Source organism: Schistocerca nitens, chromosome 1 (assembly GCF_023898315.1).
Source record: "Schistocerca nitens isolate TAMUIC-IGC-003100 chromosome 1, iqSchNite1.1, whole genome shotgun sequence".
Classification (NCBI taxonomy): Eukaryota; Metazoa; Arthropoda; class Insecta; order Orthoptera; family Acrididae; genus Schistocerca; species Schistocerca nitens.
In genome coordinates, this window is record NC_064614.1 from 593,495,417 (window position 1) to 593,783,774 (window position 288,358).

The 288,358-nt window shown below is 39.4% G+C and overlaps 2 protein-coding genes across 6 annotated transcripts in view; one reads left to right on the top strand and one right to left on the bottom strand.

Annotated features, from left to right (window-relative positions):
- Positions 1–758: 758 nt before the first annotated feature.
- Positions 759–228,244, bottom strand: LOC126256060 (exonuclease mut-7 homolog). 5 transcript variants are annotated; one of them, XM_049955452.1, is made up of 16 exons: positions 228,127–228,244; positions 212,282–212,353; positions 212,004–212,177; positions 207,449–207,586; positions 163,720–163,934; positions 155,704–155,906; positions 152,881–153,062; positions 143,964–144,153; positions 139,956–140,115; positions 129,418–129,613; positions 113,050–113,196; positions 72,053–72,184; positions 71,761–71,918; positions 34,420–34,647; positions 33,515–33,643; positions 759–1,383 (listed from the first exon to the last, which is right to left on the bottom strand). In XM_049955452.1, the coding sequence occupies exons 3-16, from the start codon at positions 212,158–212,160 to the stop codon at positions 952–954; spliced, it is 2,667 nt and encodes an 888-aa protein (XP_049811409.1). In that variant the 5' UTR covers positions 212,161–212,177; positions 212,282–212,353; positions 228,127–228,244; the 3' UTR covers positions 759–951. The 5 variants fall into 5 exon arrangements, with proteins under 5 accessions (XP_049811409.1, XP_049811411.1, XP_049811412.1 ...); XM_049955454.1 differs by having other exon boundaries at positions 228,050–228,129; XM_049955455.1 differs by lacking the exon at positions 228,127–228,244 and adding an exon at positions 228,015–228,089.
- A 46,747-nt stretch (positions 228,245–274,991) lies between these two features.
- The window catches only part of LOC126256116 (peroxisome biogenesis factor 10-like), a 17,123-nt gene continuing 3,756 nt past the window's right edge, over positions 274,992–288,358 (top strand). The window contains exons 1-2 of the mRNA XM_049955456.1: positions 274,992–275,222; positions 285,313–285,521. Of these exons, the coding sequence (XP_049811413.1) occupies positions 275,174–275,222; positions 285,313–285,521 (258 nt within the window). The 5' untranslated portion in view covers positions 274,992–275,173. The remainder of the gene's footprint in view (positions 275,223–285,312; positions 285,522–288,358) is intronic.

The following is a 288,358-nucleotide window of genomic DNA, read 5'->3' on the forward strand; positions in this document are numbered from 1 at the left end:
AGAACCACCAACTAGATGAAAGAATACGTAAGAGTGGCGGAAGATGTACGGTATCACTAGCAACTCCTGAAATGTCTTAAATTCCACACAGTCATGGACAAGTATACATTGGAAATACAAAATGAAGTGTTAAGACCTGCTTAGCCGAACATAGAAGGAACTTTTGTCTGGGACATACTGAAAAAGCAGCAGTAGCAGAACATGTTTGCAATATGGAAGCATGCATTAAAATTGAGTGAGGTGAGTGTTTTAGTGAACAAAATGCATCATCATGCATGCATGTATAGAAGAGAGTCCATAGAGCTTCACAAAGAGCATAACTATTTTATTACAAAAGAAGTAGTTAGATAAAATATGGATGTCAACTTTTCACCAACAAATGACAATGAATTACTTTTAATTGGTAATTAAGGTGCCAGCCAGAGATAATGCACATTAAGCATCATGTGGCAAATGGCAGTGTCTTCTACTCTGCTCTACAAATATGAGGCATCACCCTCAAGCCATGGTTGCAGTTTCAGATGCAGCTGTCTGAATGCAGTTGCTGATGTCTCCCACAGTCAGAGATGAAATGTCGTGGAATAGTTTTATATATCAACTACAGCCCTTCAGCCTGGAAGTCTTCACTGAAATAAAATGCCTGTTAAATGAAACTAGAAAAAGCTGGAGGTTATTAATCAGCTTACTGTGAAGTATCATATCTTTGGTTTAAATTCTTTTATGTAAGGATATACAGTGAAAAAGAAAACCAACAAAAATAATTTAGCAAGAGTACTTTTGCATAGTACCTATTTATTACAGCACATAACAGCAGAAACATAAAAATATTTTTTTCAAAGTTTTCCAAAAATACCGTTATTGGTAAGTTATAAATAAAATCGAAATAGCAAATATATCAAAGTATTAAATGTATGAGAAACAATATGCACTCTTATCTTTATAAAAAGGAATCTAATCATCTTTAACAATGTCTTTCAAGGTTGAGTTCAGAGCTCTGCTGAAATGTGAACCACACCAGTAACACCTCCCACAGTCATCACAAATAAGATATTCTTTTTCTCTCTGCAGAATTGGTTCAGGTATTATACCAATCTGAATAGCAGCACCTTTTTGTGTCTTGCACTCACTCATTATAATTCCATCCTGTACATTCTGTACTTTTGCTTCTGTGTAACATGGTGGTCTTATCAATTCTGTATACATGTCATCTTCACTTGAAAAGCCTTCAGAGTCAAAACCCGCTTCTTCATCTTCTTCTTCCTCTTCAGCTTCAGCTTCAGCTTCAGCTTCTTCAGGTACAGTGTACGAAAGGCGGCGATAATTTTCAGCCAATTGCTGCATTGTATTCCTAGTTACTTTAATAAATGTGTCTCCATTACAAATCTGCAAAAATTATAAATACCATTGTATTAATTAGTGGAAAGCCTATTATTCCAGTGGGGGAAAATGGTAGAACTTCAAGCAATAATATGTTGTAATGGGCAATTCTAATCAAAACAGCTACATTATTTTTTGAAAACAATTCTCATGTATATGTACCAAAGAGAAAAGATTCATTACAACAAAATAACATGTGGAAGTAAGATCAACAGCACCACATGTAGAAGCCAATTAATTTCACACAATCACACTAAAGATTCTAGTGCACATGTGTTTCAAAACTGTAAAAAAGTGAGAAGAAAGAAATATTTTAAGATACACATACTCATTCCTGCTTTTGATTTCCAAATTTTTAAATAAAAAATGCAATAAAATACCTGCAGTCTTTCTTCAAAACATGTTGCCCATATAATTACCTTTTGGAAAATGCTTCTAGAGGGAAGATAAGATGAATCCTTATCTCAAAAAGGTTGTATGTATACAATTGTACAAAACGATGAAATTTTCAGAAAGTATTGGACACTGCTTCATAATTAGTAATGAAGTAGCAGTAACATATTTTACATGTACGTTATATCACAGAAGCACCTTTATTTTCTGTTTAACTCACTTTTTCACATGGAATTTATAAAAATAATGCTTTATGTGGTAATAAAACAGTTACTGTATGGGGACATGCTGGAAAGTAAATTCAGAGTATGTTTTATGTGTAAACTCATAAAGCTTTTTAAATAAAATAAACTTTACTAATATTCCACATGTTTATTATTCAAGGCTATATATTTATTTCTGAACATAGTCACCTTGTGATGAACACATTTCTCCCAATGAGAGACCAGTATATTGCACTGCAGAATGTGTGACTTTGTTGACAGAGCCACAACCTCACCTCTGCTTTCATTACTTCATCACTGTGAGAGTGAGATTCTCAACAGTGTTCTTTAGGTTTGGGAACCAAATGAAAATCAGATGGAGCCGCATCAGGACTCTATGTAGGATCATTAATGACTGTGAACCCACAATGTCAAATTGTTGCAGCACCCATCTGTGATCTCGCATTGTCATGCTGAAGAAGAGGGTGTTCCATGTGTGCATGTTGTTGTTGTTGTTGTTGTTGATGTGGTCTTCAGTCCTGAGACTGGTTTGATGCAGCTCTCCATGCTACCCTATCCTGTGCAAGCTTCTTCATCTCCCAGTACTTACTACAACCTACATCCTTCTGAATCTGCTTAGTGTATTCATCTCTTGGTCTCCCTCTACGATTCTTACCCTCCACGCTGCCCTCAAATGCTAAATTTGTGATCCCTTGATGCCTCAGAACATGTCATATCAACCGGTCCCTTCTTCTTGTCAAGTTGTGCCACAAACTCCTCTTCTCCCCAATTCTATTCAATACCTCCTCATTAGTTATGTGATCTACCCATCTAATCTTCAGCATTCTTCTGTAGCACCACATTTCGAAAGCTTCTATTCTCTTCTTGTCCAAACTATTTATCGTCCATGTTTCAGTCCCATACATGGCTACACTCCATACAAATACTTTCAGAAACGACTTCCTGACACTAAAATCTATACTCGATGTTAACAAATTTCTCTTCTTCAGAAACGCTTTCCTTGCCATTGCCAGTCTACATTTTATATCCTCTCTACTTTGACCATCATCAGTTATTTTGCTCCCCAATTAGCAAAACTCCTTTACTACTTTAAGTGTCTCATTTCCTAATCTAATTCCCTCAGCATCACATGTGTGCATGAACTCTTCAAATCTGAAACTCTATTACAGCATGCTCTTTTTCACACACCAACACAGTTGTGTTAGGCACCAGCATGTTACACACAATTCGGAGCCCTCTAGTGGCAGAAGGTTGCAATCTTTGTCAACCAAACGGGAAAGTTGACTGAGTAATCTGCATGACATGTAATATCTCAACCAATATTGAGAACAGAATAAGAAATTCAAAAGCATTACTTTTCAGCAAGAAGCTCTTGTTGGAGTTCTGGAAGCTTATGACTAAGAATACAGAATTATAGGAGTAGTTTAGCCAGCTGTGCACATCTGCCTTTATGGCACAATCATATTCTAAGTACAAGTCACTTTTAATGACCTTAAGGCAGTCAAAGCTAACACAGCTGCCTTGCCTTCTCCCACTGCTAGTGCCATGCTCACGGTCATTTTCATTTCATGCTTTTTGGGACTACCCAATGAGAATGTAAACACATTTTTGCAGACAGTCCGCGATATGGATCACCCCTGCTCGTGGCCAAGTGGTTTTTTTTTTTGTGGAATGTGGGAGGGTTAAAGTTGTACAGAAATGCACATACTTTTGTCAAATCGGTTGATGCTTTGAAAAATGCTGAGAAGTTTGACACCATAACGAAGGGTTTATCAGAGTGGTATTCCAATAAAAGAGGCACAAGTTATTACTGTCACTAACTTTCTACCTTTGGGCAAAGCTTGAGTGAAGATTTTGAGACATTTGCAAGCAGAATAAGGGCTGTCTCACGCAAAACTTATGCCCTTGGCCAGGATGTGACCAAATCATGAAGCACTTTTGCAGAAGGCATAAATGTACGTGGTTGATGTTTTCATTCATAATATAAACCTGCAGATTCCTGGTGAAGTTAAACTGGCTTCCCCAAACTCTCTCCATGAAGTGATATATTTGGCATTGTTACGAGAAGAAACAAGGCAAGCAGCAACAAGCCATGCCATGTGTTTGCTAGCGATACCGTTTCAGAAGATGTAGGCGAGATGGCCGCACGCCCAATAAGTGCTTGGCTTTCTACTGCCCTAACTGTCAGGAGTTGGACACTTATGAATGCACTGCCCATGATAGTCAAATAGGCAAGCCTTCTTTTAATGACTGCTATGCTAAATGGCATATTGTTGTGACACTCTCCCACGTATTTCGCAATAATACCTTCTGACTTACATGACTTTTAAAGATGACTTTTATCCTAAGAAATGCACCTGCTACATTTCAAATACTTGTCAACTCCTTATTACAAGGTTTGAAACCGACGACATGTTTGGTGCATTTAGATGACATTATTGTATTTCCTTGAAGCATTGAGAGGTACAATGAGTGATTAAGGAATGTGTTGGCGAGATTACAGAATGCCAACTTGAGCTAGAATTTGGATAAATGTTCTTTTGCAGAGTCACAAGTTCAGTACTTGGGATATATTTTAAGCTCCATAGAAGAGGAGCCGGATCTGCGGCTGATGGCACCTGTGGACTATTTTCCTGCTCCTACTGCTGTAAACGAGTTACAGTTTTCTAGGACTGGTGAACTATTATTGTCATTTTATAAAAGGCTATGAGTTTCAACAAAGCTTTTAAAAGGCTACTTCGATTGGTCTGAAAAATGAAAAATTTCCATGCAATGAGTTCTTGATTTGCAATGCCTCAGATTTTGCCGTACATGCATTTTATGCCAGGAACAAGGTGGTGAAGACAAACCAATTGGTTATGCTTCTCACTAGCTTATCAAAGCTGAAGTTGTTATAGCAAAACAGGAAACGAATTGTTAGCCTCAGTGTTTGGAGTTAATTATTTTAAATCTTATTTGTGTAGTGGAAAATTCACTTGGTAGCTGGCCATACTGCCCTTTTATGGCTCTTGAATTTAAAAGCTCCCAGCCACTGTCTGATGGCTGGGTTTTGAAACTGATTGATTATGATTATGATGTACACCATAAACCAGCCAAACGTCATCAAAATGCATATGTCTTGAGTAGAAATGTTTGTGTACTGTAGATAAATGACGTACTTATCACATAGTTGAAGGTAGCACATCAAATGTAAACAGTATGCCACCCTTGCAGATTTTTTTATATGGAGATGGTATATTATACCCCACAACCCCTCTCGGAACCTGAATGGTAATACCATAGCCTATACAAACTCTTTATCATTGCTGATGGCATACTAGCATGTCACAATGTCAAATGAACCACAAATGATTGCATTGCTACCCTTTATTGGTGGTGTACTAACCACAGGACACTGAAAGGTATATATGCCCATGTCTTCCATGCACACAGCAAACACAACAAATGTGGCCACAAATTCCACTGCAGATCTTCCCACAAGCTTCTAGGCCATTTGAAACTGTGGCTTTGGATATAATGAGACCCTTTCCCCAGACACAGCAAGAAAATAAATATACTCTGTTGATTATTGATCACTTTTCCCACTAGCTAGTGCTAGTGCTGATATGATGGCAGAGACTATGGCAAAAACATTTGTGAATCATTTGGTACTGCCGTTTGGAAGTCCCAATGCCATACTGAGGGACCAGAGAACATATTTGATGTCTGCATTATTTGTACATGTGTGCAAACTGTTAAGAATTAAAAAGTGGAGAACCACCCCCTTCCACCCCAAATCAATGGCTGCATTGAACAGATGGTCGACTTAAGTGATAGTCCATTTTGACATTTCAAGCCCTGTCAGGGGAACATTGTGCAACCCCTGCCTGCTACATCAATAGAACTGCTGAGAGGTAAAACTTGCATTGGTAGAAGAGTGCCAAAGATGATGGAGCCGGTGCCTCTGTCATGGCCCAGGTATGCCCTACACTCCAAGCATCTCTATTCACTTTGCTGTTGTTTTCAGTCTCCTGCCTTTATTTACTTGAGGATGGGCAATATGATGCCATCATATGTCTTGTTTACTCTCCCATGCAGCATCTGTTTACTTGTTGCACATTATTTGATTGTTTTTGCCTGTGTACATGCCTGCAGTTGTTATTTTTTGTCATATTTGTGGAGGAGGTGGTGAACAAAGAGGCTACCTGTTTAATGAGAGCAATCAGTCCTTAGACCAACTGGAAGAAAATTATGCAGTGAAGAGTCTTTAGCTTCGCCAGTAATGAGTACAGAGTGTAAATCTAATTAACCTATACGCCAGGAAAGGCCCTTATTGCCACTAGTGTTCAATTATTTAAAGAAGTTTCTGCCCACTCTCACAGGGTTCTAACAGTTTTGGCAATACTGACTCGAATGTATGCACGAAAGGCCCATGGTTACTGGCTTAAGAATTAGAGCCAGGGTGTGGGCACTTTCACTTCTGTCCAATTTTTAGAGTTTATTACAGTAATAAATGTCATGCCAAAAATAAGCATCATCAACTGTCACTTAACAGGAAGTGTGTAAGGTTAATTAATTCACAAACACATAAACCACTGACCTCCTGCTTACTGGTGAGGGAATCTGCCAAGGCTCTCATGACACCATTCATTGCCTGCACTTAAAAGTACGACTACCACAGTTCATTCCATAGTCCACTATTCTTGCTTGTGGTCAAACCTCTATGTGGCCTTCCAGGTATTAACCACCAAAACAGCTCATCCCACTGGTCAGCTACTCCCTTCCTCATCTAAGCTGAGCAACAATCATAGTAATTTGCTGCAATCTCTCATTAAATAAAAGTGGAGGAGAGGCATCCCTGCAGCAACTGAGCTTCTCATCCTGGAATCAGTTATAACCAGCCATCCAGCTGCACCATTGCAAAATGGCAATTCTCGCCTGTAATCCCAATAACTGATTTACATTATTCATTGTGTTTTTTATGGAAGACTTTATGTCCCACTAACTGCTCAGACCCCAATTAGGGGGTAAAACCAGCGAACCACATTTTAGTAATTGTAAAGAGTAATTACAATTAGTATGGACCTGAGACACACAGCTGATATCGAAGGACATTTGTCTGCCATTATCACAACTCTCTTTCTCACAAATGCAAGCAGTGGTACAAGTGGCCACTCAGAGCATTATAACATGACTGCCCTTAGTAAGATAACTGGATAAGTGATTATTATACAAGAGCCAAAAATGGTAGTTCAAGACCTTAGAGTCATGTGGGGAGACAACTGTGAGTCTGCTCACTACTTAGTTTTAGCAAAGTTAACATACCCATTTAGGAGAAAACAATCAACAACTGGACAAGTGGCTGACCACAGCTAACATGAAAAATTAGAGCAGGCGAGGTATAAGCTCTTTCTCCTGAAGCAGTTCAACATCAAAAATGTATTTCAACATAGATTAGAAAACGAATTAAAAGTGATTCCAGAATATGACAATGTTGAAGTAGAATATGAAAATATTAAAAAAGCACTTACAAAAATTTCTCTAGAGGTACTAGGGACTGAAAGTAAAAGTCTAGGTAAACAGGATCATCCATGGATGTCCGATGACCTGAAAATGTTGATTAGGGAAAAGAAAAAGCTCTTCAAAAAATGGTCGTCAACTAAATCACTACAGGACAGGCAAAACTACCAGATAACAGATTATGAATTAAGAAACAGAATTAAATTAGAAAAGAACAAGTTGTGGGAACAGAAATGTATTTAAACTGACAGTCTAATAGGTGGATCAGAAACAACAGAAGTGTGGAGGACAATTACCAGTATGACGAAAACGCAAGTAAACAAAGCAATAGACAACCTAATTCCCTTAAAGGAATGGAAAAAGCATCACGCAGACCTTTCAACTGAAGACAGGCCATATTACACAGAAGGGAACAAAGAGAAAATGGAAGTAACTGATCGAAATATAAACATTACAATGGAGGAAGTGAATTGTGCATTAATTAAAATGAAGAATGGCTGATCACCAGTGCAGGAAACATTCCTGTTGAATTACTGAGGGCTGGAGGAAGATATCTGAAGAAACGAATAACCTGCCTGATGAACAACTGTTTTAAAACGAATGAAATTCCCTCAGAATGGAAAAAGTCATATATGGTTTCTATTTTCAAGCAAGGGAATAGAAAAGACACAAACTGCTATAGAGACATTAGTGTCAACTGTACAATGAACTGCTTATTTGGCAAGATAATGTTTGAAAAAATTAGACAAAATGTTGGTCACCATATTGGGGAAGACCAGAGCAGGTTTAGGCAGAACAGATCATGCACAGATAAACTATTTATTTTACAACAATTAATGGTGAAATTTATAGTAGTATGGAAGGAGCTACACATTGCCTTTGTAGATTTAGCAAAATCTTACAATAAAGTCCCTAAATCTAAGCAGTGGGGAGCTATGAAAGATATAGGTATGGATGATCACCTTTTACAAATTATCATTGAAATGCACGGAGACAATGTGGGACCGATTAAACGAGGTTCAGAGTTATCAGTACCTATTAATGTCACTAAAGGTTTGCGACAAGGTTGCAGTATGTCACCAATCTTGTTCAATTTATATGTGGAAGTGGCTCTCTGAAATTGGAAGAACAGCTATAGAGGAATGGGAATCACTGTCAACAATGTAAAGATATTTTCATTAAGTTTTGCTGACAATCAAGCTATTATAGCACAAGATGATGATGACCTAGAGTTCATGATATGATGATTATATCGGGAATACAACAGGTGGGGACTACAAAAAATGGTTCAAATGGCTCTGAGCACTATGGGATTTAACATCTATGGTCATCAGTCCCCTAGAACTTAGAACTACTTAAACCTAACTAACCTAAGGACATACACAACATCCAGTCAGTGGGGACTACAAATGAGTCTAACAAGAACAGAGTATCTGGTGGTGAATAGTGATGCTAAATTTGAAGTACACATCAATGACAAAGCAGTTATGAGACAGGTAGAGAAATTTATATATCTCGGGGCACATAATGAGAAAAATTGATTGGGCGATACAAAAGTAAAATACAGAATACAGCATAGCAGAAAAGTGTTAGGGTGTATGAATTCTTTTTGGTGGGATAAGAATATTTCCAACAGCAATAAGAAAAGAGTAGGTAAGATAATGGTTGAATCAGGGCAATGCTATGGATCACAACCATGGATCGTAAATGTGGATCTCAAAAGAAGACTAATAGCTGTGGAAATGGATTATTTGTGTAGGAGTGCCAGAATACCAAGAATTGAAAGGAAAACTAATGATGAAGTAAGAACTAGAATGAAGCAAATGATACAGTGACAGGTAGCATTGAAAGAAAATCATTAAAATGATATGGCCATATGATGAGAATGCCAGATCATTGGTGGCCAAAGAAGGTTTATGAATGGAAACCACCCAGCAGAAGTAAGTGCGGAAGACCACGACGTTCTTGGACAGACCACATAAATGGAGTAATGGAACATCGCAGCATTGATAAGGAAGATGTGCTGGATAAAGAGGCTTGGCAGAGGATAAAAGGAATACAACAAGATGATGTTGTTAATTAATCTTTGTATTGATTAATCTCATAATAATAAATAAATAAATGATAGCTGCTATTAATCAGGTGCAGTGAAATAAAGGGAAATCTAAAAGGACAATGTTTTCATAGGTTGGTATGCTACAATTTTAAAAGAATTATTAAGTCTTTCGAGAAGAAATACAGTGCATGGCACACAAATAATTTACTTAAATGACATTAGAAATTGTAAAAACACATGACTATCTTTGATGGATTAAACATATTCCTGTCACCTACATTGGGCACATGTGAGTAAAAGTTGGAGAATAACTTACATCTCCACCATTATTTTATTGACAGAGAGGGGAATAGTTATTCATCTTCATAGGCCAAAGAAAACGGTTTAGACCATGGTGAGATTCTAAAGAGTGGAAATGGAATAGATAGTACTCAACATCTGACCCAATAATACAATTTCTATCTCCGTAAGGGACATCCTTCACTCTTAAAACATTCCCGTTTCAGTAACTTATTTTCCTGGTTGTGCATCACTATACATTACCAGCTCTTCTGTAAACACCTGTGTGTCTTACTGGTTAATGATAATCCTATGACTTTGCACCACTTAAATGGCTGCTTTCCCACAGTAAACCTAATTCTTCTGCTCTATTGGTATTCCACAGAGTGTCACTGGTTAATGATAATCCTATGACTTTGCACCACTTAAATGGCTGCTTTCCCACAGTAAACCTAATTCTTCTGCTCTATTGGTATTCCACAGAGTGTCTCATCTATAGTAAATCTTATACCCTCCCCACTTACTAAGATATTCAGAAAGGGGGCAATCTGTGTTATCACTCAGATTACCTGTAGGAGATTTCCAGACTTCAAGGAGAAATTAAACGCTATGGAGAGAAGTAAATTTTTGACTTGTAGGTGTTAAATAAATGAGGCCAATGCCAGAGAGGGTCTTTCTACAAAACCATGGGTAATTATTTGTTGAGACCACTCAAATTATCGCTGTACGAGTCTGCTTTTCCATATTAGAGAATGTGATCAAGAAGGAACTTTTGCTGGCAGAACAGCTGACACATTCTCTGCCCATGGTCATTCAGCCCCACAGTGGTTGCCATCATGAAATAAGGCATGGCTTACAAGGAGAGGTCCCCAGCAGTGGGATTGAGTTTTTGAAACCACCTATGTGGTTATGTAGGTTAAGATCCCAGGTATCTCAGCCAGCAGCCATTTGACCTGATGGGCCCCAATTTGTAATTGGCAAAAAAAATTTGGAATTTTGTGCAGCAAATAGCCTGGTTTGTGATGTAATGGACAGAATAGTAGTTTCACATGCAGGAGGTTGTGGGTTCAAATCTTGTCAGGTACATTAACTTTTTTATGTTTAAATCTTTATCGAAATGACTTTGATTATCATTTTTATTTAGCTAACTGATTTAAATGTAATTTTTTATTTCTGTTCCTTTGTCACAGCATTTTAATCATAATATTAACTTCTTCATTTGCTCTCTTTTTTCTGCCTATTATCTTCTCTCCACTTGAAATCTTTCTTCATGTGTTTTTAATTAATTTTGATTGAATTTCTTTTGTTTAATCACCATGTTTTTTTCATCCACATAACTGCATTCATTATATCTATTTCTCATTTTGTTTGAACTTCATTACACTTATAAACCCTTCTTTCATTTAAATCTTCTTCAGCATTATTATATCCATAGTGCAATAAGTAAGTTACGTTTTAATATTTGTATGATGACACCATGAAAAAAATTACAGATCAGGTAGCGAAAAATACATTTTTCACATCAGTGCACAGTCAATATAAATAGATTGTTTGGTCTTTTGTTTACTAATTGATAGATTGGAATTTTCAAATAATTGAATATTATAATAGAAAAATGTAATTAAATTCATCTTCACAAAAATTCCGAATGGAAAGAAAATGATATAAAGAAAAAATAAAACAAATGAAAACAGATCATACGGTGATTAAAATAATGTAACAAAGGAAGAGGAGAAAAACACTATTAAACCAATTAAATGAATAAAAATGGTGATCAAAGTGATTTCTATAAAGAATTGAAAATTACTACACCTGTTGAGATTCAAACCCACAACCTCTTGCTTGCAAAGCTATTATCCTATCCAGTACACCACACAACCAAATTACGTAGTTCAACTTTTTTAATGTTACTGACCATCATTCAAAATTTGCTATTTTTTTTCAATGACTCGCAAATGCGGGCTCACTAGGGTGAACGGCTGTAGGGCGCAATATCTGGGATCTTCACCTACAGCACTGTATATTTGGTTTCAAAAAGTCGATCCCAGTACAGGGGACCTCTGCTTGTTAGACGCCCTTCATCTTCCAACTACAGCCCGCTGTCACCTCATCACTGAATGGAAACACACACACCAATATTGTGCATGGCACACATGGATGCCATCTGTCAAACCTGTGTCACTTTGGAATGAGGGGTTTCCTTGTCTTATTACCACCATACATGAAGTTTCACTCTCAATGGTTTTTCCTCTTCAGTCCCTTGAATAAATCATCTCTCAAATGTTAGGAGCACAAGCCATAGGAGAGTCAAAGTGTGAGATATGCATTAGTCAGAAACAAGATACATGTACTACCCGTTCACCTTACCATACCAACAAAAAGAGTACCCATCCACCCTTTCACCTTGCGTCTACCACACAGGCATACAAAATTACACAGTTCGCTGTGTCAAGATTCTGCTAATACAATCCCACTTCTTAGACTGGCTTTCACAGCTGAGCTCTGTCAATAGCACCCGTTGCTTCTGTGTCAGGACTGTTTGGCAAAGTACGCATATATGGTGTGCTAGTCACTATAGTGCAATCGACTGCACACAGCCTGCTCATATGCAAAAAGAGAGTTTCAACAAAACTTCAGCCATGAGAGTCATTAGATGCCTACCCACATTGACAGTGGCACCTGCTTTGCCATTTGTGTGTCATAAGGCCTGCAGTTGGCTTAGTAGTACCTGTAAATGATTCCCCCTGTGTGTTAAGAGTCCTTGGAGATCCAGCATACTTTCACCCGACAACTTACTGGTAAACCAGATCATACGAATACATTCTCGGAATAGCAAGTAGGAGAGTCTCTGTGTGGTAACATCCTAATAACATAGTTGGAAGTCATAACCTACTCACACCTAATTATCAGGTTATATGAGCTATGCACTTCCACAATTTTGAGGATTGTTGCAGGAACCGTTGATGTCAGGATGGACAATTTCTTTGAAAATGGAGTAAGAGGGTGTCCAACATTGGCTGATTATGTATTCCCACTAAAAATTGAAGAACCCATTTTCAGGCAGTTTTCATTTATCAGTAGCCTCCACCAACTCTACAGTCTTCCTAATCTGTAGTTCCTGCTATACTTGTGCCAATTACAAGCCATCACACTTTTTATAGAGAGACCTCAAATAAACTAGTTACTACAGACAGTATAGGCATCTGCAGGCTCATTCACCTAATCCCTTAATAGATCCACTCTCTCACAGCATCAGTAGACAATAACCTCACACAGACATCATTGCACATTAATATTTCACTTCATTTGCTTCCACCACTTTTATCCAGTGTCAAGATGCTGAATGACACATTGACTATAACTATGGCGACTGTGCTCCCTCTGTACTTACAATCACATATTTGTTTTACCTAAGTTAAATCTGCAAAAATGAGGAAGCAATAGACTCTCCAATGAAACCTGCTCAATATGCTGTAGCAGTTAAGTCAAGGCAGCCAACTGCTGGCACTGACTCACCAGATATAGTGTATCAGCTTGGATCCTGTACCTCATCACTGTGGAGTGTGCCAAGTCAGCTGCTGTACCTGCATTTGGCAACACCACTGCCTCACGCAGCCCCACCTCTTTTTGCTACTATTCTGCTCTTCTGTGGCCTGGAAATAACTTAGTTTCTAGATCCTTCTTCAGCACCAAGTTAACTGTGAAAAGTACACCTACTCTTCTTGCAGCACAGAAGACCTAAACACTTACATCTAGTTATCATGTAATCAAATGCCTTATTGCTTACTTTCTTTTATCTTGCAATGTGCCACTGTAACCAAAAGGTGAGACTAAGTGAATTTCAGTTACCTGAGTTGCACAGATGTGGAGACTACTCATTGATAATAACTTACTCTTTATTGCCAACACATGTGTTTCATTTATATACACACAGGCTTAGGCCAGTTACATAATGGTTAATTTGTGGGAGGAGTCTCCACTTGGACTTCATCCACTGCATGTGAGACATGATGAAAAATGTTTTATTTGTGGTATTTGCCATAATGTAACTGATAACTGATGTTTTATTATTTGTTATGTTTACTGACTTGGGTGTTTTATGTGCCCCTATGCCAGGAGAGACTGTACCATCATGTAATCATTTGTCAGTTCACTTGCTAAGCTCTTATGCGAGAACTGATTTACACTTCATACTGTCTGCTGCCCACACGTCCTCCACATGCCCTTGTGTTGATAAGCCACCCTTGTCTTGCTTACTAGTTTGTTTTTGACTCTATCATATTAATCAAACGCCTTCATGTTTGCATTTTTACACTATTTCGGGGAATAGCTTTCCACCGGTTTGAGTAACCCTGGTACGAAAGGCCAACACCTCTCCCACACACTTATTTATCATTGCATGAGTGCATTCTAAATGTTATGGGATTAGTGGAATATTATTAATTCATGAAAACTCTGAAGAAATCACTTCTAGTGTCTGTGTTGCCTCTTGCCACAGTGGTATGCAACATCAGTTCACCTTGCTTGCCACACTGCTGCTGTGCATTTCCCTCACCATCAGCACTTGCCACTGTCCCCAGTTTATAGTGTAAGAACATGATGTGTACCTTACCTATTATCTACCTCTGCCCTGCATCTGAACCATGAAGAAGTGACTGGTCTCACTGTTCTAACTTGCTCCTTCCCTGTGAATCCCTGTTTCCAGTCTGGTTCCAAGCCAACATTCTTACACAGTGTGCAAGATTGACTGAGATGATATGGTTTGGAGGGGAAACCAAATATTCTAGCCCTATTCAAAAGGTCTCTTCAGATTTCCATGTAAAGCCCTTCATAAGTTAAGCCATATTTCTGCAATTTCACTCACCCTAAAGTCTAAGACCAGACTAACCAGCAGTAGCCCTCACCCGGTTCAGATTATCTACATCGATTCTGGATTCACAAGAAAAATAGGACTTATTCCAGTCGATTGTACTCTGTGCCTGTAATGTTAACCATTGTCATAGCCTGTTAGGATGACACACTTTTTCTTCTAACCTACTGAGTATTACTCTGACCCACAACTAGCGTTGTTTAATGGTTCCCATTGTGATACAATCAAAACCACATTTAGGATGTAGAAATGCCTGTTATACAATCTCATTGTAAGCTTACACCCGCCCCTGCTGTATTTACAGAATTACTTTCAAAGGCACATTCCCATGACAATTGGCGGTGCCGCTATCTATCAGATGACCATCTGTTGCAATCGTTTGACAAACACTTCATGCGTGTAAGGGGACAGATCATTACAAAGCACTGTACTGTGCATATCAATGACTGGCCACCGTGCCACTACAATCAGTGAAGGACAAGAAAATGCATTGACCCTCCCTTAAGTTTTACGTTTAATTGAAAGAATTACTTACATAAACTGTGGCGACAAAGGATGTGTAAGTTGAAGATTTGAGTACATAGTGAGTTGAGACAAGGTCAATGTGAATAGTATCGGCTTTTTGTGTGCTATTAATGCGTTTGGTTGAGCTATGTTAAAATGAATCAGTACTGTGTTAAACTATACTTTACTGTTTAAACTCCAAAGAAGATTTCAATCAGTTACCACTTTTGTCAAAATAATAAGTGGGTAAGGGAAGGATTGTGCACAGTCCACCCATTTGAAGGAAATAAGGACAAATTATTTTAATTTTTTTTATTTTAGAGTAAAGTTTTGTGATTCAAGAGGCAACTGTCAAGACCATTCCCAGCCTGTCCATCTCAACACATGATGTTGGGCTAAGCACACTTCTCACATTAAAGAACGATGACACAGGAATGCCTCGGCTACAGCATCAATAGCAATTCTCAACCAACAGGAGTAGGAAAGGATGGGCACTTTGATGCCAGCACCTAATACCCAAGGTGGAGACACTTCTCTCTCTGTCTATAGCTTCCTCTCTGCTAACACAGTCCTCTGTTGCTCTCTGGAACTTTGGTCATTGTGAGCACCTCCTAACAGATGGCAACTTCCCTAGATGCAACATTTGTACCCCTTTACTGTGAATAAACACTTTACAAAGTTATTTTCAGATTTTCACTGTCTTATTTGTAAATGCAACAAGACCTGAATGCGCACCTGCCTGTTCTATTCTGGTCATTCCTGTACAACAGATTATCATCCCTGTGAAGACTTCCTTCTCTGTTCCCCAGAACTGAACCTTAGAAACCACTCCCTCTCAATTCTACTATAAACATTAATTAAGGGAAACTATCTTAGAACACTCAATTGTGGGGGGGGGCAGCAAACTGAAAGTCTTGTAAAGGTTTGAAATTATGTTTAAGGTTTGTTGGCAATTGCTAAGTGCTCTCGTTCACAAATTCTGTGTGAATATAGCTTGAGTAATTTGCGAACTATTACATTACTTCAAGACATATACATAGTTTTTAACTGTAATACTTGGCTTACAGTACTAAGCCTCTTTATGAGCAGATTATGACAGAATTTAAAACTTTTAAATTTGGTCAACAATTGTACAAGATTCTGAAAATCAAACTTTTGCTGCTCCTGGAAGCCATTAGACCGGCATCATGCAATTGGTACTGTGCACCATGAACCATGTTACCAGTAATTTTGATCTTAGGTGTACATAAAAGCTTCACATGGAATTATACAAATTTCTGTGTCACTTTTCTTGGTCTTGCAGAAGTTACAACTGACCCATGAAATGAAATAGGCAATCAAGTTTTAGAGAGCAGAGCACCGTGATGAAAAAGATGGTCTAATATATCTAGAACTTTTAGAAAAAAGCAAATTGAAGATTTCACAAATAAGTCTTCAAAATTCATCTTTCTTTCACTTGCTCTGAGGACTCAGTGAACTCCAAATTGAAGGACACACTTGACTTCTTATGCTCCTCAGCTGTTTCTTCAATCACCTGAGGGTGCTAAATGATTTTTCAGCTATGCACATTGTTGGTGAAATTGTCACATAATTCACAAGTGCCCCCTCAATGCTGGGGGAAAAAAATGTAATTTTCAAAAGGAGATCATCTGATTTTTCCAATACAATCCTTATTTCTTTATAGTGTATACCAGCTCCTGTCTAAAGATCTTAAATGCAATAAAACTCAGTTATCTCCTCCATAAAATTTATAAAATAATTATTTTTAAATGGACTGTTGTTATATTTATTTATATGGGACTTCTACTGTGCCAGTCTCAAGCAATAGCTCACTATGACAAGCATCAACATTTAATCATTCTTTTTAAGAGGATATTTTCCTCGTGTCAACCGAATTTACATATTTCATGTCATATGCATAAAAAAACAGAATTCCTCGTCACATATAAAAAAGGAGGTAGCATTTTATACAATAATTCCAATTGAATTTATGTCATTATTGCACTCTTATTTGCTAAGAAAGGCATCTCGTTTGGTGTAAACCTACGTAAGGCTTAAAAATAACTGTCCTGCATTAATCAAGTGGAAGAGCCACAATAATGTGCAAAAATAAGTCGTGTTTCTTGCAGTAGTTATCAATATTTTGACGCCAGTTTCCATCACATATGTTTTTTCCCTTAATGAATATGTCAACAAAATCCTCTTCCAATTTGATACTGTGCTTGTGAAAAATCTTCAAATGTTTCTTTCTTATATGCTCGTGTACAGAAAGTATGTCACTACTGTATCTAGACACAAAGAATATCTGTTTGATCTTGAGAACCACGATGTATGTAACAGATGATGATGCAGCATCTAACTTGAAGGCTTATGAGTGTTTATCTAGTTTCACCTCATTATCAATTGAAAGACTACAGTGAGCTCTCTTGATTGTAATGAAATTTTTAGAAAACTGTCTGTCTATTTTTCAGACCATCTTTCTCTCACAAACCCAGTGTGTGTGTGCAGTTTTCTTCCTTCTGAAAGTGCGTGCTCTAAAAGATTACATCACTCAATTTATTCAATCTCTCACATTTTCTCAGTGTGGTTGATAAACAGCATGCTTTCAAGTGTTAACTGATTTTACACACTAAATTTCAATGACTGATCCAGTCTTCTTACAGTGCTGAGAGCCGTGTCATAAGGTGTACTTCCTACCTGGACTCCATTCAGAGGTACTGTTGGTATCTCACCACCTTTTGTAGCCCAGTTCAATACTCTGCTATGCATCTTGATCAGTTGTTTCTTTGGAGCCAGTACTGTTATTTACGGAATGTAAGTGTCAGCCCCTAAAAACAAATAAGCATCAAAATGCATAGCAGTGTGTCGAACTGGACTATAAATAATGGTGACATACCAACAATACTTCATAGCCTGACTGGAGTCCGAGCAACAAGTACACATAGTAAAACAGCTTGCAGCACTTGAAGAGATGTACTGGGTCTTCTTCAGAATTCTCCATGACAACATTAACTATGGCTGGTGATAGTAGAGAACCCATGACTGTGCCATCAGTCATTTCATAACAACTTCCACCAAACATGTAGTAAGTGGTTGTCAAAGAGTGACCAAATAATTTCATAATCCCAGGGGGAAATGTTTTAATGTGTTTTCCACTGAACACCTTAGTACACAGAGCCAGGGCTAATTTGGACAAGGACCACTTCAGTTCTAAAATTAATCATCCGAAGATGGTGTTCAGAAGCAATGGGTATTTTGTCCATATTACATCAAAACTGTGGAGGAAATCAAGATGTGATGCTATTCAAACAAGTCAAGGAGACCAACAAATTGTGTGACATCTACTCTATGGTGCAACAACTAGCAAGATAGATACATGCTTAAACAGGCAACGAATCAGACCAGTTTTCCAGCCACCCAGAAAAATTAAAGGAATGTTGCGACCAGTCAAGGATAACCTCACTCTGAGAGTGCAAGGAATTTATAACATTACTTGAGAGTGTGGCAGAAGATATGTGGGGCAGTCTATACAGGCTGTTGCCAATCGCTGTGTTGAGCATCAGCATCACCTTAAAAACAGGTATTTGGATAACTCAGTGATGGCAGTGCTCTTCATCGAACTTCTATTTTTTTGCAGTTTTATTACTAATTCTAGTAAAAACTTTTATAAATTCTCTGGGATCCTAGCCCAAAGAGTTCCAAAGCCCACCAGAACGCATGGACCTTGACGACAGCTGCTAAGCGGAGCTCCTAATATTTGTGAATGCTGCTGTCACTGCCTCAGCATTAGGCATGAGTTACACCCCCCCCCCCCCACCAGCCTACTGGAGCCTGCAGCCAAGCTACGAAGCTAGCAGAGCAAAGGCCCGGACCTCAGTCCTGTTCCAACTGCTCTCTCCTATCATTCATTGAATGCTGCATTGCTTGGTTCCTGATATTGATACGTCTAGACTTTTGATTTAGTCACACTCTGGACTTGCCATTCTGTTATTTGTCTTTGTTGGTTGTCTATCACTGTCATTGTCTTCTGTGGTTTTCGGCAACTGACCATCAACGCCCTTGGTTGGTCAGCCAGTGTCTCCTGGTCGTGTCTGATTCTGGTTACTATATATTCATTTTGGCCAGTGTCTCCTGGTCATGTCTGATTCCAGTTACTACAAACTCATGCTGCATAGTTTATATTCACAGCTATAGTTATGTACATAAATGAGCCCACACACAGCTGTGAATCACTAGCACACTTCAAAGAAGTATCTTAACACAACCTGTAACAGACTTTAATAATTTCAGCAAGGAGAAATGACTGCACATAGATCACACAATAAAGCAACTAAAAATGGCTTCTCTCTTCAGAAATATTATCCTTTTTCAGATCTGTCACATCCTAATAACACTGGGACAACAAGAGTGGATTGTTAGGTGAAAATAAGAAGCACATGCTAGATGCAACAGTTTGCACAGAGCTGGAAGACTGACTGTCGCAAGTTGCATCAGGCCAGCCAGGGCACCCTTTGTGTAAACTGAACGGCAACAACTACAATGGTCATGAGCAAATATTCCCTACTTCACATGAGGGTACAGAGAGGTGCCAAATCATAGCAGGTGGTGTTACCCATTTCATACTTTGGTATTTTTCAGTTCAAATATCTTTTGATATTTAAAATCTAGTTTTGCTTGGCAGGGTTAGTCACAAAGGGTTCATAAAATACTGGCCGGCAAGATTTTGTAACCTTAATAGTTAATAACATACGAACAACAACTTTTGTTTTAATTGGAACATCCAGTTTTATTGTCTCTGACAATCTCTCACAAATATGGAATTTGTGAAAACCAGGACCCTAGTTGTACATAATCAAGGAGTCAATTTTATTTTAAGCATGATTTTTCAATTCAAAACTAAAGTGCCCAGAAGTCTGAGTACACCCCTGAACAAACTGCCTTATATTCTCACTAAAGCCACTCACTAAGGCCAAATATGACCAACAGAGGTGCTGAGGTGTATCCCTTCTTTCTGTTCAGTAGATGTTTGTCCTCTGTGAGAATGAGGCATTTTACCTGATTTGAAGTGCTTGTGCTTGTCCGACAGGCCAATGTTTAAAAAGTATTATTACATTACATGAGCCATATTCCTCAGTGTATACATCTTTAATAGGAGATGCACTGCTTTTGTCCAAAATCCTTCTGACTGACCTTTTAGTTTGTGTAAAACAGTTAACAGATTTTTCAGGAATTTTTTCCAAGAGATTTTCTTGCCCTCTCTTATGATCATCTTTGAAAGACTGCAAGATTTCCTGCTGATGGACATTTTGAATTTGCCCACAGCCACACCTCTGCATCTACAGCTACAGCTACATCTACATCTTCATCTATATACACTAATCCCTGAATGCTGGTCAGCACTCTCCGCTCCACAAGACAGGTTGTCTACAAAGCTGAAAGGACTATCTCAGAATGGCTGTGCCAGTAGCTTGGTGAATCATGCTGGAATTATGATCTACAATGCTGTAAGGCTATAAAGTATCCAGTTAATCCTGCAAAGGTGGCCAACTTCCAGCAGTACTCTTTCAGGAAGGTGAATCCATATTGGGAAGTTGACACTAGAGTGGAAATCATTACCAACTTCCTACTGAGCAGTATTCACAAGAGCAGGCATGCATAAGGAGATATCAATGACCTATCAACCCTATTACAGCATTGAAGTGAGTCCCTTCCCCTCTGGTCAGTAGATGTATGTCCTCTATGAGGACGAGGCTTTTCACTCAAACTGAGGACTGGCGCTACAAGAACCTCATGGCTCATTATGTCAAGAAGAAATTTGGTATTACGAGACTTTTAAATTAACTCTGATGACCAGGCAGGGACATTACCACTATCAGAGCTGATGCCTTTAGAACCAGTCATTACAATGCACACTAGGCAAGTCAGATGGTCATGTCTCATGACAATAACAGATAAATACCCAGGAGTGTTTCACTGGTACTAAGTGAAGTTATTGAATAAAGCATTCAGTAATGTGGTATTCTAATTCCCATATAATGGTGTGGCATTTTCTTCTTGTTTTTATTCGAGATGTGCACATTAGTATCATGTATTACAGCTTTGAAGAACTTTGGCTTTATCTCAGTTACAAGCTTTGTTTTTTATTCACTCTATGAACTTTTATGCCAATAACAATCAACTGTGTCAGTGGAAGGTATTAAGGTAGCCTTGCTACAATATAACCAACAGGTGCTGCCTTTTCACTGGAGCATGTGATGCATTGTCAGTACCATCATGACATGAAAAAACTTTTAACCTAAGACCAATACATTTTTCAACTGTGCTCTTACAGACAATGTGATCAAAGTCATTTATGCATGCCAAGGAAACAGTAAAATGGCAGCACTGAAACAGAGTAAACAGTGCAACAAAATGTAATGTACCAAAGGTATGTGTGTGACTGGGGTGAAGAAGTAGCAGGATTGCAACACACACAAGCTGTGCAATTTGAAAAGTATGATCTACTGCACAAACATAGTTAGCACAATTGTCATGAAGCAATGCTTAATCATGTTACAGGTTTGTGACCAGTAAGCATTATTGCTTCATTATAAGTGTTCCACTTGTGTATGACTCAAGCGTCTCCCCTCCCCCTCTCACTGCACAAGCGAACACAGACCAGTGCTGCAATCTCCACATCACATCCCTCAGTGAGCGTGTATGCACTGTCTGCTTTGTATTACACCACCACTTATACTTTCTCATTGTACTTGTTCTCTCTCATTTGTGAATAGGTGAATCATGTGTTCACAGAAAAGAAATATCAGCAGTTAAAATTAATTTTGTGAATAATCAAATCCACCAACAATAAATGGGGAAACAATACCAGGGGAGAAGTGTAGTTCTCTACAAGACAAATTTGAACATATAACTGTTTCAGACATCTGAAAACAAATTGTAGAGTAGAAATATATTAATACTGGGGTTTTATGTTGTTTTTGCAGTGGGTTGGATGACGCATTACCAGGAAGCTTACATTTCTCTCAATAGTAAAATGTCTCATGAAGATAACTGTTTGATCAGTTGGTGGATCTGAATGACATACATAGGCCTAAACATCCACATGGATTAGTTTTATTTTAGTCTTATAGCTTCATTAATAATTTGACTTTACCAATGACAAGGTAAGGGCTTGAGGCTTGATGTCTTCACATAAATTCTATCTTCTTGCCCTTATTGCAGCTGCATTTTTCACACACATCTTTCCTCAGTCTACTTAGTTTTTTCAGCATTCTTCTGTAAGCTGATATTTTAACTGCTTTGTATTTTCTTCTCTTCCAATCCCCCCCCATCTGTGATTCAATTGCAGACAATTCTGTGCTCCAGACATACGTTCTCAGAAATTTCTTCCTTAACTTAGGATTTACATTCAACACTAGAAGACTTCTTTTAGCAAGGAATACCCTATTTGCCTGGGTGAGTCAGCTTCTTATATCCTCCTCACTTCATTCTGCATGTATTATTTTGCTTTCAAGGCAGCAGAATTCCTTCACTTTGCATACAAACGTGCTCCCCAATTTTGATGTGAAGTTTATCACTGATCTGATTTCATTTCCTTTGGTTTAACAATTGACAACATGGTAAAGCATTGCATTCACAACACCAAGATTAGGCATGTTTGTTCCTTTGTATGCAGCTACTCTGTGGAAGAATCTCCTTAGCTGGGGTGTTAGAAAGGCAAAGGCAAAATCAAAATCAGAAACTGCTTGTCAGATCTCAGCTGGTGACCTGAATGAATTTTCTCTACACCTGTAAACTCCCTTCAGTGAAGAAATATGGCCCTTAAGAAACGCGAAACTAGATAACTAACCACAACACATCCCAATTAAAACACACAACAATAAATATAACAAGAAAAGCCATAATGAGAATCTCTTCTGAAGCAGCAGGCAATGAAAGTATCAGTGTAACCATGGTCAAGAATGCTACAGATAGATTAGCACCTGTCTGAACAGACATGCAATTTAGTTTTTCTCTTGTGAATTGAACATTTGGAAAAGAAGTATAGTCTGACCTATCCCTAAAATTGGACACCTACCATCACCTTGTGATTACTGGCCAATCAGAATATTACCTGTTGTTTCCAAAGCCATGGAATATAATGATCACGATCGAAGTACTGAACACTTGCACAACTTCAACTTATACAACAAATATTAGTTTGGCTTTTGTAAACACTATACCACAAATTCGGTACTAATTACGGTAACTGATTATCTAAAATATGTCACTGACACCCCTGATGCCACAATACTGACACTAAAAAACTGCAGCAAAGCTTTTAATACTATCAACACTGACATTCTGCTCAGAAAAATGTGACAGCTAAATTTCTTAGATAGTGAACTGAAGTGGTTTGAAAGATACTTGAAAAGCAGATAGCTATGTGTTGTCTGTGGGAATGAAATATAATTCTAGAAACATTCTCTCAGGACTGTCACAGAGGCAAGTTTGCTACCTTTGTATGACAGTAACATTTCATCAGTTCTGTCCTGTAAATATTATTTCTATGTCACGATGACCAGCTTTACTTAAGTGCCAGACCCAAAAACATTGCGATCATCTAGATGATTGATCTGTCTTCAGCAGTCACATCCACAACAAACCTGGAGCTGAAACTTAGTGCAAAAAATCTGCAAGTACCATCAGAAACTAATATGCTCTGAATTCCATGAATAATTTCTGCCTATTGTCTTTGGCAGTATTTTCAATACTGTACCAGATAACAGCTAAGAATGTGGGTGTAATTTCAGATGAGCATCCCAACTGGGCAGAGAATACTGTCAGAAGGCTTCTGCTTGCCCTATTCCCTCCAAAAAATTTGGAATGTATTTCCACAGGATGTCAAATATAAACTCGTGCAATCACTCATTCCATGAAACCTCAACTACTGTGATGTAATTGGCACAACTAGTGAAAACATATGACAGTTTGAACCATGAATGCTTGTATGCATTACATCTGCAACATTCATCAATATAACCATATCAATGCTTCATATGAATAGTTAGGATGGTTGTGACTAGATACGTTACCTAGCCATTACCCACCGTGTGTACTTCACTAGCTCCACAGTATCCTAGTACCTCATATCAGAGGTTAAACACCTTTCATGTCATCATTTATAAATAGGTCCCACTCATCTAGTATCCTAGCTGTGCCAATTCATGAAATAAAAATATATGTGAACTCCTTCACTGTCGCAGGCGTCCACCTATGGAACCAAATGCTCTGCATTTCACATACAATTCAATGCCCAGCTCCCAGTTATGCTTCTCTCTCTCCCAGTCAAACCACCTTGTTCTCTTGCTATACGGACGTCTGAGTCACAGCTCTTGTACAAGATAAGTAATTTAAGTAGTAATAAACTGTTTTTAACACTTTAAACTAATTTATTACGTTAACTATAGTGCTCTTCAAGCGTACCATTAAAGGTTTTTGTCTTATTCACGTATTTTCACAGTAATCACGTAAAGTTCGTTTTGTTTACATATCGCGGCCAGGCCGAACTTTTGAGCTTTCAGATTAAACTTCATACCGCAGTTTTAAGTGCATTTACTGATAGTTTAGTGTGCTAAATACGTTTGCTGCCCCTTTATATCTGTAGAGTATCGTCATCTCTTCAGTAATTTCCAGTAAAAACTTCTGAACCACTGTTTACATAGTCGTGAGTAGGCCTAATTTTTCGTACACGTATTTTCATTGTTTTCCGGTAACTTAATTGTCTTTCTGTCACTAAAATCGATTTGTACCATGAGTGTAAAGTGCCTGACGTGCCGTAGAATCGTTAGCTCTGGGGTCTGGTGTGATGGATGTAGTAACTTTTTTCACTGGGGCGATTGTAGTGGCGTGGGACTTCGGAAAATGAGCGAGACTCATCAGTGGTTCCGTAGGCTATGCAGTAGAGATAGAAAGATTGTGGAACAGGAGGGAAAAATTGCTGCCCTTCAGGCTGAGTTAGATGAGGCTAGGTGAGAACTGGACAGGTTAAGGGGGGAGAAGGGTAAACAGGGGTGGGAAGTGGCAACAGGCATAAGGAACAGGCCAAGAAATTCTTCTGACAGCTTTGTTATTAATGTACAAAATAGGTTTGGCCTGTTGCCTCAGTCAGAAACTGATGAGCCTCTCACAGAAGTAGATGTAGACAGGGCTCAACAAGCTTTCAGCAACAAATTGAATAAGAATGTAGGGAAGTCTGCAAAGAGAAAGGAAGTCTTGTTGCTAGGTAGTTCGCATGCTAGGGGTGTGGGCCAACTTCTGCAGGATGAATTAGGGTCAGAATACCAGGTCACAAGTTTTTTCAAACCTAGTGCTGGACTGGGGCAGGTTACAGAGGATTTAGGTTCACTATGTAGAGGCTTTACTAAGGAAGATACTGTGGTTATTGTGGGTGGGCCGAGCAACAGTATTGACAGAGATCCGGGGTACAGCATCGAGTGTGACCTGGCAAAGATTGCATCAACATCGAGTCATACCAGTGTTGGGTTTGTGTCGGTTCTGGAGCGTTGGGTTTGTGTTGGTTCTGGAGCGCCACAACCGACCGCATTTGAGCTCTTCTGTCAGGAGAGTTAATTTGGAGTTGGAACGGCTACTTGGATCTGGTGCAGGGTCACAATTTGGTGTGGTTCCTGTTGATTCACTCTGTAGGTGGGACTATACTAGACATGGCCCACACCTCAACAAGAAAGGGAAGGGTAAACTGGCTGGGCTGATAGCAGGAAATTTAAAGGGGGGAGGAACTACATATCATGGTGGAAACTCTTTTTTAGAGTAAGATCAGTGTCCAGTGGGAAACTCAGCCAGGCAAATACTAAAGATGTTAAAAAAGTTCAAGATACTCACAAAAGTAAAGTGAAAAATAATGTTAGTATATTTCATCAAAATATTGGGGGATTGAAGAATAAAATTGATGAGCTTTTGCTTTGTTTAGAAGATATAGAAACTGAGAATGTAATAGATGTACTATGCCTGTCTGAGAATCACATTGTCACTGATATGCAAAAGGTTAGCATCAATGGGTGCAAATTAGCTGCACATGTAAGTAGAGATAATATGATGAGAGGAGGAGTTGCCATATATGTCAAAAGCTTCCACAGTGTAAAAAATTTAGAAACTAAAAAATTTTGTGTAGAGCAACATATGGAAGCATGTGCCACTGAACTTAAACTAAATGATGGCACTTTCATAATTGTAACAGTGTATAGGTCCCCCTCAGGGAATTTCCAGCTATTTCTAGAAAACTTGGATGCTTTGTTGTGCTATCTGTCAGACAGGGGGAAGCAAATTATCATTTGTGGGGATTTCAATGTTGATTCCCTGAAAGAGTGTAATAGGAAGAATGACCTTGTAGTATTACTCAGTTCTTTCAATTAGAGCTCCGTCATTGATTTTCCTACTCGGATAACAAAGAACAGCAGTACAATGATAGATAACTTTTATAGACCAAGATAAGTTTAAGGACATAAATGCTTATCCTGTTGAGAATGGTCTTTCAGATCATGGTGCACAGCTAGTTACAGTACATGACATAGCTCCATGCAGTATATCAAATCAGACTTTCAAAGCAGTGCGTTCAATTAACAATATAAATATTGCAAAATTTAGGGAAACCTACAGCAGCTAGACTGGGATGAAGTGTATAAGGAACCCGATGCAAACTTGAAATATAACTTATTTCACGATACATTTTTAAGGGTATTTGAAAATTGTTTTCCCAAGAAAATAGTTAAACGTAATTCCAAGAAAACGTATAAAAAACCTTGGCTAACTAAAGGAAAAAGAATATCTTGCAACCGTAAAAGAGAACTGTATCTAACAGCAAGAGGGAGTACTGACCCCGAAATTGTTCAATATTATAAAAACTATTGTGCGGTACTAAGAAAAGTTATTAAAATGTCCAGAAGCAGGTGTATCATGTCTGAGATCAGTAACTCTGACAATAAAATTAAAGCAATTTGGAATATTGTTGATAGGGAAACAGGGCAACCAAGAGCACAGGAAGACTTTAGTGCCATAAAACTGAATTACAAGTGTACTAACAAACAATCAGAAATTGTAAATATTTTCAATAATCATTTTTTAAATGTTGTGGAAAAAATAGGATCTAGATCTTCACTATAAGAGGCAAGGCTACTAATAGAAGAGGCCATACCTGTGCAGTTTGAAACAACTGCAATTCCACCAACATCTCCCTCTGAAATCAGTAAAATAATAAACTCACTGAAAAGTAAAAGCTCTTACGGAATTTATGGCATTTCCAGCAAGGTACTTAAAGCCTGTTCCCCACAGATAAGTAGGATTCCAAGCCACGTATGTAATAGCTCTTTGGAGCAGGGTGTTTTCCCCGATAGACTGAAATATGCCATTGTAAAACCATTGCATAAAAAGGGTGATACATCGGATGTCAACATCTACCGCCCAATATCTCTTCTGACAGTTCTATCAAAAATTTTTGAGAAAGTAATGTATTCAAGAGTAGCCTCCCATATTTGTAAAAATAAAGTACTAACAAAATGTCAGTTTGGTTTTCAGAAAGGCTTTTCAACAGAAAATGCTATATACGCTTTCACTAATCAAATATTAAATGCTCTGAATAACCGGACATCACCCATTGGTATTTTTTGTGATCTCTCAAAGGCCTTTGATTGTGTAAATCATGGAATTCTTTTAGATAAGCTAAATCATTATGGTTTGAGTGGGGAAGTGCACAAATGGTTTAATTCATACTTAACTGGAAGAATGCAGAAAGTTGAAATAAGTGGTTCATGTAATATTAAAACAACAGCTGATTCCTCAAACTGGGGGGCTATTACGGGGTCCCACAGGGTTCGGTCTTAGGTCCTTTACTGTTCTTGATATACATTAATGACTTACCATTCCACATTGATGAAGATGCAAAGTTAGTTCTTTTTGCTGATGATACAAGTATAGTAATAACATCCAAAAACCAAGAACTAAGTGATGTAATTGTAAATGATGTTTTTCACAAAATTATTAAGTGGTTCTCAGCAAACAGACATTCTTTAAATTTTGATAAAACACAGTATATACAGTTCCGTACAATAAATGGCACAACTCCAGTAATAAATATAGACTTTGAACAGAAGTCTGCAGCTAAGGTAGAATTATCAAAAATTTTAGGTGTGTCCATTGATGAGAGGTTAAACTGGAAGCAACACATTGATGGTCTGCTGAAACGTCTGAGTTCAGCTACGTATGCTATTAGGGTTATTGCAAATTTTGGTGATAAGAATCTCAGTAAATTAGCTTACTATGCCTACTTTCATTCACTGCTTTCGTATGGCATCATATTCTGGGGTAATTCATTGTTAAGTAGAAAAGTATTCATTGCTCAAAAACGTGTAATCAGAATAATTGCTGGAGCCCACCCACGGTCATCCTGCAGACATCTATTTAAGGATCTAGGGATCCTCACAGTATATATATTCACTTATGAAATTTGTTGTTAATAATACAACCCAGTTCAAAAGTAATAGCAGTGTGCATAGCTATAACACCAGGAGAAAGGATGATCTTCACTCCCGGCAACGTCGTTCTCTGTTCATTGGCTGACCGTGTTTTGTGATGACAGATGCGCAGAACGAACCTAAACTCGGCCGCCGTTGTAAATGACGTGCAGTATAGTTCCCATGGCGTGTCCCCAATCTGTTTTTGTAACTGCCCCTCAAAGGTAAAGTAGTTGTTTGGAAGCGTAAAGTTGATTAAGATGAGCAGGAAGAACATCGTAGGTATGGAATTAGGTGGGCACTGCTTGAAGTAACGTCCAGCAGCAGACAGACCACATACATAGGGGGATGATGGTATATAGGGCAGTGGCATCAATGCTGACAAGCAAGGGGTGTGATGGAAGAGGAATAGGCAAATATTTCAGACAATTTATAAAATTGTTGGTGTCTTAAATATAGGAGGAGAGTCTTTACATTATAGGTTGCAGGTACTGATCAACTAAAGCAGATATATGTTCAGTGTGTGTGTTAAAGCCAGAAACTATGGGATGGCCAGGGTGATTGGGTTTGTGGACCTTAGGAAGAAGTAAAAGGTGGGAGAGCATGGTTTGAGTGATGTGTCTAGGCTTTTAAGGAGCTTTTTATCAAAGGCATAGGATCTGGATGGCAGATGCTGTAATGTAAAGGTGTCAGACAACTGGCGTAGACCCTCTTACATATTCCCGTCAGTCATGTACCACAGTAGTAGATCCCTTATCCACTGAGAGAATAATGATGGAATCATCAGCTTTTAGGGAATGAAGATGGAATCATGGTTGGAACTTTTAAAAGCAGGGTTCAGTGTTAGGTTTCCTGTTGGAAATGTTTTGGGACTGGGTAGCAATGTATTATTTCACTTGACATTATGTGTGAAGGTACGTAGGTCCTGCACTAAAGTAGCATGATTAAATAAAAATTTAAGGCTTGAAGTAACATCCTGGATAATACAGGTAATTCAGGAAGGGAGAGTGCCTTAGTTGAGAGGTTGAGAAAATTGTACTGTTGTGACTGTTTCTTATCATCATGAGTTACCACTGGTATGGGATGAAGTGATGAAGGCTAGAGTGTGTTAAGATAGTTTAGATAGTGCACAAGCATGCTTTCAAATGAACTGAATATGTGATGGAATGGAAAAAAAGGAGGTTTTGATGGGTACTACAGATGGTAGGAGCAGAAAAAATGAAGCAGAAGGGGGGGGGGGGGGGGTGGACGAGGGAAAACAAGAACACAAGCAAGGAAAAGGATTGGCAAAACAGAAAAATTCACATGAAAATTCTGAGAACAGATCAGGCTTAACAACAGGCAATGACTGCAAGAATTTGTCTTGAGGGGGAAAAAAAAAAGGGAATATATGATACGAAAAAATTATGATGGGAACAAACTTACAAAATAATTGGTGATTGATAAAGTTTGTGGAAAAGGCATGAAAACAGACAAAGCTTAATATCAGAGCAAACAAACAAGAAGTAATCAGAAGAAATGGAATCCACTATGTTTGGGAAATAAAATAATGTAGGAGAAGGCAGGAACAGTCTATCACTGCAGTTTGGCAAAAAGCTAAGGCGCAAAACTGTGAAAAAATTGCATGAAAGCAAGGTAAGTGATGAGGAGGAAACAAAAGAAAAGTACACTGGTGAAAGTTGATTGGGAGAAAACCCTGCAGTGTAGAGAAACCGTAAACAAAGAGTATATGAAAATTAATAAATAGCAATGGTTCCGACTAAGTGCATGGAAATCAGTACTAGAAAAGATGTAGGGCAAGATGATGGTTAAAGTAGGTGGTTCAAATAAATAAATGAGTAAACTAGCAAAAAAGATTGAAAACAGACAAGTTTGAACACAATAGACAACAATAGGGATTGACAAGTGGATTACATAAGAAGGAATGAAGGCTACAAGAGCTCATACATTATTGAGAATAATCAGTTTCTTACTGAGATCACAGAAATTAACAAAAAATAAAGGCCGGGAGGGTGGCAAGAACGCCAGTTCCCACCTGCGGAGTTGGTAGAAACTGGTGTCAGGGAGGGAAGAATCCATATGGCATGTGTGGTAATACAGCACCAAGTTCATGGTTCATGGCTGTCACATTTCTTTGGTCTCGGTAACTATTTCTTTCTTCATTTCGTTTTAGTTTTTGATATCTCGTATTTTCTGACCTGTTGATTCCCCCCCCCCCCCCCCCCCCCCACTTAAGATGCACTGAACTTTCCACCTTTATTAACTCATTAACTCTTGCTTGCACAATGTTTCATCAAATAATCTCTGTCTTAATCTCAGTCTGGCTTATTACTCTATCTTTCATCTTTAAGCTCACAGGTTTTTAAATCTCATCCAGTGCACTCTCCAACAATCAGTGTTTCCTTCTCATCCCAATCGTAAGTGTTCCCTGATCCAGGGTTTTTGGTGATTTTTCCATAATTCCCACCATTTCCTACACCTTGCCAGTCCCTTTCCTACAAACCTTTTCCTACATTCCTCTTCCTTACCCTTCAATCCTTCTGCCAGAAGAAGGGGACACTGGCTTGCACTTTTCATTAACTTTTTATGTGTGTTTACTACTGCCCTTGCTTGCCGAGCAGATTTTTATCAATCCAATTATATTATATCTTCAGAAATTGATTATTCTCATTGATTCATTCACACAAGCTATCACACCTCACGCACACATGATGCCAACTCCAGCAGTTCAGGCTGATTCTGGGCCAAGCTGCCAGAGTTGGTGGTCTTTGGTGCATGAGAAGTGCTTGCTTGTGTGAATGAATGGTGTTTGTGTTTCTCTTTTTCTGGAAAGTTGAGGCCGAAAGCTTATATGTTAAGTGTCTTAATTCGGCCTATCTGCAACTTAGCACGTTATCTTTATGGTAAGTAGTAATCTGTGTTTTCCAACATTGTCAATATTCCTACCTGTAGTTTCCATTGTTTGATCTTGTATTATATCCTTTCTTGAAAAACCTGACCGTCCCGTAAAAGTCTCTTACACTGCCTACTATTCAATGCTCTTCTGCCAGTGTTATCTTGCAATCATAATCTAACAGATACTCAAATTTCTTTTCCAGTCTTGCGATATCATTTCTGTCTATAGCTTTGATGCAGAAGCTGTTAAGTTGATTGTGTGATAGTTCTCACATCTGCCTGTCTTTGACATCTTTGGAATTGTTTGGATGGTATATGTATCATTCAAAGGTATGTGTCCAGTCTCATAGATGCTATACACTAACTTGAATATTTGTTTTGTTGTCACTTCCCCAGTGACTTCAGAAGTTCTGAAGGAATGTTATCTATCCCTCACGTGTTTTCCAGAGCTCTGTCACACAATAACTCTACCACTAGATCCCCTATGTCTTCCACATCAACACCCATTTCTTATTAATTATGTCAGCATACAATTCGCCCATCATAATGCACCCTTCCACCAACCCGCTCTCTCCTATACGTTTAACAGTGGAATTCCTTTTGCACTCTTAATGTTAAGTGCTTGTCTTTTTATTTCACTAAGTGATTTAGACTGTCCTACCAGCTGCAGCTGTCCTTCCGACATTAATTTTCTTTTTCATTTCTTCACATTTATCCAGCAAGCATTTTGCTTTAGCTTCCTTGTGCTTTAAATCCTTCACAGCTAGTTTTCCTGTACACCTTTATTTTCCTGGACATTTCTGTATTTTCCCTCCTTTATCTAAAGCTTCTTCACAGTTACCTTCTTTTTATTTACCGGGTGATCAAAAAATGTGTATAAATTTGAAAACATAATAAACCACGGAATAATGTAGAGAGAGAGGTAAAAATTGACACACATGCTTGGGATGACATGAGGTTTTATTTAAAAAAAAAAAAGTTCATAAAATTTCCAACAGATGGCGCAACTGCTACCGTGAAGGGTGAGAGGTACACCGATATGTTACAGAATCACATCATCCCCAGCCTGGCTGATAAACACCTGCTGGAATGTACGATGTTTATGCAGGATTGCGCTCCACCCCATATTGCTAGACGCATGAAAGATCTCTTGCGCGTGTCGTTTGGTGATCACCCGGTATATTTGCCAGTCCAATTTGACTGCTCTTTTTAGGTGTGTCCATTCCTCTCCAGTTGAACTGTTTTCTGTGATATTTAGTACTCACAGTATCTACAGCCTCAGAGAACTTCACACACGCGATTATTATCTGCTAGGAAAATCTACATTCATGCACACCATCATTCTTGATTACTTCAATATCCCACTTCTTTACACGCTGATTTCTCCTGACAACTCTCTTTAGCATCAAACTCCTCTTTATCAAAACCAAATTGTAATTTGCGCCTATATCTGCTCTTGAGTACACCCTACAAACCAATATTTAATTTTGAAATCTCTGTCTCACCATGATGTAATACATCTGGTACTTCCCTATGTCTCCATGCTATTTCCACCTACATCTCCCTGTTCTTATAATTCCTGAACAGTATTTGTACTATTATTAGCTGAAATTTACAGCAAAATTCTACTGACTGACTCCCATGCCACATCTTTATGCTGTCAGGTGCATACAAATGATGGAAAATCATTCAACAAGAGCTACAAACACGAGTCTAGTGGTTTTTTCCTATTTGTGTCTAACAGTCAAAGTGGTGCATAATGGTCTCTAGTGTACTCTTCATCATAGTCTAGCAACTGCATGTTTGTTGCAGACAATCAGTAAAAGACATCTTTATGATATGTATCTCAGTCACACACACACACACACACACACACACACACACACACAAGAAAGCACTGTGTAACACTTACTTTACACCTGCTAAAAACATCTTTCTTTGTAACTGTAACATTGAAGTACTCCAACACCTCTTTCAACTGTTTCTCTAAATTTCCTTCAGAAACAAGATAACAGTGACCCATAGGTAGATGCTGGCTCATCTGCAAAATGTTATTACAGAGTATAAAAGAATTTTTTTTTGTATTTTGATAAACTGCTAAATATGTTTGAAATTCTCTACATAATACCAAGTACCATTTACTAAAGAGCTTCTGGAAACCACATGATATTTAAATGGATAAAATTTGGAATAACAATTCCTTTCATTTAACTATGAAAATAATCAATTATTGATAATATAATATAAACAGATAGATAAAAATCTACTAACCAAGTGGTGGCAGGGGAACACACACACACACACACACACACACACACACAAAAGGATTTAAATTTTTGCAAGTTTTCGGAGCCAGTGGGTCCTCCTCCTGGCAGTAGAGTTGAAGGGGAAGGAAGAGGTGTGAAGAAAAAGAACTGGAGAGGTTTAGGGACTGAGGGTACAGTTCAGATGTCAGAACTTTACTATGATATCTGACCTCTTCAGTCCTTTTTCTGCACACCTATTCCTCCCCCTTCAGCTCTTCTACAAGAAGAAGGACCCACTGGCTCCGAGAGCTTGCAAAAATTTAAATCCTTTCGTGTGTGTGTGTTCCCCTGTCACCCCTTGGTGAGTAAATTTTTATCTATTAGTTTACACTAAATTCCTTGCCTTTGGTTTTCAACTATTAAAACCAATATAACATCCAAATGCAAGTGAAATGACAAGTTTCTAAACTGAATAAAAATAAGAAAGGAACTTACACTCAAATCTGTAATACAAATAATGATTTCAATGCTGATTTTCTTGAAAAAAATAAATGATTAAAGTAAACTTTACTTGTCTGTATATGTTTTTTCCTCTAGTGATCACCATACGATCTTCATTCATAGCAATTCTGACACACTGATCATCGTTTTGACCAGCTTTGAGTATTACAGTATCTATGCCACACATACGGAGCTGTAGTCCTAATCCAGCAACCATCATATCACACACGATTCGCAAAGAACGTGCAGGAACTGGTTCCGTAAATGGTGGTGGTCCCATTATAAGTGGTGATTCAGCCTGTAATAATAAATGTTTAATTCTAAACTTTGTATGTGCAGCTAACCGAGTGATTATGGAATTCTGGTAAGATGGTTTACTCATATTTCATACTGTGCATATATGTTGTTTTATGTCCACATAAATTGGTACTACCTGATCGTAATTACTTGGACATAGAATGAGTCACTACATGCAGAAATGACAGAACATGGACCAGAGGGGGAGGGGAAAGGGGGGGGGGTACCACAAATTCAAGAGGATACAAGTTCATAATTTATTCAAGAATCATGTATTGTGAAGGAGCTCATTTGAACAAAAAACTTTTTTTGACAGTAGAATATCCACTAACAGGGTACAAGATATGGCTCGAAGAATAACCGAAAACATCCATCATGACACCTACTTTACAGATATATATTGAAAATTATAGAGCATAATTTATTTTGGAAGGACAGTTTAACGTCTCAACGTTGGTACATACGTATTCCGAAGTTAATGGAGGATGAGATTGTGTGGCATGTTCTATGGGAATGGACACTTCAGAATAAAGATATGGACACTTCAGAATAAAGAAATGTATAGCTCATATAAATAAGTTCTATTATTTTAAGAAGCTATGACAGAAGGTAGCATCTTTAACTAGGACTTGTGAAATCTGTCAGAAGGTAAAAGTAACACTCATGTTAAATACAAAATGTAGCCAATCATTCCTAAGGCATTACACGATCTTACAGCAGCAGATTTCTTTGGACCAATTCCGAAAGGAAAGGGAGGAGTGTCGTGCATTTTTGTCCTCACAGAGTGTTGGTTGAAGTATGTTAAACTATATCCTATTACCAAAACAAATACACTAACCATGATTCACTGTCTGCAACAATACTTCCTGGAGGCAGGAAAACCAAAATGGTTTCTCACCGATAATGGACCTCAGTTTGCTAGTAACGATTTTAAAGAATTTCTAGCTTGGGAAGATATTTGTCAAGTATTAATCTCCAACTATAATCCATCTTCTAACCCGTGTGAAAGGGTTATGAAAGAAATTGGGAAATTATGCCGCACCTACCGCTATGAAAAGCACATGTCACGGGCAACTAAAGTTACAGTCTTTCAACTTATTTTAAATGAATTACCACATTTATCAACAGGATTAACATCTTTGGAAGTAATAGGTAAACCCTTTGTGGGAGAACCCCTTATTAAATGTTTTACTTGGCCGGAACAACCTCAGGGTGTATACGGGGACAAGGAAAAAAAATTCCCGGATATCCCGTTTAAAAAAATATGCTTTTTCCCGGTCGAAAATACACTTTTTCCGTGCTAAGTGACGGTATGTTTACCGTAGAATTTCCCTCGAAACTGTAAAACTTATCAATCATTTGAATGGTTAACGTTTTATACAATCGCGTATAACTTCCCGGGAAAAAAAAGAAAAGAAGGGGCAGAGAAGTTTTGGAAAGACCTTTGTTTAGCAGCAACATATACGCTGCATATTTTCGTATTACGAAAGTATAAATTCGAATTGCACCAAACACAGCGCGTTAGTTACCGGAGCGTTGAAACCGAGGTTGATATGTCCTTTTGTAAGCGAGTCATATTTCAAGCCACGAGATCTCGCCAGCCGATGATAGCAGCTATTCAGAGTATTGGAATTTGCGCAGCTGAATAAGTATTAAGGAGAAAAAAAGGACATTTTACTAATAACTATATTTGCACATTCAAGAACAAAAAAATTTACAGCGAACCTAACATAATAATTAGCGCACACAGAGTTTTAGACAATGCCAAAGAGGTCTATTTTACACAGTGCACTTTGCGCCGACAGACACGAAATATATTGTTCACACAATTCTAACACAGAGCGTAGGACACGTGTTTTAGTCAACCAATAGCAACATCGCTTATAACATAGCGCGAACACACAAGAGGAAAAGTTAACGGTTTACATTAATGTACACAGTACCGTATATCTACAAGAAAAGCTAAGCTTTCACATATAATATTGGTCTCTAAGATTAACACGCTACAACAGAAGCTAAGCTTTCACATGAATTATTGATCTTTTTTGCGTGTGTTATACTTTAAAATATATCACACAAATGTGCCAGTAAATTTAAAACTATGATATAAATGTCTCGCGGCTCGGAATTTTTGTAAGTGGCTGGTCCTCAAACTGTTCAGTTTCGAACGCTCTGTGATTTAGATATCCATCCCACTTTCTCACACGTAACATAATTCATCTTGGGTAAAAAGAAATTTACTTTGAAAGTAACGCTTTTCTAACCACCGTTCGCAATACTATCCGGAGACTGTTAGAAATAGGTCCGACATACCAGTTGCCAGAGAGCGCCAGAAAACAGACATTGTGCGTGTGCAACTGCAGTGGTGTAGGAAGCCCACATGTTCGTTTGTATAAAGCACTAAGAGAGCTTAGATTACACCTTAAAAGAAACAGGGCATCAGAGGATACTCCAAAGAGCATCGGAATTTAGTAAACCATACTAAAATGCATAATTCAGCTTGAAGTGCAAATTGGCTTTTTCCAGATTCACAATGAAGCAGGTCCCATCTGATATTAAGCTTTTCAGTGTGGTTTTTGGGATGTAAATTTTCTTGGAGTACCAGTACTATACGATCTCATTTTTGGTTCGTTATTATGGCATAATGCCATACATGGCAAAAGATGATAACGTGCACTTGAAATTCAGTGAACAGTTGTAACTAGCCAATACTGTAGAATGAAACACTTTGTTTCAAATAAAATGATCGCCTCAGCGGAAAGATTAATCAAGCCAAATTTCTTTGGCAAACTTGCAAAAATAACTTCATTGTTCTGCAAGGCGATTAATTCTTGACTGCTACTAGCTTGGAAATAAAATCAAATCAGAAAACTGAAATTAATAATATATTTTTGCCCTCCGTAATTATGTGAATGTATTTTAATTCACTTGATAGCTCACGGCCACAGAAATCCGTTTTGTTTTCATTTCACGTGGGAGCTGTAAACGAAGAGAAGCAGCGAAATCACTTAACGTAAACACGGGTCACGTGCAGGTTAACCCCCTCCCCACTACAACTCAGACAACTCTGAGCAAGCGCGAATCTGGCAGCTAGGGCGCGCGAGAAAAATTTTTCTCATTTGCATCTGGCTGCTTGCAGCTACTACCGATACAGCTAACAGCCAAACTACAAGTACCGCCGTAGCAGGAAGCGGGGAGAAGGTACTGCTTATACGCGAGTCAAATGCGCATACGCAGCAGACCGCTGGCAATTGGTCAAACGAACCTAATGTGAACAGTTGTGACGTCATGCTCATAGCAAGCAGTTCATTGTTACGAAGAATTACAGTCTGCGCCGTAAGGCCTTTGACATATTTGTGCTATTTGCAGACGCTTGTGCGTGCACGGGGTTTCGTTGTAAATTGCACATTTCCTTTGCCACTAAAGTTTCATTTTTTTCCCCTCTCGTTTATATTTTATTGCTGCAGTATCATTCTCCAGTAGCAGGATACAACAACGTTCTTTGCTAGAAAATCAATTCTGCAGTCAAAATTACAAAAAATTAACCGAAAGTTAAAACAATGAAAAATTCCCGGAATTCCGAAAAGTTTCCGCGTTTTCCACGGTTTTCTCCCGGATGAAAAAATTTCCGGGTTTTTCCCGGATTTCCCGGGTCGTATACACCCTGTAACCTACTGTTGATTAATGACTTAATCAAACAACAGTTTCTAAGAACTTGGTTGAAAGGGCACAACAACGAGTAAGTAGAGATAATGAGAAAGCTACCAAGCCTCAATACAAGGTCGATGACCTAGTTCTCGTAAAATAGCATCTTCAGAGCTCTGCCCTGAAGAAGGAGACACACAAATTTTTCCAAAAGTACGAAGGACCTTACCGAATACATGCGGTAATACATCCTAAAGCCTTACTTTTAGTAGATCCTATAACAGGATCAGAAAAAAGAAAATACGATGTAAAAGACGTAAAGTTGTATATCCCCCAGGAACAGTAACGTTTTGTGTTAACAGGCGGAGTGACGACCGTTGGATCCCGAGTTGTTTTCACTGTTTCTTCTGTGCTATTTTTTCCTGCACCGAATTCCTTTTAAATCTTAAACTATCCTGTAATCTATTCTTGAATTCTTATACTATCCTATTACCCACATTTAGAGAAACATATCCGTGTGGAAGTGTGATAACATCACCCTATGCCTGTCTTTGATTTGGTGTTACACTCGTTTATGCTGCAATATCTTTCACTCTAAAATCATTTCTCATTTCATCAGTAATTCTAGTCATCAAGCACATGTCAGGTATGAGACATATAAGCTGTTCAGTATTCTCTTGCATCCTTTTCTTTACTTGGCTGACAAGCAATGAATGCTGCAAGTCATTGATATCAAGGCCATACTGCTTCTTGTAGTAATAGCAATAAGTGATCGTATCACCACTGGTTGTCTCAAATGTGTCACGTGGGCTTCTGTTCCACGCTGTCATCAACTAGATAAATTTTGTTGTTATATTGAGACAGGACTGAAGCACCTATTACAGGTTTCATAATATGCTCATTAAAAGCAGTTGGATTCCTATTTGATATATCTGCAATTACGTCCAGAACAGTCTGTGTTCTCAGTGCTCGGTTGTTAGAAGATCGTGCCCGATAAGTATTTAAGTCACCTTCCCGCTCCGCTCTAGTCAGCGGTGGTCTCGATTGTAATGCCTAGCCAGCCAGTCTTCCCTGCCATCAGTGGACAGTTAGGTCTTATTTTTGCCTAAGCTATTCTTTGAAAGTAATCTCTTATCCAGTTGGTCTATGTAAACCTGGGTGCAGATTAATAAGCTGCAAAGAATATTAGAGTAATAGAAAATGGGATTGTATGTGAATCATTACACAATTGTGGTAACATGATACATAATTTTACCTTTATGAGATGTGATGTGTAGGGAAGGATTTATATTAGTTTTTGGAAGGGGTGAGTAGTGTAAGTACCAACATGGCTAACACAGAATACACACCACACCTTCCAAATGAACCTCGCAAACAAGTGTGACTGATTCTTCACCATTTGCCGTTCAATAGGGTTTGCTAAGATTTGTTTTCGGGGACTTCAAAGTGAAGGTGAGAATGTCCGTTCTGTAGGAGACGTTTGACACCATACCTCTCCCGGCTTCTCACTCAAGTACTGGCGAAGTAGGGATCCTGGGGAAGGGGGATGGGAAGGGTTTCCTGTCTTCCTATCTTCATTCTCTTCTTCGATCTTAGCAACCATTTCTACATTTTCCTTTCTTACTTCTCTTCTGAATATCTGTCTATCTTTCCCTCTTTCCATATTCATATACTTCTCTCGCTGAAGTCATCCTCATTTTCCGTGGTTTCCAATAACCTACAACTTATATTATACAAGTAAGCCGAAAAATCAGGCTACACAAACACACTGACACATACACACAAAAAATACAATTACACAAACAAGGATCTTACACATCAAAAGGGGAGAACCTTCAAGCGTTGTAGGGGGAGAGGATGCACACATTGTCATTTATTGTGACAGTTCCACATTGTACATACACACATTGTTGTATATTGTGAAGGTTCTGCATTGCACACGTGTATAGGGGAAAATATGTATACTTATAAGAATTATGACGATTCAATGTCATAAGTATAAGAACTGTAACGATTTCTGAGTATACATAAGAAGGAGGCATGAATAAGACAAAAGAACATAAGCCATAGGGAAATCAATAGGGGTAATTATTAAGGAATGTTAGTCTAACGAATATTCTGATGATTTGTAGGATAGTGGGACTCCTATAACCTAAGTAAAAATATTATATATTGAATGGTGTATAGAGACATAGTATATACTAAGAATGTTAAATTGGAATGTGGGGGTGAACTCCGGGGACTAAATGATGTATCAAGAAGTGGAGTTGAGGTGTAAAACAGATTTGTAACTTTACCAGAAGACATGTGATTATAGTGTACATAAAGATGTATACTAGGGAAATGAGCCATGATGCCTACTCATAAAGGATAAGGAGGGGCACACCCAGCATTTGTTGAATATAAGAAGGCAGGTAGGCAGACCTAAGAAAGGCTGACCTGTATTGTGTGGACAGGGGCACCATGAAGGGGATTGACCTGTACCATAAGAAAGTAGGAATCAAGAGGGGCGTATCTACCTAAACGGAAGGAGAGAGTGCACTCATAATAGGGTCAACCCATATGCAAGGTATAGGTACGGTTCCAAAAGGGGAAATGGACAGTATCGTGACAGAAGTCACACATTTTACAGGGATTATTCTGGTAAGTTTGAATTCTATATACCACTAGCATTATTATATTTTATGAGTGTCGGAAAGTCTCCCAGAATACAAACAACTACGAATAATGACACTAATCGGTAGTGAGGAAAAATTGTACAAAAAATTAGAATACAGGATGAAAATGTGGATACTAGGTACATTATTAATGTACATAATGGTTATGTATAAAATACCGTGTGTTCGATCTGAGGAGAGGGATATGTAGTGCTTCGAGAATTTACACATAAATTTTGGAACCACTCAAACTTCTGCTGCCTACAACAAGCGATATTTTAAAGATACGTGTGAGAGAAAGCCTATTTACTGTGCAACACATGTCTGTGTGTGCAAGATTGACGTTTATCGAGAGAAGACAGGAGCTGCGTCAGACGAGCGGCACTGACAAGTGTTTGCTGCCAGCGTCGCAGAAACCGTGATGAAAAGCAAAAAGAATAACTAAGTATTATACTTTGATGTGTTAGTGAATTTGATGTGTTAGTGAATGTGATTGTTGTAAAAAAAAATGAACATTTGACTATAGACTTTTAACTTACTTCATATCTTAGCTTTGAACGAAGCAAGACACAGGGGACGTCTATAAATTATTTGGTTGTTAAAACCAGGCAATTGTGATTAGGTTTAATTGTATCTAACGGGTGTTGTCGTAGTTGACTTACAAGAATTTGTATGTTTATGTGAAACTTGTGGAAATGAAAATATACCTGAACAGAACTTAAAGTATGAGGTTACTGAGTTGTTTCTAGTGAGAGAGAGTATTTGTTAGTTCCTTTAACCAGCATTATTTCTTCGGAGAAGAAGTTGAGGAGATTGACGCAGCTGCATATTCAGAGGAGAAGATCGGCTAAGCGTTTCAAATAAGTCAACTGCAATAAGGGAAGTGTGAAGTTCGCAATATAGTTTTGCACCGCTTCTCTTGTCGCCAAAACCATTAGAATGGACGTGTAGGTGCATAAATGAAGCACCCACAGTCAAGTTTTGAACGGACGGGACTGGTACAAACGGAAGAGGATGGTTTGATTTGCAACCCACGTAGTAACATTGAGGACACACAGGATATTCAGGGACCGGATACAGTGGGCTGCTAGGTAATACGCGTGGGAGGACCAAGAGTGTTTCCTATCAAGCATGAGATCAGGAATTTTGTATTTTCAACGAACGGAACAGTAACAGAACCAAGATACAAAGATGGTCGTAGAAACCAATTTCGCTGCCAGAAATTCATACAAAAGGTTTTGTTAGTGGAAAAACAAAGGCAATCGTCGACACTGCACGAGTAAAGATGAGCGAGAAGTTGTTGAAGATGCCGCTCAGAGACAGTTCTGTGGAGAACTGTAACAGATGACAAAAAAATGTCAACAAAAAGGGAGCCGGAGATGCCCTACAGGAGACAGGCCATTACAGAGTTAATGACGATAGCAAAGAGGACGATGCACAGGACGGAACCCTGTGGTACACAGTTTTCCTGGATAAAGGTGTCTGACAAGGCAGAACACACATGTACCTCGAAAACTCTGTCTTTTAAAAATTCCTGAAGGGAACGGAGCACTGGTCACAGAAGCCCCACATGTAGTACAGAGGATACCAGTCCTCCAGCAGCTGTCTCCAAATTTAAAAACACAGCCATAGTCTGGGGTTTCCGCAGAAAACGATTTGTGACATGGGTGGACCCAGTGATGAGATGGTCAATTGCAAAACACTGCACTCAAAATCCACACTGTGCAGTGGTTAGTAAATTGCGATGCGATGGGATGTATGAAAGAGAAAGTGCCTTGCCTACAAGAGAAAGGTGCTTCAACATCCAAATATGAACAGTGGGGGTGGGAGGAATCGAGATCATGACTGAGCTCCTGTATAGTAAAGGCGGCATTGTAACACTCACAATTCTGAGAAGAAAAGGGTATCATTAGAGCCGCCTCTGCTTGTTTCTGATGGAGGAAGGCAGGGTGATAGTCGGAGGAGCTCGAAATATCCGCAAAATAGCAGCCCAAGGTGTTGGAGATAGTAATATGATCCACAATGACACTGTCTGCTAGTATCAGGCCGGAAATGGGAGAATGGATGTTGGCCCCAGACCACCACAGGAGGTTGGCCCACATGATGGAAGAGGGAGTGGAACTGTTAAAAGAACTAGTGAATGTAATCCTGCTAGCTTTCTTGCTATCCCGAAAAGCACAACGACACTGTGCACACTTCTTTTTATAATGAATGCAGTTTGCCATCGTAGGATGAAAGTTAAAAACATAGAGAGCATGTCTCCATGCACGAATTTTGTCGTGACATGCCTCACTCCACCAAGGGACCAGGACACACTGCGGTAAAGAGGAAGTGCGAGGAATGGAATGTACTGCGACAGTAAGGTTAACGTTTGTAAGGTATTGCACCTGGTCATTGCAACTGGGGAAATGTTGGTCATCAAAGATCGCCAGGGAGGAGTAAAACCTCCTGTCAGCCTGAGTAAGCTGCTATTTTGGTGTGCACATAGGTGGGGGTTGTAGGAAGCAAAAGGATAGCACACAGGAAATGGTCACTCAAGTATGAGTCAGAGAAAACGGACCACTTGAGATGATGGGTACACTGGGCAGTGTGAAAGGATAGGTCCATACAGGAATAGGTGTGCTTGCAGTCAAAGGAACGTGGGTGTTCCTGTGTTAAGGCAGAGGAAGTTAAGCTCGTAGAGAAGGTCTGACAGGTTCTGGGAGAACCACAAACGTGATGGTGCATGTTAAAGTCATTAAGCAGCAGAAAGTGGTCAGACAGCTGCCCAATAAGCTGGAGGAAGTCTCCGCTGGTGGCATCGGATGATGGAAGGATGTGAAAGGTACAATGGGACAACGTCATGCGAGGACGGAAAAAGCAAACTGCAGCACCTTGATGAAAGGTAGTGAGGGTGATGGGCTGACTATGAGCGTTATCCCATATGAGCAACATGACTCCCCCATGAATGGAATGCCGACCTCGGAGGTAAGGTCAAAACGGACCAGGAAGAAATGCAAGAGCTCAAAGCAGTTGTGAGGAAGCAATTTCGTCTCCTGATGGCAGAGAACAAGTGGCGCTGCAATTCTAAGAGTAGCTGTAAATTAAAAGAAACAAATATGGACAAACTTAGTAAAATGGAAGCATACACACAAAGAATACAGGAAAAGAAGCTGTATAAGAAAATAAAGCATAAGGAAAAAGAGAAAGGAGCATCAAGGATGCCACAGGAAATTGTCACTGACTGGCCACTTACATAAAATATGGGCGAGCCAGTCAACCTGTGAACAAATTAAGACCCTCTCCCTAAAATCTTGGTAAAAATATTGGACAAATCACAGAACTTTAAAACTTTAACCACATTCGTTTGAGTATTTCCTAAAAGAGATGGCAGATCCACAGTCAAGTCAGCCGTGGCCCACTGGGCAGAAAATAGAACGCAATCTAATAAAATGTGGCGCACAGCGACCTGGATGCCACAAGCGCCACACATTGGAGGGTCCTCTCGCCACAGCAGGAAGCCATGCGCATAGGACTGTGGCCTATCCGAAACCAAGCGAGAAGAACCTTGTCCTGTCTACGGGGCTGGAAGGAAGTACACCACACGCGCGTTGTGGGCTTGACTAAACAGAGCTTATTGTCAGTCAGTCCTCATCCTCCCATTGACGCATGACACGGGAGCTCAACAGTGAGGTGAGTGCGTGCAGAGGGATGGCACACTGAAAGACTTGTGGATCAAGACACACCTCCTTGGCTGTGAGATCTGCCCTTTCGGTCCCAGCAATGCCAATGATCCCTGGAACCCAGCAGAGAGCCACCTCCTTCCCAAGTCATTTTAGTTGGTGGAGGGCATCCTGGATGGTCTGGACTATTTTAACTGTGGGATACAAATGTTGCAATGAGTGAACGTCTCATCTGCTACAGTGCCTGCAAGATTGCAGACAATTCTGGATCAAAGACAGTAAATGTTTGAGGCAGTCGGACCTTGAGGACATGATCTGGAAAGACAACAGAGCAACCAACGGAATCCCCATTTCAGCCCATCCATAAGAAACAGCCACATAGCCATGGTGCTCAGATAAAACAGTAGAAAATCAGAAAATGTAGAATTAAAAACGGTGGCAGGAGTTCAATCTCTCTTGTACTGCACCAAATCTCAAATCACTCTGGGCGTCTCCAGTAACCAGGGTGGCAGGCAGTTAAAACCCTGGATTTGGGGCTGTACGGGCTCCACACCAAGGGACTCCAGCACACGTTGCACACAGATCACAGTCATGATGAGGAAAACATGAAGGGGTGTCACCTCGGTGGCTGCTGAATGGCAGCGAGACAAGAGGATCCTGCTCCAAGAGATCTACAGGAATTTTGGAGTTATTCTGGTGTCAGCCTGTGCAGCAAAAAGGTTAGTGGTGCACAACGGCTACACGGAGGGTGGCCAGGCATGGGTATCATGTGGTGACATCATCGAAGATGATCTTCAAGTCGGCGAAGGAGAAGACTGCCTGCCTTTGTTTGACTTCTTCAAGCCTTTCCGGTTAGCAGAGGAAAACTCAGATGTCGGGTGGCCAGAGGGACGTATTAAGTCTTCATGGCAGTATTATTTCTGTCCTTTCAGGCCTACCATTTAAGTAGCTCGTGATCAGAGAGGTACGTTTGGATTTCTGCTTCTGTCAGACCATCGAGCACCCTAGTGTAAATACCACCACAAGAAGAATTCAGTGTTTGATGGGCCTTGACATGAACAGGATAGCCATGAAGGAGTGATGCTGCGAGCAGTTGTTACTCTTGAGAATCAAAAGTAGTCTCCAAAAGCAAAGTATCATTGCGTTAACGAGATCAGGGTTTCACAGCGCTAGCAATTGCATCAATGCCTTTCTGAATAATACAAAGATTTACCACTGCGAAGGACTGACTGTCTTCAATACAGGAAACGACGAGGAAACTTGGTGGAGCTGGGAAAGTCTCTGAATTGTTGGTCTCATTCCATTTACATTTTGTAGCCACTGACTGTGTAGATGATTGGCTCATTGTGAAAAAATCCCCAATATTGCTTGTGTATCCGATGGCGCACTCCTTCCAACTGCAGGCCCCCTCAGAAGGGGACGCACGTCCCAAACACAACAGAGGGACCAACCGGCAACTCGGGAAGGCAGCAGCTCAGCCTATCACCACTCCTTGATCTGGCCTGTACCAAGGGGTACGTGCAAACAATACCTGTTGACCTTGGCCTGGGAATTACGTATTATCCAGTCACCTGTCAAGTGTCAGACGTATGGGCTGGCCTTCAAGGGCACACAAGGAGGAAGAAGAAAAAGAGGAACCTTGAACGCCGAAGCAGAGGAAGGATAGCAAAGGTGAACGAAGAAACAAAAAGCAATGAAAAACAGTGGCGAGACTGTTCTGATGTCAGCCACTGAAAATGCGTAACACATTCTGAAAAACATCCCAGATATATTACCCAAGAAGGGGAAAAAGAAGAGCAAGAGGAGATACATGCACAGAAGGGAAAAGATGCTGCAAAGGCTGGTGATCCGTGGTAGCCAAGCAAGAACCCACCAAAGAGCGGTGAGCCACCTGGGGGAAGGGAGTACCAGTGGTGATGCCAAAGTGACAGCACCTGCTGACAGACGGCAACAAAGAGATCACTGGAGGGAATGGAAGTACTAGCAGCCTCAGACACGTGGACTGCAGCCTTGGCAGCAGCATCAGTGGCATCATTTCCCATCAGAGTGATGTGACCAGTAGCCCACATAAAAATCATAGTGACTCCATTAAGAGTGAGCAAGTGACAGCTTTCCAGGATACATTGCACTAAGAGATGGTTAGTGTACAACACACACACACACAGGCAAATGACGCAACTGAAAAGTCTGTGTATTGCGTGGCCTGATATTGGGTGAAGAGCTCTGCTGTAAATACTGAGCAGTGTTGAAGAAGCCAGTACCAAAAATCATCAGTGCCAATGACGAAGGCACACCCAACACTATGGTCAGCCTGAGAGCCATCAGTGTACATTATTGCGAAGTTCTGTGTAAAGGTCAAGAAACTTACAGCGATAGAGTGAGGCTGTAGTAGTGTCCTCAGAAAGCGACTGAAGGCCAAGGTGAATACAGGTCGCCACACAAAGTCAAGGTGGTGAAGGATTCACACCCATCAGGACAGTGGCAGGTAGTGTGAAGTTAAGCTGCCAGAGCAAAAGCCGAAAGCAAACTCCAAGAGGTAACAGAGGAGAGGGACAGGTCCCATACTGGCAATCAAAGGAGTCATTGAAGAAGGAAGCATAGGATGGCTGGCCAGGCACAGCAGACAAATGGCATGCATATCTGCTGAGGAGAAAATTATGTCGATATGACAGCAGTAGTTCGGCAGCTTCTGCATACAGACTCTCAACTGGCTATGGAGATGACAAGAGACGACACAGACCAAGACCAGACAAAAGGAATTAAAATCACACCAAGTGTGACACAAACAGATTAAGTGATAAAAACCCCCTGCACGAATAAAACTCAAAACTAAATCTGCCATTGCAACGTCATCTGATAAAAGTGCAGGAAGTGTATCACGAAGTGCAAAAGTCTGCCCAAACGGAGTTAAAAGCGAGTAGTCCAACAAGATGGGGACCACAGTCAAAGCTGACCCACAGTGACATAAAGGTGGGTCCTCGCGGCGCAATAAATAGCTGTGCGTTATCCAGGTGTGGCCAATGCACGGCCGGCAGAGGACAACAGAGTCCTTGCGAGAGACCCGCAATGAGGAGTGCCACACACAAGTAGCCTCCTTGATGGGCCGAAATTTGTTGGGTGAAGGCAGGGCACGCCATTCTTCACCCCAGATGCGAAGTACCTTCTGCCACAAAACTGACCTGAGGTCACTCTCCGAAAGGCCAATCTCCAAGGCTGGTGCACCGACAGCCTGTTTGGCCAGCGTGTCCACACATTCATTTCCCGGGATGCCAACATGACCCGGGGTCCACACAAAGAACAAAGAACAGCCGCAACGGGCAAGAGTATGGAGGGACTCCTGGATAGCCATCACCAGACGAAACACTGGTCGATAGCTCGTAAACTGCTCAGGGAGCCACTGCAGATAACGAAGGACTCACCTGAGCAGGAGCAGATATACTCCAGGGCGCAAAAGAAGGTGACCAGCTCGGCAGTGAAAACACTGCAGCCAGCCGGCAATGAGTGTTGTTCATAATGATCCCCTAGAGTAAGAGCATAGCCGACACGACCAACAACCATTGAACCGTCAGTATAGACAACGTCAGAACCTTGAAATGCGGCAATGATTGAAAGAAAGCGCCAGCAGAGGGTCTCAGGAGGGACTGAGTCCCTCGGGCCCTGCGCCAAATTGAGCCGAAGGCACGGGCGGGGCACACACCATGGGGGTATACGCAAAGGGGCCCAGAAAAGAGGTGGAAGACGGAAAACCTCAAGCCCAGAGAGAAGAGCTCTGACGTGAACCACGATCGTACACCCTGACCGGGGCCGCCATTCCGGAAGATGGACAACCGACTGAGGGAACAGGAGATGATAATTGGGATGCCTGTGCAAGCTACAAACGTGTGTAGCATAAGCGGCCAGTAATCGTAGGTGCCGGAACCACAATGGAGGGACACCTGCCTCCACAAGTATGCTGTTGACAGGGCTTGTCTGGAAAGCTTCAGTGGCGAGTTGGATCCTGCTGTGAAGGATGGGGTCCAGCAATTGCAATGCGAAAGGGAATGCCGAACCATAAGCCAAGCTCCCATAATCTAGACAGTACTGAATTAACGCCTGGTACAGCCGTAGAAGGGTAGACAGATTGGCACCCCTGCTGGTGTGACTCAAGCAATGAATAGCGTTAAGATGCCACCAGCACGTTTGTTTAAGCTGCCGAATATGAGGCAGCCAAGTCAACCGTGTATCGAAAACCAATCCCAAAAACCTATGCGTCTCCACCACAGCAGGAGGTTCACTGTCAAGATAAAGCCGTGGCTTAGGGTGAGCAGTGCGTCGCTGGCAGAAAGGCATAATGCAGGTCTTGGCAGCCGAAAACTGAAAGCCATGCGCTACAGCCCAAGAATGCACCTTTTGGATAGCGTCCTGCAGCTGCTGTTCAGCAGCTGCAATGCCAGTGGAGCTATAGTATAGGCAGAAGTCATCAGCATACAAAGAAGATGAGACAGACGTACCCACCGCCGCAGCGGGCCCATTAATTGCAATCAAAAAGAGGCAGACGCTTAAGACAGAGCCTTGTGGTACCCCATTCTCTTGAACTCGGGAGGAACTATTGGAGGCCGCAACTTGCACACGGAAGGAACAAAGCAACAGAAAATTTTGTATGAAAATCAGGAGCAGACCCCGAAGACCCCAATCATGAAGCGTAGAGAGGATGTGATGTCGCCACGTCGTATCGTATGCCTTCTGCATGTCAAAGATGGCGACCAGATGCTGACAGCGGGCAAAGGCCATATGGGTGGGAGACTTCAGGCACATCAGATTATCGGCGGCGGAGTGGCCCTTATGGAACCCACCCTGAGATGGAGCCAGAAGGCCCCGAGACTCAAGTAGCCAACTCAACCTCCGGCTCACCATGCATTCAAGCAACTTGCAAAGAACGTTGGTGAGGCTAATGGGGTGGTAGCTGTCCACCTCCAGTGGGTTCTTGCCAGGTTTCAACATGGGGATTACGACGCTTTCCCACCATTGCAATGGGAACTCACCCTCAACCCAGATATGGTTGAAAAGGTCTAGGAGGCTTCGCTGGCAGTCCACTGAGAGGTGTTTGAGCATCTGACAGTGGATGCCATCTGGCCCGGGAGCCGTATCAGGGCAAGTGGCTAGGGCACTTTGGAATTCCCACTCACTGAATGGAGCATTGTACGATTCAAGGTGGTGCGTGTGAAATGAAAGGCTCTGAAGTTTCAACCACTCTTTCAGGGAGTGGAAGGCCAGTGGGTAATTCGCAGAAGCGGAACTCTGAGCAAAATCCTCCGCTAAGCAGGTTGTAATTGTGTCAGAGTCAGTACAGACTGCTCCATTCAGAGAAAGCACAGGTACGCTGACGGGGGTCTTATAGCGATAGAGTCGCCTAATCTTGGCCCAAACCTGCAATGGAGAGGTACAGAGGTCAATGGTGGAGACATACCTTTCCCAGCACTCCTGCTTGTATTGGCGAATGAGGCAGCGGGCTCGCACACAGATCCATTTAAAGGCGATGACGTGTTCAAATGAGGGATGCCGCTTGTGACGCTGGAGTGCCCGCCTGCAATCTTTAATCGCCTCAGCGATGTCTGGCGACCTCCAAGGCTCAGTCCTCTGCCGAGGGGACCCAGAAGAACAGGGAATGGCCGATTCTGCAGCAGTAACGATCCCGGTGGTGACCGAGTGAACCACTGCATCAATGGTGTCATTGGAAAGAGGCTCAATTGTGGCAATGGAAGCGAACAAGTCCCAGTCATCATTATTCATAGTCCATCTGCAGGGGCGCCCAGAAGAGTGATGCTGTGGTAGTGACAGAAAGTGGTCACTACCACACAAGTCGTCATGTGCACTCCTTTGGACAGATGGTAATAGGCTAGGGTTGCAGATCGAAAGGTTGATGACTGAGTATGTGCCATGCACCACACTGAAATGCGTGAAGGCGCCATTATTTAAAAGAGAAAGGTTGAGCTGTGCCAATACTTGCTCAATGATGCTGCTTCGCCCTGTTGCCACTGATCCACCCCACAGAGGGTTATGGGCGTTGAAGTTGCCCAGTAACAGAAAAGGTGGTGGCAAATGACAGCCAGGACATGCTGCAGGACATCACCATCCGGTGGAAGATAGAGACTGCAGACAGTAACAGTCTGAGGCATCCACACCCAAACAGCGACAGCCTCTAAAGGTATTTGTAGAGGGACAGACTCACTGTAAAGGGAGTGAAGGAAGTAGATGCAGACGCCACCAGATACCCTCTCATAAGCTGCCCGGTTCCTATAATAACCCCGACAGCTATCGAGGGCGAGGGTTTGCATCGCCGGAAACCAAGTTTCCTGACGAGCAATGCAGAGGAAAGGGTGAAGGCTGAGAAGTTGTCAGAGCTCAGCAAGATGGTAGAAAAAACCGCTGCAGTTCCACTGGAGGATGACATTGTCCATGGCTGAGAAAGGCGTGAAGGGACAGAGGAGGCAGATTACGCCACTGGGTCACCTGCTGCCACCTATTGAGTACCTGTGTGAGTGACATCCATTGTGTCTGAGAGTCCGGTGAGATCTAGGTCCTCAGCGGACGCCAGAATCTCTACCTCACCTTCAGACACAGAGCTTGTAGGTTGCGGTGGGGTGGGTGCCACCCCAAGTTCCTTCATCTTAGAGGTCTTCTTCTTGGAATTTTCTCGCTGCTCCTTGGGTTTCACTGGCTAGGAGTGCTTCACCGTTTCAGTCTCCGGGATGGAGGAGGATCGCGAAGCCCTACGACCAGCTGCTTGTGGGCACTTATGCCACTGCCGGGCATCATTTTTTCTTCCCACTTGTGGAAACCTGGGAAGGGAGGGACCCAAGGGACCCCTTGCAACCGAGAGGTGCCGAAGAAGTTGGATGCTTCTCCGGATTAGAAGCGGGGACGGACGTCCCAGATGGGTTGGGGGGGTGTGGCTCCTGGGGTAGGTGGCACAGGAGCAACAGGGTGAGTAGTGCCCCCCATGGGCAAGGGGGCATGTGGAGTTGTACGGCTCAGTGAGCTGACTGGAATTCACTGAACTAATGGGGCTATCATGGTTGTTGTAGCGGCAGCATATGAGGAAGTCATGCGCACAGGATGAGGTCATTCATATTTCCTCTTAGCCTCAGTATAGGTCAGTCGGTCCAGGGTCTTACATTCCATGATTTTCCACTCTTCCTGTAAGATCCTGCAGTCTGGTGAGCAAAGTGAATGATGCTCTTCGCAGTTGACACAGATGGGAGGCAGGGCACATGGAGTATTGGGATGTGATAGACGTCTGCAAGTACAGCAGGCTGGAAGTACAGCAGAAAGACATAAGGCCGAACTTCCAGCACGTAAAGCACCGCATCGGGGAAGGGATATAGGGCTTGACATCGCAGCGGTAGACCATCACCTTGACCTTCTCCAGTAATGAATCACCCTCGAAGGCCAAGATGAAGGCACCGGAAGCAATCTGACTATCCTTCGGACCCCGATGAATGCGCCGGACGAAATGAACACCTCGATGCTCTAAATTGGTGCACAGCTCGTCATCAGACTGCAAAAGGAGGTCCCTATGGAAAATAATACCCTGGACTATATTTAAACTCTTATGGGGTGTGATGGTAACTGAAACATCCCCCAACTTGTCACAAGCAAGTAACCTTCGTGACTGGGCAGAGGATGCTGTTTTTATCGATACTGACCCAGAGTGCATTTCGGACAAGCCCTCCACGTCTCCAAACTTGTCCTCTAAATGTTCTATGACGAATTGAGGCTTTGTTGACATGAAAAACTCCCCATCAGCTCTTGTACAAGCTAGGAACCGGGGCGAATAAGTGTCACTGCCATCCTGAGCCTTACGTTCCTCCCACGGTGTGGCCAGTGAGGGGAACGATTTGGGATCGTACTTCTGAGCATTGAATTGAGCCCGAGAATGCTTAGAGACTGCTAGCGGCTGGCCACCAGCAAGAGATGATGTACCACATTTCATTGCGGGTCATCCGCCCTGATGCCACCCACTCCAACCAAGGGCCCTCCCCACGGGCGCCACCCAACCTCAGCAAGGGCCACCTGGCAGGATGGCCATTGCTGGGAGTCCCGATGCCCCAGGGAGATAGGCATCTACTCCTTGGCACACGTGGGGAGTTAATGGCGCAGGCATCAGCAGAGCGATCCCTGTATTGTCTGGGGGCTACAACCAACAGGGTACATGGTGGCCCCACCACAACGGACTGGCTACCGTGCTGGATATTAGGTGCAAGGAAGTCCATGGTCGTAGTCTCCGAAAAAAAAAACAACACTGCACAGTGCATGGTGGAAATCGCACCCAGAAATGTATCCTCGCCCAAGAGATGGAGAACGAGCAGGACAGCAATGTGACAACGAGAAAGCTGAGGTCTTGATGCACGATGGACACAATGCACCATGTAAGGCGCCCTTCCCCCAACTGTCTCGCTCTTCGGAAGAATTTGGAAATATGGAAGTGAAATCCGAGAGAGGACCATCACATATAGGCCGAAACGTTTGAGACTCCTTTTAGTTGCCTCTTACGACAGGCAGGAATACCACGGGCCCATTCTAACCCACGAACCCGCAAGGGGGTGGGGGGTCACAATGGTGGATAGTACTGAGACGACATAAGAGGTACAGGCATGCAGATGCATAAATGAAAGACCCATAGTCTAGTTTCGAACGGACAAGGGACTGGTACAAATGATGGAGGGTGGTCCGATCCACTCCCCAGGAAGTACCACCGACACACAGGACATTCAGGGACCACATACAGCAGGCGGCCAGATAAGACACGTGAGAGGACCCAGGAATTTTGTAGTATCAATGACCGGGAGAGCAACAGTCCCAAGATGTTTAGATGGCAGGAGAAACCAACTGTGCCGCCAGAAATTCATACAAACGGTTTTATCAGTGGAAAAACAAAAGCCATTGTCGCCATGAGCAAAGCCAGTGAGATATAGCTGAAGACGCCGCTCAAGGAGACAAGTACATGGAGAGCTGCAATAGATCGCAAAATCATCAATTAAAAGTGAGCCGGAGATGCCCGGCGGGTGACATACTGTTATAGGATTAATGGCGACAGCAAAGAGGACGATTCTCAGGACGGAACCCTGAAGCACTCCCGTTTTCCTGGATAAATGTGTCCGGCAAGGCAGAACCCACATGTAACTTGAAAACTTGGTCCTTTAAAAGTTTCTGAAGGAAATGTGGCATCCGACCATGGAAGCCCTACCTGTAGAGAGTACAGAGGATATCAGTTCTCCAGCAGGTGTCGTAGGCTTTCTCCAAATCGAAAAACATACAGGCTGGTATTTCTGCAGAAAACCATTCCTGACATGGACTGACATAGTGATGAGATGGTCAACTGCAGAACGCTGCACTCAAAATCCACACTAAGCAGTGTTTAGTAAACTGTGAGACTCTAGCCACCATACCAGACGGGCATGAATCATATGTTCAAATACCTTGTAAAAGCAGCTAGTGACACAAATGAAGCTGTTGCTAGAATGAAGGTGTTTTTCCTTATCTGGCTTAGATATGGGTATGATAATGGCTTCAGGCCAGCATCTGGGAAGCATGTCCTCTGCCCAGATGTGATTATAAGTATGAAGGAGAAATTGCTTGCCTACAAGAGAAAGGTTCTGCAATATCTGAACATGAACATTGTCTGGCCCTGTGGCGGAGGATCGGGATAAAATGCGAGCATGATCTAGGTCCCTCATAATAATGTTGGCATTGTAGCACTCATGATTCTAAGAAGAGAAGGCTATCATCCAAGCCTCCTCCACTTGTTTACAATGGAGGAAGGCAGGGTGATAGTGGGTGGAGCTTGAAATCTCCGCAAAGTTGTGATCCAATGTGTTGGAGATAGCAATAGGGCCCACTAAGACATCATCTGCTACTGTCAGACTGGAAATTAGGGAATGGACCTTGGTCCCAGGTAGCCATCGATGGTTGGCCTACATGACAGACGAGGGAGTGGAACTTTTAAAAGAACTTGTAAAGGTAATCCAGCTACCTTTTTTGCTATCCCAAAGAACGCTATGGCAATGTGCACACAACTGTTTATAACGAATGCAGTTTGCCACCGTAGGACGTCAGTAAAAAATGTAGAGAGCATATCTCCATGCGCGAATTGTGTCGCGGCACACCTCAGTCCATCAAGGGACTAGAACATGTTGCAGTGAAGAGGAAGTGCGAGGAATGGAATGTTCTGCGGGGGTAAGGATAATGTTTGTAAGATATTCTACTTGGTCATCACAAATGGGAAAATGTTGTTTGTCAGAGGATGCCAGGGAGTAGTCAAGCCTCCAGTCAGCCTTAGAAAGCTGCCATTTGGGTGTGCACATAGGTGGGGTAGGAGTCTGAAAAGAATAACACACGGAAAAAGGTTTCTTGAGTACATGTCAGAGAGAACAGACCACTCGAGGCAATGTGCAAGGTGGGCAATGCAAAAGGAGAAGTCCAAATGGGAATAGGTGTGTGGGGAGCCTGAAAAGGACGTGGATGCTCCTGTGTAAGGCAGATGAGGTTAAACTGATTGAGATGGTCAGCAAAGAGGGCACCTTATGGACTGGTTATGGGAAAACCCCAAAGGAGATCGCGTGCACTAAAGTCACCGCACAGCAGAAACAGTGAGGGACTTGTCCAATAAGCTGGAGGAAATCTGCCCTGGCGACACCAAATGGTGGAGGAATGTAAATGGTACAAAGGGAAAAGGTCAAGTGAGGAAGGAAAATGGCGACTCTAAGTGCCTGAAGCTGGCTAGACAGGGATCTGGGTTCACTATATTGTCATCCTGGATGAGCAGCATGACTCTCCCATGAGGTGGAATGCCGTCCTCAGGGTAAGGGGGGGAGGTCAAAGTGAATTGGGAAGAAATGCAAAGGCACAAAGTGGTCGTGAGGACACAATTTTGTTTCCTGGAGGCAGAGGACAAGCAGACGCTGCCATTCCATGTCCAGTTGTTAGTTCTCTTTGTTGGATTGGAGGCCGAGAATGTTCCATTGGAGGAGAGATATGATGAGGAAAGGAGAGGAGGGAAATATGAAGGGGTGGTACCTCGGCAGCTGTCAACTGCCAGCCTTCGAAGACTCACTGCTGCAGGGTGCAGAGGCTGGAGGATCCTACTCCACGAGATCTACAGAGGCATCGGCATTCTACTTCTGTCAGTGTGCGGAGTCTGGGGCACAAAAACGGTTGGTGGTGCACACCGGCAACACGGAGGTCAGCAAGGTGAATGTATAATGTGGCAACACCATCGAAGAGGATCTCCTAGTCGGCAAACGAGAAGACCGTTCGCCTTTACTCGATTTCTTGGAGCCTTTCCAGTTGGCAGAGGAAGACTCAGATGTTTGTTGGCTGTAGGGTCATAAGAAATCTTCCTTTTATGCTTTCTGGCCTTCCGGTTGTGTAGTAGGTGACTTCACCCAGTGAGGTGAAAATCTGATAGCTTGTTGCACAGCTGGAGGAGGAGACAGGGATGCTACCATGACACTGAGCTAATTTACAACTGCGGTGGTGAATTTGAGGTTGCATGTCTGCGTGGCCATGTCCATTGTGGAGCGAGATGTAACTAGAACAGTACTGTAAGTGCCGGATGGTAGAACACATGGTTTCCGACTAGCCAAAAACTTCAGAGGTAAGACACTTTTTCCTTCACCCGGATCTCCTGAATGACCCACTCATCAAGATATGCAGGACACTTTCAAGAGGCGAAGGCACAGTAACTACTGCAACTGATACAGTGAGGAGCAGGCAGCGGACAATCACATTCGTGAGCATCCCTACCATAGGTTACATATTTGGCGGGCTGTCGACAGGACATCCGAGTGGTTGTAATGATGAAACTGGTGGCAGTGCATCGGGTTTGCAATGTACAGTCAGTCTGTTATAACTTCACAGCCTGCTTTATCTTTGATGGAAGCACTACTATATCAAAACTGAGAAGAAGAATGTGTCTGGGTACTAAGGATGCATTACCTTTTTCATCACCCAATGGACTGCAATGACACCTGATCAGGAAATTGGATTTCTGCCTCGCTCAGACCGTCGAACAGCTTGGTGTAAATAACACCATGTGATGAATTCAGTGTTCAATGGGCCTTGACACGAACACGATAGCCGGGGGAGCTCCATAAGCGAAATGCCATTGTGTAAACGAGAACAGAATTTCACAGGGCCAGCAATTGCATTAACAGCTTTCTAAACAATAAAAGGATTTACTATAGCAAAGGACTGACCATCTTCAGTAAGTGAAACCATGAGGAACTGTGGTGAAGGCTGGGAGGATCTTTGAATTGTAAGCCTCATTCCGTTTACATTCAGTACAAGTTGACTGTGAAGAAGATGACTGGCTCAGTGTGAGAAAATCCCCCTTGATTGCCAGTGTCTCCGATGGTGCGCTTCTTCCCCTCAGAGGGGGGCACACCTGCCTTAGTCGATTGTTCACACCTTAGGCGATTGTTCACACCTTAGGTCACACCTCCCGAACACCTACAGAGAGACCAACCGGCAATTTGCGTAGTTAACACCTCAAGCAATCACCCCTCCCTGGGCCTGGAAATTACACATTACACAGTCACCTGTTATGCGCCAGACACATGGGCCGGCCTTCAGGAGTGCACAGGAAAGAAGAAGAAAAAGAGGAACCTCAAATGCCGATGTGGAGGAAGGGTAGGGGAAAGGGAACAAAGAAAGAAAAAGGAATGAAAAACAATGGTTAGACTGTTCTAAAATCGGCTACTGAAAATGCAGAACATCCCAGACATTTTCTCTAAGGGAGAGGAGAAAAAAATAGCAAGAGGATAGACATGCAACACAGAAGGGAAAAGCTGCTGCAAAGGCTGGGGACCTGTGGTAGCCAAGCACAAACCTGCCAAAGAGGGGGGCAGTAGGGAAGCACATGTGCAGAGCAGGGTGGGGGACATGTGTCCTCAGCTTTCTTTTATACATCTGAAATACAACCAGGCAAGAAAAGGACACTGATGCTGTTGCAAAGTGGGTCACAAAATGATTGACAAGAAATGACACATCGGTATGTACACCACTACGAAGCATGCACTCGGGATAGGCATAGATCTTTGGTAGCCCAACAAACTACAGAGCCCATACCTCATATGAAGAGGCATATGATCCCAAGGAGGAGAAGTAGCATGTCCCAGCATTTTTTCTCCTGTACTTAAGTAGATAGTGAGCCTATGAATTGAGTGGGGAAAGGGGAGGGGTGGGGCGGTGCAGCAACGACAAAAACGAACATAGGTTAGAAGCCCAATGGCATGGGACAATCTGGCATTTCCACATCACTGGAGTAGTCTTCTGTCAAGATTTATTCTTTTCATCTTCAACTACTTTGGAGGGCAAGACTCTTCCGAGGGCTTATCCACTGTGTGGGTAGGAACAGAAGAGGCGTGGGCAGCCCCGGGACCCACAGTCTGCTGCACCTTCAGCTACTAGTTGGTTTTGGGATGCTAGGCTGTCGAATACTAGTGAGAGGGTTCCCTACAGGAAGCCCTGTCACTGAGAGACCCACAAGGAGGATCTTCCCTACAGGAAGCCCTGTCACTGAGAGACCCACGAGGAGGATCTTCCTCTGGCTGGGTGCAGTGAGTCGAGGTCCCTGAATATGGTGCTGCATGAACCATACGATAGGATGGCCTATAACTCTGAGGGCTGATTTATTGGCATGACTACCAGACGTCAATGTTGAGGGTGAGGGCAGTGATACGAAATCTGAAATGAGCAGGATGTGTAAGAACTAAAAGTTAGATGCAGTTTATGAAGGAGGACAAACACCCCTTAGCAACAAGCCGGTAGACCCGGCCCAGGCCTTTAAGCCAAAGGAAAGAATCCATGCCAAAATTATGTTTTGTACAAGTTGACATCAAGGGAAAATCATTTGAAGTAGTGTTCCAAAAGAGTTTTCACTGTAGGAACTGATATAGGACACAATGTTACTAAAAGGAAAAATTTCAGTAAAGTAGCTCATCTGACAGCACTGTTGTCCAAAATGCCATACATAAAGGTGACACGTCATTGTGTACAGGAGAATGTGCTGTGTATTAGCTGGGGCAGAACCTGTGTCAAATGGGTGCTTTAATTGGTGCCATTGAAGTGTATTTTGACTGTTACAATATTTACAGCCTTAGACAAAATTAGCATGATGAACAAAGCTTATGTCACATAATATGCTATCACTGAACCTACAGTCAGTAAGTTGGGCAATATTTATTATGTAGTTGAGATGTTAACAGATCACAGCTGATGAACTTCTGGCCACAACTGTGGGTAACTTACTGCCAGCAGGTCCAAAACTGTCCTGGAACATCATTTCTAAGTCCTGCATGGCAGAGCAGCAGTGTTATGGTAATTTTATCTATGAGTAGCCACTTCAGTAAAGGCAGAAGTATCTAGTAATTGGAATTAGTTTTCAGCTGCATAGGCTCTGTGAATTCTGATGAGTGCCCCTTGTAGCTTTGCAAAACTGTTACAACTGTGTAGTCCAACCAGACTGGAAGACACAGGGCCTCAACAGTATATTAAGATTTCATCAGACTAGCTTGTTATTTATTTTATGGTGTACCAAATCCTACTTCACACATGGGAGTGCCACATGTGAACAACAGCGTAAGATCTATGAGCAGATAAGGTTAACAGGTCCAGTATGTGCGGCTGGACTGTGAGTAAACTGCATAAGAAGTCAGTCTGTGTTGCCATGCACTCCTGTTAGGCCCCCATTTGCTGTGTCAAGCACTTTGTTCAACATAATGCTACAGGAGTGAGTTCTTGGTTTTAATATCCACTCTACATAAACCAACATTTGAGTACGTCAGGAATGATTGGTCTACAGAGTGTTAATTATGGCAGGTATTATTCTGATCAGCATCAAAAATGCTAAATAAATTAAATTCATAACAGGGAGGGAATAAAATGTCCCAAGGGCATGGAGGGAGCAAATACACATGCTACTCTCAAGACCTGCAATGGTAGTGGCAACAGTTGATACCACTGGAATGGGATACTTTTTCCAAGTTTCAAAATATTAAAGACAATCAGAAACCATAATTTCCTGGATTTGTGTTCTTTAATTTGGGTAATACACTTTGAGGACTGAGGAAGATCGTCAACTATGCAACTGACCAGGAAAGGGGATAGCTCACATGGTCAATTTTCACATAATAGCCAGCCATAGTCTCTACAAACCAGGTTGTTCATACGCCAGGAAGACATGCCCTAAACATTAGTGTTCAAAGCGCTGCATTGAGGATGGGAAATAAAGCTTCACATCACAATTGTAGCCCAAGATTTTAACTTTCTCAGGAAGAAAACCCCATCAGAAGCAAGGATGAGTGCTCCAGTGTCAGCCATGTTGTCTTGAAAGCATCAACATATGATGTCTGTTTATAAAATTCCGAAACATTCGTAATTTCGCACCAATGGTGTGTTGGAGCAAAATGCAGTTAGCGTCCCTGCACACATCTGTGTTTAAGGCATGACTGCTGGAAGTTTCATTGTTGTATGTCTATTACTCTTTGTTCAGCACTGTACTGAGTAGCACTTTGTGTTGCACTGTTTGCGTATTTTGAGATGGCAGAGTCAGAGGAGCAACACATCTGAATTAAGTTTTGCATGAAACTCAAAAAAACCTTCACAGAGACACACCAAATGAAGCAAGAAGCCTATGGTGATGAGAGCTTATGCTGTATTCTTTATTATAAATGGTTCACACAATTTCAAAATGGCTGGACAGAAGTTAAAAATGACTGCATTCAGGATGCCCTTCGATGTCTACCAATGGCTCTCATGTCAGGAACATCAACTGAATTGTGCGCACCAATCGAAGGCAGACTTACTGACTGACAGATTGCAGAAATACTGTAATATTTCGGTAGGATCATGTCATGAAATCCTGACACAGTATCTTGGAATGTATCGTACTGCCATCAAGTTCATCCCATGACTCATGACTCAAAACCAGAAAGACCTCTGCCTCACAATCTGTGAAGAGATTTTGGATCATGCAAATGAGAACGAGATGTTCCTCAAGGGAATCACAACTGGTGATGAGACATGGGTCTGCAGTTATCATATTGAGACCACGGTTCAGGACAAATGTCACAGCCATGTTGATCGTTTTCCTTGACTTTGAAGGATTAGTTCATCATGAATTCGCACCACAGGGAGAAACTGTTAACTGATGGTGCTTTCGGGACGTGTTGCGAAGCCTGCGAGGAAATGTAAGAAGGAAATAGCCTGAAATGTGGCAAGACAATTCATGACTCTTGCATCACATAACACACCTGCACATTCATCCCTGTTGCTGCATGACTATTGTACAACAAATGAAATCACTGTGCTGCCTCATCCTCTGCACTCTATAGACATGGCCCTTGCAGACTTTATTTCTTTTAATGACTCAAAGGAGTATTGCCATTTTCTTAACATGACAGAAGGAGTGTCAGGCTTCTTCCTAGTCATTTACAGGAAGATTCTGCCCAATGGGGAATTCTGCACACTACTACCAAACCAGGAAGACACAGTAGTACAGATAATTACCTGTGATTCTTCATTCACAGAGATCTTCAGACAATTCCCAGAGATCACATGCCAGACACCCACACCTAGCACCTGTGCAGCATTCAAAGCTGTGCATAAATTTTGACTACGTCTTATAGTGCCTCGGGAATTTTGGGGTAAATTCTAGAGACCCTCATATTTACACTGTCTCGAACATGTGTTATTTTAGAGATGAGTGTGGTAAAGGGGAACTGTGTCTACTGCACCACAATTATGTGTGTGCTGGATGGACGTGTATTGGATGGATGAGCGGTGCGGGCAGGTAGTTGCCAAGTCTGTCTAAGAAGTTACACATTCAGTTCAAGAAATAAATGCGCAGTACTCCATGCGACGTCAAACATTATTGGGTGAACATTTGAATGTTGTTGAAAGAACAGAAGAGACAATTACGTATTCATTCTTTCACTTACTTTCATAAGGTCCACACTGTTGTCTTGTTAAACTTGGAGTGATTTGAATACTGTATTTATGGAAAAAAGAATGTGATAGTTTCTGATGGATCAGAACATGTCGAGCTTAAAAAAAATGTTTTAGTTGTATGAAAACAGTTATGTGTGATGAAAATACAGCGAGATTGAGTTCAAAGTATTCTCGAGTGTACAGCGTTATTTTAAAAGTATAGAAAATTCCTCCAAAGTAGCACCTCATCTTCAGAGAAGAAGTTGTGCAGGACACCGCAGCCGGCTATCATGAAAAGAAGATCGGCAAAGCGACTCCAAGTAAGTTCAATAGCCAAGGGGGAATGTGGGTCTTGAACACCAGTACCACACTGTCACCCTTAATCACCGGAAACAGCCAGAACCTGGACCACCATTTCATGCTAGATTGTGCTGCTTGACACCCCAAAAACTGAAGTTAGTGAAGCAAGAATTCTCATCCATGCTTGCACAAGAAATATGCTACCCACTGAGCAGTAATCGAGCATCTCCACTACATGTTACCCCAGAGAAGAACAATGGATGGTGTCCATGTAACAACTGCATATAGCTCAATGCCAGAATCATTCCAGACTGATATCCAGTGCAGCATAGTGAATATTTTATGTTCAGTGACCACAGTAAGCATATCTTTTCTACATTGGACTTAGTTTGTGTGTTCTACCAGTTACCTGTGGCACGGGACAACGTTGCTAAGGCCACCATCCACAGACCGTTCGGACTATTTGACTTTACCAGAATGCCTTTTGGACACATTAATGCTGCACAAACATTTCAGTGAGTCATGAATGAAGTCACACGTGACTTAGACTTCTGTTACGTGTATATCGACGATGTTCTGGTCATGTCAGACGCAAGACGAGGAAACACCAGTCACACGACATATCTTCACTTGTCTACGTGCACATGGCCTGCTCATCAACCCATTGAACTCCATCTTTGGAGCAGCTGAAGTACAGTTCCTAGACTATACTAGCTTCATCTACATCTAGACTCTGAAAACCACTTTGAGGTGCATGACAGAGGGTATGTTGCATTGTACCAGTAATTGGGTCTCTTCCTATTTCATTCACACATGGAGCAGCAGAAGTATGTTTAACTGAATGCCTCTGTGTGTGCAATAATTATTTTAATCTCATCCTCATAATCCCTATGTGAGCAATATGATGGGGGTTGTAGTATATTACTCGAGTAATCATTTAAAGCTGATTCTTGAAACATTGTTAATAGACTTCCTTGGGATAGTTTACATCTACCTTCAAGAGTCTTTCAGTTCAGTTTCTCTGTGACACTCTCCCACAAATTAAACAGATCTGTGGTCATTCATGCCACCCTTGCTCACAAGCAAGGCATACAATCACCACAAGAGAAACTAGAAGCTATACTTAATTTTTTGCAGCCTACGACAGTTAAAGAATTATGACAATTTCTTGGCATAACCAATGTTTACCATTGGTTTGTTCGCAATCATACCATCCTGGCTGCACCACTGAATAAATTCTTGCACTGTTGACCAAAGCTGAAGAACAAACTTCGGCGAAATAGTGAGGCTGAGTTGGCATTGGCCACCAAGCTGAAGTCTGTCCCTGCAGAAGCTATACTACTAGCACACCCAGATCCGCAGGTGCCTCTAACCCTGATGGTCAACGCCTCTTTCACTGCAGTCAGTGCTGCACTACAACAGTAAATAGACAAGCACTGGCAGCCCTTAGCCTTTTCCAGTAAAACGTAATCACCATCTCAACAGAATTGGTCCCTCTATGATCACATACTGTATGTTGCCTATGCTACTCTTAAGAAATTTTGTCAACTGTTGCAGGAACAGATCACTCTCATCATAGGTACAAGCCACTAACATTGATTTCAGCTAACATCCTGAGAAAGAGCCACCACATCAGCTGCGACATCTCGACTATACCTGACAGTTCAATATCAATATTGTTCATGTTGAAGGAGAACTGAATGTGCCAGACGATGCTCTGTCTTTGATCAAAGCAATCACTGACACAGTTGATATTGAAGCTCTCGCCGCAGCCCAACAACCAGATAGAGAGCTACAAGATTTGTTGGTGCGACCATCAGGCCTACATCTTCGCTGTACTATGCTCTCACTGTCAACTGTGCTGCTGTATTGTGACATTGCCACAACTAAACTGTGACCGTTTGTGACTACTGACTTTTGCCAATGGGCAACTGCCTCTTTACATAACATGATGCAACTTGGAGTACAAGCCACTATCAACACGGTGAAACACAGCTTTTGTCTGACGGCACATGGAGAAAGACTGCAAACAATATGTGCGACAATGTGCAGCCTGTCAATGGAATAATGTTAGCCAGCATGCTAGGTCACCACTTTGCACGTTTCTTCCTCCAAATCACCGACTTCAACATGTCCATGCTGAGCTCGTAGGGCCTCTCCCAAATTGGAAGGATACAACTACTGTATTACAGCCATTAACTGTTTTACATTCTGGCCCGAGGGGTTGCCAATCGCCAATATTACCGTCAAAACAATCATGACTGTGTTCTTCTGGGGATGGATCACCCATTTTGGTGCATCTCTACTAATTACAACAGACCAGGGAAGACAATCTGAGTCGTATCTGTTCAAAGCACTCATCATCCTACTGTGTCTGAAGCAGATTGGAATTACAGCTTGCGAACTGGCAGCGAATGGTTTCATTAAACACATGCACCCAAGACATTCAAAGCCTAAATGATGGGTGCACCAACTACTATCACTGCCAACAGGCTCAAACCAGCTTTCTGCATGCCCTACACTGGTACACCATCTACACACACCACAGACTGAACAAACACTCCAGCCGCTCCACCATCCATCACAGATCAGCAGCAACGGGTGACAGAGTCTACCTCTAATGTAGTATCGGCAGTCTGTGTAGGACCCATTTTCTGATTCAACAGAAAATATTATTGACACTAAGGGGGTGAAGAGCAGTGTTATGTGTAGTGTAGCAGAGTAATGCTATGCACAAGCTATTACTATTTTCAATGGTTATCTTTTGTGCAGTTGCTGACTTACATTTCCTCTTTGTTTTATGTATGTTTTATTCTGTTGTTGAATGTGCTATTAAATGGAGTCATATGAATTATGGGTTTTATGTTGCAGTGAAGTTAATTCACCCAGTGCTGCAACAACTTAAATCTAAGTAGTAACCTGAATGGTGTGAAAGAAAGGTGAGGCTGAAACTCTTCAGGATCAGCTCCACACAGAGAGACATCTCAGATGAGAGCTGGCAATTTGTAGAAAATCACCCACAATATAGAAAGTCCTTAAATCAGAAAATCAATTAAGCTCATTCAACTGAGATTTTTACCACCAGACTTCTTGACTGTGTTAGGGAAAGACTAATCAGTGAAAAATGGTAAAATACGTAAAAACTGCTGGATTTTCTCAACTAACTAGAATAACTGTACAAACGTTTCTTATCAATTAACAAGATAGATATGGGTCATTCCACGTCAAAGGGACCAATATTAACAAATTTCCCCACTTGACCATTTTTAAATCTAATGAAATTTGGTGTGAAGGTTCTATATGGTCTTTGATGGTTATATACCAAATTTCATTCCAGTACCTTCAGTGGTTAAATTCTTAGGGGATTTTAGAGAGGCTACTCACCTGCGCATCAAGTACGAAGGTACAAATGTGCCAAGTTTGCTAGGCTTCTTTAAAAGTTCTAGCAAACATTTGGTCATTTGCTTTCATATACATAGATAACTTTTTATGCTGAATCACACCATGGTAAAAATAGCTAAATATAGATACAAGCCTCTAAAGTGGCTAAAAATTCAACGTGCTATTTTGAGAGCACTGGTTTGACCGACCACTGCTACTTTTCATATGAGCCAATCACACTAAAACTTTGGTAGTTATTCCTACCTATGATGACTATATATCAATCAAATTTTATGAGCACTGGATGCCCAGATGAAAAGATATGCATCTGCAAATTAGGCCAAAATTTTCTACGTGCAGATTTTAGGGTATTTGTGGGGGCAATTTCTCAACTGTGTCTTCCTCAATCCTTTTTTTCTTGCCACAGCAGGATAGAACATCTTTTAAGCTTTCAAAGCTATGTTGTTTAATTTCTGGATCTTGTATATTGATGAGTAAGAATACCTATCAAAAGTAGGGAAAATGGATTACTGATAAACACAGAAATTAATACAATTTGAAGTTGTAAATCAAAAAATATGTAATTTTAGTGTGTTTTAATAGCATAAGATTTTCCTGCGGTTTAGGGAAAGTAACTTTGCTAATAAGAAGTGTTCTTACATTATTTTACAGTACAGAATATAAATATAATAAAACTTCTGAAAATCCCCTTAGGATTATAAAATCCAGAAAATCGTTATGGGATGCTATGTTGCTCTAGAACTTTTTAACCCTACAAAGCATTGCCACTCAGTTTCCATCGGCATTATAAAGCAGCAATAGTTTTTTAAGGCTTTATCCTCACAGCAGTGATACATTGCTGAATCACCACTTTATATTGTTGCTTTCATTACTGGCAATTTTCATAGTGTAAGTCTCCTATGCGGTGTGATCTATGTTGTTGACACTGTACAATCTTAGTGTTGAGTGGTGACTCTTTATCCTCACAGCAGTGATACATTGCTGAATCACCACTTTATATTGTTGCTTTCATTACTGGCAATTTTCACAGTGTAAGTCTCCTATGCGATGTGATCTATGTTGTTGACACTGTACAATCTTAGTGTTGAGTGGTGACTCTTTAAATCGTCAATAATCATTGTTGCAGTTGAAGATAAGCACTAAAACAATATGTTTTACTAGCCTAATTTGTATATTTAATATACAAACAACACTGAATATTGTCTCAAGTCATCACCATTCTATTATGGCAAAAGGGAATTACAATCAGTTGAAATGTCACCAATTGACATGGAGCTTCTTCGGTGTAGGTCTGGGTTTGATTTTACTGAAGATGCCCAGATCTGTTCATATCAGAATACCTTGTTGACAACAAAATTTCAGTTCCTGCAGAAAACTTGCTGCAACCCATTTGGTAAAGAAAAACAAGTAACCAAGAAGGCTTGAACACCAGTAATGATTGCAATGTCTGATAGGTTTAAATTACTGACTAATGACGTTTTTAAACCTGGTCAGAAATTTTTTACCAAATGTAGACATGAAGTGGCCCAAAAACAATCATCCCACCACAATAAGCAAGAATCACCATCCACTGAAGACATGGATGTTGTTGATGCTTGCTTTACTGCTAACACTTCACTTCATTATCATCACTTGGAGAATCATCGTTGAAGTTTCAACAGATCACAAAAGGGTTTCAATGGGATACATAAAATGGAAAGTTCTGAAAGCCCAAGGCAGTATTACTAAGGCAATTGCCACAGCTGCTGGTGTGAGCCAATTAGTTATTGCTCAGATACAAACCGAAGAGTACCAAAAATGTAAAGGTATGAACATCTTAATTGAAGAACTTAAGATTAAGCTTCAGACTTCAAGCAATTGCAGTAATGTTCAAATGTTGACCCTGGTCCCAAACAGCAGGACTACAGAAAAAAATGGCTATAGAATTTTCTGTTTCAACAAAGATGGTGAAGAAGGCTAGGAAACTAAAGACGGCAGATGGGATTTTGGCAACAGCTGCAACCGAAAAGGAGAAAAAGCTCAATGATGGAGTAAAACAAAATGTCCTCCTCCTCTTTTTTTTTTTTAAGATGATGAGTTTACTCGTTTACGCCCAGGCAAAAAGGATTGTGTTGCAGTAAGAATAAATGGGCAAAGATTCACAAGCAGAAACGCTTACTCCTTTGTAACAGTAAAGAAATGTTCATTGCTTATTTAAGTGATTTGGAAATCAACTGAGCTTCTCAAAATTTTGTGAGCTCAGGCCGAAATGGTGTAGTACAGTTGGTGCTTCTGGACCACATTCAGTAAGTGTTTGGCTTCAGCAAGATCCATCCACTATGACTACAAGGATTTGATGAAAAAACTGTAAGCAGTTTGGAATCAAAATATTGTGATTGTCCAGGAAAAATGCAACTAGAGGCTTTTCTTGAAGACGCTTTTAAGGGCTATGGCCCTGAAGAAACAATGGAATACAAGCAATGGGTCCATGCTGACAGAGACATGTCAGAGGACTGTTCAAGATTTCATGGAGGCATCAACTTCGAAAATTACTGGTTTAAGAAGCCATCACTGTGTCAGAACACTGAAGTTTATATCTTAAGCAGCTAAAAAGAAATCTTGCAGAAAATGAATAAATTATAACAATGGATTTTGCTGAGAATTTTTCCTTTGTTGCTCAAGATGCTGTGCAAGGATTCCATTGGGAGAATAGTCAGGCCACATCTCATCCATCTGATGTCTATTTTGGTGGCAAAGAATGTCAGAGTATTAGCGTTTATGTGGTCAGTGACTGTTCTGTCATAATACCATTGATGTCCATGCCTTTCAAATAAAGTTAACAGCATATTTAAAGACAAAGATTGAAAACAATGAGAACATTTATTCCTTCAGTGATGATTCAGCTATCCAATATAAGAATTTCAAAAATTTCATCAATTTATGTCTGCACAAAAAGTATTTTGGCATCACTGCTGAATGGAATTTTTTTGGAACAAGCCACGGTAAATTGCCTTGTGATGGGATTGGGGGGAACAGCAAAAGCACTTGCAGCCCTGTGGTGATAGTGCTCCAGGTATAAAGTTTTTTGTGTACCAAAAGAAGAAACTGAAAATATTCACCCTGAGCAAGAAAAAAGGTTTTCCATGGGACATACATATCTGGAACGAGAGAGAACCAATTAATTGTAATCAGCATTCACAATTAATACCTTCAAAGTAGGTGAAAAAATTCCAGCGCATTCAATTATAAGTTTATAACCAGGACAGTACGTTGCTTGTATGTAGGGCAATTTTTGGTGGGTTGGAAACGTGTATGACGTTTCACATGAACAACAAGGCATCTTCATCAGCTTTATGAACTCACACGGTTCTGCTTGTTCCTTCCAGTGGCTGATTGCTAAAGACACCTGCTGGATTCTGGAGCAACATATCTTCTTGTCTTTAGATGCACCATCAATGTCATCACCAGGAACACAATACAGTTATCCACAATCTGTCATTGAGAAAATTGTAGAAGTATTTAACCAAAAATGGAACTGACACACTATTATTTTTGTTATGCATATTTGCTGTGTTTTGTACTATAGTTGTTGTTATGGCATGTGTTAAATTATTGTTTGAAAATCACTTATAGCAGTGATCAGTCAAACCTTGGCTCTCAGAATAGCGCAACAAATTTTTTTGCCACTTTAGAGGCTTTTATCTATATTTAGGTATGGCTAAATAACTGATTTTGGCCATGGTGTGATCAGCATAAAATGTTGTTTGTGTATATTAAAGCGAATGACCAAATGTTTGCTAGAACTTTTAAAAAAACCCTAGCAAACTTGGCACATTTGCACCTTCATATGTGATGCGAAGTTTAGTAGCCTCCCTTTAAAAGTCCCTAAAAATTCAGTCTCTCAAGATTCTGAATTGAAATTTGGAATGTAACCATTAAAGACCATATAGAACCTCTACAGCAAATTTCTTTAGATTTGGAGATGGTCGAATGGGGAGCCATGGTGCCCTTGACATGAAATGACCCATATAACACAAGAAATGGGAATAGAAAGTCACTTTCCAGAAACAATTGAAATATTTGGAGAACAGTCAACTTTTTTATAATTGTTTAAGAAAGGGGAAAAGGAGCAAACTGTACAGCCAATTCCATGTCCTCAAAGGAGATTAAAGACTATACTATCACTTTGGAGCAATCTCATGCAAAAAGTTATTGAGAGGAGTAGAAGTTCTCACGAGTCTGAATAATGTCCGTTTTATGCATATTGTGGAGATTAACACGATAAACACCAGAAATAATTTTAGATCCCGATAGTGAAGTTAGTATTACTTCTCAAGTCAGCTATAAAAAGAGCATACAAAATGGAAAGACCATCATTTCCAATAAAGAATATCCAGATTTTGGGCACATAATGTTCATATGGATGTAAGGTAGAGGAACAAACTGTTCTACAATTCAAGATGGGCTCTAAAAATTTTCCAAGAGCTGTTAGTAGTCCCAAATACATAAATATCCTTTCAGAATGGGCTGTATGCAAGAAATCCATGCTACAAAAAATGTATAAAATGAAGAATACAGAAAACAAATATGGAAATGTTGGTAGCCATCATACAAAAAAGCTGTGTATGATATAAGCAGGAATATGTGTTATATTGTATGGAAGTGGAAACAGGCAATCAGCTCCGATTCAAAAACCAGAACAGGCAGAACATGAAATGGATCTAAGGAATTGGTAGGAGGAGTAAGGCAGACAGAAACTGAAAATAGCCTGTGTAACCATGTTAAGTATGAGTTGTAGTAAATATGGTAACAGTAATATGAAAAACCATATATGCATAATCACTTCTGTTTACAAAAATTTGCTTATACAGGATGACACAGTAAAACAGGAACATTTTCACAAACCAATAAAACTAGAAGTGATGAAGGAAAGGAATTGCAATTACATTAATTGAAACCTTACAACTTTTCCATTTACAAAAAATTGATGGCATTTATCATTGTTTAAAAATTACGTCCTTTAGATGGCGTCCTCCTACGAATACATTCGTGAAATCTGCTGTTGAGATTCCTCATTGACTGTTGCAACATCTCAGCTGGGATACTGTGAATTGCATCCTGAGTTCTCTGTTTTAACTCATCCAGGGTTCTTGGTTGAGTTGTGTAGACTCTGCTCTTGACATAGCTTACAATAAAACATCACAAATGGATAAATCTGGGGATCTAAGGGGCCAGGGAATGTTACCGAATCACAAGATCACACGGTTGCCAAACAATTCTCGCACATATGCCACTGACTGCTGTGCAGTGTGTGATGTCACTCCGTTCTGCTGAAACCAAGCTTCTTGAATGTTTGGAAAGTTGTTCATTGCAGGTGGAATGACAGTTCGTAACATCTCCACGTGACGATCAGCACTGACAGTTATTGTTTCCCGATAATCCCATGTGATGAAACACCACATCGTACTGTCACTTTACTAGTAAGTAAAGGGCGCTCATGAATGTCACTAGGATTTGTGTTTGCCCAGTAATGGTAATTCTGTTTATTCACATAACCTGCTAGATGCAAATGTGCCTCAGCTGACATCCACTTGTTTAGAAATTCATCGTCATTGTTTATTTTTGTTACCATTTGTTGATAGAATCCTAATCGTAACCGTAATCATTGTCCTTCAATTGTTGCACCATCTGCAGTTTGTAAGGATGAAATTTTAAATCAAGATGAAGAATTCTGCGAACACTCTTCCAGGACATTCCAACCCCTGCTGCTTGCTTACGAACTGAACGCCATGGGCTCCGTAAGACACACTCGTGTACAACATCAATGTTCGCTAGAGAATACACACTTCTTGGTCATCCTGTTGGTTTCCTCTTGAGGGCAGATCCAGTCTCTTCAAAGTTATTAATCCAACACTTTATCGCGTGTTTCGACAGTACGGCACCATGACGTCCTAAATTATAAAAAAAACGTCGAAACTCCCTCTGCGCCGCTACCAAACTACCATTGTTTTCACAAAACATTTTTATGGTTAACATAAGCTGTTGTTCGTTTCACTGATTCATGATTACTGAAGTGGCAAACTGTTTACTCGCTAACTGTCATGAACCCACAGCGCTGCCACCTGCCCATGGCTACCACTACTTATTTCAAGCATTCCCATAATTCTGTGTCACACTGTAAAATCACATCAATCAGATAGAGCACAGAAAACAAGCAGGGAATTTGTTAACTGATATGAGAATGAATAAGTAGCATTATCACTCTAAAACTCTTAACAACAGCACATTTATATTATTATTATTATTATTATTATTATTATTAATACAAGAGTGAAAGTAGTTGGAGGACATGAAACTTATCAGGATTAAGAGCTTATTATAACATTATCATAATGTTTTATACATTTCAGTATTTCAAGTACATCAGGGTAATTTTTCAAACAATCTACACAAATTAAAACTGTCAACAACTACATCTGATAATGCACAATACAAACTTACAATTTCCTTTTGAGTCTTCTTAGTAGATTTTGGAACCTTCTTAGGTGACTTCAACATTTGTATTATGCTATTACATATTTCCAAGAATGGAATACCTTGTTCTGCACAACACTGTTCCATCACATCAAAAACTTCCAACAGGCAGTAAGCATCCAATGCTGACCATGCAACATGAGAAAAAATATATATAGACAACTAGCCTAAAAAAATAATATTTGTTACAGAAAACATAAAATTAAATGAATAGTGTTATATCCAAAGAAAAGCAGGAAAAACCTAGAGAAATCTGTACCTGCATATACTAGTTGTCCTCTACGCAGCGGCCTCTGCTCCCAGTTGGAAAACTGATCAGATTTGTCTAAAGGATGTCCTTTGCACAATTCCACTAACCGGGACAAACTCTCCCCACTTGTGTTTTCACTTCCTAGAAATACACCAAATTCTTGTTACCAAAGTTAAAGGTCAATTATATCACATAGGAAATACACTGATTGTCCTACAGTGCTCTTTTGTTGTTACTCCATTCTGAACTTTAAATTGTTTACAAGAGATTAAAAACTAACAAAATTATGTTTATTTAATGAAGAATTTTTCTAAGAAACTCAAATATCTAAGTTTTAGGTTTCTTGAAGTACATCATGCCAATTTCTTCTGTCCTGAACTTTTCCCAGCAGACTTTCGAGGTTGGAACCCATTACTTCTTTGCCACCTCATCCTTTGCCACCCTCTTCACCTCGTGCCTTCTTCTCCAACATTTACATCTTTTCCAGCAATCATGTATTCTTAATACGTGCCCAAAGTAGGTCAGTTTTTGTTTCAGTATCAGACCTTCACAGAGCAATCCGGTTTTATTTGCTGTAATACTGCCTTATACATTTTCTTTGTAGTCCATGGAACTCTAAAGAGTTTCCTTGAACACCACAATTCAAAAGTGCCTAGCCCATGCCATTCAGCTTTCCTTATGATCGAAGTTTCACATTCATACATCACAGCTGGAAAAACCATAACCCTTACTATAAGGATCTTTGTAGTTGAAGTTATGTCTCCACTTCTTAAAGCATTGTCACAGTTGGACATTGTCTTCCTGTCAAGTAAGAAGCGCCTTTTGATTTTGTGGCACCACCAGCAGCAATCACAGAGTTGAGATAACTGAATGTATAAACTACCTCCATTGGTTCACCTCCTATATACCATGGAATGGTAGGTTTAGTTCCCATAATTTTTGTTTTCTTCACTTTCAGGATTAGACTAGCCTTTGCACTTTCTTGTTTCACTTTCAGTAAGAGGTTTTATTCTTTTAGCTCTTCTTCACTTTCTGCCATCAGTATGGTAACACCCACATATCTAAGGTTATTCGTATTATCCCAACTATTTTAATTCTGGTTTCTTCTTCATGCAGGCTTGCCATATTCATTTCTGAATTTTGACGCATTTAGTTGTTCTATATATGGTTTTCACCAAGGCTTCCTGGCCAAAGTATTTCCATACGAAATGACTGAGATGATCTATCTACAATACTGCAAACTACTTGTGTGGGACTGCTGTATCCAAATCAAGGCACCAGCGGTGATGTCACATTGTGTCACAAATTTGGTGACATACAGTATCAATTAAAGGTGTGTTCACATGATGCCTTTCTTCTCTTCAACCTCGTGCACGTGTTTACGCTTACATTTCCAACAACACAACTACTCATGCATTTGTGCATGTGTTATTTCCTTGACACGCAGGCTGTGCCTGAAAGTGCTTTGCTTCCCAGCTTCAGAGGGAATCTCTTGCGCTGTTTGAAAGATGACAGGCAGCTGGGGCTCATGTGTGTTTCCTTGTGTAGTATGTTGAGGTTATGTTTTATGGCAATTATGTGCAACACTGTTGACTTCAAAGAAAGCACCTACAAATTTTTTAGATGATTACAGACAAACAGAAGACACATAGAATGCTGCTTCTGAAGATTGTTTGAACAGAAATTTGAGATGCTATCCCCTGAGTGTCAAGTATTAGGTAAAAAGTTTCTGATCATGTCATTGCAAATTATAAGATTTTCTCAAAGTAAGAAAAGTGAGACGAGGCCTTCAAAGTTATGAAAAGAGAATATGAAAACAGTAGGCAAATATACACATTATGGTGCCTTAATAGCACTACAATTGTGGAGCCTCATGTCGGAACAGAAGAAGAGAGAGAGCAGATGGTGCTCCTCAACAAACTACTAGGAATTGAAAAGAACACTGAACAAGCATCCATTTTAGTGGATTCTGTGTGGTCTATTGGAATTACTAAATTTGTTGACTATGAGAATGTTAGCCTATATACAATATCTTTTAATTGAAGTTGTGTATATAATTTTTCACAAAACAAAATACAATTAACCATCACTGGCCGACAAAGAATCTCCCTTCAGTGTTTCTCAGTTTCAGGAATAATCACTGAAATTCTGTGTTTAGAAATACAAAATGTGTATACAAGTCACCAGTTGTGAGCTAATAAAATGTTATTGCCAACCTTAATCACTACAGTTTCCCAAGGAGAAAAATCTTACATCTCACTGCAACCACTTCCGGAAATTTGCAGACAAAACATTGCCATCACCTTGTATTTCTCGTACCTCTTGTTATTTAGTTACTGTTTTGCCCAGATTCACCTTGTGCATTTTTTCTGTTGCCTTTCATCACAATAAACACAGCACAAATTGACAAGCAAAGAAACTGATGCAAAGCAGACTGCTTGAACAATGATGCATTGTGCTGACATGAAAATACACATGCATACCTGCATTCTTTCTATTAATTTATGTGCACACTTTTGTTCCCATGTTTAGGGATTGGTCATGTGAAAAGACACAATGTGTGGACCCATCTTGATGGTAACTTATGAAGGCCTTGGGCAAAATATTTTGGTAAAACATCTGTTAGATTCCACTGCACATAAAAATTTCTTAACACCCTTTTGGTGTGCTAATACTCAGTTACAGGGCACAGCAACATAATAATTCATAGATACAGCCTCATCTGACAGTTTCATTAGTAGATTATCTACTTGCATGTATGCATTGTTTATGCAAAGAAACTATAAATGCAACATTATTTCTCACCTGAAGGAATAACGGTAAACATGATGTAAAGATAAGCACAGCAACAACTCTCTCATTATTAAACTTGGGAGTGAAACTCTTCCAAGGAGAGATCCCCAGTGGTGGGACTGACTTTTTTGAAATCATCTACACTGTTATGTAAATTAAGACCCCAGGTATCACACACTGAAGCAATTCATTCTGGTGGGCACTCACTTGTAAGCAATTCATGCAAACAATTTCAGGATGTTGTGTGACACACTATAGCATTAAAAAAGTTGCATCAAATAATCTAGTTGTATGATGTGATGCAGGAGGTTGTGGGTCCAAACCTCACCTTTTTTATTTTTAAATCCTCCTAAAAATGACTTTTGATCATTTTTATTCAGTTAATTGATTTAAATGTGATTTTTTGTTTCCATTCCTTTGTCACATCATTTGAATCATAATAACAACTTCTTCGTTTGCTCTCCTTTTTCTCTCCGTCATTCTTTTTTCACTCAAAATCTTTGTTCATGAGTTTTTAATTAATTGTATACATTAATTTCTATTTCATTTCTTTTCTTTTATCACCCTGTTTTTTCATATACATTATTGCATACATTACATCTATTTTCATTATTCTTATAAACCTTTCTTTAATTTAAAAGTTCATTTGCATTATTTTGTCCACAGTGCAATAGGAATTTATGTTATGTTTTAAATGTTTGTATGATGATTACCATGCAAAAAAATTGCACATCTGGTAACAAAAACTATATTTTTCACACCACTGCACAGTCAATATAAATAGATTGGTCTTTTGGTTTTTAAGTAACAGATTGGAATTTTCAAATAATTGAATATTGTAATAGATAAATGTAATTATATTCATATTCACAAAAATTCTGATTGAAAAAAGAAATATATAAAGAAAAAATGGAACAAATGGAAAAAGTTCATACAGTGATTAAAATAATGTGACAAACGAAAAGATATAAAAAATTACATTTAAACCAATTAACTGAATAAAAGTAATGATCCAAGTCATTTCAATGAAGATTTATCTTTATAGGAAAACTTACTATACCTAACAAGATTTGAACCCACAACCTCTTGCATGTAAAGCTATTATGGGATTAAGACTGGGTGATCTAGCAGTGAGATGCCCGAGTCAACCAGTAATGTATGTGTGGGACTCTGTGAATATGCCTGCTCTCATCTTCGAAGATTAGCATATCCACAGTATTATCGTCACGATGATGTATAATAAAGAGCATCACTTGGTCACCAAGAATATTGAAAGAAACATCTTGGTTCAAGCAGTTCTTCAGGCTTTCCTGGCGATATGTTGACATGTTAAAGTATCGGGTCTTCTGCTGCTTGTTTGGACATGATATTTTAATGACAGGACTCACTGTTTCTTCAGGAGCTCCCTGAATTTGGCAGAAGATCCAATTATTCAACATCTTGGTACATGTTCACAGTAATCAGAAGGAATGAGCCAAAGTCGTGGAATGAAAGCACCCCAAACATTATAGAACCACACCCTCCACACATCTTGAACTACACCCTCCACCCATTGCAATTTAAATGCAACATTGGATGCACCCACTTGCAACATTCACAAATAGGCAAAACCATGACTTGTCTGATCATACTACATCCTTCACCTGTCAGCTACTGTCCTGTTTCTGTGTTACTTGGTTCCCTGAAGATGCGAAGCTTAATGTGCCACTGTGAATACTGGTCTTTTCTGAGGTACTCAACTCCAAATGTTCGTTGTGTGCAGTTCCCTTTGCAATGTTTGGACAAAAAGTGGTTGTGATGGACCTGCAATCACAAACATCAGCAATGTCTGTTGGGCTTAAAGCTGAATGTCATAGACAAGAAGTGACACTCATCTCTCCGCTCACTGTCAGGTTGGATCCTTTTATGATGTCTCTTTTTACGCCAAGATATGTGGCTGCAAATGAAACACCATTCATTGTAGATATGATGGACATTGTGCATTGATACACTAACAAATCAGGAAACTTCATTCACAGTCTGCTCATAAGTATGTCCAAACATGATATCTCCTTTTTGTCATTGTGTCATGTCTCCTCCACATTGGTCCAGTTTATTATGCTGATTTCATATAACCATCTGGCACATACATGCCACTTCACTGCCATAATTGACGTCACCGGTGGAGGATCACATGAATAACTGCTACTGACTGCAGACAATCTACAGTGCTCCAAACTTAGCAGCATTTTTTTTTATTTATTTATTTTTTAGGTGGGTGGAGGGAGGGAGGGGTCTGAATAATTCTGTCCAGTGAGCTTACTTTTCCTGTTATAACATTTGATAGCTTGAAGTTTATCTGTACATCCAAATTTCACTTTCCTGGTTTCTCTCTTTGTCTGGAAAAGTATGGCCCTTCTCACTTACATGCATCTTTTCATATAGCTGTATGTGTAAGCAATAGAAAACAATGCTGGTAACTAGCAGATACTTCTTTTTTATAGTGTCGGTACTTACCAACAAGTAAATGTCACTGTTTGGAAAGTTGATTAATTTTTCCGTAAGTGTATTCCAAAACACACACACACACACACACACACACAGTCTTTCTTGCATTAGCATACATGGTTTTTGTATTTCTACCCAAAAGTGGAAGTCATCAGGAAATCATTAGGAAATGAAGTCGTTTAGTTCATTTCATCATCGTCTTAAGAAAGCAGGAAATTGCTCTTTATTTCAGATGATGCTGTTCAGAAATGAAATGTTTCCAAAAGATATGCAGTCCCACTATTCCATGATTCCATGAATAAAATTCATTCTATGTCTCTCCCCCCCCCCCCCCTCCTCCACCCAATCTGATTGCATCACAACTAATTTTCTTCTCCTCCTCCTCCATTATTTTCACACCCTTCCAACATATGTTCATTACAACATCACACATAAACTGTTCCACATGTTTTCATAGAGGAGGAGATGGAGTTCCGCATTTCAAAGATGTGGCATCCTTCCAATCATAGGTAAGGTGGGAACATCTGACTGAAAATGTGAGTTTGTTAGATGCTAAGAATCTTACTAGTCATTATGAGATGGAAACACTGATCTTCCCTAATAATCCTGAAGCCACATCACATGAAAAGTTAGGGTTCTTAGTGGAACAAATGGTATATGAAAAGGATACAAACAAAAAGACTAAGTGAAAGATATTCAGATACTGGATAAATATCTGAATCAATTTTTTAACAAAGCAGTGAAAAGACAATGTTTATGTTAAACCACAATATTCAAACTGTCACTGGACCTTGTCTCTACAGCACAACATAAAATTTGTTTATTACATTGATCTGAATTTTTCCGCAATAGTACCCTCTGTCGTGTTATAAACTAGTTCATTTGCACTTTTTCTCACAACTGATAAAGATTATGATGGGATTTTGATAAGGGAAAAAGAGGGGGGGGGGTAAGAGAGAGAGAAGCATATGTTGTCACTATCGTGTTCCTTCCTTGCTTAAAACTGACTCCTGGTACACACTGGCACACATTTCAACAGGTACTATACGCAAGTACAAAGTCATACTCAAGAACAGCTTGATGCTACTCAATCCAAAGATCAAAGAACATAACTGTACATAGTTGACGTACTTTATACTTCATATTACAGTGAGGATTCGTAAACCTGTCCTACTGAAGTATCTGCAAACACCACCAATTTCATGAAACTATAATTTTAGGTTATCTGTAATATGATTCTTGGAACTTGTGTTTATGTAAACTAAAATTACTAATATCAAGAAACACTTTAAGGAAGCAAGCAAAACTTCCAAAAGAATGTGTGGTGCACTTCCTGTGTACCTAGTTGACACGATGCGTAAAAACTCATGCCAATTGGGGCTGACGTGTGTTTAATAATTACACTTCATGCACGGCAATGTAAGTTTCACAAATCTGTAGTTTCATAAGTTTTGAGTATTAATTTTGATGATACTTTGTGTTAGTCAAAATATTTTAAGCCATTGCAAATGATGGTTATGGACTTGGTACTCAATACACATTTTTTGGGGTCAGAAGCTGGCCTCAGAAGTCATTTTTGGGCACTGAGTTACTGTAAATTTCATGTTTTCTCATCAAGAAAGTCAAAAGTGTGACATTAACTAATCATTAAATCCTATGTACAGTAGAGATATTTCAGCACTTTGGCTTGCTGAGCACTTGAGAAAAAATATAAATTTGCAATAACATGAAGTAAATGGTGTGTCTGCAACAAAATTTTACTATATGCTTCCAGAAGAGTGAAGTTATACAGTGGCACAGGTTTTTGTCACATGCTGAGAACAGTTTTTGGCAAAATCCGATAGCTTTAGTCTCCAATCGCCTCAATATTCTGGAGGTGCAAGCTAAAGCTAGAAGGAAAATTGTTAAGAAGACTAAGAATGTCTTACTACTCTGCGGTAGTCATTGGAGGAGATGGTTCAGAACTCTATAGATGATGATTAGCATGTAACTAGTATTTGTAAGCTAAGTGCAAGCTTGAGTGATATCTCCAAAACAAATTTTCACTCTGCAACAGAACCTTAATTATACACTTTTGGATGATATAAGGCATATTGCTTAGAATACTCCTCACACTGTTGTGAAGACTATGTCACTCTTTTCACAGTACGATAAGTCGTAGATGAAATAGTTTGTGGAATGTGTTAATTAAGTACTTCAAAAACTGCTCAGGAATGGGGGGTGATCATGCACTGGCATAACTAATAAATCGTCCTACACTTTGTCACATCACACACAACATGCTTTGCATCTGAATACTCCTGGAAAGATGCTACTTTGACAAATAATTCCCAAAAGTATGCAGCATCTTTTAGTTGATCAACGGCTTGTACATATTATCGTTTCTGTGGTCACGCATGTCATGAATAAATAACAATTCGGGCCTGTTAATCAGATCCGAATAACTTTGCTTTTGTTCTTCTTAGTTGACTTCTTTTTCTTTGCACTGCCTTCAGTGCCAGAGACTGAAAGAAAGCTGGAATCCTCCTCAGATCTATGTATGGACTAAAACAATTTCTTCTTTCAATATATATCTATTAAAGCTTCTTTGTACATCAACAGATAACTTCCTTCAGACGTGTATAATACAACTGTATTACAATCACTTGAATTACAGATGTGTTGTGTCATTAGACTGCACAACATGAATATATTTTGACAAATCAAAATGTCTCAGAATTAATGACAGAATGAGTCTTTCAAACCTTCTTTTGTTTTGTTTCTATGACATGAGTATTGTTATTGTGAGTGCTATTCTTCCACAGCCACAACAACCTCCAAGCAGCAACATCTAAGAACAAGTGCCCAAGGTGGATATCTTAAACTCATCATCCCAATTTGAAGATTTGTTGCACCCAAGTACCTCATATTACCTACACATAGACCATTCCTTCCACAATACACTGTCTGAAACATAACTGTTAACAATAACTTCATTAAATATTACATTCATCTTTCACCACTTAGATGGACAGAGTGTAACTCATAATTCTCCCAAAAATTCTGTGTTCCACATCACAAAGCATTATCCATCCCACCCCAACTGTATCCAATTTATTCTGTATGTATTTTTTTATGTAAGTTTGTTCATAACAGAGAGCTGCAATCAACAAAAAATAAATAAATAATTTAAAAAAATACTGCAGCTTGGACAAAGCCATGTTTATTGAAAACTACTCATTTAGTATTTTCTATGCACTTACAGGAAAATTACTATAGTGATAAACAGGTTTTTGAATCCTGAGCTACAATAATGGACCAGGAAACACAGACGCTGTATTACTGATAGTTTACAGGCCATTAACAAGAAATTTATTTAGTTTCATAAGGCAGAGAGATACTTTTTTAAAAAGGTTATGCAGAATTAACTGGAGACTCATTATCTACGGATACTTTAATATTGATTTTCTGTCGGATAATACCGATCGAAGACACATTGAATGGTTGATATACAGCTTTTGATTATTTGCTAAAGCGAAACTTCTTGCGAGAATTGAAGGACATAGTGCAACAGCCTTTCAATTTGTTTGGCTCAATTATATCCTGTGATTTAGTTGTAAAGGTAGTAGTCAATGATTTATCTGATCATGATGGTCAAATGTCATCAGTAAAATATGATGACCACTTAGGTTCAGATCACAGAAAAAAAAGTACCAGATCATGGAGTCATAATAAACAGCGTTTCTAGCTAATTCATAAGACAAGTTGCAGTCAAGAACTGGAACTACAGTACCATTAGTAATGTAAAATCCTCCTAACATAAAAAAACCTGGTCACACACATAGTGCTGCTGCTGTTGTTGTTGTTGTTGTTGTTGTTGTTGTGGTCTTCAGTCCTGAGACTGGTTGGATGCAGCTCTCCATGCTACTCTATCCTGTGCAAGCTTCTTCATCTCCCAGTACCTACTGCAATTTACACCCTTCTGAATCTGCTTAGTGTCTTGATCTCTCAGTCTCCCTCTATGATTTTTACCCTCCACGCTGCCCTCCAATACTAAACTGGTGATTCCTTGATGCCTCAGAACATGTCCTACCAACCGATCCCTTCTTCTAGTCAAGTTGTGCCACAAACTTCTCTTCTCCCCAATCCTATTGAATACTTCCTCATTAGTTATGTGATCTACCCATCTAATATTCAGCATTCTTCTGTAGCACCACATTACAAAAGCTTCTATTCTCTTCTTGTCGAAACTATTTATCACCCATGTTTCACTTCCATACATGGCTACACTCCATACAAATACTTTCAGAAACGACTTCCTGACACTTAAACCTATGCTCAATGTTAACAAATTTCTCTTCTTCAAAAATGCTTTCCTTGCCATTGCCAGTCTACATTTTATATCCTTTCTACTACGATCATCATCAGTTATTCTGCTCTCCAAATAGCAAAACTCCTTTACTACTTTAAGTGTCTAATTTCCTAATCTAATTCCCTCAGCATCACCCGACTTAATTCGACTACATTCCATTATCCTTGTTCTGCTTTTGTTGGTATTCATCTTATATCCTCCTTTCAAGACACTATCCATTCCGTTCAACTGCTCTTCCAAGTCCTTTGCTGTCTCTGACAGAATTACAATGTCATCGGCAAACCTCAAAGTTTTTATTTCTTCTCCATGGATTTTAATACCTACTTCGAATTTTTCTTTTGTTTCCTTCACTGCTTGCTCAATAATACAGATTGAATAACATCGGGGACAGGCTACAACCCTGTCTCACTCCCTTCCCAACCACTGCTTCCCTTTGATGTCCCTCGACTCTTATAACTGCCATCTGGTTTCTGTAAATTGTAAATAGGTTTTCACTCCCTGTATTTTACCCGTCACCTTCAGAATTTGAAAGAGAGTATTCCAGTCAACATTGTCAAAAGCTTTCTCTAAGTCTACAAATGCTAGAAATGTAGGTTTGCCTTTCCTTAATTTAGCTTCTAAGATAAGTCATAGGGTCAGTATTGCCTCACGTGTTCCGATATTTCTACGGAATCCAAACTGATCTTCCCCGAGGTCCACTTCTACCAGTTTTTCCATTTGTCTGTAAAGAATTCGCGTTAGTATTTTGCAGCCGTGACTTATTAAACTGATAGTTCGGTAATTTTGACATCTGTCAACGCCTGCTTTCTTTGGGATTGGAATTATTATATTCTTCTTGAAGTCTGAGGGTATTTCACCTGTCTCATACATCTTGCTCACCAGATGGTAGAGTTTTGTCAGGACTGGCTCTCCCAAGGCTATCAGAAGTTCTAATGGAATGTTGTCTACTCCCGGAGCTTTGTTTCGACTCATATCTTTCAGTGCTCTGTCAAACTCTTCACGCAGTATCATATCTCCCATTTAATCTTCATCTACATCCTCTTCCATTTCCATAATATTATCCTCAAGTACATCGACCTTGTATAGACCCTCTATATACTCCTTCCACCTTTCTGCTTTTCCTTCTTTGCTTAGAACTGGGTTTCCATCTGAGCTCTTGATATTCACACAAGTGGTTCTCTTTTCTCCAAAGGTCTCTTTAATTTTCCTGTAGGCTTTATCTATCTTACCCCTAGTGAGATAAGCCTCTACATCCTTACATTTGTCCTCTAGCCATCCCTGCTTAGCCATTTTGCACTTCCTGTCGATCTCATTTTTGAGACGTTTGTATTCCTTTTTGCCTGCTTCATTTACTGCATTTTTATATTTTCTCCTTTCATCAATTAAATTCAATATTTCTTCTGTTACCCAAGGATTTCTACTAGCCCTCGTCTTTTTACCTGCTTGATCCTCAGCTGCCTTCACTACTTCATCCCTCAAAGCTACCCATTCTTCTTCTACTGTATTTCTTTCCCCCATTCTTGTCAATTGTTCCCTTATGCTCTCCCTCAAACTCTGTACAACCTCTGGTTCTGTCAGTTTATCCAGGTCCCATCTCCTTAAATTCCCACCTTTTTGCAGTTTCTTCAGTTTTAATCTACAGTTCATAACCAATAGATAGTGGTCAGAGTCCACATTTGCCCCTGGAAATGTCTTACAATTTAAAACTTGGTTCCTAAATCTCTGTCTTACCTTTATATAATCTTTCTGATACCTTCTAGTATCTCCAGGATTCTTCCATGTATACAACCTTCTTTTATGATTCTTGAACCAAGTGTTAGCTATGATTAAGTTATGCTCTGTGCAAAATTCTACCAGGCGGCTTCCTCTTCAGTTTCTTACCCCCAATCCATATTCACCTGCTACATTTCCTTCTCCCCCTTTTGCTACTGACGAATTCCAGTCACCCATGACTATTAAATTTTCGTCTCCCTTCACTATATGAATAATTTCTTTTATTTCATCATACATTTCGTCAATTTTTTCGTCATCTGCAGAGCTAGTAGGCATATAAACTTGTACTACTGTGGTAGGCGTGGGCTTCGTATCTATATTGGCCACAATAATGCGTTCACTATGCTGTTTGTAGTAGCTTACCCGCATTCCTATTTTCCTATTCATTATTAAACCTACTCCTGTATTACCCCTATTTGATTTTGCGTTTATAACCCTGTAGTCACCTGACCAGAAGTCTTGTTCCTCCTGCCACCAAACTTCACTAATTCCCACTATATCTAACTTTAACCTATCCATTTCCCTTTTTAAATTTTCTAACCTGCCTGCCCGATTAAGGCATCTGACATTCCATGCTCCAATCCGTAGAATGCCAGTTTTCTTTCTCCTTGAGTACTCCCTGCCCAGAGATCCGAATGGGGGACTATTTTACCTTTGGAATGTTTTACCCAAGCGGACGCCATCATCATTTAACCATACATACTGCTAAAAAAATAAAATGCTTCATTGGTAGCACAAAAACTATATGGAACATTTTTAAAATTAGAGACAAACAAAAACAATAATACAACTGGAATACGTCACCAAAAACAGTGTGACCGAGATATGAAAAATTTAAATCATTAACGATCAAATTCAATTGTTCTTTGATAAACAACATTAAAAAAAATCATTAAGCTGTGCAAAAATTCTAGCTTTTACGCAGCTAAAAGATTTTTTTTAAATCAAGTAATCAAGTCTGTGGAGTACCAAGTATCCAAGATGTTCAATGATTACCTCTTCACTGTGGCAGCAAACACTGCGTCTACCAGCTGAAATCTATTCCAAAAAGCTAAGGTGGGTACAATACTAATAACACTACCAAGTGGTAATTCTGACAGCTATTACTGCATTTCTAGGAGCTGATGACTCACAACATATTTCCTGGGAGACTAATATGCTGCAGTAAAAGCCACCAATAACAATGGAGATAAGCAAAACACCTCAAACACCATTTTTATTTCTCTTTTTTCAGTGTTCTCAAAAGTTTATAAAAATATAGTTTACAATACAATACTAAAGCCGTCGGCACACGGACCGTGCTGTCGAACGTTAACGTTGAGCGTGCCAAGTTCAACGTGCTGCTGAACGCTCAGGAACGATGCGACTTGTGCATACGGTACGTGGGGCCCAACGTGGTATACGCGATCGCACCGCACTCCAGCGGCACTTGAGGGATGCTTGTAGTTCGTAAATCACACTGTTTACTCAACGGGCGCACGTAAAATTCCCACGTTAGCTCTATTAAAACGCACATTTCCTCCATTGTCCACGAAAAGGAAAGTACCATGTCCAATCAATAAGGACACAGGTTTATAAAAGTTCCATTACAAACAGTGCGGTACAAATTTGGAATACTTCTCCGCATAAGATAAACATTATTTCGTCATTCCCACATTTTAGTAAAACCCCAAGGTCAGTCATACTTGATCAGTGTTCCTACCCAGTAGCAGAATCTTTGCAACGTGTGAATTACGAAGTGAAACAGAAAAAAGAACAAAATATCTTTATACAAGTAGCGCAAGCTGTCCTGTAGATTAAGCCAATCGAACAAATTCACCCCTCAAAAAAAGGTGAACTTTTATTTACATAACATCAAATATTATAGTACATACTTACATTAAACTAATAATGAAGTATCAGAACCCAATAAAAACGCGAATGTTACGAAAAAAATTTGGAAGTGGCAAGACATGAACCACCGCCCCATGAAAATATATATTCATTGGCAGTGACGCTAGTCACTACGCTACAACAACAACTTTTTCCAGCTTCCTAATCATAGTATCTTAGCTCGTGCAGAAAACCTTAATCGTAGATATGTTACTAATTGAAGTTTAATTATAACAAATTGTACCAAGAACATTGCGTTTTGGGTAGATCTTCAGTGTGTCGCTGGCTTCAAATAGCCTACTCTCATAATACGCAAGTTACAATAATAATTTTGCCACGAATATGATGTTTCTCATTATTTTATTGGAACGAATCACACAGTTAACAACACAGTTAACAACGGGTTTTTTTAGTGATTCTCAATTTGCTGGTGCTCAGAAACGGCATATATACATATAGGCTTGAAATGAATGCCAATATGGCGCCTCACAACTCTGTACTGAAGGGAGACGGCGTGCGTCTGACGTAGGTGCCGTTGTGCCATCTCATTGGTCAACGCTCAGACGCACGCTCAGAATATCTGACATGCCAGATATTGCTCTGCACGTTCGGAAAGACTCCCGAACGGGCTATTCCACGCTATGACGTCAGAAACTCGGCACGCTCAACGCTCAACGTTCGCATGCACGGTCCGTGTGCCGACGGCTTAACTCACTGTTTTGAGTAGAAGTTATTGACTACTTTTCAGTTCACCTATTATAGAAGATTAATCACAGAGAAGGCCTCATAAATGAAGTCTTGGAGGACCTAAACAAGAAAAATAATCCAGTTTATAATTCTGTGATATTGTCAAACCCTTTAATTGTGTCCACCATGAAATTCTGTGTGACAAACTAAAATGTTACAAGTAGGGACCTGAAAATTTAGCTTTTTTTTTTTTTTTTTTTTTTTTTGCCAAAATTAGTATCTATTTTTGGGCAAAATTTGCATCTAATTTTTTGTTTATTTGTAAGGTTGTGATGCAACTTGTCTGAAGACAAAGCTTTAGTGTGTATAAATTGACAGTGAAAAAAAAAAAAGTGGCGATTGGGGAGCTTTTTGACTGGAATATTCCCTTTTGCAGATGCTTCAAAAGTTTTTTGCCCAAAATGTTCTTTCCTTGTTTTCCTCTTTTGGCTTCCTACAAATGGTTGTTTATTTTGAGAATCAGCAGCATTATCCCATTGGTGAACAGAGTGCTTCTCTGATTTTAGGTGTTTCTCGACATCATTTTACTTTTCCCACCCAATTCGATAGCTACAAAATTGACGAAATATTGATTCCGACCAATGCTACAGGTAGAACTGACAAAGTTAATATTAACTATAGTAATAGCTATTTCCACATTAGAGGAAGACTTTCTACACTGTCGAAATACATTGACAGGTTTTGTTTATATGTCACTAGAGTGCAAGCCAAAATAAACTCTAAATTGGCAGTCATTTGCAAGTGTAAACGAAAAAGAATTATGACTGCCAGAGCGAATGATCAGAGAGATCCCTACTGATGTTGTGGACCAGGATTAGCCTTAGCACACATTTAAAAATAATAAAGGAAAATGAACAATGCACAATACAAAGTCTTTGGTCAAGGCTACCATGCAGTCACTTGCATAGACTGGCAGTGTCATAAGTGAGGTACTTATCAACCGACCTCTACCAATATCTAACACAACCACAGTTCAAAACACACACCACTTATAAAACTGCCATGTTAAAGTAACTACATTTACATGGGTTTTCCAAAACCAAATTTCACAAACCCATTTCCCAATTCTGCTTTTGTTAGATCGAGTAAACATCAATTCTGGAAATGCGGTCATAGTTGTCAGATTTCAACTTGCACAATAAATTTTCACTGACATGTAAAAGCACAATCATATTTGATACATGCATAGGTTGTCAGGTTACATCTAGCTGTTAAAAATTTTTGGTTAATGTGTAAAATGTTACTTTTGTGCAGTGAAGGAGAAATAGAAGTATTAGACTGAGTATGAAGTGGTCTATCTCTAAGAGAATCCACAACTGTGCTGATAAAAATTAGAAACCAGAACATCTGATTTCAGATGCAGTACTTGACTGATCTACCAAATTGATTCAGCCCTGAACATGTAAACAAAACAGCATAAAATGTTTTCCGAAATTTAGTTTTCATCTTCTGGAAGTTCTCTCTAATGTAGATGTAGTGATTATAGCATTTTTTGAACTTTAGCTAGCACGTAAATTACGTGTTTCTTTGTTCTATGATGCTAAGTCCCATGGCTGAGTCTTTTGCGTTACGTGGCACGTAAAGAGACCATTCAGTTACACACAAACAATTGATGTAGCACCAGAGCATTGATCACACTGATACATCATCGTGTTCATGCGCTTTGTTTCGCAAACACATCCTTATGCATATTATCTTTCCAAACTGGGCTGCGACAGATGATATGCAATGGCAGTAACCAGAAATTTGTTACATTTTCAATATTTATACGAAGCAAATAAAGCTATTTCAAACTACCTCCAATCATATAGTTCATCTGGATACAATTTGCTCTGGAGTAGCATGTATTAGGTAATTTTGCATGTCTGCATTTTTGTATTTTGAGGCAGAATTTGCATTTGTCGCAAAATTCTAATTTTTAAGATCCCCAGTTATGAAATTTCCCATTTAGGTGGAGTCTTTCCTTCATTACAAAATGCAGAGTGTCACAATGACACAGCATGTCACAGGAATAAAACTTAGCTCAGAATGTGGACACAAGATTTGTGCGATCACACGAAGATAAGTAGTCAGTCCCTACATCTCCATCTATTTCTAAATCTACATGATCCCTCTGCAGTTCATACATTAGTCCCTAAAAGAACGTTCATCAAACCATCTTCGAGTTATTTTTCTACTGCTATCCGCTCTAACAGCGTGCAATAAATTGGACACCAAACTCTTCCTCTTACTCTAATATGATAATCACTTCTACCTGTGTAAGTGGGTGTCAACAAAATATTTCCACATTTCGACGAGAAAGCTGGTGATTAAAATTTAATGAGAAGATCCACAACAAAAAACATCTTTGCTTTAATGATGGCTGCCCCATTTCACGTATCATCTCTGTAACACATCTTCCCCTATTTTGCAGTAATAAAAATGAGTTGTCCTTCTTTCAACTTTCTGATGTCCTCTGTAAGTCCTACCTGCTGCGAACTCCACACCGCACAGCAATACTCCACAAGAGAACAGACAAGTGTAGTGTAGGCAGTCTCTTTACTAGACCTGTTGCGTTTTCAAAGTGTTCTGCCAGTAAATCACAGTCTTTGCTTCACTTTCACCCACAACATTATCTGTGTGAATGTTCCAATTTACGTTGTTCCTAACCATAATCTCTAAGTATTTAGTTGAATTAGTAGCCTTTATAGCTGTGTGATTTATCATGTACCAGAAATTTAGCGGAGTCCTTTTATTACTCATCTGGATGACTTCACAGTTTTCATTATTTAGAGTCAGTTGCCATTTTCACACCATACAGATATCATGTCTATCATTCTGCAAATTGTTCTGATTATATGATGACTTCACAAGATGGTAAATGACAGGATCATCCACAAACAATGTAAGAGAGGTGCTCAGATTGTCTCCTAAATCGTCTACATAGCTCAGGAATAGCAGAAGGCCTATAACACTTCCTTGGGGAATGCCAGAAACTACTTTTATTTTACTTGATAATTTTCTATCGATTACTATGAACTGTGACTTTTCTGACAGGAAATCATAAGTCCAACTGCACAACTGAGACAATACTCTGTAGGCACACAATTCGATTAGAGGTCGTTTGTGAGAAACGGCGTCAAAGGCCTTCTGAAAATCTAAAAATACTGTACTTTGTTCTTAACCTACATAAATGGTCTTACAATGGCTTTCAAGGACAGTTCAAAAACTGTTGTGTTGCTATTGACACAAGTGTAGTAATCAAGAGTGAAAACTTAACCTCAGTAGACACAGCTCTGATTACAGCTAAACAATCCCACAATCAGTTAACAGCAAGGAGGAACATAGAAGGAGTCTTCCTGTAGGGTGTGCATACATCTGATTTTGAGCACATCCGGGCATCCCCTGGTAATGGTACAACAGCTGGCAGCTGGCCAATACTTCCACACCAAAGGCATCAACCACTGAAATGTCAACCCAGTGTGTTTCAAAATTGCCATAAATAGGGTCAGCTTTGAATAAAGCATCTGTCAATATAGGCAGCTTAAGCTACCAGGAGGGGGAACTCTTTAAAAAATTGTGCCAATGCAGTGGCTGTGACATATTCTATACACAGGAGACACATTGGTTTCATCAGGATAGCCACCCCAAAATACTTAGCATGACTCTTGTCACAGAATGACTTCACAGTCATTATGGCAGGGCCATTTCTGCAAGATGCAGCCTATACAGTAACTCTACTGGAATCACTGCAAAAAACAATATTGAGGTCTAACAGTTGGATCACATGGTTTCAATTTATAAACCACCTACAGAAACCTTCGTTTTTCAAGAAGCGCCTAATTTCCGTAGCCAGCTAAGTGTTTTATAGGTGACTTGAATAGCAATAGTACCAGCTGGGGTTATAGTGAAAATGGAGTCACATTACCGAATTGGGCAGATTCTGCGTCTATGACACTTATACAAGATAGTAAGTTGCCACCATCTTTCAACAGGGCTCAATGGAACTGTGGACACAGTCCTGACCTTATACTTGCCAGCGACAACATCAAATAGCTGTGAATAAAGTCAGTATATTTGCCAATTCTTAAGTCTCAGTACATGCCAATCATGTGTCAGATTCTGGGCTGTTTCATTTTGCCACAGATGCAACTTTATAAAAGCAAACTGGAAGAAGTTTAAAATTCTGCTTGATCAAGTGGTAACACATATTAGCCCATACTCTGTGCAATATGACCACTTCGTAAGAGCAGTGAACAAAAGATCTAGAATGTCCATCCCTCGTGGACACTGAACTACGTATGTACAAGGACTGTTCCCTGAGATAGCATAGACCTCGATCACTGCTATACAGTGTCAGAGCAAGACCCATTTGATGAAGAAGCAACATCTCATGGGCTGCATTTGCTTGAATCAATATTAGCCGCCAAGTTGGAGCAGTGCAACACGCTTATGGAAGAAACTGATTTCAGCAAAAACAGTCAGAGAGTCTGGAAACTTTTCAAATGCCTCCATAATGGTCATGTGACCCTCCATGCAAACATAACAGCCAACAATACTGCCCATCAACTATTAATAAATGGGAAATCCTGCAACCGAAATATCAGGCCAAAATCTAATAACATGTATATTTCTGTTACCAACCTGTCTAGACCTTTCTGTTTGGAAGAGCTGCAGAGGGCTATTAGCAAGTGTAAAACAGGGAAGACTGCTGGGTTGGTCGACATTAGGAATGAGCAATTAAAATGTTTGGGTCCTGCAACATTAAAATGGATTTTAGATCTTTTCAATAAAAGCTTATACAATCTGGAAGAATACCTAAAATCCGGAGGAAAGCTCATATCATTGCTGTCATTTAAACTGGTAAAGAGAACAATGACCCTAAGGGTTACCATCTGATATCTCTTCTTTGCCACCTGTACAAAATCCTGGAGAGAATTATTCTGAACTGCTTCATGGAAGCAAGCTCGTACTTCAACAAGCATATTTTCAATCTGGTAAAAGCTACCCTTCACAGATCACCAGTCTAACTCTGTATTTCAACGATGGTTTTGAATCATGTATGATCGCCAAGTGGCCTTTGTTGACCTTTCTACCGTATACAACACTGTAAACTATAAAATGCTCCTGAAAAAATTTTATGACATCAGTTATGACTCCATTTTACCAATCTTAATTGCCAACTTTCTTTGCAACAGGAGATTTTTTGTGGAGTTTCAAGGACAGTGCAGTAGATGGAGGCTACAGAGAAATGGACTGCCTCAGGGCAGTGTTCTGGACCCTAAGCTCATATGTATATGAATGACTAACAACTTCCACTATAGACCAAAAGTTTTCTGTATGTGGAAAATCTCATGTTCGCCACTCCAGGAAATGATTTCCATGATGTCAAAAATAACTTGTTTTAAGCACTGGAAGAACTGGGACAGCTCTACAAGAATAACAGCTTAAAGCTTAATCCTACCAAAATGCAAGTATGTGCTTTCCACTTAAAAAGCAGACAGGCCAACCAACAACTAATTATTTCATGGAATGGCACTCAACTCTACCACTAATTTTCCCCAAAATATCCTAGGGTGACCTTACACCACATCTTAACCTTTAAAATGCATTCCCACAACACCAAAATGAAAGCATTTACAAGGAATAATATTATACAGAAACTAATGGGGTCTAAAGTGCACAAGCAGCCAATATCCGGACTTCTGATTTGCTGTACTGGTATTCTGCAAGCAGATATGCAGTGTCTGTCTGGCATAATTCCTGCCATCCTACGTAGGTGGACATTGCCCTGAATGAGATATGTCACATAATTTACTGGATGCTTGAGACCAACTGAAGAAGAGAAGCTACATGTACTAGACGGCATAGCTCCACCTGACACCAGACAACGAGCAGCTGACGAAGGAGAATGACATAGAGCTTTAACCTCTGATACTCACCTGTTGTTAGGCCTGTCACCAGCACTGTCACATTTGAAGTCCATAAAAAGGTTTGTGTGTGTCCATATCAACAACAACCCAAAGGGTACATGGGGGAAAAGAGAGTAGAGAATGCTCCTCTAGGCTGGAGAAAACCTAAAGAAGAATTATTTGCTGGTCACAATCAGAACCGGTACACCTGAAGTCTCTCAACAGATTGTGAGCTGCTGTCAGGCAGTGTAAAGTAAATCTCGAAAAGTGGGGATAACTAGTGGACACTCAATATGTGAGAGTGGGGAGGAGTAGACAATGTCTCACCTACGCACCTGCCATTTGTGCCTGTCATGCAGAGTTGGGATACCTAGAAGTCCCTCAACAGATTGTGAACTGGTGTCGCAAAAACAATTTAATTTTATGATTTTTAGTTTGCCTGCACTTAAATGTATTTATCACTGTTAACTCATGTACAAATAATTACAAATGTTTGCTAACTAATGTGCGAAAGTAATTTAATGGGGGAAAGTAATTTAAGTACTGTCATGTTAGCCTGTTTCCAAGTTTAAATGTGTTACATGGATGCACATATGTTAAGCGTTTTATTACCTCCTTTGTAATTCATGTCTTTGACAAAAAATTTCCAGCAAACATTAAGTCTTAATCTCACAAAAACTCATACAGTCCTTCCTTCTCATCCCGTCCGGTATGTCTCCCCTGACTCATGGTTCTGGGTGTCTTTCTGAACTCTCCCCATTTCCTAAACCTCACCAGTCCTTTCCTTCGTCCATTTCCTTCCCCTTCAACCAGCAGGAGCCACTGGTTCTCCGAAAGCTTGCACACTTCTTTAACTTTTATTTGAGTTTTCTCCCGCCACCACTTGGTGAGTAGATTTTTTATCTATCCAATAATACTGTCAAAAACTGATTATTTTCATTGAAATAAAGACTCGTATTAAGCCATTTCAAACAAGCAGAAGAGACCTGCTAGCATCAAAAGCAGAAATTAATAATTGTACACTAATGAAACACTGCATGTAGAACTCCTAGGATAAGAAATTAAAATGGAACCACTACATAGATAAACCAATAGAGCAGCTCAGTTCAACATGTCTTACAAGTATCGTTTATTATGAAGACTTAAAGGCTAGAGTGTCGACTCAGTTAACATATTTTCACTCGCCACTTTTTCTGAGGAATTAGTTTCCCCTTAACAGTAAATCTACTTTTTTCTGGGTAGTCAAACTTCACGCAAAAGTAGATCCTATATGAGGCGAGTGGGATAAGTACTCCTTCTTGGGACATCTGGCTCACTTGAAAACGGGTGTTTGATGGAACAAGTATGACGAAACCAATGCACTTACTCAACCGAATGTATGACATGGCCTTCGCCAATGGATGCACAGCACACGGGAATGTGTGTTGTGAACAGAGCCTCAGGGATATCAGGCAACCTCCTGTGAAGTACTTAACCTTACACCAGCATGGGACTCCATTGGTGTAAACCTAATATATCCCCAATTCTCATGGGACCAAAAATGAGAAAACCGAAACAAATTTAAAAACTGAGGGACCTGATGATCCCTCCACCAACCAAACATCAGGTGCTGAATCTATGGTGACTGTTTCCATAACTGGATTGTGGATAGACCAGTCCAAACAGTGGAAAATGTCACTCAGAAGTTGGGCCAGATCACGATCAAAGCTTTGTCTGGGGCACAGAGAAAGAAACTTCTAAGGAAATAAAGAGAAAAGGCAATAAAGAATGGCTTCTTAAGAACAAATGGTGGGAATTAAAAGATCTTTACCCAAGCACCTCCAAGAAAAGATGGTCCCTTCCAATACAGGAATAATTAGATCTGAAAAAGCTGAGGCACAAAACAAATCGATAGTACTGTAGTCTTGATTTTTAGAATGGTGGTAATCCAATAAGGATATCCACTTGTAACATCACCCCACAGCAGGGGGAGCAACTTAACAAACATGGCTCTCTTTGGAAAGATGCAAGTCAAGTTCCCAACTTCAGGAGGGTTTCTCTGGACAAAGGTGCTCTAATCTCTCTCTGCTCTGTGAGGGGCGGGGCGGGGCGGGGCGGGGAGGGGGGTGAGGGAGGGGGGGTGCGCCAAAGGTATCTCCAGGGAAGGAGGCAATGCTGCTGGTCATGATAGTAATGGAACTTTTGAAGACTGCAAAGATACCATTCTGGGTACCTAAGATACTTCAAGACGTTCCTCTAAAAATCCTTGTTTGGGAGAGAGTAACAGTACAGAACCAGAATGTCTCGACAGGTGACAGTTGCATCTGACAGACAAACCCTTCCAGTGACAGTCTGTGAGATATTCCTAGAAGCAACATGAGAGCAGGACCTAAAGTTGTATTTAGTGTACTCACGGGTACTGTCAGGGTGGTTAAGGATATCAGAAATGTGAATAGCAGCATGCTGAAGGCTGGAAGTGTTCCAGATAAACCTACAACAGAGTAAGAGAGCAACTGCTGCACTGAGTCACCTTCTGGGAAGACAGGAAATAGACCAGGCCCTGATCCAGGAACCCTATTTATACAGGGTGGTCCATTGATCATTACCGGGCCAAATATCTCAAGAAATAAGCGTCAAACGAAAAAACTACAAGGAACGAAACTTATCTAGCTTGAAGGGGGAAACCAGATGGCGCTATGGCTGGCCCACTAGATGGTGCTGTCATAGGTGAAATGGATATCAACTGTGTTTTTTTAAATACGAACCTCCATTTCTTATTACATATTCGTGTAGTACGTAAAGAAATGTGAACGTTTTAGTTGGACCACTTTCTTCGCTTTGTGATAGATGGCGCTGTAATAGTCAGAAACATATGGCTCACAATTTTAGATGAACAGTTGGTAACAGGTAGGTTTTCTAAATTAAAAGACAGAACGTAGGTATGTTTGAACATTTTATTTCGGTTGTTCCAATGTGATACATGTACTTTTGTGAACTTATCATTTCTGAGAACGCATGATGTTACAGCATGATTACCTGTAAATACCACATTAATGAAATAAGTGCTCAAAATGATGTCCGTCAACCTCAATGCATTTGGCAATACGTGTAACGACATTCCTCTAAACAGCGAGTAGTTCGCCTTCCGTAATGTTTGCACATGCATTGACAATGCGCTGACGCATGTTGTCAGGCGCATTGTCGGTGGATTACGATAGCAAATATCCTTCAACTCTCCCCACAGAAAGAAATCCGGGGACATCAGATCCGGTGAACGTGAGGGCCATGGTATGGTGCTTCGATGACCAATCCACCTGTCATGAAATATGCTATTCAAAACCGCTTCAACCGCAAGCGAGCTATGTGCCGGACATCCATCATGTTGGAAGTACATCGCCAGTCTGTCATGCAGTGAAAGATCTTGTAGTAACATCAGTAGAACATTATGTAGTAAATCAGCATACATTGCACCATTTAGATTGCCATCGATAAAATGAGGGCCAATTATCCTTCTTCCCATAATGCCGCACCATACATTAACCCGCCAAGGTCACTGATGTTCCACTTGCTGCAGCCATCGTGGATTTTCCGTTGCCCAATAGTGCATATTATGCCGGTTTACATTACCGCTGTTGGTGAATGATGCTTCGTTGCTAAATAGATCGTGTGCAAAAAATCTGTCATCGTCCCATAATTTCTCTTGTGGCCAGTGGCAGAACTGTACACGATGTTCAAAGTTGTCGCTATGCAATTCCTGGTGCATAGAAAAATGGTATGGGTGCAATCGATGTTGATGTAGCATTCTCAATACCGACATTTTTGAGATTCCAGATTCTCGTGCAATTTGTCTGCTACTGATGTGCGGATTAGCCGCGACAGCAGCTAAAACAACTAATTGAGCATCATCATTTGTTGCAGTTCATGGTTGATGTTTCACATGTGGCTGAAAACTTCCTGTTTCCTTAAATAACGTAACTATCCGGCCAACGGTCCGGACACTTGGATGATGTCGTCCAGGATACCGAGCAGCATACATAGCACACGCCCATTGGGCATTTTGATCACAATAGCCATACATCAACATGATATCGACCTTTTCCGTAATTGGTAAACAGTCCATTTTAACATGGGTAATGTATCGCGAAGCAAATACCGTCCGCACTGGCGGAGTGTTATGTGATACCACGTACTTAAATGTTTGTGACTATTACAGCGCCACCTATCACAAAGCGTAAAAAGTGGTCCAACTAAAACATTCATATTTCTTTACGTACTACACGAATATGTAATAAAAATGGGGGTTCCTATTTTAAAAAACACAGTTGATATCCGTTTGACCTATGGCAGCGCCACCTAGCGGGCCAACCATAGCACCATCTGGTTTCCCCCTTCAAGCTAGACGAGTTTCGTTCCTTGTAGTTTTTTCGTTTGATAGCTATTTCGTGAGATTTTTGGCCCGGTCACTATCAATGGACCACCCTGTATAAAGAGTGCATATCAGGCTCTGAGAAATTGGAGGTACGTAGATTTACACTAGAAATCTAAAAATCACCAGAATATGCATTTATATTAAAAATGGAATTTCATCCATGCCGAAGGTGAACTTCCATTCCAGGCACTTGGTGCCTGTCATTACGAAGCAGTGTGAGGAAGGGAGAAGGAAGGAATTTGCACTAGCCTCAGCTTACCTTCAGCTTGTCCTTCCCAGGAAGTGAGGAAATTGGTAGACGGTTGCATGCAGCTGAATGAACAACTGCTGGTTGGCTGTGATGCCAATGCCCACAACGTGGTGTGAAAAAATGTGATGCGAACAGTGGGAGTGAGTACTACTTGACTATATATTGGACAGCAGTCTACAGATTTTGATTAGGAGTATTGAAACTACCACCAGGAGGAGAAGATAGGTAGAAGTAACCGACATACCTTTTCAGTGCTTCTTAATGGATACTTAAATCAAAAAATGGCTTGTGGTGATGGAGCCATCATTATCTAAACCAAACATACATTAAGTTTGTGGTTGAAGTGGGTGTTAAAAAGACCACAGTGTAGTAACCAAATAATACACAAAACTGATCCAAGTCACACACAAACAGGCCTTATTCATAACCTCTGAATGCTAGGCCTCTCGGGACTCCACAAGAGACAGAATATTGGTGTGTGCGATACAACTACAAATAGAACAAGAGATTCAGTCATCATTCCTCCATACATATACAGGTGAAGGCTGCCAGCAGACAGCATGGCTGAGACTGAGCTGTGTGCACGCTTCCTACTGGCAGCCTCTAGCGGCCACGCATTGCTGATTCAGTTGGCTGGTGATCTGTGCGCACATGCGCAGAGACCCACACTGTGAACTCAGACACACACACACACACACACACACACACACACACTAGTAACAAGATACAGCACATCTCTCTCTTGTGCAAAGCAGGCGCCCAGTTGACAGAGAATACTCTGGCAGCCCAACAAGAGACACAGCCATCAGATCCGGAGCAGCGGTAGCTGGTGCCAACAGAGGGGGCAGGATGATGCGCTGGGCAGGCACTGGAGCATCAGAGGGAAACACGCAAGACAAGGGCATGCTTGAAAGCAGTTATCCAGTGAGGCGCCCAACAACAATACCAGAGAGGAGGAGATGGGGCTGGAACCACTGGCACCAATGGCTGAGGCAATGATGACAAGGGGCCAACGTATGCAGCCCAACCGGGACAGCAGGCTGCAGCAATGGAGTTACGGACCCAAGGCCAGAGAGAGACCAGCACCCAATGCCGGGAAGCTGGAACTCCAGGGTGCCGCACATGAAGGAGGCAGCCAATGGGATGGGGGCACCTTAGCATCACGCAACAATGGGTTCAAGGGGGAGGGCAGTGGGGCAAGCTGCGATGAAGGGGGCTGCACTCAAACTGGTAGCTTCCATTGGCAAGGGGGGGCACAACTGATGACAGTGGCATGCCACCAGCCTGTCAGCCATACCAGGGTGTATACGCGGACAAGTATAAAAAATTCCCGGATTTCCCGGTTAAAAATACACTTTCTCTCAGATGAAAACACCCTTTTTCCGTGTTATTAAGTGACAGTATATTTTCCCTCGGAATTGTAGAACTTATCAATCCTTTGAATGGTTATGTATTTATACACAGGCATAGAATTTTCCGGCACTTTAGAAAACAAAACTCAGGGAAGAAAACTCGTTTTGGAAATAGTTTTGACATGCAGCAACATGTAAGCTGCATATTTTCGTATTACAAAAGTATAAATTCGAATTCCACCAAACACTGCATATTACTTTCCGAACCATTGTAATCGAGATTGCGATGTGCTTTTGTAAGCCAGTCATAGCTCATGTCACATGATCCCACAAGCCGATGACAGTGGATATTCAGACCACAGCACACGTGATGTAGTCAGCTATTAGCAACATCACTGTTACGTAGTGCGGATACACAAACAGGAAAAGTTAAAGTTTTAAATTAATATACATAGTGTTGCTACAAGAAAGCAAAGCTTTCACATGTAATATTGGTCTCTAAGGCTTGCAAGAGAAGCTAAGCTTTCACATATAATGTTGATATTTTTTGCGCGTGTTACACTTTAAGATATCTCACATAAATGTAAATGTGCCAGTAAAATTTTTAGCCAAGTCCAGTGATTTGTCCTCAAAGTTTTCCCACAAATAAATTAGCTACCACAAAGGAGAGAGAACTTCCAGCAGCTCTACATCAATTTCCTCATAATAACGACCTGAATGTCTGATCTTCTGAGCTCGAAATACTTTGAAATGGCTCATCATCAAACGTTCTGTGATTTAAGAAATTCATCGTACATTCTAGCACATAGTTCAACTTGTGTGAAAGGAAATTTACTTTGAAAGTAATGCTTTTCTAACCACCATTCGAATATTTTCCCGACACCTGTTAGAAATAGGTTCGTTTCAGTAGTTGTCAGAGAGCGCCAGATAACAAGCGCCACCGCACTTTGGCAGCTGCTATGACGCAGGAAGCCTATATGGTTCGTACGTGTAAAACATTAAAAGATCTTACATTATGTCATAAAAGAAAAAGAACATCGGAATTTCGTGAACCATACTAAAATGGCACATTTAAAGAGCACAATTGAAAGAGCACATTTGTATGTCCAGATTCCCAATGAAGTAGGCCTCGACCTGATATTAAGCTTTTCAGTGTGGGTTTTGGGATATACATTTTCTTGAAGTACCAGTACTGTATTAACTCATTTTTTATTCTTTATTATGGCATAATGCCATATGTGCTAGAAGATGAAAATGTGCACTTGAAATGCAGCGAGCAGTTGAAATTAGCCAATAGTGTGGAACTGAACACTTTGTTTCAAACACACTGCCTCAGCATAAAAGATTAATAAAAACCAAATTTCTTTAGCAAACCGACAAAAATAACTTCATTGTTCTACAAGACGATTAATGCATGGCTGTCAGCAAAGTGGAAATAAAATAAAATCTGAAACTAATAACGTATATTAGCCTTCCATAATTATGTGAATGTATTTTAATTCACTTGATAGCTCCTGGCCACAGAAATCCATTTTGTTTTCATTTGACGTGAAAGCAGTAAACGAAGAGGAAACCACAAAATCACTACATGTAAACACGGGTCACGTGAAGACTACACACTTCCCCACTATAACTCAGACTGCTCTGCGCATCAGCCTCGGATCTACGATATTTCCTAACCCCACCTCCCTCGAGCATTTAAGATATGACGCCAAAAATCAAATTTTCAAAAATATGTTCATTTTGTAGTGCACATCTTTGTAAAGAGTATGATACATATGTTCAAGGAAATGTAAGACATGTTGACATCTTCAACTTTTGTAGTCCTGTCTTCCTCAGTTGCGTCTTACATTTACGGTATATTGATAATTTTTACTTATGGACCGTCTGACAGCAACTGAATTAAACACAATTTTAGTGCCATACACGTTTCGCCTTTATTTTCTGCAAGGCATCATCAGTGGCAGGTTGCGTGGACAATTTCTTACATACTACGCTCCTGTTGAATTTTTGGTGTTGTTCTTCTTCTTATGATCGCCAATTTGCGGTTTTTTCGACATTCCACAGCACTATGCACTGAACGCTTGTTTTAATGCAATGCTGAGGTGTGCATTTCAAAGAAATACGAGCAGAAAGATTCATAACATAACCTATACCTTATAGAAACAAGTCTGGAAACTCCTCACATGGTGTTTTCAATTGAGAATATGGAACCTGATCAGACACAAGCTGAACTGCATTGGTGAAAGAAAATCAAAATGCCTGAAATGTGTCCATCCCGAACAAGTTCTCAACACTGGCATTAGCAACCAACAAAGATGTAATGGAACAAACAACTGGCTTGTAAGAGGTACATGCTGTAAATTGTCTCAACAGTGCAATGTTCTGTTTTTTATAACTAAGCAGCTTCTACGTGACTGGTGTCAATGGCAGCGAGCCTAAACTCACATAGGTTTGAGAATTCAGTAATATCACTGCAGCACCTATGTCCACCTGCAACCGGATCACTTGGTGAATAACACTACTTGATAAATGACTTGGGAGAAGTCACAAGCATTGGAGTCACACACAGTTTATATCCATACCCATATCCTGAACAACCTTCAGTGAACAACACTTGGGAGCTGTGTGACAAGCATTATAAGAAGCCCCGGGCTTAGGACATGCCAAACATGCTGGTCAAAACAGAAATGACAAGACAGGAACAGAGAATGCTGATGCTGTGTTGGCTGCAGCTGTTTGGCCTGGCCTTAGTCAGCCCAGCACTGAGCCTGCATGTTTACTGCCACCACAGCTGCTTCCTTGTGCAAGCTGTCCATCGTCCTAGTGGGCACACCTTGCGACAATACTGTCACATCATCCCATGCTTCAATTTGGTCACCTGCCACCCAAGAAACTTCAAAAGATTGTGCTATTTGCAAAACTAATGCCAACAGGGGGGTTTTCACAGCCTTCTGACACACTTCCTTGTATGGAGCTAAACAGATAATTGTGTTGAGCGCTATAGAATCTGTATATGAATCACTATGGACATAAGTAATGAACTGACACTCCTGGCTAAGGCCATGAAGTTCGACTGCCCAGGACCTGTATGACTGGTTTGGTTTCTTGCAGCATCAGTAGAATTCAATTTGTACCACTATGATATGCATTCATTTGTAATAGTAGGTGTACAACAAACTGCACATGTGATCAAAAGTAAGAGCTGCCAGTTCTTTTGAAGGGGCAAGCTGACGCAGTAATTGATAAATGTTGGGTGGAATCCACGAGAGGAAGACGGCTTTGCAGAAATTCAAGTCTGTCACATCGAAAGCTACAAAATGCTGTCCGAGCCTTTTTTCATAAGCTTCCCAATCCTTGGCTGAATCATCATATGGAGGAAAAATGGGTGAAATGACTGATGAAACAGTACCCTATCTGTTAATGGAAGCTGACAAAGGGGTCACAGCTGAAGTAAGCTGAATAATCAGGGACGGTAGCACAGCATCCATACCGAATAAATCTGATGAAACCACACTAAGACTGCACATGCAGAAACCGTTCCACACTTGTTGCCCATTGTATAGAAACCAAGTAACACATATAACCGATTCAAGACACACAAAAATGGCTTCATTGATAACCTCTGAACATCAAGCCTCTCGGGACTCCACAAGACACAGAACACAGTTGGGCGCAATACAACTTCAGTCAGCACTGCTCCACACAAATATAGGCATGGGGTGCCAGTAGACAGCGTGGCAGAGACTGTGCTGTGCACACACTTCCTATCAGCAGCCTCGAATGGCCAACCCGCAATGACACACACACACACACACACACACACACACACACACACACTAGCAGTGGGACATAGCACATGGCCACACACACTAGCAGTGGGACATAGCACATGGCCTACAGGAATCCAAGGAAAACAGACGGACTCATACATGAAAGACCTAAAGTCATAATTATCTGAACATAAAACTTCAATAAGAAATCCAGCAGTGTTAGAGAAAATGGCATTTGAAGTGATGTGTGCTATCCTGACTTTGTACTTAGGGAACTATCAAATCACCAAGAAGCTTACAAAAAGAAATACACCTTTATTGAATAATAATCCTGAATTGCAAAGTAAGCAGGTAAGAAGACTGTTCAACTTTGCAAGAAGGTACGGACAATGGATAAAATACTGGGAGGTCCTTGCCAAATACAACTCTGCTATTAAAAAGTGAAACAATAATCCTGGAAGATATTCTGTGCAGAGGTGGAAAGTAAAGCTGTCAGAGCCAGACTTCACAAAATTCTTACAAGGGCACTAATAAATCCAGGATGCACACTAAGGTAGGAGGATGGTGAGTATACAACGGCAGCACAAGACGCTGGATGTGGTTCTCAAGACTCAGTTTCCTCAACACACTCTGGAAGATGATATTAATCAAGATACAGTCCCAGTGAGGTACTGATTCACAAGTAACTGACATGAGAACTGGAAATCTGCTGAAAAATGTGTTGCTTTCAAGAAAATCTTGTTGGTACTGGGAATGTTTCAACAGCCAGATGGAATTTTTCCAGCTCTACTGCAACAAGCAGGAGAAAGATCATAGCCCGACTCATGAACGAATGCAGTCTGCGAAGGTCATGGCACAGACAGGGATTGCAGCATTGCCAGTTCCAAATGACAGTTGTGGTACACGTGTAGAGGTGCTCTGCACTTGAAGAAAGCATCTATCATTCAAATTATCCCTCTCGCCTGCTTATGTAGAATTTGTTGCTTACCATCATCGTCAGTGACAACTATTAATAAACTGAATAAAAATTCACTGAATAACTCACTAACAAAGGGAGGCCGCCAATTGTGAAATTCAGATTCGATTCATACTGCGCATACTAAAAGCTCATGGCCAGAGGTGTAATGTGGCAAAGCACCAAGATGCACTTCTCAGCCGTTGTCGAGAAAATCGACAGTTAAAAGAAACCGTTGCAGTGAAATACTCTCTACGATTAATATCTTTCTACAGTGTCGTGGTGCAGCGGTAAGCGCTCGGTTTTTTTTTTTTTTGTGTGTAATTAAAGTACACACACATATATATAATTCCCGGCAATCAGTTGCAACAATTATGTATATAATATGTTGTTGAAAGTCGTTTGTCGTGGAAAAACTGGCGACTTCGAACATCATTATGTGTTCCGTAAACAATGTTGTATTTCACAAATGTTATTAATTGTCTTCATAATGTTAACCACGTATAGCTAACGGAAGACGTAGAAACGATATTCCGAAACGAATACGTATAGCATAAGTCAAACGTTCGAATTAGAATAGAGACCCCACGAACATAAATTTGCTGTGGCAGGTATGAAATATAAACTCCGTTACTCGCTCGTTACACTTTAAGAACAGACGTTGAATGGGCCGAAACGAGCCGCCGCGTAACTAGCGTAGTTGCCTGCTAACTTCAAAAGAAGGTAGATGTGGTCCCTAGCGCAACTAAATAACTTCGTCGAAAATCAGAGCGGACGGGAGAGCTTTGGTACACCCTGTTAAACAAACGGAAAAATGGAGGCGGTACAATTGGAGAGCAATCCGCCTTCACCAACATGCATAAGCAATTCATTAATAGTATGTATATATATTTGAATTACAAAAAACTAATTATAAAAAAAATTGCATGGCGCGAGATTCGATCCGGCGACCTTTGGATTACAAACCCAAGCGCTTACCGCTGCGCCACGACGCTGGAGAAAACTATTAATCGTGGAGAGTATTTCACCGCAACGGTTTCTTTTAACTGTCGATTTTCTCGACAACGGCTGAGAAGTGCATCTTGGTGCTTTGCCACATTACGCCTCTGGCCATGAGCTTTTATTATGCGCAGTATGAATCGAATCTGAATTTCACAATTGGCGGCCTCCCCTTGTAAGAGGACATTTAATGCACGCACTGGCTACAAAGTTCACAGCACAGTGCTCAGAACACTACTGAATGCCTATTGGCTCTCAGAGAATGTTAGTGTTAAGCGCACAGAACAAACAAATTCGACCGCTTTGGTATGTGACTCTGACTTTAATTTGACCCTAGGGTGTTTACAGTCAGTGTAGCAGCAGAAGTCATTCATAATGCTTGAAGAATAGTGAAGGTTGGTTTTATTCCAAAGCCAGGGAGAAATGATCATACCAAGACTACTGATATGAGACCAGCCCCTCTGTCCTTCCTTTTGAAGACATTAGAAAAACTGGTTAATGTGCACATTACGGAAAAGAGGTTCCTTTACATGAAAACCAACATGCATATCAACCAGGTAAATCACGCTAAACAGGCCTTTACCAAGTTGTTGGAAATGTAGAAAAAGTATTTACTATTAAAAACAGTCTTGATTGCAATTTATTTAGTACGGTGACCGGTTTCGACCACTACTGTGGTCATCTTCAGACCAATGAGTAAGAACCTCATTGTGCTAGAGAATTGAGTAGTGATTCTCTAGCAGAAGGAGGTTCTCACTCATTGGTCTGAAGATGACCACAGTAGTGGTCGAAACCGGTCACCGTGCTAAATAAATTGTGATCAAGACTGTTTTTAATAGTAAATATTTGTAACATATTGTTCACTGTCAGTCCCATAATTTTTTCAAAAGTAATGTAGAAAAAGCTCTATGCTTTCAGAAAATTGCTCTCTACATTTTCCTGCATATCAAGTGGGCTTTTAGTAATATGACCTTCGAATCCATGATTTGCTCCATCCATGGGTTCGAGCATGGCACCGAGACCATCATATGTAGGCGGATTATGACCATGTTGAACAGAAGAAAAGTAAAACAAACAATTATGGATATGAAAATGGTTATCAGCATCACCATAGGTGTCTGCAATTCGATGTTTTGTCGCCAATATTGTGGAATGTAGTGCAGAATGAACCATTAAAGAGTTAAGTTCTAGAGGTTACTTTTGCCAAAGATATAAAGACAATTTAAACATAGTAATACTAGGCAAATTTGCAAGTACCATTAGAATAGCACCACAATGTGCTCTGAACACTGTGCAAAACTGGTGTAAGAAACATCTAAGGGTATTCCCAGCAGTACTTCAAATACAGAGATATGTAAACAGGCAGAATAGGGCACTGTGGTTGGCAACGCCTATATAAGACAACAAGTGTTTGGCGCAGTTGTTAGATCGCTTACTGCTGCTACAATGGCATGTTATCAAGATTTAAGTGAGTCTGAACGTGGTGTTATAGTCGACGCACAAGTGATGGGACAGGGCATCTCCAAGGTAGCGATGATGTGCAGATTTTCCTGTATAACCATTTCATGACTGTACCGTGAGTATCAGGAAACTGGTATAACATCAAATGTTTGACATCTCTGCGGCCAAAAAACGATCCTGGAAGAATGGGAGCAATGACAACTAAAGAGAATTGTTCATTGTGCAACCCTTCTGCAAACTGCTGCATATTTCAATGCTGTGACTTCAACAATTCTCAGCATGTGAATCATTCAACTAAACATGATTGGTATGGGCTTTCGGAGCCGAAGGCCAAATCTTGTACACTTGGTTACTGCACGACACAAAACTTTATGCCTCACCTGGGCCCTTCAACACCAACATTGGACTGTTGATGACTGAAAACATGTTGTCCGGCCGGACGAGTCTTGTTTCAAATTATATTGAGCAGATGGATGTGTACGGATACGGAGACAACCTCATGAACCATCGACCCCATATGTCAGCAGGGGACTGTTCAAGCTGGTGGAGGCTCTGTAATGGTGTGGGGCATGTACAGTTGGAGTGATGTGGGACCCCTGATAAGTCTAGATATGACTCTGACAGGTGACATGTACGTAAGCATCCTGTCTGATCACCTGCATTCATTCAAGTCCACTGCATATTCTGATGGACTTGGGCAATTCCAGCAAGACAATGCGACACCCCGCATGTCCAGAATTGCTACAGAGTGGCTTCGGGAACACTCTTCCAAGTTTAAACACATCCGCTGGTCACCAAACTCGACAGACATGGACATTATTGGGCATATCTGGGGTGCCTTGCAGCTTGCTGTTCAGAAGAGATCTCCACCCCCTCATACTCTTATGGATTTATGGACAGCCCTGCAGAATTCACGGTGTCAATTCACTCCAGCACTACTTCAGACATTAGTCGAGTCCATGCCACGTTGTGTTGTGGCACTTCTGAGTGCTCAGGGGGGCCTACATGGTATTAGGCAGGTGTGCCAGTTTCTTTGGCTCTTCATTGTATTTGCTTATGCACCTTTTGTGTTGCATGCTCTCATATACTATGGTGCCAGACCTCTAAATGCTATTTCCCCTTAATTATTCATATCTCCAGTGTTTACATCAGAGCATCCCATAGATAGGAGACCTTTATTGTTGTGCACTTGGTTGAGACCATCTTTGTGACACAGTTTGTTACCTTGTGTGAAACCATGCATCATTTGCAGACTCGTGAAAAGTCTATGATCAGCGCACGTAGTTAATTTCAACTGGGCGTGGGTAGTTCCGTAACGCAGGCAGTAAAGAGAACTTCTGACCGTCTCAATATTAGTGAAGGTATAGCGAAGCGAATTTCAAGAGATTATAGAGAAACTTCTTGTCTTGTTATCACAAAAAAAGGAGAGAAAAGAGAGAAAAAAAAGAGAGTGAGTTTGTGTTGGATGAGTTTACACAGGGAGCCATAAGGAGAATATTCCACATTTTCTATATGAAGAAGGTGTTTCTAACTCTAGCAGCCATGTTGGAAAAGTTGAAGACTGAACTGAAGACTCTCCTGATATGGGTGAAATAAGCTTTTGTGTGTTATTCAGAAGTTGGGCTTCAGACACATTCAACAAAGACCGTGTGCTGATGCTAAACAGCAGGAAAAAGACACGAGTTCTTGCAGGAAATAGGATTACTGTGAAACACTGGATGAAATATTTATTACACTGATGAGAGTTGATGTGGTGCACATCAATCCAGAAAGTTTGGATGGCAGGAACAAAAAATGCCTTATGCAATAGAAAATGTATTTGATTATCACAGAGGAAGCATTCAAGGTTGGAATGTCTGGAAAGGAGTAGTTTAAATATCATCTGGTTCTGGAAAAAGGATTGTAATATGTCCCACTGGAAACAAAAAAAAAGATGGGTCCATACAATGTGCTGGTTTATGTTTTATTGGGTAAAGAGGAGGTGCAGATTATCATTCTGAGGTGAATACCAGACACTATGACATATTACCAAGCAGATCTGTGATTATTTTAGATCAAGCTCCATGTCATATGATGGTAAACCCAGTATCACAAAACTAATTCATCTACAAAATGGAGAAAGGATTCCATTATTGAATGGATGGAAAGCAATAGTGTAAAGCTTCCATCTAATGCCACATTTACTACAGCTGGCCTACTGAAACAAGTGCAACAGCACTTCAGGTCACAAGAGTGCCTTTTGAAAAGTGTGTTGAATTCAGTGGGCAAGGAAATTAAACTTCTACAGTTGCCAGTGGAATACTGTGGATTCAACACTATTGAACTTAATTGGGTATTTGTCAAGAACAAGACTGCAAAGGAGAATAATTTGAAGCTAAATTGTACTTTAATAGAGTTGTACTGCTCCACTGTGGAAAGTGTTCCCCAGAGCTTCTGGAGGAATTCAGTGAATCATATACACAAACCTGAAAACAGTTATGCACAAGGAATCCACAGTCTTGACATAGCAACCGAACCATTGCTGATCCACATGCAGAACTGCAATAGCAGCTGTGAGATCTCAGTCAGTAGCAAAAGTGATGAAGGTGGGTTATATTTCATTCAGGATTCTTTACTGCAAAATTTATTTGAGATAGCTGGATTTCCATTCATGTTACAATGTACAATACATTTAACTGTTCATTTATTCAGAGCTGATTACACAGAGAGCATTCATTTGCAATTTATCATATTATTGCCCTCTACTTGCAACAACTGAATGCGGCAATGCTGTACTGAAAAGCAACAACGAAGCTGCCATTCTTCGCTAGTTAATTACCGTATTTACTCGAATCTAAGCCGCACTTTTTTTCTGGTTTTTGTAATCCAAAAAACCGCCTGCGGCTTAGAATCGAGTGTAAAGCAAGCGGAAGTTCTGAAAAATGTTAGTAGGTGCCGCCACAACTAACTTCTGGCGTCGAATATATGTAGCGCTACACAGGCATGCTTTGTAGGCACAAATAATACTGGCGCCAAAACCTCTGCGTCAGTTAATAAAATTTAACAAAAAAAAAAAAGGTGGAAGACGAGCTTTTTTCCTTCGCCCCGAGTTTCTACCACTGCATTTTCATACATTATCCAACGAAGTAAATACAAATTCCGTATTGTTCATCTTCGAATGTAGCAGAATTTCAATGTACTACGAAAATCCGACTGGCAAGACTGTTTGGGATGTTTGTCAATAAGGCCAACTCTACGTTCTGAATTTTTTCCTACCTGTGAGAAGAGATGGTTGCTAATAGGAACCTGATGAAATGTGAATCACATGCAGTATTCTCTTCACCATAAGAATAATATGAATATAAACATTTTGCCCTGTATTCTTTCGTGTTTGCTGCTATCTCATTTAAATCCTGTCTGCCTAATAAACTACGAAACTAGAGTGAGACAACAGCAAACGTGGAAGAATATACATATCGTGTCATGTTTATATTTGTATTATTCTTATGCCTAATAGTGATACAGTCAGAAATGAAGCACAGCAACTGACTAGATTTTTAAATCTAAGATGACTCAAATTTCTGTGCAGAATTTGATGTACTAAAGAAGCGGCCGCAAAGATTTTCAGACGCATAAAAATTTTCGCCTAACTCTCGTTCAGAACATGTTCTATCATACGCAGTCTATTATTTGGTTCTTGTTGATCATTACCAAAGAAAGCAGTAGTTTAAGTAACAACAAATAGCAGTCTCTTGCCATTGTTTCGCTAATGAGACGATTCCTCTCTTCTCTCTCTCTTTTTTTTAAAAAAAAATTGTAAGCGGCGGCAGCGCGCAAAAAAGCAAGCCATGCCACGAGCGGCGACAGGCCGTAAACACGCACTATCAGAATGCGACAAACAATGCATGACACAGTACAGTAATGCATTTTCAGCTTAGAGTGACGTAAACACCTATAACAAAGAAAACGGCACTTATCAGATCAAAGCAAAATAAGCAATCGATTCAAACCAGACGAAGCACGTGAAAAAGGAAGGGTACCCGTATAAATACGGACGGAGCGCCTGGTGCATAGCAATGGCTACCTGGTAAAGCTTAAGTGCTAAGCTTACGACTCGAACCAAACTACTGTGGTTGTATCGTCATACATTCGACCTAAATTGTGTCTCATATTACAATGGACCAACTTTGTTTCGATTTGGAGGTGCAGCCTAAAACTTTTCTCTCCCCTTTAATTTTGAGTCTCAAATTTCAGGTGCGGCTTAAGATTCGGAAGATTTTTTTTCCCTTTATTTCGAGTCTCATTTTTCAGGTGCGGCTTAGATTCGAGTGCGGCTTAGATTCGAGTAAATACGGTAGATACTTATCGCGCATTACGATAGTGGTGGCGCACTGATATGATAACTACAGTGCACCACAGCCTCACATTTATTGCAGCTACTAACACAATTACTTTACAAACTCTTAAATGAAAAACGCGAGGAGCATTCAAGAGTGACGACATACAGTGTAACCAACAAATGTTCAAGCTTTACATCCGTGCTTTCCACTGCACCAACTATGATGGTAAGCTCAATCACAGAATCTTGCATTTGATATTATACAGCAATGAAATTACTAATCAGAAAACAATGAAAATTAACCTGCAAAAAGAGAAAAAGGTTGTATCTTTCAAATGTGCACACGAAATTGTCTCCTAACTGAAGTCTGACTTCTATGACTCCTCAAAGTTGGCACTTGCCAAAAAATGACTCAATAAAGCATGATTTTTCTTAAACATTACCACATATAGTGCCTCCATTTCAACTACAATGTAACATTCCTACACTAAATAAAAGCAGACATTTCCACAATACTGGCAAGGTACAACACACCGATGTTCATCATGTGATATAACCAGAATATAAGCTCATCACCACCTTCTACACTCTCTCTGGCCATCATCTCCTTCCAGCCTCCCTCTGTCCATCCCCACAGCCTCCCCTCTCTCTGTCCATCCCCTCCTGCCCCAACTCACTAGCCATCCTCTCCTGCCACCTTTCTCTGTCCATCTCCTCCACTATCCATCTCAACATTCTTGCTGCTGTACCCATTCACACGTGTAGCCCCTGCAAAGCCCTCTTTCACTGTTCTAAATCTCTTTTTACTCCTGACCTGTAGGCTGGCCTGCACAGCAGGTCGATTGGCTGGCCAATACTACTCTTACACAACACATCTTTTGTACAGGGCAACCTATACAACAGTGGCTGAAAAAAATAAAAAGAAATAAATAATTGCCTGTATCTCTGCTCCTACTGGAGTTAGGAGGTTATAAAACCCACAGTGCTGGTACTTGTGAAGATTGCAGTTTGTGTGCCAAATTTTGTTGAAAGCAATCCTGGGATATGGGATGAGGTCCCAGACATGCACACATATGTAAATACATATTAACAGTCTACTTTTTATACATACATCAAAAAAAGTTTTGCATCAACTCCGTTCCCAGAGTTCTGGAATCTGTACATAAAATTGGAATAGAGATCAACATAATCATTTCCACCCTTTTTATTGCTCATGAAAACCACACACTGCATGTTGTACCACCATACAGTGAGACCTTCAGAGGTGGTGGTCCAGAATGCTGTACACACCAGTACCGTCCACTTGCATTGATGCATGCCTGTATTTGTTGTGGCATACTATCCACAAGTTCATGAAGGCACTGTTGGTCCAGATTGTCCCACTCCTCAATGGCGATTCAGTGTGGATCCCTCAGAGTGCTTGGTGGGTCACGTTGTCCATAAACAGTCCTTTTCAATCTATATGAGGCATGTTCGATAGAGTTCATGTCCGGAGAACATGCTGGCCACTCTAGTCGAGCGATGGTGTTATCCTGAAGGAAGTCATTCACAAGATGTACACAATGGGGGTGCAAATTGTTGTCCATGAAGAAGACTGCCTCGCCAATATACTGCCGATATGTTTGCACTATCGGTTGGAGGACGGCATTCACATATCGTACAGCCGTTACAGTGCTTTCCATTACCACCAGTGGCAAACGTCAGCCCCACATAATGCCACCTCAAAACAGCACGGAGCCTCCACCTTGCTGCACTCGCTGGACAGTATGTCAAGGCGTTCAGGCTGAATGGGTTGCCTCCAAACACGTCTCCGATGATTGTCTGGTTGAAGGCATATACAACACTCATCAGTGAAGAGAACATGATGCCAATACTGAGCGGCTCATTCGGCAATTTGTTGGGCTCATCTGTACCGCGCTGCATGGTATTGTGGTTGCAAAGATGGACCTTGTCATGGACATCGGGAGCGAAGTTGCGCATCATACAGCCTACTGTGCACAGTTTGAGTCGTAACACGACATCCTATGGCTGTAAGAAAAGCATTATTCAACATGATGGCACTGCTGTCAGGGTTACTCCAGTGGTAATCCACTGCAGCAGTAGCCCTTGGGCGGCCTGAGCAAGGCACGTCATCGATAGATCGTGTCTTTCTATATCTCCTCCATGTCCAAACAACATCACTTTGGTTCACTCCAAGTTGCTTGGACACTTCCCTTGTTGAGAGCCCTTCCTGGCACAAAGTAACAATGTGGACACGATCGAACCACGGTATTCACCATTGAGGCATGGTTGAACTACAGTTAACATGAGCTGTGTACCTTCTTCCTGGTGGAATGACTGGAACTGATCGGCTGTCGGACCCGCTCCATCTAATAGGCGCTTCTCATACATCATTGTTTACATTTTTGGGCGAGTTTAGTGACATCTCTGAACAATTAAAGGGACTATGTCTGTGATACAATATCCATAGTCAACGTCTTATCTTCATGAGCTCTGGGAACTGGGGTGATGCAAAACTTTTTTTGTGTGTGTGTATACATCAGTTCTTGCCTACCAGAGCTCCACAATTGCTCCAGCTGTGCTCCTGCCCAGCACTCCGAGCACTGCAGTCAGTGGGGCTGTAGGTTGAGGAGGAAGAGGACAATGAAGGCTGTAGTTGGACAGTCATCTTGGCAGACACCAAGTAGTGTGCCAACAGTACTACTTGCTTTAAATTAGATTTATGTTCTGCATTAGAAGTACTATAACACTACAGACTTGTCCAAAAAAGAAAAAGTCGAAAAGCCACTCCAATATGTGGTGGTTTTCCTTAATGTTATTAGAAAATTATTTATTTAATTAATTATGTGTGTTGAGAAAAAGGGATAATGTATAAACAAAGAATATATATGATGTCCTAGCCTAGAGTATAATCTTTGTCCTCCTTGGTATAAAGGTGAGAGAGATAGTATTCTCTTCCTTTTCCTTTGTGACCATCATTTGTTGAACAGCTCTGTATTCAGGTTCGTGTTAAAAGAATTAATATTTCATTCATTTGATTTCAGAAGATATATTAATATTGTTAAATGATAGTACATGTTATCATTTGTAAGATTAGCATTATGTTTTTGTCAACTGTGTTCTGAATGCTGCATCTGTCTTTTATTCTGTAACTTGTAACTTCTTGTTTTGCATTTACAAGCACAGCACACACACTTTTAACTTCATTGTGCAATGCAGCATTTGCCATGTGGCCAACTGCCGAATGCTCTACAGCATCAGTGAAGCGTTTGATGGTGCACGTAAATGCAAAAGGAGGAGCTGTGAGGTACAGAATGAAAGACAGCTACAATGTTCAAAATGAAGCTGACACACGGCATTGAAGAAGATACTAACATATTATGCCAAATGAAGAAGGGTGAAAACCTGAACTGCATCTTAAATAAACGGTATATATAAAGTAGCAGGGTAGTGTATTTATCCAATTAACCAGATTTCTTTATCTTGTAAGTCACAAACTTTTTCCCCTGGTATAAACTAATACACTGTAAATGACTTTATCATCAGAAGCTTACTCTCATAGTAATCTTTACTCACCATTGTGTGGGAAAATAATAGAGTGTTTCTTCACCAATTGTTGCCAAACAAGTGACACATCCAATAACTCACAATGTTCTTCCAGGAAAGGGTACAAATGTGGCAATGAATTTCTAATCATAGCCATATCTCCCACATACGAGAATGCTGGAATGAAAATTATATAAATGAAAACATCTAAAATTCAATATTAACAATAAATGTATTACTTCATACATATGCACATATATCCATACCTCCCTGTCCTACCCAGCCACCCACCTTCCTGTAAGTGGGACACACACACACACACACACACACACACACACACACAGAGAGAGAGAGAGAGAGAGAGAGAGAGAGAGAGAGAGAGAGAGAGAGAGAGTTGAGTGTATTTGTTGCAATCTATTTGCAACAAGTCATTTCTTTTACACACAGGAATGGCATAACACCCCTCCACGATATCTCCCACATTTCAGTGAGCAGAGGGAAGACTGACAATATAGACTCCCAGAATCTTTTCGATATCCTACTAAATATGCTAGTAAGCTTTTACTTGCCTCTTATTCAAGCTCATCTCCCACACAATTTTTGCTGCAATTCACTGACATGTCATTATGGAGCCAACTGTTACAAGATGTGTGAAATCAGAATTTCCATTGAAACTAATGTCTTATTTTGCAGAATTTATTTAATTTCTTATATACTTCTTGCTTTGACTTAGCTACTGATCTCCAGATACGTTAAAGAGATTATTATCAAGGATGAGTGCTATTTTGGTGCACCTCATGTTCCTGATTTAAGAGTTTGGTTGAAGCCAATTGTCCTGAATTTCATTAACGAGTATGCTTAAGTTATAACTGTTGGGCAGAAAAGTGGAATGTTGTGTATTTCAGAGAACAGGTACTTTACCTTAACTATCCAAATCGAAAGGATTCTTTCCATAAAATTTAACCTCCAGGTGAGATACTTAAGGACGGAATCTGTTGAAGCAAATTAGTCAACAAGAAACTTGGCTTCTGTATGATAACTCTTTCCCCTTGGAATGAACTCTGACTGCACTATGCGCATAATATTGGGGGGAAAAAACAATGAGCATGACTTTGATATCTGATTTTGACTCATGTGCTTTTTAGGGTGAGGAGATTCATTGGTTTTCCATTGGAAACTCAGAATTTCCACGCCAGTGTCACACCCATAGACTGAAGTCTCATCTCAGGTAACAATTTTGGACACAAAGTCCAGATCTGAGTGAAGACAATCCTTCAACTCCGTGCAAACCAACACACAATCTTCTTCATCACTCAGAAGTTTGGGCACAACAGATCTTGCACTCACTCACATCATCTATAAATTATTGATTAAACTGCTTTGCACAGATTGCTTTAAAATACCCCTGAATGCCAGTTGGAAACACAACTAGTGCAATTCTATAACTATATATATTTGTGTGTGTGTGTGTGTGTGTGTGTGTGTGTGTGTGTGTGTGTGGAGTATACAGAAAAACCTCAAGGAGGGGGGGGGGGCTAAAGATATTTTGAGCTACCTTTACTTTTACCAATTTAAAAAATAATCAAGTCACATGCAAAGTTTAAGAAAGTTTTATTTAAACTGATTATACACATATACAAGACCATGTCATCTTATGATATTAAAAAGTTACAATTGTGGTTCTCTTCCTTAAATGATGAAGTCTATGGGCCTATTCTTCCTGGTAAATTAGTTAATTACATCGTCAATAAGACAATCAAAGTCAGGGTGAGTGTTCAACAGAGCTAAGCCATTAAGTCGATCCTCCTCCATTGTTGACCTCAGTCATATCTTTATACGCCGCAATGTTGAAAACCTTCTTTCTACTGTAGCAGTAGAGGCAGGTAGACAAGTAAATATTTTGTACAGCATGTGCAAAGTAGGATAGGACAAACAGACTGTGCTTGCATAACAGAATCATGATCATTAAGGGCATTTGTGCTCGTTTGCTTGTACTGAAGAATCTCTCCCATTAGTCTCTTTTTAATCATAAAGAGTGATTCTTCTTCAAAGAATGGTAGTTCAGTTAAGCACCGATTCAGTTTATGTGCTGGATCATTACCATCATTTTTCAGTAGTTGTGAGGGTAAAAGTATGTTGAATTTTAAATGCTAAATATTTTCTTCAGCAAAACACACTCACATTCTGTCGTAACATGAGCCAGTGTTGGAATGAAAACAGTTCTTTTCCAGGTTTTCCCTGTGTCCTTGTCTGCCTTTACGACAAGGAACACTCATCTACACATCTAACTCTTCCATAACTGCCTTTGTCTCTTCAACAATACAAGCATAGTGGCTATCAGCATAAGCTCTCATGCCATCTTACACCTTGAGCATCGAATCTAATTTTGCTTTTGCCACTGCTAGGGTCTAGGGTCTTGTAAAGATTTTGCTGACTGGATATGTTATGCTGGTAATGTCACTCACAAGGAGATGGCATGACTGTTGGGTCGGGGATTTGTCCGAAATTTTGTGTAGTGAAAGAGGACCCCTAACACCTCTCGTGGTTAAAATATTAGGACGCACTACTCGGAAAATCCCGAGAAAAATCGATCCAAAGTTTCTTAGGTTCCTTATGAGTATAAAATGTTAGTTCATTGCTGAGCCACCGCCTGGCCTAGATGGCTGCCGGCATGGTAGCTCAGTGTGTTCAGTCGTAGGGCTGCGTGCTCTCTGTAATAAAAAAAAACTGGGTCAAGGAATCAACGATCAACTTGAATGGATGTCTTGTGACGTCCACCCAGACCAAACGCAACGAACTATATCGAGGAAAAAAAGAAAAAAAAAGAAGAAGAAGAAGAAGAAGAAGAAGAAGATGGTTAGGGCAGGACTCTTACGCCAGAGGTCTCGGGTTCGATTCCTCCTCTGGCATTTTCTTTTGTTATTCCACCAATTATTCAAAAAGTTTCTCAAACCTTCATTACTTTTAAAACATTATTTTAGCTCAAGAATGTAAAGTTTTTCATTCACTGAAAAATATTTGTGCTCGTTGTTCTATTTCGTTTTATAGGGTTTCAAGGTTTAAAGGGGCTTTGTAAGGGTCCCGTTGGGATTATAATGGTCATCTGCGCATAGGACTGTGCGTGAGCCATGAGAAGTAAACGGCAGTTTGTTTTTCAATTTCGTCGTGAACAGACTTGCCTGTTTCAAATTTCAGCGTGTTATTCCGATCCAAGGTTAAACATGTCGACTGAAGGAGTTGCTGGCTCATCTGGAATAGCAGAAAAAATTCCTGAAGAATCCTTTCATAGTGATCTATCAAAATTATGACTGAAGGACACAATGGTGTATTATGAAAAGCTGTTGATGGAAAATAATTTAATTGCATTGACATCTTCGGAAGAAATCTCTCGCGATGCTATGTTATTGGCCGGAGAACTTTATAATAATACACTGGAACGTTTGGGTGAAAAAACATTCGTAACTGAAGAGGAATTAATTCACGCTCATGAGGATTGCGAAGAATGTGAGGAGAACGATGAACAGTTCAAAGTGCCACAAAGTGATTCGTCTCCAGATGAATATAAACCGTCACCGAAAAGATTTAAAAGTGACATGATTCCCATTGCCTACAAAGTTAAAGTCGTGAATATTGCTAAGGTGCACCCCACATGGTCCTTGGCGACATTGCAAAAAAAAAAGATGCCGCCAATTGAAGAGAAAAGAATATCTTTCACAGTGGGAGAAAGATATTAAAAGTGGTGGTACTTGAATGGATAAATTTGAGGCAATAGATTCGTGGACCTATGACCGTTTTGTGGAAGCATGACAGCAGTATCAGCAAGTCACAACAAGAAATTTACAGCAATGGGCATTGGCTGCGGCTGCACAATTCGTCGATTTCAAATTCAAGGTGCCTGATCGATGGGTCACGGCATTTAAACAGAAACACAGAATTTCACAACGCAAGATCACAAAACTGGTTTAGAAAAAAGCGGCGTCAATGGAGGACATCCAGGCATCTGCGGAGACCTTTCGTCGGCAGACATGCCATTTAATCCCTCAATACTATGAGGATTATGTGATAAATACTGACCAAACAGGTAAATACACATTTTCTGCGTACAAAATGTTTTTACCGATGTAAAATATATCAATTCAAATTTAATTATAGATAAAGATATTTACACACACATTCAAATATTGTTTAATATTAAAAATACTATTGTTTCAGGATGCCAATATCAATCCGTTTTCCTGGACTCTCACTGAAAAAGGGCGTAAAACAGTTTTCGTGAAAAAGTCGGATTTGAATAAAGTGACACATTCATACACCGCACAATATTCAAGAACATTATCCGGAAAAGAACTCCCACATGTCTTCATATGCTTACAAGAAGCGACAGGTCATTTCCGACCTCATATTCACAAATTAATAGATGGTTATGCCAATACTTATACGAATGTTATAGTAACATCATCGAAGTCCGGAAAATTAATAGTAGTTTTATACATGGATTTTCTCCAGAAATGTTTAAAATCTTATGTTGGGAGAATATATATTTATTTCTCATTGACTCTTGGGGAGGTCAAACGAATCCGCAGATATATGATGCAATTTTTCAAGATGACGAAAATATGCCAACTTGGTCTGTAAAAGTTATACCTCCAAAAATTCACTTCTTTGGTGCAACCTTGGGATGTTTACTTTTACAGGCAAGTTAAAAATTTCATAAAGTGCTTGCAAAATTGCAGTGCATTGTTACAGGAGAATCGTGAAATTAATTCCCGGGAAGGTTGTATAAAAATTCATTCTATAATTCACCATCAATTATCGTCACCAATATTCTGAGACATGATTCAATATGCCTGGTTTGCCTCAAAATTATCAGAAACTCGAAACATTTTCGTAAAAGGTAATGGGGCATGTTTTTATACAGATTTATTGCAAAACGCCCTTTGATTGTAAAAAATCCGCTTTTATATGTAGCGAAAGATGTCGCAAAAATTGTTGCTTTGTTTGTTTTTACGATAATTACCACTGCGGTTCTTGTTTATAATTATTATATGTATAAAAATTGAATGTTTCCCAATCGACTTTGTTATTCTGATTAAAAACCCAATGTTTCTCCTCGTATACTTTACAATGAAAAATGGAAAACCCAACGTCATGAATTGTGTTGTTGGACAAAAAGAAAATAATTTGTATTCAATAATGTAACTAATTTGTTAAAGATAATGTAGGTTTGGGAAACTTCCTGAATAATTGGTGGAATAACAAAATAAAATGTAACAAAATAAAATGAAACAGAAGAAATAAAAAAAGTGCCGGAGGAGGAATCTAACCCAAGACATCTGGCGTAAGAATCCGAGCCCTAACCATCTAGGCCAGACGGCGGTTAGGCAATAGCCTAACATTTTATACTCATAAGGCACCTAAGAAACTTTGGATCGATTTTTCCCGGGATTTTCTGTGTAGTGCGTCCTAATATTTTAACCATGTCAGGTGTTAGGAGTCCTCTTTCACCACACAAAATTTCGGACAAATCGCCAAACCCACAGTCGTGCTGTCTCCTTTTCAGTGAGAACAGAGTGATGAAAAACTCACAATTAGAGAGAGCTCAGAGGAGAATATTGGCTTTGGCAGCCATTTTTCTATCTGTACAACACTGAATTTCCTTAAGAACTTTGGAAACTGTTCCGAGCACATAGCTATCTATGTGCCAGACTGAAACGTATAAAATAGGATGATATGGGCGCGCGTGCCACATAGGAAAGTTCAACTACTTGATAACTCAATTCAGTCGAATTGACTGATGAAAGAAACGAATGAATAGTGTGCATGCTGACTGGCGGTGGTGGTGGTGTGGGTGGCCCTGCAAGGGGGGATGGGGGGGGATGTCTCATGTGCCACCTCCCCCCTGCCCCCCCCCCCATATGTATCTGCCACTGGTGTGTGTGTGTGTGTGTGTGTGTGTGTGTGTGTGTGTGTGTGTGTGTGTGTGTGTCATGTGAAAATACAGTGTTCACAATTTAGTCAATCACATTCTCCAACAACAAAATGTCATTATTTCCCAAGTAACACTGATACTCAAAGTCAGTAAATATTTGTTACTAGTTACGTCAATGTAAATTCACACTAGAATTAGACTTCAAGTACTATAATTTAATCGTGCAGATCACACAAACAAATACCTTCTTCTGTATTGTACTTATTGGTCCTGTTGTCTACAAAAGCAACTTTCGCATAAGGCACTACTCAAGCCAAGTTATAATTACACTTTTGAAAGTGATTTCTAGACATACTTATTTAAAGTTACAATAATAAACTTTAAACAAAGTATTTATTATGTAAAATACTTCATAAATTTAAATAATGGAATAAAAGCAATGATGGTGCAAATATGACTTTAGAGATTTTCCGAAGGTTTTGACATCAGTAATAGCTTTTTATGTTTTCAGGAAGTTTGTTACGAAGTTTAACTCCCATGTGGCATGTATTTTTTTGGCACAGAGATGTGTTGATTTGGCTTGTATATAGATTTTTGTTATGTCTGGTAAAGTGATCATGTATATTACAGTTATTTTGCAGTCTGTAGTCCTTACTTATTACATTTATTTTAAAGAATATAAGGGTTTCCACAATATATACACATGGTAATGTGCAAATACCAGATATCTTAAATATGTATGCAAGAGTCCTGGTTTGCATAAAAAAAGTGTCTAATGGCTTATTTTTGTAGTTTGAAAGTGCTACTAGCTGTCAAAATAGTTCACAGGTGAACTGCTGGATGTTGGCATCCAATGGGCAAAATATTTCAGCAAACGACCAGTTTGCCATCATTGGGTGTGCTCATGAACTAGCTGATTGGAGGGGGGGGGGGGGTTTCTGGTGCTGTGCTTTTCTCTCCTCCTCCTCTCCCTCTGGAAAGCTACTCCATCGGCCATGCATGCCCAGCATCCATGGCCCCACTGCTCCCTCCAACCCAGTGCTCTGTCCTCGGTTCGCACCTACGTACGCACCCTGGCAACACCTTTGCTGATCCTCCGCCTGCCCCTGTAGTCAGTTCATTGTCTAGTATCTCAATCCTCTTCTTGACCACTCTAATAGTGGGTTCCCATGCCTTGCTAAGTACATACCCACTATCACGATTTATTAGCAGTTCCCTTAATTGACTCTAATAGATTCCTTAATGACACAGTCCCAGAGTTTGGATATCTGTGTCAGAGCCTTGGTGTGGTTATAGCCCGTTCTGTGCATTCCTGTCAGGTAGTGTTCTGTGACCTCCAACTTGTCAGGCTGCTGCAATCTGGTATGATGTTGGTGTTCTCTGCAATTCTCTTCAACACTAAGCAATGTTTGACCTATGTAAGTCTTACCTCATTGGCAGGGTATCTGACAGACCCTGGGTTTCCATAGCCCAAAGTCATCATTATCAAGTAGGGCCCTTGTTTTGGCTGATGGGCGAAGACTGCCTTCACTTGGGTGTTTCTGAAGAATTCATCCAGTATTGCTGGATAACACGCCACAAAAAGGAATGAATGCAATGGCCATGGTCGCGTCCTCCTTAAGAGTCCTCTTCTGGTTCTGCCACTTGCTAAACCTCTCACGCTCTAATGCAAACAAAAGCTATAAAACCGAACACCTATAGCAGGTAGAGGGCAGCCATAAGGAAACTAAGACAAGATCCTGATATTGTGGTCTTACCAACTGACAAGGGTAACACAACTGTGGTCCTATCTCACCAAAATTACATCAAGAAAATGTGGGGCCTGCTAGAAGTTGGTGCATATCAGATGGTTGACACTGAAACTACTGAGAGGGTGGAGGGGAAGACCAAACTGCTTCTCAAAGGATCCAGCTTGCCAAATGAGGTTACGAGGGAGAATGAGTTCCACCAAGACTTTATGGTCTGCCAATGGTTCACAAGGGTGGAGTTCCTTTACAGCCCAATGTCAGTAAAATTTGTGCTCCAACATACTCATTTGCTAAGTATCAAAAGAATTTGCTTAGTCATTATGTGGGGAAGTGCTCATATCACATTCACAACTCTATGGATGTTGTTGGATCCCTTAACAACTTCAAGCTTAAAGATACCAACATACTTGTGAGTTTCAATGTTGTTTCTCTTTTTACCAGAGTGCATTTACAAGAATCCTTAGAACTTATGGGCCAGAAATTTGATGCAGAGACAACCCACAATTTTAAGCAAGTTTAGATTAGATTAGATTTACTTTCATTCCAATTGATCCGTAGTGAGGAGGTCCTCCAGGATGTGGAACATCGACGTACTTTCTTCTCTCCGATACCTACTATGAGCAGACAGAAAGAGTAGTCATGGGGTGTTCGCTTTCACCAACTGTTGCCAATATGTACATGGAATATTTCAAGGAGGAAGCCGTAGAATCAGCACAATGGAAACCTACATGTTTCTTCCAGTATGCAGATGACACTCATTATACAACCACAAGGAACAGAGAAGCTTCCATAAAATCTTAATTCCATACACCAGAACATCAAAGTCACCCTGAAACTTGAGGTGGATGGAGTACTCCCTTTATGGATGTGTTGGTTAGAAGAAAAGCAGACAGCACTTTGGGCCCCAGCGCTTATTGGAAGAAGATGCACACCGACCAATACTTACATGCTGACAGCTGCCGCCACTCAATTTAGAGGCATGGCACACTCAAAACATTGGTACATAGAATGAGCCCTATCTCTGACAATGACATAGAACCTGAACATCTGAGGGTGGTTTTCTGGAAGAATGGCTACATGAAGTGGCAAATTTGGAGAGCCTATGTCCCATACCCTCTGTACAACTGGCAGAACCAGAAGATAATTCTCAGGAGGACATGGTCATTGCATTTATTCCTTTTTGTGGCACATTATCCAGCAAGACAGGACGAATTCTTTGGAAACACCTAGTGAATGCAGTTTTCCGCCCATCAGCCAAAACAAAGGCCCTACTTGGTAGTGTGGAAGGTATTTAGACACCCTGCCAATGTGGTAAGATTTACCTAGGTCAAAAAGTGCATACTGTCGAAGATAATTACAGAGAACACCAACGCCATACCAGACTGCAGCAGCATAACAAGTTGGCGGTCACACAACTCTACCTGACAGAACTGCACGGAATGGACTACAACCACATCAAGGTTCTGACACAGATGTCCAAATTCTGGTACTGTGTCATTAAGGAATCTACTGAGATTCGAGTAAGGGGACTGCTAATAAAATTGTAAATTTGAGGTACGTTCCTGTGGGACCAAACTGCTGAGGTCATCCGTCCCTAGCCTTACACACTACTTAATCTAACTTAAACTAACTTACGCTAAGGGCAACACACACCCATGCCCAAGGGAGGACTCGAACCTCTGACAGATGGAGCTGCACGAACCAGAGCCACACAAACCGTGCAAGGCGCCCCAGGCCATGCGGCTACCCCGCGCAGCGAACTACTAATAAATTATTATGATAGTGGGTACATACTTAGAAAGGCATGGGAGCCTGCTCTTGGAATGGCCAAGAAGAGGAATGAAATACTAGACAATGAATTGACTACAGGTGCAGGCGGAGGATCAGCAGAGGTGCCAATATCTTGCGCACCTGGGAGCGAACCTAGGACGGAACACTTGAGTCGACAGGAGCACTGGGGCAAGAGATGCTGGCTGCAGACAACTCATGATGTAGCTGATCAGAGTGAGAGGAGGAGGAGGAGGAGGAGGAGGAGGAGAGAAAAATGCACTGCCAGCCCCCCCTCCGATCAGTCAGTTAGTTCATCAGTGCACTTCATGATGGCAAAGTGGTCATTTGATGAAATATTTTGTTCGTTGGACACCGACATCCAGCAGTTCACCCATGAACTATTTCAACATGAAGTATGCTACGAGAAGCTGAAAAATCACATGCTATTAGCTGTTTTAGAGTTTCCCCAGAAAGTGACTCCATATTTAAGGCGAGAATTTAAGTAAGCAAGATATGGATTCATTACTGTTTTCTCATTACAGCATGATTTTAGTGAGGAAAGAAGGTAATATGTCTTGTTCAGTTCTGCACCAAGATATTCAATATGCTTATTTCATTTTACATTGCTCTACAGCCAAAGTCCTAAGAATTTGGCTTCAGTAATGTTACCAACCAGTTCACCACTGACAGAGACCAAATGGGATGAACATGACCTTGTTTGGAGCATTGTGGAATTTTAGTGCAATGATGTTTTTACTATTTATTACAAACTGAGTATTCTGTGGCCAGCTGATAAGTTGTTTTATGATAGTGTTTACTGATTACTGTAATTATTCACTGCTCTCTCTCATGTTAGAATTGTGGTGTCATTTGCAAATATGATTGTTTTATGTGCATCCATATTTAAGCTGAAATAATTTATATATGGAAGAAACAGAAAGGGTCCCATTACTGATCCTTGGGGTACACAATATTTAATTTGTTTATAGTCTGATAAGTCTTCAGATACAGTTTTTAGGTGGATGTTTGTGCAACTGATGCACAATGCCTGCTTGTTATGCTCTGGAAGGAACTAATCCAGTTGCTGGACAGACCTCTAATACCATATTTTTCAAGCTTTGACAGCATAATCGCAAGGTCCGCCATGTCAAGAGCTTTAGACAGGTCAATAAATACTCCTAGTGATTCCTTTTTCATGTCCATCAGGCTTAATATGGAACTGATGCACTCACTCATAAACAGCAGTTGTCACTGATCTCTTATTTCTGAATCCATGTTGGTAAGTACACAAGATATTGTTTTTATTTGCAAATTTCAAAAGTCTATCATAGTATAAATTTTTCTAATACTTTTGAAATGCAGGAGGAAACTGCAATTGGTCTGTTATTTACATGATCTTTTTCGCCTTTTCTATATACTTGAACGACTTCAGATGCTTTCAGTTTGTCAGGGAAAGTGTCTGCCAGGATCGAGCAGTCCCAAAAGTGTAGAAGTATTTCAATTAGGTTCTATGCACTTTTCTTCAAGATTGCTGCATGGACACCATCAATGTATGTGGAGTTGGAATTTTTCAGTCCTTTATTGCATTAGCTACTTCATCTTTGAGACAGAATTGATGTACATTGACCACCTACAGGCACTTATTTTCTATTCATTGGCTTGGGTGTTCTTATGTATATTTGTTCATATTACATTATCAGCAAACACCTGTGAAAAAAAAAAATGTTAAATGTGTTTGCTGAATTATAAATTTATTCATCATTATGCATTATTTTTGCTGATCTCATTACTTTTTTTAGTATTTTGGAGTATATTTGATAGTATACATGTCTTTCAAGTGAGGAAATTTTTTATTTGCATGTTTTACGAATTAGTCTTTTCCTCTAGCATGAAATCCTTATTCCTCTTAAGATCCAGCTGTTTGTTCTATAATTTTCCCTTACACTTACAGTTTTCAGTGGGAAGGCAATTTGAAGGACATGTGTTTATGTATCAATGGAGTGTTTATGTATCAATGGAGGTGTTGAACTTTTCATTTACAACTTTAATTTTGTAAATCCTGATTATATCTACTACATGTGGTTCTTAAAGGCAATTGTTAATAATACTGCCTTTTATTTTTAAGCTTAGTATTTGAATGAGAGGGTCACTAAACCCTGCACTGAAAATCGTTAATGGAGTGTTGTGTTGACTTTTCTTGACTAGAAATTGATCTAAAGTTGTTTCACAAGTTTCTTTTCCTCGGGGAGCAGATTTTACTTCAGCCATTAATCCATAGGATATTGCAAGGTTTAAAATGGCCTCTCTGTTTCGACAATTTGTGAGGAAATCAATACTGAAGTTGCCACAGATTATTAGCTCACAATAAATTAAATTTTCCTTTACGTAATTTGCCACCCCACCCTGCTTGGTGTTTTTCCTGCAGTAGTAGGAAGACAAAATTAATTAATTTATTTTCGTATTCTGAATTAATTCTGGGTTAAGCCACTGTTTAGAAATGCATAATACTGAGATATATTTAGTTCATCAGTTAAAAGTATGTTAATTTTGTGGATCTTTTTACACAGGAATTGCACATTATGGTGATAAATTTTTGGATTGGGTGTATTCACAACTTGGTATTTGGGAGTCATATTTACAACATCACATCTACCCCCATGAGCCATGGACCTTGCCGCTGGTGGGGAGGCTTGCGTGCCTCAGCGATACAGATGGCCGTACCGTAGGTGCAACCACAACGGAGGGGTATCTGTTGAGAGGCCAGACAAACGTGTGGTTCCTGAAGAGGGGCAGCAGCCTTTTCAGTACTTGCAGGGGCAACAGTCTGGATGATTGACTGATCAGGCCTTGTAACACTAACCAAAACGGCCTTGCTGTGCTGGTACTGCGAACGGCTGAAAGCAAGGGGAAAGTACAGTCGTAATTTTTCCCGAGGGCATGCAGCTTTACTGTATGGTTAAATGATGATGGTGACCTCTTGGGTAAAATATTCCGGAGGTAAAATAGTCCCCCATTCAGATAACCGGGCGGGGACTACTCAAGAGGACGTCGTTATCAGGAGAAAGAAAACTGGCGTTCTATGGATCGGAGCGTGGAAAGTCAGTTCCCTTAATCGGGCAGGTAGGTTAGAAAATTTAAAAAGGGAAATGGATAGGTTAAAGTTAGATATAGTGGCAATTAGTGAAGTTCGGTGGCAGGAGGAACAAGACTTTTCGTCAGGTGAATACAGGGTTATAAATACAAAATCAAATAGAGGTAACGCACGAGTAGGTTTAATAATGAATAAAAAAAATAGGAGTGCAGGTAAGCTACTACAAACAACATAGTGAACGCATTATTGTGGCCAAGATAGACACAAAGCCCATGCCTACTACAGTAGTACAAGTTTATATGCCAATTGGGTCTGCAGATGATGAAGAAATTGATGAAATGTATGATAAGATAAAAGAAATTATTCAGGTAGTGAAGGGAGATGAAAATTTAATAGTCATGGGTGACTGGAATTCGAGAGTAGGAAAAGGGAGAGAAGAAAACATAGTGGGTGAATATGGATTTGGGGGGGGGGGGGGAATGAAAGAGAAAGCCGTCTGGTAGAATTTTGCACAGAGCATAACTTAATCATAGCTAACACTTGGTTCAAGAATCATAAAAGAAGGTTGTATACATGGAAGAATCCTGGAGATACTAGAAGGTATCAGATAGATTATATAATGGTAAGACAGAGATTTAGGAACCAGGTTTTAAATTGTAAGACATTTCCAGGGGCAGATGTCAACTCTGACCACAATGTATTGGTTATGAACTGTAGATTAAAACTGAAGAAACTTCAGAAAGGTGGGAATTTAAGGAGATGGGACCTGTATAAACTGACAGAACCAGAGGTTGTACAGAGTTTCAGGGAGAGCATAAGGGAACAATTGACAGGAATGGGGGAAAGAAATACAGTAGAAGAAGAATGGGTAGCTCTGGGGGATGAAGTAGTGAAGGCGGCAGAGGATCAAGTAGGTAAAAAGACAAGGACTAGTAGAAATCCTTGGGTAACAGAAGAAATATTGAATTTAATTGATGAAAGGAGAAAATATAAAAATGCAGTAAATGAAGCAGGTAAAAAGGAATACAAACGTCTCAAAAATGAGATTGACAGAAAGTGCAAAATGGCTAAGCAGGGATGGCTAGAGGACAAATGTAAGGATGTAGAGGCCTATCTCACTAGGGGGAAGATAGATACTGCCTACAGGAAAATTAAAGAGACCTTTGGAGGAAAGAGAGCCACTTGTATGAATATCAAGAGCTCAGATGGAAACCCAGTTCTAAGCAAAGAAGGGAAAGCAGAAAGGTGGAAGGAGTATATAGAGGGTCTATACAAGGGCGATGTACTTGAGGACAATATTATGGAAATGGAAGATGATGTAGATGAAGATGAAATGGGAGATATGATACTGTTTGACAGAGCACTGAAAGATCTGAGTCGAAACAAAGCTCCGGGAGTAGACAACATTCCATTAGAACTACTGATAGCCTTGGGAGAGCCAGTCCTGACAAAACTCTACCATCTGGTGAGCAAGACGTATGAGACAGGTGAAATACCCTCAGACTTCAAGAAGAATATAACAATTCCAATCCCAAAGAAAGCAGGCGTTGACAGATGTCAAAATTACCGAACTATCAGTTTAATAAGTCACGGCTTCAAAATACTAATGCGAATTCTTTACAGGCAAATGGAAAAACTAGTAGAAGCTGACCTCGGGGAAGATCAGTTTGGATTCCTCAGAAATGTTGGAACACGTGAGGCAATACTGACCCGACGACTTATCTTAGAAAATAGATTAAGGAAAGGCAAACCTACATTTCTAGCATTTGTAGACTTAGAGAAAGCTTTTGACAATGTTGACTGGAATACTCTCTTTCAAATTCTAAAGATGGCAGGAGTAAAATACAGGGAGCAAAAGGCTATTTACAATTTGTACAGAAACCAGATGGCAGTTATAAGAGTCGACAGGCATGAAAGGGAAGCAGTGGTTGGGAAGGGAGTGTGACAGGGTTGTAGCCTGTCCCCGATGTTATGCAATCTGTATGTTGAGCAAGCAGTGAAGGAAACAAAAGAAAATTTCGGAGTAGGTATTAAAATCCATGGAAAAGAAATAAAAATGTTGAGGTTCGCCGATGACATTGTAATTCTGTCAGAGACAGTAAAGGACTTGGAAGAGCAGTTGAACGGAATGGACAGTGTCTTGAAAGGAGGATATAAGATGAATACCAACAAAAGCAGAACAAGGATAATGGAATGTAGTCGAATTAAGTCGGGTGATGCTGAGGGAATTAGATTAGGAAATGAGACACTTAAAGTAGCAAAGGAGTTTTGCTATTTGGGGAGCAGAATAACTGATGATGGTCGAAGTAGAGAGGATATAAAATGTAGACTGGCAATGGCAAGGAAAGCATTTCTGAAGAAGAGAAATTTGTTAACATCGAGTATAGATTTAAGTGTCAGGAAGTCTTTTCTGAAAGTATTTGTATGGAGTGTAGCCATGTATGGAAGTGAAACATGGACGATAAATAGTTTGGACAAGAAGAGAATAGAAGCTTTTGAAATGTGGTGCTACAGAAGAATGCTGAATATTAGATGGGTAGATCACGTGACTAATGAGGAGGTATTGAATAGAATTGGGGAGAAGAGGGGCTTGTGGCACAACTTGACAAGAAGAAGGGATCGGTTGGTAGGACATGTTCTGAGGCATCAAGGGATCACAAATTTAACATTGGAGGGCAGCGTGGAGGGTAAAAATCGTAGAGGGAGACCAACAGATGAATACACTAAGCAGATTCAGAAGGATGTAGGTTGCGGTAGGTACTGGGAGATGAAGAAGCTTCCACAGGATAGAGTAGCATGGAGAGCTGCATCAAACCAGTCTCGGGACTGAAGACGACAACGACAAGGACGACGACGACGACAACGACGACAACGACGACAACAACAACAACAACAACAACAACAACAACAACAATAACAACATCTCTTCAGTTTAAATTAGGATCACCAGCTGTGTCGTCTTTTCGTTCTTCTTTCTTGTTCGATTTACTTTCCTCACTGCTGTCAGCAGGATGTACAGGAAGCTGATAAGATTGTTCTATTCCTTGAAAGTTTTTCATTAATTATGTCATGGACACAACCACAAACAAGCCTTTTCCTTCACAGTTTCAATGCACTTCATGCTCTGCGTGCAGATTTCAATGCCGCTTGCGTATACCAAGTATATCACATTTGGCGTATTGTGAACACAGTTTACCTATTTTAAAGTTTGTTTTCCAAATTTCTTTATTTACACATGAACTGTAGATTAGATCATGCAAAATCATCTTAATTCACTGAATATAGTTGATACAGATGCTATATCATGTAAACTGTTTCTCAAGGTTGTAAGAAATGGTCTCATCCTAATAGAAAGTTATAGCAAAAGTGACACACCTCCACATTAGCCTTTCATCTCGAAGTAATATTTTTGATTCTTGAAGTTTTTAACAGCAATTAAGAAAGTCTTGAGTTTTGCACAAAATTAAAACTCAGAGCAAATCACACTGACAACATTATAATTAAACACTTATAGCAAGAACTGAAAAAAGAAAATATTACTTTACAAAACAAGCTGAATTTAATCACTGCAGAATAAGTGCAATGTGTTCATACCAACTGTAGCAGGCAGATGCCTGTTGATAGCTTTAAAACAACAAAGACAATTCTAGCCTCAATTACTGCCTGAAGTAGACCAATATACACCAGAGTTCATTGTGACTTTGGAACTGTTACTTTCAATATGCACACGCGCGCGCGCCCACACACACACACACACACACACACACACACACACACACACACCTTACATAGGCCTATATATATAAACAGAAAAAGTTTGTGCATAACATGTTTATGCTCTTACAGTTAAATTCAGTTACCCAATTTCATGATGCTTTCATCTGAAAACAGGATTCGTCCAACCTCTTCCCACAATTCCTTGTAATGCAATCCAATCCTTATTACATCCAAAATATATACATTTTCGGAAGTAGCTATTTGCATCAGGGCCAATGTGAGCTGCTTTGTGCCAAAGCGGGGTTTCCATTCACAGTCAATTCCAATTCTATGCATATTCTGTAATCAGAGTTCATTATATATTATAACATTTAAGGCAACACAAGTTGTATTTAATATTGAACATAAAATTTGCTTACATACATACAATGTCTGCTAACACATTTAACAAATTTTGCTAATACTCAAGAAAATATTTTGAACATATTTTAAGAAATCACACCAAATCCGTAGATGTATAATGAGCCACAATCTAGTTACTATACTTTAAAAGAAATTGCTGTGACAAAATGAAACAACACTGTTTACAGTACTAAACTATCTGCCATGGAAATTTAGTGAATAATTATTTTTACACCTTGAACTGCTGCCTTACTCTGGACCAAGATTTGAAAAAGTCTCTCAATTTGGTTGCAGTGGATCAGCAGTTAACTACAGATTGCATTCTTGTGGTGTTCAAGGTAGCAAAAATGGCAGAATGCCTTTGCAACCTCACAGGAAACAACTTCTAGAAATGTTCTGAGAAGTTTAATGAACAAATGTAGATGTGTGTGCCTCAAAGGAATTCTACTTTGAAGGCAACCATTACTAGCTGAATAAATTTGTGGCATTAATTTGGATTTTGTTGGACCAACTTTATTCACATGCAGTGGTAAACTGCTCATGTACAGCCACTGACAGGGGGAGCAAAGGGCAATTGGATTTCTTAATTTTTTTTTATGATAATGGTATGTAAAGTTCAGAACTCAAATATCAATCCCCAAAAGCAATTCCATGTGACTCAAAAATTCTGAAGAAAACTGACAGTGAAGTTCTCCAAGCCACTGTAATTCACAAAGGAACAGCAATTTTCCAAATCCCTACATCATTTAAATACAAAATGCATCAAATGTAATATAATTAAAACTTACGTAATAATCATTTTGTATGGAAATCACATATGAGTTGCGGGGGAAATGGTAGAAGCGAGTGGCTCTATAAGGAGAGAGTCAACAGTAATTATTATATTTGTGTATTTATAAAGTTTGCAGCAGACAATGGCTGCCAAAACCAAGATTTCATGCCACTGGCCCGGCACTTATACTCTTAGAATTTTCTGCAAAGTGGGCCACAGCTGCTTGGGGACAAAAGATTTCTGCAAATTCAATAATAGTTGGAAAGGAACATTTTGCAAGTGACAGCTGCAGCTGTAGTAGCATTTCAGCATCCATCATCAAAACAGAGTTTTGCAGCATTGCACCTGAAAATTTTTAATAAAATTGTGCACAAGAATTGCCCTTATATATTACAAGCAAAACATAATCTCATGGACCCATTGCTTCTAGTAGAAAACTTTTTCCATTATACATTACAAACTTTAGGAAAACAGAAGTTTGTAATACATGAAGCATTAATTATATTCAACAAATAAGATGAAGCATATGTTTACAAAAAAAGAAAATGATGTACATTTTTCATAAAAAATTATAACTACATACGTGTTTATCAGCATACATTTCATGATTTTAACATCTGAATAACACAGGTAGTTGAATGGAATTAAAAAATTGAAAATAATACTAATAATTCATATAAACAAAAATGTAAATGTATGTTTGTTCAAAATCTCATCTCTCCGAAAGCTCTTCACCGATTGCTTCAAAAATTTGACACGCTGTTGCCTTTGAATATGCACATTTTTAAACGTAAAATGGAGAAACAGTGCATGAAAACTCTCAAACAGTACTCGACCGATTTACATCTAACTTTTACGTGTTACTGTAATGAACGTATGGACACATATAGGATAAAAAGGGAAATTGTATTTACAGCTTACTGACTTATGATTAGAATACTACTATACAATCTGAATTTGCAATAATAACAAATGAGGCACAAGGCCACAGAGAGGGAGAGATAAACAAGGCACAAGGTCACAGAGAGGGGGAGCAGGAGATGATCAATGGTGGGAGGTAATTGACAGCAGAATGAAGGAGATGGACAGAAAGAGGGACAAGAGGAGATGGAGATGGAGGGGGGGGGGCAGGAGAAGATGGAGGGATAGAGAGGGGGTCAGGAGAAGATGGAGAGAGAGAGAGAGAGAGGGAGGCAGAAGAAGAAGAAAGTGAAAGGGAGGGGGGGGGGCAAGATGATGATTTAGAGAGAGGGGGTGGCAGGAGAAGATGGAGTGAGAGGGGGGGGGAAGGAGAAGATGGAGTGAGAGGGGGGGAAGGAGAAGATGGAGGGGGGACAGGAGAAGATGGAGAGAGAGAGAGAGAGAGAGAGAGAGGGGGGGGGGAGGCAGGAGAAGATGGGGGGGAGGGGAGGGGAGGGGAGAGAGAGAGAGAGAGAGAGAGAGAGAGAGAGAGAGAGAGAGAGAGAGAGTTATTCTTTCAGTTTTGACCACAAATCCCCCACTACCCAAGTTATGTGATGAGAAGTGTTGTTGAGGTTGGGACACCTATTTTAGTAGTAACAATGTAGGAAAAGATAAATTGCTACTTACCATAAAGAAGACATATCAAGTTGCTGACAGGCACAATTAAAAGACACTCATGCATAGTTTTCAGCCACAGCCTTCATCAGTAAGGACACACACACACACACACACACACACACACACACACACACACACAAGCACACTTGATGCACACACAGCCAACCCCAGCATATCGGGCCGGAATGCAACATCATGTGGGATGCAAGCAGCAATCTAGAGGGAGGGGGAGGGGGAGGGGGGAGGGACAGTAGTGAATGGGTGGGAAGAGAGACAAACGTTGTCCAGTGGAGTGCGCAGGGACTAGACTGCCGACAGGTGCAGTGTCAAGAGGTTGTGGGGCAGGGAGGTGGGGAAAAAGGAACAAAGAAAGAGCGGAGTAGGGAAAGACAAGCGGATGCATTGGCAGAGGGCTGCAAATAAACAGGATGGGAGATGAGAATGCCAGCGATCCCTCAAATCACCCTAATTCCACAAGCTGCGACATGGTCACAAATTGAACAGTGACCCAAATATAGAATAAATTTCCTTTACTTCATGTCTAGGGTCACAAATTTTTGTCATCAGACTACCGGTTTCGGTCTATAATGACCATCTTCAGACCTATTTTATAAAAACATGTCCTCCAGTATATTAGGAGAAGTTTTTATAAAACAGATCTGAAGATGGTCATTATAGACCGAAACCAATTGTCTGATAACAAAATTGTGTGACCATAGATGTAAAGTAAAGGAAACTCATCACCCTGGTTCCAACATTGAACCCTGCCTCTTCTAATTCATGCTATCATCCAACTGTGATCTGCCCCTGTACTCACAACTAACCACTCACTGGTCACCTTCCAGGAATTCCTTACCTCCAACTTAGCCTCACCATCCTTGCCCAGTTTCCTTCACCAGAACACCAACCTTTCAGTAGAAGAAAGAACAGCCATACACAGCCTGACTTAATCATCCTACCTGCAGACAAACGTTCCACTACTGTTGTTATGCATCACAGTGACTATCTGACACAAGGCCTCTGCTAATTGTCTGACTCCTCCACCTATAAACTTTCTCAGAGTGATCCCATCCCAGAAGTCAAACAGAAACTCCAATCCTGCTTAAATCCTTAGGCCCTTCCCATAACATCTCCCCTGAATCCATTTCCCTTCTCACTCCTATGACATCCCGGACACCCACCTTACATGCTCCCCAAAATCCACAAACCCAACAATCCTGGATGCCCCGTTGTAGCTGATTACTGGGCCCCCACTGAAAGAATTTTGGCACTCATTGACCAACTCTTCCAACCAATTGCCCACAATCTAGCCTTCCACATCAGACAGCAACCACTTCCTTCACAGACTCTCCACCATTCCCACCCCTTCACCTCATGGATCGCTACTTGTCACTGTTGACACCACCTCCCTATACACCAATATCCCTCACACCAATGATCTTACCATTACTGAACACTACCTTTCCCAACATCCTTCAGACTCCAAACCCACTACCTCACTCCTCACACACCTTACTAACTTTATCCTAACCCACAACTACTTCTCATCTGAAACTGTGGCACAGCCATGGGCACCTGCATGGCACCCTCCTATGCTAACCTTTTATATGGACCATCTAGAGGAAACCTTCTAATCCTCACAAAACACCAAACCCCCAGTCTGGTTGAGGTTCACTGAAATCTTCATGATCTGCACCCAGGGCCAGGGCCAACACATCGTATCTTCGATCCTTCACAACCTCAACATCTTCTCTCCCATCCTCTTCAAGTGGTCCTCCTCAACTCACTGTGTCACCTTCTGAAATGTTAACCACCTCCTCTCTGATCCGCACCTCTGCCCACATTATACCTACCAACTGCCAACAGTATCTGCATTTTGACAGCTGTCATCCCATATAGCCTGGCTACCCACGGCCAGTATATCTGCAGTGACAAAAACTCCATTACTCAGTATGTTGAGGGCCTCACCAAGGCCTTCACAGACAGGCATTTTCCCTCCCTCCCCAGATCTAGTCCACAAACAGATAAACAGATCTCATGTGCCATTTCCCCCTCACAATCCCAATCCTCCCACCACCTTCAATAAGCAGCCACAAAGGAGTGCCCCCTTCATCATCCAGTACCATCCTGGACTGGAAAAACTGAACCACATCCTTTGCCAAGGTTTTGATTACCCATCCTTGTGCCCTGAAATGAGGGACACCCTACCTTAGATACTTCCCATCCATCCTAAAGTGGTGTTTCTTCACCCACCCAACCTCCACAACTGAGAACACACTGTCCCCACACCCTCGACCCAACAGTTTTCAACTCCTCTGTCCTTATCGTCTCCTCCCAATTCTTGTCTCCCACCCTGTATATTTGGAGCCCTCTGCCAACTCATCCATCCGTCTTTCCCAACTGCTCTCCTTTCTTGTTTTTATTTTGCCCCACCTCCCTGCCCCACAACCTCCCAACACTGCACCTGTCGTCGGTCTAGTCCCTGCACACTCCACCAGACCATGTTCCTCTCTCCCCACCCATTCACTACTATCCCTTCCCCCTCCCCCTTCTCCATCTCCCTCTAGATTGCTGCTTGCATCCCACATGATGCTGCATTCTGGCCCGAGATGCTGAAGTTGGTGGTCATGTGTGTGTGAAGTATGCTTGTTTGTGTTTGTGTATGAATGTTGTGAGTGTGTCCCTCTCTTTACTGATGAAGGCTGTGGCCGAAAGCTATATGTGTCTTTTAATCACAACTGTCTACAACTTGATGTGTCTTCTTCACAGTAAGCAGCAATCTGTCTTTTCCTACATTGTTGATGTAGTAATGTTTTTTGGCTGTGGTGCCTTTGGGAATACATTCATGAAATATGTCCCTTTCATCTAGAAAAGGAAAGGAAAGAGAAGATAAATTGTTTTCATTTTGATCCTCCAATTATGCTTTCTTTAGTCATGTGATGAAGCAATCATCTTTTGGCTCAACTGTTGTTGGGTTTCTGCATAATAATCAGAGCACCATTCCCTTCTGCCTGTAACAATGTTTGGCAAAAGTGTAGCATTGGTGTAATGTTCTGTCATGTTTGCAGCTGAAAATTTTCAAAGAGTATTTATGAACCAAGTACCCTTAGTTTCCATATGGATAATGGTTTGTCAACTGATTCAAAACAATGGATAGTAAACATACCTTGCAGGAGAATCCATTCTTAGCCTCTCTTCCCCTGCAGGTAAGGCATTCTAGCAACTTGCGAGTTCCCACAGTACAATCATACACCACTCAACAGGAGGAAAAAATAACAAATTTAAAAAACAATCTGTACAGCTATAGATTGAGCATTACAAAATTTCCTAAGACTCCACAATCACACACAAAGTAATGTGCTCAGAAAATTCCCTTTTTGTTTAGTGCCACCAGCTTCTCTCATTTGTGCTTCTATTCCCAGTAAGTTCTTCACTACCACTAACTTTTTTGACTAGTCTCTATGCATTTTCTACTTATCCGTCTTCCTAATGGAGAAACCTCATCAGCCTTAAGACTCTTCTTCTTTTCTTAGCTTCTTGAAGTCAGGAATGGCTGCATTTCATGTTGTCTATGTCATACAAGCCTTTGTGACTCATAAGATTGTGGTGTCACAAGGCTTAGGCCTGTCCCACCCCTCATTAAATCGACCAAGACTTATGCGAATAATTGTAAGAACAGTTATTATTATTATGATGTTCTTTAAGTTTGTTTTTGGGTTTTCAGAAATACTGTGGGAAGAAAGTTTATTTATGTTGCAGATAACGTGGAAGACGTTGCCCAACGATCACCACGAAAGTTCGACGTAGCGGCAAGTGGGCAAGGAATAAAACGAATGCTGCAAACTACCACGAGCCATGGAAGAGCCTGGGCCACGAGGGCGTCGAGCTTCCTTGGTTGTTGTTGGACAATGTCAGAGGAAGAGATATTCTGTTTTCTCTTTGAAAACAGATCGATCGAGTCTTGAAAGGTTCATGTAAAACGTATAGGCGGGTGACACATTAGGTGGGACCCGAGGCCTGTAATACTTCCACAGTTATTAAAAAGTTGTTAATTGGCAAGACCAATAGTTCATCAATTATATAGATAAAAAGTAGTAAAGATATAGGAAAGGAAGAGTTGCGGCATCAGAACGAAAACCAGAAGTGTCTACAGGAACTCTCACAAGAACTAATTCAAAATATTCTGAAGGGGTTTTGAACACGGTTTCCTCTTGCTCTTGTGGAGTGTCTGAATCCCTACAAACCTCATTAACAATAGAATTGTGGGTCCTCTAAAAGCTGAGGCAAAAAAGTTTATGCCATGTGGATTTTGATGTCCATACACATCTGCATGAAAACGACCTAGAAGAAATGTAGAAGTAAATGCTAATGTATTTGCTGCAAGACTAATAAAAGTTTCAAAGACTTAATTATGTACAGAATTTAAACAAACTGTGACTAAACTACTATATGCAGAGAGATACCATTTACAACCTACATGTCACTAAGAACATGAATTTCACATGTAAGAACTCACAACAGCTCTGAGCATACTGAAGAGTAAGAACACTGCTAGATTTTGTGGAGTGTATTTGAAGTTATTCAAAACTGTAAGCCTACAGAAAAACAATGGCCCCTAACATTATTTGGCGAAATCATGTGAACTCAAAACTTCCCAGAAACTTTCAGAAAGGCAATGGAATTACAGCTTTGGAACCAGGTAAAAGAGGAACGGAGGCTGCTAACTACTGGGCTCTCCCTTTAATTAGGATGGCACATAAATTACGAGGGAGATTATTTTCAATAGCATCAAAGAAGCCATTAATAAAACAATCTTTGTTGCATAGGGTGGTTTGGGGGAAAAAAAAAAGAAAAAGACTGCTTCAATCAAGCTGACACAACAGTGATGGAACCTGGAAATGAGAGGCCTCAAATTGGTTGCAGCTTTTGTGGTTTTGAGAGCAGCTGGATCATATGGAGAGAAGAGCTGAGGCTCAAGTTTGTTGATGTAATTCCAAGTTTGAAGGTAGCACCTTTATTCAACAAACCACTCTCTGATCAATGTTTTTCAGTATTTCTGAATGGAAAAGCCAGCAGATAGAAGACCCTGAACAATGGTCTGTTTCTAGGATGAGACTTTGCTCTATTCCATTTCATTTTTATGTCTACAGCTCTCAAGTGGCTTTACTATATTGAACAAGTACTTTTTTAAACGGTGATTCTAGCCAAACACAAGCAAACCGAGGTTGTAACATTGCACCAACATAATAAAGAGGCACAGTGTAAGCTAGAGGTACTATTTGATGTGATGAAAGTTTCCCATAACTACTTCCCTAAATACCCGTGTGTCATCCTCTCAGACAGACACAGTTATTTAAGCAGCACTGCATGAACCTGTAATAGAAGTTTGGATTAAGAGTAAATCTCCTCCACAAAATGATTGAAAACAATTGGGGAGCAAAGGCAGATGCTCTATGCAATGCTGCAATTTCATTTGTGTTTTCAAATGGCAAACTGTAGTCCTGTAAGAGAACATGGCACACATGCAAATAAGATATGTCTGAATGGGCCTGAGGATGATTATTAGCACTGTAAAATCAATTTCCATTTAGTGGTTTCCTGTTTCGTGCAGTATTGCTTCTCGAGATCTCAAAGAAAAGCTGTCAAATCACAAATTCTTAAGAAGACAGAATTGTTTTAAGAACATAGTCAAACTGTGCATTCCAGAGACCACCAACTATACATATGAAGTCGTGAAAATCACCTTGGTGTGTTCTTCAAGTCGAAGACATTTTCAATATCACCAAGAAATGGAAAGAACTATGGAATGAACAGTCACCCCACCACATACACCTAATTTAAAATGTAGTGAACAAGTTTGCAGGGTCTGGTGTTCTCCACTGTGAATGGGCAGGACTCAATTCCACCCAAACAGGACAAGGGAGGTTTGTCCACACCTTAAAGAAGAAAGGTTACTGTAAAAATGTATGTGACTGTGGTGCAGAGGAACAGACAATAAGAGAATATTTGGAGAACTGTCCCCTCCATGCATTTAAAGGTGATTAGCAAGACACAGATGAAGTGACGGTAAATGATGGTACCTGGCCGTCAAATTTAAACATCTAGATCAGCTGTGCACTTTTTCTGTATGTTACATAATGCTAGATGATGATGATGATGATGATGACGATGATAATAATGTAAATAATGTATAGTACCCTAACATAATTAATGCTTTGTTCCTTCACAGTTTGTATTCTAGAAAGCACTGACATGTGATCATATGAGGTGTGGCTATAAAATAATGACACTGATGCTGTCACATAGTAGGTACGCATGCACAAAGATGAAAAACCAATAGCTGTGAAGCATGAAGCTTTCTCAGTCAAATGACACATCTCTGGTGTCTGTAGACAAATCAGTATGGCCACAGCCTTCATTTCTGTGTAAAAGATGTTATTTTGTCTTGCCAGGAAAATGATAAGCGTAATAACAGAGCAACAAATTGTTGTGAAGTTTCATATGAAGCATGGGAAAACTGCTACTAAAACCTATCTTTTACTAAAATAAGTGTACTGCAAAGACAGTTTATCATGAGTTTTTGAGTGATTCACACATTCCCAAGATGGCTGAGAAGATGCTGAAGACAATTCATGCCTGTAATGGCCTTCAACATCAAAAGCAAATATAAGTATTGAAAAAGTAGATAATCTGATTCTCTCTGACCACTGGTTGAATATGTTGAATATTCGAATGATTGCTGAAACTGCAGGAATTTACAAAGAATGTGTTAAAGTAAATTTTACATAACCAGTCTAACAGGAGAGAAGTTTGTGTGAAACTGGTGCCGAAAAATCTCACGATTGAACAAAAACAAGCTCGTGATATGTTTATACTGACAGTATGGATACCATTGAAAGTGATCCCAATTTCTTAGGAAGAGTGATAACATGTAATGAATCTTAGGTTTTCACTTATGATCCATGCATTGGAAGGGCTCAACTTCACTGGAGGAGAATAATCTTGAATGAGCAAATCACAATTAAAAGCAATGACGATTGTTTTTTCGATATTTTTGAAACTGGATATCTTCACTGGGTTCCTGAAAGACAACTACTAATCAACATTACTACCTTTAAGTTCTTGCTCCACACAGTGTGAGGAGGGGGAGGGGGGGGGGGGTGTAAAGAGAGAGAGAGAGAGAGAGAGAGAGAGAGAGAGAGAGAGAGAGAGAGAGAGAGAGAGACTTGAATTGTGGGAGAATAAGTCATGGTTTCACCATCAAGACAATGCACTGGCTCTTACAGCATTGTCTGTTAAGAGGTTTCTCGCAAGATGCAGCATCCCAGTATTAAAACACCCACTTTATTCATCAGATTTAGCACTGTTTGTGTCTTATCTATTCCCCAATATCAAATCTGCATTACAAGGGATAAGATTTCAGTCCACTGAAGCAGTAAAAGAAAATGTGGCACACGACATCAAGGAGCTCACAGGGGAAGACTTCCAGCACTGTTTCCATCAATGGAAATTTCAAATTGTGTGTTGTAGGGATAGGAGGGAAGTATATTGAGTCTCACACTCAATAACTAAATAAGCATGTTTTTGTGATAAAATGTTTTACAGCAATAGTTCTATTACTTTAAAGCCATACCTTGAATAATCATTAAACATGTTCTGCTGACGCTATTCAGAAGAAGTCCCCCTTAACTAAAACAAAACATAAAACTCTCTCTATTGAAGAGATGTCAGTGTCAACAAGATTTCACACATGAATGCAGCTGAAACCATTTCATGAAGCTATGAACAATTACAATATGCTCATGACTACTATCAGATGCCCATCAACACTAACAAATATATGGCACACATTTCCAATGTTTATATTCTAAAGGAAAACAGTAAATGAAGAAAGTGGGTAAACATTTTCTAAATTATTTGACTCACATCATTTTTCTTTACTGATTCAATAAAAAGTTGCAGCTTCTCATCAGAATCTACAAATATAATACTGTCAAAGGGTAAAGCTAGTTGATGATACGTAATTAAACTGTTGTCCCAATTTTCTTCAGTTTCTTCAGTTTCTTCAGATTTTTCACACTGAAGCCTGTAAAAATATGAAGACAAATTATGTAGGATGTATTAAAAGAACAATAGTTATTTGAGAGTATTAACAATAGAACTAAATCACACAAAATCTCTTACAGTGAATTTATTACTAGAAGTAACACTCATCTCATCATGGACAGTTGGCCTTACATCGTCCATGTTGGACTGGTGTAAGGAACTGTAGGAACTGTGACTTTTTGTGATAATAATAAAAGATGAAATAAAAATTATCTGTATCAGTCACTCTTTCTTTCATTCCCCAACATATTTTGAGAGTTTACACTCTCATCTTCAGATGGCACACTGATGTAATGTTACATTTGTGCTACCTGCATGCAGCCAGTTGTTTGTTTTGGTTTCCTTTTCAATCTGTTCCAGTAATTTGTCTCATAGACATGAAACAATAACATAAAATATTCATCTTTAATTTGCTCGAGTGTTCGAGATTTGAACCAGATCGGACTAAAGGAAGACATCAAAGCAATTCAGAGGTGGGCTGCTAGATTTGTTGCTGGTAGGTTTGACCAAGTTTTACGGACTTGCTTCAGGCTCTCAAATGGGAATCCTTGACATGACGGAAACATTCTTTTTGAAGAATGCTATTGAGAAAATTTAGAGAAGCGGCATTTGGAGCTGATTGCAAAATGACGCTACTGCTTCCAACATACACTGCACATAAGGACCACTAAGATAAGGTTCAAGAAATTAGAGCTCATATGGAAGCATATAAACAGTCGCTTTTCCTTTGCACTATTTGCAAGTGGAACAGGAAAGGAAATAACTAGTAGTGGTATGGGGGTTCCCTCCATCACATGCTGTACAGTGTATTGCATGTAGATGTAGATGAAGTATGTTATTGATGTGTGTTCCATGAGACAAATCCAGTTAAAGATTTACATTTATGACAAACTATAGGGTTCTGTGCACTGGGACAGATTGTTTTTGATACTGGCTGCATCCAGCTAGCAAAAATTTAGCTTAATATCATTGTACCACCTGAAGATGAGTGTAAACTCTCTAAACACATTGTGAGGTGAAATACAAAAGATTGTCTGACACTGTTTTATTTTAGCATTTATGAATAATTAGGTAAAAATTGAAATAAGTCACCATTTAAATTATGAATTTTTTTTTAAAAAAAAGAAGATACCAAACAACAATCACAGGGTAAAATAGAATTTTCTTCCTGTCTTCTTAACTGCCTTGTCAAGTTTTTTTAAGCATGAAAAATAAACAGTAAAAAGTAGGCTACATTTCCCACCTACTTGGATATGTTAAGAAAGACTGTGCCAAATCTTTGCACTGTGGATTCATTATAGATTTTTTTAACAAGAAATATAAAAACATCTTTCAAAAGCAGAAGTACAATTTAAAAATAAGAAAGAGCACAATTTGACAAAAATTAGAATATATGTGGACTTACAGTTACATAAGGATACTGATAAATAAATTTACAACCCTTCGCTGCAAACAAATAATTCTCCAAAGAGACTGATAATGAGATATACTAGAGGTTTCAGGAAAAAGCAAGATCTTTCACTAAACAAAGTGAATACAGTGATGTGCAGTGCACAACCATAGCTTTGACATTTTCCTCCACCTACTTTCCTTATAAATCTTTATAAAATTGTTCCATTTTGCTATATTTGACCCATCTCATTTTTCCTATTAGCAATTTGTGCTTTCATTGGCCTTATGAATAGTGTGCATATATCTTCATTTAACAATGCCTAATCAGTTAAAACTACCTTTACTTAAGGACAATAAATTACAGAATTCTATGATCCAAAGATGTGTTAGTACAGCTAGAAGAGGAATTAAAGGAGTTCAAATGGAATCTAGTATACTTATGAGAAATGAGGCAAAAAATGAAGGCTATGTACAGCAAAAAATCAAAACATTTGTTTGCTACACATAAACAGATCAGGTTAGAAATTAAGGTGTAAACTTTATTGCAAACAAGATAATTAAAAACAATATTATATACAGGGTGTTTATAAATGAATATTGGGGTTTTAAAACTTTATAATATTTATTATATTAAACTTACAGTTATAAATGATATGTCAAATGAAAAATCAATTCAAATAGTTTTACCAAGAACGTTATAAATGTTCAATGTATACACCATTTGTCACATGGCACACATCAAGTCTAAGAGCCGAGTTCCTCCCAAATATTGGTAAGTGTGTCTTCAGTGATTGTAGCAACAGCTGCTTCAATTCTGTCTCTTAATTCAGGGAGGTCTGCTGGTAGCGGAGGCACGTACACACGATCCTTGATGAAGCCCCAAAGGAAAAAATCGCATGGCGTTAGGTCACGTGAAGATGGAGGCCATGCAAAGCAATCCCTGTCATTGGGCCCCTTGCCACACCCAATCAGAAGGTGAATCATGCATGAGTGAGATATGATGTGCCTTTGCCCTTTCCAGTGCTTGGGTACAGACTTGATGTGTGCCCTGTGACAAATGGTGATAACATTGAACATTTATAAAATTCTTGGTAAAACTGTTTGAGTTGCTCTTTCATTTTACATATCATTTATAACTGTAAGTTTAATATAATAAATATTATAAAGCTTAAAACCCCAATACTCATTTATAAACACCCTGTATACTGAAGAAACCACATACTCCATTTGAAAAACCAGATATATGGTCCGGTGCCATCTATTACACTGCCTACACATGAAGAGGTAGCAGTAGGCAATGACAGAGGCCCTAGAGGTGGTCACCATGGTCATGACAAAGCTGACAAAGGTGGCATCCAAATGCAACACACTGTGTCCTCAGACATTGCTGCAAGTACTGCTCCACTAATTAAGTCAACAGTTGCACCATTTACTACTTTAATTTCCACTTTTCCATAAAATTAGTTTAGTACATCGTCAGAACCTATTTGGTGGATCACCGTGATGCCTAAAGATGGAGTCACTATACAAACAGTTAGAAATATTATCTGCCATGCTGCTCCCAAGTACCCAAAACTCTGGATCTTTAACTGTTACATTTACTCTGTTTCATTGTACTATCTTTAGGGTCCATCTAAATCTACGCACATAATCTGGAAATCGCTATGAAGCATATGGTGGAGGGTACTTCACATCAATTCACACATTGAGCTTCTAGTGATACGGGCAAACACCCATTCTGCATTTCCAGGTCTTCCCTCTCGTTATTCATTCTTGAAGAGGTGCTCCAGATAAGGGTCACACCCAATCTGAAGGTGAATCATGCATGAGTGAGATATGATGTGCCTTTGCCCTTTCTCAAATATTCAGGAAGTATTTGTAAGTACATTAAAACACTTAACGAAGCACATTTTACAAAATCTAACCTCTTCCTTTACTATTTCAAGGAAAATACTTCTCAAACATACCCTCCTTAATCCTATACAGTCAACAAGACTTCTTTACAATACCACATTCGATATTCTAATTCACCCTTTTTATGATTCGCAACTGAACATAAAAATATAAAAATACCTCTTGCAGAGTGTCACTGATTATATGTCTGTAATCTGGAACACACAGCTTGTGTAAACTATTGTTCATTTCACTTCCTATTTACTATGTTGAAAGACTTACTACTTTGGCAGAAAAGGTTTGATAGGGGAAGGAATGAAATTTAACTATGTTCAAAGAAGAGTTCAGACATTTACTACAGGTCAATGAGGAATAAGTCATGAAAAATCTTATTTATAATGGACAAACTAGGATTTGACAAGTTTGATCCTTTGTCACTTCTTTAATCACTCTCACTACAGATGAACACTTTATTTATGCATAAAACATTGTTGAAGTAACAGCGAAAAGTTTAAACAACTTGTTTTTTTTTTTTTTTTTTACCTTAACTTCCTTTCCTGTGAATATATTCTTACATTTTCAGGCCATTTACTCTGTGGGATGTTATAATAGTTAGTCCAGTACAGAGCTTCTTCTGGATCGTTTGCTAAATTTACTAAAACAATAAGCTCTTCTTGTAAACGTACATCATCTTGTACTGCTTCCCGTACCATTTCTCGCCAGCTATCAGTACCTAAGTAGAAATTGTTATCCCAAGAATCACTGACCACATGAATAGCTTTGAAATTAAAATGATATTCTTATAATTTAAAAATACTAAACGACATTTAATTTTTGAGTAAAATTGATTCAAACTGCTTCTTGAATGATTGTTACCCAAAATAACTGATATTGATGATGAGAAATAGAAAAGCTGTTAAGAAGCAGCGTTCCCAAAATTTACACATTTCAAATCATTATAATTGTATCATCAATAACACAGACTGTATCATAGTTTTATTGCACAACTTTATGTAAACTACGACAGTAACAGCTTGATAAATCATTCGTAAAATGCAAAAGTCATCCGAAAGTGTCTGGAACTAGACAGTTACAATGCAATAAATTAAACAGTTTTCAACCTCAGTTACCATTAATTCATTTAATTTAAGAGTGTATTTTTGCAGTATTCTGCCTTTTATCAGGAGTCAGATTCTGCAGGAGGCACAAAATACTGTAACTCATTCAAGTTAATAGTAACAGTAACCACACGGAAATTAATATTTTAGCAAGCATGTCCCCCACCCCATCCCTCCTTTTCTCACAAGTGCACACACAGAGGGAGGAAGGGAGAAAGGCAGAATTTCTTATACGATGCATCTAGAGTGAATCTATGCACAAGTGTGAGAACATTTTCTAAATTTTTGTGCAGCATGTAACTTATTAGATGTGTAGAGGCCCAGGGTTGGTGGCCTCTACAGTAGCTAGACTGAGATGAGGTGGTTGATTGTCATCAATGTTGTCTGATGATTACTCAAAATACAGTCATCCCGTAGTGGCAATGCTCCTCAAGTATGCTGACAGTGGCGAGGTGAGTGGTGCTCATGCAACAGGCACCCAGTGACCAGCTAGGCCAAAATGCCAACATGTAACATCTGTGGCAGACCATCTATGGTCGCAGTGCCACTCCGCAGCTCACGGCACAGGCGCCCCTGCAGACCGAGAAGCCTGCTGCCATTATTTCACAGGAAGACAGCCCCAGTGGTGGTGTGCATCACTATGAACAGAGGCGTACAGCACCAGGTTGACTGCACAAATACAAGTGGTTAGGTGGCTACACGGTCCCGGTCAAGAGCCTCCAAGGAAAACAAAGGCCAGCTGCAGCTAAAGTGAGCCCAGAGATGGCCCACCAGCTGGAGGGTGTAAAGCCCATGGGAGTGGATTTACAATTAGAGGTCAGCTCATTGGTAGCGGAGCCCAAAGCCTCGTAGTGAGGGCTTGCAAAATGCTGTCACCCCCATCACCAGGTGTGGACCTCACCTGTTGGCAGTCTGAGATGCCTTTGGCTAAAAATTATTGGTATTTATACAGCTTTGGCACCCACTTGTTGTGCCAAGGCACTGCTTCCAACCGCATACACCAAAACAGGGCAGTAGCCAGAAGGGTGGCAACTGGCCCGCTGTTGTCGAGGTCTGCACCCCGTCTGCTGCATCTTTGGTAATGCGAGTGTTGGCTCCTGTCCTGCAATGTGGAAACTGGACGGTGCTATTGCTGCACTTGACGTATCAATGTTTCGGTCCACTCTGCACCTACTGGCATCTGTGGTGCACTTGCGGCAGCTCTGCTATTTTACTTAGTACTGCTGCAAAATAGTGGCAGCACACAGAGCCACTTTATCTCATCAGCGGAGTATCTAAAAATATAGTTTACTTCTAATATTTTCACCTTACACCTACAATATTCACTGATGAAAGTAATCTTGAACTGGGGAGAAGTAGTAGTGATATTTATAGTAGCACTTAACTTTTTTCTCACAATTGTCTCTATAATTATTCACGAAAACTTTCGTTTCCTCAAAGCCATTTTATTGCCTTTAATAATCACTTGAAGTAGCTTTAGGTCTTTGTTATGTAGGTTTCCTCACTGTGACATACAACACCTCTTGCAGTGTCCGTCACTGAAGTTGAATGAGCAACTCTCATCGTTGTCTTTAGATATTTTCTCTCTCTTCGACTAATCCTACTTATCGAGTAATACTCTAGAATTGGTGCACTAGAGTTTTGTAACTCACCTCCTTTTTTTTGGATGAATTACATTTCCTCATGATATTCCCAATGACTGTAGCTGGCAGTCTTCCCTTAAAAATGGTACTAGGTGGCCATTCCACTTTCTATCACTTCAGACTCTTAATCCTACCTATTTTATTGTTTTCAGTGTTTCCAATCATTAATTATCAATCATGTAATCAATCTATAATGGGTCTCACTAACTGTCTACACACACATACTTTTTTATGTTTAGGATCAACTACCAAACTATCAGTTTGAAAACAATGCAGCTAAAATGAGAAATATTTCAACATCAGTGTATTGGAGCAACAGGTAGGCACAAAAAGCAATTCATAGGTCCTAATTACAGAAGAAGCACTGACAGCAAACAGACAAATAATTGTTCAAATAAAAATGTTGTAACTAGGTATAATTACAATGGAACCAGTAGACTGAACACAACTTTATTTCATGGAAGCATTAACAACTTGAACACAGTATTTTAGTAACATTCAGCAGGAACCAATTACATACACAAAAAGCTGTAGCAATACACAGAGAGAACTAAGGCTGAGCAATTCCTCCTTATCAAATACTGGGCTCAGACCGGGTGGCAGGCAGGAAAAAGCATCAGCTTTTGCTTGTTGATTTGTAGGGTGGAAATGAATCTCATAGTTGTTATGTGAAAGGAAAAGGGCTCAACGTGGAAAGTGATGTGCTGCTTTATCTGGCAATGACGCAGAAGGTCTCTGAGTAAGGAAACCAAAGATTTGTGATCAGTGGCCAGCGATTTGGTACCATAGAGAAAAACATGGAATTTTTTCACAGCAAAGACAATGGCCAAAGCTTCCTTCTCTATCTGAGAGCACCTAGTCTGAGCAGGAGCCATCATGATGTCTATGAGTCAAGTCCCCAATCCGTACAGTGAAGTGTCTGTCACAAGGATCAAGTGGAGGCCTGGTTGGTACGTCACTAAGCAGGGCGCAGATCACAACATGATCTCATGTTTCTTTGTGACCTCAGGTCTGAAGATGATTTGGAAATGAGCCAAAACTGGTAATCAGTAAAGAAAAATTGTGATCTTGATGTAGGATTTTTATACACATATGTGATAAATGATAGCTAATCGCATTACTAGTTGATCATTCAAAATCAAAGTAAAACAAAAGAAATATTGTTCAGTGCCAGAAATGATAAAGGTCATATGTTAACAGGAAAATGTTTGTCCATAACACATTGTATTGAAAGAAACAGATAGAGAATGCGCTTGATAAGGACAAAATATAAATAACAATGTAACTGACCATGTTTTATTAAACAGTAAGGAAATTTAGACTTACCTGTTGTAAATGGAAGTGAGGTCATTGTGATGTAACTTAAGAAGGAATATGATTTGACTAGAACCCAAATATTTAGTGACAGCAGTATGAAATGGTTTTTGAGAATGTTTCTCGATATTCTTATGTGGAAATGCAGAAAAAACTCAAAACAGGACAAAGAATAGCAACTAAAGATGTTTGTGATGCTTTGTTATAACAATGTTTTGTCAAAGTTAGCAAACTTTCTCAAGTTTTTTTTAGCATTAAAGTTGCTTTTAAACTGAAAAATTGCTATAATAGTGTGCATATATGAAGGCGGAAGAGCAATGTGTTGTGCACTGAAAGAGATGGAGAATACTTTACAGGGGTTCCAGTGTGCTATCTTTTCCTATCTCACAATGCCACACAATCATTTCCTTTCTTTTTAACTCCAGCTGTTGCCTACCCGGATAACTGACGACATCTGGGTGAGTGGTACACCAGGCTTTTAAACTTATAAATTTTTGTTTATTTCAGAAAAAATAAAATGTGCATAACAATCTATCTTGACTTCTTTTTTATATTATCAAAACTAACCACAGGCTCATATCACATGCAAACATGAGAAAAACCAAAATACAATAACAAAAAAATTGTGGGTTTTAAACTTATTATTATTATTATTTCACAATCCTCATTATACTGAACCCTCAAAATATCAAATGAATTTTGCCTTCCCTAGAGATTCGATATATCGAGGTTTGACTATATAGGACAGCTGGACATCTGACAACCATACTTGTGGTATATTTTCCTGCCAGGCCACAGAGTTTTGAAGATGTGTGAACACTGCTGAATTTTGGGAGTGATATGTTCACATGAGGCTCAACCCAGATCTGACTGCCCTAGATCTGTATAAACAGTATGCGTGCTGGTCCCATACCATGAGGACCTTGTGTCAATATATTCATTCAGCAGTAAGTTTGTCCTTGTGTCACCCATAATACGTTTTGCCTCCAGCTACTGTGGCTTTTTAGCCAAAAGCTAAAATTTATAGCTGTCTTTTCGTTGTGCCTGTTTGTGACTCATCGTCTCCTCTATACAGTGAGTAGTACGCTACCCTTTTCATAATATTGTTGTTATTCCATCATGGACTTTCCATTGCTGCATCACTAAATACATTTCATGTGTATTCACATGCCATGAGGAAATCCACTCTGACTAAATCCTGTTATTTGTTGTCACCAGTAGTTCAACTGAAGGAAGATGAAGAGACGAAACAGCTATGACCCTGCTGGCGTAGCCGTCCCTGTATCATTGAGTGACTGTAGGAAACCAAGGACAAAACTACATCAGGATGCCCACATAATTACTCAAAGTGTGCTCTACTGCAAATATGAATCCAACTGACAAATTCTCACTATATAGCGGAGATGCTGAGTCACAGGTAGGTACAACAAAAAGACTGTCAAACAGGTAAGCATTCTGCCAAAAAGGCCTTCATCAAAATTAGACACATTACTTGTTTGGCAGTCTTTTTGTTGCGCCTATCTGTGACTCAGCATCTCTACTATATGGAAGCAGTAATCTATACTTTTCATAATGCTGTATTATTCCATACCAGATTTTCCATTGTCTGAATCCAACTGACACTGTACTCAAGCCCAAAGTTAATATCTATGGTAGTACCTAGAATTTATCATTATATTATGCTGCAACCAAACAAAATCGAACTATCTGCTAGACAAGTGTTATCTTTTTTCCCCCTGTGGACTGTACAAGTAACACCTACAAACAATTGCACTCTGGAGACTGAGTAGAACACCTGAGCATTAAAACCACCATTTTAACTTTTAACTATATTCTTATTAACACAGTCTTAGAAATTTTACACTGACAGGGTGTAAGGGGCATGAACAATGTCAGATAAGTGATCACAGTGAAAAGCACTGATGTGCACGGCCTCATGTGAGACTGTTCTCAGCACGGGTCAGAGTTTGAAGGGGACCTCATTGTGGATCTCCATTTAGTCATTGGTCAAATCATGCAATGTCCAGATTTGTGGAGTATTTGGCTGTGACTATGGCCTGATGGTGGATTGCTTGGGAAGTGAGAGCAGGCATACTCATAATCAATGTTCCATTAGATCACATCTGACTACCACCAGGCAAGATCAGTATATTGTGTGCAAAGCCCCTTTGCATCTGTACTTGCCGCCTGAGAACAAGTAATAGATTCGCTGGAACATTCTGTGAAACCCCACATCTTTGGCCGGAGACTTGCAGCAGCTGGACTAGGACATTACCGTCCCATGCAAAGGCATAGGCCCACAATATGAATGGCTGCCTCGAAGGAAGTCAATTTCCTGCATATACTGAGGCAGATGTGCCCATAACTACCATGATTGTAGGAAACAGTTATTAAGGATGCAATGTGTCATGTCACTTCCTCCGTACACATGCGTAGGATATAAGTTGCTATATGATCAGTTCTTTTAGTGAGATGCAGGCAGCAGAGGTAGCTGGAAAATGCCCATGAGGAATAAAATATAGCCAAAATGGATTTAAAACAGATGTAAATAAAGTAAACAAATACAGGTGAGTCTGTACATTTCAAACAACATGCAGCATTGGTTCATCGAGCAACAAACCAGACAATGTCCCTGAAAGATCTCGAGGTAGATTCCACTGCTGCTAAATTATTCTTGAATAAACAATTTGTTCTATGGACTATGAGTTTCTATTTTCTGATTAAGTGCTCCATTAGCACAACTAAATGTTCAATCCATTTTGAGTGCTCTGTTTCATGGTGCCCATTGTTCTAAACTAAATTTTGGTAAAATGCCCTCATTTTATCTGATGGAGATATCTGATAATACCGATATCATATCAACGCACACTCCACTGCAGAAAGAAAATCTCATTCTGGAAATAAAATGTGTTGTGCATGATCGTTCACGTATAACGAGCATCGAGGAAATGGAAGAATTTATGTAAATAACTTTTCTTTTTGACCGTAATGTATCAGATAGCCTTTAGTCTTCTCTGGAGAAGTTGCAAGATGGTCGAATGTTTCATCAAAGAATTTCCATGGAATTTCCAGGTTTCTTAAGTTTGAAAGTCCAAATTTCCTTGAGCCTGCTTTTGTTGTACATGAGAGCAAGTTATACTTCCCCAATTTTCAAAGCTGCAAATGACTTTTTTTTTTAAATTTCCACATCAGTTATTAGCAATTATTCCAAATTCAGCTACGATTTATAGTTTAATCAAAGATTCTGTAAGTTGAGAAGTCTCGCTGCCACTGGAAATGTCTTCGTTACCTATGTGTCCATTTCATGCCGTACTGTGTCAAAAATGGTTCAAATGGTTCTGAGCACTATGGGACTTAACATCTGTGGTCATCAGTCCCCTAGAACTTAGAACTACTTAAACCTAACTAACCTAAGGACATCACACACATCCATGCCCGAGGCAGGATTCGAACCTGCGACCGCAGCAGTCGCGCGGTTCAGGACTGCGCGCCTAGAACCGCTAGACCACCGCGGCCGGCTGTACTGTGTCATTATGTGATAAATTGAAGTACACGAAAAATTCTCTCAGAAACACTGTCTGAACTATTGTCACTGGAATATGATATCAAAAAGTTTTGATGACAATAAAACATCATGTTTCAAGCAAGACATTCTTTACATTATGGTCAATGTTGACTTTAAGCATGAAACTGTCAGAATGTTCACAAATTACTATTTTGAATAGGAATTAGTAAAAAAAAGAATGAAAAGCTGAATATTCAGTACTGAACTACAAAAGATACATATTTAAATATAGATGCATTTTATATTTTTTAATTAATTTAAAAGCCAAAAAACCACTTCTGCTTCTATATGAATGAAGAATTCACAGCTACATAAATTCTTACCCACACATCACACTCAATAGCATTCACAATCATGAACTGTCACAACCGCAATCATACATCATCACATTCACAATATTGTCTATCATCAGAGTCAAGTCATGCATTGGGAAACAGACTTTGAGCAAGAGACTTCCCAGACAAAGGGAAGATCCCTTAGGCCCGCAAGCACATTAGAAGTGGCTGTGACCGAGCAACACTGACTATAACAATTTCATGTACTTCTACGCCTTTTCTTACATGGCTCCACAACTGATTGTTTCCAAAAGATTTTAGAATGATTTGAAACAAAATTTCTCAGAAAATGTCTTTCCCCCAGTCTTTCTCAGAATTTCTGAAGTTTTCAAAATTCCATGAGATTTGTCTAACTTTTCCAGTAAATTAAATTGTCCTGATAATTTCCAATTTTCCATGTTTTTCAGATAAGTCACCACCATATGTTGGTGATAATTCATATCAATGATTGCAAGAGTTCGCTTAAATTATGTGATTTAATTAATGTGACAACACTTAACCTTTCAGTATTTTATTGCTATTATTATTATTATTATTATTATTACTATTATTTTATTTACTTTTTGATGATGTGAGGAAGCACTAGTATCAGAACAATGAGGACACTTTTCAGCAAGTGAAGAATTCTAAGCTAAAATGCAGAAATTTGATGACACATACCGCAGGATATTATTAGAGCCCTGGGAAAAAAAAAAAAAAAAAAAAAAAAAAAAACCTGGAAAACGAGTACAAGAATACTAAAATCCTTAAATACAGCCTGGAATATGTCTTGTTATCAACAATGGAAAATCTTGGATGGAACAACAACAATATGAAATACCACAGATTGCTACTAACATGAGTTCGATCTGAGTGACCAGAGATGACATGGCCAGTTGCATGCGCATGTGTTTCTAAACCTGAAGGATGCTGTCTGACAGCTTATTATAATTTTAAATGTAGTTTAAATGAGGCTGTCTATCACTCAGCACACCCTCTACTGATATCTACTTTACACACACCCCTCCCCACCTCTCCACTGCCTTCTGTCTAACCTCCCAACTGCACATAGCTACCATACCCTCTTTCCATTTCATCCCTGTGCACTCCCCAACAACACATCACTGTCTGCCACCCCTACCCTACTATTCCTCCTCCTCCCCGCCCCAACCTCCTACTTACCACCACCCAGTCACCACTCACTTCATGCACTGGTGTTGCTGCTTGCAGTGTGGCCTCAGTGTGGTCGTCATCTTATTTTGACGAAGGCCTTACTGGCCAAAACCTGTATTTGTGACAGTCTTTTTGTTGTGCCTATCTGCAACTCAGCATCTCCGCTATATGGTGAGTAGCAATTTTTCCTTTTCATAATATTGTTACAAAATATTATTGTTTTTACCAGATAAATGCTACACTGACTCAAGTTTCATTACTACAGGTGATAATTTCACAAGAAAAAATGAAAGTATGTACAAGTACCTAACATTTGTGTCTGCAAATACTCACCTAAACTATTATCTTGATATCTTTTGTGAAGTAGGAACTGCAGTGCACCTTCATTTCTCCTCTGATTGAGATTTGGGCAAATTTCTTCCGGAAGATTGTACATTTTGACTAATCTCCCCACAAGTTTGCTAAGTGGTTTGTAATGAAACTTATCCAACTTAACATCTGGTACTTTTAATTTACTGAAACACAAGGATCATCTTTTTGATGTCACTATTATTCTTGCACAAATACGGTATGAAACATTGTTACATCTAGTACAGGCTTACACTCACAATACTACAATAGTCTCAAGAAGTGATGCAATGAAACAAGTAAAAATTAAAAACTGATGTTTCCACCAAAGATTTATTATTGCCATTTCATTTATTTTAATGTTTTCTTTGTTGTGGACATTATTCACGCACATCTGTGGACATTATTCACATACATCTTCTGTTCAAACCCACAGTGCCCACCCACAATTGATTTATTTACCAAAGAATACTGGAAAATACATTATACTCATGCCACCTACATCACACACTAACTTTATTTTCAAAGAAAAACACAAGTACTCTGACTATAGTCCGACACTACAGAATTAAAACCAGCAACAAGACCAATCGGAAAGAGTCTTGTTGTGAAACTGCAAAAAAATATTACTGAAGATTTTTTTACGTAGCAGAATTCAGTCATCTGAAAGAACAGTGATCATGATCCTGATTGTGATCATCATCATCATCATCATCATCATTGTCATCATCACCACCACCACCAACAACAACAACACCGTCACCATAAATGTAAATACTGTCATAAGCACAAGAACGGTCCACAACAAATTTATTTCTGCTCACAACATCACACAAAATTGTTTACCAAAATCAGGAGTGCTAATGTTATTAGGTGTCAAGAAATTAGTAACAGTATGAGACGTAGAGAAGAAATCATGCATTAAAAACCCTAACGAAGAACATCATTCACAATAAGCTTCTCTGGTCATCCCGCAATCCACTTGAAAGTCCAAAAGTCATCAACAAGCTATGTGCCAGTACATAATGCAAATAACAAACTTTTTTTTTCTTTTTTTTTTCAAAAAGGCGTGTAATAATACAGTAATGTAAGAAGATACAGAACTATCTATTTTCTTACAAAACTGTTGTGTCTTTTGTGGCCACTTGATGAATTGCCTGTTGGCTTTTGTCTCAGGATCTTTGATCGATATTTGTTTAAAGATTTTCTGACATTTGGCCGGCATTAGTGGCTGGCAGACTGGAGTCAATCACATGCTGAGAGACTGTATGAACATGTTGTGTCAATATCTGAGGGCATTTCCCTAGTCCTTGCCGCCATGGTTTGCACCTTGTTGCCTTCAATGAATAATCGCTGCAACATGGGAATCCACAATCTATTTATTTTCAGGCTTTCTTCTTTCTAGTTACAACAACTGACACATTTGTGAATTCCTATAGCTTTCCTGAATAAACAGGAATGACAACTTTTCTCCACAAGGACAACCCACGCATCAGCAAATTTTATCATTTAGTCGGTCTCAAACAGCACATTCTCCATCACAGCTGATTCTTCTCCCTTATGTCCAATGATCCCAGTATTGTTGAATAATCTGGTCATTTCAACTCAGATGTACATGATATATTCCTGACATTGTAAGCAGGTTCCTTCTATTGTTTGCCAATGTGATGCAGTCTCCGATCTTGCTCCATTTTCTTTATATATTAAAAAAGATGCTGTGACTTACCAAACGAGAAAGTGCTGGTAGATAGACACAATAAAAAACACACAAACACACACACAAACTTCAAGCTTTCGGAACCCACGGTTGCTTCACCAGGAAAGAGGGAAGGAGAGGGAAAGACGAAAGGATGTGGGTTTTAAGGGAGAGGGTAAGGAGTCATCCCAATCCCAGGAGCAGAAAGACTTACCTTAGGGCGAAAAAGGGACAGGTATACACTCGCACACACACACACATATCCATCCGCACATATACAGGTACAAGCCTGCCCAAACTCCTTGCCTTTACATATGTCTGTTTGTGCCTGCATATGTGTGGATGGATATGTGTGTGTGTGCGCACGGGCGCGCGCGAGTGTATACCTCTCCCTTCTTCCCCCTAAGGTAAGTCTTTCCGCTCCCAGGGTTGGGATGACTCCTTACCCTCTCCCTTAAAACCCACATCCTTTCGTCTTTCTCTCTCCTTCCCTCTTTCCTGATGAAGCAACCGTGGGTTGCGAAAGCTTGAAGTTTGTGTGTGTGTTTGTGTGTTTTTTATTGTGTCTATCTACCAGCACTTTCTCGCTTGGTAAGTTGCAGCATCTTTTTTAATATATTTTTCCCATGTGGAATGTTTCTTTCTATTATATTACAAAAGTGGATCTGAATTCAGTGATTTTGTCTTCATGATCTACTGACTAATACAAAGATCTGCATATGTAAATGAAGTATTAACAGGAGAAAGTGTGCAGTGTTTTCAGTATATATTCAATCAAATTCAAATAATAAATTACAAACATTTGTGCTTTATACAGCCTTGTGAACGACACAATGTATGTATCACGAGGCAAGTTTTTCAGTAGTGGTTTTTCTTAAACTACTATTTTGCACCAATGACAGCACTATCACAAATAAAGCGCTACTGCAGATAATGGAGAGGGAAATGGGGTCATCTAAGGTCTGATAAAATCAAACTACATACCAACTATAATGGCACAAAATTCAACTTCACTTTTAATTAATCTCAAGGATTCAAATATTTTTGCTCTGTTCAAAAGCAGCACAATAGTTTGAGTTATCAGTATCAAAGAAAAAAATTTAAATACCTACACAGCTATTGAATCCACTTCATTTCTGAGTGCTCTCTTTTCCAAGAGTTTGTCAAGGAATATTACTAATTTTTTCTGGTGTGGAACAGAACCTGACAAAAATTCTTCAGCAATTGACATTTTATCTTGAAGTGCTAGTGGAATAATGAAGTCTTCTATTGCAAAATAATCATGCAATTTCAGAAGTGTTGCACTCTGGCAAGCCTGAAAATTTGAGGTCATTCAGTAAAAAAGTACAACTGTAAATCATATGAAGTTTGAAGATACTGGGTAGATAATAAACAATGGAAAGAGTCACGATAACAACTCACCACATAATGGAGACAGTGAGAGCTTAGTAACTGAAACATGTTGACTCAGCTCACAAACTTTTATTCTTCTTCGGGATACATGCACATATACAACTCAATGTGTGCTCTGAAGGAGAACAAAAGTGATGAGCAGAGCTACCATGGCATAGTCCTTGCTCATACTGCCTATCTATGGCATAATGCCTTCTCTGTATGGTTACCTCTTGTCTTTTCTCATTAGATTGTTAAAATTGGACACAATTTTTCCACCAATGCAGGAAGAAGACATACACTGTTTGTTAACATAAAATATTCACTGAAAATAAAAATACTACAGTCTGTAAATGAATATGGATTACTACCAACAATTTTGCAACAGAGTTGCTGGAAAGCGCTTACTTCTGACAGAAAAATATTTAGTACTGTTGAGACACACACATAAAAAGATACATACACTGTTCTAGCTTTCCGAACTCTTACTTCCTTGCCCAGGGGCCGGAAAGGGATGGGTTAGGGGAGGTGAAAAAGGAAGGGTAGTCCACTCAGATCCTGGGGTGAGAGGAACCCATCTGTTGTGATGAAGAAGGGAGACCAAGATTAAGGGGGAGGCCATAGAGAATAGGTCAGGGACGGTACACTAGTAAAAACTAAGTTACCTTCACAGTACAGAAGTGATGACTACAGAGTATGAAGTAAGGGTGGATTAGGGCATAAGAACTTAATAATCCCATTAAAAACAAAGAGGGGAAACATTAAAAAAAGAGGTCACCCAGAACTGCAGGACAGGGGAGGCTTATCGGACAGGTAGAGAAGGAAAGACTTCATTCTTTTTCTATCCAGCAAGTATCCTGCGACCCAAAGCTGTGAGTGATTTTTCCAAACTCTCCATTTCCTAAATCTTGCCAGTCCTCTTTCCTCATCCCTCTTCTTCCCCCTTGAGCCCTTCTCAACAAGAAGGAGCCACTGACACTGAAAGCTTGCACATTTCCTTAACCTATAGACATGCGTGTTTTTCTGCTGCCGCTTGGCGCAGAGATTTTTTTTATCTATCCAGTTCCTTTATGTTTTCAAAAATTAATTACAGTCTTTGTTTTGCCCTTCCCACAATATTTTCTACGAGATGGTTTCAATTGAAGTTGTCCACAATTGTAATTCTTACATATTTAGTTGAACTGGCAACATTTAAATTTGTGTGATTTATCATGTAACCAAAATTTATTGGATTTTCTCATGCGGAGGACCTCCACTTTTTTTTGTTTAGGGTCAATTGTCACGTCTTGTGCCACGAAGATAGTAAGTAAAACAGTCATCAATCATAAAACCATTCTTTTCATGACACTTACATTCAATTTAAATCATCTTCCAAGACCTTTGCCATTTCCAATAGGATTACTAAGAGACTGGCAAACCTCAAAGTTTTTATTTATTTTCCTTGAAATTTAATGCTCTATATACCAACTTCTCTCTGGTTCCTTTACGGCTTACTCAATGTAAAGATCAATATGGGGGATACACTACAACCCCATCTCCTTTCATGCCCCTTGACTCTCATAACTGCAGTGTGGTTTTTGTAAGAGTTGTAGATAACCATTTGCTCAGTGTATTTTATCCAAGCTACTTTCTAAATTTTAAAGAGTGTATTCCTATCAACTCTGTCAAACAATTCTCAATCTACAAATGCAATAAACAAAGATTTGCCTTTCTGCAGTTTCACTTCTAAGTTAAGTCGTAGGGTCAGTGTCACTTGTGTTCCTACTTTTTTTCAGAATCCAAACTGATCTCCTCCGAGGTCAGCTCCCTCCAGTCTTTCCATTCTTCTGTTATTAGTTCACATTTAAGTATTCGCAACTAAACTTATTACACTCATCATCCTGTAATATTAATGTCTATCAGCACCTGCTTCCTTTGGAGTTGGATTTATTTCATTATTGATACACCCATTTTCAGTAGAGGTATTTATTTCTGTTTTAAGAGCTTGCAGATCTTTTGGTCCCAGACTATACTGACTGCTCTGCAGAGCATATCTTAGTGTGTGTTTCGTGTTGTTATTCCTCGTTATATTTCGTGTATGTTGCAACCTCAGCAGTGTCACTGTGTGGCAATTTTCTCTCTTGCAGGGGTCTGTTAATACTTTCTAACTTAATCCTGAATGCTTTGTTTGTATTTTTTGAGATTTTATATAAGTTTTTTAACACAGTACGATATGACTAGGGATTGCACTTGTTGTGGGCATGTAAAAGGAGAACTGGCTGCTGTGACAGTGGGGCGGAGGTGATGAGACCTGCGACACCTTTGGTGCTGTTGGAATCGCCCTGTGACCTGGTTGTTGCTGCGTCTTCTGATAAGCAACATCTGACAGGTCCGCCCTCACTTGAGAGTGACTGGCAGACAGTGGTGGGTTCATGTGTCACTGAGCGGAAGGTGAAAGAGGAAACAGGCCACACGGCTGGCTTCTTACACCTTGGCAACATGTATGAGGTTCTACCCAGTGCTGATAACACATTACTTCTGAACCAGTATGGCATGCCTCTACTGTTTGGCCAGCAGCCAATTTTCCTGCGCTGTCCAGACAAGTGCAGAAGACAGGTACACTAATCATTGGAAGCTCCAACGTAGGCCAGATAATGGAGCCCCTAAGGGAAATACCATGCAGGGTAGAAAGAACACTAGTGTGTACTCAGTACGTTTGCTGGGGATCTCATCCATGATGGGGAGGAGGCAGCCCTGCCGCCAGCTGCTGAGTTGACTGGGTGCAATCAGCTGCAAATAATGGCACATGTCAGCATGAACAGCACATGCCGCTTAGGTTCTGAGGCCAGCCTTGGCTCCTTTCAGGAGGTGGCTGATTTGGTGAAGGTAACTAATATCACAACCAGGATGCATGCTACTCTGACTATTTGTAGCATCATACCCAGAATCGGTCAGAATCCTCTGGTTTGGAGGAGAGTGAAAGGTCTAAACCAGAGACTCGGATGACTCTGCAATGGTACTGGATGCAAATTTCTCAACCTCAGCTATCGAGTGCAGAGTTTTAGGGTTCCTCTTAATAAGTAAGGTGTGTACTATAAGCAGGAACCAGCTACTAGGGTATTGGAGTATGTGTGATGTGTACATATGAAACTGGTAGTGAACAGCAACAAAATCTCAAGTTCAGATTGGAATATTTATAGTAAGGATAGGCTAGTCATCACTGGTGGCAGCATATTTGTTGCAGTAAAGAACTCAATAATACTTATCAGAGATTCTGAATGTAAATTAATCTGGCTGAAGTTAAGCACCAAACAATGGTAAAAAAAGGTAATCAAATGCTTTTATAGACCACCAGTGTCAGGAGCCATAGTGATAGAGCTTCAGAGAGAACTTGCAGAATATCATTAATAATTTTCCTGATCATGTTGTTGTAACAGGGTTGACCAATTTGTCAGTCATGCTATTGAACAGTTTGAGAACTAATGTAAAAGTAACATCTTAGACCACCTAGCAACAAACAGATCTGAACTTATCTAATCAGTTAATGTAAAGGAAGGTACCAGCAACTATGACTACAGGTTTTGCAGAGAATGTTAAGAAAGGTAGGAAGATATTTTTTGTTTAGTAAGAGTGACAGGATACAAGTTGTAGAGTATCTGAGTACACAACAACAAATATTCAGTGATGAAAATGAAGATCTGGAGCACACATGGAAAAAATTCAAAAGCATTGTTGAATATGCCTCGAGACAAACATGCTTCGAGCAAGTTCTTCAGCAGTGGGAAAGACCAACCATGGTTTAACAGCAATGCTAGAAAACGGTTATGTAAACAAAGAGAGCTTCATCACGGATTGAAGACAAAATCAAAGCTTAGGTGACAAATGGTTCAAATGGCTCTGAGCACTATGGGACTTAACATCTGAGGTCATGAGTCCCCTAGAACTTAGAACTACTTAAACCTAACTAACCTAAGGACATCACACACATCCATGCCCGAGGCAGGATTCGAACCTGCAACCGTAGCGGTCGCGCGGTTCCAGACTGTAGCGCCTAGAACTGCTAGGCCACTGTGGCCGCTTAGGTGACAAACAAAATCTGAATGAAGGAAAGATATGTGTAACGAGAACAATGAGAGAAGTTTTCAATCACTTTGAAAGTACAATTTTTTCAACTAATCTTAGTAAAAACACTAAGAGGTTTTTGTCTTGTGTAAAATCAGTAAGTGGTTCTAAATCCTCTATTCATTCACTCAGTGAACATACCAGCACCAAAATGGAAGATAACAGAGAGAAGGCCAAATTACTGAATTCGGTCTCCCAAAACTGTTTCACAGCAGCAGTTTATAACACAGTCCCTCCTTTCAATCACTGTACAAAAATAAAAATTGGAGATATTGAGATAACTGACCATCGAGTAGAAAAGCAACTCCAATCACTTAGTAATGGAGAGGCATCTGGACCAGATGAGATACCTATAAGATTCTACTATGTGAAAGAACTTGTTCCCCTTCTAGCAGCAGTTTATCAGAAATCACTGGAACAATGAAGGGTACCAAATGACTGGAAAAAGTGAAGGTCATTCCTGTTTTCAAGAAGGGCCGTAGGACAGGCACACATAATTATAGGCCTATATCGTTGATGTCAATCTATTGAAGAATTATGGACAATGTTCTATGCTAAAGAATTATGACATTTTTGGAGAATGAAAATCTCCTCTACAAAAGTCAACATAGATTCTGCAAACAGAGATCTGTACAGACAGAGATCTGTGAAACTCAGCTAGCTCTCTTCCTCCCTGAGATCCATAGTCCTGTAGACAATGGCACTCAGATTGATGCCGTGTTCTTTGACTTCAAGAAGGCATTTGACACCATTCCTCATATATTGGATCAGATTTGCCTCTAGATTCAAGATCTCCTTGCAGATAGAACTCAACATGTCACTCTTACCAGAAAAAAATCAGCAGATGCAAAGGTAATTTCCAGAGTACCCCCAAGAAGTGTGATAGGGCCGTTACTGTCTACAATGTATATTAATGATCTAGCAGACACATCAGCTCTTTAAGACTGTTTGTAAATTATGTGGTTATCTATAAGAAAGTAGTAATTCCAGAAGACAGCATCACTTTGAAGAATGACCATCACAGGATTGACAAACGGCACGGGTTCTGGCAGTTAAACGTGAACACAAATAAATGTAATATATTGCAGGTACAAAGGAAAAGAAATCCACTACTGTACAACTACACCATTGATGATTATGGTATTTACCATAAATATATCTATGAAAACTATCCAGAGCAACCTTAAGTGAAATGACCACATAAAACAAATAGTAGGAAAAGCAGATCCAAGACAGCTTCATAGGAACAATCTTAAGGAAATGTAACTCATCCACGAAGGAAGCAGCTTATAAGGTGTTTGTTTGACCAATTCTCAAGTGTTGTTCATCAATATGGGAACTTTACCAGGTAGGTCTGTTAGAAGATATAGAGAAGATACAACGAAGAGCAGTGCATTTCCTAGTGGAATCATTTAGTCGGCACAAGAGCGTTACAGAGATGCATAACAAACTCCAATGACACATGTTACAAGACAGATGTGCTGCATCATGGAGAGGTTTACTATTAAAATTTTGAGAGAACATATAACTTATTTTACCATAAATCTCAAGAAATGACCAGAATAAGAGAATTCGAGAAATTAGACTAATACAGAGGGTTACTGAAAATACTTCTTCCGATGCACCATTTGTGAGTGGAACAGGGTATGTGGATTAATTTAGTGGTACCAGATGTATCCTCCACCACAAACTGTTAGGTGGCTTATGGAGTATGATTTAGAAGCAGGTTATTTCATCCATCTCATATATTCCGCAAACCAAGAGGAATTATTTTGTCATTGTTGTTTTGTGCAAGGATCTCAGTACTTCTGAGGGAAGATCATCTACTTAAAGTGTCTAAGTGGGTACAATTGCAGTATATTAGAGTATCAAAAGAAAAATGTAAAATTATGAGGACTGGCTGGTCAGTGCTTACCTTCAGGAGGCACAATTTCAATACTACCAAATGCTATAATAAAAGCAGAAAAAACTATTCCTATCTTTCAGAACTGTTAGTTTCATTAACAAAGGCGAAAGAGGGTTGTATTTGTAAGAGTTGTGAAGGAAGGGCAGGTCATTAAGACCCCAAGTTGAGAGGGATCCACCTGTTGTTCAATGAGTAGAGACAAAAATGAAGAGGAGAGAAGAAAATTAAAGTTCGTACATCAAGCACTGCAGCAACTTCAATCCAGAGTTGATAGGACAGTGAGAAGTGAAGAAAGACTGAGGAGAAATGATAAATGGAATGAACAGTGAAATTAGGAACTATGAGGAAAACAGAAAAAAAAAGAAAGGAAAAGAAACAATAAAGAGAGAGGATAGGGAAAGACATAAGTAAAATTTACAATCGAAACATGCAAATACATGAATAAGTAGGGTAGGGAGTTTGTTTGCGAAGGTTAATACTGGGAGGATGACTGGGTGTCAGTATGCTGGAGAGCAAGTTCCCACCTCAGCATTCAGGGAAACTAATGCTGGGAGGGAGAATCCAAATAACCCATGTAGTGCAACATGCACACAGGATCCTTTGAATCTTTCAGTAAAACATGCTCAGCAACTGGATACGGGGTGTCCCTTAGACAGGCAGCTCTTCTGTATGCTTCATGCAGTTGGTCAATTTAGTGGTAGTGATCACCCATGTTTGTGAACATGTGTAATTTCATCTGTTATTCTGCCTTTGATGATGTAGAATTTGTCAATGGTGCAGCTGGATTAAGTAGTAGTTGGTGGGTGCATTGGGCATGTTTCACAGCAGGAACAATTGGAGAGGTAGGATTCTTTGGGTGTGGGTACTGGCCTTGGAACATCATACAGTCTGACGAGGATGTTATAGGTTGCAGGTGGACAATGTACCTTACAGTGTGTTGTATGGGAAAAATATAAAGAGAGAGGTAATCTCATTTCAGAGCTTGACTTGAGAAAACCATAGTCTTGGCAAAGTAATCTGATGAGACAATAGAAGTATCAGTGGCAATATTGTGTGATAAGAAGGGTGCTTCTGGATCCCCAACCGTTCCAGAGAAATATTGTCTTTCAAATGGCTTAACATTTATTCCTACACTGAAATACAGTCACACTGTCCTATTTAAAGTTATCTTCTCATTCACCTACAACTTCAATCGGTTCATCAAATGGTTCAAATGGCTCTGAGCACTATGGGACTCAACTGCTGTGGTCATCAGTCCCCTAGAACTTAGAACTACTTAAACCTAACTAACCTAAGGACAGCACACAACACCCAGCCATCACGAGGCAGAGAAAATCCCTGACCCCGCCGGGAATCGAACCCGGGAACCCGGGAATCGGTTCATCGTTAAAGAAAAAAATACATGAGCACACCCCACTAACCTAGTAAATATATTCCTCCAAGAGGCAGGAATCAACAGAATTGAATGGCATGAAGTATTTGACTGCACAAGTTTCCATAAATTTACTACTAATTTGTATTCAAATCAAAGGAAGACATTTTGAAGAAGTAATCGAAAGAAACTGTACCACTGTATTGGCAGTACCAGCATGAAACAAAGCAAATTTTTATACATGTTCACATAGGGTTTTCCGTTTGCTTCTATGTTTTCTATGTATATGACAGGAACACATCTCACACTAAAAATCATTCTGTATACAATAGAAAAAATTAAAAAATACTAAGTTACCTCTTTGTACAGTCGTTTTGAGACCATTTTCATGATTTCATCATAAAAAATTTCACTATCTTGGGCCATTTCATATGTAGCATATACAAGTTTAACTAACTTGTGATTTCTTTGCATTTGCACAGCTAAAAATGCTTCAAATTTCAATTCCCTTGTTAAACAAGCATCCAGGTACTGCCTATGATTATCCAACCATACAGAAAATTCTTCCATTACTGAAAATAAAGCAATCCAGACTATATATGACAAAATAACAAAGTTTGTTGCTTATTGTTTAGTGATTTCACATTAACATTAAAAAGGTCTTTCAAGAAATATGTGATGAGTGAAAGCAATCTTGGGTATGGAGCTAGGTTCAAGTGTCTTGCTGACAGATGGTGGTACTGATTTGTCAGGATGGTGCCTATATACTGCGGATGCGGCATTGCCAGGTACGGGGTTTTATTTCAGTCATATTGTACCAGTGAGATGCGCACACACACCTCTCTGGTACACGTATGCGCGCCCACACACACACACACACACACACACACACAACACACACACACACACACACCTACCTGACTGCATTCCCAAGAACTGGTTTTGCAGTTGCAACACTGCAAATACATGATAATTTACATCAGTATGTGAGAAATGTAACAATAAAAAATCTGGATAGTGTGTTCTTCCAATGAGCCCCAAAGTGATCCTAGAAATAAACGTGATTCAAATATGCGTCCTTTCCTTTGAATGTTTAAAACACTTCTCTCAATCTCAATGTCCTCAACTGACACCCTCAATGTTATCAACAGTTATTTTACGTTCACTCTCACTCCACAAAAAGAAGAAGAAGAAGAAACACTGTCATAAGTTCTTATTAAATGATGTAAATCATTCAAATTGCAAATGTCGTTGGAACAATTCTTCCTCTACACGCGTATCTAAGAATGTTGTCATCTCCCCCACTCCCTCTTTACTAGTTGATTAATGAATCCCAAGCAATGGCAACATTTTTTCATCAAGATCCTGTGGATGGAGAGGTAAAAGCAGTCAGACATCCACACAAGGCTCTAGAATGCACACAGAGGTTATACTTTAGGCAAGAGTAATAAGCACTAGTGGATAAGAAAAGTTTACCAAAGGGGAACCCAGCATTAACGATAAACAATGTGTGGGAGTAAATAATCGATCAATTGGGTTTGATGTATGTCCCATGAAATTTCTGGTTATTCAATGCTCACATTTTTATATGTTGCTTTTTCTTTCCTCAACAAAAAGTTGTTATAATTATATGTAAAATTAGTGTTGATATTTATATGTGGGTATTAATTTCATCTACATAACTGGTAACCACAACACAGAGTAGTTTCAGTCCCACAAGTATTTTACACAACCCACGATATATGATTTTGTCATGGGAGGATGTGTATAAACTGTTAATGCCACGCAGCACCTCCAGAAAGAGGTAAAGTTTTGGAGCTCCTCACTGCCATCAATGAATGAAGAAACACAAATAATTCCAACCTTGGATAAATTGCATTCCAACCTCCGATAAATTGCAATCATCTGTGTGATATACACCTGCTACGCCAGGTAGTGACATCAAAATAGATTTAACAAGGTTATCATTGAAAGTAAAATCCTTTAGGTTGTTAGGCCACATCATATTTCTTCTATATTATTGTCTGCACAGGTGGCTTCCTGGATGCTGTTTGTATTGCTCGCACACTGCGGCTGCACATTCACTTCCTTGATGGTGGGGATTCACAAAACCGGAAGCCTATAGCCATCCTCTCTATTGATGTTACATTCATTCTTACAGATTTCAACCACTTCTCAAACTTTTCTTATATAAATGTTGGTTTCTTTAGTCAGAACACATACATTATTGAAATCAATGTCAAGACCACAGTTCTCGTCGTGATCAAATACTACATATTTCACACTTTGCCGGGTGTGGTATTCATGTTCCTTGGTAGGTTCTTTAATAGTCCTCCTCGCTTTACCTATATAAACTTTGCTGCAGCCACACATCATTTCATAGATGCCCACAGTGCGGAGGTAATCAGGTGCATCTGTTTTGCTTCCGAAAAAGTCTTTATTTTTTATTAACTCAAGAAAAAGTCTTGTGTACCATTTTTCCAGTGACCCCAGAAAAAAAACAGTAGCTCAGCAGAATGACAAGGCAGCTTTTCATTTTACTAGCATAATTAATGTTTCATCTGAAGGCCCTGTCTGTGGACAACTCATTGTAGACATTGGCATCCACTGTCTTCTTTAACAAATCTAATTCCAGTTCCAAGCTGTTGTGGCTGATATGGAAGGCATGTCAAGAGAGAGTGTTGAGCATTGCTTGTGTCTGGGAGGGGTAATGGTGCGAAGTGGCACCTGAATACCTATTTATGTTAGTAGGCTTTCTATACATGCCATTTTCTAGTGTTGCCGGATCTCTGATACACCAACACACCTAGGAACAGGAGACCAACCTCACTCTCAGCCTCTAAGGTAAAGCCGATTTTACGATAACTGTCATTTAAGAAATTGTGGAACCCGTGAAGCCCTTCTTTGCTGGGCAGCCCTGTAACAAATGTGTCATCACTTAGCAGAGCCAACAGGAAGGCTATTTAAGCATTACTTAATCAAATAACATGTTAAGGAACATGAATGCCACATGCAGTCAAAACAAAGTGTGGAATCTGCAGTAGTGAAACATCATGAGAACTGTGTGTGGCCTTGACTCTGATTTCAATACTGTACATGTGCTTGTGCAAAGGAAACCAATATCTGTAAAAGGAAAGTCCGAGAAGCAATTGGAGCTTCTAATAATGAACATAACTTCAATAGAGATTATGGCTATAGGCTTCCGGCTTCAATAGCTCCCCACCATCAGCAAGTTAATACACAGCCGCGATTGCAAACAATACAAACAACATCCAGGAAGCCACCTTTCTTGCTCTGTCCACTTCATTTCTATCCAATGACAGTGGCCCACCAATGATAGCCACAAGAATTTTAGCCAATAACCCCACTACTTCAGCATTAGCACAGGAAACTTCACTTACTATCCAATGATGATGACCCACCAATGGTAGAGCTCTACGAATTTTATCCAATAACCCCACTTCTCCAGAATAAGCACAGAAAAACTATCTTTTATACAAGAATGCAACACTGATCTCTGACAGTGTTCAGTCAGCCAAGGACACCAGATGTATAGAAGAAATAAGACATGTGCTAGCAACTCAGAAGGTTTACTTCAGTGACAATGGCCACGAAAGATTAAAGACTTACATAAGGTTATCATTGCCCGTGCTCTCATCTGTGTTGTGTCTGTATATCCCCACCCCCAATGAACTAAAGACTTTCCGCCCACTGGCTTGCAGTTCTCCTGTGTCACAATTACGATTGTTGGCTCTGCCATTTACACTTGAGCAAACTGAAATATCTATGTAGTTCACCATTCCACTGAACATTTTTGTACACTGGCAGGTGACTGAAGACTGCAAGCAGTTTACACACTGACAGTCAGTAAGCTGGACCAGCAAGCAACCACTTTAATTGCAGACATTTTTTTGCACCCACATCACCAACAAGCATACCTTGCTCTCAGAACAACTTTACTTGCTCATTGCACTACACTACCTGATCAAAAACATCAACAACAACTGTACCATGAAAAATATGAGTACAAAAACCCACCGGAGTTTTTGACACATTTACATGATACAGTTGACATTAGTGTGGTTTCTGATGATTTGTTATAACATATCTGGCAACAGCAGCTGCCTTCATGGTTACAGCTAACTCTGACAGTGCTCGAATGGCAGCTTTTACATACCATATTTATCATATTATAATATAAGGCTTTTTCCCTAATTTGTCATTTGAAATTATACTGGGCTGTCACATTTGCAGATTAAACTATTGCTGCTGAGGTCAACGTTTTTACATTGTTTAATGGATGATCCCCGCCCATGAGCCATGGAACTTGCCATTGGGGAGGCTTGCGTGCCTCAGTGATACAGATAGCCATACCGTAGATGCAACCATAACAGAGGGGTATCTGCTGAGAGGCCAGAGAAATGGTGGCTCCTGAATAAGGACACCAGCCTTTCAGTAGTTGCAGGGGCAACAGTTTGGATGATTGATTGATCTGGTCTCGTAACACCAACCAAAACAGCCTTGCAGTGCTGGTACTGTGAACAGCTGAAAGCAAGGGGAAACTACAGACATAATTTTTCCCACACGGGCATGCAGCTCTACTGTACAGTTAAATGATGATGGCATCCTCTTGGGTAAAATATTCCAAAGGTAAAAATAGTCCCCCATTCAGATGATCTCCAGGCGGGGACTACTCAGGAGGACATCATTATCAGGCGAAACGAAACTGACGTTCTACGGAACAGTGTGTGGAACGTCAGACCCCTCTATCGATTAGGTAAGTTAGAAAATTTAAAAATATATCTAAAAAGAAAGATGATGAGACTTACCAAACAAAAGCGCTGGCAGGTCGATAGACACACAAACAAACACAAATATACACACAAAATTCAAGCTTTCGCAACAAACTGTTGCCTCATCAGGAAAGAGGGAAGGAGAGGGAAAGACGAAAGGATGTGGGTTTTAAGGGAGAGGGTAAGGAGTCATTCCAATCCCGGGAGCGGAAAGACTTACCTTAGGGGGAAAAAAGGACAGGTATACACTCGCGCACACACACACACATATCCATCCACGCATACAGACACAAGCAGACATATTTAAAGACAAAGAGTTTGGGCAGAGATGTCAGTCGAGGTGGAAGAGTAGAGGCAAAGAAGTTGTTGAGAGACAGGTGAGGTATGAGTGGCGGCAACTGGAAATTAGCGGAGATTGAGGCCTGGCGGATAACGAGAAGAGAGGATATACTGAAGGGCAAGTTCCCATCTCCGGAGTTCGGATAGGTTGGTGTTGGTGGGAAGTATCCAGATAACCCGGACGATGTAACACTGTGCCAAGATGTGCTGGCTGTGCACCAAGGCATGTTTAGCCACAGGGTGATCCTCATTACCAACAAACACTGTCTGCCTGTGTCCATTCATGCGAATGGACAGTTTGTTGCTGGTCATTCCCACATAGAATGCATCACAGTGTAGACAGGTCAGTTGGTAAATCACGTGGGTGCTTTCACACGTGGCTCTGCCTTTGATCGTGTACACCTTCCGGGTTACAGGACTGGAGTAGGTGGTGGTGGGAGGGTGCATGGGACAGGTTTTGCACCGGGGGCGGTTACAAGGATAGGAGCCAGAGGGTAGGGAAGGTGGTTTGGGGATTTCATAGGGATGAACTAACAGGTTACGAAGGTTAGGTGGACGGCGGAAAGACACTCTTGGCGGAGTGGGGAGGATTTCATGAAGGATGGATCTCATTTCAGGGCAGGATTTGAGGAAGTCGTATCCCTGCTGGAGAGCCACATTCAGAGTCTGGTCCAGTCCCGGAAAGTATCCTGTCACAAGTGGGGCACTTTTGTGGTTCTTCTGTGGGGGATTCTGGGTTTGAGGGGATGAGGAAGTGGCTCTGGTTATTTGCTTCTGTACCAGGCCGGGAGGGTAGTTGCGGGATGCGAAAGCTGTTGTCAGGTTGTTGGTGTAATGTTTCAGGGATTCCGGACTGGAGCAGATTCGTTTGCCACGGAGACCTAGGCTGTAGGGAAGGGACCGTTTGATGTGGAATGGGTGGCAGCTGTCATAATGGAGGTACTGTTGCTTGTTGGTGGGTTTGATGTGGACGGACGTGTGAAGTTGGCCATTGGACAGGTGGAGGTCAACGTCAAGGAAAGTGGCATGGGATTTGGAGTAGGACCAGGTGAATCTGATGGAACCAAAGTAGTTGAGGTTGGAGAGGAAATTCTGGAGTTCTTCTTCACTGTGAGTCCAGAGCATGAAGATGTCATCAATAAATCTGTACCAAACTTTGGGTTGGCAGACCTGGGTAACCAAGAAGGCTTCCTCTAAGCGACCCATGAATAGGTTGGCGTACGAGGGGGCCATCCTGGTACCCATGGCTGTTCCCTTTAATTGTTGGTATGTCTGGCCTTCAAAAGTGAAGAAGTTGTGAGTCAGGATGAAGCTGGCTAAGGTAATGAGGAAAGAGGTTTTAGGTAGGGTGGCAGGTGACCGGCGTGAAAGGAAATGCTCCATCGCAGCGAGGCCCTGGACGTGCGGAATATTTGTGTATAAGGAAGTGGCATCAATGGTTACAAGGATGGTTTCCGGGGGTAACAGATTGGGTAAGGATTCCAGGCGTTCAAGGAAGTGGTTGGTGTCTTTGATGAAGGATGGGAGACTGCATGTAATGGGTTGAAGGTGTTGATCTACGTAGGCAGAGATACGTTCTGTGGGGGCTTGGTAACCAGCTACAATGGGGCGGCCGGGATGATTGGGTTTGTGGATTTTAGGAAGAAGGTAGAAGGTTGGGGTGCGGGGTGTCGGTGGGGTCAGGAGGTTGATGGAGTCAGGTGAAAGGTTTTGCAGGGGGCCTAAGGTTCTGAGGATTCCTTGAAGCTCCGCCTGGACATCGGGAATGGGGTTACCTTGGCAAACTTTGTATGTGGTGTTGTCTGAAAGCTGACGCAGTCCCTCAGCCACATACTCCCGACGATCAAGTACCACGGTCGTGGAACCCTTGTCCGCCGGAAGAATGACGATGGATCGGTCAGCCTTCAGATCACGGATAGCCTGGGCTTCAGCAGTGGTGATGTTGGGTGTAGGATTAAGGTTTTTTAAGAAGGATTGAGATGCAAGGCTGGAAGTCAGAAATTCCTGGAAGGTTTGGAGAGGGTGATTTTGAGGAAGAGGAGGTGGGTCCCGCTGTGACGGAGGACGGAACTGTTCCAGGCAGGGTTCAATTTGGATGGTGTCTTGGGGAGTTGGATCATTAGGAGTAGGATTAGGATCATTTTTCTTCGTGGCAAAGTGATATTTCCAGCAGAGAGTACGGGTGTAGGACAGTAAATCTTTGACGAGGGCTGTTTGGTTGAATCTGGGAGTGGGGCTGAAGGTGAGGCCTTTGGATAGGACAGAGGTTTCGGATTGGGAGAGAGGTTTGGAGGAAAGGTTAACTACTGAATTAGGGTGTTGTGGTTCCAGATTGTGTTGAAAGGAATTTTGAGGTTTTGGAGGGAGTGGAGCTGGAAGTGGGAGATTGAGTAGATGGGAGAGACTGGGTTTGTGTGCAATGAGAGGTGGTTGAGGTTTGCTGGAAAGGTTGTGAAGGGTGAGTGAGTTGCCTTTCCGGAGGTGGGAAACCAGGAGATTGGATAGTTTTTTGAGGTGGAGGGTGGCATGCTGTTCTAATTTACGGTTGGCCTGTAGGAGGATGCTCTGAACAGCCGGTGTGGATGTGGGAGAGGAAAGATTAAGGACTTTTATTAAGGATAGGAGTTGACGGGTGTGTTCATTGGCTGAGTTGATGTGTAGGTGAAGGATTAGGTGGGTGAGGGCAATGGATTGTTCAGTTTGGAACTGGTATAGGGACTGATGGAAGGAAGGGTTGCAGCCAGAGATGGGAACTTTAAGTGTGAGGCCTTTGGGGGTAATGCCAAATGTCAGACAAGCCTGAGAAAATAGAATATGGGAGCGTAATCTGGCTAGGGCGAAGGCATGTCTGCGGAGGGAATGTAAATAAAACTTAATGGGGTCGTTGTGGGGGTGTTGTGCGGGTGACATGGTACTAGAAGGTCGAAAGTGTAACGTGAGGCTGAAATGAAAATGAAAATTTAAAAAGTTAGATATAGTGGGAATTACTTAAGTTCAATGGCAGGAGGAACAGGACTTGTGGTCGAGTAAATACAGGGTTATAAAAACAAAATCAAATAAAAGTAATGCAAGAGTATGTTGAATAATGAATGAAAAAATAGGAACATGGATAAGCTACTATAAACAGCACAGTGAACGCATTATTGTGGCCAAGATAGATACAAAGCCCACATCCACCACAGTAGTACAAGTTTATATGCCAAGAATCTCCGCAGATGACGAGGAGATTGGGGAAATGTATGATGAGACAAAAGAAATTAGTCAGATACTTAAGGGAGATGAAAATTTAATAGTCATGCCGGACTGGAATTCAACTGCAGGAAAAGGACGAGAAGGAAACGTAGTGGGTGAATATGGACTGAGGGAAAGGAATGAAATAAGAAGCCGTCTGTAGAATTTTGCACAGAGCATAATTTGGTCATAGCTAACATTTAATTTAAGAATCATGAAAGAAGGTTCTATACGTGGAAGAGTCCTGGAGATGCTGGAAGGTTTCAGACAGATTATATAGTGGTAAGGCATACATTTCGGAATCAAATTTTAAATTGTTAGGCATTTCCAGGGGGAGACGTGGATTTTATGGTTACGAACTGCAGATTCAGACTGAAAAAACTACGAAGGGGAGATGGGACCTGGATAAACTGAAAGAACAGAGGCTGTAAAGTTTTAGAGAGAGCATTAGGGAACAACTGACAATGACATGGGAAAGGAATACAGTAGACAAAGAATGGGTAGCTTTGATAGATGAAATAATGAAGGCAGAAGAGGAACATGTAGGTAAAAAGATGACGGCTAGTAGAAATCCTTACATACCCAAAAACATATTGACTTTAATCAACGAAAGGAGGAAATATAAAAATGCAATAAATGAAACACGCAAAAGGGAATATAAATGTCTAGAAAATAAGACTGACAGAAAGTGCAAAATGGCTAAGCAGGAATGGTTAGAGGACAAATGTCAAGATATAGAAGAATATATCACTAGGGATAAGACAGATGCTGCCCACAGGAAAATTAAAAAGACTTTATGAGAAAAGAGAAGCAGCTGAATGAATATCAAGAGCTCAGATGGAAAACCAGTTCTAAGCAAAAAAGGGAAAGCAGAAAGATGGAAGGAGTATGTAGAGGGTTTACACAAGGACGATGTACTTGAGGGCAATATCATGGAAATGGAATAGGACGTAGATGAAGATGAAATGGGAGATATTATACTGTGTGAAGAATTTGACAGAGAAATTTGTGGTACAACCTGGCTACAAGAAGGGATCGATTGGTGGGACAGATTCTGAAGCATCAAGATATCACCAGTTTGGTACTTGAGGGAAGTGTGGGGGGTAAAAATCTCAGAGGGAGACCAAGAGATGAATAGAGTAAGCAGATTCAGAAGGATGTAGGTTGCACCAGTTACTCGGAGATGAAGGGGCTTGCACAGGATAGAGTAGCATGGAGAGTTGCATTAAACCAGTCTTTGGACTGAAGACGACGACGTCGGATGATTAATTATAGCAGTCATCTCACATTTACAAATGAAGCTTTGGCCATTGAGGTTTCGTATGAATTTATTTTGAAGAATTCTGAAGAGTAGTGCTTAGCAAACAATCCTTGCTTTTGAATGGGCTAAAGATTTCCCCAATACACTGAAGCATTTGATATAGTATCAATCTTGCTCGAGCTATCGTGTGACATTTGACTCGTGGTGCTAGTGCAAGGGATAGTCAAGAAACTATGAACTAACCACTGCAACAAACTAATGCTCTGCTTTAAAATTGACAATTTTGTGAAACACAGGAGGAAATAGTATTTAGTTCTATCTACTTACACAATGTCATTGTTTTTAAAAAGGTTTGCAATAAAAGTTTTCATATATCTATGGATACCGTATACTGTAAGTATTTATGCTGCTTTTTAAGTAAAGATAACATTCAAATGCGTAAATGTTGTCCCTCAAAATCCATTACTTGGTTCTGAACCCTGTCACTATTTTATTTGGTTCTGAGAAACTGTAATGAGTTACGTGGAATGCAAATGAGAAATCTGGTCACTGTTCAAATCTTAGAATACTGGGGAAAAACCAGCTTTACAACAAGATGGCAACATTCAGATGAAACAAGGCAGAAAATTAATCCAGAATTAAATGTCTAACAAACAAAAATCAAATGAAATTGATAGCAATTACTACCCCAAGAATAAACTGCAGCTGGAAGACACGTGGAGACAGTGCAGACAGATCTCACTAGATAGTGGGACGAACGAAAGTATGAGAATTGTACTGAATCATGATTGCGATTTTTTACTTACATACTAATTCCTGTTGTTACATATGACCTGCGCCCTAGGAGATATTGCCATTCATGTTTCATTGTAGCTCAAGCACAGCACTATGGAATGGTTGGAGGGATAATAGTGACACCAGATTGCCTGAGAAATTTAATCATGGCAAGTGCGGGGAGGAAGGGTGTTGTACAGGCAGAAACTTTCGCCTGCTGTCAACCATGGGAATCTACACTGCATACTTTGGCTTTTTATGAACATCTACCACGTTTAAACTACAGTTTGCCTGAATCCATTTGTACTCAAAATCAAAATGACTTTAAAATTGGACAAATACTTGACAATAGCATACATTTCTGCAGGAGATGTTAAAACTCAAACAGATTGGAGCTAACAACACTTAGTGCCTCATGCAACAAAGTTGTCAATGCTCCTTGTGGGGTATAACAGGAACATTAGGGGGTGTCAGCTGCTGGTTCTACACAGCCAATGGGAGAGCAAGAGAGATTGTAACATTCTCACATTAGTATAGAAGTGAAATTTACTATTTATTCAGAAGAAACAGCCATGTTTTCAAGTCCCACTGTAACCACATCCTCAGAAATAGCAATGTATTCGGAAGGAACAGCCAAATATTTGTGACAATGAAGATATAAGTTTCACAGCTGTCCTGTTAGGATGATAATGATGATGATTTAAAATAGATATACCAAAGATGACAGGCAACCTAAAACAAGGCACTGAATGTAAAAATTAATGTAAACCATTTCTTTTTGTTTGTTTCTCCTTATAATGACAACCAATAAATGGCAAAGTTTAGAATATGTGTAACGTAAAATTTTTACACAGATACCTTAGGTTATTAAAAGTTTGTGATCTTGATTGGTCAGAATATGTCAAAAATATGTTTTTCCCAAGGAGGCTCTTTAAAAGAAAGGTGGGATGTCTTATATTCAGGGTCGTCTTATACTCAGGTAAATACACTAAGTTACTGCAAGTTGCTGATAAGGTGCACGCAATGCTAGATTTGACTGCTGTGATGGGCATGGCATCGACAGCTGCCAAAGTTCCAGGTGAATACAACTGACAAACACTGAGCTAACCCGAAGAGACAATGCCTTACTGTGCCATCATATCATGCTAGCACTCACCAAGCATAGCCGAACTCCAAAGTCTACACGCCACGGTTGACGTGATGACCAAGCAGTTTCAGGCATTGGTTACAGACTGGCCCTACTAAAAGGTCACGTCCACAATATTGTTCTGTTCCTCAGTCTCAAGGTCACAGCCACTTCCAAGTAAGCTCTACTCCACTTCCAAGTAAGCTCTACCAACATCTGTTGGTATCATACATTTTTGAATGAAAAATGCACAAAGCTGTGTGACTAGCCAAAGAGCAAGGCCAATCTGAATTAGATCACCACATCTATAGACAGTGGCATCATAAAAAGCACACTGCCTCACAACTGGTCACAGACAGCCACACAGTGGCAAATATGCCATCTACAACAGTACAGCGCCTGTTCAGGCAACTCAATCACTACTACCTCTGGCGTGCACAACAGCGTCACAACAGTAACATATTTCTGACAAAATTTCTAGTTTGTCTTTCTTGACATAGCAGTTCAGAGTCAGCACACCCCCTGCCTGTGTCCAATATGTAACATTCAATGAGCCCCTACATTTAACGGCTGTAAAAAAACTATTATCCTCACTCATGGCAGCAAAAATCTGATAACCTGTATAGGTTTTGTGTCCCATTTCAATTGGACTTTTACGGCTGCTGATACCACTTGGCCTGTCTTACGTGCTGATTTCCTTACACATTTCACGTGTACAGTGGACTTTTCACTGGAGTCACAGAGGCTGACAACAGTGTACCATTGAGCACAGTACCGTGCATTACATACATACAATCTTGGGCCCATCTATTTCACAATGCAACCGCAGAACTGCACACGTCTTTGCCTACACACATGAGGAAATGTTTCAATCCAGAGTTACACATCGTTCCAACAGTCTGTGGGCATTTGCAAAGCATCTGGTCCATAAGAAGGATGGCTTGTGCCCTTTGTGCAGTGATTACCAATGACTGAATGCTGCAACTGTACCACATAGGTATCCCATACCTTATATCGAGGAATTTAAATGAGCTTTGGCAGGTGCAAATGTTTTCACTGTTCTGGATTGCTGCAAGACTTATAATCTATTCTGGTAGCATCTAGTGATATACCAAAAACAGCAGTGATTATGCAATTTGGTCTTTTTCAATTCTTGTTCAAGCCATTAGTTCCTGCTCAAAATTGGCAATGTTTCATTGATGAAGTTTTGTAAGGAGTCTCACTTTGTTTCCCATATTTGGACAATATCCTGTCATTCTCATCTCACTATTTGAAGTATGACAGAGCCATAGCATTGTGTTAAACTGAAGATAAACGCTTCCCGGGCAAAAATGATTTAACTTACCTTGACCACAGCATCTCTGTTCACGGTATCTACCCACTACCAGAGAAGTTGCCTGCTTAATATGATCTTCTGAAGACAAACGATTACCAGCAATTGATATGTCTTCAAGTCATGTTCTTCTTCTTCACGCGATCAGGCCCAGAGGACCGCGTGCCACCACAGTTAGAGCTCTCCATCCGTCTCTGTCTTCTGCTATCTGTCTCCAGTTTTCCGTGACTCCCAGCTGCAACAGGTCTTCTCTCACTCCATCGATCCACCTCTTTCTAGCTCTTCCCACTGGTCTGCTGCCTGACGGGATCCAGTCCATTGTGATTTTGGGCCATCTTGTTGCCTCCATTCTAGCAACATGTCCAGCCCATTGCAGTCTTTTGCTTCTCATCACTCCCAAGATGTTAGGCTCCTTGTACAGCTCTTCTAATTCAGTGTTATGGCGTCTTCTCCATTCTCCAGTAGTCTGATCTCTGACTGGTCCAAATATTTTCCTGAGGACTTTCCTTTCAAATGTTAGCAGTCGCTTAAGGTCTTGTTTTCGAGTGCTCCAGGTTTGAGAACCATAAAGTACTACTGGCATTATTAATGTCTTATACAACCGTAGCTTTAGTTGTTGTGAGACACTTCTACATTTTAATATAGGGTCTAGAGAGTGATAGTATCTGTTTCCCACCTGCAGTCGTGCTTTTATCTCTGCTTCAGTTGATGTTACTTCTGTAAAAAATGATCCAAGGTATTTGAACTCTTTCACATGTTTATACCTGGTGTTGTTCACAATTAAATCTTGAGAGTTCTGGATCTTTCTTCCTATGGTCATATACTCTGTCTTTTCAGAGCTAATTTGTAGACCGATCCTAGCTGCCAATAACTCCAAGGTCTGGATACTTCTCTTCAGATCTTCTTGTGTGCATGCTAATAGTGCAATGTCGTCTGCATAGGCCAGATATGTAATGTGTTCATTACCAATTTGAATGCCCTTGAGGTTTTCTTTGTTGAAATCCCGCATTATCTTCTCAAGTGCCAGGTTGAAGAGAACAGGTGATAGCCCATCTCCTTGGCGTAATCCTGTTACAACTTGGAAGCTTTCTGTCATTTGATTGCCTACCTTAACCTTAAGTTTTGTGTCGTTTAGGCATACCTCTACCAGTTTGACCAACTTCTTTGGTATACCAAACTCTGTCATAGTTCTAATCAGGCTAGGTCTATGTATACTGTCGTAAGCCTTCTTGAAGTCTACAAACAGGAGACATATCTCTCGTCCGTATTCGTACATTTTTTCACAGACCTGTTTTAGGACAAAAATCTGGTCCGTGGTTGATCGCCCTGCCTGGAAACCTCCTTGGTATTCTCCAATTATGTCTGTTGCTATAGGTTTTATTCGTTCTAATAGGCAGTTGGAGAAGATCTTATAACAGGTGTTGAGTAGCGCTATGCCCCTGTAGTTGTCACATACGGATTTATCTTTCTTTTTATATATGGGGCATATCACAGCTACCTTCCATTCCTCTGGTATTTCATGTTTTACCCAAATTTGCTCGATTAGCTTGTGGATTTTGAAACAGAGGATTTCGTCTCCAGCCTTGAGAAGTTCAGCAGGAATACCGTCCTCACCTGAACTTTTACCATTCTTAAGGTTTTTAATCTGGTTCCTTATCTCTTCAATGGTGGGTGGAGGATATTCTGGGTCTACTGTTACTGGTTCATCAAACTCAAGTAGTTCGGTTGGTTCATCAGAGTTTAGTAATTCTCTGAAGTATTCCATCCATCTTCTTCCAATTTTTTGATCTTCTGTTAACATTCTTCCATTGGCATCTTTTATGAATCTGTGTTGATGGTATGTCCCTCCTTTAAAACTTTTCACTTTTCTATAAATTTCTTTATACCTATTTCCATGAAAGTCTTGTTCAGCTTCCTCCATGATACTTTTAACATATTTTCTCTTTGCTTTCCTCAATGTGGCTTGGGTCTGCCGTCGTGTTTCTTCAAACTTCGATTTTTCTTCTTCTTGCATATTGCTTTGTATCCACAGTAGTTTGGCCCATTGTTTCTCCCTGATAGCTCCCTCACACTCCTCATTGAACCACACTCTTTTTCCCCTAGTTCGCTTTGGGATTACTCAAGTCATGTTAAATTTTTTATTATCATCATCATCTTCCAGATATCACTTCTATTCAAGCACCCATAATGAATGCACTTTCCAGTCATAAGACCAAGGGCAAACCAGTACTCAAGTGAACTCCAGAAATGGACAAAGCTTTTGTTTATCTACAGACAACCTTCACAGAAACATCGTTGCTTGCCCATGATGTACCACCTACACCACTGGCCACCATTGTAGTGCCTGCCAAAATGCAATTGGTGCCACTCCACATCAAAAAATCAGCAATCACTGGCAGCTGTTAAGTTTATTTTGTTTATTTATTTATTTATTTGGCCATGGCACAGGAAATGTAGTGCTTATGGTAGAAAGCTCCTGGTGATATACGAGAGTGGGAGGCATTTTTGTCCTCAAATCGAAGTACAGCCAGTGACAATCTATACAGACCCCAAGCCAATCATGTCAGCCTTTCAAAATGCCAGTGATAAATGTTCCTCTCGACAATTCAGGCTCACTGAATTTATCAGTTAATTTACCAGTGACATACATCATATTAAAGGCACAGAAAAATATATATGTCACCAAGAGAAGTGGACAGAAGTGTGTGCTTGGGTCCTTTTAGGACTACAGATGGCTTATAAATCAGACAATGGTGCGTCGTTGGTTGAAATTGTATACATGGAACCACTGCGGATCCTGAAAGACTGCCTGAACACCTGCATTAATGACTATTTTTCTTACATTAGAAGTTTGGTTAATGTTTCAAACTACAATGATCTCGTCATGGCCCGTGTGACAGAATGACAGTAGTAACTTTTGCTAAAGTATCCTTTCACAGGACTGTGGATGGAGTACATCATTATACCTGGTGGCAATTCTAAAATTTGGTGCAGTGTGTCAAATGAAGCCAAGGCCATAAATTTTGCTGGAGTTTCAGAAAGTGGCATTTGACAGTGTACACAACATCCAGGGGCACATGCCACAACTAAATTATTAACCAAATGCTTTTTTTTTTTGGGGGGGGGGGGGGGGGGTGACAGAAAAATGCTCGGATCTGGGCTCAAGCATGCCCTCAATGCCACTGATGCAAGATGGGACACCATATTCATGCAGAAATTGGACATTTCTCTGTGTCTCCAGAGAGGTTTGCTCACATACACATTGACCTTATGGGGCTCCTGCCACTTTCAGAAGGTTACAAGTCTCTATTCAAGCAGTCGACAGACACACGAGATGGACAGAAGCTACAGCAGTCACAGTCATATTCACCGAGACAACTGCAAAAACATTCATTGCAAATTGGTTAGCGTGCTTCAGCTGCCCTTCCCACATTAAAAAAGACCAAGGCTGGCAATTTGAGTGCAATCTTTTCAACAAATTGACTAAACTGTGCAGTTTTCAAAGCCACCACACCACAAGTTATCATCCTGCCCTAGTTGAAAGATGGCACAGAACTTTAAAGACCACTCTCATATGTCACCAAGAGAAGTGGACAGAAGTGTGTGCTTGGGTCCTTTTAGGACTACAGATGGCTTATAAATCTGACAATGGTGCATCGTTGGCTGAAATTGTATACATGGAACCACTGCGGATCCTGTAAGACTGCCTGAACACCTGCACCACTGCCAGACCAGGTCACACTAACACCACTGGTACGGCAAATTTGGGAACATGTCGTGAAGATCTGACAGCTACTGCTTCACGCCATGGTAAACATTCAATTCTTGTACACAAAGCACTGGCAAACTTCTTCCATGTCATGCTTTGCTCTGAATTACTTCAAGGCCACTTTCAGTCCCCAACCCCATACACTGGACCTTTCCATTCGCTGTGCTTGGGTACACCATGTTAAACATCTTGAAAAAGACAAATACAGCAAGGTATCTACTGAGTGAGTGAAACCAGGACAGGTCACACTGTCACTATCTTTGGATGGTAAGCCAACAACATCAACCAGATACACCTACACACTCCTCAACTAAAAGGTTAACATCCAACCACTCACCACTGGCCACACTTGTGACCACACCTACAACTTCACCTGTGCCACAGCCAACTGTCTGCATAAGAGCCAGATGACAAGTTAGGTTCAAGTACTCCTATTAGAAGAGGAGGTGGGGATTATGGTGGGGGAAGGGGGCAGACGCAGTGGGAATAAGCAGCCAATTAATAGAGTTTGATATGTTGCATGAAAGTGTCAGTTATTCATTGTCTTTTTATTGTTTGCATGTTTTGTACGTCGCTTTTCTTTCCTCAATAAAAAGTGATTACAGTTATATGCAAGACAATGCATACGAATGGAAGGAAAGAGCAGTAGCTTTTGACAATGTTGTTGTTGTGGTCTTCAGTCCTGAGACTGGTTTGATGCAGCTCTCCATGCTCCTCTATCCTGTGCAAGCTTCTTCATCTCCCAGTACCTGCTGCAACCTACATCTTTCTGAATCTGTTTGGTGTATTCATCTCTTGGTCTCCCTCTACGATTTTTACCCTCCACGCTGCCCTCCAATACTAAATTGGTGATCCCTCGATGTCTCAGAACATGTCCTACCACCCGATCCCTTCTTCTAGTCAAGTTGTGCCACAAGCCCCTCTTCTCCCCAATTCTACTCAATACCTCCTCATTAGTTATGTGATCAACCCATCTAATCTTCAGCATTCTTCTGTAGCACCACATTTCAAAAGCTTCTATTCTCTTCTTGTCCAAACTATTTATCGTCCATGTTTCCCTTCCATACATGGCTACACTCCATACAAATACTTTCAGAAACGACTTCCTGACACTTAAACCTATGCTCAATGTTAACAAATTTCTCTTCTTCAAAAATGCTTTCCTTGCCATTGCCAGTCTACATTTTATATCCTCTCTACTTCGACCATCATCAGTTATTCTGCTCCCTAAATAGCAAAACTCCTTTGCTACTTTAAGTGTCTCATTTCCTAATCTAATTCCCTCAGCATCACCCGACTTAATTCAACTACATTCCATTATCCTCGTTCTGCTTTTGTTGATGTTCATCTTATATCCTCCTTTCAAGACACTATCCATTCCGTTCAACTGCTCTTCTAAGTCCTTTGCTGTCTCTGACAGAATTACAATGTCATCGGCAAACCTCAACATTTTTATTTCTTCTCCATGGATATTAATACCTACTCCGTATTTTTCTTTTGTTTCCTTCACTGCTTGCTCAATATACAGATTGAATAACATCGGGGAGAGGCTACAACCCTGTCACACTCCCTTCCCAACCACTGCTTCCCTTTCATACCTCTCGACTCTTATAACTGCCATCTGATTTCTGTACAAATTGTAAATAGCCTTTTGCTCTTTGTATTTTACCCCTGCCATCTTCAGAATTTGAAAGAGAGTATTCCAATCAACATTGTCAAAAGCTTTCTCTAAGTCTACAAATGCTAGAAATGTAGGTTTGCCTTTGCTTAATCTTTCTTCTAAGGTAAGTCATAGGGTCAGTATTGCCTCACGTGTTCCAACATTTCTACGGAATCCAAACTGATCTTCCCCGAGGTCGGCTTCTATCAGTTTTTCCATTCGTCTGTAAATAATTCGCATTAGTATTTTGCAGCTGTGACTTATTAAACTGATAGTTCGGTAATTTTCACATCTGTCAGCACCTGCTTTCTTTGGGATTGGGATTATTATATTCTGCTTGAAGTCTGAGGGTATTTCGCCTGTCTTGTACATCTTGCTCACCAGATGGTAGAGTTTTGTCAGGACTGGCTCTCCCAAGGTTGTCAGTAGTTCTAATGGAATGTTGTCTACTCCGGGGGCCTTGTTTCGACTCAGGTCTTTCAGTGCTCTGTCAAACTCTTCACGCAGTATCATATCTCTCATTTCATCTTCATCTACATCCTCTTCCATTTCCATAATATTGTCCTCAAGTACATCGCCCTTGTATAGGCCCTCTATATACTCCTTCCACCCTTCTGCTTTCCCTTCTTTGCTTAGAACTGGGTTTCTATCAGAGCCCTTGATATTCATGCAAGTGGTTCTCCTTTCTCCAAAGGTCTCTTTAATTTTCCTGTAGGCAGTATCTATGTTACCCCTAGTGAGATAAGCCTCTATATCCTTACATTTGTCCTCTAGCCATCCCTGCTTAGCCATTTTGCACTTCCTGTCAATATCATTTTTGAGGCGTTTGTATTCCTTTTTGCCTGCTTCATTTACTGCATTTTTATATTTTCTCCTTTCATCAATTAAATTCAATATTTCTTCTGTTACCCACGGGTTTCTACTAGCCCTCGTCTTTTTACCTATTTGATCCTCTGCTGCCTTCACTATTTCATCCCTCAAAGCTACCCATTCTTCTTCTACTGTATTTCTTTCCCCCATTCCTGTCAATTGTTCCCTGATACTCTCCCTGAAACTCTGTACAATCTCTGGTTCTTTCAGTTTATCCAGGTCCCATCTCCTTAAATTCCCACCTTTTTGGAGTTTCTTCAGTTTTAATCTACAGTTCATAACCAATAGATTGTGGTCAGAGTCCACATCTGCCCCTGGAAATATCTTACAATTTAAAACCTGGTTCCTAAATCTCTGTCTTACCATTATATAATCTATCTGATACCTTTTAGTATCTCCAGGGTTTTTCCATGTATACAGCCTTCTTTTATGATTCTTAAACCAAGTGTTAGCTATGATTAAGTTATGCTCTGCGCAAAATTCTACCAGGCGGCTTTCTCTTTCATTTCTTAGCCCCAATCCATATTCACCTAGCATTATTAATATGCCAATGGGAATGGTCACATCTATTCTCCAAGCAAGTGTAACATAGCAAAGTGAAGTGAAATGAAGTAGGGAGAAATCATGAGAGGTTGGAGCAGCTACTTATATTTACTGGAAGAATTCTGGGAAAGTGGAACACAGCAACAAAGATGACCATGTATAAGACTCTTTTGCAACCTACTCTCACACTATGTTCAAGTGTTTGAGACCTTCATCATGTCAGATTAAGGATAGTGATTAAACAACTAAGAAGGTAGCCTGCTAGGTTTCTAAATAGTCACAACAGTCACTGTGAGTATATTACAAAAATGCTCCGCAAACCTTGCTCAAGAATTTTTCCCCAAGTTGAAGGATTATATTACATCCATTGCATATCTTGCAGACACACCACTCTGTTTTCTCCATATAACCTCTGAATAGTTGAAACTGCTGCTTTAAGTATCTTCTTTGCCACTGTGCTAACTCTGTGGTACACTACATCTGTTTTTGGTAGATCAGACTGACAAAGTGACCTCACGGACTTGATTCCTTCAGTTTTCTTTGTACCCATACAATTCGAAGGTCAGTGCCCCATTTCCTAAAGCAGTACAACACATTCTCAAAAACATTTCCCCAGAAATTAGAATATTTCTGAGCATAGTTAGGCTAACTACAAAATATTCTGAGCTTATTAAGTCAGTTGCTGAATGCTGACTTCATAGTGTAAAAGCCTAGTGATCATAGTGTCGTTAGTTCAGATCTTGTTCAAAACAATTCTTTACTTTTATTTTAATCCAGTATTTATTAAAACTAAAATATGAATTAAAAATATTGAATCATTATTTTTTAATAAAAATAACAGCTTTCTATTTATAACTACTTACTGCATTCAAAGGTGAGTATTCACAACATGTTAAAATTTTCTACAAAAAAATAGAAAATGAAACACTTATTTTTTTAGGCTGAACAATGTCATTGATGTATAACTTTTTCATTTAGCAACAGCTGGCCGCAGTGGTCTAGCGGTTCTAGGTGCTCAGTCCGGAACCGCATGACTGCTACAGTCGCAGGTTCGAATCCTGCCTCGGGCATGGATGTGTGTGATGTCCTTAGGTTATTTAGGCTTAAGTAGTTCTAAGTTCTAGGGGACTGATGACCACAGATGTTAAGTCCCATAGTGCTCAGAGCCATTTGAACCATTTAGCAACAAGGCACTCTGTTTGTCTAACAAATTTTAATTTATCTTTATGCAAATAATAATTAAAAACAGAAAGGAGTTGTTCTTATAAAAAAATATTGATTCAGTGTTATTTAAGAACCATTTAAATATGTTAATAAGGACGAAATTTAAATAAAAGTAAAAAATTGCTACCAACAAGATTCGAACTAATAACTTCACAATTAGTAGATTTCTAAACTACGCACTCAGTTACCGGCAACTATATTAACAATCTCAAAAATTTAGTGGTTAACCAGTCTTAAATTTTCTCTTTTCCAAAAGTAATGTTCAGAGTTTTTTTGAGATTTGTATCATATGCTTTGGGGAACTGATGTCTGTGCACTGACCTCCAAATCTCACAAGTATGAAGGAAATTTAAGAGGACATGCCCTTAAAAGTCCCCTTCCAAGTTGTACCATTAAAACGTACAAAGTTGCAGTCACTGTGTGTAAGATTCTTGATGACTTCCCTAAAATGATGATAGACAGCAAGGAAAGTTAAACTGAAAGACCAAGTCAGAAGACAATTTAGTCTTTATATAAATTTTTCTTAACACAATTTGGAGTGACGATTAAAGTCTATTATCACAGTAAAAGGAAGCACTAAATAAATATTCACTTTCAAACATAGCTGAGGGTAGCCAAAATACATTATTTTTATGTTTTATTTAGGGTGCTCAACATTATGATTATCAGCACCCTTACAATTACAGCACAAGACAAAGGAGGTTAAAACATGTAAAATACAGACATGCCAAAAAGCGACAAAGTGACACTGTCTCTAACACAATCTTCCTCGATCACTCTTAATGGTACAGAAGTAACAACTGACACAAAACAGATTATTAAAATACTGTTACTACAGCATTCAGAGAGAGAGAGAGAGAGAGAAATTAAAAACATATCAAGTACAGGGTCTGTGTGGGTACACAATAATTTATGAATAACTATTGCAGGACTGAATGAGGTAACAACTTTTTGAAAGAGTAGAGAAATGGCATACGCAGTTGTGGTGAGAAGATAAAGAAACTGCATCAGAGCAGACAACCACATTCACGTGACAGACATGCAAAAATGCAAAATAGCATGTTCACTGCATGGATATGTGAAGACATCACTCGCTACAACAGATGTAGTGAGCAGATTGGTAAATCTGGCAGCAGTACACCAACTTATTCTACCTATACTTACATGTATGTTCAACTGTACAGTGCATGTAAGAAGGTGATTTGTGTCAATGTTAGTTAACTATATAAGATTTAGGCTCTAGAATCTTATTCATATAGACCTAATATTGGAAGAGGAGGAGTTGTTAATATATTAAAACAGAACGAAAGTACAACAACGCTGAGACAGATTCTGTAATGATCAGCACCAAGTAAGAGTGTGCTTGTGAAGTAATACCATAAAATTGATTCACATTTAATTGTAACTGTATATAGATCCCCAATGGGACACTTTGAACTGTCCTTACTATGCTACCTATCACACAGCAGCAAGCAGTCAATTGGTCTGTTGCGACTTCAGTGCAGATTTCCTAAAGGGTTGCGACAGGAAAAATTATCTGGAAGCCTTATTTGGATCCTGCAATTTGATCTCAGTAATTAACTTTACAACACAAGTGAATAAAGACAGTAGGACCCTAACTGATGAAGTTTGCATTAGTGAAGCTCAAAGCAAGAAAATAAATACAAACCAGTAACAAATGCTCTCTCTAATCATGATGCAAGTTAGTTAGGATGAATAAGATAGTGTCTTAAAGTACACATACTCCTCGGTAGAAATCAACTACACTCATGCCCATAAATTAAGGATAATGCTGACATATGGTGAAACAACACTCTGGTGGGTGGTTTGCGGATTTAAATCACCTTGGGCTATGACCATGTGGTGCATCTGACCCTGCGGTCGTCGCACGGTGGCGCTTGCAGCAGGCCACATAATCAGAGGTGTGTTGGTGCATGTCAGAGTATGGTGCAGCGAGTAAGTGCGCAGACTTTTTCAGATGTGCTAATGGTGACTGTGTGTTGAAAATGGCTTAAAGAACACATATTGATGACGTTATGTGGGGTAGAATACTAGGGCATCTGGAGGTTGGTCAAACAGAGCAGGTCATAGCATGGGCCCTCTGTGTGCCACAAAGTGTGATCTCAAGATTATGGCAATGATTCCAGCAGACAGGAAACATGTCCAGGCACTACAGTACGGGACGTCCACAGTGTACAACACCACAAGAAGACCGATATCTCACCGTCAGTGCCCGCAGATGGGCACGGAGTACTGCAGGTAGCCTTGCTCGGGACCTTACCACGGCCACTGGAACAGTTGTCTCCAGGCACAAAGTCTTACAGAAGACTGAACAGACATGGTTTATTCACCCGGCGACCTGCAAAGTGCATTCTACTGACACCTGGTCCCAGGGGAGCCAGTAAAGCCTGGTGTCAAGAACACAGTACATGGTAATTGGAATAGTGGTCCCAGGTTACATTCACAGACGAGTCCAGGTATAGTCTGAACAGTGATTCTCGCCGGGTTTTCGTCTGGCATTAACCAAGAACCAGATACCAACCCTTTAATGTCTCAGAAAGGTACCTGTACGGAGGTTGTGGTTTTATGGTGTGGGGTGGAATTATGATTGGTGCACGTACACCCCTGCATGTCTTTGACAGAGGAACTGTAACAGGTCAGGTGTATCGGGAAGTCATTTTGCACCAGTATGTCCACCTTTCCAGGGGTGCAGTGGGTCTCACCTTCCTCATGATGGATAATAATGCACGGCCCCGCCGAGCTGCCATCGTGGAGGAGTACCTTGAAACAGAAGATATCAGGCGAACTGAGTGGCCAGCCTGTTTCCAGACCTAAACCCCATCGAGCACGTCTGGGATGTTCTTGCTCGACATATCGCTGCACTTCTTCCAACCTCTACAACACTTCAGGAGCTCCGACAGGCGCTGGTGCAAGAATGGGAGGCTATACCCCAGCAGCTACTTGACTACCTGATTCATAGTATGCCAAACCATTGTGCGGCCTGTGTACGTGTGCACAGTGATCATGTCCCGTATTGATGTCGGGGTACATGCGCAGGAAAAAGTGGCATTTTGTAGCACATGTGTTTCGGGACAGTTTTCTCAACTTATCACCAATACTGTGGACTTATAGATCTGTGTTGTGTGTGTTCCCTATGTGCCTATGCTATTAGCAACAGTTTTGTGTGGCGCCACGTTGTGTGGCACCACATACTGCTGTTATCCTTAATTTATGAGCATGAGTGTAGAATTATCAATGACTCCAAGACAAATGTTTTTAAGAACAGTTTACAAAAGATGGTCTGGGTTGAAATTTATAATGAACCAAATATTATTTGAAATTAGATTCCTACATAAGCTAATCATAGAGTACATCTAAAAGCCACATAGAAAGCCACATATCACTAGAGTGATTCTAGTATCATGTGAAACGAAAGGGAACTGTATCATTTGGCAAAAAATGATTAAGATCCTGCAATAGTTACTCATTAACTACTTAAAATTACTATAAAAAATTATAAAAAAATTAAGGAACATGCGCAGTATGTCAGAAGTCACCATAGACTCAAGGCTATCTTAAACATAGTGAAAAAGAAACAAGACAACAGACCACAGAACATGATTACTCACTACTGATTTAAATGGAAGAACAATAAAATGATCGATCACAGCTGGTAGATATGTATAATAATCATTTCCTAAATGGCTGTCCCCACATGTGCAGTAGTTTATAATGCACTGAAGTCCACCTTGCCTCCCCAACACATTAGGGATGAGAACTCACAGTTTACAAAATTTCATAACCTGTATACTATTGGTGCCAGTATCGGAGAGGATGGTGGGCAGATCTGCAGCATAAACCGAGGGCTACCCTGATGTCAATATATAAGACACATGTAAGCAAAATATGCTAAACCGAAAGTGGCACACCACAAACTACACAGAGTGGGTGATCCTCATGTCAGAGGATGAAACCATGTGTTGAAGGGCTACGTCCTATATACACTCTGGTGAGCAGCCCTTCCTTCCATCAGTGAGGATGGCATGAAGACTACCACGTCTGTGTGTTCGATTTAAGTGACTGCAGTTGATTTTTTTCCATCACCTCCAACCCTTCCGTTTCCCACTGATGCATGATTTGCCTATCATATAATGTGATGACAGCGTGCAACAGAATTACACATTGATGTACAACACTATCCCGACATACTATTTTGTCGCCATGTTGTTTCTCTGAACCCCAATGCGTCCAGCTACCCAGTAAAACACCAGTTCCTTGCCACAGTGTTGGAACAGCTGTAAGGTGGTGTGGTTGAGCTGGTCCACCAAATAAATTTGTTGGATTGCTGAGGGAGTCAGAGCAGATGAGAAACCTTGTACTGTGACACTTGTGAACCCATTCCAGTGAAGTCACAATGCCGTGTAGCAATTTATCAAAATTTCTAAACTGTTTCGGAAGATGCACTTGGAAAACTATCTCGGAAAATAGCTGAACAACCATGGGAATTCTCTTGTAGGGATTCATCCATATAAACAACGATAAAGCTGTGGTCTGTACTTAAAACTGAAGAAAACAAAGTTGTAAAAATATAACCTCTGTACAAGGTTTTCTTGTACTACATCAAGCTTAAAATCACTTTGGGGGTCTGAAGATGCTAAGTGGTTTCCATCCCTGGCTGTGTATTCAAAGGTCTGATATATCCAGGTTCTTGAGGCACTAAGTAGCATGTATCTCCAACCGCTCAAAGCTGGGGTAGGCTGCCGCATTTAATGCCAATGACTGAGGCAATGCTAAGATTTTTAGGGCCTGTCGAGCCACAAGGAGGTGCTGCCAAATATAGTGTGGTAGTTAACAAATCTCTGCACACAGATTCTGAACTGGTATGGTCAAATAGGTTCCAATCAATATCTGAATGCCCTGGTGGTGAGCATCTGATATCTTGAGGTGAGAAATACAGACTGATCCATAAACCACTCTGCTGTAATCTAACCGTATTCTGACAAATACCCTATAAAACTGCAAGGGGCAGGACCTGTCAGCTGCCCGCACCTTTCCGCTGAGGCATTTAAAAATCAACAATTTGAAGCCCTCTGTTCACTATGTGTCAAAGAGTAAAATATTATCCCCCATTGTGAAATGTGGTTGGTTCAAAATTCATTGAACATACTTAGAATTGAAACATGTAGTCTTCTCTGGTGAGAATCCAAAACCAGTTTTATTAGCTTAAGCTTCCAGCCTCCTGATGGTTGTCTATGGTTGTCTCGTTGTCATTGTAAGATCAAAAGTAGAGTAAAAGATTTCAAAATCAACCATGAACAAAGAGCATTTAACACACTTCCTGACTGCAGAGGAGATACCATTGATAGTGACTACAAACAACGTGGCACTGAGTACACTGACTTGGAAGCCCCAATCTCCTGCATAGTAACCTGATAGTAATAGAAATAGTAATCTGACAAGGTATCAACAATGCAGTATCAAAAAACCAGTTCTCAAGGAAGGATTTGATATGAATAATCTTTCGCTACTATTCATTTATCACGAATGTAAAACTTTAATTGTAATTTGTAAAAACATAGCGAACAACAACAGCTGAAAGTGTTTCTAATTATGGTAAATCTATATAAGGAGTTCCTCGGAAACCATTTTAATCAGTCTGTGGAAGGGTATGACGTGAGCAAGATCTGTGCCCAAAAGTAATAGTACAATCTACGCAGACGAATTAGGACAAATTACAACTTGTACAATGTGCCAAGTGTCATCTAAACTTCTCATCCGTGAGATCTTTCTGTAATTCAGTGACCATTTTTCAATGATTAACTATGTACCTATAATTAGTTTTGTGAACTGTGTTAATCTTCAATACGGCTCACTTTGAAAGTAGGATGGGCCTGTGAACTGTGTTATTTCCAAATGATTTTTACTGTGCACATCGTTTTCATTTTGATATGACTACATTTATTTTAAAGGGCAGTGTAATTTGGGAACGTGTTCATGATCTACTTGCCACTTTTGGTTCACATCAGTGTTTAATTACTGCACTCAATCAATCATGATACAGGACATCAACAGAGTTTAGCATGTGGCTTACCCTTTACCTGTGCATGAATTACAGTGAATGATACTTGATCTTGCCATAAGCAGTAGGTTATTTAATATCACTTTGTAGCTGAAGTGTTTTGGACTGTAAATCCAGTGTGGACATCATCGTTTGAAATAGCCTACTTTCACCAATTACTTTTCAGCAAGATTCGACAGAATCACAATGACCGACGACAGATTAGCACAGGTAAACAGGGTAATGTTACATGTAATTCTGTTTCTGGGCAATGATTGCTCCACCCAGGCACAATTCAGGCTTCCGAGAATTGTGGCATACTAATAGACAGGGGTTGCAAAAGTAAGAAGTGAGAGACAGCGGACAGAGACATAGGAAATACATTTGCATGTGGTGTATAAATTAACTAAAATTGCATGTGGACAGTGAAGTGCACAGCCAATTTCTGTGAACAGTGGAAACCTCATTGTTTGAATGTGCATGCACGAACTGATGCCAAGATGGAGAAGAAAGCTCGATCAGCGAGAAGCCAGCACTACCTGACGCCGTCAATGTCGACTTACACTGTGGACAGGCACTGAGCAATGTGCAACTGATGTCACATCCCACAGCACGAGAGCCAAATAATGCAAGGCAGAGTGGACTTAAACAATGTGGTGTGACTGGAACCAACGCAGAGATTCCGAACTGCAGCAGTTAGCAGACAACACAATGACAGCCACAACTGGTGTGGAGGTTCATTAAGGTAAACTGACATTTTAATTATTCATAAAACTGAGCAACAAGAAAGTAAAAGACAGTTTTGGGAGTCAAGTTCAGGAAGTCTCAGTAAATGAGAATCTGCTGTCCAAAATACTGAAGTTAATGAGAGAGTTAGAATCAGATTTTAAGTATGCGAGAAGGAACATGGTTACTAAGAGTGACATTAGAAGTTGCATCAGAGAGTATTTTACAAATTTAAAATCAGAATTGAGCAACAGTATTGAAAGTATCAATAATTATGTAGTTTCTGTGCAAAATTCTTTGATGGAGAGAAGTGAAATGACAACAGAGCATTTTGATTCCAAATTAGAATATTATGGGAATGGTGAGTTGTTGAATGAAATTGTGATAGAAAGCAAATTTAATAAGAGAATGGAAGTTGATTTTTCTCAGCCTGATGTAACTGAAGTAATACAAACTTGTTTTTTTTTTTATGATTATAATGAAATGATGTTTGATACAAAACAGGGAAATGCTGTGGATACTGAGAAGATGGTGGTACATAATGAGAATGTTTATCTAAATAATGGCACAATTAGTGATGTTGAAACAGAAGGTGAACTGATGTTAAGAGAAAATGTTGACAAAGTTGTTTTTGATGTTATGGATCTGGGGATAGGGCAGACAAATATGGACATACATACTGATACAAGTGGTGGTGGTGGTGATACTTTTACTTGGCTGCAGATGCAGTGCAAGTAAGTAATATTATGCAATATCTGGGGGCTGATCAGAAAGTAATTAATGTAAATATTGATGTTCTTGATGTGAAGAGGGAGGATGTACAGGTACTAAATGAAAGTATTGATGAAACTAATGACCTTGTTGGCAATTAATACAAAACTAAGGTTTAGTGATAAGGTAAGTGAAACGCAATTAGTGAATGTCAGTGTAAGTAATGTTGTGTGGAAGTATGTGCTAATTAAGAGGAGAAAAGTCATCAAACTAACGAAATCTGTTCAAGTTATCAATGATTGATATGCAGACAACATAAGAAATGGATAAAGAAGTGAACAGCTTGCAAAGATGAGAAAGTATGAAAGATTATTTTCTGAGTAAATTTGAATAAAATAATTTTCACCATCAGTGTGCAAAAAGTAAATATCAGTACTTGTCTTTTGCACAAAATGTACAGGAAGCAATAAGTAGTAATAAGAATCATGAGTTAATTTTCAATGTAAAAACATTGAGAACAATTTTGAATGCATTCCCTGTCCACTGCCTCTCACTTCTTTATTGTCACAACCACTGTCTATTATTTCGTCATACGTTTCGTACCCCCAACACATTTGTGTTTGCTGGGCATCAAATGTTTAAAGGACTGGTTGTGGTTTTCATTGGTTCAATAGATGTTCTGGAAAAATGATGGTCTGAAATAAGTAGTGCAATATCAGATGGAAGAGCAGAGGGTCCAACTGATTGTGACCCTACTAACAAATGAGTTCAATGCTCTATATCAAATTAACTATGAGGCAATAATGCTTACTCCAACTGGGTGTCTCATTTTTCCTTTTTCCTGAGGCACTCAAACCTCCTATTCTATCTTGTCAGTTGTTTGTAAAGTTGATTGGTTGTTGCATTTGACTTGATTTTTAGTATAATAATATGTTTTAGTAAAATTTCTGCTGATATTATTTTATATTTGGCTAGTGGTCGTAAGTAATGTAATTATAAGAGGATGGAAGCAAGGACAATATACAGCACATACACAGTATCTGGTGAAACTGATGAGGTGCTATATTTATTTCACTTTTGGAGATCACAATGAGAATAATTTTCTTTCATCATTCTTCTTCTTCTTCTTCTTCTTCGCGGATGGATCACTTAGGACCAAGGGTAATCAACATTTGTTGGCCTTCCTTTTCACTCAGTATTTCTTCATAAACAACGAATGGGCTAGCTTTCGTTGCGTAGACCACATATGTCAGTTAGTTTTTCTATCTTCTTCCTCAAAACCCCGTGTGTTTGTGATTTTTCTGATTTCATTTCTATCGTGTAGATTTGGAGACCCTAATTCTCTCAGGTCTTTTTCTGTCTGTTTGTACCAGTTCGGTCTTGTAGTTTTGTTCTTTAAAAATGTACGGATTTTGTGCGTTAACCTGTTTGAGTCCATTCTTTCTAAATGCCCCACGAATTGGGTTCTTCTCATGCGCATTATGTCTGTTATTTTGAAGATTTTTTTTTTATATATTTCTGCATTGGGCTTCGGATAATGCACACCATCTTTAGTTCTTGGCCCTAGGATTTTCCTCATTATTTTACGTTCTTTCACTTCTAATTCCTCTTTTAGTGTTCTGTGTTGAAGGTTTAGTGTCTCAGATGCGTAGAGAGCTTCGAGTTTAATTACTGTTGTGTAGTATCGTATTTTGCATTTCCACAAGAGACTTTTTGTTGTAAATGTTTTTTGTTAATTGAAACGCCATCTCCATTTTCTGGACTCTTGATCCGACAGATTTCTTTTCATTACAATTTTCTGCAATCCATTCACCTAAATAAGTAAATTCTTTTACTCAAGCGATGTAGTTATTACCAATTTTGAGATCAGAAGGTGCATCTTTGATGTCAGTCATAAATTTTGTTTTTTTCAAATGAAATTTGTAATCCTATTTTTGCTGCCTGCTCTTGTAATAATTCGAGCTGTTTCTGTGCATTGGCAATGTCTTGTGCGATCAGTGCCACGTCATCAGCAAATGCTAAACAGTCTAATTCTATGCCCTTACGTCTTGGTCCCAGTCTGTGTGCTGGTGCACCTGCTTTTCTCCATTCTCTAACAACTTTTTCAAGAGCACAATTGAAGAGCATTGGGAACAGTACATCCCCTTGTCGTACTCCTGTGTCTATTTCAAATTCTTTGCTCAATTCTCCCATAAATTTTACTTTGGATTTGGTCTCCATGAGTGTTTCTTTTATTATGTTTGTTGTCTTTTGATCTAGTCCAAATTCTGCTAATACTTCAAAAAGGGATTCTCGGTCTATACTGTCATATGCTTTTTTAAAGTCGACGAATGTGATGACATAACTTTTGTTTGAAGTACTATGAAAATATTTCATCGAGTTTTTCAAGTTAAGGATTTGTTCTACACACGATCGACCTTTTCTGAATCCACCTTGGTATTCGCCTAGTTTTGAATCCAGCTGAGGTTCTGCTCGGTTTAGTAGGGCTTCAGACAGAATTTTGTATGTTATTGACAGTAAAGAGATTCCATGATAGTTGTTGGCGTCTGTTTTACTTCCTTTTTTGTACAGAGGATGTATGATTGCTGTCTTCCAATCTGTGGGGATATTTTCAGTTTTCCAGATTTCATGTATTATTTCTTTGAGTTTTGCAATAAGATTTTCTCCTGCATTTTTCCATAATTCTGCGATGATTTGGTCTTCTCCTAATGCTTTGTTATTTTTCAGTGACTGAATTATCTCCTGTGACTGAATTATCTCCTGTAAACTTGGTGGCTTTGAGTCTGGGTTTTGTTGTGTGATGGAACTCAAATTTTTCTGCAGGCTTTTCACAATTCAGTAATTTAGAAAAGTATTTTGCAAGAATTTCACAGTTTTTGGTGTTGGTATGGGCAATTTCCCCATGTTCATTTTTGAATTGGAGTGATGGAGGAGAGTACTTTGTTAATTTTTGTTTGAATACTCTTTAGAAATTTCGGGAATTGTTTTTCTTGAAATCATTTTCTATGTCTTGCAATTTTTTGTCTTCGTGTTGTTTACAGACTGTCTGTATTGCTTTTGTGGCTGTTTTTCTGGTATCTTTGAGAGCTTCCAGGGTCTTTTGATTTTTGTTGCACAACCAATTTTGCCACGCCTGTTGTCTGAGATTTATCAGTTGGTCACACCCATCTGTCCACCATGGGTGTTTACGTGTACTTGTTTGCGGTGCTACAGTTTCAGCTGCTTTTAAAAGTCCTGCTTGCAGTTGTTGCCAATTTTGTGGTTTTAAATTTTGTGTTTCTTTTGTAAATTGTTCATTACCATTTATCTTTTGTACATCATATTTACGGTGTAGAGATTTCTTACAGAATTTTCTTTTTTCTGGAATGACATCTAGGGAGAATTTTGTTGGGTAACGGGTCAGAATCTAGGTCTAGTCCATTAAGGACTAAGTTTCATGATTTCTACGGTATTTAGGTGGGAGGTCATTACATGATGCAACTGATATTCGCCTAGTAATGGATTAGGTGAGATCCAAGTTTTCATTTTCGAGGCTCTTTTCTTGAAAAATGTTGATTTGAAAAATAGGTCGTGGTTTTTGCAGATTTCAATGAGTCGCATGCCATTCCGGTTGGTCTGTGTATGCCCTGACCATTTACCTACCCAATATCGATATTTCTTTTCTTTACCGATTTGTGCATTGAAATCACCCATTTTGACATGGTTATTTGGGAGTTTTTGGAGAATATTCATTATTAATATATTTCTTTCAGCCAAACGGTAAGATAAATGGGAAATGAAAGATGTGTCAGGATATGTGAAAAATGAGCAAGTACGTGAGAATCACATGTAAGATCTAAAGTAATCAGCTCATGTCAGTAGGAAATTGTGTAGCAGCAGAAGAAAAGAAAGAGAGAAAATCTCGAATAAATAGTTTAGTACTACCTGTGGTAACACAAATGTTTTGGTGTTTAAGGCAATTACTTATGGAGAAATTTGTCAATCTATATTAAAATATGTCATGCTACATCCCATCAGGAATCAGTTAAGTCAAAGTGAGGTTTAAGTACAGTTGCCTAAAGATGTGTGTGGAATGAAAAAGGAAGACTCATATGTACTTCTGGTCTCAGTTTAAAGTTTGTCTGTTAGGAGTAAAGTTTGCATATAATACTAGGATTTGTCACTGTGGAGAGTGGTTCAGTAGATTCATTTTTGCATATGAGCAGCAAAGTTAGTGCTTATTTCTTAGATAATGGAGTAATGAGGTAATAATGAATGTATAATTATGCACTAATGGAATAATGAAGTAATGATTGACAAAAATTATGAGAAACATGTTAGGGTATTAATGGTTAGGAAGTCTGTCACTGTGGTAGGCTATTTATTGAGAATGCCCTCCTCCAGATAACAAGGTCAGAACAATGTAAATGATGGAACAGACATTAACAACTAATGTAATGCTACCTGTATACTGGCAAGTGTTATCATGTTATACTGGAAATCTAAACTGGGCAACATTTGGTACTACCTGTATGTGTAATTAACGACAATGAAAATGGGAAGTTTAATGAAAGAGTAATATTTTGCTACAGTACTGGTTATATACTGCTACACGCTTTATTTCACAGGCTACTGGAAATGGATGTTTGTGTTCTGGATAGTGGCTGGCTTAAGATAATGATGATACGATGAGGAAAATATTTCTGCTTATTTAGTATAAATCATTCATCACAAGAATAAACCTGATGTAAACAATCACAAACGTGATGATTGGTCAGAAGCCGTAGCACACACACACTGGTGTTACGCGCTTGGAAGTATTAGATATATTATTACTAACTTATGTTAAATGAAACTTTAAGACATTCAAATGTATTAACAACCACCAACATTTTTCTTAATCACGCTTCAGCTACATAGTTTTTATTTCAAAAATCGTGTACAGTCACAGCCTCTGCACCGCTGTGATCTGTTATTGCACTGTTAATGCGCAGTATCAAAATGGCTGAGGCTGCTTTCTGTTCCGTGGTGAAACGCGCACAGAACACGATTGAAAAGTGCCGAGGAATACATATTCTTAATGTTTTTCATAAATTTACGGAGATAATCAGCTTTGAAGTTTTCCCAGTGTTATACACACTGCAGGTGATATGAACATGTAGCACAGTCGGTAGCGTAATGGAATGGAATGTGAGCTAAATGCAGTAATTCGTGCATTGGTTCAAATCTCCCCAGTGTCCTTTTGTTTTCTCGTTCAATTTCAAATACCTACATCTCGTACTTCTTTTTTTATGAATAATGCAAGTCTTGTTGTGTCTAATTACATATTGGACGCAACATTCCTGTTTCCATTTCAAACACAAATTCTTAATTATCGATGTTTTATGAAAGGCTGTTCATAAAAGTTGTTTAATTAAGAAAACATAACAACTTAATTTTTAAGGCAAAAATGAAAAACCAAATACTCTCTATTTGGATTATGTCCATCGTTTTATACCACAGAGATAGACAAGTATCACAGAAACATGAAAAACAATCATTTTCACAGCATTGAGCACATCATACAAAAGCTGCGTTTTTACTTTTGCTACTGTACCACTACAATATGAACCCAACAGAACTGATCTGGAGCCAAGCTGTGGGGTTTGGCCCGAGAAGTAATGAGACTGTTAAGCTGTCAGACGTACTGGAACCAACGCATGCAGCTTTTTCACATGTCATTGGCTAACGCTGGCGGGATATAGAACGGCTCATCATAAAAGAAGAAGAGAAAATGCTGCCTGCACCTTGTTGACTTTGTGGATTCTGTTGTTGACAGGCTCATTATCAACGTAGCAGGTGACACTTCCAAAACTGAAATGTATTTCTCAGAATCGGATAAGGAAGGAGCTAAGAGTTTACCAGACGACTGACTGTAAGTAATATCTGCAGTGACTTCAACATTTAACTATATGGTGAAATCCTTCAATACTCTCTTAAGTTACATACAGCTAATGCAGAAAAATTACTCTGTGGTTAAGTCACGAATTTTCATCATTCTTGTTTTTAATTACAATAGAACGTTAACTAAAATTGATAAAGTGTTGCAGTTTTTGTCTAGTCGTCTAAGGAACATATTGTGGGAGATTTGCAGTGTATTATTTCATTCTGCTTAAAAATTAAATTGCATCCGAAGCTGTATTGCTCCTCTGCTCATCTCTTTTTACGTGTAAACTGCAGCTGGCCACATCACTGCCGGCTAGCTGTACCAGCAGAGGGGCCAGTGCTGTCCAAGTTAAACGCGCCGGTAAAACTGCTGTTCCGTATTATTGCTAGGTCGATGTGCTCGAACACATAGCACAAAACGTACCCTTATTATCATACTTCACAGTACTCTAGGCAGCTCGGCTACAGTCTCACATGAAACGGAAATCCAATGAGGTTCCAGCAAATGCAGAAGAATACATAGTGCAATGTTTATATCAGATTTATTCTTATGATGAATGGATTATGGTAACAGTAACTCAAAGGTAACTTGCATATTCTGGCAAGAGTGGATAATTTGGTGACATTTTGAGAATTTCATGAGGATTTAGTTTTCTGGAAGGTAGTAATCTAATATGAGTGAAGTAATGCAATGATTTGAAGCAACTTCCACCACCTTAATTTCAATTAATTGGTAATTATGTAACGGTATTGTGATCATGGTTTTGTTCTCTTTGGAAGACATAAAATATGGCTAAAAACTTGGCTTTCGAATTCAATTATGTGAGACAATGATTTGGGTTAAAATACAGGAGTACACGGGAAAGATTCCATTCTTTTTAAAATCATCTTTATTTACTTATTTATTTGTTTTTTTGTTCATTTACATAGTTTACACCCCCATTGGAACACTAAAATCAAACATAATACAACAGAGTCTACAATGATTAAGTTTAGGTCTTAGCAGTCGGCAATTTCTTCGTTTTCCAAAATTCCTTCATTCGCTGTGATCTGGCTGCTCGTTCTTCTACAGATATGACATACTTCTTCTGTTGTGATGGTCTGAATGTCAGCCGTGTGTATTTGTTCTTCAGAAGCAGTTTCTCTTCTCTGTGTTAAATTTGGTGTGTGGTGACTTTCAATTCATCCAGATCACTTTATAAGAATACTATTGTGACATTTCATGACATATGCTGCATGTGTATATAATATTATGTAATGAATATATGTCAGAAAAATGAGAATTTTCTTGTAAGTTTAGCTGTGGTAATTGTCTGTACACTAAGGTAAAAGGTTTTGTTTTTGTTTCCCATGTACAATGACGGAGTATAACGACTTCCCAGGACACCACTAAAACTGGAGGATATGGGGGCAACCATTTGGACCTATAAAAGGTATGGACCCAATTGCAGCTAAGTGGAACAGTGGCAGGTTTGATTGTATATGAAGAAATCAGTGAAACAACTGGAAGACGGGAAATTTGTTTCATAAAATTAAGAAAGTGTTACACTGTTTTAATTGTTTTTATTTATTTATTTATTTTTTGGTCTCCATGCTATGTAACTTCTGATTTTCAGGAACAAACTTTTGATATTGAAATATGTTTTTTTTTTTTCTACGGTATATGATTTTGTACTTGAGTATTTGAACAGCATGTAATTCTTTGTATTAGACATTTATGGGGAGTTTAGGCAATCAAAACAATTTTGAATCTGTATATGCAACTTTTTGTACAAATTTTGTGGGCTGTTTTTCAGACATTACACAGTCAGCTATTTGGTAACTATCTGTCTATACAACCCAATGTTGGGGTGTGGAACAAAGCAGGTGGATTCTTTTCCCCTGTTATTTTAGAAACTGCTAGTTACACATGGGCGGTTATTACAGTACGGTTTTAAGATTAGTTATTTTCTGCCACCTATAGTAGCCATAAAATAAACAAACATGAGCTAATGGAAGTGAGTGCAGCTCTACTGCTTTTACATCACACAAGGAATCAACTAAGAAAGAACACAAGAATTCAGGTTTTGTGGATGTGTGTTTTTTAATGGAATGCTTCACAAAATTTAACTAGTGAACTGATGTTGTGTTGGATACATATCTGTCCCATAATTTTACCAGAACATCGAAACAATTTTGAAAATCTCATACATGCAATTTGCCGGAGAATTGCTACATGTTGTTGTGGTCTTCAGTCCTGAGACTGGTTTGATGCAGCTCTCCATGCTACTTTAACCTGTGCAAGCTTCTTCATCTCCCAGTACTTACTGCAACCTACGTCCTTCTGAATCTGCTTAGTGTATACATCTCTTGGTCTCCCTCTATGATTTTTACCCTCCACACTGTCCTCCAAGGCTAAATTTGTGATCCCTTGATGCCTCAGAACATGTCCTACCAACCGATCCCTTCTTCTTGTCAAGTTGTGCCACAAACTCCTCTTCTCCCCAATTCTATTCAATACCTCCTCATTAGTTATGTGATCTACCCATCTAATCTTCAGCATTCTTCTGTAGCACCACATTTTGAAAGCTTCTATACTCTTCTTGTCCAAACTATTTATTGTCCCTGTTTCACTTCCATACATGGCTACACTCCATACAAATACTTTCAGAAACGACTTCCTGACACTTAAATCCATACTCGATGTTAACTAATTTCTCTTATTCAGAAACGCTTTTCTTGCCATTGCCAGTCTACATTTTATATCCTCTCTATTTCGACCATCATCAGTTATTCTGCTCCCCAAATAGCAAAACTCCTTTACTACTTTAAGTGTCTCATTTCCTAATCTAATTCCCTCAGCATCACCCGACTTAATTCGACTACATTCCATTATCCTCGTTTTGCTTTTGTTGATGTTCAACTTATATCCTCCTTTCAAGACACTGTCCATTCGATTCAACTGCTCTTCCAAGTCCTTTGCTGTGTCTGACAGAATTACAATGTCATCGGCGAACCTCAAAGTTTTTATTTCTTCTCCATGGATTTTAATACCTACTCCAAATTTTTCTTTTGTTTCCTTTACTGCTTGCTCAATATACAGATTGAATAACATCGGGGAGAGGCTACAACCCTGTCTCACTCCCTTCCCAACCACTGCTTCCCTTTCATGCCCGTCGACTCTTATAACTGCCATCTGGTTTCTGTGCAAATTGTAAATAGCCTTTCGCTCCCTGTATTTTACCCCTGCCACCTTTAGAATTTGAAAGAGAGTATTCCAGTCAACATTGTCAAAAGCTTTCTCTAAGTCTACGAATGCTAGAAACGTAGGTTTACCTTTCCTTAATCTTTCTTCTAAGATAAGTCGTAAGGTCAGTATTGCCTCACATGTTCCAATGTTTCTACGGAATCCGAACTGATCTTCCCCAAGATTGGCTTCTACTAGCCAGTACAAATTTGAGAGTGTGTACCAGTTACGACCCAACTGGCAATCACTCTTCAATTTTTAACTACTGATGATTCATACAGAAGTTTAACATACCTCTTTAAAGTTCACTATTCTATACATCTCTTGTTACCACAAATATGTAATGCTTTGATTTGACTGCAAGATTTAATTACAGGAAGTTTGAAATAAGAATTTTTCTTTTTTTTTATTCTCCAAAACATACTACTGTTCACACTATCAATTCCTGCTTCAGGTTCGTCTCAGGATTGTGAAACTCCTAACAAATTGAAAACCATATGGGTGAAGAGCCACCTGCGCTTCCACTCTTCCTGTGCAACTTCTTTTACCTTGCATTTTGTATTCGTTCAGACACCTCAGAATTATTTGTATGCTTCGTAACGCTTGAATCCAAGCTTGTAGGCAACAGCTTGCAAACTTTTCCTGCCCTCCCTCCAGTTTGTGATCTTAGTACACATTAATTTTGACATCCCTTAGCTTTGATGTATGATATGGTATGTTACAGTTGGCGTTGTTTACACTTATTTCTTGTCTATAGCAGATTATTTCAACTATGTATGTTACATTCCCCCGTATGTGAATTGCAGTTATAAAATTCCAACTTCTCTTGTTTGTTCACTTCTCCACGGCTGTACACAACAAAGCCAGAACAATAACCAACTACAACATATGTGGCTACATGTATGAACAGAAACTTTCAAACAAAAGTGAAACAATACTGTTTTCGCACAGATATGCGATTGCAGTGCTTTCGGTGAGAGAAGTAGGAAACAAAGAAGACACCGAGAGCGGAGCATATACACACACACACACACACACACACACAAGAGCATATAATCACAAAACAGAGAGAAATACTGCCCTGCAATACAGAATGTTCTCCACTCTTGGTGGACAACACTGGCAACCCGTCGGTAATACATCAGCAATTACCTGAAGCATCAGCAATATTGCCCAGCTGTATCACAAAACTGCCATGTATTGCAGCCACCTTGCAGCAATGTTGACTGCTGTAAAATATGGCCCATTTAAACACCCCTTAAGAACTTATTACACGGCCGTCGGGAGACATGTTCCCAATTAAAGACATGGCAGACAATGCATTAAAAAATAGGTACAAAGACTCCAAACATATAATGCTGGTACTAACATATAGAATGAAAGCAATCCAAATATAAAACAATACAAAAACTTCACTTAGAGAAGTGAAGGAATTTTGTAAGTTTTATTTAGGTATCCACCACAGTGTCTATGAAAAACTATGACACTGCAGAAAGCACGTTGAACAAAATTCGTCATACCTGCCTCACTTTGCATACATTGAAAGGCACATTAGATCCTTCAATGAATGTGATTGCAGACAAAAATCTGTTTTTCATACATTCATTAAGGAATTTCAGGTGGGGGAAAAAAAAAAAAAAAAAAAAAGTATGGATACTTACAGATTGACCAGGTCACATTTGGGGGGGGGGTGGGGGGGGGGGGGGGTTCCAAGGCCAAGTCAATTTTGAAGAAGGAAAGGAACTATCCTGGTGACTATACAACAGTGACATTGTCAGGTGATAGGCCCCACTAACTTCTTTCACAAAAAGTGTCCAACTAAGATAAATACAATTTCTCTGCCAGTCTTGGTGATTACACACAATGACTGTCAATGCTTAGCTAGACACTGCTGCTAGGTGTGTCACACACATTATGTATTTTAATCCTGTCCACTCACGTATATACAATGAGGTGATTAAATTCCATATGCAACAACCACCATCCACGTGCTGTCAACCGCTCTAGTACAGGAATGGAACACTCTACCATAAGAACTTCTTAACAACTTTGTAGCCAGCAAGGGAGTGTTGCAGAGCATGCACTACCGTCCGTGGCGATCACATACCTTATTAAGAACCATGTCTCACTGCTTGTATTGTCCAGAGGGCAAACACATATCACTAACGAGGGGAGGCCACGACGTTTGGAACGTGGATTTACTTCAAACTTCATACACCCTTAGTACCCCATTATGACAGCAATATATGTAAGCAGTAGCGCGTACTTTTCAAGCATTATTGAGAAATTCGCAAGATAATTTCAGTCATCAAATATATACCTGTGCATTGTCTCTTTTACCATGAAGTGGCGGCAGCCAAGTGGTTAGCGTTCAAGCCCCATAATCGCTGGATCGAGTCCCGTTCATGAGTGGTTCCCCCCCCCCCCCCCCCAACACACATCCTTTACTATTTATATTACATTGATACAATGGGAAAAAGTTGTTAAACTGGTGAAAGAACACCCCAATTGGAGTCTCCGAACTCTCCAGATAAAAGGGTCTAGAAGTTTGACAAGAAAAGACGAATTGAAGACATGGGAAGAAAATGGAAAATCTGGAGGATTAACGATCGATAAATATTCGATAATTGATTCGTGGACCGATGACCGTTTCGTGGAGTCTCGCCAAAATTATCAGCAAGTAAGTGTTCATTTTTATCACTCTACATCTAATTTTCTATATCTTCAACAACTTCATTCAAAGAAATAATTATATTAATAAAATGAAATTCCGATTTTACTTTTCAGGTAACAACCAGAAACTTACAGCAGTGGGCTTTGGCTGCTGCAGGCTAATTCCAATCAGACTTCATCTTCAAAGCATCGCTTTCATGGATAAAAAAATTCAAACTACAGCACAGAATTCGGCATAGGAAGATCACGCAGTATGCGAGTTTGAGGAAATGTGTGTCTGCAGAAGAAATGCTGGAGGCTCCGAGAAAGTTTCAATTACAGATGAGGGCAATCATCCCGAATTTCGAAAAGAATTTTGTTATCAGTACAGACCGGACAGGTTGCCAGTACCAGTCCACATACACCAGAACTCTCGCCAAAAGAAATTCGAAGACCGTGTTTGTCAGAAGGCGCGATATGAATAAGGTGACGCACTCGTACATGGCACAATATGCGATAACATTGTGTGGTGAATTATTGTCACAGGTGTTTCTTTGTTTGCAAGAAGCCACGGGGAAGTCTGGACCAAAGGTTTAGAATACCGTTGAGAAATTAATGAAAGATCTTCCGTATGTCATCATAACGAGTTAAAAATCTGGGAAACTTACCACACAATTATATTATTCATTTTTACCTAGCGTCATGTTTCCCTATGAAAAGAAAGGAAAATTCTTATTAATAATAGATTCTTGAGGGGGGGGGGGGGGGGGGGTCAAACGAATCCTAGTTTGTACGACAAAATTTTCACTGATGACGAAGAACGTGGAACATGTACGGTTAAAGTCATACCTTTGAAATGCACACCAGTTTGCCAACCGCACGATGTTTATTTCTACAGGCAAGTTCATATTTCATTACGCATCTTCAAAATTGTTAGTATTTAATCTAAAGAGAACGAGAAATTGCTTCTCGTGAAGACGCTATAACATACCCTTGTTACTGCATGACCAATTATCAGTGCCAATATTTAAGGAAATGCTGCGTTATGCATGGTTTGCTTCCAAATTATTGGCTGAAAGAGGGGTTTTTGAAAATGTTAACAAGGTTTGTTTTTCCATGGAAAACCTCAAAAGACCTTGTGTATGGGGAAACAAAGCATTTATTCAATGCAGCTGGTGCCATTTAACTTTATGTTTTCCATGTTCTTGCGAAAAATATCATTCTGCAACTTTTACTCCTAATGTCGAAAGCGATGATTAATTGTACATCTTTCAAAAGCCATCGGTGCCTGTCAAAACTTGCAGGTAACACGTAGTTTCGGGCTCCTTCCAGGTGTAAGGAATTTCTCAAATCACGGACAAGCATACATTTTCAGTATCACTTTATATGTTTGGTCATTTACTAGTCGATAGTTATGAATATTATATTATTTGTGATGATAAAAACTTGTAGACTGCCAAATAACATTGTAAAATTAATAAAAGTTCATCCGATTACATATATTTTCCCCATTGTATCAATTTTAATACAATAGTAAAAAATATGTGTGGGGAAAAAAATAAAAAAACTGACGAACAGGACTCGATCCAGCTATTATGGGGCTTGAACATTAACCACTTGGCTGCCGCTGCTTCACGGTAAAAAATGGAAATGCACAGGTATATATTTGATGACCGAAATTATCTTGCGAATTTCTCAAAACGCTTGAGAAGTACGTGCTACTGCTTTCACATTTTGTTGTCCCAATGGAGTACTATGAGTGTACGAAGTTTGAAGTAAATCCGCGTTCCAAATGTCGTGGCCTCCCCTTGTAAGACTTCAGTGCAATTATTGCCTTTGAATATACTTGTCATTTCTGTTCGTCTCATTGCATATTTCTTACAGTTACCTTCTACACTATACTGAAGTGACAAGTCACGTGATGGCAATATGGACATATACAGATGGCAGTTATATCCCGTACATAAGGTATAAAGGGGCAGTGCATCTGCGGAGATGTAATTTGAACCACAGATGGTTCATATGAAAAAGTGTCCGATATGATTATGGCTGCACGCTGGAGATTAACAGATTCTGAATGCGAAATGTAGTTGAAGCTAGACACACGACACATTTCATTTTGCAACTCATTAGGGAATTCAATATTCCGAGATCCACAGTACTTAGAGTGTGCCAAGAATAGCAAAATTTCACGTATTACCTCTCACCATAGACAATGCAGTGGTCGATGGTCTTCACTTAACAACCAAGAGCTGTGGCATTTGCATAGAGTTGTCAGTGCTAACAGACAAGCAACACAGAGTGAAATACTGCAGAAATCAATGTGGGAAGTATGACAAATGAACCCGTTAGGAGAGTGCGCCAAAATTTGGCGTTAATGATCCACAGCAGCAGACGACTGACTATAGTGGCTTTGCTAACAGCACAAGATCGCCTGCAGTGCCTCTCTTGGGCTTGTGACTATATCAGCTGGACCCTACCTGACTGAAAAACTGTGGCCTGGTCAAGTGAGTCCAGAAAGGGCTGATGGTAGGGTTCAAGTGTGGCGCAGACCCCACAATGCCATGGACCCAAGTTGTCAACAAGACACTGTGCAAGCTGGTTGTAATTCCATAATGGCGTATGCTGTATTTATGTAGAATGGACTGGGTCCTTTGGTCTAATTGAACCAATCATTGACTAGAAATGGGTATGTTCAGCTACTTGGAGACCATTTGCACCCATTCATGACTTCATGTTCCTAAACAACAATGGAATTTTTATGGATGAAAATGCGACAATGTGCCATGTCATCGGGCATCAATTGTTCGTGACTTGTCTGAAGAACATGTTGGACAATTAAAGTGAATGATCTGGCCATCCAGATCATCTGACATGAATCCCACTGAACACTTATGGGACATAATGAAAAGGACAATTTGTGCACAAACTCCTGCACAGGCAACACTTTCGCAATTATGGACAGCTATAGGGGCAGCATGGCTAAATATTTCTACATTGGATTTCCAACAACTTGTTGAGTCCATGAATGTCAAGTTGCTGCACTAACCTGGGCAAAAGGAGGTCCAACACTATATTAGAAGGTATCTCATGACTTTTCTCACCTCAGTGTGTCATGACAATCCAATATAATGTCTCTCATGAAATGCGCTGTATCAGTAAAAGGACTGGCCTTCCAGAAAGAAGAAGTTGCAGAATTCTAGCACATATTACCATCTCCGAGCAGCAACACTAAAGAGATGCAAATGATTTAAATGAACTAAAGTAATGCACATTCCAACTGGATATGGTCTATCTGTAAACTGGTAAGCAAGCAGCCACCATTGTGAAGGAAATGGCGTTGCCCAGAAGAATGCTAAAATTGCAGTACAGGGGTGACTAACAATCAGTTTCCCGCCTAGCAGTGCAGCGCAGCAGGCGGTGATTTACATATATTCTGTTCCGGTTTTTTCTTCCAATAGTTGGATTAGTTCTTAATTCCTTTATTATGTAGTGTTACTGCATTTAGTGGAAAATGAACACTCCTCACATGTCCCAAGTGATTTGAAAGGCATGCTGCAGAATGGTTGGTCTAACTTTATGAAAAAGCATGTAGTTGTTCCTGCACAGAGAGTGGGGGCTTGCTTCCTCACTCCTCAGTTTGCAGTGAGACTCTACATAACGCAATATAATATTAACATATATTTTGTTAAATAATAAAAAACCACATCAAAGCCAGCCTGGAAATCATGAGGAAAAGCACAACTTAGGCTCCACTATTTACAGCATTTTTTATAGATAATAGCTCGGTCATTAAAACAAACATAACATTTTTAGTGTCAGCTTTACTAACAAGTTGCATACAAAATATATTCTATCATTATTGGAGATGACACAGTTCACTTACCTGTATATGCTAAAGAGTTAGTTTTAGCTTGGTAGAAATCTTCACTATTTAACATTATCTGAAGAGCTGTAATATAGGGGTTACCAGCAGCAGCAAAACAATTGTGCAGCATTTGTCTTACAGCATCACTCTTCTTCCCTAAAACAAAATCGTTTTTAACAACAGAAAGGTTTGTATATTAACAACTGCATTAGAAAAGATAGTAAACAGGCAAAGCGACATTTGATTCCATTAAAATCTCACTAATAATTTTTAATGTAATTCTGAAGCTCCACATGTGAAATGAAAATAAGTATTTATTTCACATACAATAATTTGTTTTAATGGTCTTCAAAATTAAGAACAACTCAGTAAACAAAAATCAGTTCAACTTTCACTGACTGCAAACAAGTGAAATGGAGTATTTCATCATATTTAACAAAGAACATTGCCCCCACATAATTAACAGAAATTCCATTTGTCAAGACTATGTATGGGTAAATAAATAAATCAGATTAAGTGGACTGCTTTTTGCATAACAACTCTTGCAAATATGAGTAATAAGAAGTACTATGAAATTCCAAACAACAGAGGGAGGAAAAACAAGAATACAGAAGGAAACAAAGACTATATCTGATAATGACATGATTACTGAACAGATGCACCAAATAGCTATGTATAATTAAATACTCTTTATTCAGAACAGACTGTTTCGGCCGTTATCACCATTGTCAAGTATATCTAGACTGATGTGACATCCATATTACATCGTAAGTGAACTGTCTTATAACTGTCACTGTTGGGTAGTTCCATGAGTAACAGAATGACACTTGGTGATTGTTTTTGCACAATAAGGATAGTAAAGACCAAGAATCATGATTAAAGACAAAAAATTTGTATTTTCTACATAAGCAAAGGAACAAAAGTTACGTAATTTAATAGTTGAAGTTTCATTCACATAATGAGACTTACATAAAAAACTTTCTGGTAATGGAATGACAATTCAGACATGCATATTGTTCTCATTTATAATGCAACAATAATTCAGATCGTTCATTTCCTATAAAAAATTCACAAAAATTTTACTGTGAAGAGGCATAAATGGGAAACAAAATGACATAGAAGATAAATGCACGACACTAATATTTGACTAACAAAATAAAATAAATAAATGAATGAATAAATAAAATTGCTGGTAACAGAATGTCACTTAATAGTAACAGAATGATACTTTCACTTGAAAATTACCAGTTTTATTCTGCACTGCTGATTGGGTAGGGAAAATGGTACTTATTCCTCCGATCTGTAGTAGGTGCAGCTAGTTTCTCTACAATTTGGTCTTTTTCTACCCAACATTTATCTTCCTTTGAGGGAAATGTAAATATCTTTCGATTTGCATCATTCTTTCTAAGAAATGAAATTTCATAACCATCTTCAACATAAATCACCTGCCCCACAAAAAATCTTTATCTGTTTCTTACAGTGTAGGAAACCAGAGCAAAATCCCCTTGATACAAAGCTGAATGATTGATCAGTTTTCTTTGGCTGAAGATCGCTTTTTGAAATTGTGCACAAACCTCTGGGGAGATAGTGAGTAATGCTGGTACTCAATAATATATGGAGCAATAGGTGTAACAGCATGGGTGGTTTTCGTCTGCTCTATTGGAACTATTCCCATCCACATTTGATCCAATTCCTCTGTATTCTTCGAAATTTGCAAGGCAGAGATATAAAAAAATGTTTATGCCATGACATCTTTCACATGCAGCTTTTGCAAAGTCCCCAGCACCAGATAGGATATGTTTCCCAGCTTTGCAGATATTCCAGACTGTACACTTTACAGTTCCACCAATCCCATTCACAACACCTTTGCAGTGTGATGTGGCAAAGAAGTTCCATGAAATATTTATTCTATAGCGTTCTCTGAAAAATGTCAAGTTGGCAAACAAGAACTGCTGCTTAAATTGACCAGCTGCACTATCACTTGTGAATGTGACAGATTCTACCTCTGGGTTCATGGATATAATGTGCTCTACAATTTTACTTAGGAAAGCACGCGCTGAATATTTATTACGATCAAGTTCATCACTAACAACAGCACAAGAATATCCAACATTTTGTGAGTCCCAAACAAATGCTGTAAACAAAGTGAGTTGTTGTTTTGACCAATGGGCACTCTGGACTTCATTCTGTAGCTGAACTGTATAATTTTCTGCAAAATCTACTTGCACCAAGATGATGTTCTTGTTTGCAGAATTCTTTTTGTTTTAAAAAAAAATTTGATTGTTGTCTTTTAATAAACGTATGTTGTAATAATTGGGGTAGCATGTTTGAAAGAGCATGAAGACTCTGACCAACAGTACCACGAATCTCCTTCAGAGTGATTCACTGGTTCACTGTTTGCCATTGGGTCCATTTGATCAGCTTCTTCATTAAGTTCTCATCCAAAGAATACTTAACTTCCAAAGATACATTTGCACACTTTTCACATTTTGACATCATGCAAACATCTTTCTCTTGATTTCAGACTGTTGTGCTAATGAAGTCAGAAAATGTGGTTCATTATCATATAATCTTTCATTCCAGGAGTTTGCCATGAAATGTTATCTCGAACATAAAAAAATAGCAAAAGCTTCTTCTGTGCTTGGATTGAGGCGTTGAATCTGATTTTTCACCTGTTGTTCGCTTACTTAAACTCCTTGAACAGCAGCTAATTCCAAGAGAACTTTCTTGGACTTCTAAGTAAACAAGCTGCCACACGTTTAACTGATTTGCTTAATGTAGCAGGTGATTTACATGGACTATTTGTGTAGGTGACGCAAGCATCACCACCATTGCCTTCACGGCTGGTTCTAACTTTATTTCTGAATTTTCTTTGATTAAGTTCCTCTTTTTCTCTTTGCTTCTTAAGTTAAGCAGGAGTTGTTAAAAATAAGCCAATGTCTATTTAAAAAAAAAAATAATAATTCTATTCAATATAGTGATCTTCTAACAACACAATACATAAAAAAAGTGTATTATTTAGGCATAATAACCTTCTGCTGCAATACTTAGGAAGCCAGTAACTTATTTTTCTATAGGCAATATTGAGGTTTAATTATAATTTGGCATTGCTATTATTTCCCATAGAAAGCATTGTTATAGAAGAAGAAATTCTGTTTATGACAATAATTAACTCCATTGTACATGTAGTATGCAGCCATTTACTCATTTAAATGTGATCTTCACTAAAGAAGCTTATTAGCTCACCTTTCAGCAGTTACTCTTCAGACTCACTCAATGTAAGTTTCTTCTCTCAGAAATGTACATTCTTGGTTTGTGGGGTTTCCCCATTTTCCCTCCAATTTTTACTAACATTATAGCCAACATACAAAACTGCAGTACAACCAACATGTAAATGTATTTGACCTACAACATCTTAAGGAATGTCAGTCAAATTCAGTTATAAAATTATTGTCATTGCATTAATCCATTTATGTAATTCCGTTACCACTACAAAACATTGTTTATATTGAATATTTTTTCTCTGTAGTGAGACATGTATATCATAAATCTGTATTTCCATGCCTATTTTCAGGATTCTACAAAATTTCATTGACATTGACCCTGAAAAATAAATTTCACACTTTTTTCGGTATCGGAATAACAGGAGATAGCAATAAAAAATAAATCAGCCTGGGGGCTTTACTAATTAAATCAAATCAATATAAACTGTCGAAATGGGCTGACCTAAGTAACTTGTAAAGTTTTTCATGTATATTCTGTTAATAAATTACTTTACAATGCATCATTTTAAAACTTTTGAAAACTAATTTCTTAGAGGGTCTAGAAGCTGAAATTTTAGACATGCTCTAAGGCCATCTGTTCAGTCCCAGCACTTCTTAACATGAAAATGAAGCTTCAAAAAAGCGTTTCAGCTAACAGAAATGATAATCAGAATTGTAATAAGAATATTTTTAAGGTTTGTGTCCATATCCATGTTCTCATGGAAGAGCCCTGTTTTGACAAGATGGTTCATTTTATCAAAACAGTGACAGTTTTAAGATAGTTCACTAATGACATAATACGGAGAAGAAGTACAGGAGAAGAAAAAAATTGCGTCATAGCCAATGCTTTCATGTTTCACAGGGAATAACCTGGAACTCATCTGATCAGAGACTGAGTACTGATTGTGGTAATAGATTGATCTGGGAAGGTGCTAGGTTGAGAGTTGACAAACCCAATGAATGTAAATGTAAAATAAAGTTGATCTGTACTGCGGCTTAATGTTTACATTTGCACCATATGTAACACACTTTGCAGTAATTAATGCACTTTTCACTATAAAAGCTGACACTGCAAGGTAAATTCAGAAAATTTATATTACATAATGGATAAGTCTTTGATACACATTTTGGTACATATTACATACATTTTTCAAACAAACTGTGACAAATGTAAGGGGGATTCAACACAAAACTTTTACCCACAAATCATTTACTTTGTAAGGGAGCTTAAAACAACTAATTATTGAATAATTTCAACAACAATGTGGCACTCAAGGAAGTCAGGCAAACTCAACAATATAAATACTCACATCGACGCCACATTTCAATTAGTTGTTTGATCCAAGCAGAAAGTGCATCATCTGGTTGATGAAAGCCTTGCGATTCATCATGGTACTGATGGAGGAGTGAGCTATCAATCCATCTCCCATCTCGTCTGCCGCCTCTTCCCCTTCCTCCATATGCCATTATGCTAATGAGCAGTTCTAATAAGAGAACAAATTGTAATTACAGAGCTTGGAAATTGGTGCATTATTTTTTAGATAAGTGTATCCTTGTGCTTCAGAAAAAAAAAAAAAACTGAGCTTACCGTCTTGCAGATTTATGTTTTATACATATGACCAGGGAGAAAGACAAAGGAACCTGACAAGGTCATGATGTACTGAAACAAAGAATGCTAGTGTTAGTAGACAACTCTATTTTGTACATCACTACAATTAACAATAATTAGAACATATAGTAAAGATTAAATTCTGTGTAGAAGATTAAGATCGTTACACAAAAAGCAGCATACAAAAACATTCAATTTTTTTATTCAGAATAACTAACTACATTCATGGCATGTAGTTGAAAACATAATTTCAGAGTCTTTTAAAACATGAACAAATACTTCAGACCAACAAAATAACAATGCTGATAGGAATATGAACACTACCCTGCAGAATATGAAATGGAGTAAGACTTTTGAGCCTATAGCTACTTCTAAAACATTGATACACACAGAAAAAAGTATTAACAGATACCTCAGGCATCTCTTTGAGTAGCAACTCTGAAATACCTGAAGAGACGACACAAACCTGGTCTATATCCATTCACAAAAAAGAACACACGAAGAATGACAGATGTATTACCTTAATATTGAGTGTATTTGTTTTTTAAATAAAGATTTGCCAGACGCAAGCAAACAGGAATTTAGAAATTTCACTTCTCGCTCTGTTCACTTTCCTTTGAATATGGAGAGTTGGTTGGTTTAATGATTAAAGGGAGCAAACTATGTGAGGTCATCAGTCCCTCCTACCTGGAACAACCAAGTCAAGAAAACTACACACCAAAGAAGGAACTAGATAATGAAACCAAGAAAAGAAAACTCCAAGGTCTACTGAAGATCAACAAAGTCTAAAGAAAGGAACAAGGAAGAAGACAAGGGGAGAACGGAAGAAAGGCAAGCAAGGTGCCCCATCCAGGGAGCAGCCAGAGCCCCCCCCCCCCCCCCCAGGGCAGAAAGTACGATGGGGGACATACCTGGACCACTCTGGAAATGGGAGACGGTAGTTTGGGTGCTCCAGGGCGCAGCACAGCGGATGCGTAACACGTAAGTGATCAATTGTTGCTGGCACAATGGTGGAAGCCCTGCATCTGCTAGGAGACTGATCAGAGGGCTAGTCCAAAAGGCCCCAGCTGTCAATCTTACCCCACAGAGGTATATCAGGTCTAGCATCTGTAAAATCAAAGGTGATACCAAGAAGTGGGCAAAACTCCTGTAATTTAGGCTCGACTGGACCAATGCTGTGTACAGCTGCATCAAGAGTAGAGCGATCTGTGCCCCAGCTGGTGTTGCTAAGACATCGGAGAGCATTGAGGTGTGGCCAACATGTCCAGTGATGGAGATGGGGAACCCATGTCAATCAGGCATTAAAGACCAGTCCTGCAAAATCCAATGAGAGTCCACTACATCAAGGGATTGGCTGTCAAGATATAGATCTGGGTGGGGATGGACTGTATGGTGATGACATAAATGTGTAACTTTTTTTTTTTTGCTTTGGAGTGCAAAATTGCTAAAGTAATAAGTGCCCATATGTAATGCAAAAAAAAACTTACTAACTAGAAACCTGAGGCAAAAAAAGACTAAAACCCAACTAAACAACTTTAAATAGGAGCAGCTAAGGACAAGGATGCCCCTGGGGAATATTTCTCAAAACATAACTGAGATGGTGGAGGTCCCCGCAGGGGAAGGGGGGGGGGGGGGGGATGAAATTTGTTTTGCCATGCAGCTGAAGCAAATAAAAAGTAAGACACGATCAACAGAAGACGTGTCATCTCCTGAAACATCTGACAAAGTAGACAGCAAACATAAGATGTTAACATAAACATAAAAAAATGGGCACTGGATCAGAAAGTGGCACACTATGTAGGGTCGAGAGCAGTAGGCAAAGAGTGTGGCAGGGTCACCAGTTAATATATGGCAGCGACTAAAACAACAATGTCCTATACACAACTGGGCTAAAATGACCTCCTCGCGACCTGTGGGCTGAGAGGAGGTCGACAAGCTATTGGGAGAGGTATAATGTCGCGGAGTTTGTTTCCCTGGAGAGAAGACCACTGTGCACTCCAAAGTGATACTACATGCCGACAGACAGTGACACGAAGTTCATCCATGGGAACAGAATGACTAGCAGGCCAAGGGAGGAGAGCTGCAGCATCAGCAGCCTCATTCCATGGCATGCTGATGTGACCAGGAATACCACATTGCCTCCCCCCACAGTGAGTAGAGGTATTCTTGGATCTATTGTACTAGAGGGCGGACTGAGTACAGCATGCAAAGACTCTGAAGAGCACTGAGAGAATCTGAGCAGATGACAATTTGCAAGCCCGTGTCACCGGATGTACCACACGTCCTGACAGAGAACATAGAGCTCCATGGTAAAAATCTAGCACTGGTCAAGGAGTCAATATTTAAAAGAATCATCGCCAAATGCAATGGCACACGCCATACCATGATTGGCCTTGGAACCATCGATGTAGACAAAGACACTGTCGCTAAGCCGCATGTGAAGTGCGAGGCACTCACTGTGATACAGCAGGCCACAAGTAGTGTCCTTGGGAACTGAATGGAATCCAAAATGAACACATACCTCAGCACAATGCCAGGGCAGTGAAGAGCTCGTGCCCATGGAGAATGTGGCAGGGAGGGTAAAGCAAAGCTGTCAAAGCAGCCTCAGCATAAAGATTCTCAATGGGACTAATATAGAAGGCACCAGTGGCTAAACATATCCCACAATGGTGGATGGTGTTAAGACAATGTAAGAAAGACGGATTTGTGGATGAATATATGATATACCCGTAATCGTTTCAAACGGACAAGAGACCAGTATGAACAGAAGACAGTCCAATCCGCTCCCCCCGAGATACTGCATAAAACCGGTAGAACTTTTTAAAGGGAGCGAGTACAACGATCTGCCAGGTAAGAGATGTGGGAAGACCAATAGAGTTTCCTAACAAATATTAGTCCCATAAATTTCGTTGTGTCAATGAAGGGAAGAAGGAATGGGCCGAGATGTAGGGATGAGGGAATAAAATCCCAGTGCTGCCTGAAGTTCAGACAGACAGTCTTATCAGCAGAAAAGTGGAAGCCACTGTTGATCCTCCACAAGTAAAAATGATCAAGACATCAAGGAAGATGCCACTCAAGTAGACAGGTTCGTTGCGAGCTGCAATAGATCACGAAGTCATCGGCGAAAAGAGAGCCTGAGGTACCCGTTGGGAGAGGCTCCATAATAGGGTTAATGGCTATGGCAAATAATACAATGCCGAGTATAGAACCCCAAGGCACCCCATTCTCTTGAATAACAGTGACCAACAGAGCCGAGCCCACACGCACCTTAAAGACACAGTCTTTTAAAAATTCCCAGATAAAAAGGGGCAGACAACCCCAGCAGCTCCACTCATACATAACATGGAGGATAACTGTCCTCCAGCAGCTGCCATATGATTTCTCCAAAAAAAAAAAAAAACGGCCACAGTTTGGCTCTTCCATAAAATATTGTTCATATTATGAGTTGACAAGGAGACGAGATGATCGACTGCAGAGTGTTGCCTACAGAATCCACATTGAGCATCTGTGAGAAGATTCCGAGATTCGAGTCACTCCATCAGCCAACCATTAATCATATGTTCCACCATTTTGCAGATGCTACTGGTGAGGGCCACTGGGCAGAAGCTGGAAGGAAGGTGTTTGTCCTTACCAGGTTTAGGTACGGTAATGACAATGGCCTCCCGCAAGCGAATGGGAAACGTGCCATCTGTCCAAATGCATTGATATGTATCGAGGAGAAAGCATAGGCCCTGAAGTAGATAGGTGCTGCAACATCAGAATGTGAATGCCGTCAGTCCTGGAATGAATAACTGGGACAAAGAGTGTGCATGTTTAAGCTCCCTCATAGTAAAAGCAGTATTGTAACACCCATGACTCTGGGACGAGAAATATCATCCTTGCCTCCATCGCCTGTTTCAGAGGGAGGAAGGCAGGACGGTTGTGGGTGAAACACTAAATGTCTGCAAAATATTGGTCCAAGGTGTTGGAGATATCAAGAGGGTCTAAATGTGGTTCCTGAAAGCCAACGGAGATTACCCCAAACAACAGAAGAGGGAGTAAAACTGTTAATAGAACTTTGAACAGAAAGCCAACTAGCTATTCTACTGTCCTTGAAAATGCAGCAACACTGTGCACATTGCTGTTTATAACGGCAAGTCTCGCACAGCAAGGCAGTCTCGCAAAGCCTGTTGAAGCAAATTAGCAAATTTATTTGCTACGCAAAATTGTAGTGTCCTGCATCTGTATCCGTTATTCAATAGGCGAGTTTCCGGACAGCCGGAAATAGGGAATTGGCAAGCCAGGCCCCATTCATGTCAGATCAGCCCGCGTTTGCAGAGGCCAAGGCACAGAACAGGGCAAAGAATAATCCACGAGTAGAATCACAGACATAGCACTTCAGCTTATGCTAGTATGACAAAGAAAACAGATATGCAAAAACTAAAACGCAAACACAAGTTAGTCGAAAATGAGACAGCTAATGAAGAAATACTAACACAACAGCCAATTGAAAGCATACAGCAAGATCTAACAGTCACTGGCCAAAATGGAGAGCAACACACAAATGTTACAGACACCATTCAAGAGGACAATCAACATACATATAACATAGTTATTCAAGGTAACGAAGAACAGGGCTACACTACCCAAATGAAACTGAAGAAAAAAAGCTATTTAACAGACATTGAGTCTGACAACGAAGAGACAATTACAAAAAAATTTACCGATCATGAGCATGCAGTTCGCATTTCAAATTTAGAAAAAGGTGAAACAACTAAGACATTGTGCACTAAATTAAAACAAGTAAATATGGCACAAGAAATAACTGACAAAATTCAGTCGAAATGGTAGTATTATTCTTGTCAGTAAAAACCCAAATATTGAGGAACAAATAGTCAAAAAACTAAAGGAAAATTTCCGACCAGAAATGAAAGTTGAACCAATGAGACTCGATTATAATCCTAGGCTACAACAGCAAAGAAACTTCGGGAATTTTGTTCCAAGTTTGGGTGTTGTCATAACAAAGGTTGACTTTGATGTTACAATCAATGATGCCGAAGAAGTTCTCAAGGAACTACATCTTAATTTTGTTAGGGTAGTTAGAATGAAATCCAAAGAAACAGGAAAGGAAATTGCAAAAATGCACGTGATTAAGCGTGATCAACATACAGTAGATTATCTTTTAAAAAATCGTTTGAAGATGTTTTGGAAGGTACATACAAGAGAAACTTCAAAGCTTCCTAATCCACAACCAGTACAACGTGTAAAGTGTTATAGCTTCGAATATTCTACTAATAACTGCACAAAGCCACCAAAATATGGCAAATGTGTAGGCCAACATTTTACAAGTAGCTGCACAGCTAAAAACCAAAATGTCAGACATGTGGTGATGACCACCTAGCAACCGATGTTAGATGTCCTAAGAGACCAAAAGAGGCCGCATCGATTGACAACTGCCAAAGTGCATTGTATCAATACACCAGTTACAAAGGAAGCTGACATTGATGAAAAATATGTTCAAGTAGATGATCTGCTTAGAGCAGTTACTACAGCTCTGATCAATATACTACCCGATAGGAAGAATAAAATAGTAACAGCCATTGGAGATATAGTGAAGGAATTTTTCAACAGAAAGATTGCTATTACACAGAGCTTAAACTCCATGCATATCCACATAAACAATCTTCAGGACCGATTACATACAATAGAAGAAGCACTACAGTTGGCACCAAAGCAATGGCCACCTTTAGAAAAGAATAGTCCACAGAGAAATATACAAGTAGAAGAAATACCTTCTCCAAAAGTTAACAGTACTTAAAAACAAATATTTTAAAGAGTAGAAACCAGCTCTAATTTTGCAGATAGTATATAAAAATGGATCCCCGAGAAAATTATGTAATTGTTAGAGAAACTATTACTGCCTTTGTCAATGTAAATGGTATACTATCGAAAATTAATTTAATAGAACATCTTATAGAGTCAGAAAATGTTAATGTGATTGGTGTTGCAGAGACAAAGGCATCTGAGCATCCAATAAAGATCAACTATTTTATATGTCATAGATATGATACTAATACTAGTGAAAGGAATGTTAGTGGAGGAGTAGCAGTATCACAAAGCAAAAATTTTCCAGCAGTTAGGATTGATTTGTCAGACAATTTGCAAAATGTACAAGCTGTGATACTGAAGACACAAACAAGAACTAAGAAATTTATCTTTTTAACAACAATATATATCCCTCCAAAGGACAGGTTACCTATAGAATTTTTTGAATGTATGACAAATCTGGGACCTTTTATCATTATGGGTGATCTAAATGCAAGATCTAATACCTTTGGAGATTCCGCAACAAATACAAATGGTAGAATACTAGAGTCTATCCTTACAAATTTTAATATTCGACGAGTCGACAATGATGAGCCCACTTTTATAAACCACAGAGGTACATCAATACCCGATCATATTTCATATAGGCTAGTAACAATATACATCAATATTTTACTGCTCACTGGATAGGCAAAAGTATTGCTATTGATCATTTACTACTATTAGTAAGAACTACAATGTACCATTCTATTAAAAGCCAACAAAGTACTAAAGAAACATACGATTTAGAAAACATGGATCAAGAAAAATATCAAACATTGCTTGATGAAAATATACCGGAAGTGATCAATATAACAACAACTGAAGAATTAAACCAATATAATGCCATTGTAACAGCTATAAAACAAGCGGAATAGAAAGTGTTTCAGTAAAAAGAATAAAAGATAATCTAGAAAGGATACCTGAAAGTATTTTGGCAACTACAAAGGATATATCGGCAGCTAAAAAGATTTCAGTCTGAAGAATTGAGAATAGAATGTAACAGATTGAATATGCTTTTTAAAAGACAATTGGCAAATTTTCACTCGCAAAGATGGCCAAAAACGTGTGTATTGTTAGATCACAAACAATCAAACAAGTTCTGGAAGACTTTTAAACGTATTATAGGAGATAAAATAAACACTGAGCCTCCACTACAATATAATGGGAATATAATAACAGATAGTCAAGAAAAAGCACAAATTTTTAGAGAAGTTCTAATAGAAACTCATAAAATACCTAAGGATCCACGTTTTAATAATTCGTATAAACAAAAAGTTGATGAAGAAATGTCAATGATTTTAACATCCCCAGAAATTTTAAATGAAGAGCAATTAGCACTGATTCAAGAAATTACAGAAGAAGAAATAGATAAAGTAATAAATAATGGCAAAAACACTTCACCTGGAACGGATGGAATTAGCAGACTACATGTTAGAGCAGCACCAAGTGAAAAAAAAATTAGAATATTACACTGTTTGTACAACAATGTTTTAAAATTAAAACAAATACCGCAACAATGGAAAACAGCAAAAGTAATTATGATAGCAAAACCTGGAAAACCATTAAAGAATCCAACATCCTATCGTCCTATAACACTTTTGTCAACTATTGGAAAATCTTTTGCATCCATATTAAACAGACGATTGCATTAATTTGCAGAAGACCACAGACTTATACCTGACATACAAGCAGGCTTTAGGCAACAACATTCAACTATAGATCTGATTATCAGAATATGTACTAGCATTACTAAGACCTTAAATATTACAGATTGTGCATCAGCCTTATATTTGGATACAGAAAGAGCATTAGACAGTGTGGCGACTAGGATTATATTATAAGCTTATCAACTTTGGTATCCCAACTCAATTTATCTAACTAATTAGCACTATTATTAACAATAGACCTACATATTTATCGATTAATAATAAACTCTGTAGTCCGTTCATTCCAGAAGCCGGGGTGCCACAGGTGCTATTCTTTCACCTTTGCTGTACACCTTATATACAGCTGATATTCCACTGCCTACACATTGGAATGAAGGCTTCACACTTGATGCAGATGATACAGTGGTGTCATGAGAGAACGTCCGAAGAATTGAATAATACAAATACACAATACCTCACAAAATTAGAAAAGTGGCTCAGTACCTGGCACATTAAACCTAATGCGCACAAGAGTCAATTTGTGATATTCAGACACAGAAATTTTACTACTAATAAATTACAAACACCAGATAAAGTAAAGTTAAAACTCTGGGGAGAAGAAATTTTACCAAAACCAAAAGCAAATTATTTAGGTCTTATAATGAACGCAATACTGTCATAGAAGCCTCACATAGATAATATCCTAGTAAAGGTAAGGAGAAGAATCGGACTTCTAAAGTTAATTAGAGGGCTTATAACAGGAGCACCCAATAGTACATTAATTTATACTTATAAAACGTTTATAAGACCAGTTTTGGAATATGGGGCACCAGTATGGATTGCAAGTAAACAGCACACAGAAAGAATTTTAAGTACGGAAAGAAGAATCTTACGAATCGCTATTAGGTCAAGTCTCTACACTACAAATCAAGATATATATAATTCAGTAAATATATTACCGCTACAGCACCAACTGATTGAGCTTGTCAGCAATATAGGAATGAATAGACTTCACTCTGACACGCTAACAACTAAAACACTAAAAGAAGAATTTATGCATTTCAATTTTCCATGCAATGTATTAGGGAGACTAATGAAGAATTGGATAGGACAATTCCACTTGGACCTTCTAATAATATTAGACATTTAGTTAATGAAAGCTGAAGTGCAATTGTCAGTCACACAATAAAAAATTTAAAAAAAATTAAGTGAGATTTTAGTCAAAAATACGAAATAAAGTAAAACATTATATAAGATACATTATCCCAGGTGGGGTTTTAGAGGGGTTTTCCCAAACCGTAAGGCGAATGCCGGGATATAACATTATTTCCACTCAGGAACAAGAAGAAAAGAGGAAGAAGTAGATTAAGAAAAATAAAGAATGTATTGACAGATAGAAATAGAAGACATATAATTAGTTACTGAAGAATTATTGTTATTGAACTGGATAATTAATATTTTAAGTAAAAACAGGAAATATAATTTTTTTCCAAATAATATAAATAAATGGAGTTCCAACAGTATTCAAGCACCTATGGCTGAAAAGAGCTAAGCTCTAGATACAGCCCAAACTCGTAAGAGGGTACGAAAAAACGGATAAAGTTCACCATCGTAAGATGGCGTTTGAAAACGCAGAGATCTCGTCTCCATGTGCAGATTGCATCACGGCATGCCTCAATTCGCCAGGGGAAAGAGGCACATCGCTGCGAGGAAGAGGTGCAAGGTTTGGAATACTCCATGGCAGTGAGAATAGTGTTTGTAAGGTATATTCTATCTGGCCATCAATGCAGGAGAAATGGTGTTCATAAAAAGTGGCCAATGAGGAGTAGAGCTGCTAGTCAGCTTCAGAAAGCTGCCAGCTGGTTAGACAAACAGATTGGATAGGCATCAGCAAACGAATGACACAGGAGAAATGGTTACTTGAGTGTTTGTCAGAGAGAACAGACCACTCGAGACAACAAGCAAACTGAGCAGTACAGATCATATGGTCCAAGAGGGAAAAGGGATGGAACTGGGAAGATATGTGATGTATTCATGTTCAAACAGATAAGATTGAGCTGGCTGAAGATATAGGAGAGAGCCTCTTTGACAGGAGAGAGCCTCTCTCACAGGAGCATGGAGAGCCCCATAGGGGATGTTGGGCACTTAAGTCATCAAGCAGCAGAAAGGGAGGAGGAAGTTGAACAATAAGTTGCAAACAGCCAAAGACGAGGGTGAGTAGACGTTCCCAAAGAGAGAAGGTCAAACTGGGAAGGGAAAAAGAGACAGCAATAGCTTGAAGCTCGGTGTGCAAGAAAATGGTGCAACTATATATTTCATCTCAAATGAGCAACACGACTTACCCACAAGCCGGAGCAGAAAACAACTGGTATGTATAATCGCAAGAGGAGCTGTAAACTCAACCCTACTGGATCTGATGCTGTTAATGTTCTGTTGGAGAATAATCATATCTGATGATAGGAGAAGTGTCAAATAGCAGGGAAGTCACTATGATGGTTGCCGAGTGCCAGAATTCAAATGTTCACAATGACCATATTCAGAGGCTGGAGGATCCTGGCCATTAGTTTGACAGAGGGCGTCAGCATTTGCCTTCAGCTGGCCAGCAGACTGGTTGTTTGTGGTGTGTCCCAGTGAAATTGAGGTCAGCCGAGTGATTGTATCGCATGGTAACACCGTGCAAGAAGAACACTGAGGCGGAGAAGGGGAAGATCGCATGCCTCTGTTTGACTGCTTACAATCATGCCATTTGTCAGGTGCATACCTAGATGCTAGCTGGCTAGATGTGCGCAGAAAGTCATCATGAGAGTAATCCTTTTTAGATTTCTGTGCTTCTATTTGCGAATCATACAATTTCGCTGGTGCAGGCGAAGGTTTCTTGGTAGGGCATGCACCTAGCGAAGGTTTCTTGGTAGGGCATGCACCTGTAGCAGGTGAAGATGAGAGTGTGACCTGGGAGCTGGATGATTTCACAAGCATGGCACTAAACTGGAAGTTGCAGGTCTACACAGCCATGTGCTTCATAGGTCGGGGCGTAGTGAGAACTGTAGGTACTATAACTGACAGACGGTGGTGTACAACGTTTGCGGTTAGCCATCATTTTCCAAACAATGTGAGTGGGAACCTTTTCCTTCACCCGGATCTCCTGAACGGTTCTCTCATTGGACAGTCGTGGGAGGAGGCAGGATGGTTAACCTTGCTGTTGATACAGTGAGGGGAAGGAGGCAGACACACACCCTCATGAGCATCCCTGCCGCACATTACATATTTGGCTGCATTTTCACAAGATTCACGGGTGTGGTTGTAGCACTCACATTTAGAGCAATGCGTGGGATTTGGGATATGCAGTCCGACAGTAATAGCTACGTAGCCAGCCGTAATTTTTGATGGAAGTACAACATGGTCAAATGTGAGGAATAGAGTGCAGGTTGGCACTAATTCTTTATCAACCTTTTTTATGACGTGATGAACTGCAGTCACTCCCTGGTCAATGAGGCAGGCTGTTGTTTCAGCCTTGGTAAACCATCAAGCAGCCGAGTGGCTATGACATCATGGGAGGAATTCAGAGTGCGGTGTGGAGAAGTACTGCATTAAGCAGTTTCTTTGCTTGAAAAGCACTATCCATCTCCAGAAGCGAGGTCTCATTATGCAACCAAGAGCAGGACTTCAAAAGACTGGGCAATGGCATCTACAGCCTTTTGAATAACAAATGGGTTAAATGTAGTGAAACTGTGACCATCTTCCGTGCATGCCACCAGGAGGTAACAGGGTGCAGCCAAATCCCCCATGATTGCCAGCACCTCTAATGTCGTGATCCATCCTGCTGGAAGGCCACCCTCATGTGGGACTCACCTGCCTTAGGTCATTGTCCACACCTCTTGGACTCCAGACAGAGGGACCAATCAGCATAGAGGAAGGTACCAGCTCAGGCACTCTGTATATTGCTCCCTGCAGTATGCGTTCAGCAATGCCTATCACGGACAAGCAAAAATAAATGCAAAAATCATCAGCAGACAAAAGGGTGGACACCATAGGCACCGCTGCTCCCATCAGACCATCGACAGCCACTAAAAAGAGGGGCACTCAGAAGAGTACCCTGCGGAACCCCATTCTCTTGCAGATGGGAGGTGCTACAGGAGATAGCAACCCGTACCTGAGAAGTGCAACATGAAAGAAGGTGCCAGATAAAATTTAAGAGTGGGTGGGTCACGGAAGCTCCACTCATGTAAGGTGCCAAGGATGTAGATGCACCATATAGCATCATCAATTTTATGCGTATCGAAGAAGACTGCAACAAGGTGTTGATGCCATGCAAAAGCCATTTGGATAGTCGACTCCAGGTGGACTAAATTATCTGCAGTAGAGCAGCCTTGGTGAAAACCATCCTGCATCGAAGCCAAAAAGGTGTCCCAGGATTCAAGGATCCAATACAGCCTTCGACTCACCATACATTCAAGTAAATTGCAGAAGACATTGGTTAAACTGTTCGGACAGCAGCCCTTCTGAAGAGGCAGTTTACCCGATCTCAAAACTGGAATAACGACACTTTCTTGCCATTGAGAAGTGAACTTCCCCTCACTGCGCAGATGGTTAAAAATGGCAAGTATACGATGTTGGCTACTCACTGAAAAATTTGGTTGTGGACAAAGTCTGGTCCAGAAGCCATATCAGGGCAGAGAGCAAAGGTGCTGGCAAAATCCCTCTAAACATGGAGTTATAAGGCTCTAGGCAGCAGGGAACAAAAGGTAAGGGGAGTTGTTCCAAACAGAGTTTGAGAAAACAGAACATGGGCGGACAGTGAACCAGTGTTGAGGCCTTGGCAAAATGCCGAGCATAATGCTCAGCACCAGAGTCCAGGCTGGCAAGGATAACACCATTCTGGGAAATTTCTGGGACACCTGTACGAGAACAGAGGCCAAAAATGTGCCTTACCTTTGCCCATACCTGCAACAAGTGAGTATGCAGCTCTATGGCAGCAACACACAGTTCCCATCAAATCTGTTTCTAAACGGGACCAGGCACAAAGCCATTTAAAGGCCAGAAGGTGGTCCAGAGATAAATACCATTTGTAGAATTGAAGGACATGGTAATAGACCAACAGCCACAGCAATTTCAGAGGTCTACCAAGTGACAGCCTTCTGTCGAGAACAACCCGAGGAAGAAGTAATCACTGAAGCAGCTGCCAAAAGGATGGCACCCGTCAAGTTTCAAAAGAGCTGATCAATGCCACTGTGTGGTGCAGCAGCAGAAATGGCGACCAAAGAAAAGACATCCCTATCCACATTAGTAAAGGCCAACTTGGAAGGGTATCCACATGAATGATGCTGATGAAAAGATAAGACGATCAGAAAGTGACTGCTGTTGCACACATCGTCGTGAACTCCCCACTGAACAGAGGGGAGGAATCCAGGGCTACGGATGGAAAGAGTAATGGCCAAAAAAGGGAAATACGGAAGTGTCCGATCCAGCCCATCTGCTTTGACCCATGACGTCACAAATATGGCGGAAACAAAAACAAACACACACACTTTCCACAAGAAGCCTAATGACACTAACGGGACAAGTGCGGGAAATGGGGTGTTTTGGGTGGGGGGCAAACTAAATATAAACAAATTTAGACGCCTTGCGTAGCTACAACGTGGAAGTGAAGACAGCCATGCATGAATACCCACCCACCTCCCCAGGGGTCGTAACCCCTGCAACCCATAGAAGATAAAGATGCTTCAGTAGCTGATTAGTGTTTTTTGTCTTTAAAAAAAAAAATCTCACGGGATAGAACGAACAGATCAGAAAGATAAATATAATAAACTAAAACAGAAATTGGAGGAAACAGATAATTAAAATAAGTAATAAGTGGTTCTAAAAAAAAATCTCGCGAGATAGAAAGAACAGATCAGAAAAGTAAATAAAATAAGATAAAACAGAACTGGAGGCAGCCCCACTCAAACCAAACTCCGCGCTGTCATGACGTCACACACGACAACACCCTTACGTCATGGGTCAAAGCCGACGCGTGGGATCGGACGCTTCTGTCGACCCCAAAAAAGTGCCATGTGCCACACTAAAGTGTGTGGGAGCTCCAGTGTTGAGGAGGCAGAGATCGAGCCCTGCTAGCACGTTTTCAACAATCCCGTTCAGGTCAGTGGTCGCAGCTTCACTCTACATGAAGTTACAGACATTAAAATGCCCAAGGAGAAGGGTAGGGAGGACTTTAAAATCCCCAGCAAGAAGGGATAATTTGGATGCAAATGACAATTTTTTCATAATTGTTAATCTAATCCTCATACGTATTCAATTCTAATATGTAGTCCACATTTAACAGGTGGTTATAATATGGTGTCCGTAAGTTCTGTTGGCAAAAGTGAGACTGCGATTTTGAAATAAATGTTCATTTTCTTAACATTGCAGTAAAGACATACAATTATAGTTGAAAGGATGCAGCTGAGAAACCAGCTGAGATACTGTAAGAAACTATGTATACATCACATATGCTTTAAACCCAATTTTAATATAATTAGTAATATATCACTAATAGTTTGTTAGTAAATAACATTTTATGAATGTGGAGTAATTTTGGTATAACTGCACTTTATGGTGGACAATGGTCTTAGTTTGCCTTTCCAGGTCATGCCACATGCATATAAAGGACATCACATATGACTTAAGTGATGTTGAGAAGGCCGGGGAAGTAGTAACAAAAGAGATGTGTGTCTGCTGCAGCTAAAAAGTTCAACATTCCATACAACACACTAAGGCAGTCTTCACTAGACTTACTGGCAGAGGTAATGAAGCTACATGAATTAACTCAAACTCAGAAATAATAATAGGACCATGGGCTTCAGTGCATTACCAAAGTGAATGTGGTAAGATAGTAATGGAGCATAAAATTAAAACACACACAAAAGTGAAACCAATATTAAGTGAAGTTTTTATCCAGGTGTAAGGGTGATGGCAATTACTCGATATTCATAGAAATGTGTAACACAGAATGGATTAATTTAGGACAATAAGTTGGAAGATTTTTTTGTATCTCATTTTAAACAGAGATATTTCAAATTTTCTTGAATAGTATTAAATTTAATTATTTGTTTATCTTGTCAAGTAACGCACATTATTGATTTTGCATTAAACATTTTGGAAACTTAGACATTTGTACTGCAACATGGGTTTTAAGGATGTACTCTCAATTATCGTTGCAGTAACTGTAGCATAATAAGACATTAAAGTATGTTTTACTTGATTAGTACACTTTATATCCCAGATCCCCCATCCAAGGGGTAAATTGGGTACAGTTAAAACTTTGGGATATTATTATGACAAGGAAGGGTCATAGTACTTGAAAATACACCAGAATAATTCTAGAAAGTCTCACTGCTAACATATGACAAACTGACAGGAAAACTGTCATAGTAATACGCTGCATGCCCTTAAACTCAAAAATGCTGTTTCTTTATAACCAAAACACCGCAACTGACCCTTTGAGTTTCAGTGCACACATTAGCCCACTATGATTGAAACGTTGATCTGAATAGACAGTATGGCATCAGCTCCAAGAATTTCTTCGAAACCTTTCATACCCAGACTCAAAGATACGTTTTTGGTAGAACGTCATAAGTTAATTTCACACCAAGAATAGTAAAATGTACCAGCTTGATAATAGTAACATTTTAAAAGTTGTAGAGGCTGTTGAAAACGACATTACTAAAGGCATTTAGCTTAAAATTGCAGACGTGAATCAAACATGTTGGACTAGTCTCCATTCAGCGAGCTACTATGAAAAATGTTTACTGGTTTGATCTTTTATTCTAATATTATAAATTATTAATAACATACTTTGAAAGCACATGAATACAGGCAATGGGCACCTTGTGAAATACGACCAACGGCACAGTTCATCCGGTTGTTGTCATACGATGATATTCAAGATGGAATTACATACTATGCTAATACATTACAAAACATGAATTGTGCTTAGTCCCTTGCTTCACGGTCGCTCATTGAATCAAAATTTGCGTGCAGCATTTCAGAACCTCGTAACAATTAAATTTCGACAACGATTTGATCCACAACATGCCCTTAACAATATGTGAAGCGTATTTAAAACTGTTCGATACAGGTTTTTTCCGCTTTAAAAAGAACAAAAAATTTCCGACACTTCGGTAAATCCTAACAAATGAAATGTTGGTTCCATATATCGCTGATACATGCACGACCAGACTTACAGGAAGGCTGTGCTATCAGAAACACTTGCACGTACTTGCCACTATTCAATGTACACTTTGTGTGTTTTCACAACACGACTAACGAGTACGTACGTTTCCTTCTAATACTCACATAATCAAGTACATTCGTCGTCACATCAAATTTGTTCCGAGCAGCGCTTCCACAAGCAAAGAAAACTTGCACATGCATACCACTGTCACTGTGCGACAGTAAGCATTTGACTGTTTACTGACCGGAAATTAAAATCACGTGACCATTCTGTTTCTAAGCGCAATCCAGTGTTTGAAGGGAACTATAAAGTCTTGTCCGCCACTTTACCTGCAGAGTACAGCCACTGGAGTCGTCTGCGGTATCACATCTCAATGAAATTGCCGTTCACGTACCTGAAACGGCTCACGCTAGCTTCGTTTTTTCTCAATAAACAGTAATCAGAGGCGCTTTCTGTGTACTCCGGCAGCAAAAAGGTTAGTTTTGGTCGAAATGTGGATAAACTTATCAATATACATAAAATTGCAAGCCGATTCAAAACATGTTCATCCCCCATGAACGTCACTAGTGGCTCGCAAACTGAGCGTAAATGAAAGCGATTTGGGCTAGCACCACCTGAAGATTATAAAGTAAGCTTCTAAATGCGTTGCGGTTAGTTAAGAAAAACGGCTACTGGCGCAGATATTCTGCATTTTTTCTTGTATTTTAAGTGTGTAGTCACAGTCCACTATGGACGGGAATATTTTTAAAAAATATACGTGTCCAGCTTACTGACATTTCATTTTCACATTATTTTATTGATATTCCCTTTTTGCCACATGATCACCGACCTTTAAATAAAATAAACTTGGTGTATAGTTGTCTCACAACTTTACCTCTGTCCACAAAATATTTAGATTTACATAGGCCTAAATGATTTATTCTGCATCTACAGTGAAGCTTGAGGAATAGTTTTATAAGCTGCATATAATGGTCCCATTCCCAAATTAGCTGCTGTAATTACAGAATAAAAATGATCACTAGTTATAAGTAAGGAACTTCTCAACAAATTCATTGAAGTGTTCTTGAGTGACTTAATTTTGTGAAGCGTTCTTGGGTGACTTAATTTTGTGATGTTACCGACTGTGACATGCGACCGACTGGCGATCCAGGAGAGGAACATCTATAGATGAGCCAAAAGAGACTTCAGTGGATTCTGAGCTTTGAATCGTTGTTGTCACACTATGTTATCGTGTATCTCGTAAATATGTATATATGCAATTACACTCAATTTTTGGGAGATTCCCTATTATCCAGTAGGGGATACACCCATGGTGGTGACCTCCCCCCTGTCAACTATGAAATGCGTCTTACAATTTTTCGTAAGCACTGTATTACTGCAAATTAACAATGCAGCCATCTGTTGTTCTGAATACAGCTCTATCCGCTCCACAGAACATTACACCTGGCAATAATGCATGTGATGTGTGCCGACAGTGCAATGATTGTGTGGACTTTGATCTGTGATTAAACACGAGTGTACCATGGTTATGAGAGATAAGTTACTGCAACACAACTCAGGCTACGCCTCGACAATGGCAGGCAACAGACAACTTGTTACCAGACTTCAAAGTAGAAAATACCGCAAACTCACAGCAGTGAGTACAAAATCAGAAAGTGGAACCTATTTCAAACGGTGATATGATATGTGAGTCAACTGTGATGCCCTGGTCACGTAATGTGCCAAGACATCTGCCCATTTCACACATGCCTACACAACTGGTTGTGTACTACAATGTACCAGGAGCCACATTTCTTACCGTGCCACGATCTCACTAAGTTCCCTCATTGTCGATATATGGTTAGCTAACCATAATGGCACCTCATCACATCCATTATCTATCTCACAGACAAAGCTCGAACTGCCTCTGTTCCCACCTGAACAGCCCATTTTATGGTCGATCACCCGCACAGTGTGTATTTGACTCACTAAGCATTTTAGATGATTACACTCGATTCATCACCTTAATTTATCATCTGGCAGACCAAGTTGAATTAATCAGTGATATCACTGAAGTGCCATCTACCCACAACAATTATAACACAGCCCAATCTGCACAACTGCAATGTCTTCGTCAGACACCCAAGTACCAATTAAAACAGGATATCTGTGACGAACATTTGGAAGATAGAAAACCATCTCAGCTTTGGCAATGACTCCAGTTTACTCTGAATGTTAACCTCGTGACAGATAATGCACTTTTATACGCTTGCTTGTAGTTCTCTTCAGTAGGCTACACTGGAATCTGTAAATAATTCTTTCATTCAGCAAGTGCACCAGTGTATCGGTGAACAGGGTCACTACTTTGAGCACCTTTGAATGTTCTAATCATGGGCAATGGTACAGGAGAGTCAAAGTCAATTTTGTGTTATGTTTTTACTTGGTTTTCATTTGTTTTCTGACAACTCCTGCAAGTGGACGAGTTTGTGAGCCCGGGATCAAAGTCAATGTTGTGTTATGTAATTAATAACGTTGTGTTTCAGTGCATGGTACATTGTGATACATTTTTGAATAGGTCTTTAGGAGAGGAGATGAATTACCAAATAAAAAATACAGGGTGCCATCTAAAAAAGACATACCGTTGTTCATATCTTTGATAAAACAAAGCGACAATGAAGGCAATCATGCTGATTGATGTCCCCCCTGACGGCAAACGAACATTTACTTGAGAGATTTTGTTGTAATTTGCATATTGACAAACAGTTATAGAGTGGTTACAAATTAGTCCAGTGCGATATTTGTTTTATCAGTATGTATTAATAGAAAGAACAAAATACAAAGAGTAACCAGTATTCCAGTAACGACTGACCAGTGCACATGAAGTGTAACCGATTATTTTGCCTACAATTTACCACACAGGTATAGAGGATGTTGAGGCAAACAATTTGATGTAAGATGCGTGTGGTCTGTCGAGTCGGGAAACTACAGAACATTAGCCAAAAAATATCACCTAAGCTACACTGTTTGTGCATCGCACAAGATTTTCAACGTCCTCTTGCTCTTTTTGGGCAAACTATTGGTCCTGGAGACAAAATTGAGTAAGATATTTTTAGTAGGAAATTTAATGTAGTTTAATTTTGTGCTTAGATATATTTCTGGCAGAGGCCCTGGTCTTCGAGTTATCCAAGGTAAACGTACAAGTAACCATCAAATGTTCCCTCATCTCCAATCAGTCAGGAGTTCTAGTATGTTATTCATTGGACTCCTTCCTCCCACTGTACAAAAATTTGCAAGTACACGAATAATTTCCCATATTCGACCTTTTTTGGTTTTTATTGACTGGGTTATTACACAATCATCTTAGTCATTTATTTCATGAACATTTATAAATTTAACTTTCCAGTATTGCAAGAAAAAGACTTTTGTAAATGTTTTGGAAAATCCAATTACATTTACAATTCAGTCTAACCTCAAACCTTACAAGCTGAGTAGTTTCATAGTAAGAAGGTAAGACAAGCAAAACGACTTAATTGTTAATTCTATGTAGTTAAAACTAACAAGATTTGGATGTAAAATTTACACAATTATGAATATTACAGTTTGTGAATGCACGACTGAGCCTATATGATCGCTGCATTCTGTATCCCTACAAAGTGTTACACCCAGGTATTTGTTAACCTATTCCATCTGTGACTTACTGATATTATAGTCACAGCACTCCACTTTTTTTCATTTTGTGAAGTTCACAGTTTTATATTTCTGAACATTCAAATCAAGCTGCCAATCTCTGCAGCACTTTGAAATCTTATCAGGAGCTGACAAAATATTAACACAGATTCTTCCAGACAGTACTTCACTCTAGTTAACTGCTTCATCTACAAAAAGTCGGAGGTTAGTATTAATATTGCCCCTAAGGTCTCAAGGTCATTATAAACAGCATGAACAGCACATGGTACCAACATATCTCCCTGGAGCACATCCAATGTTATTTCTACATCTGTCAATAGGTCTTCATACAAGACAACATGCTGCATCCTCCATACCAAAAAACCCTGAATCCAGTTACAAATATCGCTTGAAAACCCATACAATCAATAATAAGTGTAGATGAGGTACTGAATCAAAAGGGTTTCAGAAATCAATAAATACTGTATCTACCTGACTGCCTTGATCCAGGGCTTTCAGTATGTCATGCGACAAAAGTACGAGCTGGGTTTCACATAATTTATGTTTTTGGAATCCATGGTGGCTGGCATGGAGGAGGTCATTCTGTTCATGAGCCCTGTTTCCTCAGTACACTGGTTTCCTACCATTAAAAATTAAGTGTGTAAAAATAAATTTCAATGTTTACTTTGCATAATATTTATTGTTCATGCAGTGAACGGGACTGGATTTAAATTAACAATTACGAAAAAGACAGGCCATAACATTGAGCTCTGTAAAGTTGGTCAAATTTGCTTACACAACAGTGAAATCCTCGTTGACTGGACCTGACAACAGTGTTGTACAGTTGCACTGTGTAGTAACTGTGAATAATCATTTCGAGTGATACCAAACTATTTTGGAGTATTTGTGTCCTGAGTAGGCATATCCTTCCTCAGATAAGGTACCGAGGCTTCAAGGGCTGCAGGACACATCCTTGTGGCGAGTGGTACACACCCTAGCAGGGATCTCACCCCTCCACTGGCGATTCAAGATGCTGGTGACCAATCTGTATATCGTTCCTATCACACATCTCAAAATTAATACATGCGTAAACTAGGACGCTGTGAAAGGAACAAAGCCTGGAAACACAGGTGGCCCTTGTGTCTGCTAGGGAATTGAGGATACTCATTTTCAAGTCACTATGATTTCAACCTATCACAACCAAGCCATCGTTATCTCGCTAATAATCAGTTATTAATCAGTTGGCATTATGCCATATTGATCACTGCCTGGATAGTTAATGTCATACCCTGGCGTGCAATACTGCCAACTGATAATAGCTAGTTGATATTCGTGAAGGTGTGCCCCGCTAAAATGCGCGTCATTTATGTTGGCGGCCGAGTTTAGGTTCGTTCTGCGCATCTGACGTCAAAAAATACAGTCAGCCAATGAACAGAGAACGACGTTGCCAGATCTCGACTGCAGAGCAGAGCACGGACGAGTGTCTTCAGTTTTTGAAACTTCAATCATAAATAAAGTAATATAACAAAAGCAATGTCTTGATAGCAGACTTTGTTTTTTGAAAGTTTGGAAAAACCATTCTTTATACCAATTGCTTCATTTTCTATTAATTAAACCAAACAAGCAATAAGAGTCTTAATTCAGGCGATAGCAAGGAAAGGTGTTTGTATCAATTCCACGAACCGCTTTTTCGCAATAAAGAACTGTGGTAATTGTTTATTTCCTATTGTACTTCGACGAAGTGCGAGTAATTCATAGGCATACCAATAGTGTTTGTCAGCATTTTGCGTTACCTGTTAGACTCCTTATGGAGAGACATTGTGGGACAAGCTGCGTTAGCGTAACGGTTAAGGCGTTGGGTTTGTAAGTGAAAGGTAACGAGTTCAAACCTTGTGCAATGCTGAATATTTTCTTTATTTAAAAACAATATCGAAGTGTCTTACTTCACGAATTTTATTCGTTTGAATGCAATTTTATGAAATTTCTAGTGCTTTGTCTCTTCATTAATCCTTTCGCTGCTGCAGTCACGTGCTCCCCGCATTCCGCGCTGTGCGCGATTGTGTGTTCACTGCACTGCTCGCCTGTGCAGACACATGGTGTTCCCACTGCTTTGACACACTTATCATTCGATTTCACAAAAACTATTTGGCCCAAAAATTAGATTTTTACACATCTTCTTGACTGATACCTTCCCCCCATAAATGACTTAATTTTGTTTCGATGTTCAACCCAGTTATTGTGCAGCATTAAATGTAGTAAACCATTGCACGAAATTTTGAAGAGTTTGCAGAGGTAAAAGTCCACAGCGTATACTTTCCGTATGGTCGATTTTAGTTGCCACAATGTTGAGAATGGACAAGGTACCTAAATTTCATATAATATTTACTGTATAACAATATCTCATTTAATTTAAGTACCACATAGGTGTCGTATGTAATATTGAGAAATATTCAGTCTTTCGCGACTGTAATAAAAGTTTTATTTACACCGGGCGCGTTTGGCTTTATTTTAAAGCACTTCAATCAGTCAAAGGAAGTGGGGGGAAGGTATCAGTCAAGAAGATGTGTAAAAATCTAATTTTTGGGCCAAATAGTTTTTGTGGAATCGAATGATAAGTGTGTCAAAGCAGTCGGAAACACCATGTGTCAGCACAGGCGAGCAGTGCAGTGACAAAATCGCGCACAGCGCGGAATGCGGGGAGTACGTCTCTGTAGCAGCGAAAGGGTTAATGCGGCCGTGGTGGCTTTACTTCATAAACTGCGCGCTCCTCACTAAACGTAAGCTTGCGAACTATACTATACTATGGCGTTGCTTCTCTTGGCGCGTGCGTCGTGTGCAACTGGCAACGCAGCAATCTCCCGCGTCTGGGCGGGCATGCGCGAGCCGCCAAGATAAAAGAATTCAACTATAGTCATGTGGGAACTGGGAGCATGACTTTTTTCCCCTAGAAGGCAACATTTCTGAGACAGAACTCTCACTGTGGATAACCCTCTTAACAGGACCATGTTTACATCTGGTTTTGTCAGTCAGTTGATTGGGAGCTTCATTTCATTTCATTCCAGCTTCTAGCAGTACCTGGAGTTAATTAACATCTAATATTTCTTCCTCATAGGCTAAACAATGTCCACAAGTACTAAAACATCGAACATTATATCTATAGAACTGTAAATTTAATTCTTCTTTTTTGTAGTGTACATACCATACTACTGTATATTTATTTTTTCAAGAATGGTGTAGTTTTTAATATTTTACTTAATTTTTTACATATTTTTGGTTAAGGTCTCTTTGTGACACGACGAACAATTCGCATGCCTCTAGGAAAAACAGAACTATGTTGCTCGTGAATGTATTTGTACATGTCGAAATTGATGGTTCATTTGCTATTATCACTGTCACTTCACTTCATTTTGTTAACCAGCCACCTTCCAGTGTTTTGGGGTTTTACAAAGTGATGTTACTTTTATCTATAAATTTCATAATTAATTTCAGAATTAATATATTATTTTGATGCTGGAAAGTTTGTATGAAAATAGGCACAGGTCGATGGCATCTTATTAACTGTTGAATAAATTCGATTTGATGGCTTTCATATACTTTATATTCAGTAAAGATGTGATTGATATCTCCTGCTGTTATTTCATCACATTCACAATAAGGACTGTCTCGGACATGTAACTGGTTAAGATGGATAGGGAGAGAGCCATGATTACATCTCATTCCGATTATGGAGTTTATAAATTATTTGTTCACCTTAATTTTGTATAACCAAGGCTTTGAAGGAATGTTCGACTGTATTTGACCATAACAATTCCCTTTAATGCACACTGAGGCTTGATATTATTATCCCATTTATAGGATCTGCATGGATATCTTTGGCAATTAAATATAAAATATACAAACTATATAGTTTTTTGTTAACAGTAATGAAATCTGTAACGTTTAGTAAATATGTCATTTATGATTGCTAAAGATATGTATAGAAGAAACCAACATGTAATCGCTGGCTGCTATCGTTTAACGTATATAATCATGTGATAGGAACGTGACACTCTGTTCTGTTTGTTTTGCTCTCTCTTCCTATTGTCTGGTCATTTTGTTTGCTTGCTATTGATGTAATGTACTCGATCTGAGTACCAGCGAATTGCTGTGCTCAGGTCTGTTATTCTGTTATATTTGATTTATTCCGAAATAGAGACTTAGAAGTAAATACAGAGTAATGTATTTATTTTTGGAAATGTAATTCCCATTTGCCTCATTCTTGAGCTTTCATCATTTTTAGCGCAAGCTGCTGTGGAGACTAATGTTTCCTTGTTGTCTGCTGCTACATTGAAAATTTTAATTTCCAGTAATTATTTATGAAATGGTGCAACCTAAAGCACGAAGACAGTTCATCACTCCGCAGGAGAATCGGTAACTGCTTGGCTCAAGGCTTAAAGTAAACTAATTAATTCTCAGTTTATGCTAGTGTAAAAGTGAAAGATATTGAACCTTAACAACATTACTGATTTATAGACGCCGGCCGCAGTGGCCGAGCTGTTCTAGGCACTTCAGTCCAGAACTGCGAGACTGCTACAGTCGCGGGTTCGAATCCTGCCTCGGGCATGGATGTGTGTGATGTTCTTAGGTTAGTTAGGTTTAATTAATTCTAAGTTCTAGGGGACTGATGACCTGAGATGTTAAGTCCCATAGTGCTCTGAGCTATTTGAACCGTTTGATTTATAGACGATATTTTTCAGTAGTGAAACTGTGTTTCTGTATGTCTAATTCATTCTATATGCGCACATACATACAGAGGCTTAATATTGCAAGATTGTTTTTCTTACATAGACAGACTAAATTATTTTTACTTGTAGCAGAATGCATTTAATGACTTAAACTACATTTACTTCCGATATATAAAGTACAGAGTACAAAATTGGGCAGATATTATATCTGTGGCCTATGTGTAATGCAAAAGTGTACTAACAAATATCCACAAATTACTTTCACATTTATAGATGAAATATTAAACTTTCTGATCTTAAAGAGTGTACAGTCTTTAAAAATTTATAACGTACACCACCTGCAAAATTATTTTGTGTGCATAACAGTAATAATTTCTCGTTTGAGAAGACATTAACTAACTAAGAAAATAGTAATATTTCCCAATAACACACTACAAAAGTGGCGTCCATAAACTTTGGGGCATGGACCATAATACATTGTTTGTTTAATAATTATGGTACACAATTACATACTGTTAGACAACCAATTATTTCCGTGTAGTAATTGTATTTGAATGCATTTGTTGTATGTTACACCTGAGAGGGAGATCATGTCTTATATGAAGAAAAAGTTAGCTCAAAACGTATGACTATATACCACAAACAAAAAGTTCAAGGGAAAGTTAAGGTTAGCTGTCAAGACAAAACTAACTGTGGATGCACAGTAGAATTATGGTAAGGGTAGTGACATATTTCAGTGAATAGCACTGCGCCATTTACACATGTGTTTTTTCTGTGACATTTTCTGTGTAGAGTTTTACTGCATTTTTCATTTGTGTATGTAGTGTGAAGACTTGCTGTGACTCGTGTGAGTAAATTGGTTAGGTCGTGAAAACAAGTAGAACAGCAAGCTAGCCAAGGCGTACCTGATATTGAAACTGTACCACCAACAGAGCAAGAAACTGAGAATTTAGTAGAATTTATGGTGGTGGTAATCGGCCAGAATCCGAAATTGACAGAAAGCACTAGTGCTACTACACCTACAAAGCAGAGTGATCAGAGGGAGACTGATAGATTATCAAATTTGCCTATAAGAGAGAGACCAAGAACGTGAACGGTTACAAGTAGAGATGTGCAAACTCGTTCATCCTTGGGAACTAGTTTACTGGTGATCGCTCTTTCTTGGGAATCGTTCATTTTTACTCGTTCACCGTTTATTTGTACATGGCATATGGTTCTTATGAAAAACTAAAAATTAGTAACACAGGTGACTAAAGATGGAAGGCACCAAGAGGGGGAACTTGCCTCCCCTCTGGAATACAGAGTTTTTATCCATTACAGAATTTATACACACTTGTAGAAGCAATTTTCGTGATTCTGCAGAACGTCTCGTTTCGCCAACTGTAGCGTTACGTAGCTGATCGCAGTGAAATAGTGTAAGGCGGCGCACGAAAAGTCGGCCCCAAGTACTAGACTGCTGATTGTCGCCCACCAATCGTCATCTACTGTTTCAAAGTTGTTATTTGCATTAGCTTATTTGTTATTTCCTTCCTGCCTAATTATTACATGTTTGTCTATTCCACTCGTAGCGGTCAACAAATCGTACGTAATAAGCGAGCAGTCTGTGCCACTGAAATAATATTCTAGAAGTTATTGTATTCTCTTTACAAAATGCGACACCAGACACTCGATTAAGGAGCGTGGGCTTCATTCGATTGTAAATCGGTCTGCCTTCCATAACAATGAATATGCTGTTTTACTTTGGATAAAAAAAAAGTACGGAAAATGGCCACTCATGTGTGCTGTGCTGACTTCCTTTCATGTGTAATAACAAAAAACCATGCTTTTTTATAAATATGTCTTCTGCTGTTTATCGAAATAGTGAAGTAAGCTTATATGCCTTCTTTTACCTGAAAAGATATGTGTATTACATACCACGTAATTTTTTTGTAATGTACATAATTATAAAATACATTTTAATTACTGGTTGTTGATGCTGAATAGAATACGAAAAGAACCAGAAGTCCAGAGTTCAAAAAAGGTTTGAAACAGATCTAGCACTTTGAGGACTGAGCGCGAGTGTGGACGCTCAACCGGCTGGTACTGAGCGATTTCACAGTTTTTCTGAATTTTCTACAGCAGATTCTATACCACAGAAAATAGATTGCTCTTTTTCATTTAAAAACTACGTCCATTCCCTTCAGAGTACTGCAAAGAAATAAACATTTACGTTAGTGACAAGGATTGTATATTAATTGGAGAGTATACTGTTTTCACAGTGAAAAAAATTTTTTTTTAGGTTTTAGGACCTCTATGGGACATAGGATTGAAGTTTTTAGTTTTAAATGAATAACTGTTGAGATATGAACGTTTATTTTATTAATACTCACACAGTTACATTGGCTTTTGTATGAAATATTTCGAATCATTTTGGAACACAAAGCCCTATGTCACAGGTTTCACTGGCCAGAAGAATATGGCAAATTGCAATGACCAGTTGTGTTTGTTGTGACAACGATGTCAACAGCCTCATCTTCAGGTCTTCCTGACGGTTCACCATCCGAGGGGTCGTTTTCATCTATAAGAAAATTCGTAAAAATTATCTTTTTTCTGACCAGGAATCAAACCACAGATTTACGGAAAATTCGGACAAAAAATAGCTTACCATCACTAATGTCAAAATCTGCAATTTCTTCATCTAATTCTGAACCACTATTGTTCAATAAAAACTCTATTTCTTCATCTCGCAAGGCCATGACGAAAATAAAGCGCAGAGCTATCAGCCGACAACAATCTAAAGTTTCGAACTGCCGCGCGCCTGTTGTAAGTCGAGCGTGAGCGCGGCAAAGCAAATGACTCAAAATATACTCCTGTACCACCTCCAACAGTGACATATGCTTCCAGCTATAATTTTTTCTTGGTACTAGGATAACCAGAGAGTACTTTTAAACCTACAGAATATGAAAGTCTTGCGCTGGGAGTCGTTAACATCGCTGATAATCGGCTGGCGTAGGAGCTACGTCGATCGTCTTTTTGGGATACTGTCGGATCGACGTAGGAGCTACGTCGCTCGTCTCTAAAGTGCTACAATGGGCGTGAGCAGCGAACGAAACGAACTACTCGATACTGACTGAACTAACTAGGAGCAGTCGGCAGTGAAACGAGTAGCCACGCGAAGAAGGTCCGGCCGAGGGAGACCGCGATCGGGACAGACGGGAACGGGGCTGAGGCTGGAACGAGACTGGCCGATGTGCCGTTGCGGGAACGAGACCGACCGTTTCCCGTTCCCGGAAACTATAAGTAGAAAGCTGTGACAGAAGTGAACTGTAAAACACCATTCCTTAGAATTCGTTCCTACCTCCTATCGTTCATCTTGCTGAACCGTTCCTTTGGACCCATTAGTTCGCGAAAGACTCATCTCTAGTTAAAAGCCGAAAGAGATGCAGAGCGAGATAATAAAGTATTACTAACTCTGAATGAATTAAATGAACATGATCGGTTACAAGAAGAAAGGAAAAAAATATTTAAAAATAGTACTTAACCAGTATTATGCAGAAATCAATAACCTATTCTTAATCATAGCAGAGAAATAAGGTATGAAGTTGTTAACACTGAACTACTGTAGTAGTAAGATAATGTTATTTTTTATGTGTGCCCTAGCAAAGTATGACCTATGATTTAGTATGAACGTTAATGTAAGGTTCAATGTAACATTCAGAAGTAATCTTAACACAAAATATTTTACCATAGAAGGGTTTTGCACTGATAGTGGTGTTTGGTGGTTTATGTATGGAAGTTGTGTAGAAGAAGTAGCTCTGGGAGAGGGAGACTGTCCTAGTTGCTGAGGTTGTTTTACGTATTACAACTGCATAAGGAATCTCAAAAGTGCTTACTGCAAGAACGCCTGTTTAACAGGCTTGGGTGCTGATAGTAGACACTATCAGAGATACTATTAATGTTGTTAGCAATATTGCAAAATGGTGTCCAAGCCATTCCTGGGTCTCTCCACTCTGACTGCCATGTCATGCTGTTACAGCGTCCAGCTCAAAAAATGCATAGACATTAAATAATATTTCTAAAAATGAAGGTTTAACACGAAAACTTTATGAGGACTACACATAAAGAAGACAAAATTTGTGTATAACCTTGTTAGGTTATGTACTTTATTATGCTACATTTTATTGGGGAATTTCACTAGAAAGTCACACAATTATCATAACAAATAGCATGCTGGTATCCGGAAATTTTTTGAATAAACGATTATTTCCATTCTCTTGATTCCTTCCATCAGAGATGATCATATTAAATCATTGTTCTAGCTAAGATAGATTCCAATATTTTTCCGGATAACAAATGTAACTGAATTAGTCTAAGCAGTCTCATATGAACTCACGGGTTGTTATGATACATACTATTTGATAATACATAGTATTTGTCTGAGATATACAAATGTGTGATACAGTGTACTATTTCGTATCATACGAATGAGAATTTTTGTGGTAATTACTGTTTTAAGGTGAAAACAGATAATTTTAGTGTTAAAAGATTATTGGGAAAGGAAGTAACCAAGTGTCTCATTTAATAATTCGCCATTCTGGCGAACATAATTTTAAATAAATCAGAGTAATATGTTTGCGTACTTACAGTGAACATATGTATATACATATATACATATGTATAAACATATGTATAAACATATGTATATACATATTACATCTGGATAATTCAACATAATCAAATAATAGTTGAAGATGTAAAGAAAGCAAGTGAGTTTGATGATGCTCCAATAGTTGTTGAGTAGAGGAGAGGAACAAAGTTAGTTTTATACTAGCTTATAGTTTATCATACCTGAGTATGATCATGGCACTTTGCATTTATAAGGAGTGGCAGATGAGACAGTATGAGATTTTCCACAGTTTTATCAGTAATAATTCTCATTAAAGTTCGTGGACTGACTGGGAACTCCAGTACTGTAGTAGTATACAAATGGACAACTCTGACGAATTTCACATTGGTGGGAAGTGCGATAATAACATCGTTTCGAGAATTATAATTATGTCTATTTGAAATCAATATAAATTTAGATTACGTTCTGTTACTGCTCTGTTGGTCCGTCTGAGGCATTCCTTTTGAACTCAGAGCTGCACCGGATGTAATAAGGTTGCACCTGACGTGATCACTAGTACAACTAAGAGAGTCCGCACTGTTTACTATCCCAAGGAATATTGATAACCCAAGCATCTGGCAGATAATACTGTCAACTACATTGATGTTTTTGTCATGACATTATTCATTTGATGACCCAAACGTTTGACTCACTACAAGTCAGTCGCTGCATCAAAAGGGAAGATTACATCTTGCATTTATCTTCGAGTTGTTGGACTACTTCTTTAGTAGAGTTGCTAATTTATGAATAAGTAAAGAGTATCTGTCAGGAATCTGTCGACTTTTACCGAATTCCGATGTGGACTCTTGCAGTCGCACTGTACCAGTTATCAGGGCTTTTTCCCATTCCATTGACATAAGGAGTGCAGGAAGGATGATTGTTTAAATGCCTCTGTCCATGTTGTAATTAATCTGACATTGTCCTCAAGACCCCTATGGGAGCGATATATAGAGAGTTATAGTATCTTCTTAGGTTCATCGCTTAAAACCGGTTCTTGACCCTTTTTTAGTAAACTGCCTTGGGATTGTTTCTGTCTAACAACAAGAGTCTGCCAGTTGAGTTCTTTCAATATATCTATTACACTCCCCATGGTCAAACAAACCTGTGACCATTTGTACCGCCATTTTGAGTATATGGCCAGTATCACCTGCTAATTGTAATTGGTACAGCTATAACACATTTCAACAACACTCCAGAATGGGTCACATGAGTGATCTGTAAGCAGTCTCCTTTGTAGAGTGATTGTATTTCCGTAGGATTCTACTAGTAAGTAGCCTACTACCTGCTTTAACGACGACTAATTCCCATGTGATCATTCCATTCATGTCCCAACTAAGTCTTACATCTAGGTATTTGTGCGAGATCACTGATTCCAAATGTGATTCACTGGTGTAATATTCATAGGATATTGTGTTTTTTCGTTTTGTAAAGTGCACAGTTTTACATTTCTGAACACTTACAGCAAGTTTCCAGTCCTTGCATCAGTCAAAATCTTATCAAGGTCCAACTGAATGTTTGTGCAGCTTCGTTCAGACTTTACTTCATTGTAGATAACTTATGAGGTTCCCATTAATATTGTCCATAAGCTCGTTAACATACAACACGAACAGCGAGGGACCCAACACACTTCTCTGGGCACACCCAAAGACACTTCTAAGTCTGTCATTGACTCTCTATCCCAGATAACATGCTGCATCCTCCATACAAAGAAATCCTCAATACAGCAACAAATTTCGCTTGATACGCCATACAAACGTACTTTTGGTAATAAGCGTAGGTGTGGTACTGAGTCAAATGCTTTTTGGAAAGCCAGAAATACTGCTTCTACCCGACTGCCTTCATCTATGGTTTTCAAGATGTCATGTGAGAGAAGAGCGAGTTGGGTCTCACAGTACCTGTGTTTTATGAACCCATGTTGGTTAGCCTGGAGCATGTCGTTCTGTTCGAGATATCTCATTATGTTTGAGCTCAGAACATGTTCTAAGATTTTACAACTAAAGGTTGTCAAGGGTATTGGACAATAGTTACGTGGATCACTTCTCCTATCCTTCTTGTAGATAGGTGTGCCCCACACTGTCTTCCAGCTACTGGGAAAAGCTTTTTGTTCGAAAATCTACAACAGATTACAGTTAACTTTGGGACTAACTCAGCCTTATCTGGGTATAGAATCTGACAGGGATTTCATTGGACCCTGAGGTTTGTTCAGTTTTAACGATTTCAACTGTATCTCAATGTTACATTTGTAAGAAAACATATAAAAACAGAGTGTAACATTTCTGCTTTTGCTTTGCTACTCTCAGTTGCAGTTCCTGCATTGTCCATGAGTAACAGGACACTAAGTTTGGTGGTACTAACCTCCTTTACATACAACCAGAATTCATTTGGGTTTTGTGAAAGATATTCTGACGATTCTGCTACAGTTGTTAGTGAGAGCTTCACACATTGCTCACTTGACTGCCAAATGTGTTTCATTCAGTATCTCTCTTTCGATAGCCCTTTGCTTTGTTTTATACCTATCATGAAGTACTCTCTGTTTCTCTAGAAGTTTCTTTACAGTGTCTGTATACCATGGACAATCTACCCCATCGTGATCCATTCTACTGAGTAAAAATCTGTCCTGTGTGTGATCAATTATATTTTAAAATTGAGCCATAGTTCCTCTAAATGCTCCTGTTTTGAGCTGTTATTGAGATCTGACACTACACCAGCTTTGTCTAGTTTGGTGAACATATAAATCTTTCTATTTGTTTTGGCTGCTATTTGTAGTTTGGTATTCATTGTTGTTTACTGATACTAGTTTCGATATGGACTTCTTCAATGAGGTTAGGTCTGTTTATTTCAATTAGATCCAATATATTTCCATTACAAGTGGGGTTCCAAACTATGCCAAAACTAATAAAAACATATCAGTTTATTGTTGGATGATTAGGCAGTTTACATACAAGTGAAATGAGGTTTTCTCCAAAGTTTTCATTTCCTCAGGAAGTGAGTCTGGTGGTCGATGGAAGAACTCTATTACAATTTTATGTCCACCTTTGATACTGAGTCTTGCCCAAACAATTTCAAATGCAGCTTCAGTTTCTGTCACGGTGGATCTGATTGTCTTGTCTATGGCAACAAATAAACCTCTCTATATCTCATTTCCCTATCCTTTCGTTATCCACTTAAATATTCCTCAAAGATCTCAATAACGTAAAATCCAAGTTTTAACCAGCTTTCTGTGCCTAGTACACTCCTGGAAATTGAAATAAGAACACCGTGAATTCATTGTCCCAGGAAGGGGAAACTTTATTGACACATTCCTGGGGTCAGATACATCACATGATCACACTGACAGAACCACAGGCACATAGACACAGGCAACGGAGCATGCACAATGTCGGCACTAGTACAGTGTATATCCACCTTTCGCAGCAATGCAGGCTGCTATTCTCCCATGGAGACGATCGTAGAGATGCTGGATGTAGTCCTGTGGAACGGCTTGCCATGCCATTTCCCCCTGGCGCCTCAGTTGGACCAGCGTTCGTGCTGGACGTGCAGACCGCGTGAGACGACGCTTCATCCAGTCCCAAACATGCTCAATGGGGGACAGATCCGGAGATCTTGCTGGCCAGGGTAGTTGACTTACACCTTCTAGAGCACGTTGGGTGGCACGGGATACATGCGGACGTGCATTGTCCTGTTGGAACAGCAAGTTCCCTTGCCGGTCTAGGAATGGTAGAACGATGGGTTCGATGACGGTTTGGATGTACCGTGCACTATTCAGTGTCCCCTCGACGATCACCAGTGGTGTACGGCCAGTGTAGGAGATCGCTCCCCACACCATGATGCCGGGTGTTGGCCCTGTGTGCCTCGGTCGTATGCAGTCCTGATTGTGGCGCTCACCTGCACGGCACCAAACACGCATACGACCATAATTGGCACCGAGGCAGAAGCGACTCTCATCGCTGAAGACGACACGTCTCCATTCGTCCCTCCATTCACGCCTGTCGCGACACCACTGGAGGTGGGCTGCACGATGTTGGGGCGTGAGCGGAAGACGGCCTAACGGTGTGCGGGACCGTAGCCCAGCTTCATGGAGATGGTTGCGAATGGTCCTTGCCGATACCCCAGGAGCAACAGTGTCCCTAATTTGCTGGGAAGTGGCGGTGCGGTCCCCTACGGCACTGTGTAGGATCCTACGGTCTTGGCGTGCATCCGTGCGTCGCTGCGGTCCGGTCCCAGGTCGACGGGCACGTGCACCTTCCGCCGACCACTGGCGACAACATCGATGTACTGTGGAGACCTCACGCCCCACGTGTTGATCAATTCGGCGGTACGTCCACCCGGCCTCCCGCATGCCCACTATACGCCCTCGCTCGAAGTCCGTCAACTGCACATACGGTTCACGTCCACGCTGTCGCGGCATGCTACCAGTGTTAAAGACTGCGATGGAGCTCTGTATGCCACGGCCAACTGGCTGACACTGACGGCGGCGGTGCACAAATGCTGCGCAGCTAGCGCCATTCGACGGTCAACACCGCGGTTCCTGGTGTGTCCGCTGTGCCGTGCGTGTGATCATTGCTTGTACAGTCCTCTCGCAGTGTCCGGAGCAAGTATGGTGGGTCTGACACGCCGGTGTCAATGTGTTCTTTTTTCCATTTCCAGGAGTGTATTATATGAGCTTCAGTGCTTTTAGGATCGCTTTAAAGTCTGGCACCTTCTTACTAATGCTTCAGCCAGTAATCACTTGGAATTTAGTACTCTCACCTGTGAGAGGCATTTTTTTCAGACCCCAAACTGATAGTTCTGGGTTTCCCACATCAAACGTTATCTGGACTGAATGGAGAGTTACCTAATCTGAAAAACGCTTGTGTGCATCCCACACAAAAGCAGATGCTTGAGATGCCTCTAATGTTTAGCGCACAACTGATGCATTTAGTGGCATCGTGCAACACTTAACCCTATGGCACAAGTCTAGGAAGTTACAACCTAGCTTGTCACAGAATCTTCGAGTCCCTGGTTTACCTTTTTAGCAACTTCTTCATCATACTTTGCAAACATTTATTAGGGAAGACAAAAATAGTTATGTTTAAGTTTTATGTTTATGTTTATTTTTAACTTTTATGTTTAAAGTTTATGTTTATATTTACAATTATGTTTAATGTTTATCTTTACATTTACATTTATGTTTAACGTTTATGTTTATGTTCTTAAAAATGTTGTATTTTATTTCTAACCTTACCTTCGTTTGATATTCTAGACATATCTATTGTGAAAAAACCAAACTCATCATTCCAACATTTGTTATAAATTTCTTTAAAATTATGAATCTTCAAATCGCCACCTACAAACTCATGGTAAATATGTTTTAAATTTGTATGATGTCATCTAAAAATATTTAAAAAATTTAAATTGTCTCTAAGTAACTGTTTTGGTATTTTTTAATACGTTTGAGCTAAAACAGAACAATCTATACTTTTGTGTCTGCCTCTAGTAAAATATTCTCTAACGATATCTTGATTTACGAGAATGAAGTCATCAAATACAACTGAATTATCTTCACATTCATCTAAAGAAATAATTACTTCATTATTTTCAATAAAACTAACAATTTGTTTATTAATTTTATCTTCAATTTTTTACATTGTTTTATAAATTCTTGATATTTAGTTGATCTAAACTTTCTGAATAAACATACAAATGTTTAATGTTATTCCAATTCAACCATCCTGGAGCTAAAATATAATTATCAGTCATTAATGTTGTTTTTCCACATACACTTGGTAAAAGTTTACCAAGTTTGTTTTTTAACTTACTTTCTGGAATTCTTACTTTAGGTTCCGAATCTGTTTTGTTAATTTATTAATAATTCTTTTCAGTAGTAAATGAGTAGATTATTTCAACTTAGCAATAAACCTTCAATACTTAAAAAAAGATTAATTTTTCCAATACTAAATTGTTATCCTAATGTTTCACTACTTGGTTTATATTCAACTATTTTAACACCAAATGTTACAACAAAAAATAATAAAATTTATTGTGATGGAAAAACGATAGAAGCTCCTGTAGGTCAATAAAGTTTTTAAAGTTTTTTAAAAATGATTTATTTGAAAAATCCAATATACACATTAAAGCAGATGGAATATTAAACATAGTAAAATTGAAAGTGATGTCAAATTGTATATGGGTATAGCAGAAAATTTCTTGGTTTTAAAAATCAAGTTGTTTTACCTAATGAAAAAGTTGTAGCTAAAGATGTTCATAGAATAATTCCTTTTGAATTAATAAATATACGTTTTAATCTTGCTGATTGAATGTATGTATAACATAATGTTCATTTTCATAAAGAAACTAATATATTTACTTGATTTAAACACAATGCAGAGTTTGGTATACCAATTATTTATGAACGAAAATATCGTGTAAATGTTTGATACAATTCAAGATTTAGAAGTTACTATAACTGATGAAAATGATAATATAATGGCCGTTAATGGTGCTATGGTAACAGTTATTTTATTAATACCTTAATATCTTCATAATTTTTTTCCTTAATAAATAACTAATTGCTAAACCAATCATGAATAAAACTATAAGTAATCAGTTCTACTCATTCCCTGTGAATGAGAAAACTAAAAATAATTTAAATGTTCCTAACAAAGAGACAGAAATTGAAATAAGTGTTGGTGATGGTTGGCCTCATCCAAATGATGCACAATTATAGATGAATTTTAGTATTATTGGAATTGATGGAACAGTTTATCCAACTTATGATTGAAAATGTAATAAAAAAAATAATTGATAATTATGTAGATAAATTGTTTGACTTTGTAACAATAAAGAAAGGAAATAATATTTTATCTAGAATTAAGCATCCTTTTATTTCATCATCTGTATTACTTCATCTGTTACTGATAAAATAAGTTTAGAGAGACATGTAATTAATACAGTAAAAGTAAATAATAAAAAAAATGAAGTACTTCATCCATTATAGTTACTTGGTGGATTTTTTAAAGATTATAAAGAAATTATGTAGGATGGAGTTATCACTGTAATTTTTACACGTAGTTCATCTTCTGGAGACGTAATTCTTCGTTTGGCTGATAAAAAATGATGGTGGAATTGAAATAAAAGATACTCTTCCTAAAGAAGGTTAAATTGTTATAGAATCTATGGAAATTCGTGTACCTCTTGTTAAATATGAACCAAATTACGAACTTGAACAACGTGAAAATATTCTTAAAAATCCGAAACTACCAATTTCTTTTTATGAACTTCAAACACAAGAAGTTGCTGGTTAATCTTATAAAAACAATTTTGAACTAGATATTACAAGTTACTATAACTCTACAGAATTTGATATGCCATATCTTGTTTTTGTTGTATTTCAGACAAATCGTAAAAATAATCAATTAATTGATTCATCATTATTTGATCATATATATAGAATATTTATTTATATATAGAATATATATAGAATATTTATTTAAAAATGGTAGAATTGAAGTTTTTCCTCAAGAAATGTGAAATATTAATCCACCAAAAGTTTTTCTAAAAGCATATGATGCATTTTTAGATTTTAAAGTAATTACTTTACTAAAATCAGATATTTATATTAGTCCATTTAATTTTATAGTTAATTAACCAATTTATGTAAACAATGTGACACATAGAAAGAATGTTGCAACTACAAAGAAAACAACTATGATTCTTTTTGCAACTTTTAATGATAAAATTCTAAATGATACACTTGCTTATGTAATTTGGTATGGTAAAAAGGATCTTACATCAGGTGCACAACATAGATTACTTACAGAAAATTTTTAATTATTAATATTTGCTTCTATACAAATGAACGAGAAACTTAAAAAATTATAAAAGTGTTAACTTCATGCTTATATACATTTCTGAAACATTTTAAGTTAGATAGAAAAGTAATAACTGAAAATTTTAGTATCTTTCTTTTTATATGATTTCTGATTTTATTCAATATATTTTTTCTGGATATCTCTTTTAATGTAGATTATTTTAGAACTTTGAATTTTTAAAATAGATTAATGAAATGATATGGAGTTAACAATGTAAAAAAATTACATTTTTTAGCTAATACATTTTTTAAAATAATGTACTTTGTTAACTAATACATTTTAATTATTCTGATACGTTCACCTATGGGAAATGTATTTAAAATTAATGATTTTTATAATATATTATTTTTATATTATTTTATTATAATATATTATTATTAGGTAAAAGGGAAAGTAGGTTGATTTTGTATGTTCTGGATAATTAGATCAATTTTATGAAAAATAAAAAATTGCGAGTGTTAAGGAGTGAGCCAGCACATACAAAATCATCCTACTGTTGTGACATTGCTGTTTAATGTCCTTTCTGGTTCACTTATGTGGAAAGCTATTTTCAAATAATGATGTGAACTGATCATGGAATAGATCAAATTTTATGTTAGGATTTGCTTCATTGTAAATTTCATCCCAGGTCATCTCTCATAAACTGCTCTTAAAAATATTGTATAATATTATTGTAACTGGTTTCCACTGAGGAGTATCCATACTGTAAGGCACTACATTATTTATCCTAACAAACTGTGTATCATGATCAGAAAGAACATTTGTTATGAGGTAAACAGTTATTTTCTTGCTTTCAGCTCCACCAAGGAAAATATAATCGATTAGAGTCCTACTGTCTTTATCCACACATGTTGTAAACGTAATTACTGAAATCAAATTGTAGGATCCAAATAAGGTTTCCAGATTATTTTTTAATCTTTAGGACATGTACATTGAATTTACCATAGATGATTAACCACTTGCTGTTGTCTGATAGGTTGGACTCTCAGGAATCCAGGTTCCTCATAAACAGTTCGAAATATTTCGGTGGGCATTATGTACAGTTGTAATTAAAAGTGAACTGTTTTTCATTATTAATTCAGAAGTACACACCTCTATGTGCTGATCACTACAAAATTTACTTGTCTCATATCTTATGAACTTCTTAGTTGCATCAGTATACTTCTACGTCACAACTGTTTCTTTTCCCATATTATTTTTCATAGGTACACTGCTAGAGTGTAATCTTTCACATGTATCGTATCTAGCCCTGTGATTATGTGGTGGTCAGATAGGCACACTGTGTCTATGTTTTAGTGCTCTCTAAATTTTCGAAACAGACAACAAGCTCTTCTACCTGATTACTCAGTCCTCTAACATATTGATGAAATAACTTATCATTCTTTTCTGCACCTTCTTAAGTGTTTTGTGGGGCTCCTCTGTATTTTTACTTCATTCAAAACAGGGTGCCTGCTGTAATATTACAGTAACCATAAAATACACACACACCATTTACTATGATATAAGTTACACAAGACACTGATAATTTATGAAAATATCTGGAACCATCAGAAATTCTGCAAAAAATACGTTTTCTATGTAATTATATAATAAAATCTGGAACTTGTTTTTTGTGATCGAGTTAGAAGGTATCCACACTGGCCATCAAATCATGTCACATCATGACATGACACCATGTAGGTTTCTCGGGAACAAAACAACAAACTTCTGATAGATGACATCATTGTCTATTGTTGATCATGTGACCTCCAAGCTCATTTCTTCCCAATACACAGCCATGCTCTCATCCTCCGTATTTCATTTCATTGTGCTTCCATTAAGTCATGGTTTTCACAATTAATATCAGTTGTTATTCTACATATTTATTATTCATTCTTCATTAATTGTTACAGATAGCTAACAATTGTACACAGCCATATGAGCTGAGGTCACATGACCTGAACTTACTTGACGTGTTGTAACATGATGGACAGTGTGAATACATTCTCACACAACGGTGCCGTGATGTGACGTTGCAGTGCCGTGACAGAATCGTAGTGGTCAGTGTGAATTAGCATTATGTTTACAGTTGACCATATAATACTGCACAATATATCCTGAAAGCACAGTTTACGTTTACAATTGCCGGTTTAATACTACACAATGTATCAATCCAACTGAGTGAGTTTTGATAAATTCAATGCGAAAAACGAGTTTAAATTTTACATAAAGATTTTATACCAAAGTTTTTGAAATTAATTTATATGATGCATGTGACTTTACTCGAACACAAACGAAATTCCGGGAGTAGGTTTTTACACATAATTATGAGTAAATAACTGTGCAAAATGCACGGATTTTGCCACTTAGCTGATGTTATGACCCATTTTAGACTATTGTGCCATAGATGAACACTGGCAGCGTCAGCATATCTCACAAAACGACGTGAAATATAGAGAACAACAAGGATACCTCTGCAAGGGGAAGTTAATACAGCTCATATTCAATGTAGATGTCACTTGTCGATATGCATTAATGCAATCAATTGTATTTGAACATAGACACATCCTTTGTATCGTGAGTCCTGTGTCCATTCACCTTGCCAAGAATCAAATTCTCTTTCGTGAATTGGCTGCCCATATTCCATGAAGGGAAGCTCCATGTCTAGCGAAGTCCCACTGCTTGCAACCTGCTTTGCAAATTCATCTGCTTTTTCATTGTGTGGGATTCCACAGAGGGCTTTCACCCATACAAGTGCGTTTTGCTTCTGTCTTCTTAGGTATTCATAGTACAAGAAACAAACTTGGAGTAGTTGCTCATTGGCGGTTTTTAAGACTTTTGTACTAGACATCGCTTGTGGCACACACTTAAAGTTTAATAATGTTTCAAAAAATGACTACTTCTGATTGATACAACATTGTACTGCCTTTAAAAATGCAACGTTCTCAGTCAGAGAGATAAAGGTATTTGTTGGTAACTATTTTGTACTGTCTGTAGTTATGGACTGAATATGACGAATCCTGTTCTGTTTTCTTCTGCTGTCTTTCAACCATCTATGTGCATATGGATTACCCAGTTTCCTGTTTCCTCCATATGCTTTGCAATGCTGTTATTGTCTCCAAAAAATTGTCTATCAATATGACTATTTCGTTGTCAGGGATTACATTTCATTCCAAACGATAGAGAGAACCTATCATTTGTGATACCTGAGAATGAAATAGTCATATTGGTAGATGTAACGGAACATATTAAAGGCTTTACTTTAATGAAGTATGCGATCCCTTCCAAATTCAACCAGTTTAATGAGTATTTATGATTATAGAAAAGTTATTGTGTATGTTAACAATGATTGCATAACATGTCTCCATAAACAGTCAACCTATTAAATTATACTGAATAACTGACCCACCCAAAAGTTTATATCACTTGATCACTGATACAGCAAATGTCATCATGAAAAACACTAAGTTTATCTTAAATAATTAATATGAACTACGAAAAATAGTGGCCAACTTAGGTATTTTGGATCTCCTTAAATAAAAATCACCCAGTGAAACCTATTTGTTCACTAGGAGCGTTTTCACTCAGTATTCACGTAATCAATCCTATTTTAGACGAAAACCAATGTAATTCTTAATAATTCATGTTACTTACTTATTTATGCAAATTAGAGAAGTCAATTGACAAACTTCTAAAAAACGACCTTTTTGTAACAAAGAATTATTCTGTCAAGTCAACAAATCTGTCTGTCATTTTAATAACATGTTAAATTATGTCACTCGATGCAAATTAATAACTTTTCTGCACAAATTATGATAACAGATGTACATGTGACTTATAAACTATATCTCTTTTTAGTAGTTCTTTGACAATGTTATAAATACAGGCAGTCAGAGGCAGTCAGGGGCAGTCGGAATGTCACTTTGGTGAAGTGTGTTTCTGTGTTATTGTTTGGGATGGAAAAACAATGCAAAGAACATGTAAAGGAAGTACTACTTTGTGTTTTGTTATGGTCTTTGGTGGACAGTGGAATTAAGATGGCCACCAAAGTAATAAATATTTGATGTTTACATATGTGTTGGTTTCGTTTGTTCTTTATCATCAAAAGCACATGAAAAACACGGGACCTCATGTTTTTAACCCTAGACAACCAGATTTAGAGCCAGCATCAGCATCGAGACACAGCAGCGATCCAGCAAGCAGCAGCGATTACTACAATGCATTGTAATGGCGCCAACCTAACATCAAGTGCTAATAAGCTCCGTAAATGGGAGTGAAATAGTGCGATTACAGCAACTAGAGATAACGACGACCAGGTGGACCATTACATAGAAAAGCCATTGTATGTTTGAGGCAGTATCTCTCTACATAAGTGCCAAATCTTTATGTGTCGAAATGAAATTATATGACTTTTTGAACTGATTTCTTGGAGGAGTTTATGGAACAGTCTTAGAATTCGGTGTTTTGGATGTTGTGAACATGATAGTTTCTTTATTGTGAATCATTCCATGAGCATCTTTCTTCTTATACAAAGGTTCATGTCTCATACTTCCAACTGTTGATGTGGATTTTATCGCACTTAAGCTGGTATGTATACAGCAATATTAAAATCTATCTAACTTTGCTAACAGCTTGCAGGTTGTGCAGTTGTAGAATATATATCCATAATCCAGTCTGGATCGAATGAGAAAGTAGAACAGGAATAACAGCTATGAAGAATATGCCCCCTCCCCACCTCCACCATATTGTAGAAAGGGATTTAATAATATGAAGCACTTAAGTATTTGCTCGCTATTTTCAATTACGGTAGTAATGCGCAATGCTCAAGTAAGCTAACTGTCTAGTGTAATTCCTAAAAATCGAGTATGCGCCTTCACCTATGTTATTTTATCATCCCCATGTATTAAACAATGTCTTGATATGCCATTCTTCCTTCTGACTACTGCAGATTTCTCAGGCGTCATTATCAGACCATTTACATAGAGTAAATGTCTTAAATTCTTTATCAATGAGGTATGTTTGTTTTTCGATTTCTTTAGCATTGTGTGGGAAGTAAACACACATACATGTAAGCTACAAACTGAATAAAAATAAGTGACTGAGTTGGCACTCTTTCCACATCACAGGAATATATTGCATATAATAGTGGGCAGAGTACCAATCCTTGCAGTATACCATTGTGTTAATTACACAGTCCCCTGATGGTGGTGGTGGTTAGTGTTTAACGACCCGTCGACAACGAGGTCATTAGAGACGGAGCGCAAGCTCGGGTTAGGGAAGGATTGGGAAGGAAATCGGCCGTGCCCTTTCAAAGGAACCATCCCGGCATTTTCCTGAAACGATTTAGGGAAATCACGGAAAACCTAAATCAGGATGGCCGGAGACGGGACTGAACCGTCGTCCTCCCGAATGCGAGTCCAGTGTGCTAACCACTGTGCCACCTCGCTCGGTCACAGTCCCCTGAGTCCATTATGGTTTCTATCATATGGGATGTATCACAATTAATGCCGAAAACACATACAGTTGAAAATATATGGCACTGGAAGCAAAAAAATCCAGTAAACAAGGGCTCTGAAATGCATGCCAAAGAGCTATGAGCAATTCTTCATCTTGAATACAGTTAAGCAAATCTCTTCTACTGCAAGCTGTCTGCTTTGCATACTTTGGGGGGTGGTAGGCTGGACCAAAACAAGAAAAATTGTGCAAGTAATGTACGTACTTTAAGAGCAATGTGCACACGGTCATTTTCGTCACTGTGAAACACATCTCTTCTACTGGAAAAATGCTCATAGCTTTTAAGATATGCACTTTAGAGTCATGTTTTACTAGACTATTTTTTCTTGTTTTGGTCGATACTGCTTCCTCCCAAAATATAGAAAACAAAGAGAGTCCAGCAGAAGAGGTTTGTCTCGCAGTATTGAAGATGTAGAAGTGCTCTTAGCTCTTACAGGTACACATTGTAGTGCCCATGTTTAATAGGACTTTTTTTGCTTCTTGCATTGTGTAGTTTCAACTCTAAGTGTTTAGGACATTAATTATGATCTGTCCTGTTTAAAGGTCCTTCACTGATTAATATCGACATTCCTTCTACAGATTGAGATGATGGTCCTATCTGTACTAAGTTAACTAGCAGGATACCTGATGTACAGGGTGATTCAAAAAGAATACCACAACTTTAAAAATGTGTATTTAATGAAAGAAACATAATATAACCTTCTGTTATACATCATTACAAAGAGTATTTAAAAAGGTTTTTTTCACTCAAAAACAAGTTAAGAGATGTTCAATATGGCCCCCTCCAGACACTCGAGCAATATCAACCCGATACTCCAACTCGTTCCACACTCTCGGTAGCGTATCAGGCGTAACAGTTTGGATAGCTGCTGTTATTTCTCGTTTCAAATCATCAATGGTGGCTGGGAGAGGTGGCCGAAACACCATATCCTTAACATACCCCCATAAGAAAAAATCGCGGGGGGTAAGATCAGGGCTTCTTGGAGGCCAGAGATGAAGTGCTCTGTCACGGGCTGTCTGGCGGCCGATCCATCGCCTCGGGTAGTTGACATTCAGGTAGTTACGGACAGATAAGTGCCAATGTGGTGGCGCTCCATCCTGCTGAAATATGAATTGTTGTGCTTCTTGTTCGAGCTGAGGGAACAGCCAATTCTCTAACATCTCCAGATACTGTAGTCCAGTTACAGTAGCACCTTCGAAGAAAAAGGGATCAAAAACTTTATTGGCTGAAATGGCACAGAAAACGTTCACCTTAGGCGAGTCACGTTCATACTGAGTTGTTTCCCGCGGATTCTCAGTGCCCCATATACAGACATTGTGACGGTTGACTTTCCCGTTAGTGTGGAAAGTTGCTTCATCACTAAACACAATCTTTGAAACGAAAGATTCATCTGTTTCCATTTGAGCCTAGGCAACAGCGCCTCAAGCGAACAAATGTACAACTAAATGAATCTTTATAGCTCCCTTAATTCGCCGACAGATAGTGCTTAGCTATGCCTTTTGTCTTTGCAGAGTTTTAAATTCCTAAAGTTGTGGTATTCTTTTTGAATCACCCTGTACATTAGCTTGGGGCTTTTGAAGTGTCCAAAAAGGTGGCTACTCTATATTTGTTGACACCAAAGCCAGACAAAACTAATATATATATATATACGGGTGTGTGTGGTGTTCTTTCACACATAGCCAAAAGAAGAAACCACACACACACACACACACACACACACACACACACACACACACACACACACACAGAGAGAGAGAGAGAGAGATATACAGGGTGGTCCATCTGAAGTTTCTGATGAGACCATCTCGAAAACTATAAATAGGGGAAAAATAGACAGTAAGACAAGTTCATAAGCTCAAAGTGGGACATCAAATGATACTACACTTGACCCCCAGCCCCTGCGCCCTTGGATGGGATGAGGGGCTACATTTTTATTGCAGATTCGGATTCTACATAAAAAATAATTAAGTTTTGTCTGAAACATTTTTTAAACCATTGACAGATGGTGCTGAAATCGAGAAAAATTAAAATGGGGGAAGAATCCAATTTATTTAAAATGATCCGAGAAGGACACATCAGATCGATACAAAATGTGCACCAGGTCTTTCATTACGGCAAATTAAGCTTTTTTTGTTTTTGTTTTTTTTTTTTTACAAAATGTATCCTACCCACCACAGTTTTTGAAGGAGGGAGGCGGAATGGTATTAAAATCTCATACGGGAACTCTTCTCAATTGCATTACTCGCCCGAGTGTGGCGCTACCGTGGCGAAACTGCGAATTATGGCTCAGTATAAAGGTTGGTGCTATGCTATCAGATGTCACTTCATTTTCAGATTGTGAGCCGTAACATCATCTGACGAAAGTAAATTATTCTTTAGCGATACATGGCTCACTATCCTCCTACAGACATTATTGATATGATGTTAATTTTAGATGAATGCCATAACAATTACGCTGCAGCTGCACAATTGTATGTGGATCATTTCCAAACAGTGGACATACAAGCGAAAACATTATTCGAAATTACACTCAACGAGCTCAAATTAGATACAAACACTGTCCACCTCATCATCGCGATTGCAATGAAAATGACGCTCATACCCTTACTGTTCTCGCCTGTGTTCAGCTGGATCCATAAATTAGTGGCTGTGCAGTCCTGAGACTAGCCAGAAAACAGAAATCAAATGTTTTGAGGATTTTGAAGGCACATAAATATTATGCATATCATATCACACTGATACAGGCATTAATGATGAAAGATATGCAAATACGCTTGCATTTCTGCAAATGGGCCTTGGAAATAATAAGAGGTGTCAATGATTTCTTTAGATATGTTATGTTCACCAATGAAGCCAGATTCAAAAACAATGACGAATTAAATCGTCATAACTGTCATTATTGGTCCCCTGTCAATCCACACTGGCACAGACCCATTGACAAATAACACAAATGGTCGTTAATGGTCTGGAGTGGAATTTTAGATGATACTTGATAGGACCGTATTTTTTTGGCCGAAATGTTACTGGGGAATCTTATTTACAATTTCTCCGCAACGATTTGTTGGAGCTAATGGAAGATGTTGATTTAGAAACTAGGCAACGAATGTGGTTCCAACAGGATGAAGCAGCTCCCCATTATGTTAAAAATGTGTAGAACGTTTTAAATTTACGGTACCCAGGTTGGTGGATAGGATGCGGCAGAGCAATTCAGTGGCCTCCAAGTTCACCAGACCTAACATGTCCTGATTTTTTCTAGTGGGGTTATTTAAAAAAATATTGTTTGTGAAAGACAGCCCGCAGCCAGAAACAATATGGAGCAACGCATTCAAAGAGTGTGTGCAGATATACCACGGGATGTGCTGCTCAAAACTGTGGACAACTTTTGCAGACGATTGACTTTATGCATTGTAGCAAAAAAATGGTTCATATGGCTCTGAGCACTATGGGACTTAACTTCTGAGGTCATCAATCACCTAAAACTTAGAACTACTTAAACCTAACTAACCTAAGGATATCACACACAACCATGCCAAAGGCAGGATTCGAACCTGCGACCATAGCGGTGGTGCGGTTCCAGACTGCAGGGCCTAGAACCGCTCGGCCACTTCGGCCGGCCGCATTGGAGCAAAAGGGGATAATTTTGAACAATTTCTTCATGGCTAATTGCATTAATTATTCACCCCAAATTGGGAAAGGCAAGGGGACTCACACTAATGAAGCACTTCATGGGAACATCATTCTACTACGCCCATGTCGTTGTTCCTGGGTAATGCTAAAAGTAGGTTACTGTACAGTTTGTACAAAAATAGCTTAATTTGGCGTAATGAAAGAATTGGTGCACAGTTTTTATCGATTTGATGCATCACTTTTAATCATTCTAAATAAATCAGAGCTCTTCCCCAATTTTATTTCAGTGCCATCTGTCAATAGTTTAAAAACTTGTTTCAGACAAAACTTGATTACTTTTTTATGTAGAATCCGAATCTGCAATAAAAATGGGTGTTTCCATTTAAGATTTAAAAGTAGCCCTCTGCCCCAGTGCAGATGCATACCAGGCTCAAACACTTATGGAATCAGTGAAATATTGTGAGTAATGAGGATATTGGGCAAGGGGCATTATATTAGTAGTGTGTGGATAAGTTGAGAATTTGGGTGTGACAGGAGATGTGCTTGGGTAGTCCATGCAACTGCAATGACCACTGTGTCTGGATGGCTTAGTGGTCAGAGCAACAGGAAATCCAGGTTCGAATCCCAGTCAGGCACAAATTTTCAACTTTACCATTGATTTCAATCAATGTCCACTAACTAACAATGTTTGTATTCCTTGGCACCATAAGGCAGAAATCTTATAACCACCATTCCAGTCGGTTTTTTATTACTTTTCCATTGTTTTAGTAATGCATGGTGGTACACAATGAGTATGTAAGATTTGTCTACCGTTAGGTCTTTTCCTTTATTGTATATAGAGCTTATGATCTGTCTCTTACATTCTTGTACTGAATCTTGATGCATCCAGATTCCAGTATATATCTGGAGAAGTAGCCCTAATGCATTCATAGGCATATTTTTTATCATAGTCTAAGTGATCTGAAACATTCCAGGGACTGTGTTGGCGCTGTCTTTGAAGACTGATGTAAGTTTGTCGTTACTGAACACTTTACTTAGCATATATTGAGTTGCTAGTGTTCGCCTTTCCCTTCTGGGTGATTTGTTGCAAACACTTGGTTGAGTAATGAGGTTGCAGAATTCTTCTGTCCACTCATATGACTCTATGTGATTGGACAGAATTCCTGAATCTGTTGATCTTATGCCACTTCTCTGACAGGTTAGTATTGTTGGTTCAACTGCTACAACATTTTATCCATCTTGACTGATTTCAGTATCTTCTTGGTCCCAGCTGCTGCTTGTTTGTAGTTTGTAGTGTCTCCTTTCCTCGTGATTCTGCCGTGAAAATACAAAATAGAACAACTGATTGGGATTTGAATTTTGATGGAATAAGTTATGGATAAGGCGGACTTCGTATTACTGATTGAGATAGTGCTGTAATTTGACCGTGCATGGCAGACCAGGTTGGCAACATTACAAAAAGCGACTGTAAGGAAATAGCATCAGAAATTAGTTGAAATGTACCTTATAATTTTGTTAGAAACGTAGTATTAATTATAATACAGTCTTCGTGGCTGTCTTCTTAATTTTCTTGTCATATGACCTGTTTTCATTGTTCTCCGTCTGTTGAAAATTCCTTTAAGTTGTCACTGTCAGGATTAATTTTTTTAAATTTGGCGATAACCATCTCGAATCACTACTGAAATAATTTCGTTTCGTAACATAGTTTTAATTTCGACTTAAAAGCATATTTAACACAGCGCCGAAAAATACACGTCTCTCGTATGAAGACAAGGGAGAGAGAGAGTAATCAATTAGTTGTTAAAAACAAACACCTACGCAAAAGTAAAAAAAAAAGATCAAAATTATTTACAAAACTCGATCGCTGGCGCAGCGCTCTTCTAGATGCGTGATCGTAACTCATATCTTTGTATTGGCGGAGGCGCGGTAGTCAAAGTACCGTTACAATGCCTCCCCTAGTGACACGCTCCTCAAGCGAGTGTGGCAGTATAGAAAATTTACGTACATATATATATTTATGAGAAAACAAGAATTTTACATATTACAAAAAATATTTCTGAGCACAATGCTCTTTGCATATCAGTCTTCGTATACAGACTTTTTTGGTGTGTATCTTCTTTAGGAGCCGTAACATTTATGTCTTTGAACTGCGGCGTATTATCGTTGCTTAGTTGCTTTGTTAAAGATTTGATCAAAGGTGTGATCAAATATTCCGTCAAATATATTTGACAAAGATCTTTGACGTAGCGCTAGAAGGGGTATTACACTGTCATCAAATTTTTCGTCAAAGTTCAAGATGGGTGACAACAACTTGTTATTAACCGCAGCAGTTGCACGTACCGCAATTGCATTGTGTGCACATGCGGAAAAGAAGTGGGGGGGGGGGGGGGGAAAGGAAACATACATATGAGGTTGACAGTCTTAAATTCCTGGGATTACAACTTGATAATAAATCCAGTTGGGAGGAGCACACCACAGAACTGCAGAAACACCTTAACAAATCTGTATTTGCAATTCGAGTGTTAGCAGACATAGGCAACATAAACATGAAAAAGCTTGCATACTTTGCCTACTTTCATTCCATAATGTCATATGGGATAATATTTCGGGGGAAATCTTCAAGTCAATGGAACGAAATACTAATCTAATCTGGGTGAAGCCATGGGTTTTACAATGACACGATAAAAGCATTCAACAAAACTTGTTACATGAGCTTACAGTGGAAGACGTCAAGTCGTACATCAATTACTTAAGAATGCAAAAACAGACATAGTGTCTTATGGGACAACAGCAATCAGTGATTTTATAATGTTACTTAAAATCCGTCTTGATTGCAAATTTTTTATTATTCATATGACCGGTTTCGGTTCATTCAGAACCATCTTCAGATCTGTAAAAATAATGATACTAATTTACTTTTTCATGGAAGGTAGGATGAAACAGATTTGCTTCTGTGAAGTAGTAAATTAGTATCATTATATTTACAGATCTGAAGATGGTTCTGAATGAACCGAAACTGGTCATATGAATAATAAAAAATTTGCAATCAAGACGGATTTTAAGTAACATTACTTAAGAATGGATGAGCATGCATTTCTGTATGTGCTCAATGAAGTGTATCCTCATATCACAAAGTGCAATATTTACTTAAGAACTGCTACATCTGCAGAAGACAAGCTCACTGTAACACTCCAATTCCTTGCTACAGGAGAGGGTTATGTTATGTTAGGTTAGGTTAGGTCAGGTCAGGTCTCCAATCTTCTTAATCTATTTTTGTATTCAGGGCGCCTTACGTTGTAAAGCGCCTCATCAGCTTCATACATCTCTATTAATTTTGTAGTTGTCAGCACACACCAATTGTATTTACCGTAATGTTTATAAAAACACTACAGACGACAGAACGCTGCAGCGATGCTAGCGCCCCATGTGGTAACATGTCACATTGGAGTGAACAGAAGACAAGCGATTTCTTTGATCAAATGTACAGCGAGCCCCTAGATTTGATCAAATTTTGGACGACATTTGACAAAGTCCCTATTACACCATCAAATATCTTTGACAAATATATTGGACAAAGATATTGGACAAACAAATTTGATAATGTAATACCGGCTTCAGCGCAGCATTTGAATTCAGTTCATATGATTCGTGTTTGCAATGGAATTAATTCTAACAATAAATGTTTATATTATATTGTTTCAATGTCTTTAAATGTAGTATCGGCTTCTGAGTGTGTGTATACTGCCTGGATCTCTTGCGTGTGCCTTGAAGAAAATACAAAGTTTGTTCCATGTGTCAACACGAAATTGTGATCTCCAGCAGTCGAATTTTGGTGGCGTCCACCGGGGTATAAATGGTCAATGAGGGCACAGGAAACACCTCACTGCCTACAACAGGTGATGAGCTTGTACTTTACACCAACCTGAAGACCTGCCGGCTTCCACTACACCATACTCTTCAAGGAAGGCATATTGACACTATGTAAATATTTCTTGACCAGTGTTCCATCACATTGGATTCTTCTTTGCATTTTCAGTTCCATTTATATGAATCATGTGCTACATGCACAAGTCCATTGCAGTTCATTAACATCTCCTTAAAATACATTTCTTGATATAATAACTACATGAATATACAAATATTTACAATTAATCATTACTTGAGATATTTACATTGTTGTCGTATAGTACATATACAGAGTTAAATGAAAAATAGTAAATTTTTATGTTATATTCAATATAATTGTGCTGACATGTGAATTACATTACATTCAGGTTGAAATATACATTTTATTTATTTTATTTGTTAGTTCATTCTTCTTCCTTTCTTTCCTTTTTTTGTTCCTTTCCCTTTCGTTACGCATGCAACATTCTAATTATGGCAACTCGCTAGAATATTCAACCTAAAATTCATCTTGCGTCCTGGAATAAAATTTACACATATTTCAAGCTTCAAGACAGCCCTCTGTAGGAGGATAGGTTCATAGGATGGTTGCTAACTACTTCATAAATACTAGTAAAGTCATCTCCTACAGTGGACTACACAAAATAAAATATGATAGACAAAATACATGTTTACTTAATATAATGCAAAATTTCCTATACCTAATACCATTTCTGAGTGCGGTGTCCCCACTATTGCTGTTTCTAAGAGTGGTACCCCTCTATTACCGGTTCTAAGAGTGGTGCCCCTCTAAATATCTTAGGATCCTACAAGTATGTACATCAGTGTGGTGTATATATATATATATATATATATATATATATATATATATATATATATATATATATATATATATAGTTCAAGTCAATGACGTTCCTATAAAGTTTGTGTAGTTCATCTCCTTCCTTTCATAAGTATCAAGCAATATAAATAAATGTTTTACTTAATAAATAAATAAATCATCTTTGTTTTTGTCAGATAATTGCTGCTGCGTTCCATGCTGTATATCCATTCTGTATTTACCTTGTGGTACCTGTAAAATTCTATTCATAAATAAATATGTGTGTATGTCTCTCCATGCCGTCAGATAATCACAAATTATATAATGTCAAATATTTCATCAACATGCATAAATTTTTTTTAAAGGGAGGGATGAGAGTGTAAGCCGCAACAGAGGACTGACTTTTTGGTTTCTCCATATTCTCCTTTCTACTTAATGGTGCATTAGTTCAGTAGAGTAGATGAGCTTTAATTGTGCTATTAGATGACCGCTAAATATGTTCTCTTAAATAATTCTTCCAATCTGAAGTGTCAAGCCTACATAACTCCAAAAAATTTCATTACAAGTTCCCATTATATTAGTGTTAAAGTGTTATAGATTTAAATCTTGTGGTATATTTTCAACAGTAGCTGCTGTAAATAATTCTTTCCACATAAATCTATACTTTCAATTTTAGTTACAAGAATATATAAGACATCACATAAGTTATTATCTTAGGCATGCCAATCTTTCATTCCATGAGTACATGTGCTATAGCATTGAAATCTACTTTCTCTCCTCTCAACATATTCTCAATTACTCATAACATTCTCTCCTATCCATTATTCATTCTTCACAAAATAACATATACTTATTCCTCAACATTATGTATGTATATTTTCCTCTTATTCATCATCTCTTACTTTTTTTACTTCAACAATAATAATAATAATACCCTTTTCTCATCTTATATTCCATTTACCTCTCTCCATATTACTATTTATCCTCTTATTAAACTAAAATTACTTTCACTCATTACATTCAGTCACTCACATCACTCATATCAACATTACTATTATCACATGCCTCCTAAAGAAAATAATTCTGTTCAGTTCTCTGCCGCCTCTAATGTGTATATGCCTCAATAGCAACTCCTCTTATAACCAAATATCTAATTAGCTATTGGATGGTTCACATTTCTTTCTAGACTTACCTGCATTCATTAGATTGTAAGTATCTGTATAACTTCAATCTAGGCTCATCATAACTGTATATCATATTAATTATCTTCTTCTCATTAGCTAACATTTTATTGTATGTATTTTATCAAATGTCTGTGTGGATGTAGACCTCTGGGTTTATGTGTTAATGGATATTGTAATGAATAACAGCCAGGGTGTGGAATATTTGCAATTCGGTATGGTCCAGAGTATAAGACCTGCCATTTCCTGTTCTTATTAAAACTAACTCATCAACTTGAAATGTTTGTGCTTTCCTGACACCTCTGTCATATTTCTGCTTTCTTTCCTTTGTCACATAATGTTGTGTAAGCTTGTCTTACCTTTTCTTCTAAACTAACAGGATTTGTTGTTGCTGTAAATTTAGGTAGAGGGTCTGTCCATTCATTCCTTTCTGTTTTATCCATAATTAATTCGGTTCGTGTGTATCCAGTAGAAATGTGAGTTAAATTGTTCACTATTAGTTTAAATGGTGCTAAGTATTCTACCAATTCTGCGTGCTTCTCTGGTGTGTGTGTTCTCATAAACTGTCCAAATTCTCGAAATGTTTTAGCTACTGGGTTTCCTGCCGCGTGAAATCTTGAAATTAAAATATGTTTAACATTCTGTCCTTCAATAAAAGTCTTCCATTTTAAACTAGTAAAATATGCTGCATTATCCGTGATCATAGCTTCATGTTTTCCTATTCTTACAAAATAATCTGTTAATAGACGTCTGGTAATAGCAGTGATAGAAACTGAACGTAAAGCATATAATTTTAAATAGTTTGTGAAAACATTTAACATAGCAAGGATGTATTTCATTCCTCCACGTGCTTGTGGATAGGGTCCTGCAATATCTAAAGAAATTAGCTATAACGGCCTCTTAGGTATGACTGGATGCAATTCATTCATGCTTGTGCGATTCAAATATTTGGCTTTATGACATATGATGCATTTCCTAATATTCCTCAATACTCTTCGCCTTAAATTTGGAAAATAGCAATATTGTATAATCTTATCTCCACATTTGGTTACACCATAGTGTCCCCAAGTTCTGTGTGTAAATAAAATAAAATCATCAACATGAGCTTCAGGTAAGCAAACACACCAATGCTATGATTCTGGGTTCCGTCGGTGAAATTGTACTTCTTTGCGTAATGTGTAATATTTTTCAAGATGTGGGTCTGTTCCTGCATGTAATTTATTCTTTATCTGGATCCACCTGGGATCATTGTCCTGGAATATGGCTAACTTCCTGCACATGTTTTTGTGGTAAGGTGCAAATGTACCGTCATACATGAGTAAAATTTTGAAATCTGATGTTTGTTCTGTCACATCTGAAAATTCTTATAGGCCTTGTGGCAAACGAGATAGAGTATCGGCTATAATGTTGGATTCTCCTTTTATGTATATAATATCAAAATCATACTCTTGTAGTGATGCACAAGACGTGAAGACGTGAATTTAATAACTTGCATGATAGCAGGAAAGAACGAGCTTGATGATCAGTATAAAGCTTAGTACGTTTTCCCCATAGAAAGTACCGAAACTTGCGAAATGCCCATACTATCGCAAGTGTTTCGCGCTCGGTCACTGAATATGACTTTTCGCATTCAGTGAGCATGCGGCTAGCAAAACTGATAGGTTGGATGACTGTTTGTTCATTTTCTACATGCATTTGGAATAAATAGCCCATAGGAACTTGAATCTGTTACTAGGCAAAAGTGTGACGTCATGTCAGGATGACATAACAATGGTGCATTTACTAAAGCATTCTTAATCGCTTCAAAATCTGTCTGACAGAACTCTGTCCATTTCCAAATATTATTTCTTTTGACTAAAGATAGAAGATGTGGACTGTTAAGAAGGTACAAATTTCCTGAAGAATGAAGATAGATGAAGAAAGGCTTTTAGTTGTTTACCATTCTGTGGGGATGAAAAATTCTTAATTGCATCAATTTTTCTTGAGTCTGCATAAATGCCTTCAGTTGATATGATGTGACCAAGGAATTTGATTTCTCTCCTCCCTAATTTCGTTTTTGATAAATTGATAGTGAAACCTGCGTCAGAAAATTTAGTCAGAAGTTGCTTCAAAAGATGAACATGTTCTTCCCAAGTAGTGGTGGCAATGACAATGTCGCCAACATAAACTGTGATTTGAGATAACAATTGTAGACCAAAGGGTGGAACACAAAATTGATAACTACGTCCCTCACATAGAAATGCAGTGTATTTATGGCTGTTTTTATGGAGGTTCACCTGCCAAAAGGATGAGTGGAGGTCGATATTGGTTAAATACTGTACATTATACAATTTTAAAAGTTGTTCTTCCAAATGTATAGGTCGTGTGTTGATTGGGATTATGACTTTGTTCATTTCTCGTGCGTCCAGCACGAACCTTACACTACCATCCTCTTTATTAACTGCTAGGATCGGACTGCAATATGGTGAATGTGACCTTTCAATGATACCCCAAGCTTGCATTCTTTCAATCTCTTTCAAAACTGCAGGTTTCTTTGACCAAGGAATATTATAATATGTTCTACAGTATGTTTTGTGTGGTTTAACATCCATCTCATAAGTATAGCCTCTAATAATTCCAGGTTTCTCCACAAATACCTCAGCAAATTGCTGCAAAACTTCAAGTAATTCAAGTTATTCCTTCGTCAGATATTCTGATTCTGTGCATTTCTCATATAAATCATAAGGTTTAATTCCTTGAGATACAGCTTCACTAAAAGTTAAATCACATATGTTTATTGCTGGTGGATACACAAAATGTAACTGTTCAAACTTACCTTGTTTACTGTTTAAGTTTTTACCCTGTGTTAACTCTATTGTCAGTTGTTGTTGGTTTCTAGTTAAATTACATTTCCCTTTTCCTAAATCTATGATTGCTTGATATTCATTCAAAAAGTCAATTCCTAATATGCAATGCACAACTAATTTGCCTACTACCAGAAAACTGTAATTGAGTGGTATATTTGAAAATGTGAAGTTAATGAGAGCTTGAAATTTCACGTTCTTTGATTTGTTACCCGTGGCACTTATAATGTGACAATTCTGTACTGGTAATGTTTGTATGTTCATTATTTGTTTGAGTTCATTATATAGAGACATTGAAATGACACTTGCTGCTGCTCCTGTATCTAACATTACTTCCACTTCATAACTACTAATCATAACTCGTGTTATAGCCTGAATAATCTTCTTTGTTTTACTGGTACTATTAACATCTACATCCTGATATAATTCTTTTTCTATATTATTACTGTCATCATATCGCAGAAAACAAATCGTCAGTTCCGTTGTGCTCTGCTCCCTATTGACCGTAACGCGAGCGCTTAGCCCGATCTTCGTTCGTTTTCCGGCAAATTCGGCTGTTGCTGTGGGTTGGGTTCATTGCCCAACTCAATAATATTTACATTTCTGTCGCGCGTCACCCAAGTATCAGCTGTTTGGTTGTTGACATTACTACGCGTCCAATGGGAGTTCCGATAGGTAGGAATTGAGGGTTGCTGTATTGCATATGTCGTGGCGGTGGTCCATTGTGATTTCCCCATACATTATTTCGTCCATGACTGTAACTGGTATAGTCATTACTGTTATTCCTGCAATACATGTTTGGATGTTGTTGTATGTTGTTTCTCTGAAAATATCCTGGATGGTACCTGTTATCCTCTCTTCTTTGATCTCTATGAATTCGGTTCCTTCTTCTGTTGCTGTTATTTTGAATATAACTGTTATTGTTCTGATTGTAATTATTGTTTGGATAACCATTATAGTAATAATTACCGTTTCTATGCCAATGCTGCGAGTTGTTTCTCCTAATATTGAATGGATTTGTGCCAGTGTAGTGCGAATTATTTCTTTGAGTGTTTTGTTGTGGTATTGGAGGCGGATTCCAATAGCCTCTGTCATTTCTGTTGCTGTGTGTACGCGAATTGCTTGGATGGATCAGATACAGTTGATTGAAATTCCTGATTTCATCTCTGTAAACAACATCTGTCTCATTAACATAACTGAAAAAATTCTTTATGTTGTCCTCGGATACTCCTATTAATTTATCACGGTAAGGAAATTGTAAGTGGCTTTTAAGTGTTCTAATCACATCTGGTAAATCTGCTGGTTTTGTCCAATATAATGTTTTGTCTAGGTAGCTTTCAAAGTATTGACGTAAAGTCTCTTTCTTCGGGTTGTAAATTTCTTTATTGTATACTTCTCGTTTTAAACTTTGCTGTTCTGTGATCGACCAGAATTCCTCAAGAAATGCTTGTACAAACTGTTCAAATGTTAAACATCGTCTTTTCATTGCTGCTCCCCACTTAACTGCTCTTTCACGTAACAAATTTGTAACATATCGAATTTTATCAGCTTCTAACCAATGTCTCGGGAAAATACCGTCAAAAGAGCGGATGAAAACAATCGGATGCACTTTGTCTTTCTCATCACATGAAAATGTCTGAAAGTATCCGTGTCGTACTAATATTTCATCAGCTACTCCCGATGGTATTATGGGTCATGCATTTTGTGTCAAACTGTACATAGTTTGTGGTGATGTCTGATAGTAATTTTGATCTTGTGGCAGCATTGAAAATGGTACATTGGGATTTGTATCACTCATTGATAATCCTATTTTCGGCCGTGTGCTGAGTCTAGCATTATTCGGATTCTCATTTGTGTTTTGGTAGCCTGTTATGGGTTTTGGTATCACTGGCAAACTTGGTATTACGTTTTCTTTAAGTTTACGTACCTCTTTCTGAATATTATCTGTTTCTCCCTTTACTTGTTCCTTTGTCTTATCTAAAATGATCTGTGTCATTGTCTCAAACTTCTCATCTAAATAATAATCACATAATTTGCATTCATGTACAAGTTTCTCTGCTACAGTTGTGTCATTCTTTAAAGATTCTATATCTGCTCTGTCTTCAAGTTTTCCTAAGTTTTCCTGCAAAGATTTCTGCTCCAATGTTACATCATTTAATCTGTCTGAAAGGTCTATAATCGTCAGGTCTAAGTGTTCTTGGTTTATTTTTATGGAATTGTGTGACTGTCGTGATTTGTCAACTTGGGTACTGGTTTTCTTTTGTTCAAAAACTACTGTTAACAATTTCTCATTACATCGTCATAAGGCCCTTTTTGTCTCGTCACTGAATTCCACAAATACCTTTTCTTGTCTCGTAACCTTGTCTGATAGTCAGTAAATTTCCTTCCAAGACTACTGGTGGTTTCTGTCAAGTTGGCAATTTTTCTCGATTGTTTTTCAAAATTTCGTTTTATGTCTTGTGTCAGTTCATCGAATTTAGTGTCAAATTTCCCAATGTCACGTTTTAAATTGTCGTCTAAAGCGTCAAATCTTTTGTCTAAAGTGTCAGATTTTCTGTTTTGATCACCAAGTAACTTCAGAGTCTTGTTGAGCATGTCAGAGTCCTGTGTCTTAGTTTTGTCATTTTTTCATGTCTGATTGATGTCTGGTTCTGAAGTTTACATTGTCAATGTCGCGTTTTGTTGCGTAGTACTGACTCTCCATTTGCCTGTATATCTGTTTAAATATAGGGGTTGTTGTCTTAATCGATCCAGTAGAATTATGTCTTGAACATCCTCACTATTAAGTTCAATATTCATGAGACCGATGAACTCACTGTCTTGTCTCCTTCCCCAAAACAACCAAGTTCAATATTCATTTGACTGTCGGACATGTTTTGCAATGTGTCACTTTCACTAAGCTCGTCTGCGGAAACAATTTCTACACGTCTAGCGTCCATCTTGCGATTCTCGTAATTAATTGCAAATAAAATTTTCCAATGGCAAAAAAAATTTTTAAATATGATATGTTGAAATCTGAAATTTCTCTTATGGAAATAGATATTTCACATGATTTTTAATTAGAAATTGAAGTATTAAACGGGTCCTGAGTTTTCCTCTCACAAATAAATGACTGTGAATATGCTCTTCACTTACCATTTGCAATAATAGTACATCAATTTTAACTACAATTTGGAAATATAATTTCGAAATAAATAGATCGGAATAAAGGAAGTACAGATGGCTGCTTGAAACTGGAAAAAATGTAAATTTCTGTACTCACCAATTTTTGCTTGTTCTTCAGTCTTATGTCGCAAATGTAGTGTGAGATATACGGTTTTCAATCCAAAATTTTTCTTTCCCGTCCATGCAAAGTATTTTATGGAATGTTATCCTTTTCCTTTGTTTTTTAACAAATTAATTTCCTCAGCATGAAAATGAAAATTAACACGAATTAATAATAGGGCAAACAATATTGTTGTAAATTTCATGCACGTAACATTACAATTGAAATGAATGAGAATTAGTCCAAATTCATTTTCTGATGCTATTAAGTGATTAAAATTAGATAAAATGTCCAAAATTTATAATAATTGCACTTGTATCAAATCCGGAGATTGTAAGTCCTGTCACCAGGACGCCAATTGTAGTGTCTCCTTTCCTTGGGGTTCTGCCGTGAAAATACAAAATAGAACATCTGATTGGGTTTTGAATTTTGATGGAATAAGTTACGGATAATGCGGACTTCGTATTACTGATTGAGCTAGTGCTGTAATTTGACCGTGCATGGCAGACCGGGTCGGCAACACTACAAAAAGCGACTGTACGGAAATAGCATCAGAAATTAGTTGAAATGTACCTTATAATTTTGTTAGAAACGTAGATATTAATTATAATATAGTCTTCGTGGCTGTCTTCTTAATTTTCTTGTAGTATGACCTGTTTTAATTGTTCTCCATCTGTTGAAAATTTCTTTAAGTTGTCACTGTCAGGATTAATTTATAAATTTGGCGATAAACATTTCGAATCACTATTGAAATAATTTCGTTTTGTAATGTAGTTTTAATTTCCACTTAAAAGCATATTTAACACAGCGCCGAAAAATACACATCTTTCGTATGAAGACAAGGGAGAGAGAGAGTAATCAATTAGTTGTTAAAACCAAACACCTACGCAAAATTAAAAAAAAAAAGATCAAAATTATCTATAAAAATCGGCGGCTGGTGCAGCGCTCTTCTAGATGCGCGATCGTAAATCACATCTTTGTATTGACGGAGGCGCGGTAGCAAAGTACCGTTACAAGTTCAATAACTTTTTCATATTAAGTTGAGTTATATGCACTACTGGCCATTAAAATTGCTACACCAAGAAGAAATGCAGATGATAAATGGGTATTCATTGGACAAATATAATATACTAGAACTGACATGTATTTACATTTTCACGCAATAATGGCCTTTATACGCTTGGGCATTGAGTCAAACAGAGCTTGGATGGCATGTACAGTTACAGCTGCCCATACAGCTTCAACGCAATACCACAGTTCATCAAGAGTAGTGACTGGCGTATTGTGAAAAGCCAGTTGCTCGGCCACCATTGACCAGACGTTTTCAGTTGGTGAGAGATCTGGAAAATGTGTTGGCCAGGTCAGCAGTCGAACATTTTCTGTACCCAGAAAGACCCGTACAGGACCTGCAACATGCGGCCGTGCATTATCCTGCTGAGATGTAGAGTTTTGCAGGGATCAAATGAAGGGAAGAGCCACGGGTCAGTACACATCTGAAATGTAACATCCACTGTTCAAAGTGCTGTCAATGCGAACAAGAGGTGACTGAGACGTGCAACCAATGGCAGCCCATACCATCACGCCGGGTGATGACTAATACACGCTTCCAATGTGCGTTCACTGCGATGTTGCCAAACATGGATGCGACCATCATGATGCTGTAAACAGAACCTGGATTCATCCGAGAAATGACGTTTTGCCATTCGTGCACCCAGGTTCGTCGTTGAGTACCGCAGGCGCTCCTGTCTGTGATGCAGCGTCAAGGGTAACCGCAGTCATGGTCTCCGAGCTGATAGTCGATGCTGCTGTAAACGTCGTCGAAGTGTTTGCGCAGATGGTTGTTGTCTTGCGAACGTCCCCATCTGTTGACTCAGGGATCGAGACGTGGCTGCACGATCCGTTACAGCCATGCGGATAAGATGCCTGTCATCTCAACTGCTAGTAATACGAGGTCGTTAGGATCCAGCATGACGTTCCATATTACCCTCCTAAACCCACCATATTCCGCTAACAGTCATTGGATCTCGACCAACGCGAGCAGCGATGTCGTGATACGATAAACCGCAATCGCGATAGGCTACAATCCGACCTTTATCAAAGTCGGAAACGTGATGGTTCGCATTTCTCATCCTTACACGAGGCATCACAACGACGTTTCACCAGGCAACGCCGGTCAACTGCTGTTTGTGTATGAGAAATCGGTTGGAAACTTTCCTCATGTCAGCACGTTGTAGGTGTCGTCACTTGCGCCAACCTTGTGAGAATCCTCTGAAAAGCTAATCATTTGCATATCACAGCATCTTCTTCCTGTCGGTTAAATTTCGCGTCTGTAGCACGTTATCTTCTTGGTGTATCAATTTTAATGGCCAGTAGTGGATTTACTTGTACTTAATGCTTGCCTTCTGCTTATAGCAGTCGTTATTCCAATACTGACTGCCCAATCTTCTTGCTTTTGTCATCATCATATAGATTGCCATGTAGCTGCCACCAGCCACAGCAGAACCCTACATTTGATGCTATGTGGTTGCCAGCAGCCACAGCAGAGCCTAATGCCATGTGTCTGTCTTGGTCTGGCAGCAAAACATCCATCACTAAGTGTGCAGCACTCAATGTATTGAAGGTTTTCTTTAGGATGAATTCATTTGTCGCATAATTTATACAGTTATGCAGCTGTATAAAAGCTCTGTGTGGGGATTGGTTTATTTTTTTCGTTGATTTTTACCTCTATTTTAAGAATTTGAAGATATTTATACCAATACACTTTATCCATGTTCTAAGTAGATTTATTGGAAATATATGCTTGTTTATTTTTCCCACATTATGTATGCATATTTCCAGAGAAATGATCTGATGCCAAGGTAGAGCACACCAAACTGTAATTTGACTCATACACAGAGAAGCTTAGGTTATATCCACTGCAGTTGGCCTCATCCATGGTCCATGGTTTAATGTTGCCAATCCATCATTGTATATGATCATATTGTAGTCATCAATACAAGGCATTATGTAGTCCACTGCGTGAAGAAGCGTTCACACATGCAACAATAGTATCAGCACAGCTAGTGGCATATTACAGTTGCGTTTGTGAACTCCCCACTTTTAGTGGCGCAACTTAAGAGATGCAAGTTTTGTCATACCACAAAAAGTTCAACTTGGTTGTACTTTGTCATGCCACATTCTTTCCCTCAATTCTCCCTGGTGGCAGTATTTCGAAACATCGGCATTCTGTCACAATTATTGTGGAGTAAATGCTGTTATACTCGATTTCAGTTTCTTATTTTATTATTGAACAAAGTGAATACAGTGGTTGGCACGCACACTTTCGCAGCTTCTGGAACTACAAGAACAGCAGCCCATGTTTGATTTTCTGCAGGTGTGTTTGTGCGTGTGTGTGTGTGTGGGGGGGGGGGGGACTATATTTGCAAACCAACGACATATCCCAAAATCTTAAATGATTTTTGGATGCATAAATAAATAATATATGGAACCAAAAAAGCGAGTTGTATAAACTTTGTATAAATTGTGAGTTATATGCAGACTCCTGAGTGTAATACGGCAGCTGTTAAATTAAAAATTAGTTATTCGAAATGCCTAAATCAACGAATACAATAAGATTCTAAAATCTTGGAAGAGTGTCGCGGCTGATTATTACATTTACATGCCAGCTGTTGGTTAGCTTGCCATTGCAGACAGCTTTTTCATATCCTAGTGTTATTTCTTTTATAATTACGTTTGTGGCCCCTGATTTATTCTTGTATGAAATTTTCGAGCCCAACATTTGAATTTCGTTTTCCTTGTCACAGCTCTAATGCCATAACCTGCGCTATAACATTCATACCCGTCCATAAGGTTTCAATTGACGCTGCATGGAAAGCTGTGTAGCTATGTAGAATTTGTGGCAGGTTGTGTGAATGGTTGCTCACGAAATCCACAAGCTTTTGCGCCATATTAGATGCGTGCATGAATGCAGCTTTATGATTCATATGGCACCCCCATGCTGTATGGTAGGCACTGAAGTCACTGTAAATTAGGAATGGTTTTGGTATGTGCTGAAACATTGTGCGCAGATGTTGTTCAAAATTCGTATAGTTTAGGGGTGATGTAGAGACGTAATGGAGAATCAGCAATTGTTAGTAACTACTTCTGCCACTGTTGCTTGAATCGCGGAATAGTGGTGTGTCTCGCCCAGTGAAACGCCTGGCTGCACTGACGTTTCGGATTGAAAACTGACATCACGTGACCATGCCTACTCGGCTTCAGAGAACATTTGGCTGCACATGTTCTACCATTCGGAGAGAAGCTGTTGGACATGTGCTACACTCGCCTTCTCACATATCGCTCGCTTGCTTCCTTTGTTATATTTTGTTTTGTTTCTGTTATTTTGTAAAGCGATAAATACATTTAAAATATCTATATAAGTGTATTTAAATTAATCCCCAATGTGCCTCTAGTGTATGGTATGGTCTTGTATTAAATTTGCAGGAAAACCTTCAATAACATAATATATTTCTCAATATCTAATCCACAATGATAATTAACTTGACCACATGCATTACAGAAAATGTTGATTACTCTTTAATCTTGAGTCAACTTCAGCAACGAGGTCACACACATCTGTTACAAAAATAGCAATCACATGATTTCTTTGTGTCAGGCGAAAATTCTGAAGCAGAAGTGAAATGTAATTGCCATCATATTTTCCCCTTTAATAGCAGTCTGACTTTTCAGTATACTCGATAATTTGTTAAGTGCGTACGGGTAACTGAAGAATGAAAATAATTAAAAGTATACGAGTTTTAAAGCTACGAATATATAATCATATTCCACTCGAGATAGAATCCCGCACCAGCTGCTCTGCTGTCATTACAGCCAGGCGTGGACAGCACTAGGCACGTAATACCGGTTTCCGGTCCAAATATCAACGCAGACAGGATTTTACTGGCGCGAGACAGTGCCCTCGCGATAATAGTCGTGCGTGTCCATTTCGTCGGGAGTAGAAGCCTCTGTATTCTGTTCACCAACCTCTTTGTTCACGTAAACAAACAGTGAGCTTGAGCTTACTGGGTAGCGGATGATGTGAACTGCGTTGAATGTTTTGAGATATAGGAAATATGCGGCTATGAAGCTGAAGCGAGAAGATGTGATTTTCTGTTGGAAAAGACTGACAGTAGCATGCCACGAATAACTGTAAGGACGGATTTGTTTACTAAGCAGATAACAGGTGAGATAAAAGTTTCTTACATTTTAAAAAGAAATATAAATTTCAGATGTCTGCTATCTTCGTTGTTGGGCTGTGTCAGGTGGATTTTTTTTAAGTGCAGTTTGTAGGCAGTCTGTCTTAATACTGAACACCATATCAGGGTGTCTTTTTTTATTTATTTATTTTATTTAAAGTACTTAATATCTTTGAAATATATCTGTTTAGCTTGCATTTGTCATGAATCTCCCACTTGGTGCGAAGTCCCAAGTGACTGGAAAAAAGTGCAGGCGACTCCTGCATATAAAAGGGTAAAAGAATGGACATGCAAAATGACAGACCAATATCCTTAACATTAGTTTGCTACAGACTACTTAAACATATTCTTAGTTCAAATATCATAAATTTTTGTTGGAGAGAAAAGCTTATGTCCACGAATCAGCACAGTTTTAGAAAGCATCGTCCAAGCGAAATTCAACTTGCCCTTTCGTCACATGATATGCTGAAAATTATAGAGGAAGAGCAACAGGAAGATTCCATAGCTCTAGATTTCCAGAAAGCATGTGACACAGTGCCCCAATGCAGACTGTTAACGAAGGTATAAGCACGTGAAATATGTTCCCAGATATGTGAGTGGCTTGAAGACTTCTTAAGTAAATCAATGCAGTAAGTTGTCCTCGACTGTGTGTGTTCCATCAGAGACCAGGGTATTACCAGGTGTCTCCTGGGGAAGTGTGAGAGGACCACTATCATTTTATGTATACTTAAATGACCTGACTGACAGAGTGGGCAGCAATCTGCAATAGTTGTTTGCTGATGTGTGGTGTATGGGATGGTGTTGAAGGCAAGTGACTGTAGGATGATACAAGGTGACTTAGACAAAATTTCTAGTTGGTGTGATGAATGGCAGCTAGATATAAATTTAGAAAAAGAAGTTAATGGTGATAAGTAGGAAAAACAAACCAGTATTGTTCAGATACAGCATTAGTATTGTGTTGCTTGTTACAGTCATGTTGTTTTAATATCTGGGTTTAACATTACAAAGCGATATGAAATGGAACAAGCATGTAAGGATTGTGGAAGGGAAAGCGCGTGGTCAACTTAGGTTTATTGAGAGAATTTTGGTTAATTGTGGTTCACCTGTAAAGGAGACTGCATACAGGACGCTGTATTGTGACCTATTCTTGGGTACTGCTGGAGTATTTGAGATCCACACCAGGTTGGATTAATGGAAGGTATCAAAGCAATTCAGAAGTGGGCTTCTAGATTTGTTACCAGTAAGGGTTCAAACAACACACAAGTATTAAGGAGATGCTTGGAGAACTCAAATGGAAATCCCTGCTGGGAAGACGATGTTATTTTCAAGGAACACTGTTGAGAACAATTAGAGATCAGGAATTTGAAGCTGGCTTCAGAACAATTACACTGCCACCAACATACATTTCGGTTAAGAACTTCACAGATATGAGAAATTATGGCTCATTTGGAGGCATTGCTCTATTTACGAGTGGAACATGGAAGGAAATTATTGGTGGCTTGCAGATTATGTCTGCAGATGTAGATGTTAAACCCAAGAATACAATGCCACATCTTTCTCCATGAAAAATCATTTGCACTGAGTTTTGGGACTGTCAGTGAATTTTGTTAGCAAACCGGATGGAACAAGACACAGCATCGGTGTTACAGATTACTGAGAGACATTGAAGTTATGCCATGCAATATGGAACTACTGACTTGTATCGTGTTCATTCATGACAACACGTGACCACATACTGCACATGTAATAATGATGATGATGATGATGAAGTCCCATACTCCTTGACACAGCATAGGGGATGATGCGGGAGACCAGCGCCGCTGTGCTAGGCAAGGTCCTAGCAGAGTGGTTTGCCATTGTCTTCCTCCGACCGTAATGGGGATGAAATGATGATGAAGATGACACAACAACACCCAGTCATCTCGATGCAGGTGAAAATTCCTGACCCCGCTGTGAATCGAACCCGGGACCCCGTGCTCAGGAAGCGAGAACACTACCGCGAGACCACGAGCTGCAGACACATAATAATAATGATGATGATAAGGCCTTAGTCACACGACATTTACATTTTTATTTATTACATAATAATGATGATGTTAAATAAAAATGTAAATGTCGTGTGACTAAGGTCTCCCATCTGGTAGACCGTTCGCTGGGTGCAAGTCTTTCAATTTGACGCCACTTCAGCAACTTGCGCATCGATTGGGGTGAAATGATGATGATTAGGACAATACAACACCCAGTCCCTGAGCGGAAAAAATCTCCGACCCAGCCAGGAATCGAACCGGTGCCCCTGGGGTTGACTTTCTGTTGTGCTGACCACTCAGCTACCGGGGACGGACATGATGGTGGTGATGATGATGCTTGATTAATTTTGTGGAAACAATTTTGTCACCCTCCCTTACAGTCTGGGTCTTTCTCCACCCGACTTCCATTTCTTTTCTCATCTCAAGAAATTTCTTGCCAGTCAGCACATTTCAAGTGGTGATGAGATCAAGGTAAAGTCCAGAACAGGTTCACATTGCAGGCGACCAAATTCTGTGAAGAGAGTATGTTGCAAGTAGTGCCAAAATATGATACAAGCCTTAATTCCTTAGTTTGTGGTGTGTGTGTGGGGGGGGGTGCAGGGGGGGGGGAGTATGTTGAAATATATTGCAGATGTGTAGATTTTTCTGTAATAAAATACACACGAAAATATATTGCTAAAATACCTGAATGTTACTTATGTGTCAATTATAATCAACATATAAAACTACTACAAAATTTAATAATAATAATAATAATAATAATAATAATTTCATTTTATTATAATAATACTGACATGCTCCTATTCAACACAAATATATCTAAAACTTGAAAAAGCTCTAGAGTGCAGCTGTACAATACCATATTAAGAATAATACAAACAAAATGTTTACAACATTTAATGTTTAAAGGTAATGTGGAAACTTGTTTAGATTTCTTTACAGACTTAGGTCATCAAGTGTTACTTTATTTTTGATTCTTTGGGGGGGGGGGATATATGGCACTGCTTTTTCACTTGTCAGCTGCTTCCTGTACCTTTTCAGTGTCCTTAATTTTCTTCACTTCTTGTTCCCTAATTTTCATAGCAATTTCCAACATTGCTTCTCTTCTCATCTTCACAATATTACTCATATCTGATATGAGCCAATTGAAAAATTTGAGTGATAATTACAGAGTGAGCCGTCTCCTCAAACACTTTATCGTGCAATCGGCATTCATTATTTTTCTCACATGTTTCTGCACTCTTTGTTCAAGATATTCCTAAGCAATGAGAATCCCCTTTCTACATCTGCATTGCCATGTGAATGCAAAAGTGCAGCCTTGACAATTGTATAACAAAGGGTATTTCTCTTCTAAGAGGTTTTCTCAAAAAATTTTAACGGATCTCTCTTATGAAACAAACAATTGAAACTTGAATATTTATGAACACTTGTACAATCAAACATAATTTATTCATTGGTAATTGTGCCTTATGACAGTTTTAACAGTATTCCTTTCCTTCAAAAAACTTGTCAGTTTGCTCCTGTACTCGGTATGAACTAAAAAAGTATTTTTCAATGGCTGACCATTGTTTTATGTCACCCTTCATCTGGTTCTAAAGTCAGCTATCTAGAGGAAACATTTCTCATAAACTGACGAGCAGGAAGTTCCATACAGATAGTATTTTTTTCAATATATTCCCAACAAGTTGTTTGGCTATTGTGTGTGTGTGTGTGTGTGTGTGTGTGTGTGTGTGTGTGTGTGTGTGTGTGTGTGTGAGAGAGAGAGAGAGAGAGAGAGAGAGAGAGAGAGAGAGAGAGCGCGCGTGCGCACTTAAGTGCGAGAGATTAATAGAGGATACAAAGAATCATTGTATACTTGTGCTTGCTACAGCCGACTGAGCGAGTTTGAAAGGGGTCTTGGCCTTCCGAGGTGAGGGATGATCGTTTTGGAGAATTGTCACAAAAGTTGGATGTGCTGTGTCAGTTGTGCAATAATGCTTGTATCAATGCTCATGTGAACATTCTCACTCTTGTAGACGATGTTCTGGATGTACATGCAGCACTGACGCCCTCCGGGATTGTCATATTGTAATGGCAGTAGTGGCAGATCGTACAGTTACTACAGCACAGATTAGAGGCCTTGTGAGCCCAGACATATCAACACAAACTGTTTGCGAACTGGTTATTCGCAGTGGGACTACTGGTAAGCACACCTCTAGCCCCTCTTCCACTCATGTTTGGGATCGATGTTCATGACTCAATTGGTACCATCAGAGGATCACTTGGAAGGTAGAATGGTGCACTGTGGTCTTCAGTGATGAAAGCAGATTCTGCGAGCAAGCGAGTGATGGTCTCTCACATGTACGGTGTAGACCTGGTGAGCACTGTCTTGTAGAGTGCATTCATCCAAGACATACTGGCCCCACCCCAGGCATTATGATCTGGAATGCGATAAACTACAACTCTCATTCACCTTTGGTGTCTATGTATGGGGCGTTAACCAGCACTCAGCACATGCAGACTGTTGTTAGAGCCGTTCTTCTGCCATTTTTGCAACAGGAAGGTGGTGTGTTGTTCCAGCAGGATAATGCTCACCCACAAAGTGGCCATGACATCAGGACACACAGTACATCCATAGACATAGGCTTTTGAATAGTGCTGTCTGCTCTGACTCTCTCTGTGACCTTCAGAGCCTCTGTGTGCTGTATACCATCCATTCCTTAGTGCAATGGGTCCAGGAAAGCTGCCACTTGCTTACTCTTGATGGAGCCGCTGTGATGTTTATGTCAGTTCCTGGTCACGTTGGTCTGACAGGAAACGAGGCTGCCGACACTGCTGCCAAGGGTGTAATCCTTGTACCTTCCGATGCTAGTTCTTCCATTACCTCTGATGATCTCTATGCTGCTGTCTGTCAGCAGGCGGTGCCATTTTGGCATCACCACTGGTTCTCCCTTCATGGGCTCAAGCACCAGAGAATCAAACTTCTCCCAGTGGCTTGGACGACCTCCTCTCGGCCCCTCTCGCCATGAGGAAATCATTGTAGCTATTTTGCATATTGGACACTATCATTTTAGCCACCACCATTTGTTATGAGGTTCTCCTCCACTGCTTTGTGCTCATTGTCCTCAACTTTAAACAGTTTGCCATTTCCTGATGGAATGCCCGTTTTTTAACTACTTACGTTCTCATTTATGTTTTCTGTCTTGAGTTATCAACTGTTTTAGTGAACAACACACAGGCTGTATATCATGTTTTACTGTTTGTCTGTTGAAGCAGTATGGTGAAGGATGGTTAGTCTTTAGTTCAGTACCTCCATTTCTCTATGGTGTATTTTATGGACCTTACTTCAAATCCCTGTTTTTAGCTGTCTTTCCTTCCATCGATTGGACTTAACATGTAGTCATTTTTAACTCTTCTTCTCTCTTTTTTTTCTCTCCTTGTTCTTTGTCCACAGCTCATGGTCTCATGGTAGCATTCTCGCTTCCCGACACGGAGTCCCAGGTTCGATTCCCTGCGGGGTTAAGGATTTTCACCTGCCCCGAGATGACTGGGTGGTAGTGTTGTCGTCGTCTTCATCATCATCATTCATCCCCAATATGGTCAGAGGAAGGCAACGGCAAACCACGTCCATTAGGACCTTGCCTAGTATGGTGGAGTGGGTCTCCCGCATCGTTCCCGTATGCTCTGTCTATAAGCATGGGACTTTATTTCCATTTCATGTTCTATGTTTCTGACATGGGTGCATATGACCATAGTTGTTTTTTCCCCCTATAACAAAACAAAGCAAACAACACTGCTCATGAAACTCAGTGTGCTCTGCAAGATGTGCAGCAATTTTCCTGGCCAGCAGAAACTCCAATTGAGCATGTGTAGGATACGAGGAGACAAGAAGAGACTTGTGGGACTCGTCAGCCAACAACTCTTACGAACTACATGAACAGGTTGAGCAGGCATGACATAACATATCCCAGACAGTATTTGCTATCTGTATGACCGACTGGATGCCAGAGTTATTGCCTGCATTGCTGCCCTTAGGCAGCTAATATATAGGTGTTTCAGCATGGGTCAGATACCTGGTGTCTCAGAACCGCTTGTATTATTGATCTGTAAATGTAATCATTTCATGTACTAATATAGGTGTTTCAGCATGGGTCAGATACCTGGTGTCTCAGAACCGCTTGTATTATTGATCTGTAAATGTAATCATTTCATGTACTTCATATGCACTGTTGCAACACAAAATCTTGAGTGAATTGGAAACTTCTAAAAGTGTGCAGTAATTTTTATTTTCCGGCCTTCTGTTTTCATCTAAATTTCTTAACGTTAGGTTATTTGACAATTTTGACCTTTCTGATAGAAAGTTATCTATTTTGTGTGATTTAAGTATCTAGGTATCTTCATTTGTGAAATTTCTTGTTATTAGAATAAATGCGCACAAGTTGTGAATAGGTTGCATAAATTACAGTGCTTTCTGATATCACACCTTGTTCATTATTTACAGTTCTACCAGTGATTTTACTTGTTTTTTTACAGCTGGTCACCTGGTAATGGTCACAGGGTCGGTCACACAATTCACACATACAGTTGCTGCCGGGGCCGTGGAAACTCTTGGTCTTGTGTATTTTGTGGTTTTATCCATGCACTGCTATTCAGGTGTTGGAGTTTTTGATTTGTGTTGGTCCAGGATCTGTTTGTCATGGCTTCTGTTGTATGAAAGTCCAGCCAAATTTCCTTCTCTTCTTCTCTCTTTCATGTAGGAGTTTATTCAAGTTGTTGGTGGATGGGTGTTTCATATGCAGTTATTCTATGAAGAAGGGTTCCCTGGAGAGTTCGTTTACTAGCCTCGACTGTGTGTGTTTTGAAACACCTGAGGCGGCTTTCAAGAAGCGTGATTTAACTGCTTTGAGACTCCTTAGGTCTTTTAACTCTACTTTTCCCAAATGAGATTTATTCCATAAGTTGCGATGGGAACTATTTTTACGGCGAACGAAGCCATGGCTGTTTTTAGCGACAGTCTGGATATTGCCTTGATGTCAAACATGGCTTTTGTGGAAATTTCTGACTTATATTGAGATGTTTCCAATGACTTCACATCACTTTATAACATTTCCACTATAGAGATCAGACATCACTCTCTGGTGCTCAAGATTACTACTTGGAGCCAATCCATCTGCTGCATAAATCATTGCTTTATCAGCAACCAACTTTTTTCATATAACAGAAACCCTCCTCTTTTTTTTTTTTTTAAAAAAAAGGCCTTGGTGTAAGACAATCTGAAAAAACTGATTTTTAATGACCATTATCCGTCACTGCAAAATAGACAGTTATAAAGTTGTGAACTAATTGTATATGAGAGGAATCCCATCTCTGATTCATATCTCTCGATAAAGCTTACAGGTCAGTTTCAACGAAACCTGCATTAACAACCCTTATGAAACACACTTTGATCCATCCTTTGCTCTTGTATAAAAGAGTTATATGTCAATTTTGAAACTTTCTTCAGACTTTATCAGTATTGCAAGAAATTTAGAATGAGATATGAATCACTGAAGGAGATGCTGTATCACTAAAACTAGAGGAATTTTCCTGTTTTTAAACTGTTATCCTCAGGGAAAAAATTCTGGAGACAAAATAATCCTCCATTAAGATCTCCAGGTGGGTACTACACGAGAGGACGTTGTCATCAGAAAACACAAATCTCGCATTCTACAGGTTCAGCATGAATTGTTACATCACTTAATTGTGTAGGTAGTTTCAGAATTTATGAAAAGAAGTGGATGTTTTGGAGTTTGATATAGTGAGAATTTTGTGAAGGCAGGAAGAATAGAATTGTTGGTCATGCAGGGGGTGAGTAAATAGTTGTCAATACAAAATCGAAAAGGGTAATGCGAGAGTAGGATTAATAATAAAAAAATAAGAATGTGGGTGAACTAAATGAACATAATAAGTTCATTGTCATAGCCCGTATAGATACAAAGTCATAATCTGCAACAATAGTAAAGTGTGTATTGAATGAATTAAGGAGAGTAGTAGTTTTTGGAACAACTTATCTAAAAGAAGGGATCGGTTGACAGAAAATTGCTGAAACATTGAGGAATTGTCAGTTTGGTAATGGAGGGAAATGCAAAGAGCAAGAATTGTAAACAAATGCCAAGGCTTGACTAGAGTGAGCGGGTTCAAGTGGATGTATGTTCAGATAGATAGAGATGGAGAGGCTTGTACGGGATAGACAAGTATGGAGAGCTCCATCAGATCTTTCTTCAGATTGAAGACCATGTAATAAAAACTACTGGGAAAATGATTGTGTGTTATGGCACATCTTTGTTTTGCTGATGATACTGCAATGTTTGCCTCTAGCACTGGTAAACTTCAACAATGAATGGACGAAGTTGAAATACTGGTGTAGAACAGAAACCTGTTGGATTAACACTAAAATAATTTGTAATCAACAAGATAAGTATTCAGATTAGCAATGAAGTCAGAGAACAAATTGGTGTGTTTCTGTATTTGTTGCAGAGAATGATTAGATGGATAGGGAAAAATAAACGGAAAGATTAAAAATGACCTGGGTGGCTTTGGTAAACTAAATATGACTTAAAAAACTGTGCTTCCAATGTGTCTGAGAAGGAAAGTTTACAATTAATGTGAATCTTGAGTTTTGACACACGACAGTCTGACATGGACATTTAATGTGAAAATTGTTAAACAAACTGAATTCTAAATAATCTACTATGAGATGGATGTTGTGGATTACTGGCAGAGACAGGAACAAATGGATCAGAAAACTCACTGTAGCGTTACACATAATTTTGGCTAGTGAAGATGAAATGGAAGTTGGTGCGGCATAGTAGGTTGATCAAGGAAATTCTTTGCAGAGTTCCAAGAGACAAAAAAATGTTTACTGGAAGGCCCAATGAAAGGTGGGCCAATGGCATTAGAAAACATGCAACGACGACAATAACAACAGTGACGTGTATAGTTGAAGACTTTAATGCTGAGAGAATGTAGAGTACTTTATACAGTAGCGAATGTCAAATGGCTGCTGCTGGGGATTCTGGAATAAAAATGCTATTTCACCAAATTCACTCTGGACTTAGTAACAAGTTGTGTGCTACAGCAACTGACAAACATACACAAAACCACACATCTGACATTCCATGGTATCAGCAGGGGCAGTTGGCCACTACAGTTTTTGTTGTGAATATTGGTTCGCAGTTTACCTAGCTCCCTGCACCAATGTCTGTTCATACTGTTGCTCATGATGTCGTGTCCATACATGGGACACAATTGGTGATGGAACTCTGGTGGAGATTGCTTTTGAGTGTGCCAAAATTAGATAACTGCACGAATCCTGTGGTTGGCGGGAGACAGTATCAGAACAGCCATTTTATCCTAGCAGTATGTGGTAAATACTGCTGCCACAAGACTGAAACTGCACTGCATTATTCCCATATATCTCCTCCCTATTCCTGCTCATGCGCATCTCTAGACGCGATTAGAATTTAATTTCTGGTTGCCTCTTATAATACATTATCCACGAAGCGACAAGCAATTTGGACTTTGTTTCAAGGTTCTTCTGCTTAATGCAGAACCAGATAAATAAATAAACACAATTCTTAAAACATGGAGTAGTAATCATTCAGCAAAACACACACACACACACACACAAAAAAAAAGCGTATTCTCTCTCTCTCTCTCTCTCTCTCTCTCTCTCTCTCTCTCTCTCTCTCTCAAGAAATAGCAGACTTAAATGGTGTGCGCGGGTGCGTGCGTGCGTATGTGTGTGTGTGCGTACGTGTGTGTGTGTGTGTGTGTGTGTGTGTGTGTGTGAGAGAGAGAGAGAGAGAGAGAGAGAGCGAGCGAGAGATACAAGGCAGAATGTGGGTCAGGGATTTGTAGGTATATTTATAATGTGATTAGTCACAATTTAACTGTGTTTATACATCAGTATTTTACGTTTACTGATTCTATTTTATGTTATTTTCTAAGCACAGACAGATTTCCCAAACAATAATGTCAGTTGACAGCTCTTGTAAGTTTGAAACACTAATTATTTGCACACTTATTTCAGGGTTGACCTCTCAGATAAACATGGATGTTTCTAAGGAAACGGAACTGAGGCATTTAATTCGTAGGGAACAGCGTCGAAATCGGAGGAGACGAAGGAGAAATGAAGTTGGTTCGTGTGTAATTTGTCAAGAAAATGTACTAAGGAGTGTTAGCAGTGTTTTATCTTGTGGGCACTACTTTCACACACACTGCATTTTTGCCTGGATTAATGTAAGTTGTGTATTTTCGTAAGTGTTTTATTATGTTGTATTAATTATAGAAATTTTACCATTTGTCCCCCTGCAAAAATTTTTGATCAGATTCTGAATTATGATGAATTTTAAAGTTAAGGATCATTATTTTTAGTGACTTATGTTATATAATATATAACTTTTCATTAAAAAATTTGAAATTGTGTTAGCTGATTACCTGGCATTGCCATTTACTTATCAATCCCAATCTTCTGTTTGACAAGAAAATAATTCAGATTTGCTCTGTGAAATCAAAACATTTTATTTACATTATAGTAAGAGTGTTAGTGTAGCACACAAAATATAAACTCGAGCAAGTTTTAAGAGAGAGGAACATGGAGATCTGGGATCAACTCAACAGTTATTATAAGTAGTCGTGCTTAACACCTCAAAAACTTGAGTCAGATCTGTTTCAGATTGCTGTAGACATTCCACATCCTCTCCGCCCAAGTGCCCCCCCTCCCTCCCCCCCCACCACACACACACACACACACACACACACACACACACACACACACACACACACACACACTCTGAGAGAGAGGATGGACATAAAATTTCTAAGGCTAGAGATAGGAAGTGAGGATGGGAAGTTTGGAATGTATGTAGGTACACATGCATTCAGGTTATATAACCCTTACGTTTCATACAGTTGTCTTGCAGCAGATAGATATTTCTCCCAATAACAAACCTCTCTCAAGTTTTTACTAATAATTACAACCAAGATTCATTTGCAAAGTACATCAGTAGACACTGATGGTGTCAATACATGTTTAATGTAAAAGCCGTGCATGAAATTTTCAATTTTGAAATCTTCTAACGTGATGGAAACCTAACAGAGAAAGTGTGAAATCACTGTGAGGAGGTTCCTAAACGTTTAGACTAATGTCGGACATTTTACACTGAGGTGTATATGGCAGTAGTTTTAACAACATGGTGACCTTTTTTGCACCACGATGGAAAGTGTCGCTGTTGACACGTGTAAGCCCTTTTGTAATGTCTGTTGCAGTAATATTTAGAGATCGTGGAGGTACTTATGAATAACCCTGCACTTTTCCCAGTGTAAGACTGTTTTGATTTATTGAAGAAATTTAGCCAAGTAATATAAGATGTGTGCTGCCATATTAGCGTAATGAGACATTTTTTTAACATCTTCAAGTTATCGTCATGATGGTTCATCTCCGTCTTTTCCTCTCTTGTGTGCATACCTGGTGGGGCGAAATGGACTTCCAAAACACAGGTCCGGCTTTCAATCACACTATTGCTGTTGCATTTTGAACCCACTTGCATGCGAAAGGCATATTGCCAAGGCCGTCTCAGTTCATTAGTTAGTGTAACCTGTGTGGATGTTCCTCTTGGTTAACCATCTTCTTAGAGTTACCTGAAGGTCAAAAGTCATACTCTGATTATGAACTTCATTGCGTAGTTGTATTTTTAAAAGGTTATAACCCAGTCCTAGAAGATGTAATTTTGTTGACTTACTTTGTTACATCACAATTTGCATTATGTTCTGTGGTGTGAGAGTTCTCTGTGATATTTTATTTTGTAATAAAATTATGAGACAAAGTTGCTGACTAGGACTTACCTTCAGGAGACAAAACATGTAGTTGTGTCGATAGACACACAAAGTACACAATACTACTATAATTTTTGGATAAATTTGCCCTTCTGGAGAGAAAAGTGAGGGATTGGCTAGGAAAATTTAAGAAAGATTGAGGGGAGACAAATGTAAAGCGAGAGGTGTCAGAGAAAATAGGATGCCAAAGATAATACATTGGTAAGTAGTCTGCCTGCTTCAGTCCAGAGGTGGCAGTGACAAGTAAAGATGGATTAAAAGAAATGAAATGAATAGTGGACTTAAGGACTGGGAACACTCAGAGAAAAACTGTCCACCGTGGCCCACTTGGTACCAGTTGCTCACGTGCTCTAGCCTGGGTGCTTACTACATTACATGGGGTATCTGAATCCTCTCGCCCAATTCTAGTTCTCCTGAATTATGGAGAGGAGAATGCCCCAACATATGCTTATGTCCTGACGTTCTTATGGATGTAACCTCAGCTAGCACATGTCCCCCTTTTTTCCAATATATACTTTGTACAGGGTGGAGAGAAGGAGTCTGACAAGGTCAGATCAAGGTAGGTGATGATGAATAGAGCGAAATTTTCCTAATAACCATGGGCCAGAAATGCCGCCATAAAACCACAGAAAATTGGTGATGAGTGCGTAGAAGTGCGAACAGTTAATCTAACTTACCACAGCAAAAGAGTAGGCCTACTAATTAAATTACCTCAAGATAATGGTTTCAGCTAAACAGTCAAAGCTAGGCAAACTTTTTAATTCATATTGAAGAACAGTTGCGTTAGTTACGTATTGTGTGCAGTGTTTGCTGGATAATAAGAAGGTAATCCCAAAAGTTTCCTATTTTTTTATAAGTACATAGACCTGTTTATTTCTAGAATGGTTTACATCAGTTAACAGCTTGAACATTTAGCTATTTTTCGACATAATCACTATTTCTGTCGATGCATTTTTGTAGACGCTGTGGCAGTTTTTGTATGCCCATGTCATACCAGCTTGCCGCCATGCTGTTCAGAAAGTTATGAACCTCTTCTTTCACCTCGTCGTCGGAGCTGAATCTCTATCCAGCCAAATGTTCTTTTAACTTAGGGAACGGTCACTGGGTGCCAAGTCAGGACTATAGGGTGGGTGGTTGTTTATGTTCCACTGAAACTGTTGCAGGAGAGCAACGGTTTGCCAAGCGATGTGTGGGCGAGCTTTGTCATGAAGAGTGTGTACACCCTTGCTCAACATTCCTCT

Coding starts and splice junctions, on each gene's coding strand:
- LOC126256060 (XM_049955452.1), bottom strand. CDS start 212,160: ATGGCATATGGAGGAAGGGGAAGAGGCGGCAGACGAGATGGGAGATGG. Junction 140,116..143,963: donor TCACAGGAAAGGAAGTTAAG/GTAAAAAAAAAA, acceptor ATATTTTTACAG/GCTTCAGTGTGAAAAATCTG. Junction 113,197..129,417: donor TGAAAGCATCATGAAATTGG/GTAACTGAATTT, acceptor TTTTCATTCCAG/CATTCTCGTATGTGGGAGAT.